Below are 288,358 nucleotides of genomic sequence, written 5' to 3' on the forward strand. Positions count from 1 at the left end.
AACAGGCTTTTGTAACAAAAGAACCAGAATGGAAAATGTCTTATTTTTATATTGTTGTCCCATTGGAGATTGTGTCCTCTGCTCTTTGCCATCTTCAATCAGTTATAAAAACTTACCTAATTAGTTCTGGGGAGAAAAAAAGGGAAGGTCCAGATAAGAAAGTGTCAGAACTGCCGATTTTATCACTTCCTTATATGTTGATTCCCATTCTTTGTATGGGAGGCCATGCTCAAATGTAGGCCATACTCAAATCTGAAAGGTCATTAATTTGAGAACCTTTAAGTAACAAGTCAATTCTGCAAAAACATAGTGGACAACTATTAAGTGTCTTGTTGGAATTGAGAAGGGGAGACAAGGGTGATCAAGAACAGAGAACAGTCACTGGCTGTGTGCTCAGTGATCTTCCCACCTAGTGAAGGGTCAGTACACACATGCGCGCGGGCACACACATGAACATGCATGCACACGCACACACGTGTGCATGTGTACACAACGAGCACCACCTGCCCTGGTGGAGAAGCTGAACAGAGGTATGAGAAGCTGTGTGAGCAAGAGCAGTGAGGGAATAACAGTTACTGAGAATAAAGACAGACTCAGGGAGGAGGTGGGATCCACCCCACCTTAGAGGGAAAAGAAGGGTTGCAGAAGGAGGAGCGTGAGCCATGAGAAGGAGCTCTGACAGACAGCAGCAACAGCCGGAGTCAAGGAGCCTAGTGTGTAAGTGGACAAACGGGGCATAGGCACAGCTGGCATAGAGGCATAGAGGAGACAAGGCTGAAAAGAAGGTCGGAAGCTACATACTGTATGATCCCGCGTAGATGACATTCTGGAACCAAAACTACACAGACGGCACAAAGATCAGTGGTTGTAAGGGAGACCGTGTATGTGAGACCAGGGGTTGGGGGGCAGAGAGGGATGAGGAAGCGAAGCACAGAGGGTGGTTAGGGCAGTGAAATCCCTCTGTACAATACTAAATGGTGGGTACAAGCCATTTTACATCTGTCCAAACCCACAGAGCGTACAGCACCAAGAGTGAACCCTGAAGTAAACTATGGGCTTTGGTGATCATGATGTATCCACGTAGGTTCATCAATTGCAGCAAATGCTGACAGTTGGGGAGGCTGTGCATGTGTGGGGCAGGGGGCAAATGGGAAATCTCTGTACCTTCCTCTCAATGTTGCTGAAAATCCAGAACTACTCTAAAAAGAAAAAGGTTGGGGGCTTTAACTAAAGACAAGCTGTACTAAAGAATGTGAACCTGACTGCAGACCATTGTTATCTCAACTTTTGATCACATACTCCATTCATTTAAAATTTCTATGAGCACGAGCACATACCCTAATACAGGTATATGCATTTATTTACTTATGTATTAATGTATCATTCTGTGCATATTATGAAAAATACAGAAAAATGTGAACTAAAAAGGATGAGATTATAATATTTAAATGTCTTGCTGAGTACAATGGCTTCATACTGGCAGAAGCGCATCCTCAAAGCACAGTGTACATTCACTTAACAAAAACTGTATAGAAGATTTACACTTCAAAGACTCTTCTGGACAACTTTGAATTTGTTTAGCCAACTTCTTGCCAGGGTCCTCAGAGGACTGGTAAGATAAATTATCTCATTTTTTTACATGAATGGGAGACATGGGCGACATGTGGAGACATACATCCACAAGGAAATGTCTAAAAGGAAAGTGGCAATATGGATCTGAAGCAGTGTACTGGGCTGGCTGGTGTCCCCCAAATATTAATGTTCACCTTGAACCTCAGAATGTGACCCTATTTAGGAATAGGGTCTTTGCAGATATAATTAGTCAAATTAAGGTGAGGTCCTAATCCAATGACTGGTGTCCTTACTGAAAAAAAGAAGAAATTTGTACATAGACACACAGAGAGAGGAGAACATGGTGTGAAGACAGAGGCAGAGACTAGAATGACGTGATTCCATGCAGGTGACATTAGCAAAACAAGAAATTGCCAGCAAACGACAGAAAACAGAGAAGACAAGGAAGGATTTTTCCTCTAGGACCTTCAGAGAAAGCATGGGTGTGCCAACACCCCCCAGAGCTGTTAGAGAGTACGTTTCTGTCATTTCAAGCTACCCAGTTTGCAGTACTCTGTTACAGCAGTCCTGGGGAACGGATACAGGCCGATTCCTAACTAGGAGCCAGTATAAGAACTAAAACTGTAGGGGGTGTTCAGGCATCCTTCAAGGCCTCTCAGAGATGGGGGAAGGATCCAAACCAGAAGGAGGGAATGCAAAAAGCAGCCCAAGAAGCCAGCGTGGGCCACTGGACAAGAGATCAGGAAATGGAAAGGAGCTTTTGGCTGGAAGAGAGGGGACTGTGCAGGACAGAGGGCAGATGGCTGGGGTCGGTGGCGGGAGGGAGGGCAGTGCCATGAAATCAAAGCAGGACAACTCTGAAGACAGTTGCGGTAGCCAGTGGAGACAGATGCCCCAAAAATACTGAACAACATAAGAAATGAGAGACTCTCACAAGGCAGGTGATCAAGGGACATTTTTAACCACCATAATTCAAAGAAAAGAAATTTTAAATTCCAAAAGTTTCAAGTCACTCCCAACAATATCAGTTAGGAGATTATTGAGTCCAAGATGCATTAAGTGAAAATATTAAGTTCTAAGACAGTATAGAGAAAATATACCCAGAGAAAAAAACTATAAAAACAGTGACCACAGTGGCGCGGGAGGACTTTCACATTCTGATCACATATTCTGAAGTTTGGATTTTTTTTACTAGTAAGCATTTATTAATTTTAGGCAGAAAAAAATGACTAGAAAAGGACGAGGATGCTGACAGCACATGCAGCCCTTCATCTTCATTAAGTGACATGCCACTATGTGGGGACATGGATAAAAACAGGTCTTCAAAGATGCCGAAATGCTACAAGAGTTTGGTCCAGGAATTCTTTTTTTTTTTTTTTGCTTCCTTTTTTCTGTATATTGTATCCTTTACTCTCTTGTTTTACCCTTTTAAATTGACCAAATATGATTTTCTCCAAAAATAACATCATCAGCATTCAAGTCTAAGAATACAGGCCCCCTAGTTCCTGGTGACTTCTCTCCACCTGGGTCAACAGCACCTAATGTACAATTAAGTATGAAATTGAAGTTCATCTTTGATGCTCTTAATACTTTCCCCCTGTTAAAGCCCTTAATTTATGCCAAAAGGACCCAGCCAAAGCAAAAAAGATATCCATGGAACACAAGCACACTCTGGGTGTTGTCACTCTAGCAAAGGTCATCCTAAAATTACAGGACCTCTAACCACGCAGGGCAGACAAAAACGTATCTCAGCTCTCAGTCTCTCACAGTTCCACTGGGCTTGTCTTTCCCTAAACTATTTTGAAGTATTTCTCTCCTACCCACTTAGAACATGAGCTAATTTTGTACTTCCAACTACATTTTCTGCCGTTTGTTTAATTTTTTCCTGACTGGCAAAAATCGTGCACACACAGTTTCTTCAACCACATTCAATTCTTTTTATTACATCCAATTTTCTTCCCAAAGAAAACTGAGCTTAACTAGAGGCAGTAGCCACATTTTTATTACTTTTTGGACCTGTTTTCCTGAAAGATTGTACAAATCTTTCCCAAAGTACTTCCCTGAGAGAGGGTTAAGGGATGGTGCAAGCCAGCAGAGCAGAGTCCCAGAGAGCATAGGCTCAGGGTGCAGCATCACCTCTTCGTTTTTCTTGCAAAGACAGCTTGTTAACTGCAAAAACTGGTGTATCTTTTTTAAGATGCTTTTCTGGGAGAAAAAAATGGAACTTCTCATCTTGTAGCACATCCTATGAAGCCCTGAGAAGAGAACATATCCTCATTAACATGACAAGACACCCATCTCACCTTTATGGCTCTGAAGCCTCATCAGGAACTATGGATGAAGACTAAATACATATTTGAAGACCAAATAAATCCTTATATCGTACCTGGGGAGTTTTTATACTTCTAATTCTTACATTCCACTCAAGGCCACTAAGTCAGAAGTGCCCTATGTGAGCTTGGGAGTCTGTTCTTACAGTTCTCCTGAAGATTCTAATCAACAGGCCAAAAGAGGGAATGCTACAGTCTACAGGAGCAGACACCCCTGGGATTCCTCCGGACAGAAGAGACTCAGAGAAAGGAAGCAAGAAAAATGATGAAAGAATGACCTCAGGAAACAGACTCCACAGCAGGTTCTGAGTGTCCTGCGTGAGTCAAGGCTATAAGACACACCTGTGCTGGCCTCAGTGAAGTCTCACAAAGTCTTTGGGAGGAGGAGGAGGAGGAGGCCAAGTCTTGTGCCCATTTTATAGATGACAAAACTGAGGACTTGGTGGATTTTAACAACTAGCTCACAATCTCTAAGTTAAAGGGTTTTAGGGTTTTGAGTTTCATTTTTACCTGCCCAAGTGATGCTTTTAAGAATGAATAAGAAGAAGATAAGCTTTAGGGGTACCTTACTACCTTCCTAGGGCTATGGAGAACAGGATTGGGTGAGAGATGTTCCCTCTTCCCAGGGACACTGCCCCACAATCCCCTACCTCTTACTGGCACCAGCAACTCCAGTGGACCTTCTGTCTCCAGGACTTTCTAGGTTAGTGTGGGCACCAGTCTTTATGTCCACATTTCCTCACCCTCAGGGGACCCAGGGTGGCCTTTCTAAGAACTCCATCATTGTGATGAATTTCAGTGACAGCACAGGGTGAGCCTGTAGGTTCTGCAGCTCAGCAAACCTCCAGCAGCTAGTTTCCCCATTCGTGGGTCCCCAGTCCTCACACATGGCATCGAAGAAGGCAGAGCACCCCCTTCCCCACAGTGAGAATCCGGATCCTCACCATGCACATGGCCTGGAGTGCCAGAGTCCCTCCTGCACCTCCCAGTCCTCTTCCCCTAGGGCCTTGGCGAGGGCTGGTGGCAGGCCAGGGTGGCAGCAGCCGCATCCTGCAGCTTCCTGGGTGTCAGGCCCAAATCTTCAGTATTGGGTGCTTAGCTTCTTGTTTCCGACTTGGGCTTTAGCCACGATTCACAACCACAGCTCACGACCCACACTTTGAGTGAATGAATGAACTTTTTCATCAGACAAAACTGGTTCAAACCTGGTTCAAATTGCTCTACTTTCTACATAAGTCATTAAACGTTTCTAACTGTAAATTATTATTCCTTCTGTCTTGGCTTCTAAGAAACCTGAGCTAAATTTATGGCCACCTCTAACAGCTCTCCCAGTGCAGTTTGCATGTCTGGGGAGCTAGCTTATTATTCCTTCTGGACTTTGCCTTCACTCCACCCCTCTGCATCAAGTTTTTATTGTTTTCCCTTTGAATTGTAAGCACTTTTGTTAACTACCTCAAATCCTTCAAAGAACATCAGGGAACAAAATAAATAAACTCAACTTCTCTGAGCTTGTGTTTCCCCATCTAGAAAAGATGCTGATGATAATTCCTACTTCACAGGATCTGGGGGAGAGTAGATTAGATCAGCCTGCATAATGGCCCAGCAGAGGGCCTGGAGCAGGACAGAGAAGGGCTGGCCAGGTGCTGCATCCCTCCCCACCAACCTTGTCTCCTTCCACGCCAAGCCTAAGGGCCTCAGGGACCCAGATCACCTTTCACAGGGAAACATTTCTTATAGATTGCTTTTACCCAGAACAGACCTTTAGGGTATGAGCTGGTTGGACAATACTGGCAAGTGGGAGATGGGTGGTGAGGGAGGACAGGATGGTGCTTGCACTGTGGAACCAAGCTGGGCCCCGTGGGGATACAATTTCCCAGTTTAGATCTCTCCATTTAATCATGCCACAAAAGCGTCACAAATCTTACTTCCTCCTGTTTATTGATGGGGTCCTCCACCCTGTTGTCAATAGTAGTTAACCTTTTCACCATCAGCCTGTGGGCAGTAGGCCCAAAATTCCTTCCACCACAGGTCACAAGGCCCCGTAAAGCAGGGCGCCCTGGAATTCTCTGTTCTTTCTGGGCAGTGCCCTGGTAATGATGCTGAGGGACGTGATAGGGAAGAATTTCGCATGGGTTTTGCTTGTAAGCAAATTGGGGCAGTACTGCTGGGGAGGAGTGGGCAGGAAGGAGTGGAGGAGAGAGTGCCTCCTTCAGTCCTGGGCCTGCAGTGTAGCTGAGCAGTCAGATTTCCTAGAGTTCCTTTTCTCATAAAGCTGCACAAAGTAGTGGCATGCGGACACTCCTCCCTCCCCACAGCCCTGAGCTAATGGGCATTGTCCTAAAACACAGTGGCCCAGATATGGCCCCTGGGGCCCTTCCATCACACCCAACCATGTCAGTCACCCTGTTCAGGAAAAGCCTGAACAAACAGGTGAAGCCAGCCTCCCAGGGACAGGAAAGCTCTATAGGTTTTTGTTTCTAACTCATTAGGCATGTCTGGGTGGGGAGGGGTAAGATAAGTTTTTCTGCTATCCACAATGCAGCTAAAATCTTTTCCTCTGTGATCTGATCTTCTGACCTTTGCTATACTACAAGTACAAACTTGATGGGACAAATGACATGGGCAACAAAAGGCCGGCAAGGCCCCAAGGATGCCATGCAGCTGGCAGTGGCTTTCTCACGTATCACTGACACTGTTATGGGCCTCATGATAGAAAAACATACCACATATTTAAAGAATTATCACTTAATCATGTCAGCAGGTTAGGGGCTTTATAAATGTGTAGGGTCAGTTTGGAGCAATCTTAAACTGTCTGAACATGGAAAGTATGCCAGAACATGTGTTAGGCCTAAGGACTGGCCATCCGAGGACAGCCTTATAGGAGCACACTGCATATAACTGACAGAGGAGGATTCTTAGGCAGATGGGCGCTGTAGCCCCAACAGGGGTCCTGGTGATACTATAAAACTTAAGATGGGCTTGTGTGGCTTGTGGGGTCAGCAGACAGGCCAAGGAGAATGATGGGCCATCATTCAAAGCCCAGCAGGGTGGCAGTTTGTTGTCACCCTCAGCCACAGGGAGCCTAATAGCTGAGGTATTTTCAAATCGCTCACCTAGGCCTTCCATTTTGCACATAATTTTTTTAGCGCTTGGCATTTTTAAAACCACAAGGCAGCTTATCATTCCCATGGGCCCCACTTTCAAGTGAGAGAAACTTAAATGTCAAAAAAAGCTAGCCACTTTGCTGGGCTTATGTCATAACCTAGTTCTTTGCCCAGAGTATGAGAAGCTCTGAGTCCCTGGAGAAATCCGAGAGCAATGAAAATAAGCAAAGGGCAAGTTTAGAGGGCCGGAAAAACAACCTGCCAAAGAGATGTTGAATCCCCATGAAAGGAAGATGAGACTAATTTATCTGTTTGATGTGTAAGTGCTGCCGTCATGAGGAACATCCTTGTGGCAAGTGCTGCTAGTTGCAAGCGGCTGGCCAGTAGACTCAAAAAGTTTTTTAAGAAAGTAACAGGCAAACACTTTCTGGAGTAGTTGAAGCTCAGAACCCCAGAATCCAGAAACTATGTATACCATCTTTCAAGGCTTATGAGTCCATGGTTAATGATTTTCACCTATGATTCTCTGCCTAAAAAAGGGAGAAAACAGCTTTGAAAAAAAAAAAATCTCATAACAATAGCCAAAAAGGAAAAAGAAGAACTCAAATATTTATCAACAGATGAATGGATAAACAAAATATAGTATATCCATCCAATGGAATGTTCTTCAGCCATAAAAAGGAATGAAGTAATTAACCCAAACATATATGGTCAATTAATATATGATTAAGGAGCCATGGACATACAATGGGGAAATGACAGCCTCTTCAACAGGTGGTGCTGGCAAAACCGGACAGCTACATAAAAGAATGAAACTGGACCATTGTCTAACCCCATACACAAAAGTAAATTCAAAATGGATCAAAGACATGAATGTAAGTCATGAAACCATAAAACTCTTAGAAAAAAACATAGGCAAAAATCTCTTGGACGTAAACATGAGTGACTTCTTCATGAACATATCTCCCCAGGCAAGGGAAACAAAAGCAAAAATGAGCAAGTGGGACTATATCAAGCTGAAAAGCTTCTGTACAGCAAAGGATACCACCAATAGAACAAAAAGGCATCCTACAGTATGGGAGAATATATTCATAAATGACAGATCCAATAAAGGCTTGACATCCAAAATATATAAAGAACTCATGCACCTCAACAAACAAAAAGCAAATAATCCAATTAAAAAATGGGCAGAGGAGCTGAACAGACAGCTCTCCAAAGAAGAAATTCAGATGGCCAACAGATACATGAAAAGATGCTCCACATCGCTTATCATCAGAGAAATGCAAATTAAAACCACAATAAGATATCACCTCACACCAGTAAGGATGGCTGCCATCCAAAAGACAAACAACAACAAATGTTGGTGAGGCTGTGGAGAAAGGGGAACCCTCCTACACTGTTGGTGGGAATGTAAATTAGTTCAACCATTGTGGAAAGCAATATGGAGATTCCTCAAAATGCTCAAAATAGAAATACCATTTGACCCAGGAATTCCACTTCTAGGAATTTACCCTAAGAATGCAGCAGCCCAGTTTGAAAAGACAGATGCACCCCTATGTTTATCGCAGCACTATTTACAATAGCCACGAAATGGAAGCAACCTAAGTGTCCATCAGTAGATGAATGGATAAAGAAGATATGGTACATATACACAATGAAATATTATTCAGCCATAAGAAGAAAACAAATCCTACCATCTGCAACAACATGGATGGAGCTAGAGGGTATTATGCTCAGTGAAATAAGCCAGGTGAAGAAAGACAAGTATCAAATGATTTCACTCATATGTGGAGTATAAGAACAAAGAAAAACTGAAGGAATGAAACAGCAGCAGAATCACAGAACCCAAGAATGGACTAACAGTTACCAAAGGGAAAGGGACTGGGGAGGATGGGTGGGAAGGGAGGGATAAGGGTGGGGAAAAAGAAAGGGGGTATTACAATTAGCGTGTATAATGTGGGGGGGTGCATGGGGAGGGCTGTGCAACACAGAGAAGACAAGTAGTGAATCTACAGCAACTTACTATGCTGATGGACGGTGACTGCAATGGAGTTTGTCGGGGGGACTTGGTGAAGGGGGGAGCCTAATAAACATAATGTTCTTCATGTAACTGTAGATTAATGATACCAAAATAAAAATAAATAAATGAATAAAAGGAATGAAGTAAGGAGAGATATCATGATATGGATGAACCTTGGGGGGAGAAAAAGGTGCTAAGTGTAAGAAACTAAACACAAAAGGCTACACGTGACATGATCCATTTCCATGAATTATTCAGAATAGGTAAATCAAGAGACAGAAACCAGACTAGTGAGTCGTGGGGTACTGAGAGATGGGGGATCCGGGATAGAATGGGGAGTGACAGCCTAATGGGTGTGGGGTTTTTGTTTGGGGGATGAAACGGTTCAGAGGCAGACAGCGGCCCTGGTTGTACACCACTGTGAGAGAATAAATGGGTGTGTTGTGTGAATTTCACCTTACTTTTTAAAAAGTCATAACATGACTCAAACGGATGCCCCCAAGCTTGCTTGGCTGGTAGAGGGAGGGATAATGGAAACGGGCAATTACAGCAACTGCATCAGACGGAAGAGGGGAGCTCCGTGAGGAGGTCCCAGGCTCTGCAGTCCAGGACCGCCAGGGACGTGTCCCATGAAAAGAGTTTTAGCAGGCCTGCCCTTGCCAGGGAAGGGCTTGAAAAAAACATATGTTTGCCGAAGCCCAGACCCTTTTTTGGTGGCCCAGCCTAAAATGGTGTCCTCGGCTGTCAGTTGCTGACGACAGCTTGGCTAGACAGATACCTCATTTGCATAACATCCCTGAAAAAGGGAAGACAGGCTGGGTTGAAGCTCCACCCCCTTCTCAGATTCGTGAAGCCGGGGGGCCGGGACAGGGCCTCTCCCCACCTACTTGGCACACAACTCAGCCGAGCCAGCCTGCTCCCACCCACCACACATGTCTTCTCTTATCAGGTCAGGCACAGGCCAGGGGTCAGGCTCCTCCTTCTCCCTGTCTGCCCACAAGCCGTTGGCACCCATCAGAAAGCACCGAGAATAGCAGTGGTGAATGAAAAATTATTACAATAAATTCAACACAGTCTCAAAGAGCTTTATTATATTTGATACTTTTTGATGGCTTAAAAAAATTTGAGGTAGAAATTGTCATGCTCTTGCCTTCTTGGAAGTGTGCTTTCCATTGAAACAAAATTTGGAATAAATAGATTCAGTTACTTTAAGAGAAGAATGTTACATAACAACATTTATAGCTCTGAAAGGCATTTTAAGTATTTATAAGTTTTGACATATAGATAGTCCCAGAATGTCTGAAACAAATAAACTGACTTTTCTATGTGTTCTCCGTGGCCAAGTCTGGGGAAAGAAAGAGTTTAAATAATAAAATATATGTTTGAAAAATCAAATTTATGACTCCATCAGACTAAGTTTCATAAATGATTAGAGTTACTTAACAGTCCATGTGAGCATGGAATTTAGCAATGACATGATGTCATTGCTCCTTAGATTTCTGTCTGAGGGCTTTCCTATGATTTGCCAGTTGAGTGGCTGTTAACCAAGGAAGTAGGGAGATGAGTAAATGGGTGAACTGATGATAATGATAATGACAGTGATGATATTTTTAATTTTTTACATTCTTTGAAGTTTCTAGCTCTTACCCTTTTCCAATTGCTTTTTAAAAAAAATTCTCTAACATTTAAAGAACATAAGTTCTCTTTAGACTTGTGAATGTAATTAAATGCTGAATGCACACATGAAAGTAGAGTCATGGTCAGGTCAACCCAGCCACATGACTTCATGGGGAAGACACTACTGGCCATTAAAGGTTGAATTGCGTCCTCCCAAAATTTATATGTTGAAGTCCTAGCCCTCAGTACATCAGAATATGACCTTGGGTCCTTGTAAATGTAACTAGTTGAGAAGAGGATATATTAGAGTAGGGTGGGCCCCTTACCTTCTGTGACTAGTGTCTTTATAAAAGGGAACCTGGACACGGACATGCCCTCAAAGGAGAACACCATGGGAGCATGAAGGCAGAGATCGGGGTGAAGCTTTGCCGAGGAGCCCCAGAGATTACCAGCAAAGCCCCAGCAGCTAGGAGAGAGGTGTGAAGCACATGCATCCTCCCAGACCTCCCAACAGGAGTCTGCTGCCAACACCTAGGCCTCCAACTTCTAGCCTCCAGAATTGTAAGATAATAAATTTTTATTACTTAAGCAGCCCAGCTTGTGATACTTTGCTAGGACAGCCTTAGAAGCATATTAAAACTGCCTGTCTGACACTCATCGCTCAATTCCTTCTCAGGTTATTGAGTCTCGATAGCATGCACGCAGCTGCCGGCTCAGAAAAGGGAGCCCCTCTCGAGTCCCCGGGAAGGAGCCATGATAGGTCTAAGCCAAGGTGGTAGCTGCCTAGTGACCGGCTTGAAGTGAGTATATGACATGGTTCTGGTCCCACAGAGCTAAGGCAAATCCTGTGGAAGCATCTAAGAAGGATTTTTGTCTCAGATGAAAGAGGGAGAGGAAGAAAGAGAAGAAAAGAAACGGAGAGAGAGAAATGAGAATGAGAAGATGGGCAGAGAGAGAAGAAAAGAGAGAAGTGGCAGAAAGAGAGAGAGAGAGAGACTGAGGAAACCCTTTCCTTCCTCCTGGAGCCCCGTTGTGCGCAATATAACCACAGAGCTGTGATGATGATACTGTGATCTCGACAAAAAGGCCCAAAGAATTAAAGAATCACCAACCCAGCGAGCTGACCGGCTGAACACTCTGACTGCAGGCCACCAGCTCCTTGTTAGGAGTAGGTTTCCCTTTGCTCTAAGCTGCACTTCGTTGGGCTGACCGGTGATTTGGAGACAAAGGTGGCCCACCTGAGAGCCTTGTCCTCATGTACTGTGCAAGCTTTGAAAGAACATCCCAGAGGCTGTGCCACTGAGGGCCCCAAGGAGCAGCAGGCTCAGAGCTGGCCAAACTCGAGAAAACTCTGTCTCGGCAGCAGCCAACAGTTTAGATTTTAAAATCGACTCTTCGGTTGCTACATTTTTATTGTTTTGCTCCTTCCACTCCCGTTCTCTACTGCACAGATTTATGCTACTATAGGAAGTATCATTCTCATTTAATGAGCCCCCACAAAATCTGTCTGCTATGAAATGCCTTCTCTGCTCCTGCAATGGCAGGGAGGGGCAAAGCGGGCATTTTTAAGCATCCTCAGTATTTGAGTGTGAAGACGACATTATCCTGCTGAGTCCACTCGGGAGGCCTTTGCGCATAGCTACTTCCTGCATCGCCTTATCAAAACCCTTCTCAGCAGCAGGCATCAGCTGTTGCTAATAACTGTCCTCTTGATGCATCTCTGGGGTTTGCTATTTAGCTATTTTATGACTCTGCCAGACTGATGTCTAACTTTCAGGTGAATGTCAGCTCTAGCTCCAGCCCTTGGCAAACCTAGTTTGGTTAAGGGACTCCCTGGAATGGACACAGCTCTACCTCTCAAGGAATTTATAATCCACAAAGGGAAAAACATTTACAATGTGTGGAGCATGTGTTATGTACTCTGAACTATGGGAAGAAGTGCAAATACATCATCTCACACCCCTAAGCCCATATAACCAACCTCATTCAGTGTCTTGTGTAATCACACAGCACAGGTGCCTAGAAAGTTCACCTAAATCAGACTAGTAAACACAAGGTGCCCCAGCCACCAGTAAATTTGTACAATCCCAAGGTAAGACCGAGGGCAGAGATCTGGTCATGCTGTTCTCAGGTGGTTCCAGAGGAACAGCACGAATCCGACCTGCAGCATGTGGATTCCTCAACAGTCAAGGAGCAGAAGCCACAGGAGTGGACCTTGGAGAGATTGAGCAACAGTGCAGGGGAAGGATGATGATCCCCAGAGCAGGCCTGGGCAGAGATGGAAACGGGAAGGAGACTAAGCTGGTTTGGAGAAGCTTTTCCTCTCAAGTTCTGAAATGCCACATCCCCAAAAGCAGATTTTTTCCCCCAGTGTATGCGGTCCGAGGGTAACTGGCATCCCAACCCATCAGGGTATTTGTTAAAAACATGGATTCTTGCTTCCTTCCTCTGACCTACCAGATCGTAATTTGGGAGGCCAGCCTGGAATGACTCAGGTAAGGAGCCATCTTGGTGAACCTCAAGCAGGCTAAACTGAGGACCCCTGCTCCAGACGATGGCCAAAGCACAGAGCCAAATATGTATTCATTCAACAAACATTTGCTGTTCACCCTCACATGCTGGCCCCAGTGCTAGGAGACAAGACAAACTACCCTCATCACCATGAACAAGAAGAAAAGGAATCATGAATGCATTGGACTCATCTGTATTTCAAAGGTCACCAAAGCACTCAAGAAAAACTATTCTACTAATTATGGTGTAACTGAAAGAAGGAAAGCTAGGAACCTCCCAGGCTCAGATCTGAACACTGAAAAGGTCTGAATCAGTAGCTCTCAAGGGCTACTGAGAATCATCAAAAGATGCCCCTGCTGCAAAGAGTTCTGTCTCTTTTTCTCTCCTATAAAAGTGTGGAAACAAAGAAATATCAAGGCAATACAACTGGGAAAATTAGACCATTTTAAAAAGCCATTTTCAGAAATGGACAAAAACAAAAGAATTCTGTGACCCAGTCTGCCCCTGTGTTCTAATGCCCTACCTTCTGATTTCTTCCTCAAAAGTAATACTGCAGGTAAGGACAGAGACAGCCTCACTGTAAATGACTCTGGTGTCAGCCCCAGATAACACTGGAGAACAAGAAACATTCAGGCAGGAATGAATGAATCCCATGAGGTGGCCTTCATGGTTGGGAACAAGTCTGACTAATTGAGTAAAAAGAGTATCTAACCCAAAACATATGCATTTAGATATAACTCTATAAAGCCAATGCTAATTAATCCCCCTGCTCATATAAAATGGCAAAGGAATTAACAATATTGCCAAGTCTCGAGAAGTCTTTTAATTGCACTGCAATTCTTTCCAAGCAGCAGGCATCTGCACCACATGTGGCCACACACCCTACACAGATGCAGATTTGCCCTTCACGAAAAGCACTGGGCACTTGGCCTCACAAGGGCATTTTGTTGAAGCCCCCCACAAATTTCTCAGAAACCAGCAAGGTAAGTTCCATGTACCTTTGTAAAAGACCAGCTACTGAACATTGAAAATGCCCTCTGAACACTTCAGAGGGCCTGCCTGCTGGTATCCACCTTCCTGGGAAGTTGTCTTTGTTTGCTTTTCATGCTAGAAAAAGAATTGATTTAGATTAGAACCTGCGGTCTGTGGGCACCTTGCCTTCCATTTGGAAAAGGTCATTAGAATGAAGTAGCCATTCCTTTTGAATCAGAGATTGAAAAGGAAAAGGGGAAGTTGGGTTCCCTTTAATATAAATTCCAGGATAAATCCTGGGCATACTGGATGGATGAGGCTGGTGAGATGCTCAGACCACTGCCATGAGGGTGAAGGAGGGTCCCAGGAAGCCCCCATCCCTGTCTAACACCTCCACTCACGCAAAGGGCTTTGGGATCTCACTGGGATGTGAGGTCTGAAGATTTTCCATCTTCCCCAGCTGGGAGCCTCCAAATGGTTCCAATTCCCAGAAAAACGATGGCACTTGCTGGAGGACAAGAGCCAAACTTTTCTGGGAAGGCCCAGCTGAAAAATCTCTGACTCATGGTCACATAAGCCCTGCAGATTCCCCAGTTAATCAATAGAATAACCAGGGCTAAGTATCTACCATGTGTGAAGCTGTGCTATTCTTGGGGCTCTGGGCGGCATGAATGAATCAAAGATTATGTTGCCAGGGACCTTATTTGGGAGACTAGGGAGGAGGGAAGGAAAAAGGCATGTGAATACATACATATTATACATATTATCACGAGGCTGGGGGTGGGAGGGTGGCACTGATATCAGGAATTCCCAAGTTGCTCACCATACTTGGAAGTTTTATCAACAGTGTGAAGTTTCTGGGCTTCTCTCTTAGAGAACCAGTTAAGAGCCCCTCAAGGCTTTGGGTCCCATGTTCTGCAGCAATGATTCTGTTTGGAAACATATAGGTCTAAAGTTCTTGAAACTTGAATGTCCAGCCAGCCACTGTGGAGTTTAGCTAGAGTGGATACATTAGACTCAACAGAATTCACTGTTTTTTTCAGATCCACCTCCCCGACCATAATTACCCTGGTCCCACCGCTGCCCCCAACCTAGACCTTTTCATGTGATAGATCAAAGGAGAAAACCACATTAATACGAAACTTTGTCTTGGTCAAAGCCACCGTATACAGCTGTATCAATTTAGTCTGCATGAATGGTGACCCTAGAGCTTTGCAGAACATAACCTGGTGACTGTGTGTGCATCCCTGATAGCAGCCAGCTAGTTCTCATGCCATTCTTGGTTCTGGTCTCCTAAACTGGGCTCTGCAGACTTGATGAGCCTCAACAGCTTAAGGAACCCTTAAACCAAGAGAAGTCAGAAAAGTATAGCTGTAGACCATAGGGTCATCTCAAATGTCTAGACCTGAGCTGTCCTCAGGGGTTGGAGCTGAACTAGACCTGTTGAAATTTTCTCAGATTACTTCAAGTTAAATTGTTGGAGTTACTCTATTCTCCTGAGAATTCTTCTTTGCCCTCTTAGCTAAAGTAGCTCCCTTTGTTTTTCACTAGTAATACTTAACACAATTTCTAAATAATGCATTTGACTATTTACTTAATAGTCCCTCCAGACCCTGATAGTAAGGCTTCACTTCTGTCTTGTTCACTGCTATATTCTCAGCTAAGAACAGTTGCAGATGTGTGATAGATACTCAGTGAGAATATTTCTAATTAGTGAATGACTAATAGGAGAAGGCAAAAACTGTATGCCATAAGGGTCTAGTTCCCCTTTATTCAAGCATGGATCCAGCAGAAATAGTAAACTTTGAACACCAATAGACAGACAGTTTGCACAAAGAGATTAAATAAGTCTTTCAATATATATGTAATTTTGTATCTAGAACTCCACTTAAGGCTTTCCCTCCCTACCTTCTAATTGAAAGAATGGACTAAACTCTGAGATCCCTTTCAGCTCTAACATAGCAAGACCTACGATTCCCATTTGGTGAGACCAGTCCATTTCCCACCTCTAGACTCTAAACTCTTTAAACCAGAAGCATGGCTCGCACTACCATCAATTTGAGAGAGGAATGGCTTGTTTCTAAGTTGACTACAAACAGATCAACATAGGAATGATTTTTGAGAAGCTTCTGCTCCTTTTTATGACTGGCTCTAGCTTAGACACACATATTTTCATTTTCTTATAATTCCTAAAGGTGTGGTTCAACTTAAGTATATATCATCAGTGATGTCTAACTATAAGTGAGCTCAGAATAGATTGTTACTTCATATTCTCCCAATCACTGTCCTTGGATGGGTCATGGACCACAGATGCCCCAAAGTGCTTTTCTCTCCACTTAACCCCTGAGCATGCTGTTTTTGTTCCCTCCCCTAGACATTTTCTGTTTGGGCCACTTAGCCTACATTCCCTCTGCCTCTTGGGAAAAGAAGTTTAATTTTCATTCAAGTACCTACTTCCACCATATGCACTGGGAAAAGTTGACTCTACTCCTCACTCTTTGAGTGAATCTCGAATAGCTTAAACCAAAGGTGGGTTGAGTGTGCTCAGAGAGGCTGGGGCCAATCCTGGTTATGTTGTCCTATAGTTCCAGTGAGAAGAGGGAAGTGTCTTCCCTGATAAGTTACTGTAGCTCCATCCCTGACTGCTCCATCTCAGCTGTGGGTTTTTCTGGGAACATTATAGGATTCAAAGCAAAGGTCCAGAGCCCAGACCTTATCATACTCCAAATAGCAACACCCTTGGATGGTCAGTTTGGTAGTAAAACCTGGATCTAGTTTCAAGGTGCATCAGCTAATGTCAAGCAGTGAATTCCCAGGAGAGAACAAAAACAAAAACCAAACAAAAGAACAAAAAAGAAAGCCTACCTTATACCACTCATCAAACTTAACTTGAAGTGGATTAAAGACTTAAAGAAAGACCTGATACTCTAAACAACTTGGAGAACACGTAGTGAAGAATCTTCTTGCCGTTGGTCTTGGCAATGATTTTTTGGATGTGACTCAGAAGAACAAGCAGCAAAACCAAAAATCCACAAGTGAGACTACATCTAATTTAAAAGCTTCTGCACAGCAAGGGAAAGGATCAACAAAATGGAAAGGCAACCTGTGGAAGGGGAAAACATATTTGCAATCCATTTATCGGATAAAAGGTTAATATCCAAAACACATAAAGAACTCATACAACTCAAAAGCAAACAAAAAATTTGATTTAAAAGTGGGCAAAGGAACTGAATGGACATTTTTCTAAAGAAAACATCCGAATGGCCAAGTGGTACACAAAAAGATGCTCCACATTCCTAGTCATCAGGGAGATGCAAATCACACCCACAATAAGACACCACTTCACACCTGTTAGGATGACTATTATCGAGAAGACAAGAGAGAACAAGTACTGGTGAAGATGTGGAGAAAAGGGAACCCTTGTGTGCTGTTGGTAGGAATATAAGTTGGTGCAGTCACTATGGAAAACAGTACGGAGGTTCCTCAAAAAATTAAAAATAGAACTGCCTTATGACCCAGCAATCCCATTTCTGGGTATAGAAACAGATAGAAACAAATAAAAACATAGAGTAGAATTGTGGTCACCAAGGATTCAGGCTGGAGAAACTGGGGAGATGTTTTTTAAGGGTGCAAACTTGCAACTGTTAGACAAATAAGCTCTAGATCTAGTGCACAGCTTAGTGAATATAGCCAACAATGCTGTGCTATAAACTTCAGAGTTGCTAAGAGACTAGATCTTAATTATTCTCACCTCAAGAAAAGAAGTGATAATTATGTTATATGAGAGAGGTGATAGCTAACACTGTGGTGTCAATCTTACTGCAAATGTTAAGTGCAGCAAATCACCACTACCACCTTAAACTTAAACTATCTTGTGTTATCAATTGTATCTCAATTAAAAACAAGAAATGCTAAATCGCATAACTGCACCCTCAAAAACACTCACAAAGTCAGAAAGACAGGATAAGCCAAAGCCAAAACTATGAAATGAGCATATGCAGGAAGAGCCGTGAGACTTTCCTGGCCACCCTCCAGCCCACACGTATGCCGGACACTCCAGCCCTATCCTGCCATTGCCTTCACTGATATCAGGATTTACCCAGTGTGCTGGAAATGCAAAACTTTTCCTCCATGCCCTCAGGATTTTGGACTCATCATTGGCTCCTTTGTTTCTGTCATCCCACGCAAACAACCCATCAATAAATCCTGTTGCCTTTATTTGAAATACATGTTCCAAACACAGCCATTTCTCACTAATTCAACACTGCCATCCTAGCCCAAGCCACTGATTTGCCTGAACCCACCTCTTAAGTGGTATCCCTGAACCCACTCTTGCCCCCTTTATTCTCCACATTGCTGTCAGTGTAATTATTTTAAATTTAGGTCAGGTCCTGTTACTCTTCTCCTCAAAGCCCTTCAAAGTTCTCAATGGGAACGTAAATGAGAAGCTCTCACCACAGCTTCACAGGACTGTTGGCCCCTCCTGCTCCCATTCACTCTGTTCCAATCATGTTCAGCTTGCTGCTTGAAGCCTAGAATGCTCTTCTCCCAAATATTTGTGGGGCTTGCTCCCTCACTTCATTTCGATCTCTGCGCAAACACCACCTCCTAGGAGAGGAGGCTCCTGATCAGTTTATCTAAAAAGGTACTTTCTTTTCTTTCTATCCTCTTACCTGCTTCAGTTTCTTTCAAAGTGCTTGTCATTTGTCTGCTCGTTGTCTGTCTCCTGCTGTTAGAACGTAACTCCCACGTGGACAGGGGTCAATGGCAAATGGCCTTATCCCAATAATAGTTGAAATATCAAAGGGATCCATACTTAAAAACCAAACTTTTAAAAAATATTGTGTTTTCCCTTCAATAAAGTAATTTCTTGAGGAACACTGGCTGATTGGATTTCAAATAACTTATTTTTCATGTGGGACACAGGGAAATTCTTCACTGGCAGCAAAGAGTTTTCTTCCAATAGTAAAGTTACCTTTTTTCATGTTTTCTTTTTCAGGAGGAAAGCAAAACATATTCTACTTTGTGTAGAACATATGTGGTGTGGCAGGCTTGAGAGTTGCTGTGCAAGAAACAAGCTATAATATCAGAAAATTGCATCAGAGCAACTTATATTAATTGGGGAAAAAATTCTATTGAGAATCACATCTTATTTTCTCAGGAAAATTTATGTGGGGCTGATTTTCCTGTTACTGCTTTTGGTTAACAGACTTACTTGTTGTTTTTCTCAAAAGACAGCATGCTGTCTGACTTGGGAGTAATATCGCCGCTGTCACTCCAGCTCCATGCCTCTTGCATTGTGCTGCTTTCAAATTGCTTGGGTCCTTTTAAAACACATTAATGTGCAGTGCCTTTCAAATCTGGAAATGACATGGCCACCCAACTTTATAAATCTGCTTCTAGGTGACCTGCCCCTGAAGTTGTTAGGTAAGAATAAGGGGTGAGAGTTGTCATCCACACAGGATGAAAGTCAGGCTCCTGCCCCCGTGGGGAGAGGAGCTCAGGACCTTGTCATCTCCTTCTCACAGCTTTGTTTGTCCCTGCAGCCTTGCCTAAGCTGCCTGTGAGCATCTAGCAGGAGCTACTCATGGTCTGCAAGTATTCCCTGGGCCACAGGTCACCAGAAGAGAAAACCAGTCTCCCAGATGGGAATCTTGACTGGATAACTGTTAAACAGTATGGAAGATATTGAAAGATTTGCCTACTAGTATCCTGATAGATAACCCCTGACCATCTCATTCTGTGATGAACATCTCGGGCATGGCCTACTCCATCCCCCTCAAGGTTAAAACTCTAGTGATTAAACAGAAAATACCCATTACCCAACTTGTTCCCTTCTCAACCAAAAGCCAGCATTTGGAAACATTAGCTTAGAACTGAAGAGCCCCAATGTGATCAGTAAGCCCAAAACGTTTGAGCAACTTACCCAAAACCACCATTGGATTGAGGGCAAAGTCTAGACTAGAAGCATTTAAGCCCTATGGTGAGTGTTCTTTCCCCTGAACCATATGTCCACTGACTTATCCAAAAACTATTACTGGAGCCAGAGAAATCCATCCACTCAACAATGTTTGTTAAGTATACCTACTGTGAGCCAGAGGCTGGGGATAGAGTGGCAAACTCAGTGGAGCCACATCACAGACAAATAACCTATTCAACAAGAGTTTCAGGTGGCAATAGGGCATGAAAGAAAGAACACAGGATGATGTCATGTGGTGGAGGAATGGGGCCTCATCACCTGATAATCAGAGAAGGTCTCCTTGTGGAGGTGGCACTGAAGCTGAGATGTGGTTGGGTTGACAAGAAAGAGCCAGTCAGGCAAATATCTGGGGGGCAAAGCATTCCAGGCAGAATATATCCAGTGCAATAATCTCAGGCTGGAAAGAAAGTGCATCAGGGGAATATAGCACATAAAGGGAGAGGGGTAGGGAGTTATTAGATGAACAGAAGTAAAAAATGTCGAGGTTTGTAGGCTGTTGAAAAGACTTCATGTATTACTCAGTCTCTCTGCCTACCTGCTCCCATCTCTGAATAACACACACATTCAGTCACATCCTCAGTGCTCATTAATTAAAAGATTATACCAATGTACTAGAACATTGTCACCAGGTAATAGCTTCCAGCAATGATATAAATGTATTGATTTTTCCAAGCCAAAGCAATGATCCTCCTGGCAATATTCAAGGGCACTGACAGCACTTCCATTGGGCTCTGTGATTAATGCAGATTTCATCAATTTATCTGATGGATTATCAGTGCAAAGCTGGGACAGTGGCCCTGTGGACCCCACAGACTAATTGGTGTATACAACAGGACCATTGTATGGCTGAAGCCAGTCAAGGACAGGGCCAGTTCATCCCAGAGGCCCTGAACTGTTATGAATAAGCTCCCTTCTGACCGGCTCAAGTGACAGTTACCATTCATTAATTTTGCCAATGAATAAAGCTTATCGATATTCATTGAATCTAGCTGGTTGGCCTGGATCCCACACCACATAACTAATGCCACATTGCATTGAGATATTTCTGAACTGACATGTGGCAGGCAGAGATCCTAAATGAGTTTATCGCCACCTGGGCTCTGACCCCCCAAAAAATGTCAAATTAGTGCAGAACAATTGATTGGCCAAAAGGCCGGCTGCTGTCTTCCTGCCCCAGCACATTGTCATTCATTTCTGGAAATGGTGTTCAGTCAGTCATGACAAGGCACCACTGTGGGTAAGAATAGGAAAGCTTAACTCCAGCACCTTGGCCGCCTTCCATTTTGGGAAATAACATTCCCTGTGTGAAGAATTTCCTCTGCCTTAGACCTTCAGAAACATGACTGGATGAGGTATCAGTGCCCCCATCTCAGGCCCCATCCCAGAAGGACTTTACTCAGGTTAGTGTTATACACATGCGTACACACACACACACACACACACACACACACACACACACACACACAATTAGAGCCTAATATGTTTTCCCCATACACATGACATTTTATACCTACCATTAGAAAGGTAGGAGCATATTAAATAAAACAATACACAATTGGGGAAAAAAATGTGTGATTTTGTTCCCTATTAGGCATTCATGGCAGAGGTTTATTGGTTTCTGCATCACAAGGGAGCTCATTATGATAGAAGTTTTGCCTGGAGTTAAGCACAAATAGGGGACTGCCCCCACTTTCTGGGCTCTTTTAGGGAAGGACGGAGAAAGGGGAGCTGTAATGCTGTAGGAACCAGTCAGCTGGAGCCACAAGCAAACTGAGGAGGTAGAGGTGGCCGAGCCAGCTGCTGTTTTCAAGACCTAAGTGGCTTATACTTTTAAATTATATATATATATATATATGTATACCATATATTATATACATGTATATGTGTATATATATAATTGTATTATATATATTATAAATACACACACACACACACACACACGATTATCTGTGTATTGAGCATGGAACAGCCTCTCTCCCCACACATTACCCCCACACTCCCTCATCCAGCAGGCTGACCTTTTGCATCCTCTCCTGGGATTTTTTTTTCCCTTTCAGAGCAGAGCTTTGGCTACACTTCCTTCAGTCCTACATCTCTGGGGACCTTCATCCTACCACCCACATGGTGTTATGGCTTTGCCATGGGTTCTGACTTGGAGTTCAGGCAATATGGTGCCCACATTGCTCTGAAAGCTAGTTTTACTCCATTTTATTGGCAAAGAAAGATTAGCAGGATGAGGAGTAGAGTGTGAGTGAGTCACATTCTTTTCCATGTCCCCACCCTACCCCACAAGAGGTGGCCCCACATCCCAGCAACATAACACTGACAGCCTCTGAGCACTCTTTATCCTCATCATGAGACCCCATTCTACCAGTATAACAAGAGTAACACTGTGCAGTACTTTAATCAAAGCCTTGGAAAGATGTCAGTAAAGATCAATCTGTATTGTGGCATGCAGTTTGGAGTCTTTTCTTCTCTTTTTCCCTCACATGCTCTTTTTACAGTATCCATTTCAGCTCGTTTCCCTGAAGTTTTGAGTGTACCCTCAAAGATAAAATGAGGTTAGGGGATGTGGAAGAGGAGGTTTTCTCCTGTGCGAGGGACCTACCTGGAGATACTGGAGCCAAGAGAGAAACACAACTCCCCTGGGTTTTGACATAAACCTTGGGAGTCATAAGGAATGATGTTAGGTAATAAAGGGAAATCTATAGGAAAACTCCTATTAACAGGAAAAAATTCCACATATATCCTGGCAAATGAGTGCAATAAATCCAAAGCACAAATTGGCAATAGAAGTTCAGTAAGGGAGCAGACATCATGGGGAAAAGAGGAGATACAGACAGGAGAAGCTGCCTGCAGGAAGTATTCAGAGATAGGGCAAAGAATAACCCAGAGCACACGACAAATACTCATGGTACCATGTCAACACAATATTTTTGTAATAAAATGCAAGCTTTCCAAGATCTCAAGAACCCAAATTATTTTACTTGGTTAGACAAAGTAACAATAGAGCAGGTCTTGCACTCTATGAATTCCACAGTGTGCTCAGAGATGGAGAATGCTAACTACAGTAGGTAATTATCTGTTAGGGAACACAGTTAATGATTATGTTCAGAAAATGTTAACATCACACTTAGGGAAAAGATTACAAGGGCTTCAAAGGGCTCCCTGTGGGCCACGTGACTCTAATGTGGTCTGAGGAGCTTGCTTTAAGGCAGTTGCTTGTTGTCATGGTGACAGGATAGCACTCTGCCCACCAGTACCACACAAAAGCCCCTTTTTTGGCACAATAAGCTTTTAGTTCAAGATAGACTTTATAAGTAACCAAATATGGAGAGTAATTTGCCATACGATTTTATCTATGCATTGCTCTGTGAGGACCTAACGTTCCAAAAGGAAATCTAATCCTAAGAAAGGTTTGGAACAGAGTGGAAGAAACTGAGGTGCCCCTCAAATTCCTCACTCCCCGTGACACACATGCACACACTCACACACACACACACACTTAAGAGTCTCCCCATTTTTCTGAAATTTAACAGGTACTTCTTGCGGAATTGTCCTTGTACTAAGCCACATCATCACTGGGATTTTGCTCATTTCTTCTATTTCATTTTCAGTGAAGGAGACAGCATTTTAAATATTTTGTGAGGCCTTAGAGACAAGTGCTCACCCAGAGTGAGTGATGATTTATGGGGGTCAAGTAATGAAGAATAGGAATTTCATTTATTTTATTGCCTGTTTATCTCCTGGGGGAAGAGACAGCTGGTAAATCATTTGGGTGAGTTAGTAAATTGGGGAGACCTTTGTTTGCTGGGCCCCCAAAGAGTCACAGGATGGAAAGGACTCCAAAGGCTGCCTCCCTCACCCACCTCCTTCTGAGCAAGCAGAGCACTTCCGCAGAAAGCTGCTCATTCATCCTTGTAGAAACTCTAGGTTAACAAAAAAACAACTGAGTTTCTTGCATGGTTCCAATGCCCTTAAGTCTTCTTCTCTAAATACTTCCTGTGTCTTACCTAAATTCTTTGCTCTTTCCTGTCTTTACCAGTTAATATAATTACTTCTCATTTTTTCATGCAGAGATGTACCTGGCTGCAAGGGCAGATGTTCTCAGCACTGTCTCAGTTCAAGTACTGGATGGCCTTGGGATGCCCAGTCAGTTTCTAAAGGAACCCCAGTGAGTCTCTATTTCCTCCTCTTTAAAATAGGACGAATGTCCTTTACCCTCTCACACTCAGTTGAGAAAACACTGACGTTTCTTTGCTTTTTTACATGAAACTCGTCAAAACTTAGTTTTAACCATTTCCTGAGAGGTCAGCCCTCACAGACTGTGACATCAGTATTTTTGTGATTAGATAAGTAAGGATGAACATTTGTATTATTTTTTCAGAGCTATGTTGCCCTATAAAATTCCATAAATACCCAGTGTCTCCCTGCCCTTCTTCTATTTCATCTGTGATATGGCTCTCAAGCTAAAACAGCAAGAAGAAATGCTGCTCAGGAAAAATATGCAATCTCCTTTTTGTATCTCTTACTGGTTGTCCTTCAGAGGCACTTTTCCCATGTGTGCATGTGTGTGTATGTGTGTGTGTGTGTTAGGACCAACCAGTGATTTAAAAAGTTTTTAATTAATTGCCAACATTTCAAAAATGGGAAATTTCAATTAAAAGTGTGGATTTCAGTATTTTCTTTAAAAAATGTGAAGCTGCAGTAACAATTGCCCATGTGGTCACAAGTTAAGATACTTAGCAGGTCCCCTTTCTTATGGGGGCCTTTGCGCTCCATTTTTCCCTAGTCCTTACCAGTCCCCAATGTACACCCTTCCACTTAACTCATGTTACTTGCCAGGCTCTTTTTTGCAACTATTGTTTTACTCTGACTTGGGATAAGCCTTTACACCCAGTTGAAATCAACTTTGCAAATACAATACTCTTTGTCTTTGGCTGTGAAATTTGGGGGCTGCTCATTTTCCCAACAGGATATATCCCAGTGGGAATTGAAAAATCAGCACTACCATGTGCTCCCTCCTCACTGGCTGCTAACAAAGGGATACATTTCATAGGAGTCTCCAATAAGGAGCATTATAAAAAGGGCCACTTCCTCTCTTTGGAGTCCTCTTTGATCCTCTGTCTCCTCACAGACTGCATTCTTTTCTGTAGTGGACAATTCACATCTCAGCAGCTGAGAGCAGACAGGACCCTTGGCACAATCAAATCACCTCAGAGCATCTACTAAACACTCCCACCTATTTTTTTGGCTTGTTAAAGGGCATGTGGCTTGTAATGTGAGAGCACCAGCCCTGCAGAGCTCTTGGGAAATGGAACCTCAAAGAAAGCAGAGAGGAGAGGAATCCTACTGACCTTCCAGAAGCATCCAGCAGGCCCTCAACAAACACTGGTTAACTAATGAAAGAGGAGCCATAAACAGTAGACCCTCATGGGCAGGACCCAAAGAGATAGGCAAGACAGTTTCTATTCCCTGATATAGACATAGCTTGCTTGATTGCACTTTTTTTGTTGTGCTTCACAGGTAAATTGTATCTTTTACAAATTGAAGGTTTGTGCTAACCCTGCATTGAGCAAGCCTATAGGCACCATTTTTCCAACCTTTGCACATTTCATGTCTCTGAGTCATACTGTAGTAATTCTTATTGTATTTCAAACTTTTTCATTATTATTATATTTGTTAGGGTGATCTGTGATCAGTTGAGCTTTGATGTTATGATTGCAATTGTTTTGGGGCACCATGAACTGTGCCCATATAAGATGACAAACCAATCAATAAATGTTGTGTGTGTTCTGTCAAAAGCTAGAAATGATTGACCTTCATGAGGAAGGTTTTTTGAAAGCTAAGATAAGCCAACAGCTAGGCTTCTTATACCAAATAGCCAAGTTGGTAGTGCAAAGGAAAAGTTCTTGAAGGACATTAAAAGTGCTACTCCAGTGAACATACAAATGACAGGAAACCCAAACAGCTTTATTGTTGACATGGAAAAAGTTTCAGGGGTCTGGTGAGAAGATCAAACCTGCCACAACATTTCCTTAAGCCAAAACCTAATCCAGAGCAAGGCCCTAACACTCTTCAATCCTAGAAAGGCTGAGAGAGGTGAGGAAGCTGCAGAAGAAAAGTTTGAAGCCAGCAGAGGTTGGTTCATGAGGTTTGAGGAAAGAACCGTGTTCATAACATAAAAGTGCAAGGTAAAGCAGCATGCTGCTGTAGAAGCTGCAGTGAGTTATCCAGATGAACTAAGATGATAAAGGTGACTGCACTAAACAACAGATTTTCAATGTAGACAAAACAGTCTTCTGTTGGAAGAAGATGCCATCTATGACTTTCATAGCTAGAGAGGAAAAGTCAGTGAAAAGTCAGTGCTTGGCTTCAAAGCTTCAAAGAATAGGCTGACTTTCATGGGAGGAGTTAATGCAGCTGGTGACTTTAGGTTGAACTAATGCTTATTTACCATTTCAAAAATCTCAGGGCCCTTAAGCATTATGCTAAATCTACTCTGTCTGTGCTCTATTAGTGGAACAACAAAGCCTGGATGACAGCACATCTGTTTATACCATGGTTTACTCACTATTTTAAGTCTTCTGTTATTACTCTTGTCATTACCCACTGTTGTCATTGACATGCACCTGGTCACTCAAGAGCTCTGATGAAAATGTACAAGATTAATATTGTTTCCTTGCCTGCTGACACAACATCCATACTGCAGCCCATGGGTCAAGAAGTCATTCTGACTTTCAAGTCTTATTATTAAAGAAATATATTTCATAAGGCTATAGCTGCCATAGACAGTGATTCCTCTGATGGATCTAGGCAAAGTAAATTGAAAACCTTCTGGAAAGGATTCACCATTTTAGATGTCACTCAGGACATTCATGATTCATGGCAAGAGGTCAAAATACCAACATTAACAGGAGTGTGAAAGAAGTTGATTCCAGCCGTCATGAATGACATGGAGAGACTGAAGACTTTGGTGGAGGAAGCAACTGCAGATGTTGAAATAGCAAGAAAAGTAGAATTATACGTGGAGCCTAAAGATGTGACTGAATTGTTGCCATCTAATGATAAACTTTCATAGATGAGGAATTGCTCCTTATGAATGAGCAAAGAAAGAGGTTTCCTGAGATAGGATCTACCCCGAGTGAAGATGCTGTGAAGACTGTTGAAGTGACAACAAAACATTTAGAATATTACATAAATTTAGTCGATAAACCAAGGTTTCCTTTCAGAAAATTCACTCCAGTTTTGAAAGAAGTTCTACTGTGGGTAAAATGCTATTAAATAGAATCACATGCTACAGAGAAAACGTTGGTGAAAGGAAGAGTCAATCGATATGGCAATCTTCATTTTGTTTTATTTTAAGAAACTGCCACAGTCACCCCAGCCTCTAGCAACCACCAGCCTGATCAGTCAGCAGCCACCAATATCGAGGCAAGACCCTCCACCACCAAAAAGACTACGAGTCACTGAAAGCTCAGATGATTAGCATTATTTTTAGCAATAAAATATTTTTAATTAAGGTATGTGCATTGTTTTTTTAATGTTTAATGATGCTATTTCATGTTTATAGACTACAGTATAGTGTAACATAACTTTTATATGAACTGGGAAACCAAAAAATTCATTTGACTCACTTCATTGCAATATTTGCTTTATTGCAGTGGTCTAAAACCCAAATTGCGATATCTCCAAAGTATGCCTGCAGAAGTACTTAATATTTATTTTCTGTGGTAGCCCAGGCTCCATGACAAGCACTTCTTGTGATAATTTCACCTACTCCTAGAGTGGTTTAAAGATGGATGCGAATTTTTTGGCCACCTGCAGTTGAAACAGGGCTGGTCTTACGATTTGCTGCAAAAGTAATACCGTGTAGTTTCTGAGACGTGTATGCTTTTAGAATGATCCTTCTTGGAACCCACCATGCTATGCTGTGAGAACACCAAGCCTCATAGACACGCATGTGGAGCTCCAGTGACAGCCCCAGGTGAGCTTCCTTCCAATAGCCAGCACCAACTGGTGGCCACATGAGTGATGGAGGAAACCACTGTGATGCGGCCCAGGCCAGCCCACAGATGAATGTAGCCCCTGATGACACCACTGGAGCAAAAGGCCTGTCCCACTGTTACTTTAAGCTATTGAATTTGGGGCTTGTTTATAGTAGGTGATCAGAGTAACTCCTTACAATAACAACATGGGGTATATGCTATTATTATCCCATTTCACCATTGGGGAAACCAAGGTGCCAAATGGCAAAGTAACTTATCTTGGTCACAGTGCTGGTAGAATCAGGTTCAAACACACATCTGTCTGTCTCCAAAGCCCATGTTCCCAACCTCTATCTTGTTTCATCTCAAAGAGCTTGTGATTTACTGGGAAGCACATGTACGTACTTTATTGTGGGAGTCAGTATTATCTCAGACTAGCCTGGAAGAAAAGAGTGAAAAAAGCTTTGCCTGATAGAAAAAAAGAAAAAAAGAAACATGAAAATAACTCCCTGCTCTTCTAAGGCCTGGGTGCACAAACTGCAGCCAGGGAGCCAAAATCCTGCACACTGTCTTTGCTAAGAACTGAATGTTTGTGTCCCCCCAAACTCATGTTAAAGCCTAATCCTCAATGTGGTGGGGTCCTTGGGAGGTAATTAGGGTTAGATTAGATCATGAAGGCAGAGACTTATAAAAAGAGAAAGACACACAAGATCTCTCCCCCTCCACCATGTGAAGATATGAGCAGGTGGCTGTGTGCAAACCAGGAAGGAAAACTTACCAGGAACTGAATTGACCAGCTCCCTGACACAGACTTCTCAGTCTGCAGAACTGTGAAAAAGAAACTTTTGTTGTTTAAGTCACTGAATTTATGGCACAGTAGTCCCCCTTTTCCCACAGAGGGTATGTTCCAAAGCCCCCAGTGGATCCTGAAACTATGGATAGTACCAAACCCTATATATACTATGCTGTTTCCTACACATGCATACCTAAGATAAAGTATAATTTATAAACTAGATACAGCAAGAGATTAGCAATAACAATAAAATAGAACAATTTAAACAATATACTATAATAAAGTTAGGTACATGTGGTCTCTGTCACTCTCTCAGAATATCTTTTTTGCACTATACTTGACCTTCTTGCGATGATGTGGGGTAAAGCGAAGTGAATGACATGGGCACTATGCGGGCAATTCCTACTTATGAAGAGAACACAGCAAAAGTCAAGGGCCAGAAAAATTGAGGAGGTGAACAAAGTACCCCTTTGGAAGCCTGCATTGTCTCCCTTACTCCGCCGTGGTGAGCAGCCTCCGGGACTGTCCTGTGCCCCCTTTCTCTGGACTGAGTTATCGGCGAATCCACAGAAGCTGCCATATATACATTCCACGTTCTATGTACATCCCATGTTCATATCAACATTCTACAATCATAGGTGAATTCCATGTTCATTTGAAAATTCTGTGAGGGCAGAGAACTTTGCCTGTTTTGTTCATTACTATGTACAAGAATCTAGACTAATGATTGGCATATAGAAAGTACTCAGTAAATATTTGTAGACTTTAAGTGTTAATACCTTGGGCGGGACCTGACCCAGCATAGTGACATCCTATAGGCCGGAGCATGCATATTCCCTTCCCTTCCCCTCCTCCTAGCATCAGTCTGCTCACCTCTGGGAGTCTGGGAAGATGCAGGAGACACCCCCATTCAGCTTACCAGGTCCCTCATACTGTGGCAGTGGGGGGCTGGCACAAGTGCACCAACTTCAGACCACCCCATACTACCACAGTCTTCAAGGGAAGTACCGCACATTGTCCCATGCAAGGAAAGAGTGCAGGCCACCTTTGTAAAGCTTAAAACCCAAGACCTCACACATGGACCATCTCCTAAGGACACCAAGTTGCTGGAAATACCGGTGGGGTCCTTCAGGGATTGCAGCCAAAGCATTTGGTGCCAGGAACCAGACAATACAAAATGGCAGTTTTTGTGCAGTTAGTACGAGGCCTCAAGCCTCATTCCACCAACTTCAGAAGGAAATAAATCATGTTTGTTTAACAGATACAGTGGAAGAATGTCCTGGCACAATGCCTGACAACCAGTAAGCACTTAATAAATATTTATTAAATGAATGAGAAAGATCTTAAGCCCAGCAATATATTTCTTGGCTGCAAGTGGGGAAAGGTAAAACTCGGATTTGTGAAGCCATATGCCACCTCTTCTCCCCACAACCCCTACACACTAGAGAGCAGAAAGGAAAGCAAAGAAAGGTATTGTCAGAGCTGCAGGAAGAAGCTATTGCTGCTTTGTGACTTGGGCCAAAACACTTAACCTCTCTGGACCATAACTGCTTCATTTGCAAAATGGACAGTCCGGGCATGATGATCCAGCACTGGGGTCTATGGCTCTGCGCTGCTCCGAGTCACTGCCCCTCAAACCTAATTATAAGGTTTGCCTGGGAAAGGAGTTCGGCCTGCTGGCATGAAGGCTCGAACTACAAGGAGGGGCCGTTGTCATTCAAATCATGGAAAGAAGCCCAGCTATTCATTTCAGGAGTGGAGCAGACCGTCTTTGGAACCAGATTTTTGGGACCATTAGGAAAAGGTCAAAGAGGAGAAGATTCTGGGCAAAACATGCCCTCAGGATTTAATTTTTCATGCTCACTGCAGTGGGAAACCCTTTGTGGAACAAAAAAGGACAATATGAGGATAATATTAGTGTTATTAGGACAGTGCAATAAAAAAGAGCAGCAAGGTTTCTTCCTGCAGAACACTTCCTTGACCTGCTTCTCAGTGGCAGCAGCTGCCCTGGTGAGGGGAGATAGTATGGGAGGCAGCAGGGAGAGCGGGGCCAGAGAGAGCAGACTCTGTTGCCTCCTGCTGTGTCTTTCCAGTTTTGCAGAAAATGATAAACGTCCTTCTGAAAGAGCAAAAGGAAAGGTGAGGAAATAAGTTTTCGACTGAAAAAAATATTATTGATTTTTTTTCTTTTTTGGTGAAAATAAAGCACTTCTTTCCACTATTGGAAATATTCCAGAATTGGTGGTCAACACCAAAAACCTTGTTGAAAAGAGGGCAAACAAATCATAATCTATACAGGGAAATTACAGGGATATTAATAAATGTCACATGACAAAAGAGTTCCATGCTCAAATTAGTTTGGGAAAAGATTATCACAGGACTTCTCAGAGCCTTTATGTACAGCCAGGTAATTTGACTTGCAAAAGAAACTTTCTCTTCTGGAGAACAGAGTTTTCAGAAGACACCTGGGTAAACACCAACTTAGGAGTGTGAACTAACTTCTTTTATTTGAAGGCAAGTCATGCAAATGAAAAAGAATTATCCTTTCTAGTTTCAGAGGCAAAGCAATGTCAATGCATGTTTAAAAATTACTCCTTTGGGAAAATGGAATTTACAGTTTAATGTCAATATGAAACCTTTGCATGGAAGTTAGAGGACAAAAGCTCTGGGCTTGATATATTGAAATACTTGCTGACAATAGCAGCTGCTCCCAAATGAAGAAGTGCATCTTCAGGGAGACTGAGTAACGTGTCTCTGGAGTAATAATAATAGCCACCCCCATGGAGTGTTTGCTATTCGTGGACTCTGCACCAAAAATAATTACCTACATAGGTACAGACACACACACACACCTATGCATATATGTTATGTGTGTATGTATTTGTATTTATGTTTATATCCATTTCTTCTTTTTAATCTTTATAACACTATATAAGGGAACACTAATATTATCCTCACTTTATAGATAAGAAAACTAAGGTTCCAAAATACTACATAACTTGTCTGAAGCCACATAAGAGTAAAAGGCTCAGCCAGGATTCAAAGGCAATCAGGCTGACTGTGGAGCCCCACTTTTCATCCTGCCATCACACTGGCCCCCAAAACATCACTGGACTATAACTGTGACTACTAGTCATGACAGGGATGCTATAGAAGGTGTCTTGGTGTAGAAAAGATGTGTTCCTTGTGACTTACAGGGTCCTTTCAAGTAGTTATGACTCTAGTTTCCCATCAGCCTATACAGATTACTAATAATAGTATTTATAAAAGCATTTAATTCAATTTTTAAACATAATAGTGACTGCTACTTGCCTAGCATTATAAAGAATGCAATTGGTAAGACAGAGGGGAGTCACAAATGTCAAAGATGGTATCTACCCTCAAAAAGTTTATGGCCCCGTAAGAGATGAAATGACACCTGGGAAGCCATGAGACACAGAGCCTGTACTGGCCGCATTTCTACCACAGGGACCAGGCCCCAGCGGAGGGCCCGGAGCTGCATGGGCAGTGGGGACTGCCCACAGTGTGCTGCCTACTTGACATGATTTTACGAGGACCACAGGATGGGTGTTGATCATGTTGGCTGCCCACCTTCTAAATGCTCTTCCTAGGTTTGTACAATGTTGACGAGAGGCAGCGGTGCCAGGAGCTCGTGCCCTGTCAGACTTTCAACGGCCCACCCCTGAGCTTGGTGCCTGGCGGCTTTCTCTCACCTCCACTTGGAGTTCACAGGGCACAGGACAGGCACGGCATGCTGGAGAATGTACACTTCACCCCAGCCAATAGGGCTCAACCAATGCCTGAGAGTTGAGGGGTGAATGCTCTAGCCCCCTCGCTAGTCAGCAGGCTAACTTTGGGGCACACAGCCTCCCAGAATGCCCCAGCAGAGTTCAGCACTAGCTGCCTGCAGGGGTGACTTGCTTGATAACACAACCGTTACCGCTTCATGCCCTGCCTGACTGTCCAACTCCCCTACCCATGGTCTCTTGGGCCGCCTCCCAAATATCAGTGATACTTGCACTCAAGTCCTTGTTTTGGGATTGTTCTAGGGGAACCCTGCCTGGATGGGGATTCTCAGCCATGGCAACAGGGCATACAACTGAAGTCCATGTGACCTAGAAGTTTCCATCTGAGGTTTTTACTTGAGAGCAAGTGAAGAAGTAGGGACAGTGCAGAATTCCTTCTGATGCCACAGCAGATGCTCCCGTGTCCAGAGAAGTGGCAGCTCTGGCGGAGGCTGCAAAGCCAGCAGGCAGCCATGGAGGCAGCAGAAGCTTCCTCATCGGATCTTCCCACGGCACGACTTTGTGATCCTCCTGATATGTCACAACAAATCTCTTTTCTGCTTATGCTATCCAGACTTGGACTGTCATGTCTGCCTCCAGGAAGCCAACAAAATACAGCCTCTGTTCTTGCACAGTGGTGCCTGGACTTGGTCACCACAGGAGACCAGGACTTAGAGCTGGGACTTTATTCCTAGAACTCTAGAGTTGGGAAGGGCCTGTGAGGCCATCCAGTACTGTCTGCCTTTACCGATTAGAAAACTGAGGCCCAGCTCTTTTAGACCCTTATGTAAGTTCCCAGAGGGAAGCAGAGGCAAGAGATTAATTTTTTGACCATAGTGGAGGAAAGGTAGGCTCATTGAAGGCAGATGTCTGGATCTGAGGTCCCAGTTGTGTGATATGGGGAAAGCTATTTAGATCTCTAAGCCACCAATTTTTCAGAAATATAAAGTTGTGAGGATCAAGTGAGATGCTCTACATAGAGCTTTAAGCACAGCATCTAGTAGGATGCTTTGAGCTCTAAGTAACTGAGACCCAAATAAAAGTGTCATTTAAAAAAAACCAATAAGGAATTATAATAACAAGTTCTGAACAGGGGCTGTTCCAAGGCTGTTGAGTAGTTTTTTATGTCATCAAAGACTCCTGCTCCCCTCCATCTGCTGGGCCATCTGTAATGTGTCTCCCCACCGACCCCGGCTACAACCAGCAGGAGAGCAGAGGGCAGATGCTCCCGTAAGGGATTTCATGCCAAGGAATAAAACCCATCCCAGAAGCCCCCTCCTGTCTCTCTGGCCACGCTCACACTGCACTCCCGTGTCTAAACCAGTCCCTGGCAGCAAGCAAGAATCCAGGTAGCGTGTGTGGCTTAGATCAAAGCAACAGGCCCCTCCTGAAACCAAGTACAGTCACCTTCCTGGACACATGAGAGGCAGGGCCAAGCAGACATCAGGGCTCTACCGATAAGAAGGAGGGGGGATGGGGAGTGACCGATGAGGCAGGAAGCAGCAAGGTCAGCCAGAGTGGCCAGGTATACAGAAGGTGCTGAACAAATGCTGCTTTCATTGTGACACACAGTTCTGTCTGCTATATAATTGTAGCTCTTGCTTTGGTTTATAGTTATTTGTCCTCGGAAGGTACAATCATCCAGGAGTGTAAGTACCACTCGCTCTCAACCATCTGTTAAGATGTTGGTTTGGTTGGTTGGTTGGTTGGTTTGTCTTTTTTGTAAGACTTCATTTTTTAGAGCAATCTTAGCAAAAGTAAGAAGAAGGTATTTCCCAGCTACCCTTTGTGCCCACATGCGCACAGTCCCCCCACTCTCAGCATTCCCTGCTGGAGAGCTGCGTTTGTTACAGCTGGTGACCCACACTGACATGGCCTAGCCACCCAGTTTACGGAAGGGTTCCCTGTCCGTGCTGCACATCCTATGTACCTGGGATGCACCCATCACTGTAATACCATCCAGGGCATGTTCCCTGCCCCGCTCCCCCTATTCATCCCTCTGCTGCCCCCTCAGCCCCCAGCAAACACTGATCTTTTTCTGTCTCCAGAGTTCTGCCTTTTCCAGAATATCATATAGTTGGATTGTACAATACGTAGCCTCCTCAAATTAACTTCTTTCGCTTAGTCATATGTTAACAGTCACTTTTTACTTTACTATAACAGGGAAATTTTATGAAGGGGAAAGGTGGCTGTGGAGCTGAGGGAATAGAGGGAAGAACAGAGGAAGAGGGCCCCGCAGAATGAGAAAGCAGGCTTCACAGACATCACAGTTTTTCCTGGGGCAGACTCCAAGCTGGGCTTTAAAAAATGGATGTTACACTTGTACTGCTCCTCATGAAATCCGAATTCCTACTTGTACTGACAGACTTTCAAGCAAAGAGCATGTCAGAAAACAAATCCTGTTGGAGCCTTGGCTAATAGCTGTGCCTCTCAGCACACCAGCCAGGGCTGGAGCCTGTCTAACTAGCTTTGTTACCCCCAAGCAGCCAGCACAGAGAATGATCAGGGCAGCAAATAGCCCATCCAGACTTTCCCAGGGTCTGCAGGGAACGTAAATTTTAACCTGCAATGAGCATCTTTCATCTTTCAATTTCATTACCTAGAAAACGGACTGTTAGCTTTATGCTCATCTCAGCCCCTGGGCTGATAGGATCTTTCAGCCTGAGTGTTCTCTGTTCCCTAGCAGCTCCAAACCTGGGAGAAAATCCCAAAGAGGGAATCTGATGACCTTGCTCTCTAGACAGTCTAGGACTGAGGACACCCTCTCGGGTGACATGTAACCCCCAAAATATCAGCAGGATTCGGGTAGTACAGGATCATGTCATGCTTGCCTGTGTGACAGAGCTGTCAACAGGGGCAGATTGTCTACCTGAATGCTACTGACCTTTCGGACTAGGTAATTCTTTGTTGGGGAGGCCTGTCCTGTGCCTTGTAGAATGTCTAACTGCATTCTTGGCCTCTGCCCGCTAGATGCCAGTAGCATCCTCCCCTAGTGGTAGCAATCAAAAATGTTTCCAAGCATTGCCAAATGATCTCTCAGGGACAAAATCACCCCTGGTTGAGAACCACTGGTCTTGTGAAATGTCCATAATGGGTGTCTTAGGCAGGGTCAAAGAATCTGCCCAGAGTTTCTGGTTACAAAGCACTTGCCCAGGTTTACCTTTTTCTGGCAAAGCCCTGAAGAATGTTCCTCTCATATATTTTACAAGCACTGTATTTCAAGGGAAGAGAATGAACTGGGGAAATAATCTAGTGAGTGTGTAACATTTAGACTTATTTACAAGGCTACTGCAACTCCCTGCTAATACATCTGTAACCACTAATTTCTGCTTCATTAGATGGTAGGGTTTGCTGTACCATGGAGCACAGACAGGGTCACAGGGACCCACCTCTTATTCACAAAAAAATATATATCAGGCTGTGATTAAGACACACTCCTGGCCAGGAATGTGTTTTCTTGGTCCCAGTGACAGCTCACTGTCAGCCCCTCTGCTCGGCTACTCCAGGAATATACTGGGACAGCCCTCTTAGCCCCTGCCATGGCCTAGTGTCTCAAAAATGTACAGAAACTGGTTCTTTTCAGGTGCAGGAGACTAAAATGGCTCTGAGTGAGTTGAGAGGTAAACCCACATCAGCCACATGGAGATACCAGAGTGCCCTGAGTGCTGGCTGGGGCCCACGGGGAAGAGGGATGGCAAAGAGGCAAGGAGAGCAGAAGCAGATGAGGAGAGGCAGGCCCCGAAGGAGAGGGTGTTTATTGAGCACCAACCATGCTTCTCACAGTAACTTCCTTCAAATGTCACCTCCTTCACTTGTCTATATTCCTCATCCACCCCTGGGGCCTGTGCTCTGCTGTGGGGACCCTCTGCCTCCATGCCCCCACCCCAGTTAGTGAGCACTGAGAAAGGCCGGGCAATGTTAATGGGTGATAGATAAAATGCTTTGGGAAGATAAAGGCATAAACCCTGTGCGCATATGATACGTGCCCATAGAAACTGCTTTTGCCTAACAGGGTGTTGCATGCAGCTGCCCCACTGTCTCCCTTTACTCCTGTAAAGCAGTGGTGCTCAGGCACGGGCAGCTTGCCTTTTGGGGGACATTGGGCAATGTCTGGAAGCGTCTTTGTGTCTCGTCATTTGGACAGGTTGGGGAGGTGCTACTGGCATGGGAGGCCCATGATGCCGCTAAACATCCTATATGCCAGGACGGCCTGCCAGCCCCAGGGACAGTAGCATGGAAGCCTGAATGCCCCGCCATGAGGAAACACCAGTCACCTCTAGGGTGCCTGCATGCAACCCTCCGCCAGGTCAGAAGCCTGTCCCTGACCAAGCATGTTTCAAAAACTCAGAATCTGAGCAGAAAGAGACTTCAGAAACAACTAGCCCGGCTGAGAGCCAGTTGGAGTTTTAGGACAGTCTTGGAACAAAGCTACACAATGTTTACCAGATGACCTTATAATGCTTTGCCGGCTTGACTTCCCACCCCAGGTAGTACACGTGTATTAAACTAACTAAAACTGATATTCCTTACTGTAAATTCTTATTCATTGGCTTAACAAAAGTTTACTGGGTGCCCCATATGTTCAGGGCAGGGCCTGCTGAAACTGTTACCCACCCTGGGACAGCCCTCTTTGTGTTCCAGCCCAATATGATCCAGGGGAGATACACAGGCTCAGAACCCAACAAACCACCCCCAGCTGGGTTTATGGTAGTTTTGTTGCTTTCTGGCTCACTGGGCAATTTGGTAACCTGGGATCAGGTGTCCATAGAACTGAAGGGACCCCCCAAGAACCAGCTCCCCTGGGGAATGCGCAGCAGGGACACTCCAGGCTGCCTGAAGCTGCCCTATGACCCCAGCCCTGCCCGGCCCCTGGCTCCCTCCTGATTGGAGCAAGTTCAGGCAGTGGATTCCAGCCACCCAGTCATGGGGCACCCAGAGCAGAGCCCTCCTCCCCCAAGTCCTCCCCTTCTCTCCTACTGCCCTTCCTCTCCACATGGTCACATGGTGATCAAGGGGAATAAGCGCTCTATTGTAGCTTGCCATAGAAATGGAAAGTGCTCAGGGGACCAAATTGGGAACATTCTGCACTCCAGGGTCACAGAAGATTTAAAAGTCATTGTCCCTTCTGGAGATCTCATTCATCCTGGGCAACAGCAGCAAGATAAACCTGAGGAACAGGTGGTGTGGTAAAGGGAAACACTGCAATGGCAAAACCAGTCCAAGCGAAGAGGAGAAATAGAAAGCTCCACGTAGGAGAAATTGGGGTGCTGGTGTGGCATGATGCTGGAGGAGGGGTGCGAAGATGGCTACTTCTGCCCCAGTGCCCGGGACCACTTCGCTGCACACGTCTGCCTGCCCCACACACAGCAGGCAAGGCTGTGCCACTGACACCGGACCAGAGACAACTGCCCCAAAGTCACTTGGCAGACGGGGCTTGTGATCACAGCAGAAGCTCCCAATATATCACCTGACTCTCCTCATTCTTCAGAACTCTGTCTGAAAGCTATTTCCTCAGGGAAGCCTCCTCTAATGCCCAGATTTATTTTTTCACGCAACAAATACTTATTGAATAAAAGTAATTCATGGAGTGAACCCAAGGGTCAGGTGCCCTTAGTATATGCTCTCATAGCAAACCCCTTCTCCTATTTAATAATAATGATGGTAATTCATTAGCTACCCAGTAATTATTTCTTAGGGTCTGTTCCCACTCCCAACCACCAGCCTTTGCAGAATACTGAGCTTTGAGAACAGGGGTAAATCTGTCATGCTGATTGCTATATCCCACCATGGGTGCCTATTCAGGACATATTGAATGAATGAGTGAACAAATGAATGAGCAAACTATCAAGATCAGCACTGTGCAACAAAAATGCTAGTCACAAAGGCAAGCCACCTGTGATATTTTAGATTTTCAAGAAGCCATATTTTAAAAGGTAATGGGTGGAATTAATTTTAACAACTTATTTTATTTAACGCAATATATCTAAAATATTATCATTTCAACATTTAATCAATAGAAAATAATGACAAAAGAGATGTTTTGTGTTATTTTTCTGATACTAAGCCCTCAAAATCCTGTATGTATTTTACTCTTACAGCACATCTTAATTTGGTCTAGCCTCATCTCAAGTGCTCGGCAGCCACATGTGGTGACCACATTGGACAGCACAAGTCTAGGCTCCACTTGGGCCTTACTGGTACGCTTGTTTTCTGGTAAAGTAGGAGAAAAATTATGCTATGCTCTGTCAGCAGACAGCATCACCGTTATGCTTATGGTCTCTTGTATTAGACTGTCCGGTTCAAATTCTGACTCTACCACTTAGTTCCTGTGTGACCCTGGGCAAGTGATGTAACCTCTCTGTGCCTGAGTTTCCTCTTCCATAAAGTATGGTATTAACAATATCTCCATTATGGAGCTATGTCAGGAACAATGAGTTGAGACCCATAAAGCCCTTAGAACAATGTCTGTTGCCATAGTTAAGTACTCAATAATATAAACTGTTAGGCAGAAAGACAGCAATGAGTGGGATGAAAAGGAGAAAGGGCCCCCCAAAGATGACTCAGGGAGTTGATCAAATAGAACCAGAAAGCCAGAAATGACTCAGTGTTAATCAGATGAAGCCACAGGGTCCAAGATTGACCCAGGAAATGTCCAGGGTCCCCCCAGATAAGAAACATCAGAGGCACAGGCACAGCACAGCCCGTTCCCATTTCACCAATCAGAACAAGCCTAGAAAGCTGACAGCTGTCAATCAAGGACCTCTCTGCCCTGCCAAAACCACATAGAAGGAGCCTCAGAATGAGCATCCACACCTGCCTGTCTCCCCTTAGGCAGGCCCGCTCTGCTACTCTCTGCAGAGTGCATTAAAACTGACTTCGCTTTCTTGACTTGGGTCTCTCGTCTCACTGTATCTGACTTCCCTGTGACACCGAGCCGAGTCCTTTCCTTCCCAACATAAACCATTGAACATTTAATTGTATGTTTGCATCCCATACAGATATTTATGTCCACTTCCTGCCACAGGAGATGGGAGGTAGCTCTAATCACAGCATTTTCTGCCGGGAGGACCAAAGAGAAACTGATACCCATTTTAGAGCTGTATTCTGAACATACCCTTGATTATGGACAAGCAAACTGGACAGGCTAGAAAAAAACTTCTAAGAACACAGAACTTATTAGACCCTGCCCTGGTATACTTTATCATGGGTAAGAATGGGGAGCACTTATTTAAATCACAGTCCTTTGCAGCTTTGTACACGTAGTTTTAATGCATTTCCCTCATGTTAAATTCAAGTTCCACTCCACAGGACACACAAGTTTGCTCTTTCCCCATCTGGCACAGAAAGAAAATGACATTTACATTTGATGCCTCTCTGGGGCAGAAAGCTGGCTCAGGAAAGCTGAGTACTCAGCAGGTTCCAGCAACAGGGCAGATACCTTCCCCACGGCTGGTGGCTGTCACTGTGGCCTTGGAGCAGGGGACACTACATTTGGAAGGAGGTAATAATACCTACCTTGCAGGAGTGTTACAAAATGTAACTGAAATAATACAAGTGACAGTACTCGACCCAAAGTAGGTTCTCGGTGTTTCCTGATGTGTCTTATCAATGATGCCATGATCTCATTAAAAACATCTTCCTTATTTTGAGCTAAAAATGTGTCCCAATTCTGCCCTTTTTGACTATATAGAATGAATCTAATTCCTCTTTCAAAAAGCCCTCAAATACATGAATGCCACCTCTTAATGCCCTCCCCACCAAACTTCCTCTTTTCCACCCAAACACCCCCAATTTCCTCCAACAAGACAAGAATTTGTTGTCTTTAAAGTACCTAGAAGCATCTGGGCTCCAGCAGATCCCAAGACACATCTCAGCACTAGTAACATGCTGGTAAACCCAGAGGGCCCCAAGCTTGTGGGATATAGATAAAGTTAACCTCATAGTTAGCCTAATTCTTTCTTCATTATAAAGAGTTCCAGGAACTTTCTCCATATGCTCTCCCCACCCCCTACCCTGATGGCAGATGCAGCTTTGTTCAAAGGAGTCTGTTTTAAGATCAATACTCTTCACAGTTAAAATCCAGCTCTGAACCTTTGAAGTGACATCTATTGTGGTCTTGGGAGGTTCAGTGGAGGTGAGAAGTGACAGCTGAGGGTGACAAATCACATGCAGCTCAGTTTTCATTTAAGGCAGACTTTCATTTAAGGGCAGACTATCATGCAGTCAGCCTGGCTCAGTCATCGGCCAGCTCTGGCAGCTTGTGATTTCTTATGTAAATGGTAAACAGAACACTGAAAGGTGACAATTTCCTTAACAGCTAGGAAGAGCCACCGATTTCTGTTCTCTGCTTAAACTTGACATCTTAAGCTGCTGCTTAGAGGAGAGTCATGTTAACAAAAACATTTCAGAACTAATCACAGTCATAAAGCCTATCTTATAAATTATGCTACTTATACAGCACGATCACAGCACACAATGTCTGCTTTGCCTCCTCAAGCACTGAATTGAAGTTTCTAATAATCTAGCACCAACTATTCAATATGGCAGCCACTAGCCACACATGGCCACTAAGCATGTGAAAAAACCTGGCTAGTTTGAAGTGAGATGTGTTATAAGTGTAAAATAATACACAAAGGACTTCAGAGATGTAGTACAAAAAATTGTAAGATATCTTAATTAACTTATTCTATTGATTTTATGTTGAACTGGTATATTAGATATTGTAGATTAAATAATTATTACAATTAATTTCACTTCTTTCTTTTTACTTGTGTTTCAATATAGCTACTAGAAAACTTTTAATTACACGTGTGATTTGTTTATGTGGCCCCCAATACATTTCTATTGAACAGCACTAGTCCAGCAGGCAATGGGGGAGCTGGAAATCCCGCATTCTCCGGCTTTCCCTCTGGGTTCAGACTCAGGAACAAAGGAGCCTACATCAGAAACTACCACTGGCTTTACTACTTCTTTATTGGTTAGACTACGGCAGTGGTCCTCAAACTGCAGTGAATATAAATGCTATGGATGGAATTGTGTGCCCCCAAAATTCAAATGTTGAAGCCTTAATCCCCTTATGACTGTATTGGAGATGAGGCCTTTAAGGCGGTGATTAAGGTTAAATGAAGTCCTAAGGATGGAGCCCTGAACCCATAAGAAGAGGAGATGCCCTGATAAGAAGAGTAGGAAATACCAGGGCTCTCGCCACCACGTGACAGAACCTGACGGAACCATGATCTTGGACTTTCCAGATCCCAAAACTGTGAGAAAATAAATTTCTGTTGTTCAAGTCACCCTGTCTATGGTATTGTGTTCTGACAGCTGGAGCCAGCTAGGACAATCAGCCTCACCTGGGGAGCTGCTAGGACCAGGACCCTGCATCCTACTGCTGGGATAGGCTGATTCTTACCCATCTGGGATAGGCCTGAGAATTTGGATTTTTTTAAACAAGCACTCTGAGCATTCTATTTCCATGGACCATACTTTGAGGTACCCTAGATCAAAGGAAACATAATTATCTGGATTCCTGATGGTGCTTCTACAGCCAAGTTGGGGGCCATGAAATGAGTCCCTGGTCCTAGCATTCCAGCAGTGGTAGACAAACTGGTTTGATTGTGAACACCCCTTTTTGGAAAAGCATTTTTGAGCATGCAACCAGCCAAACATGTATTCTTACTGATAAATTAGATTATGCCCAACTGTAAATTTGTACTAGTAAAAGTTTATTTTTACATAAAAATAAAGATAACAAGTCATGTTATTTTCTTCCTGTATCCCAATGTATCAGCTTTAGTCTATGCAGGCCTCTTTCTTACCTGAGAGTTTGGGCCCCAGGCAAGTTTACTATGATTCAGTGAGACTGAGAAACAGCAATAGAACATTCTTGGGGTAAAACGGCTTTTACCCAGCTTCATTCTCCCAGTGGTAGGTTGAGCACTAGAATCACGTCTGCACCCAGCAGTTTGCAGGCCTGTAATCCTCCTTCATTTCTGCCACTGCCCAGAGCACTGGGCAGAGCTCTTCAAATAGTGACTCAGTCAATGACAGCTCATTGCCTACAGGTGTGGAAGCAGTAGCCTCGCAGTAGGCCAGTTACATCACCGAGTAGTTCAGGGTCAGGTGAGGATCCCGGCCACCAGAACTTCTCCCTCAGCCTCTCACTGAACTAGTTATAAAACTTCATGGTTTCTTGCCTTTGCACATGCTGGTCCCATTCTGCCTTCTCTACACTCAGAAAGTGCCTATTTATTCCTCAGGACTCAGCCCATAAATCTCCCCTGTGCAGCTCTTCCTTCCCCTTCCACATCCTTAAAGTGAGGTTGACCACTCAGCCCCTTTGCAGCACTTCTCTTGACTTCTCACACCGGACTGCAAATACTTGTTTGCTTTGTCAGCTCCTTGAGGGCATGTGCTGTGCTTTATCTGTTTCTTCTGTGCTTTGCACTCAGTCCCTGGCGGACATGTACTTTTTAAGTGCTTGTGAAATGAGCAAACCAATGAATGAAAGTGCAGTCAATCAATACTTTAAGGAAGTCATCTCCCTTCTATGGAGGCAGAATCTCTATAGTGTATCATAAGAAATAACCCACATAAAGTTGTGAAGTGCAAAAAACCATCTAAAGACATACGGGATTTTAGATTTGGTTTACAAAAGCACATAAAATTCAACTGAGCTGAGGATGAAACCAAAGTGAACAGCCTCAGCTACTCAAGGATGAAGAGCACAGAGGGTTTGGGTTTTTTTTTTTCACTCCTCCTTTCAATTGTTTAATTGCCTTAAGGTCGGAATCCTCCTGGCAAAGTAATAATGGATGTTTTGTGAGAGGTCTCGGTGCATCGTTGTGGGGCAGGACAAAGATGGATGAGGAATAAGAGACCTTTTAAAAGCATTATAATTTGTAATCTACATCCAGGTCTGCATTGCGCAGAAGAAAGGAATCACCTAATACAGGTTCCAGAAATTTTATGACTAGAAGTATCATCTTTTGGAAACATAAATCTGCGTGGGGTGTATAATAGCAAGTGTCCTTCCTCCACAAAGGATAAAGAGCCTCATTATTTAAGAGCTTGCCAGTCCCTCTTCTTTTACATGCATCTCATTGTCTCTGTCCTCACGCTTCTCCTGTGGATGAGTCACAACAGGCAGATGGCAGCAGGGCCCTGCCTGGAAGAATTCTCTAGGTGTTCTGTCCTGTGTGCTGGGACCCTGGCTGATGAGATAACTGCTTTGTCACTTTCCTGTTTACACAAAAGCTTTTCCTCTCAGCAGGCGTTTGAAAGAAACAAAGTCGCATGTAATCAGTTTATCTTCTTAGACCCTCTTAAAAGGATTGACCTTGTGATATATTAGAAAGTAAAACATGTGAGTTTATGAATCACTCTTCAAGGTGATTAGCAAGCAACATGAGCAAGTGGAAAGGTTTCCATGTTGTGCCTCTACATGTAAGGGTGCCAGATTTAGCAAATAAAAAGACAAGATGCCCAGCTAAATTTGAATTTCAGAGAGAAAATGAGGCATTTTTTGGAATAAGCATGTCTCAATATTGCATGTGTCCTGCATTATATCTGGCAACCTTCCCTGGAAGACACAGTGTGTAACCCTCTGGGGTTGAATTTTTCTTTGTGTCTTTTTAGAAGAGTTTCTGATTAGCTGACAGGTGCATATTCATAAACACAGAAGAATGAGAGTGGAGATATCTTGAGTTCTCTTCTGTTCATTCTCTCATGGATTTATCAGTGTTTCAAAGATGCTAGAGAATTAACATTGTCCCTGACTTCCGGGAGCTTGTGAGGAGGCTATGTGACCCTTACCCCCTCTGCACCTCATTTTAAAGTGGTTGGCTGCCTTGGAACTGTGTTTCCCAAAGTATATTCTTTGCTAACAGATATTACATCAGAGAAGTTCCCCATGGTCAAAAATTTAAGAAATACTGATTTAAATAGAGTTAGTGATATTTTAATGTAACTTCACAACATTTTAATGTGTTCATAATCACTGTGATCTCTACATGGTGTCTTATATCAGAACTCTCCCATCAAGGAACCACTCTGGGGACTGGTGTTTTATGGAACACACTTTGGGAAATGCTACCCTTAGTAGGTGCCTAGAATCCTTTATAAATCTTCATTCTGTGCTTGTATTCTCCCCCTTCTCTGCCTAAAATCTCCTTCATCCTTAAAGATCCAGCCCAAATATTCCCTCCTCTATCAAGCCTTCCCTTCTGACTTCTCCCCAGTCCACACCCCCCAACTCAACACATACACCACAGAGCAAGGGCAGCCCTGTCTGACTTGCTTCTGCATCCCAGCACCTAGCACTGGGCCTGGCCTATAGGATGAATTATGTTGATAAAGCTATTTTTTAACAAATGAATAAATGAAGTAATATATACTGCTGACAGTTACCCTCTCCTCTACCTTCTCATAGCACTTTTTTTTGTTGTGATATGATTATTTCTTTAATATCTACTTCCTATTTATACTGAGAATATTTGAGGAAGTGAAGGAACATTAGTTTTTCTATTCTTAGTAAATGAGCATGGTCTCTGCACACTATTTATTCTTAATAAACAATAATAAATAATAATACTAATTGCATCACACTCTGTACCAGGCACTCACATGAATTATTTTGTTTAAACTTCACAACAATCTCATGAAGGGTGTTGTAAATACTGTGGGTTGGTTTGCTCAACCTCTAGTCTGCAAAACTGAAAACCATTTCTCAGACCCATGACGCTCACTTGGATTTTGCATCTAAGTTGGGTTTCACTCATTATAGGTATTTGCATGACTGGGAGGGTAGAAAGGAGGCAGAGGCCACTTTCTGCCCACTTTGGAAGTTTGGTTCTAGCAAGCAAGGCTGCGGTGATGTGAGATTTTCCTACAGCAACACTGCAGTCCTTCTCCAGCTGGGCTCTTGGAGCAGAAGCAGGGGCAATATAACACCTCACCTGTGTCCTGAACTCAGCGATTCCCTGGCAGCTTCAGAGGTACCGGCTGCCCTGGTGGGTAAATTCTGTGATGGGGAATCATTCCAGGGGTTCCAAACAAGTGCTAGCTCTGCCAGCCCTGCCAACAAGTGTGTTAGGAGGTAACTCCCTATATTAATCCCTTTCTGCTTAAAATACTTGGAAGAGCTTCTAGTTCTTGTACTAAATACAGAAATTACTAACATTATCTCTACTCTCCAGAAGAGAAAACTAGGTGTAGACAGATTAATTCCCTAAAATCCTAACCTATTAAGTGGCTGAGACAAGATTGGAATTCAAAGGCCAGATCTCTTTGCTATACTCCTCTCAACAACATCATTTGGGGGGTGGGGAGCAGAGTTGGCCATAGAACTCAAGAAGGAAAAACTGGCCACATTTATCAGTCAACTATTTAAAACTACTAATAAAATGTGTACAAATATCAAACTACAAGTTTGTTTCTCAGATAATTATTTTAAATAAAAGATATTCAGAAACAAGCTCAATGTCCAATAAGAAGAACTGGCTGTGTGAATTATGGCATATCCACTTGCTAGACCATTAAGCAGACTTTAAAAATAATGTTGTATAAAGCAATAATAAAAGAATATGATGTACAGCTCTATGTTAATAAATTTGAAAACCAGGATGAAATGAAAAATTTTCTAGGAAAAATTTTATCAAAATTCACCAAAGAAGTGATATCAGAATAAAAATGATCAGTAACTTTGATAGCAATTATAAGAGTTGAAAGTAATTGCCCCTGAAGAAAACACCTGACCTCAATGGCTCCATGGACTAATTCTCTCAAATTGTCAAGGAACTGATAATTCCAAAGTTACTCAAACCTATTTCAGAGTATAGAGAAAGTCAAACTTTCTAATTCATTTCAAAAAGTGTGAACACTATTGACTTCAACAACTGACAAAATCCTTAACAAGGAGAATCCACCAATACATTAAAAGAGTAATGTATCAGGCAAGTTTTATTCCAACAGTACAAAAATTATTCAATGTTGAGAAATCCCCATAGTAGTAAGTCCCATTATTAATAAGTCAATGGAGAAAAAACATCTCATCATATAAATATGTACCTAAAAAAGGAATTTAGTAAAATTTAATATTCATTCTTCATTGCAGATAAAATGAGAGTTCCTGTGGCCAGGATTCTCACCTGGCCGTGGTTGACTAGCTCACTGCACACCTGTGGGCAATACATGGCTGTTGACTCTATATAAAGAGCTCCACCCAGTGCTCTGGGTGCGACACAGTTGCAGGGCTCCAAGGCTGCAGGAGAGCAGAGCAGAGCCTGGAGTGGTGGCAGCACGGAGGACAGAGGCCCAGAGGATGGCTGTGCGGGATGGCTGTGTGGACAGAGGGGCCCAGAGGACGGCTGTACAGACAGAGGGGCCCAGAGGCAGAGACCTGCTTGCTGCATGCAGACTCACTCTTAGTGAATCAGATTTTAGTGACTGACCTGCCACCATGGAAATAAAGTTGGGTATAACCCTTTCACCCCAAGAACGTTTTGCTGTCAATTTCTTTGGTCACACTGAATCCATAGTGAACTTGCCTGGGGCTGAAACCCATTGGCAAGACATTCATAAAAACTCTTGATAAAGTAGGATAATATGAATATAGGAAAATGTGTTATAGCTGTAACATAATAAATACTTTATGCATATTTAGAGGGGAGGACAAACAGATAAATATGTAGATCTCCAAAGAGCCAACTTAACACTCAAATGTGAATAACTATAGAAATAATTGGTAAAATCAGGAAGAAGGAAAGTTGTCCGACATCTCTGCTATTGTCTAGCAATATTCTGATTGTCAATGCTATTAGACAAGAGTACAAATATGAGTTTTAGCAACTACAAAGCTGTCTTTAGTGTCAGCCATTGCTCTAGTAGACCCCTCTATGGAACCAGTAGAATGCCGGCTAAACTCTTCAATTATTAAGGCTTCTTCTAGACTCTTACCACTGTCCACACCCACTCTTAATCATTACAACCATGAAATAAAGAATGTTGATACTCATCCCTTTTCCATACTTCAGCCTAACTTTGCACCAATCCATGTGCCCCAATACCAATTCTTCATGTTTTCTTGGGAAGCCTGATAGATGCCACATGGCCCACCAAGCCTTTGCAGTAATTCCAAGTTCCTGCCCCATCTTCTCAAGACTGAGCTCCCAGTCTGGACAGGCAAGTAAGCATACCCCTGCCATGGCCTTACAAGGACCAATGGGTCAAGATATGACTGCCCAGTGGCATGTTCTCTTTGTGATAAAGCAGTTTTTTAAAGACCAAATATCTTACCTGACAGGGGAACCCTGATGGAGGGAATTTCAGTTAATAGTGGCAGATATGTGGTACTCAAGAAGGAATTTCTGTCCTAGCTAAGCCTTTCACAATATTGTAGTTAGTACTGCTACCTGCATCTGGCTGGTTTTTTGTTGATGTTGCCTGTTTATTAATATTGCATCTTGTGCCTGCTTCCAAAATGGAAATAACTTGCAATAAAAAAGAATAAAAATGACTGAGAGTCAATATGTGAGGACTGAGCTTCCTGGAAGCGAAGACATAAAGTAACACAGTACATCACATGCCTCCCACTACTTGGTAAACAGCACTGCTAGCTTCTCAGAAAAAAACAGATTTCATCAGGCATTAAATTCTACAAACACACACAAGCACACACACTAGCACGCATGTCCATATGCTCCTTCAGAACTGACTGTCAGGGCAAAGTTATTTGATAAGAATACTGTGACAGAGATAAAAGAGTCTGCCCATAAGTTTAAGTCTTCTATTGAGAGATACTTCTTTGGGGAAGAGAGTACTAGCATAGTGTTAAGGCAAAAGCAAGGGAAGGATTAAAGAACTAGCTGAGTTTGGTTACGACTGTCGGGGTACACATAATCAGTTCGCACATGAAGAACACTGTAGAGCCTGAACCAAGGCTCTCCGTATTCTGCATTATTATTATTCATCACTGTAAAATGTGTAGCTGTTTTCAACACCTCTGCATTGAAGCTAGTGAGACATGATGATCAAGTTCTAAGACAACATTAAATGACTAGTGCCTCTTATTAGAAAACTGCGTTTTTCTTTTCGGGGTCATGTGCTGCCATTTTTCTTGTTCATTACTGAGGCAACATCAAGAGGTGAACTTCCACAAAACAGAAAATAATTCATGCAACTAATCTTCTTTAATAAACTGATCTTCTCTCCCCTTCAGCAAGTATAAGATATGGAACACTGGTGATGTTTATGAAAAATAACAGTATTTATAAGAACCCACTGGCCTCTGCCTATCTTCAGTATAGCTAAGGAAACTTTAACTGTGTTTAATGATCTTCCCACTAATACTCTTATTGAGACAGGGCCTGCCACATCATTTTGGAACCAAAATTCTCATTCTGTTCTCAGGACCCTGTTAAACTCTTAACAAAATTATTAAGTAACCCAACGAGCTATTGCTAAGAGGTACCGTGAGTGTCAATATTTGCTATATTAAAAATTAAAGCTGAAGAAAATTTAAATATGTATTTATTAAACTTATTAAGAAACATTTTTATAAGGCACAACTATATTTTCCAAAACAAAAACACTAGTGGGAGGAGTGATACTGCTTTCCATTTTTGCAAATCTCTTTAATGCCTGGTTTCACAGAAGGTAGCTGGACTTTCATATCTGCTTCTCCAGTTGATTTGTTCCAATATCACATGCAATATAACACCTAGAAAATCCCATTGCACACTCGTGAGAGTATGAGTGTGAAAAGGAGATAACAACTAAGTAGTATTATGAAGATAGTTTTGACCTCACCCCTGGAAGTGTCTTGGGGACTAGCAGGGTTCCCTCAATACATTTTGAAAACTGCTGCTTTAGGATAAGAAAACTGCTGCTTTAATCCTTCCCTTGCTTTTGCCTTAACACTATGCTAAATCCCTAAAAGCAAAATTAAGTTTACTACTTACTGAAGAAAGCACTAGAATTAGAAGAGTAAAAATTCCATTCCATAAATGTAAGCTAAACCAAAGTAGAAAACACAGTATCTATTCTAAGGGACTTAAATTTATTTTGCAGTAGAGTAATGGAGTATATTGCATCACTCTTAAAAATATCTGTGGCTCCTCTTACCAGTTACTCCTAAATGGACCCTTCCAGAAAGAGACTCTCTCTATGGGAAAACTATTATATTCATGTCTGGCCCTCTGACTCACTTTGGTCAATGAAATGTAAGTGGAAATAACACGTGCTACTTCTGTACAGAAGCTTTAAGGACCATTGCATGTTACTCTATCCCTTCGTTCCTCTCCCATGAGACTCACAGTGTCCCAGGAAGGGGCTGCTCCTTCAGCTGGGGTCCTGAAATAAAGGCAGTATGGAGCAGAGTGACAGTCAGTCTATGAAGTACATGTAACAAAGTAGTAGTCCCTTTGATTTTGGGAATTATTTGTTACTGCAGCATAATTTAGCCTATGGTGACTTATAAAGATGGGATAAGATAAACACAAAAAACTTACATATTAAAGAAAGTCTTATAATAATCCTACTTATTAAAGAATATACCTCCTACACTGCTGGTGGGAATGTAAACTTGTTCAACCATTGTGGAAAGCAGTATGGAGGTACATCAAAATGCTCAAAACAGACATACCATTTGACCCAGGAATTGCACTCCTAGGAATTTACCCTAAGAATGCAGCAATCAAGTATGAGAAAGATCAGTGCACCCCTATGTTTATCGCAGCACTATTTACAATAGCCAAGAATTGGAAGCAACCTAAATGTCCATCGGTAGATGAATGGATAAAGAAGATGTGGTACATATACACAATGGAATACTACTCAGCCATAAGAAAAGGGCAAATCCAACCATTTGCAGCAACATGGATGGAGCTGGAGGGTATTATGCTCAGTGAAACAAGCCAAGCAGAGAAAGAGAAATACCAAATGATTTCACTCATCTGTGGAATATAAGAACAAAGGAAAAACTGAAGGAACAAAACAGCAACAGAATCACAGAACTCAAGAATGGGCTAACAGGTACCAAAGGGAAAGGGACTGGGGAGGATGGGTGGGTAGGGAGGGATAAGGGGGGGCAGAAAAAAGGGGTATTAAGATTAGCATCCATAGCGGGGTGGGAGAAAGGGGAGGGCTGTACAACACAGAGAAGACAAGTAGTGATTCTACAACAGTTTGCTACACTGATGGACAGTGACTGTAAAGGAGTATATAGGGGGGACCTGGTATAGGGGAGAGCCTAGTAAACAAAGTATTCGTCATGTAAGTGTAGATTAATGATTAAAAAAAAAAAAAAGCAGTTCCTATGTGGTGACCTCTAATGAGTTCTACACAATGATATAAAGGGCATATAAAAGTGTAGGCAAAGGGTCTGTTTGTGTTTATACAGAGGATCAAAGCCTAATTTGGCTACCCCGAAAATGAACTAAGTACGATATGAAAAAGAACTTCCAACATCAGCACACTCGGGAAGACTCATGACAGAAGATGATCAGCAAAAAAAAAAACTCCAACAAAGATCCACGCACTGTCACAGATGTAGATGCACTCATCCCACCAGTTCCTGGACTTGCCATGGGAATGATGAAGGAGATATCTAAGCTGGCCTGTGCATACAGTAAAACAAAAATTGGACTGGATCTATACTGTTGGAACTCAACCAAGAATTAGGAGAAGTGCAAATTGTAGCACTCCAAAATCTTACAACCACAGACTATTTATCGTTAAAAGAACATATGGGATATGAACAGTCCCCAGGAATGGGTTGTTCTAGTTTATCTGAATTCTCTCAGACTGTTTAAGTTCAGTTGGACAATATCCACCATATCATAGATAAGTTTTCACAAATGCCTAAGGTGCCTAACTGGTTTTCTTGGTTTCACTGGAGATGGCTGGTAATTACAGGTATGCTTTGGTTAGGTAACTATATTCCTATTATGTTAATGTATGTGCACAACTTAATTAGTAGTTTAAAACCTATCCATGCTGAAGTTACTCTACAAGAAGATATGTCAAAGAAATAATCAATCTTCCCAGGTTTTCTTCTGCCTGCTACTTCTATAGCTTTTCTTCTTCCTACCTAATCACAACCTTTAAATAGAACTCGTGCCACATGTCGAATTTACCGAGTATCATAATTCTTCCAAGTGGTAAAGACACCTCAAGACAAATGCTGGGCATAGAAGCCACAGGACATAAATATGCAAAGAAGTAAAAAGCTAACCTTTTCAAACAATAAGGCTTCTCTCTCACTTACCAACTTAACATTTCCCTGTATGGCCCCAGAAGATGACTGGTTAGCCAGAGACGGGTAAGATTCCTCAAGGGAGGAACAACCTAAGACAGGCACAGTCGCAGGGGGCCATCTGGTGAGAAAATGGGGAGCAGCAGAGGTGAGGCTTAGAACCTCCCCCCTCATGTTCTGAGAGAAATCTTCTGCATACATGGATGTTTATTGCCCTCGTCTAGCTCGGATTAACACATAGTCTACAGGCACACACCTGATCATCTACATTTGCTCTCTTACAACACTAAACTCTGTTTTCTACCTTTATCTCGTATCTACCTACCACTTCAGCATTTTATTAAAAATAATAATAATAGAGAAATGTGGTATCCACATATAAATCAAGTTTAAAAATCAAATGAATATTCATATTTGATCTGACTGTGTATAGTTCATAATGCATGAACAAAACCGAAAGTTTCTGTGATGACTGCCCTTGCACTGTTCACCATGTAACTTATTCACTATGTAAGAATTTGTACTCCATGTAAGAATTTGTTCGTTATGCATCAGAAGATTGGAGACTGACGAAAATTAGGCTTGGGGTGGATTAATGATTGTGCATTGAGCATTGACCCCCCTATACAGAAATTTATTGTGGTTAACAACTATTTGATCAATAAATATGAGAGATGCCCTCACAAAATATATATATATATACATATATATATATATATATAAACACACTTCCAATTGTAAAATAAATAAGTAACCAGGATGTAATGTATAGCATAAGGAATATAGTCAAAATATTGTAACAACTTGGTATGGTGATACCTGGTACCTAGAATTATCATGTATATAAATGTTGAATCACTGTGTTGTACACCTGAAACTAATGTAATGCAATACTGTTGTCAACTACCCTTCAATAAAAAAAAAAAAAAAAAAAGAATATAAAGCAAGGGGTAATCTATGTCAGCATCCTAAATTCTTTCAGCAAATATTTAATTAAGTATAAAAGCATTTTGGAGTCAGGCCCTATGCTAGACATTGAATATTCAGGGAGTAATATATGGTCTGGTTTTATGGAAAGAAGGGGTAGGAAGCATTGTTCTGACATTTAGAATGAGACTAGAAGCCTAGTTTTGCTACTCACACCCTGACCTTGGGTTAGTTTTCTCTGAAAACTTATTCATTCTCATCTTATTCACCTTATTATTCTCATCTGTAAAGTGTGAATAATGATACCTACTTCAGATGATTGTGAGAATTAAATTATATGATTATGTGAAGTATGTATCAGATAGCCTAACACAGTGTGTATTTTCAATAAAGATTACTTTCCTTCCTCTTTTGTCTCCCATTTCCCAACCACCCCCACCCCCATTCCAAGATGAAGGTTCTGGGATTCTAAACTTAGCTCTATCTACTGGGTTTCTCAGTTACTTTTCTAAATTTTAGTCTCCCAAAAATAAAAAATTGCTTATGTATAACATACACACACATACGCACATGAGTGCCACACACACAAACATATTCATTTAGTCTGTCATTCAACTAATACTTATTAAATACTATACTCATTTTACAAATGAGAAACCTCAAAAATCGAAAGGTTGAATAATTTCCCTAATGTCATATGTTAGCACATATATATTTACCTCATTTTTTTAAATGGCTGATAATATCCAACAATACTGATATATTACAATTTACTTAACCATTCCCTTTTTGATAGACATTTTCAAGTTGTATTATGTATTTATCATCACAACAAAGAAACATCCTTATGCAAATCTTTTTATACTTACGTAACTACATCTGTAGGATAAATTCTTAGAAATGGATTGCTAGGTCAAAGAGTATAGAAATTTAAATTCTGGTCAAAATGCCCATCCTACCCAAGGCGATTTACAGATTCAATGATATCCCTATCAAAATACCAATGGCATTTTTCAATGAAGTAGAGCCACATTATTTATAATACCCAAGATACAGAAACAACCAAAGTGTCCATCAATAGATGAATGGATAAAGAAGATGCAGTACATGTACACAAGGAATATTATTCAGCCATAAAAATGAAATCCTGCCATTTATAACAACATGGGTGGACCTAGAGGGTATTATGTTCAGTGAAATAAGCCAGTGGAGAAAGATAAATATCATATGATTTCACTTATTTGTGGAATCTAAAAACAAAATAAAATAAAATGAGCAAAATAGCAGTAGCCTCATAGACACTGAGAAGTGACTGGTAGTTACCATGGGGGAGAAGCTGGGGTGGGTGTCTGGGACAGTGAGGGGGATAAAGGGGCACAAAAACCTCAATCATAATATAAATTTGTCACAGGTATGGAAGTGCAACACAGAGAATATATTCAGTGGTTCTTTCTAGTTGACAGATAGTAACTGCACTAGTTGGGGTGAAGATTTAATAATATGTGTAGCTGTTAAACCACTGTGTTATATACTTGAAACCAATATAATATTGCATATCAACTATACTTCAATAAAAATAAATGAATTCTGAGAAATACCATGAAATGCCTTCCAGAAAGTTTTTGCCGATTTATATATATACTCTGGCCCTTGGGGTGTGAACATGCCCTTTCCCCAGGGCCGCATCTACACTGTCCTCGGAACCTTCAACAGCTTGGGGCTCTGGATCAGTGTTTGCCAAACCATGTTCCCAAGAATATTCTCAGTTTTCTGTTTAAAAAATATTCTCAGGGCACTGTTTAAGAAAGACTGCTGCATGGAGAGTTTGCCTCTTTTTTCCTTTTTTTCCCTTTTTTTTTTTTTTTTTTGGTCCCTGGTGGATTAAAGCCTTCTTTCTCTGCTTTCACAAAATGCATTTGGGGAGTCTGGCTGGAAGTGGGCTTTGTTCTGCTCTGAACTACGTAAGAATAATTCATCTATCTGAAAGGTAACTTGTATATTGATCCAGACACATTGCAGGAGTGTAGTGTTTCCATTGATTATTTGATAATGGGTCATTTCATTTCTATCTACTTCTGACTTCTCTGTCTAACTTGGGAAAAAAAAAGAACAAGTAATCTTGAGCATATAATTCATCTTGGTGGAAAGCATTTTGCCTGCCAATTCACATTGGCTCAAAAAATTGTCCTGCAAACCTTCGAGTCATTCAGAACAATGCCTTCCAGAAATGGCTCTTCCAACCTGCCTTATTCTTTTTAATATTTGGGCAAGAAACGAAAGAAGCATTCAGTTTGAAGCAAATTGCATCTCATATTTTCTTGGAAGAAGGCAAAAGCAGATCTAAAACATCTTTCAATGGAGTGAGCCCACGACAGGAACACTTGTAATCGCTTCCATTGTGTTCTTAGCCAATTTACAACTACATTCATTGAATTAATGATGATCAGCTGGGAATTGCAGCGGCCTAATACCCAGAGATCCATTCAGGGGCTACTGGCCTGACATTTAAATATTTATTGATGATAACTGGGCTGTAGAGTGGAACGGGCTCAGCCAGAAATAAACTCAGTCTACTTGCACAAGCATCCTAGCCAAGACTCCTCCTCAAGCCCCACAGCTGCAGTCCTGAGAGAAATGAGTGTGAGAACTTTGAAAATTTATGAAAATGAAGAAATTGAATCTTATGATTGTTTGTTTAGTTAAGGTATAGGCAAACTTCTTAAACATTTTTAAACCAGATTGTCAACAAAGAGAATTTGGAATTCAACACTTGCTTTCCTGGTTTCTGAATTTTCCCTCCTTTTTCAAAAAATATTTGAGTGCCCAGTAGCACTCAAATATTCATTCTGTATATTCAATCTGTATAGAGACTAAAAGAAGGTCCAAGGTGAAGGATGGAAGAGGTGGAAGGTAGAGGAAAAAGGCAAGAGAAGGAAAACAAATTGAGCAGAAAGAAAACACTGAAAGAAATTATGGTAAAAAATCCTCTTCAACCCATGACCTACTTCATTAGCACTCAGAAATATTTAATCATTTATTTCCCCCAAAGACTATTCAGCCTGCTGCCTCTACCTGACAAATAGGAAAATTACAGAGATAACTTAACTATCAGTGTTAATCACCTTACTAGAGCGTGTTATTAGTTAAGATATTCCAGGTTATGCAGCAGTAACAAAAACCCCAATATCTTAATGACCGAACAATTTAATGACATGTCTATCTCAGGCTGCCAGGGCATTTTGCTCATCGCAGTACCTCAAGAACACAGGCTGACAGAGCAGCCAGTCACCCTTGCAGAAGGGGAACCTTACATCCGCAATGAAATGCTCTGGCCTGGAAGTAAAAAGCACTAATGGCCACCGCAGAAGCCATGCTTAAGACAGATCTGGCTGTGAATCCCCTCTCCACCTCTCACTAACCACAGAGGCCTGAACATGTCACTTAAACTCCTGAGGGCTCAGATTCCTAATCTGAAAAACAGAAATAATACCAATTTACTCATGAAGTCACTATGAAAAACAAATGAGATATGTAGAACCTAGCATATACTTGGAGCTCAATACATGATAAGCTTTTGTTTTTTACCACATTAAAAGACATCCAAAGAGCCCAGTGGGTACACAAGGATGTCTGTTTCTGCTCACTTGTACCCCATGACATGCAAAATTGTTTAAAATATTTATTAAACCACAATGCATAAATGCATGTCTCAAGACTCTCACTGCCACTTACTGTGGTTTCCAATAGTTTAGTTTTGTATAAGGGGAAAGGTGAGCTGAAGGTGACTAAAGAACTGAGCCAAAGTTGTTCCATAGTCAAAAAGATGCAACACCCCATCTTGGGCCTCCCGCCTCCTCTGTGCTCCTCTGTCACGTTGCCATGCCCTACATCTTGTGCATGGGGGTGAGAAGGGAGAACATACCCCAGGAAAGCATCTTCTGCAGTAAGCTTTTAGACAAGGATCAGTTAAGTCCAAAGATTATTGTCACAATTCATACACAATGATTGTACTTCACAACTATATTCCCTGTAATTACTAAGGAAAATTAAAGAGATCAAAAAATGATTACAATTATAATAACCATAATAATGACTAACATTTACTAAGAATTTACTCTGTACCAGTTTATTCTATAAACTTTTAGAGGGCTATTCCTCACACTGACACTATGAGTAGGTAGGTAATATTACCCCATTTTGCAGATGAGGAAACTGAGGCACCATGAGGTGAAGTATGGGCCCAGGGTGTCCTCAACAGTAAGTGGCAGAGACAGGAGTCAAGCTCAGGCAATTTTATTCTGAAGCCTATGTTCTTTGCTTCCTCTCTACAGCTTTAATTAATATGTAGTCATTATTTTGAAACCTTGCTTACCAGAAAAAAAGAATGGTGGTTTATGTAATTGCTCCCTAAGTTCAAGAGCTGTGCTAAGACCTACAGGTTCATTCAGACATTGTTTTACTCTCATGCATGATTACACTCAGCATCTCTCTAGCACCAGAAGATTAACCAACAGATAAGTTCTTAAACATGTAAAGAAAGAGCAAAAGCAGAGGGGCAGATATGAGCACAGAGAAGGTGATCAACTGATATTTTACTGAGTGAACAGCAAATACTCATAATCACTGATTTGAAGAAAACTCAGATCGATGCTATTCCTTTGCTAGCCAACAGCATCCCTGTCACAGACAAAGTTTATCATTTCAACTTTGTCAGCCCTCAACACAGATATGCACGCCAGATTCTGAATGTTGAACCTCACAGAACCACTACCTTTTTTATAAATGAGGGAAGGTATTTTACAGAACAAGGTGTTTTAGGGAAGTGTAGTAGGATGGAAGCAGGAGGGAGAAGACCCCTTGGATACAGCCTGATGGAGGCATGATGGGTACTATTTCAGTGTTATGTGACCAATAAATTGGAGAGAAAATTTAGTACCTATTATTTTAATATTCACCTAAAAGGCAAAATTTTAATTACTTCTGTATTAATTTCCACAAAGGACCAAACGGCTTGTACTAACCCAGGATGTCACAGCTCAAGCTTCGTAAAACAAAACAAATCTTTCTCCAAATGAAGACAATGGTATTAACTATAACTCTCTATGTTTTTTAAAATGTGTAACCAATTAGCAGTCACTCAGTCATGAACTAATACAACTTACTAGGCTCCCCTGCCTGATCTGTCAGAAATATTTGGAAATTAATAAGATATGATTTATCAGACTAAGCCCAAAGCTATTTCTGAGTCCTTGTTTCTTCTTTCTTTCACATGACAAAGTGGGCTGAAACTAACAGTTGCTGTGATCACAGTGTCTGATCACCATTGTTGAGTGGAAGCTGCAGGGCTAACAGCCCCTGGCCAGGGTAGGTCAGCATCACAGGTAAGTCCATGTCAGTCAACAACCCTCAGGTCACCCACTTCCACCTGCCACCCACAGCTCCTCAGCCATGCTTGTTGAGAAAGACTCAGCCCCAGCAAGTTGGTGAATGGTCCATGGCACGCTCTAGCAACAGAGATCAGGAACACATGCACACTGAAGACTTGTGGGGGAGGTAGAGGTCAATTCAAACTCATAAGCCCTAAAATAACTATGTAACAGTCAGCGAAGTTATCGATTTGTTATCAGTGACTTTCAAGTCAAATGGAACAGACCAGCTTCACTTCACAACAGAGGGTCAAGGTAACCCCACAAGAAGCCCTTTGCCTTTTTTTACTCTCAAGAAGCCTGATTCAGAAGTGATGGAACAACCTCTTCTGTTTAAGCTCTTAGCAGACTTGTAGTTCACAACACTAGAAGTGGTCTTCCTCGCCTCTGTGTTTTTCTGGTCTATATCATGGTGGCCATGTTGAAAATGGGCATTTGGCACCACCACCATGCACACATCTATGTGCCTGTTGCAGGACTTAAGCTGTTACCTCTCTCCAGGTAGGATCTAACTCTATCAAATAGCCTTGTATAGGAGCCACAGCACCTGTGCCATGGTATTCTAAAATGCTTTTGTCAAACCAATAATACATATAGTCTTTAATGGTATCATAGTTTTGCCAATAAGTACCAAAATATATCATCCCACACTTCCTGCTGGCACAGTAGATTTTCACTGTGCTTCAGAGTGCCAGAGTCTCACGGAGGGGCTCATGGGCTGCTGCCAAGAGAGGAAAGGGGAAAAGAGAAGGTCAAGAGGGTGGTGCATCTATACCCTACTTCCACAACCAAGCCTTCTGTTCTCTGTTTAATACATCAGGGCTATGGTTTTTTGCTTGAGGAGGGGTCTGGTTCTTTAAAAAGCGTGAAAACCTGCACTAAGAGATGCTCAGATTATCCGCAGAGAAGCAGCTCTGGGAATAGCAGTGTCCTGAGTTTCCAGAGTAAGGTAATATCCTCTCTCAACAGTGAACATTAGTTACTGCTCAGCAATCCAGGAAGAACCAGAAATCCTGAGTTGCTCAACAGCATAATGGGGTCCCTACTTGATTAAAATCTAAAAAAAATATTCTAAAGCCATATAGGAGAAGGAGAAGAAATATGAACAAAGCAAGCAGAAAAACACCAGAACTACGCCAATGCAGAAATGCCTCATTTCATGGGAATTTACCCAGCTGTCTTTATAGGAATGGTTCAACCCAACTGTTGCAAGGTTCACACAGACAAAGGAAGTTGAGAGACAGAAGAAGCTGAGTAGAGGCGGTGTGTACATTCAGAAGGCCTGTGATGACCTATCAACTCACAGACCTGCTGAGTCTGTGGAGAAAGAGAAACTAGAGTCCAAGCTGAATGGTCTGTGATTGATTCTGGATCCATCTCCAGACAAAACACCAGTCAGACACCTTGGCACCAAAGGTACTGCCAAGAAAACACTGGGAAAAGATCTCTATTTACAGATCTGGGATCCCAAAAGGACCCTCTAGCGAAAAGTCTTTGACTCCAAATGCCTCAGAGTCTTTTCATCCTGGTTCTCCCCGCAACATACACAGCCTGAAAGGAAACAGGCTGGTGCTGTTCTGATGCTGACCCATTTAGCAACAAATGGTATCCACGGAGGAAGAGCAGGAAGCTCTTCCCAGAAAAGCCCAGACCCTAGGATCCAAAGGGGTCCTGTGGATCCTAGAAGCCCCTGTGTGGGGACTGGTCGGTGAGGCCCCCTGGAGACCAGATGAGGGTAGGAGGTCTCACTAGCCAGGGAAGAGAATAGGAGATAATTGATGGTGAATGGAGAAAGAGACCCAAGCCTTGGGCAATGTGGTGTCAGAACTCTCAGTCAGCTTCTGGCTCCTGGACTCCAGCAGTTCTTGCATGCAGAAGCTCAGGTGCCTCCTCTTCAGACATCCCAGAACATCTCCCTGCCTTACTTTTACTGACGTCTTTTGTCACATGTATCACTTTTCCACGGATGAGCTCCTTTCAGAGCAAACCAGGTGACTACTGCTTCTGAGGCCATAGCCTCAAGACACCATATGCCCAAATGGTGCTTCTTTGAAGCGCCTAAGGACAGTCAGTTTCTAGGACATTTCCTCGAAGCAGTGACTCCAGGACAATCCCCAGTCTCTGGCTGAGGAGCGTAGTTCCCACAATGCACCTCTCTGCCTGGGAGCTGTCAGCCTGGGAACTCTGAGCTGGGAAAGGAGAGAGCTCTGTGGCTTGCACACTGCTGGGTTGCTTTCTCTGACCCTCAAAACCTTCCTCTCTCTTATCTTCAATCTCACCCAGCCTCAGGAACTATGAAATCATGAATCAGACCTTTTTCTCCCCAAATAAGGCAAGTTTTTTCATACTATCATCAAGGCAGACCCTCCTCATTAGGGAGGTTTAGCAGCTTTGCTATGGGGTGACTTTGCTTGGGTATTTTCCTTATGATATCTACAGAAGAATTTAGGGACATTTTGTAAACCCTAAAGACTTAAATTGGATTTTTAGAGATTCGTCAGCTCATGAATTCTTAGGTTATGTCATTGTTGTTATGTGAGATCCAGCAAAAAGGGATCTGAAATGTGTGCGAACACCTGGTTTCTCCCACTGAGCTGTCTGCAGACAGAGGCCAACAGATGACCAAGAGACCAGCTAAAGGAGGTGGCATCATCACAGGGAGCCAGGACTTGTCCCGTGTAGCATCCTTAGTCCAGTAGGAAAAAACACTTTTGTTCTTCTCTGTTTGCCAACAAGATGCTCAGCTGTCTAGAATTCATCTGTGAGGAGTCCCAGGGGAACTTGGCAGCCACATCAGAGCAAGGAAATTCGTTCCGAGTGATTAGAACGGAAAGTTACAGCAGTAACTTTCTAACATCACTAATTCACAACAGATATTTGCAGCCCTTAGGGGATGAGCCATCATTTAGTTTGTTAGGAAAGAAAAGCTGAGGCTCAGTAGGAAGAATGAGGACCATCTCAGCACAGTAAGATTCAAAGGCGGGAAGCATATCTACCAGAGTGAGGACAAAAGAGAGAAGATGTGGCCAGCAAGGCAGGGCCAGGTAAACAGCAAGGAAATGGAGGACAGCAGCAGATGTCATCGTCTCTGGTTCTCAATTCCCCTGGAGATACTGGAGATCAGGCTCCCTGAGCAGAGCACACGTCTCCCGCATGGGGCTCTGCTTCTGGTACAGTCTGATACATGAGCTTAAATCTTCCCTTAAATCTGAATGGTATGGAACAGTGACCTGGAGGAAAAGTTCAGAATAAACTTCACTTTGAACACTGAAGCCCATGTTAGCGTAATCTGAGCTTGAGATTCAGTAGGCACAGCTCTCATTGGGAAGTGCATTGCCAAGGACGTGAAGCGAGGAGAAAGGAGGGTGAGCCAGGGAAGGATGGGGAGCCATCTTACTTACTGTGCTGCCCACCACCTGCCAACAGTCTGAAGCTGAGGCATCCATGTCCAATGGGTGTGCCTGCCTGGCCACACAAGACATCTCCGGTCTGCCTATGAAAAGAAAAAATCGGCCTCAGGACTGTCCATCAAAGGGAATAATGTACAGGAAATTTACCCACCCATCTCAGTCTCACTGGCCTGAAAGCAGCCCATTCAACTCCCCTGCACTTCTGAGTTGCATTCGAGGCCCCTGCCTGTGAGGAAGCTGGCTCCCCACCCCCACCCTGGGGCATGCCGCTCACTCATCCAGAGGTGCTGGGAGGGGCAGAGCTGAACCGCTGAACCACAGCCATCAGAACCACACAAGAGCCTTGCCTTCTGGTCCCGCACAGCAGCTGAGGTGGAGAGAGCAGCTGCGTCTAGGAGGCAGGACAGGCTGAGAGAATAAGGGAGCCTCTGAGATGTGTCCAACTGAATGACATGACATTGAGGTGAAGGAAATCCTTACCCCTTGCTCCCGATTTTAACATAGCTGAAAGTTCTGAATCCATCACTGGAGTTGGCAAAATCCAGAGGTCAGGAAGCCTAATGTGAAGCAAGGGCCCTGCCCCTCTGACCGCAGTAGGCATTAGGATGCCTTGTTGCAGCCAGTCCCTGAGACAGGCATTCCTCCCTCCATCTACAGACATATTATTGACCAGAGGAAATCAGGTTTGGCCCACTGGGCAACTGTGGGACTCCTTCTAGTCCTTGGTTTGATGATGATGCATTTCAAGAAGCCCAAAAGAACTGTGTGTCCCCTCCGCCATAGACTGAGGCAGGCAGCATGACATCAGGCTGAGGGTTTCAGGTGGGGCTCTGGACTCACACCACTTAATGCACCTGGGGCCACCACGTCCGTTACACAACCTCTCATTCCATCTTTCAGATGTAAAAAATGGACATAAAATCAGAACTTGTGCAGATCTGTGGTGGGGATGAAATGAGACATTCCCTGGCAAGTGCCTAAACAGTACCTGGCACCTGAGTCATGAAATATTAGCTATTATTATTAATAAAAATAAATTCTTCTGACAATTATTATAGTTCATTTTTTTGTCCCAGTTGCCAGAAGGTTGGGAGCTAAATTGTAAGTGCATTTGCTCTCACTGCTTAGAAACTTGTCTATTCCTCCTGATCACCCCTTCTACTGTATTTGCAAAAGGTTGTGTGAACATCCTTTTTATAAGCTGCATCTTTTACCTCCTTTCCCATTATGCTTTCCTCCTTTAACCAACCCCATTTCATTATCATTTTTCCAGATAAAGAAACTGGCAGTTGGCTTATGTCCTGCACCAAACACCCTTTCCATGGCAGGTGCCTGGCTGAGGGCTGACTCTTCAATGCTTTGTCTGGAAAAAGCTGCTCCCTCCGGTAAAAGGTGAGCACAGCAAGGTAGGATCCAGTTGTCACCACCTGGAGTGCTGGGGACAGCAGAGTGCTGAGGAGGAAGGGATAGAGAAAGAGTCCTTCAAACTGACAAGTCACCCATCGGATGGCCACAACCTCCAAAGGCCCACTCCTAGCCCATGGCCATCCTCAGGCCATTTAGTCCCAGCCACACTCCTCTGGGGATGGAGGAGGCACCCCACCCCATCTTCTCCTCCCAAAACCATGCATTCTGTTTCTTAGAACAGTGAGTGTCTCAAGGCATGGACAGTTTATTATTTTAGACTTAAAACTCAAAGCCTCAGGATACAAACAGAATTGGTTTCCTCAGAGGCTCCTAAAGCTACAGATTTCCGTATAATTTCTTTGGGTCCCCAAAAGTCACACTCACCTGTGTGATTCCTTCACACCCATCTGAAGGCCCTCCAGCTGGGGACCAGTGGCCCTCCTGAGCCAGGGGCCTGCCTGCGGGGCCTTTCCTGCTGCAGAGATGCGCTGCTGGGATGGGAGAGAGGAGTGCTGTGGATGGACCTCTCCTGTGGGCACCTGTGGGTCCCATGTCCCCCAGGGCCTTTGGAGTCGTTTCCAGGGCAAACTGGAATAGGTGTGAGCCCGGGAAAAGGTTGGAGGAAGATCCACTGCAACCCACCCAGAGCCATTCTGTGCCAGGAATCCCAGATGCACCAGGGGAACTGGACTAAAATAAAGGGCCTGGCCTCATAGTCCTAGGACACCTTTTAATCCAAAACAAAACAAGCAAAAAAAAAAACCTGTAGAATATAGATGCCCTTTGCTCTTGGTAACACCAGAACGCCTGCCTCTTTGTTCAGGCCCCAGCTAAACCCAACAAAACAGGTACAGCTCTTCAAATCTCACAGCCTCTGACACAGACTGTCAAGGTATAACATTAATTTTATGTACATCAATTTTATTTCTGTATCTGAGCCCCCGCTGTGCTGATGGTGGCGAACCTAACGGTGTCATGTTACATTTAGATAAATATCCTGCCCAGTCCCAATTGGGCCTCTCTCAGCCCCTCCTCACCCTTCCAGGTGGTACAGGACCTTAGTACTTTCTTTGCACTAAGGTGGGTGGCCCTGTTCCGGGCGGCTGCTCTGAGGGTTGACATAGAGCCAAGAGAGGAAATGCTGTGTATTATTTCAAATAAGCAACCTTCTTGCTTATTTGAACCCAAAGGAAGTAGAAGGTCCTACCCCAAACTCTGTTGAACAAAAAACAGAGATGGTCCACAAGTGCCTCAAAGGGAAACACCAGAACATGGTGCCCTTCAAACTGCCATTTCTGGATTATTTCCCTCTTCTTTGTGAGATTTCCCTAACCAAAAAATAAAGAAAATTGAGAAAAAAGATCAGAAAAGGGGTGAGTAATTATCCCAGGAATATTTACCAGCCCATTAAATTTGGAGATTTTTAGAAAAAGTTTTCTGAGACACATGTGCTTAAATAATGCTTTATTTAATTTTCCTTTATATTACAAACTATGATTTCTAACACTGATATAATGCTATTACTGTCGATATTCACATTGCCTCCATCGCCCTAATGCTGGTCTGGTTTTCCCCCAATATCCAGGATCCAATCAGTTGCACTTAGTTGAGATGTCTTGTTAATGTCCTTTAATCTCAGATAGTTCCCAGACATCTTGTGGTTTTCTGACGTGGAGTTTTTGAAGAACCCAGATCAGATGTTTTGCAGAATGGCCCCAAATTTGGATGTTTGATAGTTTCTTCTTGACTAGAGTCCCACATGGGGAGTGTTTCATCCTCACGCGTCACCCGAGAGACCATCATGTCGATTTTCCCATTATTGGTGATACTGTTGTTCGATCCCTTGGCTAAGGTAGCTGTCTTCCAGATTTCTCCTTCATTAAAGTACCCTTTTCCCTTCATAATTAGCACATGATCTTGGGGTTGATCTTTTGAGACTGTGTGACTATCCTCTTCTCCACAACCCTTTACCTGGTGCTTTTAGCACCCATTTAATAATTGTTACCAGAATTAACTATTAATATAATGGTTGAAAAATGATTCTTTTATAATCTGTATTTATTATCATTCCTCTGTATTTATTAGTTGGCATTGTTCTACATTCCATTTTTCTATATTCTTCTACATTCTATTGCCCTCCTGCTTTTATTTTGTATAAATACAAACTGGAAGATTCTTTTTTAATGCAATGTGTTATTATCCATTTGATTAGGGGAGCCCCTTTCAGAAATCCTATGTCCCCTTGACAGGTCTCCTTCTGTTTTAAACATACTGTGGTGGTATTTAAAATGAAAGGAAGAGATAGAGGGAAGTGTCAAGAAGGAAAAACTATGAAGGACAGGACAAGAGGACAGTTACGGTGACAAAGGCGATTTCTGCAACTAAAACAGAGATCTCATCTTCAGCCAGAGTGTCCCATTGTCCACCACTAGAGTTCAGACATGTTCAAGGGACATAGGGACAGGCCTGACAGTCTGGATGCACGGAAAGTCTCCTGGGACGGACCCAAGGTTTACCCTCTGAGGAATTCAAAAAATTTGTTATGCCTGGCTATTTTCAGAGGGGTGTAGAAAGGTAGGACTCATCCTAAGGAGTGAGGAGGCAGCACAACTGGCTGGTCCTTGGCTGCTGAAGGAGAGTAGCACCCTTTAATAATGCTCTTCTGAGCTGGCCTGTTTGACTATTGTATACAGACAATTCTACAGCTATTTCTATCATTGTCCTCCCAATTTTTCTTCCTATGGTGATTATTGTCTTTCCATTCTCCTAGAATTCTTTAGCTCCCTCCTGCTAAGTGGGAAGGTCAGGAGTTGAAGCCTGTGAGTGCCAGCGACCGGCAAGGTGAACTTGAAATGCAGCATAATGCCACCGAGGGTAGTCTTCAGGGGTAGTCATGATTCTGTCTTTACTATCCAGGCAAAGCATAGTTATTTTGTAACCCATATTAGTCTGTCTCTTGCCTCCACTGTCCCTGTAGATTTATCCAGAGTCCATCTTCTCTTCTATTTGAAGTATTTCTGGGGTCAGTGCTCAGGTACTCAGGAAGCAGTCCCTGGCTATGGTGTCTGCTCTGATCTGCCAGGTGCAGGTGATCCCCCAGCCATAATAGATTCTTCTGTGGCTTCCCTGGAAACAAAGCTACAGAGAACTCTGTTACCAAAGGGAAGAGTGGCTCTCTTGCCCTCGTGTTACTGCCTGCTAGGAGGGTCCCAAAGCGGAGCTGTTCAAGCGTCCATGCGTGAAAGGTCATAAACAGCCTTACTAGCTCTGCCTTAGGTGACCAACAGCATGGTCTGCAGTGAAGTGAGGTGGGGAGAATGAAGGAGAAATGTGACCTCAATGAAAATGGCAATGATCACAGAAGAAACGGAAGGCAAGACGCCAGAGGACAATGAGAAAGGTCAATCCTTAGCATGTCATATCTTCCATTCATTTGTTAGGAAATACCCACTATTCAAAAGTATTCACTATAGACTAAGATGCCTTTGCAGAAACACTTCAACAAAAGCACAAGATCAGGCCTTGAGGAGGATGACAGCCAGTCCCCAATACAAACCTTTGCTTTTCTTTTTTAAATCCCTGAGCATCATTTAAAGAAAAATGCACTCTGCTTCCAAGACTAAGCTTGCCTTTCTGCACTGTCTCTTGCCTCCCCCTAGCGATTACAGACGTGCTGTGCACTGAGAATCCACTGGCAGAGCTGAAAAAGTAAATGGCCCAGTAACAGGAATGCCTTTGCACTCGTACAGTACTGCGTGCTTCTCAGAGCGTTTGTAATCGCTGACAACAGTCCTGTGAAACAGGCGCAGTATATTTTATCACCAAATTGCCTCACACTGACACTGCTTTGGAGCCTATTAATCAAAACTGGAAAAAGAAAACAGCTAGGGATTTGGAGTCAAGCCTGCCTTTGGAGCCCTGTGCTGCCACTGCCATGCATCCCTGTGATTTAGGTGGTAACTTAGACTCTGTGCCTCCATGTCCATTTGTGTGAAATGGAGTTCAGACTGCATGTATCATAGAGATGCAGTAAGGACTCAATGAGTCACATCTATGTTGGCTTGAACATTGTGTCTGGTGTGAGGTAAGGCCTGTAAAAATGTTACAACTATTGCTGCCACTGTTTTTGTTAATGGCATCTTTGAGGATGGGTTTCTACTTCCTTAGAAACCCACTTAGGGTTTCTGAACCTGCTGGGAGGCATTTATTCCTTGTTATGTTGTGATAACTACTTAAATCTACTTCCTTTTTTTCAGTTTCATTATCTTCCAGTTATTTTTCCCTTGTCAGGGGGCTTATGACCTGTCATGCAGTTCACTTCTAAAGAACCTTGGCATTACACAAGTCCCTGCTGCCATCCCTTTGGTCTCAAGCTGATCCACGTGCAAACCCACAGATGGCCCTTCCCGCTGCTCCCTTGGCTCCTTTGAGTCTATCTGCCTACGCCGGGGGAACCCAGGTAGCCGAGCACACCCAGAACAACACATGCAGACTGGGCTTTGTGCAGGACAGATTCTCCTCCTCAAAGACTTTATCCTCTAGTAGATAAAGAGGAAACTGATCATGAGAAAGGGCAGGAAAATCCCTAAGGATCTTTTTAAGACTCTAGATCAGACTTTTTATCACTAAGCAAGCTTATAAAGCATTGATGCACACATGCACTCATACACACACACACACACACACACACGACAAATGAGATCTGTTTGGCATTGTGGGATGGTGGCATTGGGCATGGTGGGATGTAATTCCTGTAGTCAGCTACCCAAAATAGGCCAGCACCTGGACTGAGCAGATGTCAGGATGAAGAACAAGCAGCCTGTTCCTTGAGCAAATATCTTTGACACAACAGGAGTCACCAGGCAGCCCTCAAAGCAAGTGTTAGGCCCTGTCTCCACTTTGTGGAAGAATCAAGACTCAAGACTCCACCAGGTCATGTGAGATAAACTGGGGTGGGGGAGAAAAAATGGAAATCAGGGACTACAAAAACTCCTTTATCCTGATGCCTCCTCTCTCCTGCTAAAGAAAACACCTCCTCTAAGTTGCAGAGGACTGGAATTCCTTTTACTGCACAGTGGGAAGACACTTCCCAAAATTCATGCTCTAAGATTTGAGACTGGGCACACAACTAAGCCCGTGAGTGCTTCTCTGCAATACACGTAGGGATCTCGTACTCCAGTCCCTCAAAGGGTCAGCAGAAGACTCCATCACCACCTCAGTTCCTTCAAAGCTTCCAGCTGGCCTGGCAAGCCCAAGCCAAGGGCTAACACGGCTGTAAGAAATAAAGGAAAACGCAGACTACCCACTACCGTCACATGGAGCCCAGGACACGTGGGAATCAGACACTATCATACTTGCACTCAACAAATGTCTTTGAGATTGAACTGAAGAGTTCTGTCCATATGTACTGAAGAAACCCTACGATGCCTCCAAGTGTTAGGGAATCATGGACTAAGGAAGCAGGACCCAGAAGCCATAGCTCTTGTTTTGGGAGGCAAACATCCACTGAGGAATTTTAAGTGCCAGGCACTCGGTTATGTGCTTGACCCAGGTCTATGTTTCAGTCCTCACCATGACCCTGTAAAGGTGCTAGAATCCCTGCCCTAATGATGCAAAGTAAAGTTTCCATCACAACCACACAGCTTGAGGAACAAAACAATGATTTGAAGCCAATGCCTTATGAGGTGTAAGTGATCTAATTACAACACTGTCATCCTAAGAGACAGCAAATGTCACTCTTGGTGAGAATTGCTGCCTAAAAGGATGGCACACCCAATCAGGCACAGCTTGGCTAGGGCAGCATTTAGTAGGCATGCTGTGCGGCCGGTCAGCCCAGTCTGGACTCCAGAATCTTACCTACAGGTATCAGGTGGGAGACCATCCCATTCAAGAACCTGAACACCCCCACTGACTTTCTCCCTCCTGTATGTAGCTCATGTCTGGTCCATGGCAGACATTCACATATCCTTCCTTTTGAAAAAACCTGGGTAATGTGGACCATCAGCAAAGCCAACTCTCCCCTAACCTGCCATCAAAATGACCACTTTCCAGCCTTGGGATTTTCCAGGAGTCAGCCAGTCACCAGTCTACTCTGTTTTCCAGTGCAAAGGATGCATTGCAAGCTTTTGAGACGCTCCGACAGAACGCCCTCCCTCTTGACTGGAGATGAAGGATCCTCCATTGCTTCCCCTTGTGGGGTGACTCACAGCTATAAGACTGGACTTTGTGCAGGACAGATTCTCCTCCTCAAAGACTTTATCCTCTAGTAGATAAAGAGGAAACTTGTCATGAGAAAGGGCAGGAAAATCCCTAAGGATCTTTTTAAGACTCTAGATCAGACTTTTTATCACTAAGCAAGCTTATTAAGCATGCATGCACACATGCACTCATACACACACACAGACAACCAGAGGTTCATGGAGTGACTCACAGCACAAGAACAGCAATCTCTGAAAAGTTTCCTTCTCCTCAACTGATTTCCAGCTCCAAACCCTTTTATGTCATCAGTGGGCATGTGGGAATAAAGGGCCACAGCACCACTTCCCATGTCTTCAGTTTTCAGAGTCCTGGAGATTTCAGAGTCTCACCCCTCTTTGCAATTTGGTCTCTATATACATAAGCTTCCACTTCAATAGCCTATTCTATAGATTTGGAGTTCTTTGCCAAGCATGTGTGAGGGTCAAAGGTAACAGAATTTAATATATTCACAAGAGATGTTGATGTGATGGACCATAAAGGAATAAAATCAATAGGCATTACAATTTTTGTAAAGGCCAGTGGCTAAAGCCCCCGTGAGGGAAAATGACAGGGACAGTGGGATTTAGAGGCCAAGAAACCTGGAATAATGTGATGTTGTTATCTGAGAGTAGTCTACTGGAGAATAGTGGAAAAGGTATGATCATAGGTGTGAAAGAGATGGTCTCGGGGGGCAGTCGTCTGAATAATGGCCCCCCAAAAAACAGCAACGTCCTAATGCCTAGAAGCTGTGACTTTGTTACATGGCAAGGGGGACTTGAAGATGTGATTAATTACCATCTTGAGATGGGAATATTATCCTGGGTTATCCAGATGGGCCTTAAATCTAATCAAAAGGTCCCTATAAGGGGAAGATAAGAAGCCAAAGGAGGAATAAGGAGATGTGGTGACAGAAGCAAGAGGCTGTAGTGATTGATACAAGGAGGGCTTGCCAAGAAATTCAGGAGGCCTCCAGAAGCCAGAAAAGGAAGGGAACAGATTCTCCCCTAGAGCCTCCAGAAGGAGCCAACACTCCTGACACCTGAACTTTATTCCCACATCCACACTGATGGCATAAAAGGGTTTGGAGCTGGAAATCAGTTGAAAAGGAAACTTTTCACCCCACAAGAGGAAGCAATCTCCAGATGAAGGGGATCCTTCATTCCAGTCAAGAGGGAGGGCATTCTGTAGGAGCGTCTCAAAAGCTTGCACTGCGTCCTTTGCACTGGAATACAGAGTAGACTGGTGGCTGGCTGACTCCTGGAAAATCCCAAGGCCAGGAAGTGGTCATTTCAATAGCAGTGAAACTGATTTGGGGCTTCTAGCCTCCAGAACTGGGAGAGAATATATTTGTGTTATTTTTGGCATTAAGTTTTGGTAATTTGTTACAGCAGCCATAAGAAATGCTACAGGAGTCAGGTCTAAACATTGCTAGAGCCTAGAATGCTGTAGATCCACAGGGAAGTGCAAATCACCTGTGATGGCTGTGGAACTTGCACTGGGAAGAAAACTCTAAGGTGGAGGCCAATTTTTAACAAATGGGGAGGGGTAACTAGGTGTATGGTTAGCAGCAAAGAGGAGAGGCAGTATTTCTAGATAGCATAAATTCAAAGAAGATTTAAAGAAAAATAATGGATGAAGGATATCAGTTTTCCAAGGAAGAAGTGGAAAGGTTCAGGTGAGGAGAGGAGAGACTGGGTCAGTGGTGAGTAAGCACAGGACAGTATGAGGATGAGAATCTTAGGAGAGGATATTTGAAGGGCTTATCAATGAAGGTCCAATCAGGAGATGAAATGCCACAAAATTTGAACTAGTGAAGAAATTATGCCAGGTCAAATTATGCCAAGGGATGACTGATAACAGGGTAAAAGTAACTCTATAAGGAATCCCCTGGGGCAGAGGGAGAGTACCTAGAGTACCTAGGAAGGACAGACTTGGAAGGGGAGGCTGGAGGTGTAGCTGTAGCCCTGCGAACGTGGGGACGGTCACTGGGTGTTCTGGGCCAGAGCTGGTGCAGACACTGGACAAGCAGGAACACCTAGCCAGGGTCAGATGACAGGAAATCACCCCCAGGAGCGGTTCCACCAGCTTCCTGTTGCTGCAGTAATAATGATCATAAACTAGGTAATTTTCTTATAGTCCTGGAAGTCAGAAGTCCTACACAGGTTCTGCTGATATAAAATCAAGGTGCTGGCAGAGAGGAGTTTCTTCTGGAGGCTATAGTAGAGAATCCTTACAGCTTCCAGAAAGTCCATTTTTTGGGTTACCAAAAACTCAACTTGGGCATTGGAAAGCTCTACAAAGGCTACAAAGTATATACTCCCACAACCAATACATAATTCTAGATAACTTTCAGAAGTAAATTAGTTGTGAAATGAAACATGCAGTTGAAATACTTAGTATGGAACCTGTAAAGTAGCATTCAATAAATGCCTAATTATTACGATTGGCATCATTATGAATAAAATGTCCCCAAGTAAATGGTTAATTAGTTGCTTTATAGAGGCATCAGTCACAAATCAGTAAAAAGTGGATGATACAGGCTAAATCAGCATATATTCTAGGATTTTGGGTTCTATAGTAAAGTGGTAATTTGTGTCCACTCCTAAACCATTCTAAGAGTAGTAAGGGAGTGAAGCCAGTTGCTTGTTAAGGCTATGCATAAACACTAAAACCACGTGCCCAGTGGATATAAGAAAGTTTGGTATTTCCTATGCAAGTGTGGGAAGGACATGGAGTTAGTTTATTCAGAATAGATGGTAAGTCGGACAGAGTCAAAAGGTTACCAAGATGGTTGTCAGAAAAAAAACACTGTTCCATGTAACTGGACATGTTCATCTGTTTTAATAGAAGACCGTTCTGTAGAGACTGTCCCCTAAGGGAATATCAAGGCAAAAAGATTCGCTAAGAATTTTTATAGCTGGGTTTCTATATCATCCTCATACTGTTGTGTGCATAAATCATTCTGTCCTTGGCATCAAAAATGGAAAAAACTTGTTTTTTTCATCTCACTGTATTCCAACTGATTATTCAAAGGGTAAATATCTTAAGTTGGTCAATGGGAAAGTAGCATTCATACATACTCAGGCTTGGGAAGTGAGGGGATATAATTCACCAAAGAGAAAAAAAAGCTTAACATAAAAAAAAAATACGCCTTGTGTAGAATAACCAGGAATTATCACAAAACAACCAGAAAAACAACAATTGGCACTTTACATTTTTTAGGCTTATTTTGGAAAAACTCAGTTATCAAGGTGGTAGACTGAGCACATGCTGCGAACTCTTTCCCTCCCTCAAATTTGAAATTACAGAAGTGATATAAAAATAATAAGTAGCAACATGTGAAAACAAGAACTCCCATGAAATGAATCCGTGAAGGAACTGTGAAGAAAAGCAAACTGAAACCATAGAGCACAATTTTCAGCGTGTGGTCCCCAAGCCGGCTGTATCAGCATCGCTTGGAATGTGTGCAGAATGCGAATTCTTGAGCTCCACCTGACACTTAAGGAACGAGAAACACAGCTTGGGAACGACAGAAATCCATCAATTAAAGAAACCTGAATGTAGCAAACAGAAGATATTCACTCTTTTCAATTGCTTGGAATATTTACAAATAAGGACCATGTACTTGACAATAGAGGAACTGAAGAAAACTCAATGTTGCATTTGGGTTAGAATTTACTAGAACCACTTTTTTATTTTACATACACAGCTACCAAGGAGAAAAATGACATGCATGCAGCCAAAAAGCCTGCATGATTTAGGTGGTAATGGAACTTATCAACACAACTAATCAATGTAAGCAAGCCAATTTCCATTTCCTGCAACCATAGTCTATGAATTACGTGAACAATACTGTATTTTGAAATGAGTACTGACTTCAGAAGAAAAACAGAATCTTTGAATTTGGCATTGAGTGAGATCCCAAGAACTTTGTATTGAATAGCTCCTGAAGAAACTACTCTTACCTCAAGAATTGTAATTTCTTGATTCTTCACAGCAAAAGCAAGAGACCTACATAAATGTAAATGAGACCTTTCCCCACCTGTTTGGCTCTGTTTCCTGGGTTCCTGAGATCACTGGAAAATAAATAATCCCCAACTCTTTCTCACTTCCTAACTGAAGAGGGTAATAATAAGCAACCTGGCAAAGTATTTTGAAAATTCAAATTACTTCACGTAATAAAATCTTTTCCTGCAAAAGCTTAGCGTTCTTGCTGATAACCGTCTAGCTGGAAACTAAATAAATCTTTTCTTTTCTGGTTTCTAACTTTTGTTTTGAAGTCTCCACATATTGAGGAAACTGGTGTCATACAAGTCATGCTCACTAACCCAAATGCAGTAATATTAGAAAACAACACTTCAAAAATCCATGTGAAAAATACATGCACTCCAAAAAAACCTCTTGGCTTAAAGAAAATCAAAATGAAAGTTACATAGAATTTTTATACATTGATGACAACTTAAACGTCCCTTAGCAGAGAATTGTACAAATAATTTGTGGCATGTCCACAGTGAGAAATGAAAGAATAAAAGCTGCATGTATAAATTTTAAAGCTAGTGCTGAGCAAATAAAGCAAATGGCAGACTGATTTATATAAAGCTTGAAACTATACAGAACACTGTATTACATGCTGTTTCTGGATACACATCTATTGTATATGTATTAATCGTGTAACAACATGAGTTAAATGATAAATATTACCTTCAGTGCAGTGGCTTTCCCTGGAGAGGGAGAGATGAGATCAGGGAGGTGTATACAAAATACTTATACTGTACCTAATTTTTGTTTCTTTTATTTAAAAAAAAACCTCAAGCAAATATACAAAATATTAATACTCGATATTGAGTGGGGTACACAGGGTTTTTTCTATTCCATGATTCTTCTGTATATTTGCAATATTTATGATTTTTTAAAAATTAAAAACTGAATGACAACAAAATCCCTTCATATCAAAATCTGTAGGGTGCAAAAAAGTCCAGAGGAAAATCAGTAACAAAACAAGAATTGAAAACAAATGTATTAAAATTTAAAGACAAGAGCTGGCAAAGTGCAACAAAATAAATCCAAAGAAAGTAGGCGAAAATGCTAAAAACACAAATGAATATAAAACAAAGTACAACAAAGTGGTGACACAGTTGCCTAGTATAATTAAAAACTGCTAAAATAAATGACCCACTACACCTGTATCCCTCAAGTTTTTGGTCTTGGAACTCCTACCCTTTTAAAAGCTTCTGTCTTTATTATTTCTATTAATATTCAATATACTAGAAATTAAAACCATGAAAATATTTAAATGTTCATTTCTTATTTAAAAATTGATTATGAACGTTTTTGTGAAATATAACTTCATTTTCCAGAAAAACCAAAGATGTAGTGAGAAGACTGGCATTGCTTTGTTTGCAAATTTCTTTACTATCTGGCTTAACAGAAAGCAACTACTTCTGCATTTAATCTGTTATGCTATATTGTTTTGGTGGAAGTATAAGAAGAAAAAATCTGGCCTTGCAGATATGGCACTGGAAAACAAAGAGTAGCGATTTCATATCATTGTGGATATTTTTTGGTACAATAACAGAACTCAACATGCGGTAATTTCCTAAAGATGCAATGTGGACTCTGAAACCCTATCAATGAACTTTTTTGCACCGTCACATTAGAATCCATTATCTTGCTTTGAATTGATCCTTTACGTATGCATGACTTTTTAACATTGTGCAGTGATCACCTAGAAAATACTGGTTTACTGAGTTATGCAGGTTTATCATATATTGGCACATTTCCTTATACATCCCAAAAAACGACATTCATTAATATCACTACTGATCTCATTAGCAAAGGCATTCCTAAGTGAACCTGCTATTGTTTCCACTGGGGGTGATTTTACTAACGGTAAAAATACAGTAACTAGTAACACAGTTTGGAGCCATTGCTTTGATCCTTGCTGAAGCACCAGAAGTTTTTGCTTACACTGCTCTAGCAACATCAGTGAAAAAGGCAAATAACATCTTCGTATTGTTATCAAAAAGGCAAGTAACATCTGAGTATTATTAGAGTAGTTTTGACCTTTCAGAATCCTGGAAACGGTCATGGAGATGCTTAGGGCTCTGCAGTCTATGCTTCTGAGAACCACTGAGACCGACAATCCCTTGGAAAGTACAATCAAGAGAAAATGAGAAGGCACATTAACATCAGGCACAAATGAAGGTAAAAAAACTATAGTTAATTCTTAAAATCATGACTAATATATATCTTACTTATGTGAACTTATACATATATGTGTACATATATATATATGAATGACCCTGAATAAGGGAATCAGCCAAAAAACAAGTTGGAAGTTAGAATCCTGGTTCCTGCACTTAGGAACTGTGAGACCTTAGACAATTTGTCTTCCCTGTGACTCAGTTCCCTTATCCATAAGGAGATGACAAAAACACTCCCTCAGATTCTGCTGAGGACTGAATGAGTTGACCTAAGGGCTTAAAAAATAGCATGTGGTTAAGTGAGATGTGCTAGCTGCCTTATACTGGAATTCTACCTATGAATATGAAAATGGTCCAGTTTTTGAGGAAAACCTAAATGACAAAAATTGAGTTAAGAAGAAATAGAAAAATCTATCAACCAGTTGGTAGAACTCCCTGGACTTGGTCTCATTTTTCCTACTAATGACCTTCAATAATACTCTGCAGCCTCTCCATCTTCAGTGAAGCACATCCTGAGCTAATCCATTGCTATCCTATAGTTAAACCGAGACCAGTGCAGCCTAGTTTACTAACCCATCTCCCACCAAACCCCCAGCTCAGGCTTCGCTACTGACCTTCAAGGCACTAACAAGGAGTCTGTTCTTTAACTCCTCTGTGGTGCTTACTCCTCTGGGGACCCAGATGATGAAAGGGTGGAGGGACAAACATCTTTACTCAACTGAGAGTAGTACAAGTGCAGCCCTCTTTGGTGGCCACTGCGTCTCCCATACATGCCCTCTGGGGCGGATCCCGCAAGTGGCAAGGGCCCGTACACTGTATGTCCTGGAATGCAAGACATGTGGAAACGCCAGCCCTGGCCGAATTCTCTGCGGGAAATACAGCTACTGCCCACACATGCACACCCCATGGCCTCTTGCTGCTGGGTGAACGCTTGCAAGGCACTCAAGCCTGGATGCTTCACACAGTCACTGACCTCCAGGAAACTGGCAAGTTTGCCACACCAAACTGAGTAGTCCACTTCACAGGATCTCCTCACTCCTCCCTTCCATATCTCTCTGTTCTCTTTTTGGGGATCAGCAAGTCTACACCCAACTACACTGCTCATTCTCCCTGCAGGTTCTCCCCAGGTTCTGAGGGCTTCCTGCCTCAAATGGTGGCAACAGTGGCAGGGAGAACTACTAGAGACTGAGAACACAAAGCTCCCTCTCTTCTGATGCTCCTTCATGTCCTAGCAATTCACTTATAACACACTTGGGGAAAGTGTCAAGCTGGGAATGGATGAGACAAATAGGCTAGTTTGGCCTCATCATTCAGGGAAACTAAGAACGGGCAGTATTTAACCTAGATGGGAATAGACTTAAAAAAACATGGAGCCATCTTGGCATATTTGAAAAGTAACTAAATGGGAGTGTGATAAGCTTTTCCTATGTGATCCTGGAGTAAAAATCAGGACAAACTGATGTAATTACAGGAACACAAGTTTTAATATGATAACCTATTAACCATTAACAATGACAACTGTCCCGAATTGGAATAGTTAACATTGTGAACTTTCGGCCACTTCACAGGCAAAAAGATGAATGTGTATTTGATGGGAACATTGAGAGAAAGGGAACAAATTAATAAGAGATTGGACTGAGTCCTCAGGCTCTTGCAATTATATTTTTAAAAATTTAAACACAAGGAAGTTGAAAACATAATACAATTATACAATTCTTAGGAAATAAGCTCTGATGGGAGTGGAGGGGAGCAAGAAGAGATTGTAAGAGGGATGGTGGGATTTCTGTTTTTGTTTCTTTCAGATGGCAAAGACATTAGTATCTCTACAGACAACAGCAAAGGAAAAAGAGAAAGATGACGATGTAGTATCTGGCCTAGGGACCAATTTCCCAGTGGTGTGCTGAATATGCAACCTGGTAAAGTCTGGGGTAGCCCAAATCCCCAGCCAGTCATCACTGACCATAAGCAGCCACATCAATTTATTTCTTTATACCTTAGAAATACTGCGTGGTGCCCATGCCATAATGTGAAAAGATTACGAGTACCACTTCAGATAATCCTCAAGCTATAAAAATAAATTTCATCCATTCATTTATTTAAATATTTGAGCACAATTAAATGTGAGGCACTTTCTCAGGGCTGGGGATAAAACAAAGAACAAGAGATGATTCCTGTCCTCATGGAGCTTACTTTGTGCTAGAGGGATGGGAAGTGACCAAATGTACATTGGAAGACTACAAATGTTATATACAAAGATAGTGAGGGAAATGGTCAATAGGGGAACAAGCCAAGACCAACCAAGAGAAAGGTATTAAGCAGGGAGGACAGAATGTGGCCAGATCCCATTGTAGAAGTATGAATGAAAAAGGAGGCCACAGTATGGCCATGCAGGTACTTTAATACTCAACAGTCAAGATTATTGTCAGTGATTATTTAGCATCTGAAGGGCTCAGTGTTTTAACCCAACTTTTTTGTTGTTACATTCTTCAACAACAAAAAAGATAACATACGAACTGTGTAACATTAATTCCTGTCAATGAGTAAATTAAAAAGTTACTTAAAAAAATAAAATAGTAAAAATAAAGCAAAGCTCCTCTACCTGCAGTGGGGTTGGTATGTCTGAAACCCTAAATACTTGTCTCACCTTTCTGTAACCCACAGCACTTTGGGACACAGTATGTATTGCACAGAACAACAGAGAAGATGCAGAGCTCCATAAGGAAATTGTGTAACAACAAAACCTACCTTAAAAATTGCAACTAATATTGTATTCTAAATTATGTTGCTCTATAATGCTAATGAAATCTGTTAAAGCTCAATGAAAATTAGAACAAGTCTGAATAATAAGCATCCCTTTATTTGCTGACGCCATTACAAAAAACGGATTACATTAGCAACAAAAAAAGTGTTTTCTTGAAGTCAGAGGCAGTTACTCCCCAAACTGTTAAGTAAAACAATGTACAATATCAGTATTAAAATGTTAAATATTACATTGTCTTTACCACTTTTGATCTTCTGAACAATTTTATTGAGCAAAATAAGATACAAGATTACATGTTTATTTTATCTTCAGGAATGTAAAGGTCTAATTATTCAAACAGTTTTTATTATAAAACTAAACTCTGAAGGTGTCTACAGAGTTGACTTTTTTCTCTTTAGATCAGTAGTCTAACAAGGATTAGAAAAGACAAAACTCTGTTCAGTGTTTCTGACAAAGTACAAAGGGTGAAAACATAAATAAGGCTTTAATTTGGCAAAATATAATACAATGCCTTCTGTTATCCTTGAATGAATAGTATCCCAATTACTTCACTCTGCAAAAGATCAGAAAGAAATGAATGCATTTTTTAAAACACACAAAAGGTAATCAGAAGGTATTTGTCAAACACCAAAAGTACATATTCCATCTGATCTAGCATTGCCCTTGTAACTATGATCAAAGTAATTAATACTAATAGTAATCAAAAACAAGAGAAAAACCTCAGGATTCATAAGTTGTTTTGGGGTATATTTTTTAATATGTGAGCCAAAACCTCAGACTAAACTGAAAATAATGTACAGATTTCAAAATCCTATTAGAAAACACTAATGAGAATATTGGGAATCCATTTTTATTAGTTCTACTCTAAAGAATGCAAAGCTAGTAGGTGAGCAGTTAGCATTGAAAAGCTGATGTTTACAATTCACCTAAGAATGAATAATTAAAGTTTCAGAGATCCTGAAGCCTTATGAAGCTTTCCAAGTTCAGATAAAATGACTAAAGAAATCAAACTTCAAAAGCCATCAGAGAGACTAGAAGGACTTAATCAAATGTAACATGTGAATTTTGAATGGATCCTGGTTTGGGAAAATGGCTAAAAAGATATATCGGGTATAATTAGGGAAACTTAAATGTGGGTTTAATAATGGATGAATTAAAGAACTACCAGTTTTTTGGGGGATATGATATTGGTACTGTATGGATTTGTAAGAAAATGTCTTTGTTCTTGGGAGATGCACACTGAAGAGTTCAGGGATAAAACACCATATCTAAAAGTTATTTTCAAATGGTTTGACATCAGTAAATATGGATACACAGAGAGATGAAGCAGGTGAAGGGTGTGTGAGTGTTATACTATTCATTCAACTTTTCTTTGCATGTGAAAATTTTCAAAATAAAAAGCTGAGGGGAAAGAAGGAATTAGAAAGTCAAAAAGCAAACTTACAACTGGCTATATCTTGTTCTCTCGTTAAAACAAGATTAACAGTTTATCAGAAAGTCTACATAGTCCACTGATACATTAAACTATGAAGAGCTAAGTAAACACATTACAGAAAATGAAAACCTGATTCACATATGAAGTGTAGAAATAAAAGCTGATTTTTACCTGGAACATTAACTCTTATGCTTCAATAGCACTACAAAAGAAGTTTTTTCTTTCAGAAACCAGACAACTGCATCACAAAAGAATCTATTTGTCAAAGGGAGTAGAGAGCACATACATACAAAACACGTAACACTAAACTTCACCTCAATTTTTTCTAGATAGCATTGTGAGCCTCTCCAATTCACTACTGAGAAACCAAATACCAACTTTAGGAAAAAGTCAGAATTGACTGAAGAAACTCTTTAAGAGGCTGGCAACAAAGGATGTGACACAATTACGAGAAAAGAAAGCAATGATAAAAGAGATCAGAGCATAAAGTACCTGAAATTAGGGAGAAGTACTGAATAAGTGCACAGACCGTGGGCCCAGACCACCCTGATTTTATTTAGTTTTATTTTTTGGTATCATTAATCTACAGTTACATGAGGAACACTATGTTTACTAGACTCCCCCCATCACCAAGTCCCCCCCACAAATCCCATTACAGTCACTTTCCGTCAGTGTAGAATCACTACTTGTCTTCTCTGTGTTGCACAGCCCTCCCCATGCCCCCCCCCACATTATACATGCTAATCATAATGCCCCCTTTCTTTCCATCCCCTTATCCCTCCCTTCCCACCCATCCTCCCCAGTCCCTTTCCCTAACTGTTAGTCCATTCTTGGGTTCTGTGTTTCTGCTGCTGTTTTGTTCCTTCAATTTTTTCTTTGTTCTTACGCTCCACAGATGAGTGAAATCATTTGGTACTTGTCTTTCTCCGCCTGGCTTATTTCACTGAGCATAATACCCTCTAGCTCCATCCATATTGTTGCAAATGCAGACCACCCTGATTTTAAATTTCAGCTCACCCAGTTAGCTGTGTGTTCTTCAAGTTACAGAACCTCTTTGGGTCTGTTGTAAAAGGGGAAGAGAAAAATAAATAATAATACCTACCTACCTACCTAGCACACTGGGTTGCTGTGAAGATCAAACCAATGACCACAGTTAGAAGTATATTCGTGAAGTGTCAGCTATTAAAATCACAGTCCTCCCTCCATAGGATCCCACAAACAGGTTCTGAGGTGGGGGAGCCTGAGGGTTATGGGTGGGGGCTCTGTGTTCCCCAAAATCCTTATGCTGAGATTCTATTCCCTGATCTAACAGTATTTGGAAGACTCCACATTCATGAATGGGATTAGTGCCCTTATAAAAGGGCCTCCAGAGTGCTCCCTCACTCCTTCTGCCATATGAGGAGCAGCAGGAGGACAACCATCTTTAAACCAGGAGGTGGTTCTCAGGAACACAGAATCTGCGAGCATCTTGAGCTCAGACTCCAAGCCTCCAGAACTGTGAGAAATAAATGTTTAAGCCACCCAGATTATAGGATTTTTGTTAAAGCAGCCTAAAAAGACTAAGGCACTGGGGTAATGAAGTTTCCTGATACAGTCAGATATACACTTAGAATGCTTAGAAAAGAGGCAAATATGAGAGATAAGGAAAACCAGATACCTGGGAACAAAAAAAAAAATACACTATAAAACACTAGGGTTACCAGTCCAGTCCAAAACTACAAAAAATCATCTTAATTCAAAAAGTGGGGAAGAAATGACATTTTTTTTTTTGAGGGGGGAGATATAAAAGGTAGGTAGGAGACTTCCAGAAGAAAAGAAAGGTTAAGGCTTTACAAATTAAGGATATCAGATAAATATACCTTCCCCTACAGCTCATGAAATGCTTAGTCCTGTGTATTAGGATTTAGAAAACTAAATTACTGCATATCATCTTTCTTGTCTTTTAAAAACAGCTTTTCCTGTACTGAATTTGTACAGCATTATCTTAGTTCATATGTATGTACTAATAGCATATAGTAAAAATAAGCAAGTTTCTTGACAAATATTAATCTACATCTCTGATGAGTAAGAAATTTATATTTCCAATTTAATCATCCAGTAGTAGTTTAAAAAAGTTTACAAGAGGGAGAAATACATTGGGCAAAAACTGATGACTGGCATTAAAAACCTGAGAGTAATTTAAAAGGCATAAAGAAGAGCTATAGGAACCAAGGGGTTCCTAAGGGGAGGTCATCACTGTCAGTGCTGGGTTATGGAAAGAAAGAGTTCTCAAGTGCCTGGTGGCCCTCTACCTTCATACAACCCACCCTATCCTTCAGGATACACTCTTGAAACTCAATCACCCTTTCATTTGCCAAATTTGGACTTTATTACCTAGCCAAAAAATGCTGAGTTATCACTCAGAGGAGCTGCATGACAAACAGTTCAGTTTTAGCTGTACTGCTTGGGTATATGTATTTGTTTTAATAAATCACAACAATTTTATAAATCAGGAAGAAAAAAATCTGAAAAAAGTGTTACCATCAATGATCAGTATTAGTCTCAAATTTAATATGGTTAAGGCAAATGTGTATATAAGAAAGCCAAAAAAATGGCTCATAAGACTTACTATGAGCAGAACACATGTTTGGGAGGAACACTTTAAAGTTTGGACACTTTTGAAATGTTGGAGAGATATTGCTGTTGGAAGTCTAAACGTAAGTGGTAACAGGTGATCTTACTGTTTTTTTTAAGCTCTCAGAAATGAAGCCCTTCCCTTAAAACATAAAGGCCTATAGATTGACATTAGCATATTTAGCATATTTTGTAACTATTTTCACTATCTTATTTAGATTAACGATTAGGAAATCACTGATGACTTCAGGAAAAAACACAGTTCCAGTGGAATGGCAAAAAGTCTTGTAAAGTAGACGGAGCAGTTAATAGCAAGTAAAGAAATAGACACTATGAGAATAGTTTCTTAATTTAAGAATCTTTGTTAAACATGAAGTAAAAAAATTAGGGTAGTAACCTGAAAGAAATACAAAGTTAAAATAAGACATTTGAGCATGTTTTCAAAACTGAACAGAAGGAAAGTGTGGAAAGAAGAGAGCAGGGCTGAAGACATATAAGGAGAGTTTCCCTGTGAGGCAGGAAACAAGACTATTGATAATCATTTTGGGGAAGGGGGATTAATAATGTGGCAGAAGTTTTATTCTAGGCAATTTGCCAAGGATAAAAGATTAAGATATAATTATTTTTTGCTGACTGGCTAAAGGAATGTGCTGGGTTCATCTGGAAAGTCTTCTTAGAGGTAACTGACCTATTGAAATAATACTATAAGGGAGAGTGTTCGCTAAGGCAGGCCAGAGGACATCATTCTTTAAAAGTGAGACAGAATGCCCCTGTATAATCAAAATGGCAGTCCACCCCACCCTCTGAGACACCTAGCCTATCCCGAGGCCTCTGGACAGCTGCAGCAGTCTCACTATGGGTTCTAAAGGAACAATTCAGTGATGAATTGCCCCATGTGTTGTACAGGTCACTCAACTGATCTCCAGACACCATGACAATATTAGAACAAACAGCTTCAAAAGAAGAATATCTTTAGTGTTTAGTGCCTATTGGAATATCCTAACTACCCAATGCAGTGTGTGACTTACAGCATTCTTAAAACAGGCAAAATCCAGGAATCAATCAATCAATCTGCATTCACCAGCTGGAATCCAAGTAATTTATAAATGCCAACAAATCTGAGCTTTCCCAGGTAATACGGGCAATAAAATTTCATAACATGGTTTGGTTAATGATGGGTTTATCTATCTTCAATTAAGCTCACTTCAGTAGTTTAAAACTGGACTTCTGTGACTACCTATAAGCAAACTTAAAAAGAACCCAGTCTGCCAATTTAAAGCTGTCACAACTTGATTTTCAGTTTAGCATCTTACCCCAGTAATGATGTTACTGTCACTTTATCAAATCATTAAACACACACACACACACAAACACACACAGATACTTGATCAGAACTAAAATCACAATAAACAAAATGAGCAATTGCAGGCATTATGGCAATTAATCAAAGACAGGTAAACAAGTTGTAAGACCAGTCTATTTTATAAAAAGGTCCAGAAGACAAAGATAAAGGTTTTTCCTTTCCAAGTTACAAGACTAAAATATGTACAAGACAGAAATAAAACACCAAGAAAGCTAAAGCTGTCAACTGGAGGTTCTGAGAGAGATTAAAAAGGGCACTTTTTTATCTCCACTATGGCAACAGAGCTCCTGTATTTATGGTAAACACACACTACACATTCACACACACACTATGTCAATCACCCATAAACAGTAACGCTTTAGTTATTCTTACCTAATACCTGGTAGTGTTCTTTCTCTTTTGTGAGTTGTTGATTTACTGCCTGAAGCAACTGCTGTAACTGTGTTACAGTCTGATTTAGACTTACAGACATTGTTTCCTTCTCGGAAGATTCCTAAAAACAAGATGGAAGTGATGAAAAATTCCAAAACACAAGAAAGGGACATTTGCGACCAAAAAATGGAAAACATTTTACTAACATTTTAAACACAAACGTGAAAAATGACATGAAAATCAACAATAACAAAAAAAAACAGAGAAAGTGTTTGCTACCTAATGGTGCAAATTAATTGTATCAAAGAAAGCTGTATTATAAATGTTGACACAAAGTCAGAGAGGAAAAAATCTATAATCTATGAATATCAGATATAAATACATTTCCCCTTTCAGAAGAAAATTTGCCAGGCACCAAAGGGGAGAACATTCATAACAGCAAAAGTTAACAGTTAACATATACTGAGCTCTCACTAAGTGCTAGGCACTATTCTAAGTGTTTTATATGCTTATTCCTTTCAAGAATTCTACAAGATAAGACACTGTTGTCATTGCCTTTTACAGATGGAGCTATTAAAGCACAGAAAGGCTAAGGAATTTACCCTAAGTTACACAGCTACAAAGTAGCAGAACCCAGATTCAAACACAGGCAGCCTAACAGAGTCCAAACTCTTAAGCAGTATACCATTATACCCTCCAATACAAACCTTAAAATTAACATAATCTCTCACTATGCTACAGCAAAATATTAATAAAATCCCTGCACTTCAGAGATAAAACATTTCCAAGACGACCTTCAGGTAAGAATGCAGCACAACGAGTGGAAGCAATTCCAAAGGCACCATTTCAGGCAAAGATAGACCTTTTTTATTCTTCAGATACTTTACAAAGTTAACTAGCCCAGAGGTTTGAAGTTAAAGAAAATACACACCATTTCTGGGGAAACATCACTATTCTCAATAACAGTAGTGTCTCCAGCAGCTTTTACAATTTTTGACTGGATAAGATCCAGTGACTTTTGAGCCTGTAAGGAAAGCAACATGGTAATCTCTAAATACTGCAACTGATAAATATACACGCCAAAAAAAAAGTGATTTCCTTTTTTTGTACAAGACTAAAGCTCTTCACAAAATACAATGTAAAGCCAACCTATTCTTTTTTTCTCCAAAATGAAAATCGATTCCTCCCCCACCAGACTATAAAAACACATGGTGTTTTAAAAAATTTCAAACAATACAGAAAATGTATTAAGAAACTAAGCACAGAAGAAACTACAGTTGATATTTAGATCAACATTAGTCTAGATTAGAGATCTACTAAATATGGCCACAGCCTGTTTTTGTACAGTTCACAAGCTAAGAATGGTTATGTTTTTTAAGGGTTATATTAAATAAACAAATAAGAGTATGTGAGAGAGACCAGATGTGGCCCACAAATCCTTAAACAGTTTGTGGAACTTCTGACCCCTGGTGTACATCTCTGATCTGTGCACGTGTTCACAGAAAACAAAACTGGCAGAAAATTTTATACAAATAAGCTTTTAATCTGCATGCTGTTTACAAAGTATTTTTTAACTTTTTCATGTCAAGAAATAAATATGTGCATTTCCGATTAAATATTGCGTAGTATTTCTATTATACAGATACAGGACAATTCATTGTCACTCATAAATTACATAGTCTATCTGTATCTCTGAGCACCTGTTTAATATCCTTAAAATACCTTCTGAGAAACTAAACTGCTAGGCTAAAAATGTGTGTTTTATATTTTGACCCAGAGGTCAAAAATTAAAATCATGTATCAAATAAATTAGATTGTTCACCCTTGACAATGTACCATGTATCTAAGTTGAGTTCTAAAACAAACTTCCTAAGTTCACATTTTACCTACTGGTCTAAAAATAACACCAAAATAATATGAAGCAATTCTAGATTCCTGGACTTCTGCGTAACAATTATAAGCTATGAATTACATGCAATCAAAAAAAAACTGACATAACTGTTAATGACTTCCATAAACACAATCACAGCTCTAAAGCAGGTTATAATAAGCACATGTGAATTATACTATTAAAAATATCTGTAAACAAAATTACAAACATGTCAACCTAATGCAAAGAAGAAATGTAATACTAAAAACACCCTTTATGAGATTAAGAAAAATCTATATCCACAAATAAATAAAAGGAACAAATTTCTGAAATATCAGAGATCTCTACATCTTTTAGATTCATAAAGATCAAAAGAAACATACTTTGTAAATGCATAAGCAAATCCCTATTTAAAAAAAATATGGATGTGACCAAATTTTTAAGAATAATTTCAATTAAATTTAATATTTAATCTATACTTTATAAAGCAATTAATTATATAAATGTGATGAAATGAAGCAAATTAAGAATGGTAAAACAAGACAAAAAAATTTAGTTCCAATAACATAACTACATAATAGGCAGCTGAAGTTTATAAACATATTAACATAATGATGTTAAAGAACAAATCCAGAATTAGCAGTATGTTTGCTTAAGAGTCAAGCCCCGACACAGGTGGATGATACCGCACCTTAGGGACAAGCAGTGTTTTACCTTATGCAAGTCACCAGCTACCTTTTGTCTTTCACTCTGTTCAACTCTAAGTTTTGTGAGTGTTTCATTCAACTGTGCCTTTAACTGTAAAAATAAAGGAACACCATAATTAATTTACATCCTTCTTTGACAATGCTGAGACCTCTAGGACTGAAGAATGAATGAGAAAGAATGGGATCACTAACAGTTATTATGCACAGTGGATTAGCCAATATGCTGCACCAGATGTATAGAAATGCTAAGCAGGGGAGGTTCCCATCTGTAAAGCTAAACAAAAGAAAAGCTATAGAAATGATCTGGAGTTTAGAATACAATACTGCAAATGCAAACACAAAACCATCAAATTCCAATAAAGTACCTTTTAAAAGTATAACTATTCATAATTAGTTCACATCTAAATTATCACAAATTAAGAGGCAAGTTATCAGGAATTTTGCTAATTAGTTTTTAAAGGCTTTCTTGACCTATATAGTTGAGTCAATTGTGTAATTTTTAAAGACACTGAACAGAAGATACAAATCCCGTAAAATGAAAACTTCAAAATGTAAACGATGAGCATCTTAAAGGACATCATAAAAGAGATCAGTGCAAGACCACACTAGCCTAATTTTACCAACAAGAAATGTCTTAAGATATACTTAATACCCAATTTGTCAAAAATAGTTATAAAGCCCTGTAACACTACTGCCCATATTTAATGCCTCTTCTCCTGATTAACTTGTTCCAATTAAATATGAAATAAGGGAAATGGACTACACTAACAAAAAATAACTTTATTAAACTCATCAATTTAAGTGATTTTGCCTCCCACTCATAAGTATAACATTCCAAACAGTTTCAGACACCCAAAATGGAGAAATACAAGACACTGACAGTTTGAAATGCAGGGAGAATTAATGAGGGACATTACACTTGGAAATTTTATTTTAGGAACTCTTTAAATATCAAAATACTTCAGTTTTTGCTCCTTTATTTATCTGTGATTTAATACATCTGAGAAGTTCCCTGGGCCCAAGAACAAATGATGTATAGACAAACAAAATTTACTTTATCTTATAATGTGGCAAGTTATCCCTTAGCAAAGAAACAAACAGAAGAGCTAAAGGAAAGATTACAAACTGATAGCAAAAAAAATAAATACAACTCAAAATGGCCTTTTGGCAGAAGCAGAGTAGCAAAAAAATGCTAAGAAAGCATCTGCATAATCCTGAGGGTTTGATGTTAATGTTGGAGTCAGTCACCAAGCACCAAGTTACAAGTAAAATCTCCAACAATTGTAGTTAGAAATGATTTCTTAAAAACACACATAGGGCAAAGCTTATAGCTGTAGCATATGACAGTCCTGATCTGTGCAATTTACATGTATAAAACTAGTCTTACATTGTAGTAGAAGCGATTCAGTTAATAGAAAATGAAGGTAAATAAAACATTTTATTTAAAAAATAAAGAGGTGTGCTGCACGTGTGTAGGGCTCTATGAAATGTACACATAGAGCCCTACTCTGTAAACTGATCACTTCCATAACACAGAAGACGAACCACAGATAAAGGAGTGAATAAGTTTTCTTTGGTATACACAGCAGTACTAATAAGAAAATTCCAAACTAGGAAGGGTTAACTTGGGATAAAGAGAAAGCTTACTTACTGTAATCTTTATTCCTAGAGTTTATTCAGGTACTTTAGAAAATCTAATCACATGCCATAACCATTTTTAAGTCACCAAAAGACATAATGATTGCTGTCCGAAACATACAGGAAGTGAGTCATATCTATCTAACAATGAAGTCCATCACAATCAGTGTTAAGTTTCCAGAGAATTTAAGAATGGGAATACAGGGTACTCTATGTTTTTATATGATTTTAGCTAATTTTAGTTATCTTTAAGTCTATAGTTTTAGGATTCCTATGCTCTAAATAATATGTTGATAAAGAATACCACAAGCTTTTTTATCCATAATCTATAGAAAGACCCATTAAAATAAGAAGCTGGATTGGATTACTGCCCTTGAATGATGAGTATGTATCAACATTCAATAATCTCCTTCCAGTTTAGAAAATAAGAGGCCTAGTTAACTATGGTAACTCTAAGAAGAGAATCTTCACAACTTAGCCAGTCTTTACCTGTTTGTTTCATGTCTTCATTCACTGAAAATAACACTGTTCAAGAAATTAGGTTCTATAAAACAGAGGATTTTTCTGAAAACAAGGTGCAAGCCAAACATGCCATTGTTAGGAGCCAAGAAAAGAAGAATCATCTTAGGAGTCAAGGGAAGAAAGGTCATCTTAGGAGTCATCAGAATATGAAAATTATCTTCAACTTACAAAAATGCCAAGCTAAAGATGTTAGCCAGAAGTAGTTTGGATGGTTTCTCCACATGTCAACACAAGTGTTTTCAGAGCCTACTTGATACCCAGTGGAGAACAAGCTTCTTACCAAATTTAGCTCTTCATTCTGTCTTACTGCTTCAGAATATGAATCATCAAGTTTTTTCTGCAATTCAGTCAACAGATCTTTCAGCTGCAATGAAGTTTAGAGTTTAAGATTGATCTCCTTATGACATCCCATGGTTTGTATGCAACTCGGAAGCTTTGCCACAAACAACTTATGCTGAAACATTTCATCACTGTTACAAACTTAATTTAAATTGAGAAGGTTCAAAGAATTCTATTGTAAGTACCTCTCTGACTTCTGTAACATAGGTAGATCGTTCAATTTCTGCCTTCTCTAGTTCCATTTCCAAGTGCTCTCGTTCTCTTCTCAACTAATAATGCAACAAAGGAGGAAAGTTAGCAGACACATTTAAGATTTTCTTTCATTATGCTTTCCCACAATGGACAGTTATGATGTTTATGAATATAAAACTGTATCATTACCCAAGATTTTCTTAAAAGCAAAACAATTCCAGTATTAGATAAATCTTAAAACACAGATCTTAAGACAAGCCTTAATGCTAAAAATGAGTCAGGAGGATACAAATCAAACAATGAAATAACATACATTTTCAATATCTTCACTTTCTCTTTTTAATCGCTCTAGCTCTTGTTCTGACGATGTGAATGACAACTCCATCTGAAATATGAAACAATTATATAACCAAGAAAACCACCAAGGATATAAGGTTTCTATCTCATAGAATTTTAATCAGTTAGACATTTCAGAGGGTTTGAAATACATCTCATTTAAAGCCATACTGAATTTTAAAAGATCTTAAAAATGACAGTATCACATTTAACTTGATTTAAACTATGGTCCAAAGCTACCCTATTTGCATATTATATTAGCTGAAAGCACTTAACTTTTTAAATAAATAAGTGATAATCAGCTATATTTAATCCCCAAATGCATTAACATAGAATACCATCAGCAATCCTTTAAATTTTAACCCTTTAATAAAAAAAAAAGAGTGTATAGCAATGATACTTTAATTTAAAAAAAGCATTTTCTTAACCCTTTAAATTCTGCACAGGTTGGCACAGGAAAACAAGTAAGCAATAGATGGCATTCTTTACCACACTCAAGTAAATGGAAAAAAATAAAGATTATACACTAACACTCAGTTTCCATGAAGAGAAGGACTTACTTTTTCTTGAATACTGTATCATGGGTCATACATCAATGTTTTTAAAATTATTCTGAACCCCAAATTCTATGCCTTATGCTATCACATAGCAGTTCTCTAACTTTGAAAGCTCTTTACATTCTCTGTCATTTCCCTTTAGTCATATTCGAAACCTCTGATTCTCAAACGTGGGTGGGCGCCAGAATCACTTGAGGGTGCTCTAAAACAGATCACTGACCCCAGAGTTGCAGACCCACACAGAGTTGGTAAAGCCCAACAATGTGCATTTCCAACAAGTTCCAAGGTGCTCTGATGCTGCTGTTTGGGCCCACAAACCAGCACTGGGAACCACTGCTCTAGACTCTCTTAAATACCTGTTTAATAGTCTTTTGTGATTCATCGACCTTAACTTTCCATTTATTTTCTTCTTGTTCCACACTTCTTTGTAGCTTCTGTAAAATTCCTTCCTACAAAAGTACAGCTGTTTTGAAAAATTCATGTTTTAATGACAGGATAAACTATTTAAGCCACTAAAGATTAAGTTAGTAATTTAAAAATAAAACCAAAATTATTTCCTACTGTTTCTGCAAGGACGGATTTGTATTTTTCACACTCAAGCTGTAACAACGTGTGTAATTCATCAGCTTCTTTTAACTTGTGCTCTAGAATCTGCAAAGAATGAAATAAAGAAATATTCTCTAGTTTTACCATAAAGTTTGGTGTTTCAAATTTATTTCAGTACTTAATGGTATACTGTGACAAATGGTTTCCAACAGTTTTAAAATCAAACAATACATTTCAACCTTCTTAATCAGCAATGAAGTTCCGTGACATTTTTGGTCATTTGGCTTTTGCTAATAAAATTCCTGAATCAGCTTACTACAAAATACATAACAGAATTTTATAATAAGTAGGCTTGTCACTCTTTAGTGGGATGGTAAAATCAAAGCAGAACCACATGTGAAGTAAGGAGACAATGCCTATTCAACAAACATGGGAAAGGGAATTTTAATCAAGCCACTTGAGATACCAAGAAAGTTAATCTCCCAAATTTCAACAGTCAGTGATAAAAACATCTAGGTTCTGAACACTCTTACTGATGTATTTGGGGTTACTTTAGCAAACCAATCAGTTTCTACCTACCTACTTTAACTGATCTTAACTTTTTAGACCCAGGTTAAAAAGAGAGTAAAAGATGGTTAAATATTCAGTGTTAGATATCATTAAGATAGAGTTAAAGAAATAGCAAACATAAGCCTCATACACAAATCAAATGCCAGGAAGATCTATATACCATTTCCACCAAAATTTACACAAAATGAAAACACTTTCTTAGACTTTCTCCAAAGATTACTATTCTACTCATATCATTTATCTTTCCCAACCTTATGAAGAAAAATTATGATTTACTTTTTTCCACATCTGGTTAAAATATAGATACTTCATTTCTTGAACTAACCTTAACTTCCTCTGAATCTGACGTTCCAGCCACACATTCTTTTGCCTTCTTTTCAAATCCATGCAACCATTCACTATAACTCTGTGGAGAAAAGTCAAAATTACCAATTTCCAAAAATATCTAAATGAAATAGGTAAAAGTTTTTAAATAACCAAATTAGATGATTATAAAAGAAATCTACACAAAAACCACCCCCCTAGAAATCTGAAAAAATAATACAATTGCTACTTAAGTTGTCCATAACCAGCCTCGAAAATAAAACACTAAAAATATACCTATGTACTACAATCAAAACCAAATCTTATTTAACCTAACCAAGGATATATATGCAACTGAATTCTGGACTTACATATACATAAAGCTGGGCTCAAACCCAGCCTCTACCACTTACTAGCACTAGGACTAATAGACTTGACTTTAAAACCACAGAAAAGCTAAAATTAATAATTTTTCAAAATGTTTTTCTCAGGTAAACTAGTTCTTCAAAACTAGGTATTCTCAGTTCATAAACTAAAAGGTTAACTGAAAATACTCTATTCAGAAGATTTCAAATTCTATGAAGATTCTGAAAATACTTCAAACTAAATATGTATTACAAAGTGCTTCTAAAACCATATGAGAAATGATAAGAATACAAAAAAAACATGTTCTTGTTTAAAACCAACAGAACTATATTTGTGCTGACAGGTTAGCTGATGCAAACACAAGGCATGTAACAGTTTTAGTCAGTATTCTAAATTTTAGAATAAATTATGCTAATTTTGTATGCTTCTTATCTGAATTTTAAGTGTTAATATTATTTGTTACTTTAAATCAGATTTCCTCTTACTACTATTTTAAGTCTATCATTAAGCCAAATCCAAAAAAAGAACACACATGAAATTTCTATTAATTGTTTAACTTATGTGGCTGAGTCAAGATTCTCTATACTCTATCAAATAAGAACAAAAAACAAATAATCAGATGCTGAGATTACCCCATAAACCCAAAGTACAACAGCACTATGTACAATATTGTATAATAGTACTTAATTCCCCACAGTACAAAATAGTCAAAAAGCCTCTCTACTTAAAAATTCTATTCTCACTTTATAAATTTGATTCAAGAGTAAATGTATACTATTAAAATCTTACTTAGCTTAAAACACAGGAATTCAATATAAATTAAAGTCAGCTAAAATTTGATTTAGTTGCTTAAAGTTTATAAATCTCCCTCAAGGCCATATATTTTAGATCTCTCCTATGCTGACTTGCTTTGCAGAAAAAGCAACAGAAAAGCAGAAAAAAAATGTTTACATATAAAAGCCTTTTTATATCTACTGACTATATTAACTTATCTTAATATTAAATTGAGCTATTGCTTTGTTCTCTGAAATAGGTTATCATACTTTATATCTTTAAAAACTTAAAATGCTAGACCTTAAGTGGCACACAAAAAGTTTAATATATTTCTTTAATACAGACTACATGCAGAAATATTCAACTTTCTAACTGGATGAAGAAAAGCCAAATACCATCCACGTCTTGCAATGATTTACATTTAGAGTGTCCCAAAGTCTTGAGTGTTGAGGGTAGGTAAATATTGCAGTTAAGAATTAATATGTTACATTGAAAAGGGTTTTTAATACTTACACAATCTTTAAAAAAAAAGAAATTATAAATGATTAACTCTCTTGCCTTATAAATTACTGCCACAAGTAAATTCCCAAAGTTTATTTCTATTAAGTGATAAAATATAAAATAGGAATACAGAAATAAAAACAAATTATGACCACAAAAGAAAAAATATGAAACACCTGAACAACACCCCTTTCTCCTAAATTCAATCTAAGAACAACACTGGAAGTGACAATGCATCTATGTTTGCCAATGCAGGTTATTTTGTTACAGTTAAAAGCTGCCGTGGTAGGTATCTACTCAACTGATCAAACCTGAGTGTATCCTCAACAGTTACAATGGAAAACAAAGGGATTTTTGGTTTCTGCACAAATTAAATGTAGACTATATGTCCATATGATCTGAGTAACAGCTAAACTCAGACTATGCATAGAGCAGGCCACTGAGTTTACGTACACCACACCTAGCACCCACAGAAAGAAAAGCCAAGAGCTCCTTGAAGAAACAATTGATTCCAAGTTTGGGACAGGAAATGTATATAATAAGCAACATCTTATCTTACCACAATGCAAATAAGCTACTAAAGTTCAGGAGTGTTATATCAAAGAAATTTGGTAGCCAGCCTAAATAGCCTAAAAGCTCCAACTGGCCAAAGAAAAGACAAGCAACACTGCGGACCTCCTGATGGAAGTACACAACACTACTCATGATGAATCCTTGCCTCCACCCGATCCTCCACCCAAAGTAATGAGCCTGAATCTAATCAGGCCTCAACTGACTACCAATTTATGGGATATACAAAGGGCAGAAGAACGTATTCATACAGGGATTCATTCAGCAAAATCCAAACTGGGAAACTGCATATGAAACCACTAAATTTAAAGAAGGGGAGAAGATGGGGGTGCAGGGACCTTTGCTGACACACAGAAGGGAACCTGTGGAATAAAGAAGATCTATGAGACATCTTAAATTAATCACAGGTTGACCTTATTTGAGTCTTGATTAAAACAAACTAGTCGGTAGCTATAATTTCATTAGAAGAGAAAATTTATTTGAAAACTGAAGAAATGTAAGTATGACTATATGTATGAAATTTAAAAAAATTTTTAATGTAAAAACAGGTTTTTTGGAGGAATCCTTATCTTTCAGAAATAGGTACTGAAATATTTACAGATGAAATGCTCTGATGTTTGACATCCCTCAAAACTTCTGGAAGTGCTGAAACAAGGAGGTGAAATAAGATTGTATACCATGCGTGCCCAGTATGGGTAATTGCAGAATAGGGATACTGGGTACATCAGGCTCATTATGCTAATGTCTCTCCTTTCGGGGGTGAGTGGGTATACAATTTTCCATTAAAATAAAAAGACTTACCATCCAACAAGAGGATATAACCATTATAAGTATCTATGCACCCAACATAGGAGCACCTAAATATATGAAACAAATACTAAGAGAATTAAAGGGGGAAATAGAATGCAATGCATTCATTTTAGGAGACTTCAACACACCACCCACTCCAAAGGACACATCCAGACAGAAACTAAGTAAGGAGACAGAGGCACTGAACAATGCATTAGAACAGAGGGTCCTAACTGACATCTACAAAACACTCCACCCAATAGCAGCAGGATACATATTCTTCTCAAGTGCACATGGAACATTTTCCACAATAGATCACACACTAGGCCACAAAAAGAGCCTCAGTAAATTCAGAAGGATTGAAATTGTGCCAACCAGCTTCTCAGACCACAAAGGTATGAAACTAGAAATAATTGTGCGAAGAAAACAAATAAGCCCATAAACAAATGGATGCTTAACAACATGTTCCTAAAAAACCGATGGATCTACGATTAGCAGACATAATGTGTGGGGGGGGGTGGAATGGGGAAGGAGGTACAACACAAAGGAGACAAGTAGTGATTCTATAGCACCTTACTATGCTGATGGACAGTGACTGTAATGGGGTATGTGGTGGGGCCTTGATAATGGGTGGAGTCTTGTAACCATAATGCTGCTCATGTAATTGTAGATTAATGATACAAAATAAAACAAAAAATAAAAAAATAACTATTTCAGAAGTTTCAGTTCAAGTATACCAAAGTTCTGTTATTGTAAAAGCATCAATCCAGAATAGGAATATGTAATAGTAAAAACTTTTTCACAGGGAAAAAAAAAACAATGGATCGGTGGCTAAATAGAGAGAGAGAGCAAGCAATATATGGAGACAAATGAATACAACTCAACACACCAACTTCTGTGGAACACAGTGAGGGCAGTTCTAAGAGGAAAGTATATTGCAATACAGGCTTATCTCAAGAAAGATGAAAAATCCCATATGAACAGTCTAAACTCACAATTAATGAAACTGGAAAAAGAACAACAACTGAGGCCCAAAGTCAGCAGAAGGAGGGACATGATAAAGATCAGAGAAGAAATTTTAAAAATTGAGAATAAAACAATAGAAAGAATTAATGAAACCAAGAGCTGGTTCTTCAAGAAAATAAACAAAATAGATAAACCCCTAGCCAGACTTATCAAGAAAAAAAGAGAGTCTACACATATAAACAGAATCAGAAATGACAAAGGAAAAATTACTACAGACACTACGGAAATACAAAGGATTATTAGAGAATACTATGAAAAATAATATGCTAACAAATTGTATAATCTAGAAGAAACAGACAACTTTCTAGAAAAATACAATCTTCCAAAACTGACCAAGAAAGAAACAAAAAATCTGAATGAACCGATTGCCAGCAATGAAATTGAAACGGTAATCAAAAAACTACCCAAGAACAAAAGACCTGGACCAGATGGCTTCACCACTGAATTTTATCAGACACTTTGAGAAGACCTAATACCCATCTTCGTTAGTTTTCCAAAAAGTGGAAGAGGAGGGAATACTTCCAAACTCATTCTATGAGGCCATCATCACTCTAGTATCTAAACCAGGCAAAGATACCAAAAAAAAAGATAATTACAGACAGCTGATGAACATAGATGCAAAAATACTCAACAAAATATTAGCAAACTGAATTCAAAAAGACATCAAAAAGATCATCCATCATGATCAAGTGGGATTTATTCCGGGGATGTAAGGGTGGTACAGTATTTGAAAATCCATCAACATCATCCACTACATCAACAAAAAGAAGGACAAAAGCCACATGATCATCTCAATAGATGCTAAAAAAGCATTTGACAAAAATCAACATCCATTCATGATAAAAACTCTCAACAAGATGGGTACAGAGGGCAAGTACCTCAACATAATAAAGGCCATATATCATACTTAACAGCAAAAAGCTGAAAGCTTTTCCTTTAAGACTGGGAACAAGACAAGGATGCCCATTCTTCCCACTGTTATTCAACATAGTACTGGAGGTCCTAGCCATGGCAATTAGACAAAACAAAGAAATACAAGGAATCCAGATTGGTAAAGAATAAGTCAAACTGTCACTATTTGCAGATGACATGATATTGTACCCTAAAGACTCTACTCCAAAACTACTAGAACTAATATCTGAATTCAGCAAAGTTGCAGGATACAAAATTAATACACATAAATCTGTGGCTTTCCTATACACTAACGATGAACTAGCAAAAAGAGAAATCAGGAAAACAATTCCATTCACAATTGCATCAAAAAGAATAAAATACCTAGGAATAAACCTCACCAAGGAAGTGAAAGACCTATACCCTGAAAACTACAAGACACTCCTAAAAGAAATTAAAGAGGACACTAACAAATGGAAACTAATCCCATGTTCTTGGCTAGGAAGAAATAATATTGTCAAATTGGCCATCCTGCCTAAAGCAATCTACAGATTCAATGCAATCCCTATCAAAATACCAACAGTACTCTTCAACGAACTGGAACAAACAGTTCTAAACTTCATATGGAACCACCAAAGACCCCGAATAGCCAAAGCAATCCTGAGAAGGAAGAATAAAGTGGGGAGGGTCTCACTTCCCACCTTCAAGCTCTACTACAAAGCCACAGTAATAAAGACAATTTGGTACTGGCACAAGAAAAGACCCACAGACCAGTGGAAAAGGACAGAGAGTCCAGATATTAACCCAAACATACATGGTCAATTAATATACGATAAAGGAGTCATGGACATACAATGGGGAAATGACAGCCTCTTCCAACAGCTTGTGTTGGCAAAACTGGACACCTACATGTAAGAGAATGAAACTGGATCACTGTCTAACCCCATACACAGAAGTAAATTCAAAATGGATCAAAGACCGGAATGTAAGTCATGAAACCATAAAACTCTTAGTAAAAAATATAGGCAAAAATCTCTTGGACATAAACATGAGCAACCTCTTCATGAACGTATCTCCCCGGGCAAGGGAAACAAAAGCAAAAATGAACAAGTGGGACTATATCAAGCTGAAAAGCTTCTGTACAGCAAAGGACACCACCAATATAACAAAAAGGCATCCTACAGTATGGGAGAATATATTCATAAATGAAAGATCCAATAAAGGGTTTACATCTAAAATATATAAAGAACTCACACACCTCAACAAACAAAAAGCAAATAATCCAATTAAAAAATGGGCAGAGGAGCTGAACAGACATTTCTCCAAAGAAGAAATTCAGATGGCCAACAGACACATGAAGACGCGCAACACTGCTTGTCATCAGAGAAATGCAAATTAAAACCACAATGAGATATCACCTCACACCAGTAAGGATCGCCACCATCCAAAAGACAAACAACAACAAATGTTGGCAAGGTTGTGGAGAAAGGGGAACCCTCCTACACTGCTGGTGGGAATGTAAATTAGTTCAACCATTGTGGAAAGCAGTACGGAGGTTCCTCAGAAAACTCAAAATAGAAATACCATTTGACCCAGGAATTCCACTTCTAGGAATTTACCCTAAGAATGCAGCAGCCCAGTTGGAAAATGACAGATGCACCCCTATGTTTATCACAGCACTATTTACAATAGCCAAGAAATGGAGGCAACCTAAGTGTCCATCAGTAGATGAATGGATAAAGAAGATGTGGTACATATACACAATGGAATACTATTCAGTCATAAGAAAAAAACAAATCCTACCATTTGCAGCAACATGGATGGAGCTAGAGGGTATTATGCTCAGTGAATTAAGACAGACGGAGAGACAAGTACCAAATGATTTCACTCATATGTGGAGTATAAGAACAAAGAAAAAACTGAAGGAACAAAACATCAGCAGAATCACAGAACCCAAGAATAGATTAACAGTTATCAAAGGGAAAGGGACTGGGGAGGGTGGGTGGGAAGGGAGGAGAAAGGGGGGGAAAAAAGAAAGGGGGCATTATGATTAGCATGCATAATGTGAGGGGGTGGCACGGGGAGGGCTGTACAACACAGAGAAGACAAGTAGTGATCCTACAGCATCTTACTACACAGATGGACAGTGACTCTAATGGGATTTGTGTGGGGGACTTGGTGACGCGGGGTGTCTAGTAAACATAATGTTCCTCATGTAATTGTAGATTAATGATATCAAAAAATAATTAATAAATAATAAATTAATAAATAAATAGATAAATAAGTATATTAAATGAAAATTCGTGAAATCTGAATAAAGTTTAGAGTTTAATTAATTTTAAAAAATCCCTAAAGAATACACCCCAAAACTATTAGAACTAATAACTGAATCCAGCTAAGTTGCAGGATACAAGATCAATACACAGACATCTGCTGTATTCCTATCTACTAACAATGAACTAGCAGAAAGAGAAATCAGGAAAACAATTCCATTTACAATTGCATCAAAAAAAATCAAAATAACTAGGAATAAACTTAACCAAGGAGGTGAAAGACCTATACCCTGAAAACTACAAGACACTCATGAGAGAAATTAAAGAAGATACCAATCAATGGAAATACATCCCGTGTTCATGGGTAGGAAGAATTTGTATTGTCAAAATGGCCATCCTGCCTAAAGCATTCTACAGATTCAAAGCAATCCCTACCAAAATACTGACAGCATTCTTCAAAGAACTGGAACAAATAGTTCTAAAATTCATATGGAATCACAAAAGACCCCAAATAGCCAAAGCAGTCCTGAGAAGGAAGAATAAAGCAGGGGGGACTACACTCCCCAGTTTCAAGCTCTACTATAAAGCCACAGTAATCAAGACAATTTGGAACAGACTCATAGACCAATGGAACAAAATAGAGAGCTCAAATAATAAACCCACAAGTATATGGCCAATTAATACATGATAAAGGAGCCATGGATATACAATGGGAAATGACAGCCTCTTCAACAACTGGTGTTGGCAAAACTGGACAACTACATGTAAGAGAATGAAACTGTATTATTGTCTAACCCCATACACAAAAGTAAACTGGAAATGGATCAAAGACCTGAATGTAAGTTATGAAACCATAAAACTCTTAGAAGAAAACATAGGAAAAAATCTCTTGAATATAAACATGAGTAACTTTTTCCTGAACACATCTCCCCAGGCAAGGGAAACAAAAGCAAAAATGAACAAATGGGACTATATCAAACTAAAAAGCTTTTGTACAGCAAAGGACACCATCAGCAGAACAAAAAGGCATCCTACAGTATAGGAGAATATATTCGTAAATGATTTATCCAATAAGGGGTTAACATCCAAAATATATAAAGAACTCACAAGCCTCAACACCCAAAAAGCAAGTAACCCTATTAAAAAATGGGCGGAGGATCTGAACAGACATTTCTCCAAAGAAGAAATTCTGATGGACAAAAGGCATATGAAAAGATGCTCCACACCACTAACCATCAGGGAAATGCAAATTAAAACCACAATGAGATATCCCCTCACAGCAGTTAGGATGGCCAACATCTAAAAGACAAGTAACAACAAATACTGGCAAGGGTGTAGAGAAAGGGGAACCCTTCTACACTGTTAGTGGGAATGTAAATTAGTTCAACTGTTGTGGAAAGCAATATGGAGGTTACTCAAAAAACTAAAAACAGAAATACCATTTCACCCAGGAATTCCACTCTTAGGAACTTACCCAAAGAAAACAAGATCCCAAATTCAAAAAGACATATACACATGTCTTTTTATTGCAGCAGTATTAACCATAGCCAAGAAATGAAAGCAACCTAAGTGTCCCATCAGTAGATGAATGGATAAAGAAGATGTGGTACATATACACAATGGAGTATTATTCAGACATAAGAAGAAAACAAATCCTACCATTTGAAACAACATGGATGGAGGTGGAGGGTATTATGCTCAGTGAAATAAGCCAGGCAGAGAAAGATAAATACCAAATGATTCCACTCATTTGTGGAGTGTAACAACAAAGCAAAACTGAAGGAACGAAACAGCAGCAGACTCACAGACTCCAAGAAGGGACTAGTGATTACCAAAGGGAAAGGGGGTTTAGGGGCATTATGATTAGCACACATAATGTAGGGGGCTCACAGGGAAGGCAGTATAGCAGAGAAAAGACAAGTAGTGATTCTATAGCATCTTACTATGCTGATGGACAGTGACTGCAATGGGGTGTAGGGAGCAGACTTGATAATATGGGTGAATGTAGTAACCACGATGTTGCTAATGTGAAACTTTCATAAGATTGCATATCAATGACACCTGAATAAAAAATTTAAAAAAAGGAAAAGACCTATACCACCATTTTAGGAAACTGTGAACATACACTGGTTTTCTCTGTCCTCAAATAATCACTCTATTAATTCTCAGAATCAAAGTAACCTCTCTCCCACAACCTCAAGTAAAGCAAGCTGCTTTACACTGTCTTCAAGGCTTTTGCTTGAAGAAGTTAACAGATACCCAGATCTTGAGTTTTGAGATGAAAACTGCCTGGTTCATTGTATTACACACATTCAGTTAAAAATATAAAGTGTTCCTCAAAACAAAAAGCAATCACTTAAAATTAAGTTCTCTTTCAAAAAAAAGCCATTAAAAACATTACTGGTTTATTAACAACCAACATTTCTTTCCTAAATATGATGTTTATGATCCTCTAAATCACATCTCATATGCAAATTTTGTTTTACAACAAAAATACTAGTTGCATAAACAGAGTTTTGAACCAAGTTATTGATCAAAAGCACCCTAGGTTACATATGGCAAAGATTACAGTATCAGCGGCACTATCAAAACCAAGAGCAGAATGCAAATGCTGCTTATTCACAACTTCCTTGAGTAACGATAAAGATGTCATTTTTTAAATAAATAATAAGTTAACCTTACCAAATTGGAAGGGACAGACACCTTTGGAAATAATTTTTTGAGAACTTCTTTAGCTTTCAATTCAACAGCTTCCACATGTTGTTGTCCTTCCTAAAGAGGAAAACGAACTAAATCAAACAAGAATATAAAATAAAATTTTAAAAAGCTATAGTATTTTAAGCTCAAGGGAGGAAAAGTCACAATATTTAAAAAATTCAGCTTAATAATGACCAACTTTTAAATTTCCCATTTTAATATGTCAAAATGCTTCTGTAAGCAAGAAGTCTGCAAAATCTCTAAAGCATCCTAAATAACAAATAATGTCTTTCATTAATTAAACCAATGCAGTACCTGACAATATGGACATTTTCCTTGCCATTAGGAATCAAGTGGTTTGCTCCCAGGAACAATTCAAAAAACAAAAAACAAAACAAACAAAAAATACATACTTTCTACAGCTAAAACTTTAAACTACTCTACAAAAAACAACACTTCCTACAGCTATAACAAACTACATACAAAAAAGTATGCACCTGGGCAAAGTAAGTGAGGCTTACTGGCTAATAAACCTATACCAAAAAATGTATTACAGATGGCCAATAATGCCATGGGATTAAAATGGCAATCTTCATATTTCCAGCTTCAAGATCAGTTGAAGCTACTAAGGCTAAACAAAGCAAAAGAAAAAGACCATCAAAATTTGATGGGTGGTACATATGAGAAAAAAAGGAAAAGAAAAGAGAAAAAAACCGATGGCCTATTACTTCATCAATGTCGAGCATCAAGACAACTAATACTGACACTTGTGTATGGACTCTGCCAGCTATAAATTGAAAGATAAGTATTACAAATACATGTCTAAATTTGGTGATTTTGAAACCAAGTCTAATGAATCAATTATTAACTCAAAACCATGGTTTGTCAAAATTAGGATAATGACTTGATTACACACAAAATAAAAGTCTAATATTCAAACCAACTTTACAAGATTAAAAAAAAACTATAAAAATGTACACCTCAACCAAACCAAGAACATCATCTCTAAACAATACTTTGCAAAGTTCAAAAGAAGGCAAGCAAGCTGGCAGGATCTCAACCCTATCTTTCTCTCATCACTTAAATGTGATCCTTGAAACCTATTACAGATTTAGGATACACTTTAAGAAAATCTAGTTACATGAAAAATTAAGTTACACAGTGCAAAGCTAGACATTAATCATAATCTGTACACACAAAAAGATGTTATTTTATTCAGTATTAGTGGCCAGACTTCAAAAATAAATGTTTTAAATATTATTTTCAATTCAATAAAGTCTACTGTTTTTCAGGAATATACCCACCTAACTGCATAAAACAAGGTATATTCATCTGAGAAAATAATTAACTGCTAATTTATAGATAATTAAAAGATCATTTTTATCATCTGACCACAGAAGTGGTAGAGCAAATGCCAAAGAAAATCAGTTAGGCAAGGAGACACTATGGAAAAGCTTTTTTGAAAAATTTCCAAGGGAAAAACAATTAACTGAAAGAAATAAGTGCTAACTTCTAAGCAAGAGGCACAAAGATGGGAAGTTACTTTTATTCTGTACCAACAATTTTAGCTAAAAAGTTGTCACTTGGCATAGCAATTTCATTGTGGACAGCAATTTCCATTACAATCCTAATTTACTGATTAGAAAAGAGCTAATATTGAAAACTGCATTATAATTTCTTTACTGTCTTTATCTAAGTGTAATGTCACATATATGGAGTTATCTTTCATGTGATCCTGTCATTTGTAGTCTCTCCTCATAAATATTTACAGATAAAGGTTATCCTGGAAAAACAATATATATTCCTCTGCTACATTTAGATAAGTGTATTGTTTCTTATCTATCATCTAAAACACTAAAGGTATTTTTATATAGTTCCTTCTCCTTAGAGATCTAGAACTGTGGTTCTAGATCAATCAACATCACGTTGCACCTATGCTGAGGACTGCCTAAATTCCACTAAAATAGAGAAAGACTGTAAATTCTATTCTCTACATGTAGACCATTAGCTATTCAAGAAGCCATCATGCATTTGGTAATGAGTTTTGAAATATGAATAAGTTCTTATACTCATCACCAAGCACATGATGAAATGTGGATAAGTTCCAGCTTTCTTTTGGAATCATAATATGATGCAAAAATACCTTTGAAAGTAGCATGTACGTTCTTTCAGGAATGGCATAATATTAAGAGATTGGCACTTCCTTGATACCCAATCTCATTAACAAAATTAAAGCTAAAAGGTAGCTCTTAACAGTGAAAAACAATATTGTAGAAACCACCAGAAACTATACCAGAACGCCCACTGCTAACAGAACTGAACCCAACTACTCACAATGAAACAATAACGTCCTGCCTGGCCAAGGATTTTTCTATTCCCTGGCCTAGATTTCTCTGATCCCAGTATCTACCAGCTGTCTCAAATTTAAGACTTAGTGAAAATTAGGACCAGGTGAATAGGTATTAAGTAAATACAAATCCACTACATGTAACTACAAAGGTACACTTGAAAAAAAAAATCTAAACTCTATACTACTAAAAAAATCCTTCAAGTATCACTAAAACTTTCATCTAAAATTCAACAAATTACCCTGGCAAACAAAATACTTATAGAATGTTGAACTTAACCACATGTGCAAAATTCAATACTCTTGTTCCACATTTACTGATTAGAATTTTCAAAATACTTGGCTGAACTAGCAAATTCACTTCTCTCAATCTTTAAAAATATTATGTCAACTACAAGTCATTAGAAATCTTCAAAGCCATAGAATAACTTGAACTCAGGGAGAATACCCTTTATCATTTCGAGAAGGAGGGAAATGTGTTTCAGGAGTACTTCACATACTCTGGTCAAGAGATTTCTCCCTCATTCAATATTCCATACTAAAGAACACAACATGCATCATTACTGTCCAATCACCTCAAAACTGTAAGCTTTAATTTTAGTTCCACCTCTTCTAAGGAACCATCCCCAATAACACATGCAGAATTGATCCCTTCCCTGTACTTCTTAAGACTTTATTCATTTCCACCTTGAGTCAGGTGTGCCCCAACGGACCTGAGATAAGAGAGTTCACTGTGCATTGCAGGCACATCCTGGGTATTCAAATGGGTCTGTTAATTCAGTTAGATTTTCTGGCTCAGGGTTTTCACTGAAGTTCTCCTAACCAATTCAAGAGGCACACTCTGGTAAGAGCTTACATGGGTACCACAGGTCTCCTGAGACTCTTCAGCTTAAAGCAGTAATCACCAAAGCTCAAACAATCAGGTAATCACAACAGACCAGCATGCCCAAAATTAAACCTTCAAGTAGATGAAAAAGCAGAGATGAAGAAGATGATAAATGTGGATGATAAGGAGATTTTATATTTAAATTGCAGTAAAATTAATGCTTTAGTCTGATTTAAAGACAAGCTGCAGATTTTCTCTGTTTAGTGGATCATTTCTAGAAGTTGCATTACAACCTTGGAAGTCTTGTTCACTTTGTCCTGCAGCATTTTTTCAGTTGATGCCAATGCTTCCATTGCTTCCCAGTTTTTCTCCCGAAGGTCCTAATCATTTTTAGAAAGAATGATTTCAGTATATCCATTATTGAAAGAGTTTTGCTTTTTACTTCATCAGTATTTTGCACTGCATTTAAATGCTGGTTACTGCAAAATTACTTCAATGGGAAAATATGTATATTAGCAAAAAAATAAAAAGCAATGTTTAGAAGTTTGAATGAGAAAATAAAGATGCCCACTTCCCTGTTTTAGGATACACACCAAATGCCAGCTTTAAAGTAATTACTGTGGACATGTGACAAAGAAGAAAGCATTCAAAAATAACTGCACAAACCAAGATTACAAATATGATTTCAGGTACACTGAATATTAGAGGATTAAGGACAGAGCAAATACACAAGTATTGCAAAAAAAGCTTTTGATCTTTAAACAAGGCCCAGTGTCACTCATAGGACTTTCCCTGCAGCATAACACCTTTTTCTCTAAATATGTTTTTACTAAATTAACACACTTCAAATCTACCCAGGAATCAAATAGTAACTCACTGTACTTCATATCTTTCTTGGCATGGTCAAATGTATATGCCATAAAGCAACCTGACATGCACTGCATGAGCCACTTGATTAAGGCTGAGTATGGGGAGGCTGGAAAGCGATGAACACAATTGTCTTGGAAGAGAAACTGAGGTCACTGGAAACTGAGCTCTGAATAATCTATTTTTACAGCATTTCATTAGCAAATACAATCAGGACAATTTACCGTATCTTCAGATTTAGAAACCTAAACAGATTTAAAAAATAAATAAAAAGCCAATAATCACCATTTACTGAATTCTTACTTTATGTGCCCAACACTGTGCTTGGAGCTTCAGCATAAATTTTCATTAATCCTAACAACCACCCTAAAAGGTATTTATTTCCATTTTATAGATGGGGAAATAGCTTAGATTAAGAAGTCTGGCCAAGTGTACACAGCAAATGAAGTGGCACAACTAAAATGGATTGACGCCGCAATCTGCGGGCCTCCAGCGTCCTGGCTCCTTTCACACGCTTCAATACCTCCAGTGCTGTCACGGCCGCCGCATTAGACTGGCATTACTATGTCCTCCTTATCTCAGAATTCCGATAATAAAACACAGTTAAGATGTTAGCAGTATATTGGCAAATTCACCTCAGGTTCTGTGGCCAAGCAATGCTGTTAGTACTGTTACACAAACACACAAAAACAATTCACATACCTAATTTTGACAAACTTGGGGGTGCAGGTACATGTCAACTTGTTAAATTAACAAATTAATGCAAACTTTGAAAAATTTAACTTTTATTAGAAAACACATACAAATTACTATCAATATTTCCCCTCAGATTTCAGTAACTTCTCAGTTCTTAGCAAACATACTTTGGTATGCAAAAATTCCTTCTCTAGCAAGAATGTTTGGATTCAAGTTACAGGTGTCACCTGCTGATCAGAGATTTAAGAAATGCATCTTAATTCACTATTTGTCTATTCAGCAAAAGTATTAGGATTTATATTTTTTAGGACATTATCTCTTCAGATTTTAGCATAAATGTATTCAGGTTCTGATGCTTCTAACACGCTTAATTACCAAAATCTGAACCACCTCTCAGTTAAAAAACGGAGGTTCCAGCAGGCTTTGAAAGACATTTAACTACTGAAAATACTGCTTTTGAAAACTGGTGTTACTTTTAGTTTACAAAAAGGCTAGCCTAATCAAAATAAGAGGAAATACCTTTGATTTTAAAATACTAAAATGAAAGAATAATTTTTCTAAATAGAAGTTCAATAGAAAATCAATTGTATTTTTAAAAACTGCAATAGTTATAGCTTCAATGTTTAAATCAGAAATACACAAATTAGCCTTTCCTATTAAAAAAAAAAACCACTCTCTAATAAAATGATTATCCCAATAATCCCCCAAAAAAGCTATATACAAAATGGTACTTTCTTACAAAGATTAAGAAGAAATCTAAAGTAGATTTTTAAAAATTCTGAACCATGATATTTCAGTGAAGCAATAAAAAGAAAAACTTTATTCTGAGAGAGATCTGCTTACATTGTTTTTCTTCCTCTGGTGTTCAACAGCATCCTTCAAAGACTCTAACTCATTCTGGAGACCAATTATTTCTTTTTCTCTTTCTGAAATTCTAAACCAGAACCATATGTATATGAATACACATAGCAATATTCTAGGCAAACAGTGAATATAGTACTTGTTACTACAAAATAAAAACAGTAAATAGATAATGCTTTGAAAATGCATTAACTTAGGCAAATGCTTTAAGCTTAGCTATTACCATAGAAAGCCTATTCCAAGTTCATATTTTCAAAAATGATTTTTAAAATAAATTTTTACAATATGACATGCTGACATTTGTGTTAAAGAGAAATCATTCTTAAAGAAGAAGTTCATGAACACAGGAACTGCTGTAGTTGTGATTATTTCTATTTTTAGCTAGGGCAGTAAAATAGCTATTTTCAGAAAAGTGAAAACTGATGTAGAAACACTCCCTTAAATGTACTTTCCTACCAGAACATAATGAAACCAGTTAAGATTTTCTTTAAATGGTTAATCCACAACAAAAAATATACTAATATGAGGTAGGTGTTCTCTTGTCATTTTTGTAACAGTTTCAGGATTCATATTTTTATGCATCTACCTAGTCATTTCCCGGAATTGCAGAAAGCAATGCCAAAGATTCATAATTCAATTCCGTTACAGTTGAAAGCAGCTTGGGTAGAAAATTAAATTAGAAACTCTTCTTAAGAGTAAGGTGCTATATTAAGGGGTTGGCAAATTAGGGCTGTGGGTCCAACCCACATCTCAAGCCGTAAGTTGATTTTACATTTTTTAAGTTTTGCTAAAATACATACAGATATGAAACAGAGATCTCTATGGCCCACAAAGCCTAAAATATTCATTATCTGGCCATTTATTAAGTTTGCTGACCCTTTCTCTTTAATCAAACTCAAGACTCAATTTACCAGTAAATAATTCTGAACTAGTAAACCACCAATTTTGTAAACAAGTCACGAGGCATGAAAAAGTCAAGATCATTTAATATATTTAATGTGGTTGACATTTAACATATTGAAACATTTAACATAGCATCTGTAATGACCTTAAATGCAACTTAGAAACAAATATAGGCCAAAAATAAAAATGTTTAAGTTAAAAAAAAATATAACACCTTAAAAGACAGTAACTGTAAGGATTATGAGATTTTTTATATGCAGAAGCTAAACCAAAATTTGCATCATTCAATTCCACAGTGGTATTAGGATAACTGATATAATTTTAACCAATTAGTAAAGACTTCAAAGTACAGTTTGAGTAAACGTCTCTCTGAATGCTGAAAAATAAAAATCTCCCTCAACAAAATATTCAAATAAATCCAAATACGGTAAGAAGGTATGTTAGCTCAGCTAAAGGCATAGCTAACCAGACCTGCAGTTAAAGAAATCCAAATAGAACTGTAAAAATTAGGTGACCATTTGCAATTACTTTAAGTAGCTTATCTGAGAACCGTTTAGCACATAAAAACAGTTATCATTTCCCAAGTTGTGAATCAAAATTATTACTCACACTTTTAATAGTTCTTCATGAGGGGGAAAAGAAGATGCCTATTAAAAGAGTTAAATGTTTTTAAAGTTAAACTTTCAAAACAAAGTTTTCTAGAAGATTTCAAAATAGCAAAACCCCTCAGATATAAATTGACAACACCAAAAGTAAAAATACCATCTTATCCTTTCTGCCCATCACCAAGTAATTTTTAAAAAAGCATGCACAAATTTATAAAATGTACTGCATGCTAAATCAAATCTTCATTGTCACTATGTATTTAAATTCTGTTAAAGTATTTATTAATTTCCTACTATGTGCAAAGCACTGAGTTATTGGCATCTTGAATTTTCATACTGTACAATTCATATTTGACTACATTAAGCTTCCAAAAGTGAAAAAAAAAGCCATAAATGAAGTCCAAAGCAAAAACTAGGAAAAGTTAATTTGATGTAACAAGAAGTTAATTTTACATAATATGTAAGGGAACAAAGTCCTTCTCGTTATTTATTCCATGATGACTGTGGGTGAAATTGTAATATTTCCAGAATTATCTCGCCTGACTTTAGTACATCTGCATATCAATAGGTGTTCAGACATGGGAAGAAGTATGGCTTTAGTGCATTTGCATCATTCCTCAGGGGTGGAGAGAAGTTCAACCCCATATCAATGGGTAATTACCTGGGCAACAGAGGGCTTATCTGTACCTGAGAGGTGATGGAGAGGGCTGGTTTTGGCTTCCGCCGGAGCAAGAGAGAGAAACAGCCCTGGACTGCAGTTTGTAAGCAATAAACGGATTTTAAACTTCATTTCTCCCTTTGACTGATTTCGGTTTTTAGAGGTATTTTGCCCCGGGATTTCTTCTCCCTGACCTTACAACGACCATAGTCTCCCAAACTAAACTACCATAAGCTTCTTGTCACAAGAAGATATTCTTTTGCTCCTCAAAATACTTTCTAGTTTATCCATATGTACTTTCATAAAATAATGTAAAAGATACTTTGGTAACAACTTTAAAAAGAAACATATTTTATTTTGCCAAACAGAATTATACCTTAAAGAAGTATTTTAAATAATAGTAAACTAGTACTTAGTATGCATTTCTCAGTTTCGTTCTAATTGCTGATGTTTTGTTTGGGGAATGTTTAAAATGACCACTATAGGATTTTAACTAAGAAAAGCACTCTAGAGAATCTGAAAATATACACACACAGATACATAACAGAGCTAGAATATAAACAGTAACATTATTTATGTACACTTTAAAATTGTAGATTTTATCTTCGCTATGGCATAACATTTTTTTAAGGAAATTTGATAAACAGATAAAACAACATATACTTATTCTGAAAGAAAAGACAAAAAAATGGAACAATTCCTATGGACAGTCACAGATTACATGACTTTTTAACTACATAAATAAAAGGCAAACCATCTAATAGCACGTACCTGTTGATAGTTCTGTTGCTTTAGCTGCTCGATTTGGAATTTAAACAATTTGTTTTCATCTTTTACTTCCTATTTAAGCAAAAATTAAACATGAATACCTGGACAGAGATTTTTATTTTCCAAACAAACTTTTGCAACATATAATAGCCATGAAAGTTCTAAAACAGTAATGATTTAAAAAGTAATAAGCCCTATACTGCAATGCATTATGGAATTGTAAATATTATTCCGTCCTAGCTTGGGAGTGGGTATATCTCAATGGAAGAAAACAGAATCCAGAAACAGACCCAAATACCTGTAAGAATTTAGTACTGAGTGACCTTTCAAACAAGGAGGTCAAGTTCTTCTAGTGGAATTCTGGGCTCAGCATTTCTTTGTTGTCAGGATCTGTCCTATGCACTGCAGGAAGTTTAGCAGGATCCAAGGCCACCAACTCACAGAATGCAGCATCCCAACCCCCCCACCAGCTGGAACAACCAGTCTCCTAATACCGCTAAACATCCTCTACAGGCATAAGCACTACAGTAAAGCAATGATGGATTATTTAGTAAGGGGGTTAACCTTTTCTTTAAAGGTTGAAATGTTATTCTCATAACTTACTCTAATAAATAACATGAATAAAACATCTGAACAAAAAATTTGTAAATATATAAGAAAATGTGAAAACATTTTTATCATCATAGAGTGAGAGATAACTTTCACTCCAAAACTAAGAGTCAAGAAATTATATTGAGTACATAAAAATTTTAAACTTCCAAAATATAGGAAAAAACACAAATGAAGAAAAAAGGAAAACTTAACAAACCACTTCACATACAACAAAACACTAATTTTTCTTCTTATGTAAAAGGGATCTCAGTTTTAAAAAGTTGATCCAGAGGGAAAAATGCAGGAAAAATTAAAGGCCAATTCATACAGAAATGAAGAGTAGAAACTTGTGTCACAATCAAATGCAGATTAAACAATACAGCCACCTTTCAAGCTTAATATTAAATATTTTTATCTTTGTCATTGTTGGAGAGGATGAAAAAGAAATGGTCCTCTACTGGCAGGAGTGCTAATTTAAACACTTTTGAAGGGCCATTAGCATTATTTAACAAAATTTAAAATGAGTCCAATTGGGAGGGACCAGGGAATGTGATGGAACCAAGCCTTGGAGCATAAAGTATGAGCAAGACTATTCTGAGACAATGCAGGGAATCTAAAACTTGCTATCACTTGAATCAGTGTTCTGTAAGTACTTTCAATATTAACTACCTGAAGTTGAGGAAGATACTGATTTTCTGTTTAACTATCTCTTTCAAGAAAAAACAATCTGCATAAACCTATGGCCCAAAAGTTCACTTGTAGGAATTTCAAATACAGATACAGTAGCAAAGGTATTGAAAATGTGTATGCAAGGATAGTTACTGAAGAATTGGTGTAACAGGGAATACAACCCTAAATAATATGGTATCCTAAACTAGGATTGGTTATATAAATGATGATACGACCATACAACAAAATACCATAAAGCCATTAAAAGTTAAAAAGATAGGAATGCATTTACCTTAAAAACATTAATTTGGTGACAAGCAAAACACAAAAGTATGTATGGTTAAATAGAGTATTTTAAAAAACAAGTATATACACATACATTGTATGCATGGGCACTCTCTCAAAAGATATACAAATAACTGACAGTTACCGGAGGAAAGAAACCCAGTAACTGGGTGGAAGACAGAGTCATTCTGTATTTTATTTTCTTGTGTAGTAGTCAAAATTGTTTTAAAACATGCAAAAACAGTAATTCACAGAATAATGTTAAGTAATCATATTCACCTGTAATAGCTTTGTTTTGCTAGAAAGATCACTCTCCCTCTCTTTTAGAATAGTTTCTACTCTCTTCATTTCATTTTCCTTTTCTTTCAACCTAGAAATTTTACAAACACCTTACATTGAATTATATACATAAAAAAAGGACTAGACTCCAATATCATCCCTACAGAAAAAAAGACAGTAGAACCAATGCTTATCAGGTTCTCACTTTATTACAGCAACTCACAAATCTGTTTTTCCAGAATCATTCAACTCAAAGTCAAGTACATCCTAAACTGCTACAGTTTATATTTCATACTTAACATTTCTTAATCAAGTATGGCTTTATCTAGGAGCAAAATGTAAAATAAAAGCCACAATTAGTTGACCTTAGAACTTAGATATGTCCAACACCTTGTGCATAAGATGCCAGATGTAATTTAATCTGGTTCTCCCTTGCCCAACATAGATGTCTTACTATTTCTAGCCCGAGTGAATCCAATTATTTGTCATCCTAAGCAACAGACCTCTCACAAAACACTTAACACTATTAAAATGATCTGTTTATTCATTTCCTCAGAGCAGGAACCCATCTTAGCCATTTCAGTATTTACAGTGCCAAAGGACACATAATAGACTCTCAAATATTTGCTGAATTGAACATTATTTTTATTCTACCTTAATCTAGAAGAATTTCAAAATGTTTATGAAAAATGACAGAAAAGCATACATAAAGAGTGGGATTTTAAAAAAGGAAAGAAACAGCAAACCTTAAATATATACTGCTAACAGAAAGAAACCAATCTAAAAATGGTACATACTGAATGATTCCAACTATATGACATTCTGGAAAAGGCAAAATTATGGAAACAATAAAAAGATGTTGCTTACAGGAACTTGGGTAGGAATGTGGGGTTGGAGGGAGAGAGGGATGAACAGATGGAGCACAGATTTTTTTTTTAGGACAGTGTAACTATTTTTTATGATACTGAAATGATGGGGATCTGTCATTATTAGTCAAAACCGACAGAATGTACAACATCAAGAGTGAACTCTAATGGAAACTATGGACTCTAGTTAATAACAATATGCTGATATTAATTCACCAATTTTAACAAATGTACCATACTAATGCAAGATGTAAATAAGAGATGGGGGAGAGAGTTATATCAGAACTCTGTACTGCTCCCTCCTACCCCAAAACATAATTATTAATTTGAAAATACAAAAAAAAATAAGGTCAAAATAAATCTAAAATTATCTACTTTAATGATATATATGTCTGCTAAAAATATGACACAAATGTGTCTCTAACCTTTCCATTAGCAAATCAGATAAAATCCCCTTGACAAAAACAATTTTACAAATGACCAATCTTAAAGCCAAGAATAGAGACATCTTCCTTGGTCTTCATAAAGTCAATGACCTAATAAATACCCTCAACTATCTTACTTTTAAAGACATTTGCAGAGGCCCACTTCTTAAAGATTAATGAAGACTGATGGCATCACATCAAAACAAAATCTATGAAGTCCATATACCCTTCCCACAAATGAAAACTGATTTAGTTTGAGAGATTTCTTAGGACAGAAAAGTTTCTAGAATGAACAGCTACAAAAACTGGTACCTCTTATTGCTGATCAGATTTACTTTTTTACTATTTGGCATAGCATAACTGAACTGACAGGAGATACCATTTTCCCCAATAAGCAAGTTACTTTTAAAGAAAGATTCAAATTTCATTACAAAGATTATGGCTAGGATTATCTCTGGATGATTCAGAGATGTTACTCTTCCAAATACTAATATGATTTTAATTTAAAACAAACTTATTTTCTCTTTATAATAATTGCATACTTTGTATTTAAAAAAAAACTTAACTGAAACGAGTCTATATATTAGCAAGAAGAAAAATTTTAGAAATGTGTTTGAAAGGTCTGGAAAGGTGTGGAAAAAATGAAAGTTCCTGTGGCCAGGATTCTCACCTGGTCCTGGTTGGCTCACTCAATACACATGTGTGGGCAATATGTTGCTATTGACTCTATATAAAGAGCTCCTCCCAGTGCTCTGGGTGACATGGTGGCACAGCTGCAAGGCTGCAGGAGAGCAGAGCAGAGCAGAGACTGGAGTGGTGGCAGCACCGAGGACAGAGGCCCAGAGGGCAGCTGTGCGGGCAGAGAGGTCCAGAGGCAGAGACTGGCTTGCCGCATGTTCTGAGTGGATGGGATTTTAATGATTGATCTGCCACCATGGAAATAAAGTTGGGTATAACCCTTTCACCCCCAAGAACATTCTACTGTCATTTCTTTGGTCACGTTGAATCAACAGTGAACTTGCCCGGGGCTGAAACCCACTGGCAAGACAAAAGGATAAAGTCTCCAAGCATCCGAAAGCACTTAATGCACCTGTTTTACTATATCAAACAGATACCTGGCATACTTGCCTCTGGACTATAATTCCTACTGAACAAGGAAGTTCAGGACTTAGAAGAAACTCATCCTAATATTCAAGCACACTGAGGAAAACAGTAAGACATTCCTCTTTAAAATGCTGGCAAAAAGCATACTTACACAGCCTCGAGTTCTTCAAATTGTGATGCAGAACATGCCTAAGAAACAAATTCACATTTTTAATTCTACCATCAAATAAATCAGGTACTACATTATATATTTTATATATGTATGTATGTATATAATCATTCACCAGTAAAAAAAAAAACATATGTGGTAAATATAAATGGCCCAATCTTAAAAAAAAGACAAAATGAATTTTTTTCATTTAATTTTTAATATCCATTTCTTAAAGGACTACAGATTAAGACACCAATTAAACAACAGACACTTAAGGATGAGCTCAAGAGTCCATCTGAAAATGCCCATCGCTTTCAGGCTTAGGCTCACAAATCAGGCAGAAAGACCTGACGGGGTTGAAAAGTTAACTTACTTTATCAACAACAAAATTATGGTACAACAATAATTTTTATGGCAAAGAAACTCAGAGAACATATTAACTTCTTTACTTTCTAGTACACTAGCAATTTCTCATTATTTTATAAAATATGCTGGTAATTATTTACATTATACCTCTTTCAAGTTATGTTGTGCTACTTCCTGAATATGAGCTTTTAAAGATGCATTTTCTTCTTGAAGATCCTGAAAAAGAACAGGTGTGAACAGAATTAATATTCAAGTATAAAGAAGATTGTTTACTTTAGTTTTTAACTTCTCACCTGTAAGCATTTCCCTCTACTGGCTAGGTCTCTCTCTCTCTCTTCTAAGACAGTCTTCATGGTATTCATCTGTTCCTCCTTTCCTTTTAATCTGACAATGAAAATACTACATGACTATACAGAGCAAATATACTGGAGACTGGAAAAGTGTATTTTAGGTTGCACTCACAGTTCAAATTGATTAAAATAAGCTACAGAATAAATATTTTAAGTATAAAGGCATATGTAAGATTTTGGGTATCAAATTAAGAAGTATAGGATAATTAAAGGAAACAGTTCCATCACCGAAGATCTGGATTTTGAATAAATTAGGGTAGCTCTACTCCCACTCCATATCACCCTGCTTAAGTCAATACCAGCAAATTTAGGCAGCTTACTACAACTGATTTAGGCATACACAGCCAGTTTCAGAGTTGCTATTAAAACGGGCAAAAGAGCAACATCTCAGTTTAAGGTCATATTCAGATTATATAAAATTATGAAAAATAAGACTTCCCACTCGACCCCATTCCCATCAAAAAGCCTGTAGGTTAAATCCTAATGAAAAACTTAAGACCTTGAAGTCTTTTTGAGATATAATTTGATATTCTCCAAAATATTACTTGAAATCAAATTAAAAGCGGTGATTTTTCATTATAACTTTAACTTGTGGAGAAGGGTGTATTAAAGGGTAATCAGAGGAATGGTACTTACAAGCTCTGAAGTTCCTGAACTTGAGAAGTGATAGATAACTGAAATACAAAGAAAAAAGCAATTCATAATGCTTTCAGTTTGCCTTATTAATAAGCTTTATGATAAACTTTAAAATGTGTACACTTCCAATTACAAAAATCCTAGCTGAATTATTCATGCCAAAATGAGGTATGTTTTAATTTCACCTTCTCGACTCCAGGAACAGTAAGAGTAACAAATTAAAAATATACAGCGGCGGGTAGGATGGAGGGAGTGCCAGCAGGGAATATAATTACTAATAGTAAGTCTAGATAATGTGATACTTCTAAAATTACAAAGATGAGAATATTAACTGTACACATACCTCCCTACATAACAGAGCTCTTATCCTTCCCAGTCTTCAAGGCCAACTACTCCTCATCAATACTTTACACTGCCCTTCTTTAATCTCCTTCTCTTATCGTACACAGTTCAATAGTACCTTTTAATCCCCACTATCTTCTAATAGTCTCTTCAGATCTTGGCTTAGATGTCCCTCAGGAGGAGACTTTCCTGAACTCTCAATCTATAACAGAGGATTTTGATCTTTTCATCATACCCTGTTTCATTCAACACATTATCTTCAAGCACTAACACAGTGCTATGACAAACAGGAGGAACTGAATATTGTTGAATCAGTCTGTTAGATGAATGAATAAATCATCTCTTTCATGCAATCTCATGATTTTTTCCAATGAAGCCTTATCAGATTAAATTCACCAAAACACAACTATTTTCAGAAATGGCATCTACCTCTGAAATTTGTATTTTGTTCTATAGGCAAGGTTGAAGCAATTACATATTCTCTAACAAAACATTTTGGTCCACGCAGTTTAAAAAAAAAAAAAAAGGTTAAAAAAAGGTTTACCAAACTGTTTCATGCTTTGTTTTCTTAAGTTGGCAAACTAAAATGAAACATTAATACAGAAAACTTTCTAGAAAAGATCTAACAGTTAAAACCATAGTGTTTAAAAATCAACAGCACTTATCTCAAATCAGCCAAAAATAAATAAATATGGAGTACATAATCCAATATACTTACAGCACACTACTGTAAATTTTCTTCTAAGTAACAAGAAAAAAATTGAATAGCTCATAAATACACTAACAAATCTGTCATGCTATGGCTCTGGGATTTTTTTTACCTGTTGAGCCTTTTCAAGCTGGATATTTCCTATTTCTTCTTTTAGAGCCTCTATTTCCTGTTTCAAATCCTTGACAATGACAAAACAGACAAGATTGGACAATGGAAACACAGATATTGACATAAAATGTAATGTACAGACAAGCACATGAAATTAAATGGTATTCACTAAAGTTGATAAACAAAACCAAAAAAAACACACACAGCTTTCTTCCCCAATACCTGAATAGTTTTCTCCTTATTAGCAACCTTGAGAAGTTCAGCTTCCAGAAGTTCTTCCACGGACTTGATCTTTCCATCTTTTTCATGGATCCTAAGACAAAGAAATGCAGTTTTAAGCTTGAATAGAATTTGAGATCTACCAACTAAGACACAAAATAGCACCAAATCATCAACAGGCTTACCAAATCAACTCTTCACATTTTAGGTAAAATAGCAACATATCTGGCAAACAGAATGGAAAAAAAAATACCTAAAGCTCTTCCTAAATGAGAATTTATCTGCAACTACTAGATGGCTGAAGCCTATGCACACAAGAAGAGGCTGGTAACATACTTCCAAAGTGCACAGGGATTATAAGATTTGTAGCCTAAAGAACAATGGGTAGAACTGAGTTTCCCTCAACAATATTGGCATCTAGAGCTCTGAAAGCTGCAGCAGAACTTATACACAATTACAGCATCAAACGTCACAGATACCTCAAGAAGAGGATGCATGCAAGGAACTGATCTCTTATTCCAATATCATCTGTTCTTTAATAGTTCCTACTGCAGAAACAGAAAGTTGACAATTTGCTACCATAAATTAAGAAAATAGATGGCATCAATTATAAAGCAGATATTTTAACAATCACACTGCACTGAGAAAGCACATCTAAGTTCCCTTATTCCATCAATAAAAAATTATAGTGTGAAGGTTAAACTAACATGTATCAGCTGTCTCAATTGTACAAAACAAGATTTATGAGCACTAAGAAAATGGACCAAAAGAGAAAGACCAGTTTAATAATGTCATCACTTACACTTTCTTAAGTTCTTCAACTAGAGATGCAAAAGAAACCTGCAAATAGAAAGGTATATCCTACTTAGTAATTGCTTAAAAGTATAAATGAGTCAGAAACAGAAAAGTATGTTATCCTTAAGTTTTCTACTATACCAAAATCCAAATGGGAAAAAATAAAACCAAGGAATTCTTTCTAGATTTTTAAAAATAATTATGAAAATGAAGAGCACTTTGAAAGTAAGCAGCTTTAAAGCTACTTATGGTAAATATAGGTCAAAAGAAAAACCAAGTATTAAATTACTGAGTAATTCTAACCAAATAAAGAGAAAATACAACTAGGAAATTACCTAATTTCAGACAGCCTCTTCTACTATTATACAGGATCTTACTATTTGTATACAGTTGACTCTTGAACAACACATGGGTTATGCACACAGACCCCCTGCAGAACTCCCCCACCCCACATGTAACTTCTGACGCCTCCAAAATTCAACTGTTAATAGCCTACTGTTGACTGGAACACCTTACCCATAACATGAATAGTTGATTAACACCTATTTTGCATATGTATTATATGCTGTATTCAAGCTAGAGAAAATAAACTTTTTTCAAATTGTCATCTCCAAAAAATTTTCCGATATATTTATTGGCAAAAAAAACCCTGCAAATAAGTGAGGCCTGCACAGTCTTAACCCAAATTGTTCAAGGGTCAACTGTACTCAAAACCTTTTATAACTGTAGTAAAAAACAATGACATCCTATTTAGAGTACTCTATCCAGCACCTGGCATACAGTCAGCATTCAGTAAGTCACAGCCTCTATTACTGATAATCAAGTCACTAATTATACACAGATTAAAAGTGTAAACAGATTGCAAGTTGGAGTAGGGAGGAACAAACAACAGACTGACTGCAGTTGAATCTAACAGTTTTGTCCATTGTTTAGAAGAGAACAATTGTAGGATCTAAATACATTACCTGATCATTTTGTTTAGTCTTTAATTCTTGAACCTCTTTCCTCAGACATGAATTTTCTCTTCTTATTGCCTTTTTCAAAGACACATAAACACAATATACTTTAATTTTCTGAAAGAAATAACAAGCTTTAAAATACAGGAGCTTCTCCTTTTTCTTTAGCTGCTTCTTTTCCTCTCTGGAACACCCAGAAATCTCACTTGTTCCACATGTCTACAGTCTATAACCTCTAGAGCTAGTCAAATGAGTTTTTGATTCAATCATCCCCACAAGTATTTATTACTACATATGTTTCCACAGCCTCAAAACTACATGGTACACCACTTACCAAGTCATCTCTCTCCTTAAATTAAAATACACCTTTTAACTTATTTTTTCCAGCAACCATATCCTAATCAAGTTAATTAAAGCTGTGATAATCATAAAACAGAACTATAGTCTCTCCTTTTCTCTCGCCTCCAATACTACTGCATCAACTCATGAAGTCTGCTAATAACTGGTTATAATTTGGGCATGGATGGAAGTGGGGAAGCCTATATTATAATTCCTAACAATAGTATCTACTTATATAAGCAGTGAATGCTACAATCAACTATGCACTTTTCTATTTCTAATAAAATGCTAATTTAATGAAAAAAGACATCACATAAATTCATAAAATGTGGGTAACTAATATTACATTTAAAAGCTATGGGAAAACCTTATAGAAATTACAGTGAAACCCCTTCATATTCATTGAATAAACCATAAGGAAAATATATCTATAAAATGCTTTACTTTCAGTTCCTCCTCTTTAGTGGCCACCTGAATAAGTCCAGTTTCAAGTAATTCTTCCACAGTCTTCAACTTCTCATCTTTTTCTTGAATACTGAAATTATATGAAATTTAAAATATATGTAGGAACTATTTTTCAAAGTAAATGGTATCACTCCTAAATATTTTACATGGATCAACTCCTGTATCCATCCCTATAAAGTTCTGATTCTGGAAAGATTTCTGAAGATCTTTGATCACAGCCTAAGGGTACTACTTCCTCTTTACAAATGAGTAAAATGTGTTCTCAAGTAATGCATGCTTTCATGCTAGCCTAAAGAAATACATCACTGCCACAGATGATGCCCACAAACCCAGTATAATCCCAAATCAGATCAATTAATAGCATACCACTCTCTTCTATCATGAATTACAAGGAAGATTTCAAGGATCTAGATTAATAAATAATTCTGTTATCTCAAATTTGGTAGAAATGAGACATTAAAATATAAAAAGAAAATTTTAAACTCTTACCATTTTTCCATTTGTTCCACAACATCTTTGCTAGGCTAAAAAAAAAAAGTTTAATTTTACCAAGTTTGCAAGTTATCTAAAACTAGTTTAGATAAAGGATTCTATAAAAAACTATTTAATCAGATGCAAAAATTTAGGAAGATGATCCATATCTGAAGACTGCTAAAAATAAAAGAATTATTTAATTCAGAAAACACAAGACAGAAGAGAAGCAACTACACAAAGACACAGAAAAAGATGAAGTATAAAATGGGCTTGCAAAATAAATTAGTATCCTTTGAATAATTTTTTAGTCACTGTAAAAGAAAACCTTAAGGATGAAAAGAGAATTTGCCTTACTTCCTTTATTAATTCATTTCTTCAACATAAAAAGTCCAAGGCTCACGGCCTCACAAGCCAGGAAGGAGGCTTTGCTTTTTCTTTTTATAAATTGATTTGTTTTAACTTTTAAAACTAAGTTTTAACAAGTGCACCAATCCTGTTTACAATGCAATTAATTTTTAACATGAAGATACTGTGTAACCAACACTCAGACCAATACATAGAATAGAAAGTTTTAAAATTGATTGTAAATTGCAGAAGCAACATATGAACATATTCCCCTTGTAAAGCAGTAAAGCATTACATGTAAGCTGACCTCACCCCCTTTCTAATATTCCCCCATAAACACAGAAGTCCCCAGTAATGTGTGTCCAAAAGGGGGGCTTCCTCCTTGGCATTCCCAGGGCTTCAGACAGCTAAGCAGCCTTACAAAAATGTGTTTGTGATCTTTTTCCTCAAACATTCTCTTCTGCCATCCCATTCTCTTCTTCTCAATTTTTTTCCCTTTTTATTACAATCATTTTTCACAAGTACTATTAATTTTTCCATTGCCAAATTCAAGTCCTAAGATTCTATTTCTTGCATATTTCTAAATTAATCAACTTTTCTTCAATGCCTATGGAAGGCCTTCAGCTTTACCCATCTCAAATACCACAATACACTAAAATTCTCTCTGCTTTTGGTCCATAAGGATTATTCTGTGAGGATTACAGGAAGAACTTCTCAGTGAGAAAAAATTTTCCTTCTACCAGAAAGAAGATAGGTGCTGTCAAAAGTACATTAAATCAGGCTTATAAAATGTGAAAAATAAATCATACAGTAAGTTTATAAATCTTTCAACAAGATGGTTTTTTATCCATCTTTATTTTTGACAAATGCCATCTCTCACCTAAAGATTTAACACAAAATGTCTAACTATGTATGGTGATGTATGTTAACCAGTTATTGTTATGATCATTTTGCATTATATACAAATATCAAATCATTATGCCCAAAACTAATCAAATGTAATGTCAATTATATCTCAATTTAAAAAAGACAACACTATTAAGTCCAAGTTACCTGCACCCTAATCACTGAGTTGTATTATTATCTTCAGTCCTACATTCTTCTCCCCCACATAAATTCAAACATCTGTTACGAGAGTGATCTAAAATGCTCAACAAAAAACCTAATCATCCTTGCAATAAATACCTTTCAGTGGCTTACCCACATGCTAGATGAAGATCATGGTTCTTACACAGCAAACAAGGTCCTTCATGATTAGGCCCGAAAGAGTCTTTTTCCACTCTTTACATCTCATAATTTACATTTCTACAATATGTCAATACGCCCTGAAATGCCATTGTCACACACTGCCATGACTTTTAACACTGCATCCCCTCACCCTGGAGTACCCTTTAGCTGTTTGGCAAATTCATGGCCATTTTTCAAAATCAGGTTTAGCTGTCCCCTCTCTATCATACCTCTTCACCCTCACTCTCCTTCAGATAGAATTTGTATCTTCCTCCAAACCTACAAACACAATTCAGTAACTTTATTCATCACACTTTTGTGTTACTAAGCCACATTCCTGAGGGTAGGACCCAAGTCTCATTCATCTGTGTAGCCTTAGAATGCAACACAGTACCTAGCATACACCCAATTGGTAAATATATAATGAACTGAATTTCCTTTAACAAAGCTACAGTTTAATAAATACTCTTGGTCAAGTGCTCATCAAGTATATTCAATTGCACAAAACAGACCATCCATCCACTTACTATCTATGCAACATTTTCACTTCTTACATTGTAGGTATAAATCCAATCCAAATTTTTCCTTCCCAGATGGTTTTCAAAACTACATGTTATGTGACAATGAATTCTTCTGCAATATAATATAGCCCTGCAGCAAGGCAAAGCGATTTCCTGCTCCCATAGTTTTTACTTAATAATCTTGATCATTAAATCTTAAAAATCTACAATAAAAAGTCATACTGCTCCAGACCTAAGAAGTCAAAATGCTTCAAAAAACAGGATACCTGAACCCTTCCCCGCAAAAAAGTTTGATTTTATCTTGAGTAAGTAAGACCTTAGTAACTGATTTATTTGCCTCATCTACCCACAGGCATACATCCAAATGGAGTCTTCCCTTCTTTCATAAAAAGTTCCTTTACCTTGTATTTGTCTTTCTGCTTCCTACACCTGAAGAAACAACAACTTGTCGTCATTATTGGTTTCTGCTTCAATAAGCTCAATCTTTTCTTCCAGAATAAAAATCCATGGGGGCAGAAGGACTGAATTTTTTTTTACATAACTAAACTGTTCCTCTCTCAACTGTCACTTGGAATGCTGACTGCTGGATAGAAAGGGGTTAAAGAAAGGTGGAAATGAAAGAAATGGAAATTATACTAATCTTTATCTCTTCTTTCACTAGCAATAGCAATTAAAATGATCAGAGAAAAAGTCAAAAAGATGATTCTTTAGTCTGCCAAAATGAGACTGTTAAGTTATACCTACCTACTAATCAGAAACATTATCAGCACAGTATTTGCTTTCTAGACTAAAAAGAAAGTGCTTTCAGAAGAAAATTGTAAGAATTACCAAAGAAAAAATCTTAAATTAGTACCACAAAGTAAGTTTCCCCTCTTACCATATCAAATAATCAAAAAATGTGGCTATGAAATTTTGTTCTGTGGACTGTTCTTCATAAAAATTCATAAAACTATCCTTCACTTAAAAAATCCATCTCATGCTAAAATGGATCTTAACAGAGTATCTAAGAGTACACAAAAACCGGATAGTAGACAAAAAGTTGAATATTCAATAAGGTAGAAATTAGAGGATTTTTTAAAATATTAACTTCCACACATGATAGGGTATTTTATGTAAGCTATTAGAATTACAATTCTTAGGGCATCATATTATCTTTAAGGAAAAGATAGTGGAAGGAAAAGCTAGTGGTTCTGTTCCTATCTAATTAGGATGGAGAATACCATTTTTAGTGCACAATAAAAGTTAACAATTTTTAAAGATTCAAGTTTTCTGCTTAAATTCAAGAGTTACCAGTATCTTTAATACTGGAATTCTAGGAAAGATTCAGAAATTTCTAGCATCTGTTCTAGCTCCCATGAAGTAAATTTTAGAAAGTTTAAAACTTTATATATGGAAATAGGTATTCCAGAATCTCTAATAACCAACTCACAAACAGTACATTCTGCTTTTCAAGGAGGAGTTAACAAGACCAAAAGATACTTATCATAGTTTATCTAGTCAAGTCACCAATGATGCATTTCCCGACTGGTATTTTATATAACTGCTAAAAATTAAAATGCTGTCAACTGAACTATAACCAGAGACTGTAAGATACTCCGAGACTGCAGAGGTGATAAATTAAAAAAAAAAATTTCTCCCTTGTAATTTATCATCTCTGCAGTCTCAGTGTATCTTACAGTCTCTGGTTATAGTTATTTTAAGTATCATTGACATACAATCTTATGTGGGTTTCAAATATACGATACAGCGATTCAACAGTTACCCATATTATGAAATCCTCAACCCATCCAGTGTGGTCACTACCTATCAATGTAGTAAAATGTTACAGAATCATTAGCTGTACTACCGTCCCCATGACCAACTTACATTGTGATTGAGGATTGTTGTGCTCCTTTATCCCCTTCCCCCTCCCCACTCACCCTCTCCAATCCTTTCCCTTTGGTAACCACTAGTCCCTTCTTGGAGTGTGAGTCTACTGCTATTTTGTTCCTTCTGTGTTGCTTTGTTTTTATACTTCACAAATATGTGAAATCATTTGGTATTTGTCTTTCTCTGCCTGGCTTATTTCACTGAGCATAATACCCCCTAGCTCCATCCATGTTGTTGCAAATGGTAGGATTTGTTTTCTTCTTATGGCTGAATAATATTCCATTGTGTATATGTAACACTTCATCTTTATCCATTCATCTATTGATGGACACTTAGGTTGATTCCATAGTACAAGGAAGAAATCTTATAACTGATGAAATATTTATTATGAGTTATAACACAACAAAAGGGAAATAATAATGAGATTTAAGAATAAGACTTCAATACCATTTTTGGATTATAGTGTCATGAGTCATCTAGCTGCACTAAGTATCATCCATTCAGCTCTTCTCCTTTATTACCTTTGTTTGCAAAGGTAAAGCATATACAAAGTAATAAAAATCATACGAAGCACTTAATATTGTATTTAAGGATGGGGAGGAGAACAAATGGATTACTTCTTGACAAGTCAACAGATGTTAATAAAATACTTCCACAGTATTTGGCACAGCTACTTACACCAACACCTGCATAAATGTGAATTTTAAAATAAAAAAACATGCATCTACTAAATGAAGTACTGTTATTGTAAAGACTTATATTTCACCTTCTACTAAGAGTTCATTCCAAAAATTTAGCAGTGTTATTATTAACAGAGAAATTCTATTCTAATGCGTCACCTAATATCAAAGAGTTTCTAAATATTTTTAAAACCTGGAATTTGAGTAATTGTGCAGCACAAGAGTATGAAGGCAACTCTTAGGAATAGCCACATAATGGACATTGCCTCAGGGGTCTAATTTATGGAGAGCCATGCTTATTCAGGCTGCTATAGTTTTGATGGTTTTCTATAAATACCTAAAAATATCTAAATTTCCTAAAAATTCAAACCCCTATTATTGTTTTAAGTACCCAAAAGTGACAAGGAATTAAATACTGACGCAAGAAAGCAAATCTCATGTGGCTTCATTTTTCTGTTTTAATGAATATAGTACTAGTATAAAATACATATACAATGATCTCTAAAACTGCTTTTCTAGAAAAAAGTATGATGACAGTAGGAGGCGGATGAAATGGAAAAAGTAAATATTCTAAGGGAAAGGAATTAAGGTTTAAGATGCCTGCCATATGCAAAGCACTAAACATAAACTTCCCCTTCTAATACTAACAAGCTTATGATGTAAATAAATGTCAATGTGAAAGACTCGGAATGAGAGTCTTAGATCAACATCACCCTGTTTTTAAATGAATGGAGTAGGTTTCAAACCCATTCTCTTTTTAAGAAACTGCCAAGGAGAAAAAGAGACTCCAAAAGTCTAAGGAATTTATCCTGAGAGCCAAATCTATCAAAATGACTTAAAGAAATTCTTATGTATCCTATTACAGTTTATGTTTTTGTTTTTGTTTGGGGGGGTAGGCATAGGCAGAGGAAGTGGGAAGTGCTCATAAAGTGAGCATTAGCTTCTTCTCAGGGAAGAAAAAATATGTTTTCCTTAATTTAGATACCTGATGAACAGAAATTTAGATACTTGCTTAAGATGAATCTACACTTAAGCAAAACTCAAAATGACTGAGTTGATTACTATTTAAATAGAACCAGAATTCTTTATATTGAATATTTCTACCTTTTAATTCATGAAAAGCCTTACCTGTTCAGAAAGAAGAGTCTGTAGCTTCTGAACTTCTAATTGTAATGCTTTATTTTGGTCATTCAGAATCTGGAAGAAAGTATCTCAATTTACTATTGTTTTATTAAGAAAAGGTAAAAAAGCAATCACTTGAGTATGTTTTCTTAAGAATTCAAACCCCTATTATTGTTTTAAGTACCCAAAAGTGACAAAGAATTAGATACTGACTTAAGAATGCAAATCTCATGTGGCTTCATTTTTCAGTTTCAACGAATATAGTACTAGTATAAAATACATACACAATGATCTCTAAAACCATAGTTTCTACTGAGCCCCTTAATTCAGTCATGTGATTTATCCCAAAATAGCATTAACACTATGTTTGTAACTGTTTCCTGTGTATTTCAGAGCTGAATAGTTTGTGCCAAAGGCTTCTGGGAAACCTTCCTTTCTGAAGTGCATACTTAAAGGATTCCTATTAAACAAAAGTTAAAAAAAGAAAGAATGTAAATCTTATTACATGTAGAAATGCACACTGTGATCAAAATGCTTTACAATACTCAAGCTGGTTGGCCATGACAAGAAACTAGTACTGCATTAACAATGGAGGCAGTTAAAACCATCACAAACTACCAGCTAAAATCTGCAGAGAAAAGCTAAATTTCAGAAGTCTCTTATAAGAACAGAAAAGTTAAGATAACCTATGCAAAAAGTCTATAATAAAAATTCATTGTATAAGCCCCCAAATAAACCACAGAAACTGTGTTTCTGAGTGATTATATATAAAAAGTAGTATTTCCAGAGACACTTCAGCTGAAAACTGAAATACGTTTTTTCAAAGAAAGCTGAGTTGACAAACTTAATCACACACCTTAAATTCTTCCATTTTGCTTGAAATTTCACACTGTAGCTGCTCTTCAAGCAATCTTATTTTATCATCCTTAATATAAATACTATGAGAAAAGAAATCAATTAAAATACTTCACATACTCAGAAAGTTTACATAAATTATGCACATAGCTATCAGTTATAAGCAGCAATATTTCCTGCAGTTATATTTGAATAGAAATGTATGAATGGCTCCATGTAGAACAATACTTTAGTCACCTTTTCTGCATCTTCTCCAGTTCATGTGCAGCAGCAGCCTGTGTATGGAATGAGATGAGAATTACATCATTTCTCAGGAAGCACTCAAAACTATTCTTTCAGTGATTTTTACAAGTTACATTTTCATATAGATGAAGTAAATCAAGTTAAAGCAGTATCATAAATTTCTGTAATACTTTTTGCTGTCCAGCATTTTGTACTTCTCATGGGTCAACTTTTATCCTAATACAAAGTGTATTCTTTTTTGATTAAATGGCAGAAGGCTAAAACAAATTAGCATTTTAACAGTTTTAAATTGATTTCTCTGACATCTCAAAATTGATCAATTAACTGGATGGAACATCAATTTCAGCACGAAAACAGTAACACCTAGGTGGATTGAGAGAGTCATGGTCAAACATTAGGAGGCTTTCAACAACACACCATGCAGCCAAATACACGTATCCATTTTATTTACTATCTACATGAATAAAATTAGAGCTTGCAATACCAATGAGAATAAGTATAGACAAACTGAAATTCTGAGGCTAATGCTCAAAAGCAATAAGACCTACCTGTTCATTTGCCAGGGCCTGTAATTTTTGTACTTCAGCTTTTAGTAAGAAATTCATATTCTGTATATCCTAGAACAAGAAAGAAAAATAGTATTAGAAATATTTAATACAATTGGCTTTGAAGTTTGTATAGCATCTCTTCTACGTAAGCAAGGCCTCAAATTGCAATTTCTTAAATCAGAAGAAAACATCACTTCACATTATTTAGTATATTTTCCAAGACACTGTGAATTATATCATGTGAAAAAAGCTCTTTGAGCTTTCCTCTTAGAAGTCTAAAGAGGATTTTGTAGTTTAGAAAAAAGATAAGACACTTTTCGAAAATCCTAGAGTATTTTCCATTCTTCATAGACATATTTACCGATTACAAGGATAGGGTAATATGATGCTTCTAAAATATTGCAGCCATTTATAAGAATTACTGTACCTTAAGTTCCTCCTCTTTACTTGTTAAATGATCATGTTCATTTGCTAAAGAATCTTCCGTCTGTTTTATCTGCTTATCCTTTTCTGCAATCCTTTAACAGGAAATACATTTGTTCACTCAATGAAGATTTAGAAGTCACCAATCAAAGGATTAACAGACTTAAATATGGTCATCCTTACCTAAGTAGTTTCTCACGTAACTATTCTATACTCTATAGCCCCTTTCAGTTTAGTAATAACTGTCAGATATATTACTATAACTCCTTAAAATGAATACCCCTATTTTAAAACTTGGGGTCAAAAGTTAAATAAGTTAAGCTCACAAGCCTGGCAATACCCAAACCAGATTTCAGGTCTTCTGAACTCAAGGGACCCAAGTTTCGGGGGGCATACCACCATATGGTTAAGACACAGAGTAGATACAACTATTTATTAGACACAAAAACTAACTTACTCCCAATTAATCTCAAATCACCATTATCTCTTCCACATAATTGCTAAGGCCCAAATGAAAAAAGTTTCCCCAACTCTTTATGATGAAGACGTGAAAGCACAGAATGTATAATGTTTAGGGACCCAACATACTAAGGGGGGTTAAAAAAAAGACCAGAATCCACTGTCCCTCCAAATCTAGTTGAGTATTTTCTGAACAAGTCAGAATATAAAGTTAATCATAAGCACTGAATCTAACAGGTGTTAAATTAGTGGTGATTAAGCAATTATAAGAGAAGTGTAGAAAGGCAGGCTTACACTTTATGTAATTCTTCTGCTAGAACTGAAGCGGAAGTCTAAGAAAAACATAATCAACATAAAAGCATTTAAGAGAAATGTAAAAGTTGTACAATAATCATAATAGAACTTTAAGAATTAAAAGAAATTATTGTATATAAAGTTGTTAAGGCAGTATCTGGCTCATGACGGGTGCTCAGTAGTAGCTATTATTGATCACCAACAGCCAATATTAGGAAATTACATTTCTTAAGACATTTCAAATAAAACAAGCTAGCAGGTCTGGAAATTATTTAACTGACAAGCAAGAATACATAGGAAAATAGCCACAGAGGCCATTTTTCATTCCTGTGCTTCTTTTCCTTAGTAATTATTTTCAATAATGAAATGATACAGTTCATGATTAAGATAACAATTAAGTCAATTTGGTTAATACCCATGCTATTATTACTTTGTAAAAGGTACTTACAGCATTCTCCAAGTATTTAATTCTTGATAAATTTTCTAGAGCTCTCTCTCAGTAAGATCTCAATCCAATTTGAGTTGATAATTTACATATATACATCGATACATACACACATGCTCTTTCCTATATTAACTCTTTTCCAATTAATTTTAGACTGAGAGCTATGCTTAATATGCTTAATATACCATCTAAGGGTATATAAAGTTTTCTCTTATGGCTAGCCAGTATTTAGTGAAATAAACCACTATTTTTGACACATTCAGCCAATTCCCCGTTTTGTGAGGATTGCAAACATTTTTTTCCTCCTATGGTAAAAAATCTCTAACCCACCTCCCACTAGCTGGGTTCGGATTTCTGTCTTAGTGTTTTCCCACAGCACTGTGCATAATTACCAGAGTGCTTAGCACTCCGAGTATCACTACTAATCCAGTAGAGCTCGGCACTCAACAAGCATTCAGATGATTATGTAAACAGCTAGAAAGCTATTATTAATGATAAGCAGTGAGAAAGTACCATTACCTGGGCTGCTATCTGGGAATGAAATTGTTGAATTTGAGCTTTCAAAGCTTCATTCTGCTCCAAAATGTCCTTTCATAAATTGCAACCAAAAAGGAGAAGGGGAAAACTGTGCTGTTAACAAATATACTAATGTATATGAGCAAAATGAATCACAATTTTATCAGTTTATCTTTAAAAAGGCACTCTTAGATTCTAAAAGGCAACATTTTAAACTGACTATGCATTCTATTCTTAAAGTTAATTTATCAGGTGGAAATTAAGAGTATGTTAGGATGTTCCTAATCTAACACAAAAAGTATAAGACTGTGAGTGAGGATATCTTCAGGCACATATTCAAACATACCGTATTGTGACAACTGCTCACAGATTAAGTTCTAATTACTCATCACTACTCAAGAATTAGGATAAGGTAGAGCTATCCTCTCTTCTATACAGACACATCCAACCACTGCCCACCTTTATTTTTTAAAAGGAAACATTGGATACCTGAACCTGCATTTGTAGAGACTCTTCTTTGGTCACCCTTTTTTGCTCCGATTCCATTAACTGCATTAGTCTTTGTTCCAACTGTTGTTTTGATACCAGGGTATCTGTAAGCTTACTATGTAGACTCTGCACTTCATTTTCTTTGGCCACAAATTTACTCTGTAAATCTGTAACAGAACACTGCATTTGACAAAGATCTCTACCTTTGCCTGGCTACTGTCTTCAGACTAGGCATTATCTCTTCTAGAAAACTCTCCTTGGATTTCTCCTTTGCTTCCCCTCCCACATACAACTCCTCTGAGCAGCCTATGCTTACCTTTATCACAGCACTAGCCACACTGTACTAATTTGTCTCCTCTCCCAGAGAATGAGCTTTTTGAGATCAGAGACTGCCTTTTCTCTACATCCGCAGGTATGCCCAAGGCTTGGCACACAGTACATACTCAATAAATGTGTTAACTGAATGGTACATGGGTGTTTAGAACTACTGTATTATTTTTTTAAAGCATTCTTTATTTCCCCAAAGATGTTCTAGTAAGTTATTAAGTGAATTTCTTATAAATTCCCTATACTTTCCTACTTGGAAAACAGACAGATGCTGAAGGCTGACAGATGTCCTGGTGTAAGATGAAGTACAACTTTACTGTCTGCTTTTAAGTAATGATCCTAAAACAAAAAAAAAAAAAAATGAGAAACAAACATAAAACTATCTCTGATCAGAGGAGCTGTATGTGGGAGGGGAAGCAAAGGAGAAATCCAAGGAGGGTTTTCTAGTTTGTTTCTTCAATCAGAAAATAAATATAACTTCAAATCACAAGAAATTAAGATAAAATTAATTGGAGAGATTATTACTAACTTGGCAGATGAAGATGAGGAAAGTGTTCCAGAATCCCAGAAAGACTTAGTAAATACCAGGTATCATGAGTGCTGTCTCCCAGACCCACAACATAAACACGTCCAAAACCAGAGAAAAAAAGAGGCCACTACCACCAAGGATGGAGAGGCAAATATAGGTTAAAATAGAAAATGTGTATTATGTGTGTGCACATGTGTGTGTCTATGTATGAGTATTATATATGTTTTAAGAAAAATGAGATATTATTTCCACAACAAGGCACTAGTAACAGATCACAATTTGAAAAAAGAACTCCTGAAAATTAAACATATAATGGTCATATGCAAGATTGGAACTCTTAAGAGAATATTTCTTACCAGGAACAATAAACATTAAAAACTAAACTAATGCATTCAGAATTCTATGAGGAAATTACTTACAACCTAGAATTTATAACCAAACTACCAATAAAGCATGATAGTAAAAGAATAAAAACATTTTCAGATAGGCAAAGCCTTAACAAATGTACTTAAAGGCATACTTCTATGGAGCTACTAAAAGGTATGTTATTAAGTGAGGAAAGCAAGAAAGATGGCAGTGACATAGGATCCAAAAACAAAGGAAAAAGCAACAAATATTGGAACAGGAAAATTGAGGAATCCAAAGAAAGACTCCCCAGGAAAAACTGATAGTTTTTGCCAATACTGAATATGTTGAGAGGCTAAAAACAGGGAGAGTGTTAAAGGGAGTTTAACCATGGGTAAAATTTTAAACAATAAAAAAAATCAAGCACGTTAAAAACATAAAGCAATAATTAGCTCTAGGAAATTAAAAAATATTGTCCAAGAAGAGAACTGCAGTTATAATATTTATCTTGGCTCAGCATTGAGGTATACAACCATCATGATTTAAATAATGAATATTGATATAATCAAGAAGTGTGCATAACTGTATCAGGAGACTGAGGGGAAGGTGGAAGGAATGGTATGGGATTGTTAAGCCCTAATTTTCTGAAATAAAGGGTCAAAAGATACCTATCAAGAGAGAGCAGTCAGTATAAGTATTAATAATATGCTCACTTACAAATACAATATAAAATATTAAAAAGCAAAAGTGACTGCTTCTGGCCAAAGTAAGGTTTTACTGTTTACAGTTATATATAGTTTATAGATCATTACAAATAGTGAATAGCTACAATTCTTTTGGCAAAATTCATGTGTGCTTCATTGATAAAATATAAAACATTAATTAAAAAAATAAGCTAATGAATCAATGTAAATATAAACTTCATAGCTAAAGAAAAAGGTCTTCAAATATCTTGGATATATTTAAATATTGAACAAAAGGGATACACTCAAGGGGTGGCAAAAAAATAGGAAGAAACCAAAGGTCTAAAGAGACAAAACCCTGTATGATCTATCCTATTATTTGAACTGTATTTTACTAGCTCACCGCCTCTTTCATGGGAGAAAGGGAGTAGTGGAGACATAAATAATACACAGAATACAAGCTCCATTATCTCCAAGATGGTTATCAAATTTAGAATAATCAGTGAAAGTAATTAAGTAGGCAGTTTGAAGTCAACTACTAGGAATGGTAATGCTCTCACTGCTTTTCTCTTCACAATATAGGAAGTGAGTCCTTCCTTAGAAACAAAAAATAAAATGAGGAGTTGATCAAGGGACCAAAGGGAAAAACTACATAAAGGAAACACACAGCACTGGGTTCCCATTACTGTATTAGGGGCTGTGATTTTATCTGTAACTTAATGCTTCAGACAAAGCTAGGAGACAGCTTATTTTTAAAGCCCTAAGAAATGTTGAAGAAATAAAGTATTCTGAAAGTTTAAAGGCTATTTTTAATGAGCTATAACAAAATGCAAAATTATACTTTCTTCACATATTTGAGAGGGGAGGAAATTTTACCCAGAATTATATACTAAATTTACATGAATACCCCTTCCCCTTACCTTGCTGGGCTGCCTCATGCTCTGCTGTTCTCTTTCTGATATAGCTCTGGACTTCTTCCCACCTTCTCTCAGCTTCTTGGAGTTGAACCTGGAGAAAGGATAAGTCAGCACAAACACAGGATTTCAATTAAAAAAAAAAAGCATCCTCTTTATCTTTGTTGCTGTGTCATAAAACTATTTCTAAAAACTAGTCTCCTATATTTTAATAAGCTAGGCAACCCCAGTAAGGTGCTCAGTCTGATAATATGCACAGGTATTATCAGCCACAGCCATTCCATTCTCTAATATATAGGATTTACAGATGAGAGAGTATTTCAGAAACTCAGTATTGTTCTCATGCATCAATATAGCTACTACTCTGTATATATCTGAGCCACTTAGTTATAATGTTTTACATTAATCTTTCTTTAGTTGATAGGCTTTCAAAAGATAGGATGGTATCTTCATTGCTAAATCTCAGCAGGGACCAAAGTTTATATTTTGAGGTACAGGATAAACACTTCAGTGTGACCATAATCTTATTGTCATTTATCTACTTCTCTATACCTGTAAAAAACAAACTTCCATATTTATATAGGCTAGCATGAAACACACATGGGCAAGATAAATATTAAATAAAGGAAAGGGAAATTTTATCAATCTCCCATAGGAATCCATGAAAACATCAAAGAAAATAAAAATTACACTATTTTCCTCATTCACTTATTCTCAAAGCCCTCTTAATCCCGAATACTCTGGACCCTGTATAAGGTACGAATGTATCAAGGACCTATGCAGGAATCTAACACATTTAACTTAAACAAACTGAACTATATATACATTCAACAAATCCTCTCTCCAATAAAAGGAGGAACAGACAATTCTACTCATCATTCCACTCAATGTGCATTTGCTATGAAGTGCAAAAGAAACAAATCTACTCCTCTCTGTCATATGAAATCAAACTTCATAACAGTCAATCAGATCATTTCATTTTCATATCTTCAGTCATGAACTTCAAACTCAAGCCTATATTCATTTCTTTCATTAGTGCACACTTTTTATTTCGGCAAAGCACTTAAGATTACAGGTCCCATTAAGCCTCCAACAATATTTCTCAAACATACATGCACATTCAGGTCATTTAATTGAGTATCTGCTCTACATATGAAAAGATAAATAAAGGTGGTAGCTTATCACCTTCAACTGAGTAACTGCTTGCTCAGCATTCTTCTTTTGGACTTCCTCTTGTTGCAGCTTTCCTGTTTTCTCAGTCAGCTCATTCACCAACCTAGCATAATCCTGGCGTAGTTTATTTAGTTCAGCAGACTGCCTGAAAACAGTAGCTGGATTAGGAACCTTTCATTATTACAAACATACATAAAGAATAGATAAATAAAACATATTTTATATTAGTTTTGCTGAGTTAGTAATTTCATTCATAGCAAACTGAAAAGGACTACTATATATTATGTAAGTTACTACTAATAATGAAATTCAGTTAAATGAATCATTCTGATGACAATTTCTAAAATATCTATAAAATAATCAATAAAAGTGGATGCCCATACACTCATGAGCATGAATCAACAGTGTCACCCTCAAACAGGTATTCTGAAAAATCTATTAAAATCAACCAGTCATAGTGTTTATTCTGGGTAAGCAAGCTACCATTCTTCTCTAAGGCACTGTTTCTCAAAATATGGCCCAGAGCCACCTATATCACTATCAAAAGGAACATGTATTAATAGTCAGTTTCCTAGGCTCCATCTCAAACCCACCAAATCATAATCATTTAGGGGTAGGACTCAAGAATGTGCTTTTTTAACTAACATGCCAGATGCTTTTCAGAATAATGAAGTTTGGGAAAATCTTTAAAGGGGATAGATGGTTTAAAACTTGGAAATTCAGTCTCATAAAATTGTGGACTATTCCACTGGCAGTAGTAAGTATGTATCATACAGGTTAGCTGAAGAAGTTCTTTACACTGTAAGAGAATTGTTTTTGAAATTTAACTCATTTTGCAAACAAATGCAAAAAAACAAAAGCTAACCAGTTACTATCAAACACCACTTTGATGACTCAAGAAAATAGGAAGCCATTCAATTAAAATATTCTGCCATTCAATTAAAAATTAAGTATTTGGAAACATACTTGCTTTCTAGTTGGTTTGTAGTGTTGCTGACAGCATCTCTCAGTATGCCATTTTCTTGCTTCAAGTGAGCTATCTCTGCCTCCATCTGCTCACGAACTTGCTGGAACTGAAGTTATTTTACACACATGAGTTTAGAAAACAATGACTGCCAAAGCTAACTTTTAAAAGAAAATTTATTATGATGAGAACTTAAAAAGCATGAACAGAATAAAGTCTGGACCATCCTTCTCAAAGAAATGTAAACAAACTAAAAGGATAAAATACATTTTCACAGTGACAGACGCAGAGTAAATAGAAGCTGCCAGAGCATTCAAGAATGCAAGTTGCTGCTATCATATATGAAATGTAAAATAAATACACAGAGATGTTTTAGAACTAAAAGATGATTTAGAACTTCCTTGTTACCCAAGACTATATAAAGAATTAAGCCTTTCTTGATCCTAGATTATGTCAACTTTATTTTATTAGCAGTATTTCTCTATGAAAAAATTTAGCAATTGAAAATATGTTCAATTCATTTATATGTTACAAGTTGAGTCATAATCAAATAGATGGCAAATCCACCTGCTAAAATACTTTGGCTTCTAATTTTTTACTTCAGAATTACAGAATCAAAAGAAAGAATACTGAATCTTATATTCTCATAAGGATATGTTTTACTTTAGTATGTGAAGTAATTTTTAGTTAACCTATTTAATTAAGAGAAGTTAGAGTATGCTTTTTTCTTTTTTAGAGAACTTACAGGGCATCTACATTTTGGCCTCTATAACTAACCAAGTTAAAAAAAAATAATGTATCACTTTAACACCTTTAACCCTTGATAAAATATATTGCTACCAAGTGCTTGACTAAGTTTCAAATGAATAGTTAAGTAGGGTTTTAGAAAAAGAAAAGATCATTTGAGACTAGAAAAAAAAGTCAGGTTTTCAACAACCTGATTAATGGGAAATACTTCAAATGACCAGGAGCAGGAAGATAAAGGACTGGGCCAAATGAAAGCATAGAAGCAGTGCGTAGTAATTACATTACTGAACTGTAATGGAGTATTTACTTGTAAGCTTAGAGCCTCCCAACCTCATCAATCCCTATTAAAATTGTTTGCTTAAAGACAGAGAGACAGTTTAGTCATTGTACCATGGCCCAGCAGAGAGCCTTGCACATATTAGACACTTGAAAGTTTGCTAGTTGCAAACATTTCATTGTATTTTCAAAAAAAGAAAATATACCTTCATCTGCATCTGTTGATTCTCTTGATAACTGACATGCATTTTGTTTTGAAATACATTATGTTCCTTTTCTAAAGTTCCAATCCGATCTTTCATCCTTGCTATAACCACACTGCTTCTTTCTTTCTCTGCCATCATTTCCTAGAAGAGAAAAACAGAAATTATGAAAACTTATTTTTAAAAATGTATTATAGACTATAAGAAAATATTTTTAACATCAGCAAAAATATTGACAGTACAACAATCATGAGTTCCGAAATAAGTAATTACTTAAAAAGCAAGGTCAAAGGTTTTTAAAAAAATAGGTCATCTGCCTATTACCTGTTCTTTACATCAATTTCTTTCATAAACACTCTGCTGTTTTTCTGTTTACTCTTATTTTAAATATACTTTCTGATCTAAGAGCTAAAAATTGAACCTCAAGGAAACTACATTCTAACTTGATTACAAAGGAATATTTTTAAAACAAAACAGTTGATTATTATTTGAAGGTACTCTCTCTCTTTTAGGTCACAAAAAAGGAAAAAGCCTAGAAGAGAAAAAAGAAGTCTTCTTCCTAGAGGAAGACATAAAGATACATTTATAGCAGAATGGAAGTTTAAAATAAGGAAAAGTAAATATGAGAAGGTAAAGTTTTATTATCTTCCCAAGTCAAATCTTAAAAGTGTGATTCCATTTTGTTTTGCAAATATTATGAACTTCTAGAACAATTGTTAATTATGAAAGTGTAAGAAAGCCAAGCAATTTTTAATGTTATCTGCAGGTATAAAACTGATAAAATTAAGGTTTTTTACGTAGCTGACATTTACCCATTAAGAGTTATCAACTCATTTACATTTGTAAATTGTACTGATATGTGTAATACATTTAGGAAGAAAAGTATACTCATCATAAGTGTATTACTTAAGTACATAAAACTCAATTACGATAAAGTGGATACTTTTTAATTTTTAAAATACAGTTTTATGTGGCTATAGTTTTCTAGATATATTAAAGCTTCTAATCTTAAGTAAACACGCTTATTTTAGTAACTTTGATTAATCTTGATTTGAACAAGTTTTCCCACTGACATTTTTTATTAACTTTAAATTCACATAAAAGGTTTTAAATTCAAATAAGGCCATTCTCATAATGTAATCAAATAGCTACCTGAATGATGCAGAAATAAACCTCATTTACTCTATTGTATTTAATACCTAAAAGGGGAAACAAGCAGATTAGGAGAAATGAGACCATACTTTCTACAGAATTTCAATTATCTTACCAGTCTACATGTTGTTTTGTTTTGTTTTTGTAAATACAATAGACATAGAACATCACACTAGTTTCATGTGTAAATACACTGATTCAGTATTTGTATATAATGCAAAAATGACCACCAGAATTAACATCACCACCACACAGTGAACAACTATTTTTTCTTGTGATAAGAACTTTTAAGACCTACTCTCTAAGCAACTTTCAAATATACAGTACAGTATTATTAACTATATATAGTCACTATCCTATACACTATATCCCCAGGACATACTTGTTTTGAAACTGGAAGTTTGTATTCTTTGACATAACTTGTAATGATTTTTGGTTTTTTTACTTCTCAGAGTAAAATTTCTGGGGTTTGAAAAACTTCAACATTTTTTCAACATTTACCCTATATATTTAAACTCAATGTATACACAACCACACCAAGTTTTGTGCTTCTGAAGAGAATAAATCTAGGTCATACCCAATTTAAACATGGTCTCAAATGTCCAAATGCTTCTGTTATTCTGAAACTGGGATGTCTATAAGTATGGTCATTTTAAATTCATAATTCAACTATGGCTATAATAACACGAAAGAACAAGACCCCCACCACCAATACCTCCACTAAAATTCTAGAAGAAAATGGCTTTTACCAGGTATAAATTTATTATACAAATAATTAGATCAGGAATTACAATTTCTAAAATTCTTCAATGCTTCTGAATCACAAAGTAAATCCCTTAAACACAAAAATGTCTTCACCTGGGTTAAGTGCTTACACCGATCCTTCATAACAGCAGCATCTTCCTTGACAGCAGCAAGTAACTTGTCTTTTTCTTGAAGCTGATGTACAACTGCAGTCAATTCTCCTTTATTTGACTATAATTGAGTAATCAATACAGAATTAGTAATAGTTTACATGGGCTCTAATTAAAATAATGAAAAGAAAGTATTTAATTTCAAGTATTCTTAAGCCAATGCAGAGTTCATTATTACACATATAGTACAATGATTGCCAAATTCTGGTCAGTGAAATGTCATTGAAAAAGTCACTACATCAATATACATTCTGACACATATGACAGGGTACCTATCAACCAAGAAACCAATTTTTACAAAGACTTACAGGACTTCCAGATTTAAATCCAGAGTCAAGATAGCAATCTCCCCCTTCTCCTCCTAAAAGATCCAGACTATGAAACCAAAATGCAAAGTAATCCAAAATAAAAGTCATCTGCAATGTCAAAGCATTGTATCTGGAAAGGCTTCCAAAAGTAGTGGAGATCAAACACAAGTGCTTACCAACCCTCAGAATATACCTGGTATTACAGAGGTACCATGGCTATACAGTTCTCTGAAATTAACAGGCATATCCTGAAAGGTAAAACCAGCAGTCCCCCATTTGATATCAGGAACAAATGCAAACACAGAGGTAGGAATTTTCTTGGAAAGAGGTACAAACATGCCAAAGAAGTAGGAATGAAGAAATTACACAAACTTTGTCCAAAGATAGCAGCCAGTCAATGAGTTAAGTTGAGAGAGAGTCTCTATAGTGTTACTCTCAAGAGTACAGTCTTTTATCTGGGAAGAAAGAAAAGACAAAAGAACTCATTTGCACACACAGCACAAGGAGAACACCAGGTAGCCTTGGTCCTTTGTTACCTATTTAAAGGCACAGAAATAATCCAAGAGGAACACCATTCACTGGAAGAGTACTTATCAAAAAAGTAAAAATACAACGGAGTCTATTCAAGATACAAGAAAAAGGAAAGGAAAGGAAATTAATAAGAAAAAATAAGATAGCAAATGAATAAAAATAACCAGAAAAACATCAAAGAGAATACAAAAATTGTGATTTAAAAAAAACAATCACCAGGAGGCAGAATCAAGTTGACGGCATGAGTAGGACACTGGGAATCTCCTCCAAAATAACATATATATTTTTGAAAACACAACAAATACAACAATCCCTAAAAGAGAGACCAGAAGATACAGGACAACAGCCAGACTACATCCACACCCATGAGAACCCAGCGCCGCGCGAAGGGGGTAAGATACAGGACCCAGACCGGCGGGACCCGAGTGCCCCTCGCCCCAGCTCACAGCAGGAGAAGAGGAGTCAGAGCAGGGAAGGAGAGGGAGCCCAGTACTGCTGAACACCCAGCCCTAGCCATCCGCACCCAGAGCGCAGACACACAGAGTGAGGAGTGCGGGAAACTAGCAAAATGGGACAATAAAACCTGCAAGAGGGTCCCTGCAGCCGGTGCCCCTGGGACAAAGAAAAGTGAGTGCTTTTTGAAAGTCTTAAAGGGACAGGAATCACAAAGCTGGACGGAAGCGTCCTGGGACACTTAGCCCAGCACCTGGGAAGCCCAGGGAACTCCAGGCACCCTAACCCCCTGGGCAGCAGCTCAGAGAACCCTCACGGTGATAAACAGTCCCCGGCCCATTCCCCCCTCCAGAGAGGCCCCACCATAGCACAGCAGCAGCCAGAGGCTGGCTACACCCACAGCAAGGGAGCTTCCTCCATAGCGGACAGGCAAAGAAACAGAGACCCAGTCTACGTGCAACTGCCCAACACAACCTGCTAGGGGTCGCCACTGGCCCTGAAAAGAAAGGCCAGGAGCAAGTGGAAAGGGTCCTGGTTCTCCCAGTTGACAGACGAGTCAACATCATACCACTGCATCTATCAACATGCAAAGGCAGAAAAATATGATCCAGACTAGACTAAACCAGACAGCTTCCACATCCTCCCCTGAGAAGGAATCTGGGGAGATAGATTTAACCAAACTTCCTGAAAAGGAATTCAAAATAAAAGTCATAACCATGCTCATGGACTTGCACAGGAATATGCAAGACCTAAGGAGGGAGAAAACAGAAATAAAACAATCTCTGGAAGGACTTCAAAGCAGAATGGACAAGATGTAAGAGACCATTAATGGACGAGAAATCAGAGAACAGGAACGCAGAGAAGCTGACACAGAAAGAGATAAAAGGATCTCCAGGAATGAAAAAACATTAACAGAACTGTGTGACCAATCAAAACTGAACAGTATCTGCATTACAGGAGTACCAGAAGAAAAAGAGAGAGAAAAAGGGATAGAAAATGTCTTTGAAGAAATAATTGCTAAATATTCCCCAAACTGGGGGAGGAAATGGCCTCTCAGACCACGGAAGCACACAGAACTCCAAAACAAGGGATCCAAGGAGGGCAACACCAAGACACATAATAATTAAAATGGCAAAGATCAAAGACAAGGACAGAGTATTAAAGGCAGCTAGAGAGAGGAAAAGGGTCACCTACAAAGGAAAACCCATCAGGCTATCATCAGACTTCTCAACAGAAACCTTACAGGCCAGAAGAGAATGGCATGATATACGTAATGCAATGAAACAGAATGGCCTTGAACCAAGAATACTGTATCCAGCATGATTATCATTTAAATATGAAGGAGTGATTAAACAATTCCCAGACAAGCAAAAGTTGAGGGAATTTGCCTCCCACAAACCACCTCTACAGGGTATTTTAGAGGGACTGCTCTAGATGGGAGCACTCCTAAAAAGAGCACAGAACAAACACTCAACATATGAAAAATGGAGGAGGAGGAATAAGAACGGAGACAAATAAAGAATCATCAGATGGTGTTTATAATAGCTCAATAAGTGAGTTAAGTCAGACACAAAGACAGTAAAGAAGCTAACCTTGAACTTTTGGTAAACACGAACCTAAAGCCTGCAATGGCAATAAGTACATATCTTTCAATAATCACCCTAAATGTAAATAGACTGAATGCACCAATCAAAAGACAGAGTAATAGAACAGATAAAAAAGCAAGACCCATCTATATGCTGCTTAAAAGAGACTCACCTAAAACCCAAAGACATACACAGACTAAAAGTCAAGGGATGGAAAAACACATTCCATGCAAACAACAGGGAGAAAAAAGCAGGTGTTGCAGTACTAGTCTCAGACAAAACAGACTTCAAAACAAAGAAAGTAACAAGAGATAAAGAAGGACATTACATAATGATGAAGGGCTCAGTCCAACAAGAGGATATGACCATTCTAAATATATATACACCCAATACAGGACCACCAGCATATGTGAAACAAATACTAACAGAATTAAAGGACAAAACAGAATGCAATGCATTCCTTTTTAAGAGACTTCAACACACCACTCAGTCCAAAGGACAGATCCACCAGCCAGAAAATAAGTAAGGACACGGAGGTACTGAACAACACACTAGAACAGATGGACCTAACAGACATCTATAGAACTCTACATCCAAAAGCAACAGCATACACATTCTTCTCAAGTGCACATGGAACATTCTCCAGAATAGACCACATACTAGGCCACAGAAAGAGCCTCAGTAAATTCAAAACGACTGAAATCCTACCAACCAACTTCTCAGACCACAAAGGTTTAAAACTAGAAATAAATTGTACAAAGAAAGCAAAAAGTCTCACAAACACATGGAGGCTTAACAACATGCTCCTAAATAATCAATGGATCAATAACCAAATTAAAATGGAGATCCAGCAATATATGGAAACAAATGACAACAACAACACAAAGCCCCAACTACTGTGGGTAGCAGTGAACGCAGTCTTAAGAGGAAAGTATATAGCAATCCAGGCACATTTAAAGAAGAAAGAACAATCCCAAATGAATAGTCTAATGTCACAATTATCGAAATTGGAAAAAGAAGAACAAGTGAGGCCTAAGGTCAGCAGACGGAGGGACATAATAAAGATCAGAGAAGAAATAAATAAAATTGAGAAGTATAAAACGATAGAAAAAAAATCAATGAAACCAGGAGCTGGTTCTTTGAGAGAATAAACAAAATAGATAAGCTGCTAGCCAGACTTATTAAGAGAAAAAGAGAATCAACACACATCAACAGAATCAGAAACGAGAAAGGAAAAATCCTGACGGACCACACAGAAAAACAAAGAATTATTAGAGAATACTATGAAAACCTATATGCTAACAAGCTGGAAAACCTAGGAGAAATGGACAGCTTCCTAGAAAAACACAACCTTCCAAGACTGACCAAGAAAGAAACAGAAAATCTAAACAGACCAATTACCAGCAACGAAATTGAAGCGGTAATCAAAAAACTACCCAAGAACAAAACCCCAGGGCCAGATGGATTTACCTCGGAATTTTATCAGACATACAGAGAAGACATAATACCCATTCTCATTAAAGTTTTCAAAAAAATAAAAGAGGAGGGAATACTCCCGAACTCATTCTATGAAGCCAAAATCACCCTAATACCAAAACCAGGCAAGGACCCCACCAAAAAAGAAAACTACAGAACAATAACCCTGATGAATGTAGATGCAAAAATACTCAACAAAATATTAGCAAACTGAATTCAAAAATACATCAAAAGGATCATACACCATGACCAAGTGGGATTCATCCCAGGGATGCAAGGATGGTACAACATTTGAAAATCCATCAACATCATCCACCACATCAACAAAAAGGACAAAAACCACATGATCATCTCCATAGATGCTGAAAAAGCATTCAACAAAAGTCAATATCCATTCATGATAAAAACTCTCAACAAAATGGAGATAGAGGGCAAGTACCTCAACATAATAAAGGCCATATATGATAAACCCACAGCCAACATCATACTGAACAGCGAGAATCTGAAAGCTTTTCCTCTGAGATCGGGAACAAGACAGGGATGCCCACTCTCCCCATTGTTATTCAACATAGTATTGGAGGTCCTAACCATGGCAATTAGACAAAACGAAGAAATACAAGGAATCCAGATTGGTAAAGAAGAAGTTAAACTGTCACTATTTGCAGATGACATGATATTGTACATAAAAAACCCTAAACACTCCACTCCAAAACTACTAGAACTAATATCAGAATTCAGCAAAGTTGCAGGATACAAAATTAACACACAGAAATCTGTGGCTTTCCTATACACTAACAATAAACAAATAGAAAGAGAAATCAGGAAAACAATTCCATTCACAATTGCATCAAAAAGAATAAAATACCTAGGAATAAACCTAATCAAGGAAGTGGAAGACCTATACCCTGAAAACTATTTAAGAGAAATTAAAGAGGTAACTAATAAATGGAAACTCATCCCATGCTCCTGGCTAGGAAAAATTAATATCGTCAAAAGGGCCATCCTGCCCAAAACAATATACAGATTCGATGCAATCCCTATCAAATTACCAACAGCATTCTTCAATGAACTGGAACAAATAGTTCAAAAATTCATATGGAAACACCAAAGACCCCAAATAGCTAAAGCAATTCTGAGAAGGAAGAATAAAGTGGGGAGGATCTCACTCCACAACTTCAAGCTCTGCTACAAAGCCACAGTAATCAAGACAACTTGGTACTCGCTAGTACCAATCTCCCTAGGCAAAATATCTCCCTAGGCAAGGGAAACAAAAGCAAAAATGAACAAGTGGGACTATATCAAGCTGAAAAGCTTCTGTACAGCAAAGGACACCATCAATAGAACAAAAAGGTATCCGACAGTATGGGAGAATATATTCATAAATGACAGATCTGATAAAGCACTGACATCCAAAATATATAAAGAGCTCACACACCTCAACAAACAAAAAGCAAATAATCCAATTAAAAAATAGGCAAAGGAGCTGAATAGACGGTTCTGTAAAGAAGAAATTCAGAGGGCCAACAGACACATGAAAAGATGCTCTACATTGCTTGTCATCAGAGAAATGCAAATTAAAACCACAATGAGATATCACCTCACACCAGTAAGGATCACCATCATCGAAAAGACAAACAACAACAAATGTTGGCAAGGTTGTGGAGAAAGGGGAACCCTCCTACACTGCTGGTGGGAATGTAAATTAGTTCAACCATTGTGGAAAGCAGTATGGAGGTTCCTCAAAATGCTCAAAATAGAAATACCATTTGACCCAGGAATTCCACTTCTAGGAATTTACCCTAAGAATGCAGGAGCCCAGTTTGATAAAGACAGATGCACCCCTGTGTTTATCGCTGCACTATTTACAATAGCCAAGATATGGAAGCAACCTAAGTGTCCATCAGTAGATGAATGGATAAAGAAGATGTGGTACATATACACAATGGAATATTATTCAGCCATAAGAAGAACACAAATCCTACCATTTGCAACAACATGGATGGAGCTAGAGGGTATTATGCTCAGTGAAATAAGCCAGGCAGAGAAAGACAAGTACCAAATGATTTGACTCACATGTGGAATATAAGAACAAAGAAAAACTGAAGGAACAAAACATCAGCAGAATCACAGAACCCAAGAATGGACTAACAGTTACCAATGGGAAAGGGACTGGGGATGATGGGTGGGAAGGGAGGGATAAGGGCAGGTAAAAAGAAAGGGGACATTACGATTAGCATGTATAGTGTTTTGGGGGTTATGGTGAGCGGTACAACAGCGAAGACAGGTGGTAACTACACAGCATCTTGCTATGCTGATGGAAAGTGACTGTAGTGGGGTGGGAGGGTGACTTGATAAGGGGAGGAGCCTGGTAAACATAGTGTTCTTCATGTAACTGTAGATTAATGATAGCAAAAATAAAAAATAAAATTAAAAAAAAAATTAATTTAATTAAATTTAAAAAAAAACAATCACCGTAATTTTTTTAAGTCTAATAAAGCAGTCCTTTCTTGAAAAACAAGAGTAAAGAACAGCTCACAAAAAAGGGCTGATATATTGGGGGAAAAGATGGCAGCATGAGAAGAAAGGCAGAAACACTCTTCCAAAACCACAAGTAACACTAAAATACATCAAATACACTTAGTCCTAAAAGAGCAACCCAATGACTACAGAACAGACAGCCTACATCTAGGGAAAAGAGAAGACCTCACAGAAAAGGGTAAAGTAGTAAAGCCACCATCCAGAAGGATCCAGCCCTCCCCTCCCAGCTCATAGGAGGGAGGAAGAGAAATGGAACAGGGAGGGAGCAAAAGCCCAGGATTGCTAAACACCCAGAGACCTGCTCCAGGAAAATAAACCCACATTACATAGTGCTCTGGAGATCAGTGGGGCTGGAAAGCAAAGACAGGCAGAATACTCGGGAGAGACTGAGATTCCAGCCAACTGTGGAAAATGGGTACCCACAACCAGCCACTCTGGGACAAAAAAAAGACAGACACATTGAAAGACTTCCCAACAGCAGGAAGGGTGCTAAAAAGGCAAAGATTACACAGAGATTGCTACTCAGGAGAAAGGAGATGGACAAAATTGTCCCGCACACTCAACAGAGCAGGTTGGGGACTTTCAGGAGTTTCAGGTGCTCCATTGCCCTGGCAAGAACATAGGCCCAAGGAACCCACTGCAATATGCACCCTTCTGCTCTGTCCTCCTGGCCGGCACCAGTTCGCACACTGGCAGTCCCTGCCAGTGTACAGGTCCAGCCAGGGGGCAGCCAGCCTGTAACAGCTACAGAGGCATAATGCAGATGCTCCTCCCAGCACAATAGGCACACTGGTGCTGGCAGTGGAAGCAGGCACTGCAGTCGGGAAGCAGGAAGACCTCTTTCCTCCCGACAGGCACCAGCGCCAACTGCCTGCAACCCCTGCCATCACTTTGGGTGCTGGGAAGCTCCAGAGAGTGGAGCCTCTGAGCACTAGAGGGTGCCACCTACACAAAGCTATTATTCTATAGGAATCACTAGAAACATAGAAGAGCAAAAAAATTTTATACTAATAAAAACCCAACAAACACCACAAAGAGGGCTAATTGAAACTGAAATCACTAAACTTCTTGATAAAGATTTCAAAATAAAAATCATAAACATGCTCACCAAGTACTGAAAAATACTCAAGATCTCAGGGAAGACTTAAGACACAGAAATTTTGAAAAACACAGAATCTGAAATGAAACATGCAATCAAGGGATTTAAAAGTAGATTTAGATGAGGTAGGGAAGACTGTAAATGAAACAGAAATTAGAGAACAGGAAACAAAGAAGCTAAGGCACTTTCAGAGGTCTCTGTACTTCCATAACCTGAAAGACTTTCCTACTCCGGACTGGGGAAGTTTTCAGCAACTATTTCCTCAAAGAGGCTTTCTATTCCTTTTTCTCTCTCTTCTTCTTCTCATACCCCTAAATGTGAATATTGTTCCATTTGCACTGGTCACACAGTTTTCTTAATATTATTTCATTCCTCAAGAGGAGATAGGATTAAAGATAGCAACGTGAGAGGTGAGACAGAGGCTTCCTCCTAAAACCTCATATAATACAACTAATTCTGAAAGAGCAACAGGAAAGAGGGCTCCGCCAAACTGCATACACCTGGAGAAAAAAATAAACCTCACTGAACAGGGTAACGTACCAAAGCCATGGCCCAGCTGGACCAAAGCCCTTCCCCCTTTCTCCACCCCCAGCTCATTGGCAGGAGGAAGAGAAACAGAGCAGGGAGGGAGTGGAGGCCTGGGGCTGGTGAATACCTAAACTCCGGAGATCTGTTCTGGGAGCATGAACCTACATTTCATGGTGCTTTCATGATACTCTCATGATTAGGGAGTTGGAAAGCTAAGATAGGCAGAATACCTAGAGAGGGTGAGATTACAGCTGCTTGTGAAAAGCAGGGATACATATCTGGCTGCTCTGGGACCAAAGAAAGAAAGGCAGGCAGTCTGAGAGACTTCCTAACAACAAGAGGGCTGCAAAAGGGGCAAGGATCATACGGAGCTTACTAGTAGCTCAGGAGAAAGGACAGGTAGACAAAATTTTCCGGGTGCACTCTGCCCAGCAGGTTGGGAACTTCCTCGTTTTTCAGGTGCTCCAGCTCCCTGGCTGGCTACACAGCTCCAAGAACCCCCTCAGTGATACACAGCCAACTGCACCTTTCGTCCGGCCAGTCCTACCTGGCACGCAAACTGACAAACCCTACCTTGGCTTTACGCCAGCCAGAGGGAAGTACAGTCTAGAGCAACTACAAATGCAAAGCACAGAGGCTTATACCTGTGTGCTTGGCCCACTGGTTCTGGCAGTGGAGGCAGGCAAAGCAGCTAGGAAGCAGAAAACAGCTCTTTCCTCCTCCCAGGCACCAATACCACTTCACTGCTACCCCTGATATTGCTTCAGGGACTGAACAGCTCCAGAGAGTAGAGCTTCTGGACACTAGAGGGCGCCATATACAAATATGAAACACCAAAAGAACCTGGTTCAAAGTAAAATTATGAATACAACACCTGAGAAAGATTAAAATAAAATCGACATCATGAATCTTGATGAAAGGAATTTCAAAAAAGAAATCATTAACAGAGAGAAAAAAGGATCTCTAAGAATGAAAGAATATTGAGAGAACTGTGTGACCAATCCAAATGGAACAATATTCACATTATACGGGTACCAGAAGAGGAAGAGAGAGAAAAAGGGATAGAAAGTGTCTCTGAGGAGGTAATTGCTGAAAACTTCCCCAATTTATGGAAGGAGCTAGTCTCTCAGGCCATGGAGGTGCACAGATCTCCCAACACTAGGGACCCAAAGAAGACAACACCAAGACATACAGTAATTAAAATTGCAGTAAAGGAACTACAACAGATAAAGGATAAGGACAGACTATTAAAAGCAGCCAGAGAGAGAAATAAGATCACATACAAAAGAAAGCCCATCAGGCTATCATCAGACTTCTAAGCAGAAACCTTACAGGCCAAAAGGGAGTGGCATGATGTATTTAATGCTATGAAGCAGAAGGGCCTGAAACAAGAATACTTTATCTGGCAAGATTATCATTTAAGTTTCAAGGAGGGATTAAACAATTTCCAGATAAGCAAAAGCTGAGAGAATTTACCTCCCACAAACTGACTCTACAGAGTATTTTGGAGGGACTGCTATAGAAGAAGTGTTCCTTGGGCTTAATAGCTCTCACCAGAGGTAATAAAACTACAGTAAAGAAACTACAGCAGTTAATGGCCAGGCAAATGCAAAACTAAATCAACTATCCCCAAAGTCAATCAAGAGATAGATAAATGGTACAGAATATGATACCTAATATATAAAGAATGGAGGAGGAAGAAAAAGGAGGAAAAAAGTACCCTTACATTGTGTTTGTAACAGTACATTGAGTGAGTTAAGTTAGACTCTTCGATAGAAAGGAACTTAACCTTGAAGCTTTGGTAACCACAAATCCAAAGGCTGCAATGGCAAGAAATACATACCTATCAATAATCAACCTAAATGTAAATGGGCTGAAAGCCCCAATCAAAAGACATAGAGTCACTGAATGGATAAAAAAACAAGACCCATCTATATGCTGCCTAAAAGAGACTCACTTTAAACCCAAAGACATACACAGACTAAAAGTGAAGGGATGGAAAAAGATATTTCATGCAACTAATACAGAGAAAAAAGCAGGAGTTGCAGTACTTGTATCAGACAAAATAGACTCCAAAACAAAGAAAGTCACAAGATGCAAAGAAGGACATTACATAACGATTAATGGGTTAATCCAACAAGAAGATATAACCATTATAAATATCTATGCTTCCAACACAGGAGCACCTATATATGTGAAAAAACTACTAACACAATTAAAAGGGGAAATACAATGCAGAGCATTCATTCTATGAGACTTCAACACTTCACTCACTGAAGGACAGATCAACCAGACATAAAAGTAAGGACCCAAAGGCACTGAACAACACATTAAAACAGATGGACCTAACAGACATCTACAGAACTCAACGCCCAAAAAGCAGCAGAATACACAGTCTTCTCAAGTGCACATGGGACATTTTCAAGAATAGATCATATACTAGACCACAAAAAGAGCCTCAGTAAATTCAAAAAGATTGAAATTGTACTAACCAGTTTCTAAGACCACAAAGGTATGAAACTAGGAATAAATTACGCAAAGAAAATGAAAAATCCCACAAACACATGCAGGCTACACAACATGCTCCTAAATAAGCAATGGATCAATGACCAAATGAAAACAGAGATCAAACAATATATGGAGACAAATGACAACAATAATTCAACACCACAAAATCTGTGGGACTCAGCAAAGACCATGCAAGAAGTATATTGAAATACAGGCTTACCTCAGGAAAAAAGAACAATCCCATATGAACACTCTAAATCCGCAATACCAAAACTAGAAAAGGAACAAATGAGGCCGAAAGTCACTAGAAGTAGGGAAATAATAAAGAATAGAGCATAAATAAAATAGAGAAGAATAAAACAATAGAAAGAACCAATGAAAACAAGAGCTGGTTCTTTGAGAAAATAAACAAAATACATAAATCCCTGGCCAGACGTATCAAGAAAAAAAGAGTCTACACACATGAACAGAATCAGAAATGAGAAAGGAAAAACCACTACAGACACCACAGAAATACAAAGAATTATTAAATGCTAACACACTGGATAACCTGGAAGAAATGGACAACTTTCTAGAAAAATACAACCTTCCATGCTGACACAGAAAGAAGCAGAAAATCTGAATGAACCAGCAATGAAATTGAACTGGTAATCAAAAACCTACATAAGAACAAATTCCTTCACTGCTGAATTTTATCCAGACATTTAGTGGAGACCTAATACCCATCCTCCTTAAAGTTTTCCAAAGAGTAGAAGAAGAATACTTTCAAACTCATTCTATGAGGCCAGAATCACTCTAATACCAAAACCAGACAAAGACAACACAAAAAAAGAAAATTACAGACAAATACGCCTGATGAACATAGATGCAAAAATACTCAACAAAATATTGGCAAACCAAATTCAAAAATACATCAAAAACATCATCCATCATGATGAAGTAAGATTTATTCCAGGGATGCAAGGATGGTACAACATTTGAAAATTCATCAACATCATCCACCACATCGACAAAAAGGACAAAAACCACATAATCATCTCCATAGATTCTGAAAAGCACTTGACAAAATTCAACATCTATTCATGATAATAACTCTCAACAAAATGGGTATAGAGCACAAGTACCTCAAATTAATAAAGGCCATATATGACAAACCCACAGCCAACATTATACTTAACAAGAAACTGGAAGCTTTCCATTTAAGATCGGGAACAAGACAAGGTTGCCCACTCTCCCCACTTGTATTCAACATAGTACTGGAGGTCCTAGCCAGGGCAATCAGACAACACAAAGAAATAAAAGGCATCAAGATTGGCAAGGAAGAAGTCAAACTGTCCCTGTTTGCAGATGACATGATATTGTACATAAAAAACCCTAAAGACTCCACTCCAAAACTACTAGATCTAATATCTGAATTCAGCAAAGTTGCAGGATACAAAATTAATACACAGAAATCCGTTGCATTCCTATACATGAACAATGAACTAGCAGAAAGAGAAATCAGGAAAACAATTCAATTCACAGTTGCATCAAAAAGAATAAAATACCTAGGAATAAACCAAACCAAGGAAGTGAAAGACCTATACTCTGAAAACTATAAGACACTCATGAGAGAAATTAAAGAAGATACCAATAAATGGAAATGCATCCCATGTTCATGGACAGAACAAATTAATATTGTCAAAATGGCCATCCTGTCTAAAGCAATTTACACATTCAATGCAATTCCTATCAAAATACCAACCGCATTCTTCAATGAAGTAGAGAAAATTGTTCTAAAATTCATATGGAACCACAAAGACCCCAAATAGCCAAAGCAATCCTGAGAAGGAAGAATAAAGTTGGGGGAATTATGCTCCCCAACTCCAAGCTCTACTACAAAGCCAAAGTAGTCAAAACAATCTGGTACTGGCACAAGAACAGACCCAATGACCAATGGAACAGACTAGAGAGTCCTGATATAAACCCAAACATATATGGTCAATTAATATACAATAAAGGAGCCATGGTCATACAATGGGGAAATGACAGCCTCTTCAACAGCTGGTGTTGGCAAAACTAGACAGCTACATGCAAGACAATGAAACTGGATTATTGTTTAACCCCACAGACAAAAGTAAACTCGAAATCAATCAAAGTCATGAATGTAAGTCATGAAACCATAAAACTCTTAGAAGACAACACAGACAAAAATCTCCTGATTATAGGCATGAACTTCTTCCTGAACCTATATCCTCGAGCCACAGAAATAAAAGCAAAAATGAACACATGGGACTACATCAAACTAAAAGGCTTCTGTACAGCAAAAGACACCATCAACAGAACAAAAAGGCATCCTACAGTATGGGAGAACATATTTGTACATGACATATCCAACAAGGGGTTAACATCCAAAATATATAAAGAAATCACACGCCTCAACACCCAAAAAGCAAATAACCCGATTAAAAACTGGGCAGAGGATATGAACAGACAGTTCTCCAAAGAAGAAATTCAGATGGCCAACAGACACATGAAAAGATGCTCCACATCACTAATCATCAGGGAAATGCAAATTAAAACCACAATGCGGTATCACCTCACACCAGTTAGGATGCCCAGCATCAAAAAGACTAAGAACAACAAATACTGGTGAGGATGCAGAGAAAGGGGAACCCTCCTACACTGCTGGTGGGAATGTAAGCTAGTTCAACCACTGTAGAAAGCAATATGGAGGTTCCTCAAAAAACTAAAAACAGAAATACCATTTGACCCAAGAATTCCACTTCTTGGAATTTACCCAAAGAATACAACTTCTCAGATTCAAAAAGACATATGCACCCCTATTATCGCAGCACTTTTTACAATAGCCAAGATATGGAAGCAAACTAAGTATCCATCAGTAGATGAATGGATAAAGAAGATGTGGTACATATACACAATGGAATACTATTCAACCATAAGAAACAAATCCTACCATTTGCAACAACATGATGGAGCTGGAGGATACTATCCTCAGTAAAATAAGTCAGGCAGATAAAGACAAGTGCCAAATGATTTCCCTCATTTGTGGAGTATAACAATGAAGCAAAACTGAAGGAACAAAATAGCAGCAGACTCAGACTCCAAGAATGAACTAGTGGTTACCAAAGGGGAGGAGTGTGGGAGGGCGGGTTGAGACGGAGGGAGAAGGGGTTTGAGGGGTATTATGTTCAGTGTACATGGTGTGGGTCATCATGGGGAAAACAGTGTAGCACAGAGAAGGAAAACAGCAAACAGTGAATCTGTGGCATCTTACTACAGTGATAGACAGTGACTGCATTGGTTTATGGGTGGGGACTTGATAATATGGGTAAATGTAGTAACCACATTGTTTTTTATGTGAAAAAGAAAAGAGTGGAGGAGGAAGAAGAAGGGAGAAAGAAAAAAGAAGGAACCTTTATATTGTGATTGAAATAGCATAATGACCAAGTTGTTATATTGTTAGATGTAAAGAAACTGCCCTAGAGCTTTTTGTATCCACAATCAAAGGCTGCAATGGCAGTAAGTATGTATCTCTCATTAATCACTGTAAATGTAAATAGATTGAATGCACCAATCAAAAGACACAGAGTTACAGAACAGACAAAAAAAAAAAGCCCATCCATATGCTGCCTATAAGAGACCCACTTCAAACCCAAAGACATACAGAGACTGAAAGTGAAGGGATGGAAAAAGATATTTCATGCAACCAATAGGGAGAAAAAAGCAGGAGCTACAGTACTTGTATGAGACAAAATAGACTTCAAAACAAAGAAAGTAAAAAGAGACAAAGGACATTACACAATTATAAAGGGGTCAGTCCAAAAGAGGATATAACCATTACAAAATACCTTTCATGTTTTTGGGTGCTCATATGCACCGAACATACAAGCACCCAAATACATGAAACAAATACTAACAGAATTAAGGGTGAAATACAATGCAATGCATTCATTTTAGGAAACTTCAACACACCACTCACTCCAAAGGACACATCAACCAGACAGAAAGTAAGTAAGGAGACAGAAGCACTGAACAACACATTAGAACAGATGGACCTAACAGACATTTACAGAACACTCCACCCAAAGCAGCAGGATACACATTCTTCTCGACTGCGCTTGGAACATTATCCAGAATAGATTACATACTAGGCCACAAAAAGAGTCTTAGTAAATTTAGAAGGATTGAAATTGTGCCAGCCAGCTTCTCAGACCACAAAGGTATGAAACTAGAAATAAATTGTGCAAAGAAAACAAAAAAACCCACAAACAAATGGAGACTTTACAAAATGCTCCTAAATAATCAATGGATCAATGACCAAATAGAGAGTTCAAGCAATATATGGAAACAAATGAATACAACAACTCAACACCCCAACTTCTGTGGGACACAGTGAAGGCCATTCTAAGAGAGAAGTGTAATGCAATGCAGGCTTACCTCAAGAAAGAAGAACAATCCCAAATGACAGTCTAAACTCACAATTAATGAAACTACAAAAGAGCAAATCAGGCCCAAAGTCAGGAGAAGGAGGGACATAATAAAGATCAGAGCAGGAATAAATAAAATCGAGAAGAACAAAACAATAGAAAGAATCAATGAAACCAGGAGCTGGTTCTTCCAGAAAATAAACAAAACAGATAAACCTCTAGCCAGACTTAATCAAGAAAAAAAGAGTCTACACACATGAACAGAATCAGAAATGAGAAAGGAAAAATCACTATGGAAACCATAGAAATACAAAGCATCAATAAAAAATACTATGAAAAATTATACGCTAACAAACTGGATAACCTAGAAGAAATGGACAACTTTCTAGAAAAATACAACTGCCCAAGACTGACCCAGAAAGAAACAGAAAATCTGAATGGACCATTTACGAGCAATGAAATTGAACTGGTAATCAAAAAACTATCTAAGAGCAAAATTCCTGCACCAGATGGCTTCACCACTGAATTTTATCCAACATGTGCACAAGACCTAACATCCATACTCCTTAAAATTTTCCAAAAAATAGAAGAGGGAATACTTCCAAACTCATTCTAGGAGGCCATCATCACTCTAATACCAATACCAAGCAAACGCAACACAAAAAAAGAAAATTACAGACCTCTGATGAACACAGATGCAAAAATACTCAACAAAATATCAGCAAACCAAATTCAAAAATACATAAGATCATCCATCATGATCAAGTGGGATTTATTCCAGGGGTGCAAGAAGAGTACAATATTCAAAAATCCATCATCATACCCCACATCAACAAAAAGGACAAAAATCACATGATGCTGAAAAAGCATTTGACAAAATTCAATATCCATTCATGATAAAAACTCTCAACAAAATGAGTACAGATGTTAAGTTCTTCAACATGATAAAGGCCATATATGACAAACCCATAGCCAACACCATACTTAACAGCAAAAAGCTGCAAGCTTTTCCTTTAAGATCGGGGACAAGACAAGGATGCATACTCTCACGAATTTTATTCAACATAGTACTGGAGGTCCTAGCCATGGCAATCAGACAACCAAAGAAATAAAAGGCATCCAGATTGGCAAGGAAGAAGTTAAACTGTCACTGTTTGCAGATGATATGATACTGTACATAAAAAACCCTAAAGAATACACCCGAAAACTACTAGAACTAATAACTGAATTCAGCAAAGTTGTAGGATACAAAATTAATACACAGTAATCTGTTGCATTCCTATATACTAACGATGAACTAGCAGAAAGAGAAATCAGGAAAACAATTCCATTTACAATTGCATCAAAAAGAATAAAATACCTAGGAATAAACTTAACCAAGGAGATGAAAGACCTATACTCTGAAAACTACAAGACACTCATGAGAGAAATTAAAGAAGATACCAATCAATGGAAACACATCGTGTACTCATGGGTAGGAAGAATTAATATTGTCAAAATGGCCATCCTGCCTAAGCCAATATACACATTCAGTGCAATCTCTATCAAAATACCAACAGCATTCTTCAATGAACTAGAACTAATAGTTCTAAAGTTCATATGGAACCACAAAAGAAGAGCCAAAGCAATCCTGAGAAGGAAGAACAAAGCTGAGGGTACGATACTCCCCAACTTAAAGCTCTACTACAAAGTCACAGTAATCAAAACAATTTGGTACTGGCACAAGAACAGACCCATAGATCAGTGGAACAGAATGGAGAGCCCAAATATAAACCCAAGCATATATGGTCAATTAATCAGAAATACACGGATATACAATGGGGAAATGACAGCCTCAACAACTGGTGTTGGCAAAACTGGACAGCTACATACAAGAGAATGAAACTGGATTGTTGTCTAACTCAATACACAAAAGGAAACTAGAAATGAATCAAAGACCTTAATATAAGTTATAAAGCCATAGAACTCTTTGAAGAAAACACAGGAAAAAAATCTCTTGAATACAAACATGAACAACTTTTTTCATGAACACATCTCCTCAGGCAAGGGAAACAAAAGCAAAATTGAACAATTAGGACTACATCAAACTAAAAAGCTTCTGTACAGCAATGGACACCATGAGCAGAACAAAAAGGCATCCTACAGTACTAGAGAATATATTCATAAATGACATATCTGATACAGGGTTAACATCCAAAATATTTAAAGAGCTCACACACTTCAATACCTAAAAAGCAAATAACCTTATTAAAAAATGGGCAGAGGATCTGAACAGACACTTCTCCGAAGAAGAAATTCAGATGGTCAATAGGCACATTGAGAAAAGATGTTCCACATCGCTAATTATCAGGGAAATGCAAATTAAAACCACAATGAGATATACAATGAGATATACCACTGAGGATAGCCAATATGCAAAAGACAAGCAACTACAAATGCTGGCGAGGATGTGGAGAAAGGGGAATCCTCCTACACTGCTGGTGGGAATGCAAATTACTTCAACCACTATGGAAAGCAGTAAGGAGGGTCCTCAAAAAAACCAAAAATAGAAATACCTTTGACCTCATAATTTGACTCCTAGGAACTTACCCGAAGGAAACAAGATCCCTGATTCAAAACGAAATATGCACTCCTATGTTTATCGCAGCACTATTTACAATAGCCAAGGTATGGAAGCAACCTAAGTGTCCATCAGTAGATGAATGGATAAAGAAGATGTGGTACATATACACAATGGAATATTATTCAGCCATAAGAAGAAAACAAATCCTACCATTTGCAACAACATGGATGGAGGTGTAGAGGTATTATGCTCAGTGAAATAAGACAGGCAGAGAAAGACAAGTACCAAATGATTTCACTCATCTGTGGAGTATAACAAAGCAAAACTGAAGGAACAAAACAGCAGCAGTCTCACAGACTCCAGGAAGGGACTAGTGGTTACCAAAGGGATAGACAGAGAAATAAATGCCAATTATATTAGGGAGGGTGGGTGGAGAGGGATGGAGAAGGGGATTAGGGGCATTTTAGTTAACACCCACAACATAGGTAAGTCACGTGCAAGGCAGAATAGGACTGAGAAAACAAGTAATGACTGTACCATCTTACTATGCTGATGGACAGTGGTTGCAAAGATGTGTGGGGCGACTTGATAATATGGGTGAATGCTGAAACCAAAATGTTGCTCATGTGAAACCTTCCTAAGATTGTATATCAATGATACCTTAATTAAAAAAGAAGAAGAAACTATGCATGTTGGTAAGCAAATTTTGCGAATAGTTAGCTTTTGCTCTTGAATAATAAAAGGGTGGGGTGGGTGGGGAGGACGCTCAGAGAAAAGATCAGACCACAGAATTAGATGAAGAATGAGCTTGCAAAACTGCAGTGGAAGTTAAAGTACATGATCTATAAAATACAATTCAGAAGAGCAAAGAGAAAAAGATACAGCCCTGAAAATATAGTAAAAGACAGTTCAGTCAGGGATGGAGAGAAATTAAGTGGAAATAAACAAAAAGCTTTACTTTTTTTTTTTGGACTAAAATATGAAAGATATTGATATAGACCCAAACAGGAGAAGAAGATACAATGTATGCTTAACTGATACCCATTATTTCAATTATTTTAAGGGTCAGTGAATCTCACAATTGAAAGCACACACTTTATCCAAAGGAGTGTACATAGAGAAATAAATGCCAATTGTATTATAGTAAAATTACTGCTGAACTTCATTGAAGTTGAATCCTTTGATATTTGTAGACACTGGAAAAGTCCAATAAATAATAAACAACTAATTGACTGCCCAAAGGATGTTTTTATTCTAAGAGTGTAATTTGACAAAAATATATGAAAAGAATATGCAAAATGCAAGCTGGTGTCAGACCTCTACGCAGCAGTATCAATGAAGAGAATAGTAAAGCCATCACGAAAAATTCTGAAGAAAAGAAAATGAAACTCAGAAACAGAAAACCCTACCAGATTATCATTCAAGTATAAAGACAACAAAAATGCATTTTCATTTGCCAGAATTTGGGAAATACAGTTTCCATGAGCCCTTCTTGAAGAAATTCCAAGAAAAATAACTTCAGCCAACCAACAGATGAATATAGAAGCTATGGCAAAAGAACTGGTATCAAACTTTGAACCCATGATTAAACTGCAGAATTAAGACTAAAACGAACATGGAAATTATAGTCACAAAGCAAACATTAAATATTGTAAATATCAGATAAACAAATGCTATAATGAACAAAGCTGAGAGGGAAGGAAGAGAGAAGGCAGGAAAAAATATAAGTAGGCAGACTTCTTGTTACAAAGCATGGGGCCAAAATAGTTTAATAAAGTTAAAAAAAAAATCACAAAATTGAGGCAACTATATATATCTAAAGGCCAACACTAAGAAATCAATTATCAACTGAAATAACCAAATCTTAAACATTTTCTTACCAGTAATAATCACATTAACAGTTAACATTTTTCAGCAATTATTATACACTAGGAACTCTAAGCACCTACTATGTATTATATCATTTAAATCTCAAACCCTCATTATGGTTCCCATTTTTGAGGCACTGAGGCCACAAAGCTGAAACTGGCAGAGCCTGGGTTTGAATCCAGGAAATCTGACTCTGTAACTCAGAATCTTAACTTACACCCTAAAAATAAACACAAGTGTCTTGCAGCTTACACACAAAAGGATGCATGCAAACACACACACAACATAACATCACCTTTCAAACTCTACAACCGCTCTATAGCTTTTACTCTATCTTCCCCCCTTCAAGTGTAAGCTTACTCAAACTGAAGTCACCTTTGCTATTCATTTATCACTTATTTACAGGCTAGTACTTTTTAATCAAAGTGCTTTCACTAAGAATAGCAAATCCACTTTTTCAATCCTTATCTTCCTTGATCTCTCTAAAGCACGTTGCTGTTGACTTTCCCCAACCCCTGAACTCTCTACTCTCCCTAGGCATCTGTGACTCCACTGTCTCCTGGTGTTTCTCCTCCTCCTGGTTCCTCTTCAGTATACTGTGTGGTGGCTTTTCCTGTCCTTTATAGTTGTTCCTCAGGGTTCACTCTTGAAAATCCTTGGCACACACCGTGTCCTCTCTGATCTAATATACACCACCACATGTATTGGTGATAGTAGAGTACCTTTCTCAATCACTCCCATTATAACCTTTTTTTCAACTACAGAGAAAAATATATATTCAAGTGTGAACTTACATCCATTTAAATGATCTGAAGGATGCCTAAAACAACTTCCTAAAATTTTTCACAATTCTCTCCCTTCCTCTGAGAAATGTTCACAAATACCCTAGTCACCACAATCTACCCACGTACTCAAAAGCAAAAACAAGCAGTCATTCTAGACTCTCCTTTAGCCTCCATATTGGTCAAGTGAGTCCTCTAACTCCTGTGTCACTAACCTATGCTTACACTGATGCTCCTGCATTTATCTTCCTTTCTCTGAAGGGGTCTTTACTGGGTGTGGGGATTCATTTACACCTGAATTTTGACATCTATTCAAAGGTCTGATCAAGACTCAAGTTTCTACAACAGGAAAATGGAGAGATTAAACTTACTGATACAGGAGACCTACAAGGGCACTACATCCCTGCAGATGAGAATAGAGTCTCTCCATGAGAAACCCAGAACAAGAAGATTTTAATAGAAAGCCAAAAAGTTCCAAGGAAGGGGAAAAATATAAAGTTTCATAATACTTACTCCATTTCAAAATGTTATGTTTTATAGTCCCCAACTTCCTCCCTAGCCTGCTTAAAGTAACTATGAAGAAGAGTCTAATTTACCACCCAGTCTCTAGAGTACAAAGCTGTCCTGGACAATGACAACTCTTGCCCCCCATAAACCACCACCACCATCTTTAGTCAGATGAGAAACACTTAAAGCAATTATTTTTAAAAAGCAATAATTCAAACAGGTAGTAACATAGAAATTCAGCTGGAGGCTTGTCCCTGCTAGGAGCTTTTCCCAATCCCCATTAATAACAAACAACTCTTTTAAGATACACACTTACCAAATTAAGATAAAGTAAATCCAAGGACAAATTCTTCAATCAAGAATTTCAAGAAAGTTCCTTGAAACACAGTAATCTGACTCTGTTTCCAAAGTCAGAGTTATCACAGTTACTCTGATTACCCTGTAACCCCTTGTTTTTACTCTGGGCTGCTGCTGGCACCATGTGGATACTGTCCAACAAGCACACTACATTGTAAAATGTCACGGCATTGTCAAAAAACTTGGAAGTGTGGACAGATTTATAATGCTATGACAAATACTATGTCAAAAAAAGTCCAGATAGTTATAAGAATAGCAGGAAGAACAATTTAGACTGGAAATTTAGATTAGCCTTATATGAGGAAATGATATTTAAGTGGAGACTTTAAGAGGAATTAGCCAAGGAAAGAAATTGGGGAGATAGAGGGGTTGGACAGTCCCAAAAGAAGAAAAGGCTTGGTATGTTCTAGAGGAACCAGAAAGGATATGGTATGAGTGAAATGTAAGTAAGGGATGGGGGAAATGCCCCACGATAAGGCTGCAGAGAGAGAAAAGCATAGGCCTGCTAAGGAATTTGGATTATGTTTTAAGTGCAAAGAGAAAGGCATTGAAGGTTTTTTAAAACAGTGAGTAATATAACCTGAGTTACCTCTTAAAGCTCACCTTCCAATTACGTGAAAAAAATAGAAGGCTAAGAAAGAAAGCAGAACATCAACCTGGAGAACTACTGAAAGCAATGAGGTGAGACATGATGGCTTCGAGTACAGTGGTCTTTATTTTAAAAAGAAAAAGTGGACACACCTCAAGGTTTTAAACCAAGATAAGTGGTTAGATGAGTATGAACAGCTAAGTCCACCATTTATATTGAATACCAGACACCATGTCATCTTATCTTAAACAAGTAAAACCTGAACACTTGTCTGTCACCCTTCCCGGTATTACACAGTACACGTGAATATATAGTAAGCATGACTCGTGAGAAATTAAATATTTACTCCAAGGGTTGTTTTGGGGGTTTTTTTCCCACAAATTTTAATAACAACAGTGACTCTACCATCCAAATCATTTTTTTATAAGGGTAATATTACACACACACACACACACATACACACACACAAAACAACAAAGGTTCCCAGGTTCTTTGAGTGGTGCTTTCATCAGTCACAAAAACATTTCATATGTGCTTTCCAGAAATCACTTGACCTTGCCCTTGATACTTCCAACCAGAACAAAACAAGGTAAACTTAGGTGCCTAACAACTGTAAAGTCATATAAATTACGTTATTTAAACAATTTGCTTTTGTCAAAACATGAGATGACTCAGACACTTGAATAAACTAAGTATATCAGCTAGTATGGATAAATGAAATAGCTTCTGAAGGCATTCTAGAACTTCTAAATATGACTATGTGCTTTGGGATAAAAAGGATGGGAGCAAATGATAATTCACTGCTCTAGCAGAAGCCTTGCTTGGTGAACTTCTAATCACTGCTCCTAAATATGCCAATAATCAAAAATACACTTACCCTCTTTAAAGCATCCTGGATCACACCAGACTTTTCCTTTAGCAGCTCTACAACACAAAAGGCCTCATCTTCAGAAAACATCATAGTCTTCAAGGACATAAGAAAATCTTTAAATTTTACTTCAGCATTTTCTTTGAAAAAAAAAAAAGGTGGGGGGAGGGAGAAATTGGCATTTAAAAGATAAGAAGTAATAATTTCAGCAAAGGTAAGCATCAAGAATTCTTGACCAAGGAAAACAATAACCAAGAGAAAATAGATTAACATTTCAGGTCAAAAAAACAGTAAGTGCTCCAGTTAAGAGAGAAAAAATTATTTGTCATTCTAAATATACTATGGATAGGTACATTAACTAAGAATTTGCTCAAACTGAAGAATACAAAGTGCCAGTATGCCCTTATTTTAAAAACAAAAAAAATAATTCAAATATTTAGTATACACTAGTATCTGTACTAGGCATATTCACAAATATTCTTTTAACCTTAAAACTCATACCATATAAACCAAATTTTACAGATGAGAAAATAGGCTGGAAGATAATTATAAAAGGAAATCTGACTTTATGAATATCAAATACATACCAGCAATCCTAACATTTAAAGAAATCCATACACCAAACACCGCCTTACCCAACTCACCCACCTCAATTCTCCTGGAGCTCTTATATTAGATACCAATTTCATTTTCTTAAAAAGCAACTGCCATCCATTAGACCCAAAGGAGCCCAAGGCCTTTACTGCTTTAGCTGTTAAGTTTAAAAAGGCAATTGTGTGCATGTTTGGGACAAGGGGTGTATGGGAACTCTCTGTATTTTCCACAATTTTGCTGTGCTCCTAAAACTGCTCTAAAAGTCTATTAGAAAATAATAATGTAACGCAGTTATGAATTAGCATAGAAACCTCAGATACAAGAGAAGGGAAAAAAATGATCAGAGAACAAAATAGCTGTGAGATACTGGGCAAATTCTAGTGTCCAACTCTACAAAATAAGACTAGACTAAAAAACTACCAATAAATCTTTTACCACAAGGATTCTATTAGTCTTTTGCAATTTTATGAGAAAACGTACATAACTCCATCATCACTCAAAAATGTGTTTTTTCAACAAACTGTCACATTCTGTACCTTTCTCAGTTTCAGTTTTCAGTTTTTTAACCCCTGTTTTGTGGATTCCTTCTCCTTGGTCAGGTTTAATCACATCAAAAATCCCTCTATTATCCACCACAGGATTTGAGTCAGCATTATCCATCAAAGGAATATAAGTAGCTGCATGAATAAGAGGTTCATCTACAAAGACTGCAATTTAAGTTGAACAAAATCATAATTACTCAGGGTTTCTTATAACACAGTAATAAATAACATGTAAGCACACTTAAGTTTAAAGATAAATGCAGTTATTTTCAGATCTCTAATACCAGCTAAATTTGGCTTTCAATTCCTACTTTATCATTTAACTAAACACTCTTCTAATGAAGCAGTACAGTACAGTATTATTTTGCAGTAAGAGATAAAAAGTGTGTAGCATATCTTCTGTAATAGCACCTGAAAATTTCTTATATGTATGCTTTACATTTCAGTTCTCATTTTTTCTCCTGTTTTAACTAAGAATCCATTCACATTAATTAGTGCTCAAGGAAAACTCTTAATTTGTTGATACTTAACTCAATTGTTATTGCAATTGATCATTTTTAACTGAGTTCCTTCCACTTGCTAGGTACAAAAATCAATCACTGTTCCTTGCAGGTTATCTTCTCATTTCTAACAGTTATACCTCATTTCCATGGCACATCTTACTATACTGCTTAAAACTTCCAGAACAACATTGAAAGTAGAGAAAGGAAGCCTCCTTACTTTGTCCTGATTTTAATGAGAAGAACTCTTATAAGAGTCTGAACATTAAAATCTCAAGTCTGTTAGAGACACAAATTTCCACACCCATAGGGAAATCTCCCTATATTTCCACCTTTTAAAAATATTTTTAGGCATGCATAGTTCTTTCATTTAAAGTTTATAAGAAATATTTAATCTTAAATACTTCACAGTAAATATTTTTCTATTCCTGGTTGCTTGATACATCATAATTTAATACAAATAATAGAATTTCATCTTTCCCCTTTCCAATTTTACTGTTTTCTACCACTTGTTGATACCACAGCCCAATATTATTTGAAAATCATTGCCTAATCTACATGATTTCATAGCTAAGTTTTCCCTGGACAATTCTGAACACAAAAAAATTTCTCCATCATTTAACTGGATGCTTCCCATATATGCATGTAAATTATGTTTAGGAAGTATTGGGAATGTAGGGTACTGACAGATCTAGCTACCATTCTTGAGCATAATCTTTAAGTGACATTAAAAAGTACAAGTATTTCAAAATACTTTTTTCTTCTACAGAGTTTATATGCTATTTACATTACTGTCAAAACTCAGTTAAGAATATGAATATTTACAAATGCTTTGTCCTTTTTAAATTTCAGATAAACTTCATCACAAACTTATACTCTGCCCATCCATCAAAGCACTAGAAAGCCACAAGCCTAAAGAGAACCTGGACTTGTATAAGTATTACAGTTACTGGGGTACACACTGAGCTGAGAATTAAAGAGCATGTGAGGTCTCCACGGTCCTTGCCCTCATGTACTTCTCGAGAATCAGTAGTTAAAAAATACGTATTGACACATTTCACCATTTTCTGTCTTTTGCTTCTTTGATGAAACTTTCTTCTTTCCCGATCCACTTTCTTGTTTAGTCTCTTGACGGAGGGGTAATGATTCTTGCTTTTTTGAAGGTGCCATAGGAGTTTCCACCTTTTTATCCTGATCATCTTTATTAAAAATAAGTGAAATATCATCATAGCAAACAATGAACACACTAGAAAAGATTTAAATATTAATGAATAATTCCCAGAGTGCTTTACCACCAAAATTTTAAACTCTGATATACAGTTCTAGTAATTTATCATTTTAATTCTACTACACTTGCTCTTTAACTTCATCAAGATTTCTAATACTTGCTCATTCTTTTATATCCTGTTTCTCAGCTACTCCTAGTTGTACTCAGCCTAGAGGCATAGTCAAATCTCTTAACATCTGAAAAATAAAACCCTTCCCACCACTAATTCCTAGCCTCCCACACCCTTTCCTTCTTACATCAACAAAAGAACAGTCTGCACTTCCTTTTCTTCCAATCATTTCTCAACTAACTGCAACCTCATTTTTATCTCTTCCATTATATCCACAAAGGATTTACTCCCTAGGGTCCCAAATGCCAATAATATCCTTTAATCCTTATTTGACTTCTATTTAGCACTTCATAATATTGGTCTCTACCTCCTTAAAATTCTCTCTTCTCTACTATGTAAATGAAGCCAGTCCCCACAGGACAAATACTGTATGATTTCACATATATGAAGTACCTAGAGTAGTCAAATTCAGAGACAGAAAGTAGAATGCTGGTTGCCAGACATTGGGCCAGGAAGGAGGAATGGAGAATTAGCATTTAATGGGTAAAGAATTTAAGTTGGAGGAGATGATAAAGTTCTTGAGTTGACAGGTGGAGATGAGTGTGAACTTAATGCCACAGAACTACACACCCATAAATGGCTAAAATGGTAAATTTTATGTTCTTGCATATTTCACCACAATAAAATATAATTTTTAATTCTCTCATATTGGCTCTCATAATAATTCTTATCTTACATTTGAAATTTTCCTTTGCAGTCTTCCTTGTAAGCTACTCCTACTGAATACATTATATGTTGGTACTCCTCAGGGTTGTGTGTTCAATTTAAATACTTCCCTTGGATGATCTTACCTGCACCCATGATTTCAACTACTACCTTGTTGTGTAAGGCTTCTAAATCCTTAATTCTAGCTTTATGCTTCCATATTTATGAATCATACTGCATCCTGAATTTCTCCCTATGTAAATGGCCTCCATAGGCACCCAAAACACAAACTGAAAGCATTCTCCTCTCCATAGACATCCACTCTCTCTCTCTACTGCTTACACTAGTGCTACAAACAAACCTACTATTCAGGGGTTGGCAAACTTTTTCTGTAAAGGGCCAAATAGAAAATACTTTAGGCTTTATGGGCCACACAGACTGTCAAAATTATTCATCTGCTGTCACAGTGTGAAAGCCAGTCACAGGTATATATTAAAAAGTGAGTGTGGCTACATTCAAAAACACTTTACTTACGGATGTAGAGGTTTGAATTTCACATAATTTCCACATTCAACAAAATATTACTCTTAATTTTTTTCAATCATTCTTAGCTCACAGGCCATAAAAAACAGGAACTGGCCAGACTTGGCTCACAGGTTATAGTTTGCCAACTCTGACCACAAAACTTGGGGAAACTGGCTTTCACAGTGCCTTCTCCTTTATCTGCCATACCCTATCCAGTTTAGTCATGTCATTTCTACTTTGCAGACCTTTCTAACTGACTTTCTATTTCTTCTATCATTACCATAGTTCAGTCCTCCAATTTATGAAAACAAACTCTTTAACTAGTCTGCCTACATCAAATACTGTCCCATCAAATTTGTCCTCCCAAGTTCTGCCAAAGATATCTTTCTAAAATATAAATCTAACCATGTAAATTAACCTGCTTGAAAATCTTCAACAATGGCTAAACTACAACATCCCAGCTCCTTAGCACCATTATGATCTAGCCACATTATTTTTTCACCTTTGTTTCCTACCACTACCCACCTCACATTTCATGGTTCAGCAGTACACTGTATTCTTATACTTTTATGCCTCACATGATAGTCTGCCAGTATGGAATGACACCCCACTATTTGGTAAGGTGATTCATTCTAAGACCCAACTCAGGCACTGCCTCCTCCGTAAAACATTTCACCCCTGGTGCCCCTAAGTAGTAGTTGTTTGGGCTTCTGTGCTTCTTCCACACCCCATACCTCTCTTCGTAAGCCACATTTTATTACTGGCTTAGATGTCCTTCTCTCCCACTAAAATGTATGGTTGCTTACGCTTATTTCTTTAGTACCATGCCATGCACGACCATAGCTGGCAAACAAATACTTAAAATCCAATATACCTGATATAACAAATTATACGAGACACAAAAACAACCTAATGGTACACATAAGTCCTATCATAAAGAGATAAACTGTTTGCAGTTTCAAACATCACCACATCATTTCTCATGTCTTTTCCATTGCACCTATGTTAACTCCTCTCCTTGGAATATTCTAGCCCACCCATCCCAGCCACCCAAGAAAACTAGATAGTACTTAATTCAACCTTTAAGATTTCACACATTACATGCTCTAAGTGGCCCACCTTAGAACTCCTACACAGTTTAGAAATATCTAGATCATTATACTCAACTTTTTATATTATAACCTATTTATGTTTATGTCTACAGTTAGCATGTGACTACCCTGAAACTGCACTGTTCACCCTGTGATTCTAGTACCTAGTATAATGCCTAGTATAAAGCACATATATGACAAATGTTTGCAAAATGAATTGATGAAGAGTAAAAAATTATACCTGATTTATCTTCTCATCTTAAATTCCTATCACACTGATTCAAAAGTACTGGTTGAAATAAATGTAAGTTTCTAACTATTAACATTTGCAGAACCTGAGTGCTTTCAGTAAAACAGTAGATTGTAGTTATTTCCACTAAAGGTCTTTTCCATGTTTATAAAATGAAATTTAGTTTTAAATGCTGATTTATGATCACTAATTATTTCTATCAATGATTATTGTTAATGAAAGAAAATATACAGTGAAAGGGATAATGGTCTTGGTTTTAGACTACTTAACATTTTGTCTGCACTCCTAACAAATATTTGAATTTCAAGCTCTAAGTTATTAAAACAAAAACAATCATGCAATAAAGTCAAATAGATTACAATACCAATTCCATTTTTAGACTTCCTCTGCCCTGGTTTCTTCTTTGATGCAGCTGCCTCAGAGGGAGGGGTGGGCTGTTTAGTAACTGGGACAGGTTCTACTTTTTTGCCTGGAATCTTTGATATGTCACTTTCTTTGGTGACCTGTTCTTCTAACACAGGCTTCTGTTTCTTTTCCTTCTTCTTTCTTTCTCTAATGCTACTTGAAGTTTCAACCACATTCAGTGGAACAGGTACAACTTGCTCATCTTCCACAGCCAAGGCATCAGATAATTTAAAGTCCCGGGGAACATTCTCAGAATCAGATTCATGGAGGTTCCCATTCTGAATTTCTTTCTTTTTATTCTTTTTCTTTTCTGCCTTCTTTTTATCTGTTTTGGTAGGAATAAGCTTTTGTTCTCGTTTCTGTTTTGCAAGAACTTCATCATATAATGTTTCTTTCATGAAAAGCCAGAAGAAGAGGAAAATTACTGTAATAACTACTGAAGGAATAAGGACAATAAAATATGTTGATTCATAAAACTCCATGGTGCTTTTGTAAAATGTGATCCTAAAAAACCTAAATGTGAAAGAAAAAAAACAGAAACAAAACTTAGGTCAGTCTCATAAAAATTAAACACATTGGCAAAACTGTACAGCTACATGTAAGAGAATGAAACTGGATCACTGTCTAACCCCATACACAAAAGTAAATTAGAAATGGATCAAAGACCTGAATGTAAGTCATGAAACCATAAAACTCTTAGAAAAAAACATAGGCAAAAATCTCTTGGACATAAACATAAGCAACTTCTTCATGAACATATCTCCCCAGGCAAGGGAAACAAAAGCAAAAATGAACAAGTAGGACTATATCAAGCTGAAAAGCTTCTGTACAGCAAAGGACACCATCAATAGAACAAAAAGGCATCCTACAGTATGGGAGAATATATTCATAAATGACAGATCCGATAAAGGGTTGACATCCAAAATATATAAACAGCTCATGCACCTCAACAAACAAAAAGCAAATAATCCAATTAAAAAATGGGCAAAGGAGCTGAACAGACACTTCTCCAAAGAAGAAATTCAAATGGCCAACAGGCACATGAAAAGATGCTCCACATCACTTGTCATCAGAGAAATGCAAATTAAAACCACAATGAGATATCACCTCACACCAGTAAGGATCACCACCATCCAAAAGACAAACAACAACAAATGTTGGCGAGGTTGTGGAGAAAGGGGAACCCTCCTACACTGCTGGTGGGAATGTAAATTAGTTCAACCATTGTGGAAAGCAGTATGGAGGTTCCACAAAATGCTCAAAATACAAATACCATTTGACCCAGGAATTCCACTTCTAAGAATTTACCCTAAGAATACAGCAGCCCAGTTTGAAAAAGACAGATGCACCCCTATGTTTATCGCAGCACTATTTACAATAGCCAAGAAATGGAAGCAACCTAAGTGTTCATCAGTAGATGAATGGATAAAGAAGATGTGGTACGTATACACGATGGATATTATTCAGCCATAAAAAGAAAACAAATCCTACCATTTGCAACAACATGGACGGAGCTAGAGGGTATTAGGCCCAGTGAAATAAGCCAGGAGGAGAAAGATAAGTACTAAATGATTTCACTCATATTTGGAATATAAGAACAAAGGAAAAACTGAAGGAACAGAATCACAGAACCCAAAAATGGACAAACAGTTACCAAAAGGAAAGGGACTGGGAAGGATGGGTGGGAAGGGAGGGATGGGGGGGCGGAGAAAGGGGGCATTACGATTAGCATGTATAATGTGGGGGGAGGCACGGGGAGGGCTGTGCAACACAGAGAACACAAGTAATGATTCTACAGCATCTTACTATGCTGATGAACAGTGACTATAATGGGGGTTGTGGGGGGGACTTGGTGAAGGGGGGAACCTAGTAAACATAATGTTCTTCATGTAATGTAGATTAATGATACCAAAATTTAAAAAATTAAAAAATTAAAATTAAATACAAAACCTTTGGCTCTTTCAAGTGGTATTTCAAATCTAACCTGATCTACAAATCTAAGCACAATGGCTGTTTAAATCACATACTTGATTACTTTCATTTGGCATTATAATAACTTACAAATTAGATGCTTTTCTCACAAAAACAAAGCTGACCGTTACTTTCCTTCCCAAATGCTTAAAGACACTTTTCCTCATCAACAGAATATCAGCCCTACATTTAGATTACTCCAATAGCTACAGAAAGTAAAGTGAGATCTGACTACCCATATCTGCCTTGAATGGACATTATGTCCCTCATCTGAAGGACAGTTTCAGCTAAAACTGAAACTTAAAGTAAGAATGATTCTGATATTTCAGTATGGATATTGATATTCCTATAACTGTGTATAAGCCATACACAAGTGGCTTGTATTCTTATAACTCATGACAAATTTGTGGTGGAAAAGGCACGGTGTGTACTATAGATGAAATTAAACCCCAGGACGTGCTGAAGATAAAGTCAACCTCTGTGCTTTTAATGTACAAATAAATCTGAGAATTTAGAAGCTTTTGAATATTGGTCTGAAGTCTTAAAAACATGATTAGATAAACCAAATTCCATTTAACAGAGGAATCATTACTCTAAGAATTATCTCAGACCTTAGAAACATCTGCTTTAACGTTGGATAAATCTGAGTTTATAGAATGTATCTTCACAAGAACCATTTTAAAAGGACTCATGAATTTTCCAAGACAAAATAAGCTATATTCATAGTAGTCTGTGTCAATTACCAAGATAAACAGACCTAGGATCTTATATTAACATAATAAACATAAGCTTATTAAATTTAACCTTGTTTTTCAACTAATTTCTATATCATTTAAAGATGAAGAATATACTTTATGTTACACCAGCAAGGACATAAGTATGAAAATAGCCAGAAATGGAACCTGAGAACAAAAACTGTTTATCAGGTACAATATTAACCTTTCTGTTTGAAACACCATTTTGTTAACATGGATACTTTCGTAAGCAATTTTTAAACAGTATTAAACCCTGGAATTACAAAGACAAGATTTTAACAGGTTGAACAAGATTTTAATCATGTTCTAACAAAATACTAAAAGGAACTTCATACAGAATTGTTTTTCCCTGATAATTCATGAATTATCCAGGTTCTTAATTGAAAGGAACATATTTTACTGTGTCTAAGTGTTACTTTTAAAAAGTAGAGGCCATGTTTTATTTTGTTTTTATGTTTGTTTTAATGTTACATCCACAGGCTACACGGCCTGTTCAACATGGTTGGGGAGCTGGGGAGAAAAAGGACAATGAGTAAGAACATTATGGATTTTTGCTCTGGGGAAGAAAAGAGACTTAAGGCAATTAGCAGCAGCCATGAAGCTGAATAAAGGTCAAGTCAAAGCAGAAAAGCCTTGAACAGCATGCTGGACTCATAAGCAGCCTAGGTCTGTGGAAAGCAAAGTCAATGATTAAGCAAAGTAAGAAGCAAATATTCAGGAGAAGAAAGGCCATGAGACCACAAGAACACTGAGATTCCTCAAGTGTTCTGCTGATTTCCTAATTCCCTTCTCCAGGTCCCATAAAAGCCTGGAGGAATCATAATTCCCATCTTTGGGTTTTCATGATATTCCCTTCACACAATTCAATTAATTCCCCTTCACTTGAACTATCTTTTACATCTAGAAGAGCCTAGTCAGAACTCCAAGACAAATTTAAAGTCAGGAAAATGTTTGCATTCCTTTAATCCAATAACCCTGACTCTTTATGCCAAGAAATTTGCAAGGAAATGTATATAAAGATGTTAATAGCAACAATAATGTAATATGAAAAACTGAAACATGAAATAGCTAACAACAGAATGGGTTAAATTACAAAATAGCAAGTAAGCAGAAAAAGATGGCAGCATGTGAAGTGAGGTAGAAACCTCCTCCAAAACCACATGTAACACAAAAATACAGCAAATACAGCAAATACAACAAATCCTGAAAGAGCAAACTGAAGACTGCTACAGACCTACATCTGGGGAAAAGAGACCACAAAGAAAAGGGTAAAGTAGCAAAGCAGAGATCCAGGGGAATCCAGCACTCCCCCAACCCCAGCTCACAGGCATGAGGAAGAAAAATGCAGCAGGGAGGAAGTAGGAGCCCAGGACTGCTAAACACCCAGCCCTGGAGATCTGCTCCAGAAGTACAAACCCACATTACATAGTGCTCTGGAGATTAGAGGGGTTAGAAAGCAAAGACAGGCGGAATACTCAGAGAGACTGAGATTCCAGCCACAGGAGAAGAACAGGTACTGACAACCGGCCACTCTGGGACAAAAGAAAGTCAGACACATTGAAAGACTTCCCAAAAGTGAGAGGGGTGCTAAAGGGGCAAGGATTACACAAAGCTTGTTGCTCAGGAGAAAGGTAAGGTGGAAAAAATCATCCTGGCACACTCAGCCAAGCAGGTTGGGAACCCTCAGGAGCTACAGATGCTCCATCTCCCTGGCTGGCAACATAGCCCCGAGGACTCCCACTGCGATACACAGCCTGCTGCTCCTTACTCCCAGCAGAAACCGGTCAGCACATCTGCTGACCCTGCAATCAAGCCAGAACAGCTAGAGGGCAGCCCTCCTATGCAGCTACAGGGAAGTAACACAGAGGCTCCTCCCTGCATACAGAGCACAATGGCCCTGGCAGTGGAGGCAGGCACTGCAGCCAGGAAGCAGGAAACAGCTCTTTCCACCCGGCAAGCACCAGTGCAATGCACCTGCAACCCCCACCATCACCCCAGGTGCTGAGCAGTTCCACAGAGTAGAGTTGAGGGTGCCAACTACACAGTTATTATTCTACAGTAATCATTAGATATATGAATCAGCAAATATTGTACAAACTAGAATCCCTCAAACACCAGAAAGAGGGCTAAGTGAACCTGAAATCACCAATCTTCTTAATAAAGATTTCAAAGTAAAAATCATAAACATGCTCATAGAGCTCAGTCTCTCTGTGTATTCTGCCGGTCTTTGCTTTCTAACCCCTCTAATCTCCAGAACACTGAAAAATAGTCACGATCTGAGGGAAGACATCAAGAAAGAAATAGAAACTTTGAAAAATACAGTATCTGAAATGAAACATACAATCGACGGATTTAAAAGGGGATTAGATGAGACAGAGGAGATGGTAAAGGAAATAGAAATTAGAGAACAGGAATACAAAGAATCTGAGGCAGAGAGAGAAAAAAGGATCTCTAGGAGTGAAAGAATAGTAAGATAACTCTGCAACCAATCCAAACTTTCTAGAAAAATACAACCTTCCAAGCCTAACCAAGGAAGAAATAGAAAACCTGAACAGATCAATTACCAGCCATGAAACTGAACTGGTAATCAAAAAACTACCTAAAAACAAAACCCCTGGACTACGTGGCTTCACCGCTGAATTGTATCAAACATTTAGTGAAGACCTAATACCTATACTCCTAAAACTTTTCCAAGTAGAAGAGGAGGAGAGAATACTTTCAAACTCATTCTTTGAGGTCAGCATCACTCTAATATCAAAATCAGGCAAAGACAACACAAAAAAAGAAAATTACAGACCAATATCCCTGATGAACATAGATGCAAAAATACTCAACAAAATATTAGCAAATAGAATTCAAAAATAGATCAGAATTATCATCCATCATAATCAAAGAGGATTTACTCCAGGAATGAAAGCATAGTACAATATTTGAAAATCCATCAACATCATCCAACAAACACATCAACAAAAAGGACAAAAACCGTATGATCATCTCCATAGATGCCGAAAAAGCATTTGACAAAATTCAACATCCATTCATGATAAAAACTCTCAACAAAATGAGTATAGAGGGCAAGTGCTTCAACACAATAAAGGCCATATATGACAAACCCACAGCCAACATTATACTTAACAGCGAGAACCTGAAAGCTTTTCCGTTAAGATCAGGAACAAGACAAGGTTGCCCCCTCTCCTCACTTTTATTCAACATACTACTGGAAGTCCTAGCCACAGCAATCAGACAACCAAAGAAATAAAAGGCATCCAGATTGTTAAGGAAGAAGTTAAACTGTCCCTGTTTGCAGATGACATGATATTGTACATTTAAAAACTCTAAAGAATCCACTCCAAAACTACTAGAGCTAATATCTGAATAACCTGCAAAGTTGCAGGTTACAAAATCAATACACAGAAATGTTTTGCATTTCTATACACTAACAATGAACTAGCAGAAGAGAAATCAGGAAAACAATTACATTCACAATTGCATCAAAAGAATAAAACACCTAGGAATAAATCTAACCAAGGATGTGAAAGACCTACACCCTGAAAACTATAAGACACTCATTAGAAATTAAAGATACCAATAAATGGAAATATATCCCGTACTCATGGATAGGAAGAACTAATATAGTCAAAATAGCCATCCTGCCTAAAGCAATCTACAGATTCAACACAATCCCTATCAAAATACCAACAGCATTCTTCAACAAACTAGAGCAATAGCTGTAAAATTCATATGGAACCATGAAAGACCCCAAATAGCCAAAGCAATCCTGAAAAGGAAGAATAAAGTGGGGGAGATTACACTCCCCATCTTCAATCTCTACTACAAAGCCACAGTAATCAAGACAATTTGGTAGTGGCACAAGAACAGACCCATAGACCAGTGGAACAGAATAGAGCGCCCAGATATAAACCCAAGTATATATAGTCAATTAATATATGATAAAGGAGCCATAGACATACAATGGGGAAATGACAGCCTCTTCAACAACTGGTGTTGGCAAAACTGGAAAGCTACATGCAAGACAATGAAACTGGATTGTCTAACGCCATACACAAAAGTAAACTCGAAATGGATCAAAGACCTGAATGTAAGTCACGAAACCATGTAACTCTTAGAAGACAACATAGGCAAAAATCTCCTGAATATACCATGAGCAACTTTTTCCTGAGTGCATCTCCTCAGACAAGGGAAACAAAAGCAAAAATGAACAAATGGGACTATACTGTGCTAAAAAGCTTCTGTCCAGCAAAGGACACCATCAGCAGAACAAAAAGGCATCCTACAGTATGGGAAAATAAATTTGTAAACGACATATCCGACAAGGGATTAACATCCAAAATATATAAAGAACTCACACACCTCAACAACCAAAAAGCAAGTAACCCAATTAAAAATGGGTGTAGAGGGAGAATACAGAAATAAAACAAGCTCAGGAAGGACTTCAAAACAGAATGGACGAGATGCAAGAGACCATTAATGGACTAGAAAACAGAGAACAGGAATGCAGAGAAGCTGATGCAGAGAGAGATAAAAGGATCTCCAGGAATGAAAGAATTTTAAGAGAACTGTGTGACCAATCGAAATGGAACGATATCCACATTATAGGGGTACCAGAAGAAGAAGAGAGAAAAAGGGATAGAAAGTGTCTTGGAAGAAATAATTGCTGAAAACTTCCCAAAACTAGGGGAGGAAATGGCCTCTCAGACCACAGAGGTACACAGAACTCCCATGACAAGGGATCCAAGGAGGGCAACACCAAGACACATAATTAAAATGGCAAAGATCAAAGACAAGGACAAAGTATTAAAGGCAGCCAGAGAGGAAAAAAAGGTCACCTACAAAGGAAAACCCATCAGGCTATCATCAGACTTATCAACAGAAATCTTACAGGCCAGAAGAGAATGGCATGATATACTTAATGCAATGAAACAGAAGGGCCTCGAACCAAGAATACTGTATCCAGCACGATTATCATTTAAATATGAAGGAGGGATTAAACAATTCCCAGACATGCAAAAAAAAAAAAATAGGTGGAAGATATGAACAGATAATTCTCCAAAGAAGAAATTCAGATGGCCAACAGGCACACGAAAAAATGTTCCACATTGCTAAGTATCAGGGAAATGCAAACTAAAACCACAATGAGATATCACCTCACACCAGTTAGGATGGCCAGCATCGAAAAGACCAACAACAAATGCTGGTGAGGATGCAGAGAAAGGGGAACCCTCCTACACTGCTGGTGGGAATGTAAAGTAGTTCAACCATTGTGGAAAGAAATATGGAGGTTCCTCAAAAAATAAAAATACCTTTTGACCCAGGAATTGCACTCCTAGGAATTTACCCAAAGAATACACATTCTCAGATTCACTATTTGCACTATTTACAATATTTGCACTATTTACAATAGCCAAGATATGGAAGCAACCTAAGTGTCCATCAGTAGACGAATGGATAAAGAAGATGTGGTACATATACACAATGAAATACTATTCAGCCATAAGAAGAAAACAAATCCTACCATTTGCAACAACACAGATGGAGCTGGAGGGTATTATGCTCAGTGAAATAAGCCAGGCAGAGAAAGACAAGTACTAAATGATTCCCCTTATTTGTGGACTGTAACAACGAAGCAAAAATGAAGGAACAAAACAGCAGCAGACTCACAGAGTCCAAGAAGAGACTAATGGTTACCAAAGGGGAGATGTGGGAGAGGGTGGGAGAAGGGGATTGAGTGGTATTATGATTGGTACACTCAATGTAGGGGGGGTATCATGGGGAAGAAAGTGTGGCAAGAGAAGACAAGTGGTGACTCTTTGGCATCTTGCTGTGCTGATGGACAGTGACTGCAATGGGGTGTGGGAGTGGGAGGAGACTTGATAATATGGGTGAATGCAGTAACCACATTGTTTTTCATGTGAAATTTCATAAGAGTGTATATCAATAATACCTTAATTTAAAAAAATTCAATGCAGTACTGCTAACTAGTCAAAATCATAATTTTGCTTATGTGATCAAAACTTTTATATATAACAGGTTATTAAAATGAATAAAGAATTGTGGTATAATCACAGGTGCAGTCTCACTTACCTTAATATTTTAAACTTTTTTGGTAGTTTAAGAGAAATTATAGAATGTTCAATTCCTTGCTTATTTTCATGGCAAAATGAGTAAGTACTAAAATATCAATTAAAATACTACAGTTTCATATTATACTCTGTGGGTTTAAGAGTAATATAGAGGGGAAAAGGGAAGCAAAAGGCAACTAGGAATGAAATCCAGGGAAGAGCAAAAACAAGAAGAGATTTTAATAAGGGAGAGGTGCAATGGAAAAATAAAAGGAAGGAAAAGTAGCAACTGAGACAAAGTTAACTTAGCTGAACATGATAGGAAACAGGTTATTAAAATTTTATAAAGTCCACAGTATGCAATTCAACCTGTTTGTTGAGTAGGTAAAACATGGAGACAAGTTCAGGCTTTGAGATGACAATTAACAAGTCACCAATGTAAATAATTTTTTCCATATTATCACAGTCCCTTTGTAATATTAATGACCTTTTAACATGACCATATGTAAACCTTAATAGATTTCAATCTGCATTTAATCAACAACCAATGATGAGAGATTTCTCTGTCAAGTGAACCACGATCCATGAGATCATAAGAACTGAAGCCCAAATTACTTTCAAGTCACATTCCATACCAGAGGTTTTATGTGTTACTGGGACATAAACCCTTCAAGATACTGATGAAAGAAACCAATCATCTTTCTCAAAACAAACTGTACATACTCACTAAGGTGTACATATAATCTCAGAAGATTCCTGGACTTTCTAAAAGGTATGAATAAATTCCAGATTAAGAATCTTGCTCTAAGCAGAGGTGAGGCTTAGAACCTCCCCCCTCATGTTCTGAGAGAAATCTTCTGCATACATGGATGTTTATTGCCCTCGTCTAGCTCGGATTAACACATAGTCTACAGGCACACACCTGATCATCTACATTTGCTCTCTTACAACACTAAACTCTGTTTTCTACCTTTATCTCGTATCTACCTACCACTTCAGCATTTTATTAAAAATAATAACAATAGAGAAATGTGGTATCCACATATAAATCAAGTTTAAAAATCAAATGAATATTCATATTTGAACTGACTGTGTATAGTTCATAATGCAGGAACAAAACCGAAGGCTTCTGTGATGACTGCCCTTGCACTGTTCACCATGTAACTTATTCACTATGTAAGAATTTGTGCACCATGTAAGAATTTGTTCATTATGCATCAGAAGATTGGAGACTGACGAAGGTTGGGCTTGGGGTGGATTAATGATTGTGCATTGAGTATTGACCCCCCTATACAGAAATTTATTGTGGTTAACAACTATTTGATCAATAAATATGAGAGATGCCCTCACAAAATATATATATACACATATATATATATAAACACACTTCCAATTGTAAAATAAATAAGTAACCGGGATGTAATGTATAGCATAAGGAATATAGTCAAAATATTGTAACAACCTGGTATGGTGATACCTGGTACCTAGAATTATCATGTATATAAATGTTGAATCACTGTGTTGTACACCTGAAACTAATGTAATGCAATACTGTTGTCAACTACCCTTCAATAAAAAAATAAAAATAAAAAAATAAAAAAATAAAAAAGAATCTTGCTCTAGAAAAGAAGAATTTTTCATCTCTGCCTTTTCCCTAAGAACTCCAAAAATAATAATAATAATAATAGGTTAACAGAATGGAAAAATATATCTTTTTCCTCCAAGTACGTATTATGAATGCTAATCAAATAGTTTTAAATTTTTATTTACTTGTCTTCTTATAAATTAACATTTGTTCATAAAAAATTTTAGCTTCATCACTTACATTTTGTAAACTCAGAATGCTCGACCTGTTTATATTAATACAACAAATAATGTGAAATTTAAAAATTTAAATGACACAAAAATAAAATCTAGGAGCAATTATTACAATTTCAATTAAACTGCTTAATCAGAAAGGTAAAGCTATGTATGAAACAACAAGCTCACTGTTTATAATGGTAAAGCAATGCAATTATCTAAGTATGGGCCATCTACAGAAACATCACACATTTAAACATCACACCATTTAAAATAATTAAGACTGTATAATGCAGCAAAATACATTACATAAAAAGCTAAAAATTATGTTGAATACAATTATATACATACATTGAGACTATATAGAAAAATGAGAATCATTACTTTAGAGAGTGAGATTACACATATTTTCAAGTATAGTTAACTGTTCAACTTTCTAAATTTCTTCTACATTAAAAGAGAAATTTAATAACCACCTCGAATATACAACATAAGACTGTAAAATGTTTAAATAAACACAAATGAAAAAGAATTGTCGTTTATACAAGAGGGAAAACTGAAGCAGTCTGATCAGTATACTACATTTCAAGTAAATGTGAGAATTTTGAATTGTTTTCTTACTACCATGGGGTTTCAGTCATTTGTTTCCACCATCATTTTCTTTAAACTGAAAGGGTACTTAAAACAAATGACACCAATAAAATACAAATTTTACAAATTCTTCTGTTCTTTAACTGATAAAATTTTGCCAGTTGGGGTGACTCGAAAGAACCATTAGGAAAAACATAACAGAAATTCAAGCCTAAAATCTAAACAAACTGAAAGTCAGTTTTTTCCCACTGATGTACACCAACAGCATACAAGTAAGCAGGCATATTTGTAAAGAGGAATCAACTGAGGAAAATATAGTTTTCAACCCAGGAACACTTAACTTCATAAAAGTTCCTGTATAAATCAATAATGCCTGGACAATGAATGAAAACACCTTTAAAAGATATACAGGCTCCCAGAGTAACCTAAAAGAGCTTTATTCAATGTACAGTGCAGATAAAATATTACAAGTGTTCTGAAGCCTAAGCTGAAACTTACAAGCTCTTTGTAAAAGTGGTGTTCATAAGCTAAAAAAACTATCTGTAACTTGATCACACTGAATTTAAATAGTGTTCCAAACATGCCACTATTCATACCATGTTTACGTTCAATTCCACAGTAACATCTTATGTTGTTTTTTAAATGTACAAGTTAATCTTTTTACTAAAAATGGTTTATCTGGGGGAAGTACTGTACAGAGATAAAGTCTATTAATGGTAGACAAGTATCGTTTAATCAGATTTCTATTCCATAACAGAAATATCTACAATATTTCCTAAACTCTTCTGCTAAAATTTAAGATTAGCATCATGTTGTTGCTAACCTTCAAATAAAGTATGTGTGTTATATTCCAGGTACTCTTGAGAAAAATGAATTTTAACACTGATGAACAGCAACTTAATGAAGCACTAAAATGAAGTCAAGAGTGTTGACTTTTGGCCCTGATTCTGCCTCAGCTCTGGAGGCTTTTATTCCAGGGCTTTAAGGTCCAAACTACTTGCATCATCTTTGATATGCCAAACCAAGAATTTTAAGTGGTCCCAAGGCAGTGGGACACATAGTGTATGGCAGCCAGAAGCGAAAGCACACCCTCTTTGGTGGAACACTCCCTCCTCAAGCCAGATTTCTCAAGGTTTCCAAAGACTGTCATCCAGATAAGAGCCCACAACCCAAAATGACAGAACATGAGACAATCCACCTTTTAGCAAGAGACAACAAAAATAAACTGAGAAATCAGATCCCTAAAAATTTAAGATATTAGAATAACAGACATAGGTTACAACATACACACGTAAGAGGGAATTGGATATAAGAGAAAAAGAACAGAAACTATCAAAAGCAACTGAGTAGATATGATTCAATTAGGACTTTTACAAATAAAATATAACCAAAATTCAAAATCCAATGGATAGGGTAACACAGATGTAAGGAGACCAATTAAGATGACTATTTAGCGGCCAAAGAGATCTAATGAGAATGAATTAAGCCAACAAAGAGATACTTAGGTGGAAAAACAGGACAAAGCAACTATTAGGGCATACTGAAACTAAGGGAGGGGTTTACAGTAACTCCTGCATTTCTAGTTTGAAAGATTCTAAATGATGAAACCAAAACAAGATCAATAATACAGGAATAGGTTCATTCATGTCTGGGAGCTTTAGATGTGATTTTGAAGACTATAATATAAAACCAACTAGGTAAGGTCAGTAGTCACCTAAGGAGACAAAATCAGCAGTAAGGAGCGACTATAGGTTCTAAATCAGAAAGCCCAAAGGACCCATTTTCTGAGAAGTCCAATCTCACCTCCTCCCCACTATTAAATCTAAAAAGATTTGCCTTACCTTTGTATCAATCATATCTTCACTTATCCTTCAAAACCCAGCTCAAATCATGCCTATGAAATATCTTTTCAACTACCATCTTCCATAATTCATTCATTCATTCACACAGCACCAATTACACATCATCACTGTTTTCTGAATGAACAGTAGTGAAAAAGGCTACAATCCTAGCTCATACAGGGCTAACATTCTCCTAAAGGGAAGGTAGGCAAGCAATTAGTACACAGTACTTGAGAAAGGAAAATACATGACACATTTGAACAGAACATTAAGGACAATGTGGTTCAAATATAAATGAACAAGACAAAAAGTAGTAGATCAGGTTGAAAAGACCATGTGAGAGCCACCACTGAAAGATGGTGGCGTGAGAGGTGAGGCAGAGGCTTCCTCCTAAAACTGCATATAATACAAAAATATAATTAATACAACTAATCCTGAGAGAGCAACAGGAAAGAGGACTGCACCAGACTGCATACACATGGAGAAAAGAGCAGACCTCACAGAATGGGGTAACATACCAAAGCTGTGGCCCAGTGGGAACCAAGCCCTTTCCCCACCCCAGCTCACCGAGGGGAGGAAGAGAAACAGAGCGGGGAGGAAGTGGAGGCCTGTGATGGCTCCAGAGATCTTCTCTGGGAGCACAAACCTACACTTCATGATGCATTCACGATACTCTCGTCATTACGTGGTCGGAAAGCTAAGACAGGCAGAATTCCTGGAGAGACTGAGATTCCAGCTGCTTGTGGAAAGCAGGGATCCATATCTGGCTGCTCTGGGACAAAAGCTTATACTTGTGTGCTCAGCCCACTGGTTCACACAGTGGAGACAGGCATAGCAGCCAAGAAGCAGGGAACAGCTCTTTCCTTCCCCCAGGCACCAATACCGCTCCCCTGCAACCCCTGACATTGCTTCAGGGGCTGAGCAGCTCCAGAGTAGAGCTTCTGGACACTAGAGGGCGCCACATACAAATTATGAAATGCCAAAGGAACATGGTCCAGAGTAAATCTAATATAACCCATGAGAAAGATGGCATGGACCTCAAGACTCTTCCTGAAAGGGAGTTCAAAATGAAAACCATTAACATGCTAATGGAGGTACAGAAAGATATTCAAGAACTTAGGAATGAATTCCGGTCAGAGATCCAATCGTTGAAGAGCACAATGGAGGGTATTAAAAGCAGACTGGATATGGTAGAGGGGACGATAAATGAAATAGAAACTAGAGAAGAGGAATACAAAGAAGCTGAGGCACAGAGAGAAAAAAGGATCTAAGAATGAAAGAATATTCAGAGAACTGTGTGACCAATCCAAAGCAACAATATTCACATTATAGGGGTACCAGAAGAAGAAGAGAGAGACAAAGGGATAGAAAGTGTCTTGAGGAGGTAATTGCTGAAAACTTCCCTAATCTGGGGAAGGAGATAGTCTCTCAGGCCATGGAGATCCACAGATCTCCCAACACAAGGGACCCAAGGAAGACAACAACACCAAGACGTATAGTAATTAAAATGGCAAAGATCAAGGTTAAGGAGAGACTATTAAAAGCAGCCAGAGAGAGAAATAAGATCACATACAAAGGAAAGCCCTGCAGGCTATGGTCAGACTTCTAAGCAGAAACCTTACAGGCCAGAAGGGAGTGGCATGCTGTATTTAATGCAATGAAGCAGAAGGGCCTGAAACAAGAATACTTTATCTGGCAAGATTATCATTTAAGTTTCAAGGAGGGATTAAACAATTTCCAGATAAGCAAAAGGTGAGAGAATTTACCTCCCACAAACCATCTCTAGAGTGTATTTTGGAGGGACTGCTATAGATGAAAGTGTTCCTAAGGTTTAATAGCTGTCACCAGAGATAATAAAACCACAGTAAAGAAAGTAGAATGGTTAATTACTAAGCAAATACAAAACTAGATTAGCTATCCCCAAAGTCAATCAAGGGATAGATAAAGAGTACAGAATATGATACGTAATATATAAAGAATGGAGAAGGAAGAAAAAGGAGGAGAAAAAGAAAAGAACCCTTAGATTGTGTTTGTAATAGCATATTAAGTAAGTTAAGTTAGACTCTTAGATAGTAAGGAAGTTACCCTTGAACCTTTGGTAACCATGAATTAAAGTGTGCAACAGCAGTAAGTACAAACGTATCGATAATCACCCTAAATGTACATGGACTGAAGGCACCAATCAAAAGACATAGTCACTGAATGGATAAAAAAACAAGACCCATCTATACGCTGCCTACAAGAGACTCACTTTAAATCCAAAGACATACAACAGACTAAAAGTGAAGGGATGGAAAAAGATATTTCATGCAACTAATACAGAGAAAAAAGAAGGAGTTGCAGTATTTGTATCAGACAAAATAGACTCCAAAACAAAGAAAGTCACAAGAGACAAAGAAGGACATTACATAAATATAAAGGGGTCAATCCAACAAGAAGATATAACCATTATAAATATCTATGCTCCCAACACAGGAGAACCTACATATGTGAAACAAATCTAACCGAATTAAAAGGGGAAATAGAATGCAAAGTATTCATTCTAGGAGACTTCAACAACACTCCACTCACTCTGAAGGACAGATGAACTAGACAGAAAATAAGTAAGGACACAGAGGCACTGAACAACACATTAGAACAGATGGACCTAACAGACATCTACAGAACACTCTACACCCAAAAGCAGCAGAACACCCAGTCTTCTCAAGTGCACATGGGACATTTTCAAGAATAGATCATATACTAGGCCACAAAAATTCATTACTAGCCTCAGTAAATTCAAAAAGATTGAAATTGTACCAACCAGTTTCTCAGACCACAAAGGTATGAAACTAGAAATTAATTATGCAAAGAAAATGAAAAATCCCGCAAACACATGGAGGCTTCACAACATGCTCCTAAATAACCAATGAATCAATGACCAAATAAAAACAGAGATCAAACAATATATGGAGACAAATGACAACAAAAATTCAACACTGCAAAATCTGTGGGATTCAGCGAAGCCCGTGCTAAGAGGAAAGTATATTGCAATAAAGGCCTACCTCAGGAAAAAAGAACAATCCCATATAAGCAGTCTAAACTCACAATTACTGAAACTAGAAAAGAACAAAAGAAGACTAAAGTCAGAAGGAGGGACATAATAAAGATTAGAGCAGAAATAAATAAAATCGAGAAAAATAAAACAATAGAAAGAATCAATGAAAGCAAAAGCTGGTTCTTTGAGAAAATAAACAAAATAGACAAACCCCTAGCCAGACTTATCAGGAAAAAAAGACAGTCTACATACATAAACAGAATCAGAAATGAGAAAGGAAAAATCACTACAGACAACACAGAAATACAAAGAATAAATAGAGAATACTATGGAAAATTATATGCTAACAAACTGGATAAACTAGATGAAACGGACAACTTTCTAGAAAAATACAACCATCCAAGGCTGGACAAGGAAGAAACAAACTATGGAAAATTATATGCTAACAAACTGGATAAACTAGATGAAACGGACAACTTTCTAGAAAAATACAACCATCCAAGGCTGGACAAGGAAGAAACAAAATCTGAACAGATCAATTATCAGCAACGAAATTGAACTGGTAATCAAAAAACTACTTAAGAACAAAAGCCCTGGACTAGATGGCTTCACAGGTGAATTTTATCAAACATTAATGAAGACCTAATACCCATCCTCCTTAAAGTTTTCCAAAGAGTAGAAGAAGAGGGAATACTTCCAAACTCATTCTATGAGGCCAGCATCACTGTAATACCAAAACCTGGCAAAGACATCACAGAAAAAAGAAAATTACAGATCAATATCACTGATGAACATAGATGTAAAAATCCCCAACAAAATGTGAGCAAACCAAATTCAAAAATACAACAAAAAGATCATCCATCATGATCAAAAAGGATTTATTCCAGGGATGCGAGGATAGTACAACATAAGAAAATCTATCAACATCATCCAACACATCAACAAAAAGAAGGACAAAAACCACATGATCATCTCCATAGATGCTGAAAAAGCATTTGACAAAATTCAACATTCAGTCATGATAAAAACTCTCAGCAAAATGGGTATAGAGGGCAAGTACCTCAACGTAATAAAGGCCATCTATGATAAACCCACAGCCAACATCATACTGAACAGCGAGAAGCTGAAAGCTTTTCCTCTGAGATCGGGAACAAGACAGAGATTCCCACTCTCCCCACTTCAACATAGTACTGGAGGTCCTAGCCATGGCAATTAGACAAAACAAAGAAATACAAGGAATCCAGATTGGTAAAGAAGAAGTTAAACTGTTACTATTTGCAGAAGACATGATATTGTACATAAAAAACCCTAAAGACTCCACTCCAAAACTACTAGAACTGATATCAGAATTCAGCAAAGATGCAGGATACAAAATTAACATACAGAAATCTGTAGCTTTCCTATATACTAACAATGAACTAATAGAAAGAGAAATCAGAAAAACAATTCCATTCACAATAGCATAAAGAATAAAATACCTAGGAATAAACCTAACCAAGGAAGTGAAAGACATATACCCAGAAAACTATAAGACACTCTTAAAAGAAATTAAAGAGGTCACTAACAAATGGAAACTCATCCCATGCTCCTGGCTAAGAATTAATATTGTCAAAATAGCAATCCTGCCCAAACCAATATACAGATTCGATGCAATCTCTATCAAATTACCAACAGTTCAATGAACTGGAACAAATAGTTCAAAAATTCATATGGAAACACCAAAGATCCCGAATAGCCAAAGCAATCCTGAGAAGGAAGAATAAAGTGGGGGGGATCTCACTCCACAACTTCAAGCTCTGCTACAAAGCCACAGTAATCAAGACAATTTGGTACTGGCACAAGAACAGAGCCACAGACCAATGGAACAGAAGAGAGACTCCAAACATTAACCCAAACATGTATGGTCAATTAATATATGATAAAGGAGCCATGGAAATACAATGGGGAAATGACAGTCTCTTCAACAGATGGTGCTGGCAAAACTGGACAGCTACATGTAAGAGAATGAAACTGGATCACTGTCTAACCCCATACACAAAAGTAAATTTGAAATGGATCAAAGACCTGAATGTAAGTCATGAAACCATAAAACTCTTAGAAAAAAACATAGGCAAAAATCTCATGGACATAAACATGAGTGACTTCTTCATGAACGTATCTCCCTGGGCAAGGGAAACAAAGGCAAAAATGAACAAGTGGGACTATATCAAGCTAAAAAGATTCTGTACAGCAAAGGACTCCATCAGTAGAACAAAAAGGTATCCTACAGTATGGGAGAATATATTCATAAATGACAGATCCGATAAAGAGTTGACATCCAAAATATATAAAGAGCTCACACACCTCAACAAACAAAAAGCAAATAATCCAATTAAAAAATGGGCAGAGGAGCTGAAAAGACAGTTCTCTAAAGAAGAAATTCAGATGGCCAACAGACACATGAAAAGATGCTCCACATCGCTTGTCATCAGAGAAATGCAAATTAAAACCACAATGAGATATCACCTCACACCAGTAAGGATCGCCATCATCAAAAAGACAAACAACAACAAATGTTGGCGAGGTTGTGGAGAAAGGGGAACCCTCCTACACTGCTGGTGGGAATGTAAATTAGTTCAACCATTGTGGAAAGCAGTATGGAGGTTCCTCAAAATGCTCAAAATAGAAATACCATTTGACCCAGGAATTCCACTTCTAGGAATTTACCCTAAGAATGCAGCATTCCAGTTTGGAAAAGACAGATGCACCCCTATGTTTATCGCTGCACTATTTACAATAGCCAAGATATGGAAGCAACCTAAATGTCCATCAGTAGATGAATGGATAAAGAAGATGTGGTACATATACACAATGGAATATTACTCAGCCATAAGAAAAAAACAAATCCTACCATTTGCAACAACATGGATGGAGCTAGAGGGTATTATGCTCAGTGAAATAAGCCAGGCGGAGAAAGACAAGTACCAAATGATTTTACTCATATGTGGAGTATAAGAACAAAGGAAAACTGAAGGAACAAAACAGCAGCAGAATCACAGAACCCAAGAATGGACTAATAGTTACCTAAGGGAAAGGGACTGGGGAGGATGGGTGGGGAGGTACAAGGGCAGGGAAAAAGAAAGGGGGCATTAGATTAGCATGTATAGTGTGTGGGGGGCACAGGGAGGGCTGTGCAACACAGAGAAGACAAGTAGTGATTTTACAGCATCTTACTACGCTGATGGACAGTGACTGTGAAGGGGTATGTGGGGGGGAATTGGTGAAGGGGGAAGCCTAGTAAACATAATGTTCTTCATGTAATTGTAGATTAATGATACAAAAAAAAAGTGTATTTTATTTACTTTCAAAACTGTTGTTTATACTTACATAGTCTCATCTTCTTTGCTAGGTTTTTTTTTCCTTTGTGTGAGTTGATTGGTTTAGATGGAACACAACATAACCTTCCATTAACATTAGAAAATATGTTTTCATGTAATGGCTTTTCACTCCAAAGCAGGATTTTCAAGAATTAATTCAAGTCACTAAACAAAAGATAGGTACATCTGATTTCCAAATTTGAGAGAACAAAGAACAAGAGTTCAGATAGCAAGAGATACCAATCCCACCTAGAAGAAAAAATCATTCAGCCTGAGTTGGACTAGCAAGAGATGCCTTTACTCCAACATGGGTTGGAAAAAAAAAAATAGGGTGAGATAACTACCAAGAGCAAGAATCACATCTCAAGACCTACAATTTTAATCATAATGAATTAGTGTCATTCTAAAATCAGATTTGTTCTATAAAGTTGAATAACAGCCAACAAGATTAAAAGAGGGCAGATTTGAGCAAAGGAAGGTAACAAGTATCAAATATTGATATCAAATATCAAGCTACTATTCACATTTTCCCAATTGCTTTGTTAGTTTTTCAGTTATTCTGTTGATTGATGTACTTATATCTTGCCTTTCATTTATCATCCCTAGATCTCTTATTACTCATTTTCTTGCAATTCTTGTAATTCTGTCTTTTTTGATATAAAGGTGATATACAAAATTATATTGGTTTCAGGTGAACATAGTGACTCAATAATTACATCCATTATTAGATGCTTGCCACAGTAAGTGTAGTTCCCTGTTACCATACCAATATAATACAGTATTATTGGTTACATTCTATATGCTGTATCTCCATTCCTTTATTTTACAATTTGCAGTTTGCACCTCTTTATTCCATTCATCTATTTCACCCCTTCCTCCCCACCCATGGTAACCAAGTCTGTTGTCCATATTTATGGGTCTATTTCTTGTTTTTGTTTTGTTTTTTAAATTCCACCGTAGTGAAATCATATGGTATTTGCCTTTCTCTAACTGGCTTATTTCAGTTAGCATAATACCCCCTTAGTCCATCTACGTTGTCGAGAATAGCAAGATTTCCTTCTTAAGAATTTTTTTTTATGGCTGAATGATACTCCATGTGTACGTGTACCATGTCTTCTTTATTCATCTATCGATAGGCATTTGGGCTACTTCCATCTCTTTGCTACTGTAAATAATACTGCAATGAACACAGGTGTGCACATAGCTTTTCAAATCTGTGATTTTGTTTCCTTCAGGTAAATTTCCAGAAGTAGAATTGCTGCATCAAATGGTATTTCTATTTTTAGTTTTTTGGGGAACCTCTATATTGTTTTACACAGTGACTGGACCAATTTACAGTCCCATCAACAGTGTAGGAGTGTTCCCTTTTCTCTACATCCTCGCCAACACTTGTTATTTCTTATCTTTCAGAGTGGCCATTCTGACTGGTGTGAGGTAATATCTCACTATGGTTTTGATTTACATTTCTCTGATGATTACTGAAGCTGAGCATTTCTTTCATGTGTCCACTGGCCATCTGTATGTCTTCTTCGGAAAAATGTCTACTCAGGTCCTTTGTCCATTTTTTAATTGGGTTATTTCTTTGGTGTTCAGTTGTCTGAGTTTATATATTTTAGATATTAACCCCTCAATAGATATATTATTTGCAAATATACTCTCCAATACAGTAGGTAGCCTTTTTGTTTTGTTGATGGTTTCCTTTGCTGTGCAGAAGTTTTTAGTTTGATGTACTACTCCCACTTGTTTATTTTTGCTTTTGTTTTCCTTTGCCCATGGAAAAGTACCCACAAAGAAATTTCTCATGTTGATGTTCATGAGATTCTTGCTTATTTTCTATGAGTTTTAGGATTTTACATCTCACATTTAGGTCCTTAATCCATTTAGAGTTTATTTTTGTGTATGGTGTAAGACAGTGATCCAGTTTCATTCTCCTGCATGTAGCTGTCCAGTTTTCCCAACATCATTTATTAAAGAGACTGTCTTTTCCCCATTGTATATTCTTGGCCTCCTTTGTCATATATTGACTGACCATATATGCATGGGTTTATTGTTAGGCCCTCTACTCTGTTCCATTGATCTATGGGTCTGGTACCATACTGTTTTAATCACTGTAACTTTGTAGTATAGCTTGAAATCAGGGAGCATGATACCTGCAGGTTTGTTCTTTCCCCAAAATTGCTTTGGCTATTCAAGGTCTTTTGTGGTTCCATACAAACTTTAAGACTATTCGCTCTAGTTTCTTGAAAAATGCCATTTGTAGTTTAATAGGGATTGCACTGAATCTCTAAATTGCTTTGGTTAGGATGGCCATTTTGACAATATTAATTTTTCCTATACATAAGCATGGGGTATTTTTCCATTTATTTGTGTCTTCTTCCATTTCTTTCATCAGTATCTTACAGTTTTCAGAGTACAGGTCTTTCACCTCCTTGGTTAGGTTTATTCCTAGGTATTTTATTTTTTGGCTGCAACTGTAAGTAGAACTGCTTTCTTAATTTCTCTTCTGCTAGTTCATTGTTAGCACATAGAAATGGAACAGATTTCTGTAAATTGATTTTGCATCTTGCAACTTTACTGAATCCATTTATTCTAATTGTTTTTTGATGGAGTATTTAGGGTTTTCTGTATACAGTATCATGTCATCTGCAAATAATGAGTTTTACCTCTTCCTTTCCAATATGGAGTCCTTTCATTTCTCTTTTTCTTGCCTGACTGCTGTGGTTAGGACCTCCAGGACTGTGATGAATAAAAGTGGTAAGAGTGGGCATCCCTGTCTTATTCCTGATCTTAGAGGAAGCACTTTTCAGCTTTATGACATTGAGTATGTTGTTGGCTGTGGGTTTGAAAAACAATATGGCACTACCCAGTAAAACTGAAAATGTACCTCCCCTATAACTCATCAATTCCACTCTTAGCTAGATATAGTCCAAAATAATTTATTCAAACTATAGATCTCGACAGCTTATTAGTGGATAGCAAAATCAACTGAGTAGTCTTGATTAGCATTCTTATTTTTAATGAAATGGACTAGCAGCACACAGGTGTGTTCGGAATACTTCCAAAGGATGTATCTAATGTCTGGATGCCTCTCTTTGTGGCATCAGCAGCTACTGATGATCTTGGTTCACTAGAAGATACAAAATGGTGATATTCCAAACCTATGTTCTTTGTTAGGTAGAATATATCTGTAGAAAGTAAATTCTCTCATGACCTATTTGGTTACCCTGAGATACAAATCATGTTAAGAAAAGTTGGATAAATACTTATTTTATTTACCAGTTGTCAAAATGAGTTGGTCCAATAGCAGCTAATTAAGGGGTTTTTTTTTAATGTTTTTTATCACTAGGAACTCACAGGTTTTTATTTGTTTCAATTCACTAGTTATTATCTCTACTGATGTTCAAATTGTCCCCTTTTTGGTCAATGGGATATTGCTCAGGATGGCTCCTGGGTTACTTTGACACTACTCTCATCATTTTATGGTCACTCAATTGCCTTCTGATAATACCTCTAGGCCTCCATGGTCCTTGCCTCCTGGGTATTCTCCCCCTTGTGCAATCTCCAGCCATTAAGCATGAGTGGGACCTGTGACTTGCTTCCAATCAATAAAATATGACAAAGGTGACAATGTAAGTGACTATGTGTATATGGTTATGTTACAGCAGACTGTAGCCCATGTTACTAGGACACTCTTTCTCTCCCTTACAGTTTTGAAGAAGCAAGCTGCCATGATGTAAGCTGTCTATGGAGAGGGTCATGTGGTAAGGAGCTTCTAAGTCTATGCTCCTTTTTCCAGGAGACTAAGTCTCCCAGACAATAGACAGCAAGAAAATGAAGTTTTCAGCTGGGCGTCCTTGAAGAAACTGAATGTTACCAAGAACTATGTGAACTTGGAAGCAGATCTTTTCCCACTGAGCCTCAGATGAGACCCCAACCCTGGTCAACACTGTAACAGCAAGTGAAACCCTATAGAAGAGGACCAGCTAAGTGGTACCCAGACTCCTGACCCACAGAAACCATGGTATAATAAATGTGTGTTACTTTAAGCATCTAAGCTTGTGGTGATATTGTTACATAGAAATAGATAATATTCAGGCTCACCTCATACATGTTCTGCCTTAGACTTGGAAAATGCCCATTCTGAGCACTAGTTTACTTTTATTGTGAAAGGTCTTTAAAGACCACATGCGAGCACCAGAAATGCTTCTACCCCTGGGTGAGTAATTGTCCCTAGGTCTTTTTAGTCAACAGGGTCAGAAAATGCACATCTTTTTGATAAGCTAAATCACTTCATGAGCACATACAGATGCTTCCACTCAAATTTAGCACAACGCAGTTTTTATACTTCATTTCACTGACCTCAAAACTACATCTGTTTAACAATGCTAAAAAATCTTAGATTTTAACACTACCAACATAATCACTCATTTCATTTAGCCCACAATATACACATTACTGGAATAACAACATACACATTACCACCAAAATTATGATTATATTGGCTCAAGATTTGTTTTCCTTCTTTGCCATCCTTCCTCCCCAGTCTCTTCCTGGGGTACTTTCCAATGGGGATATATAGACGAGTTACCATGTTTTAGTCACTTGGCATAGTTTCAGTCTGGTGCCCACCAAGTGAAACATGTAAGATTCATTTGTTTCATTTTACTTTTTGTTTTTAGGGTTTTTTTTTTAATAGTTATGTAAAATATTTACATGGCTCCAAAATGGATTCTAAAAAAAAAAAAAGGAAAATTTAAACCTTCTGATAGGTTGTACCTGTGCTCTTCTATACTATGCTTCTCTCCCCTATAAGTAACCATCATTTTTTAGATTTCATTCAACACACCTCCACTTTTAATATGAGCACTACACACACAAACACACACTCTCTCACTCTCTTATCTCCTTGTACTTTAGTACATGGTTGTATATTACAAACACTTCTCTCCACCTTGCTTTTTTTTTACTGTTCCAGAACAGACCTAATTTGTAACTAGAAACATAGTGGACCAGCTAAAAAGAAGTTGGAAAATAAATAAATAAATGGTGGGCAGGTAAAAAACTTCACTCAAAATAAACCTAATAAACCAATAATCCAAACAACAGTAAGAAATTAAATGATATGGGAAAAAAAAAATTCAACATGAACTCACACTAGATTGTTTTAGTTTTATGAAAAGTTCTGACAAAGATTTTTAAATGTGAACAATGTTGAAGATGTCAAAGAAATAAGGAGGTCTTTCTTTAAAGTAGCAAAGATTATAAAACAAAAACAGAGCTGAAATTGCAGGTATATATGAAAAAGCAACTCCAAATCTAGAAAACTGTACATACTGGCATGTGGAGTCAATTAGAAAGAATAAACTCTAAACTGGATGGAATAGAAGAAAGATTGGTAAATTGCTTCAGTGCTGAAATCATTTAATAAGAGGCATAGAAAAAGAGAATAAAAACTCAAAGAGCAATTAAGAAGATAAACCAGAAGACTCACAGGATAAGTCTATGGGAAGAGAGAAAAAGTGAAAATAACAAGCAATATTTAAAAAGCTGGTAATTTTACAAATTGAAGATCTGAGTCCTCAGGTTATAAGTATACTCTGAGAACTAGCTGGATATACAGAAGTTTGTTCACGCTTACCATGCACTGTGGTGAAACTGCAAGATACCAAGCACAAAAAAAAAAAAAAGATACCAAGCACAAAGAGCTACCGCTCTAAGGAAATAATTAACCAGACTGCTTCACAACAAATACCCGTAACAACTTAAGAAAACCACACACAAACACTGGCATCACTCTGAAATGTTTACAAATCTCTTATAATGTCATATGATGAGAGTGGAGACTTCAAAGTTAACTGAATAACTCTATCCATACTTTAATGTTCTTACATAATTATTTTCTTGATTCTAAAAGCAAAGTGTGACAATGCATAAAAACAGTAATTCTTAAAAAAACTTTTTTACTTAAAACTTGAAAAAACTCGTAAAACTTAAAAAACTGAAATGCTAAGCAGTGACATTTAGAGAAAAAAGAAAACAGTAGCTTAAAAGAGAAAAAACAAATATTAACTCCAAGGAAAGAACTGTGAAAGGCAACATAAAACCTTGTAAGACAACATGAAAGAATATCTTTATAACCTTGAGGAAGGGAAGGATTTCTTAAATAAGACACAGTCGTTAGTAGAAATACAAATCATAAATCATAAACATAAAACACTAATAAATTAAAATTTAACCTTTATTAACAAAGATACCATAAGAAAGTGAGAAAACAAGTCACAAAGTAGGAGACATTTTGTGATAATCAGCAAACAATTAATATTCAGAAAAACAACCCAACAGAAATATGAACAGATATTCCAGAGAAAAAGAAACAAAAATAGCTAGCAAACATTTGCAAAGATGTTTCCTCTCAATAAGCAGAAATGCAAAACCTACAAGACATCAATCCATACCCAACAGGCTGTCTGACTTTAGTATTTCCCAATTTCAAGTATAAGCAAGAATGTGGAGCCATCATATGTATATTCTAGTGAGGGAAATAAACTGGTATGATTACACTGAAAAATAATTTGGCATTAACCTAGTAATGCTGAACATGTACCTCTCCTACAATTCAGCAATTCTACTCCTAGCCAGAGACAGTTTCAATAATTTACCAAAACAGCAAATCTAAATTATTATGTGTGGACAGCAAAATCAACCTAGTGGATCTTGATTAGGATTCTTATTTTTAATGAAATGGACTAGTAGCACACAGGTTTTTTTTTTCTGAGGAACTACCTTGTTATGTATGTGTATATCTGACAATGTACTGATCTCATAAACTATAAAAAATTTCTTCTGTCAGTGGTAACAAAAACTTTAAAAAGAAACCCTCTCTTGGAGACTTAACATGTATCCAAGTGTAGCAAAAGACCTATGCAAGGCTTTAACAGCAGCATTCATTATAACAGGCAAAAGAAAACTGGAAACAACTCAAATGCCCATAACAGGTAATAAATAAATTGGAAAATATTCATACAACGAAATTCCATTCAGCAGTGAAAGAGAATGAATTACAGCTATGTACAACATGGCAGAAGAATATCAGGCCCATTAAGTTAAGGGAAAAAGGAAATTGCAGATAAACTCATACAGAAGGATCCCACTTACAGAATTCAAAAACAGTCTGGGGATACAAATTGATGTGGCAAAACTTAAAAGCAAATGTAACAAACATAGCGGTTACTTCAGGGGGGAGGAACATATAGAGAAATAAAAGTTAGGATAATATTCTTGAACTAAATATTAGATACAGGGCTATTCACTGTGTCTTTTTTCTTTACCTTATACATGTTTTACATATATTGTTTTGCACGTACATAATTTTAAGAAAAAAAATTAAAGCTGAGTGAAAAGTACACAGGTATTGATTGGGTCATGGGTATTCATTTTATAGTTAATCTTTAAACTATACATACACATGCTATATTCTCTTGTACACCTGAATCATTCTTGTATACCAGAATCATTCTGAATCTCATTTCTAATAAAAGAATAAAAAGATGAAAAGCAGCAAATGTAAATTAAAAACAAATGAGCAAACAGGCATAAACTTCCCTGCTTCTTAAATTTATATAATTAAAGTTATGATAGTGGTAAATATCTCTAGGAAGTATTATTTTGGAACAAATTTTCCCAAAAATAAAATAAATGGAAATACTTTAAAAATAAAAACTTCTAAAATCTGTAAAGAAAATACCTAGGGTTTATTCGACTTAGCACAAAGCTACCTGAAGAAATCAGACAGACATAGTAACCAAGTAGTAACTAAAACTTCTCTTTACGTCAAAAGATCAAAGGTAGTGTGTTATTTTAAATGATACTGGGGCTTTTTGCTTAAATGAAGTTTACAGAGAACTGAAAGGATATGGAATATAATTACTTGCCTATTTATGCCAGGTAAATAATGCTAGAAGAGTAGACAAGAACTCAACCTTGCTTATTTTACAACTAACTTATATTTACACAGTATTTCTTTTTTCCCTACCCTCCATCAGACTAGGTGTTAATCAATTAATTGTACGCATTCCACTTTACATATCTTAAATGTTTATTTTACTTGAAAAGCACTCTAAAAATTTCAAGCTCAGAAATACTGCTTTCAAATGTTAAAGCTAAATGCAATTTTTGGGAGGGCTCCCCCTCCCACCCTTCTCAGAAAAAGAAAAAAAGAGCGAAAGAACTAAGGCACTTTTATTTCACAAAGGATTCAATTAAAACTTAAAACTACAATTAACACCTAGGTCAAACTGGAAACCATTTAAGAAATTACTCCCATTCATCAGCAACAGTTTACAAACCACAAGGATTATACACCACGGTACCTGAAACCATACCCAGAACCGAAGGTACAAAATGATGTGACAATTGAGAAATTTGCTTCACAGAAATCATCACCATCAGCCAACCTCAGGCCCAGGTTATGAAAACTATGTAAAATAAAACTGGGAACACACTTGAAATGAATATGACTTCCCAATAAACTAAGCAAGTACAAGTCAGGAGCACATAAATTCAACCTATGTATGGATATTGAAGATTTTCATTTTAGCAACACAGCACTCAGAACACTGAGAGCTTTCAATGTCAACTTAGCTTCTTCAAATTTATTTCAAAGATGACTAGATTGATACACTAGATGCAATCACTAAACTATGTACATATTTCACTCAGAACACTAACATTACTGATCAACAAGATTAACTGGTACTAAGCACCTAACTTATTTTGAAGTCTCACTTCAGGAGATGTAACATCTATGTAAATCAACTAGCCATTCTAATAGAGAAGAAGAATAGCACAAATGACAAAGCTCATCGAGTCCCAATCATTTTCAGACATCAGGCCATTCATTCATACATCAAACTAAGAACTAAGTGCCAGAAACAGAGTTCATAGTGGTGTACAAGACAAAGTTTCCACCTCATAGTGCTTAGAATCTTACAGGTGAAAAAGACATTAAGCATATAAATAAGCATATATTATAATGTTAGGTAGTGACTGATAGTGCAATAAAGAAAAACATGACAAAGAGTAAACAGAGAGGATATGCATTTTAGGTAGGGTGATCAGGGTTTCCTTTCTGAAGTAACTGTTGAGCAATGTCTATAAAATCACATAGCAGTAACTCATAATGAACATACACAGGAATTGAGACTGAAAAAAATTCTTGGAAACTGAGAGAATCATAATCTGCCTATTGCTTTCTGTTTTAAACACTGCACAGCCTTTGGTTTTAAGTAGACCTTACTATCTTCTCTTGGAAAACCTCTTGTCCTTAAATTCAAAACTTTAACAGTTAGTCATCTACCCCCTGGGGAAAAAAAATCTTCATAACCTTAATGTAGCTAACACCTACCATCAGATAACTGCACGTGGACAGCACTTTTTTTTTTTCCAGAAAGCATTCTCACAAAAGAGCTCAATGGGTGAGAATGCACCTTTACAGTCAGAATACTCAGTTCAAATTCAGGTTTCTCCTTTTACTTGCTCTGTCTTTAGACAAATTGTTTGCCTGCCTCCCTAGCTTCCACCAAATAGAACCTATCTCGTAAGGGGTTTGAGAGGATTAAATATGATACAGCATATAAAGTGTTTACAGAGCCTTACAGGAAATAAACATTCTAATGTTAGCTATCACTTATGAAGCAACTACTCTAAGAGAACATAAGCAAGGCAAATGAGCCTCAGGCAAGTTAAGATAGTTAAATTCACACATACAGTAAATGGTACTAACCAGCACAGCCAAATCCAAACCCAAGCTCCTCGGACTCCCTAAGCACTCACGCTCTTTCCACTACACCACACTGTATAATTTAAAAACTGAGCAATAAGAAACCTGCATAAAACCTTAGAGTTAATAAAGTCTAAAACCTGTAGGTATTAATTACTGACTTTCAGCTTATTATATCAGACTAGATTGCTTCCTTGATAACTTAAAATGACTCATATACAAGAATAAATAATAACTGTCTTATGTTTTTTGGTGAGAATGTAGCATACCATCAGGTCTCCCAATAGACAATGTAATCACTAAAAATCATGTAAGTTCTGATAATTGTAGATATCACTCAGAATCATGAGAAAGAAATGTAGATAAATGACATTCTCCTCTAGTAATAGAGGATCCTATGATCCCAGAGAAACCTATTCAATATGGAAGCTATCTTAAAGGACCTCTCACTGGATCAAGTGGCATTTCTCCCCTTGGTAAAAATACAAGAACTGGTTCTACAGAAAGCTAAATGTTTCTGGCTAGCAGTCTACTCTCCTGTATACTTGCCTATAAATCTATTAAATGTGAGAATAAAGACAAAAGCTGTTATTTCTATGAAAACTAAGTTAAATCTTTGGAACACCTTAAAGGAGGATTAGAAAAACCTGGAATGATTTTGAACTTGGAAGTTTCCTAGTGCCTACATTTCATTCCACTTTAAAGAAGCCAATACTAGAAGTCATAGACAATGCTCTCAGGGTACGATTCATATAAAAAAGATCAGAAGACCGCTACTGAAAGACAAGTGATTGATCCAAATATAAAGACACGCAGATAAACATTTTAAGTTAAAATAAAACACTTAAGGAGCACAGATATTTTTGAGTTCTTGCTTCAGCCAGTTTGAATTACCTAACCAGTGACCCTAATCACATGAGGCAGGTAAGAAAGTCTCCACCGCACTCTAACGTCACTCCCTCCACCAAGGGGCTTCTCAAAGGCTCCCTGCTACTTTTCTTATGCTCTCTGTTCCTAGGAAAGGAGCAAACTGAAAACTTCATGTGTCCAAGAATCTGATATCCATCACAAGGAGCTGCATGATAACGATTTATTTCATTTGTAATAAATAAATCTTTAGTACATCTTTATTGAACACCTGTTATGGGCCAAGCACTGCCCTAAACCCTTGGGATCCATCAATAGAACAAAAAGCCTTGCCCTCATTGAGGTTACATTATAGTGTGTGTTTGAGGACACAGAGGAAAGAGAATAAACACAACAAAGAAATTATACAGTGTCAGAAGATGACAAATGCCAGGGAGATAACAGAACAGGGTACAGGGATAAGTAGGAGAGGGCAGCTTTAAATAAAATAGTAAGGCAGACCTTTTTGAAAAGCACTGAAGAGCAAACATTTGCAAGAGAAAGAAGTCAGCCACGCAGGTATCTTACATAAAAAGTGATCCAAGGAGGGACGATTGCCAGACTAAAGGCACTAAGACAGCCAGTGAGGCTGGAGAAAAATAAGCAGGGCTAGAGTAGCAGCTAACTTAAGAGAGGAAAGATGGGGTGGGGAAAGTAGGAGTGCCCAGATTCTGAAAGGCCTTGTAAAGGCCCTAAGGACCTCAGCTTTTACTCTGCTTATGGGAGGTCATTCCATGGTTTTGAAGAAAGAAGTGAAATGATCTGACTGCTGTGTTGAAAAAGACTGTACAAGTAAGGTAGAAGCAAGAAGACCAGTTAGAAGACTACTACAGAAATTTAAGCAAGAGATAAGAAGGGCTTGTGGAATCTTAAAAGAAAAGAAAATGAACAAAATAGCAGTAGACTCATAGACACTGAGAAGTGACTGGTGGTTACCATGGGAGAGGGGCTGGGATGGGTGGGTGGGGAGGGGTATATAGGGGCACAAAAATTCTCAATCATAATGTAAGTTGGTCACAGAGATGGTAGTACAACATGGAGAATATAGCCAATGATTCTGTAACTTCTTTCTATGTGAACAGATAGTAACTGCACAAGTTGGAATGAGGATTTAATAATGTGGGTAAACTGGTGAACCACTGGTGTTGTATACTTAAAAATATAAGATTGCATTATCAACTAATAATTTTTAAAAATTTAATTAAAAGAATGGCTTGCACCAGCCTACTGAGCAGTGCAGGTGGTAAGAAAGGACTTGATTTTGGATATATTTTCAAGATAAGAGAGAGCCAAGAATATAAATGTTAAAGAGATAGGGATGACTCCAACGTGTTTTTTTTTTTTTTTGCCTGACTGTAAAATGAGGATGCCATCAAAAGAAATGGGTTAGACTGCACCTGAGGCAGGTTTAAAGAGGCACAGAGAAGTTAGTTTGAGGTGACTACTTCAAACCCAAGTGGAAATGCGGAGAACTGGTTTTCTAGAGTATATGAGGGAAGTCTGGGCTGAAGACATAAATATGGAAGCCATCAGCATATGGGTATTTAAAGTCATGACTCTGGATGATCACCAGGGGAATAGAAAAAGAAAAGTGAACCAGGGACTGAGCACTTCAACTTCAAAAGTAGAGGATGAATCAATCATATTGAACAAAGCAATCAGTGAGGAGGGAAACCCAAAAAACAATTTCCTGGAAGGAGGGGAGTGTAAAAAATTTTAAGTTCCACTTAGTATACAAATCATTTTACTAAAACCAGATTTAAGTTCAGGATGAAAGTTCTTAGTCTGTGTGGTGCGTAGGATATATAAAATACTAAATCATAACTTTTAAAAGAAGTTGAACATTTTTTATACATTTTCCTAGGAATACTGTATTTCCTAGTGGAATCAGTACTAAAACTTCTTAGTACTGAAAGTATATTTTGTCTATTTTATCTTCTTACCTTATAAACATAAAATTAAAAACCTATACCATTAAAAACAAATTTTTTTTAAGCCTGCATGATTTTCACTGTCATCTCTCTCAAAGACAGGAAAAAGTATTTAAACATCAATTCAACATCCTGGCATGTAAACAGTTATAAACCGTTATTACTTTTCTTTTTTGAGAGCCTGGATACAGAAAGTTAAATTAATCAAACTACTTGATTAATGGCACTTAAGGTTTTTCTCCTATTTAATTCGCTATTACAGAATTAATAGTTCACATTCTTATCTAACATTTTCCCTGTGATTTTCACATAAACTACATTTTTAAGATCAGAACACCTAAAGTCATGTTCACAAAAACTGAAGGTGAAGCAATGAAACTCTATTTATGTATAAGAGTGATTCATCACTGTCATTTCTAAAGAGACAGTTTCTTGCTTCTAGCCTCAGAGCATAATCTGCATTTACCTTCAAAATTACTAAAAACATAAACAGTACAAAGAACAAGCAACTTATGTTACCTTCAAATATTGAATGTTCTTGTAAAGCACTGCTTCTCTACTTTTCCTTATTATTTATTAGATTCCTAAGAAACTCAAAACCTTCCTGGAACCATTAAGTTTACTAACAATTTAAATTGTGTGCAAAGTATTGTGAAATCTTTTAGACGGAAACTTCCTTTCCCATTAAAGAAATTATAATAGTATGCAATGAAAATACATCTTTCATACATTTCAAGTAAAATTCAAGTTAACTCACCAACAGTAACAATCTTAACACCAATCCTTCAGAAGCCTCAAAAAAGCCTTCACTTCTTTCTTAGGCCCTTCAGAAAAGCCATATTGCCTGTTATTTAACATCTACTAAAATGTTCCCTATTAAAAGTAGATTGAAGCCTATTAACTAGAAGGAGCCTTGGGGTGAAAGAACCAAAAAACACTTCCATCAAGCAGAAGAGATCTGTGATATTAAGGGAGCATACAGAAAAAACTAAATTGGAAACACAATCATAAATGAATGGCTCTTCATAATGTTGACCCTGAGTCATCAAGAATGGGTTAAACACTACTCAACATTCTTTATAATTTTAAAGTGTTTAATACACTGAAGAAACATTTTCACTGGGCTTTTTAAGTTTCAGCATGAGTAGGAATCTCAGAAAAGTAAATTAAATAGAACACCTCACTCTCTAAGTGCACATGATAGGGACAATTACAACCGCTGATGTTGCAAACTCAGAAGAGACAAGTCTAATTCAATGCTTATTACGGGAGGTGAGGGGGAGGGATTTTTCTTAGAACCTACAAACAATAAGCCCAGCCATTTCTTGTTAGATCCTTAAACTGAAGGGAGAACACATTAAATATGAAAGTCCACAGCAAGGCAAATCTACCCAAAATACAGATCAACTAAAGAATACTCAGTATTATTCTTGTAACAATCATCCCAAGCTCATCAGCAATTGCTTTTGTCAAACTGGACGGTGTTGCCATTTGCCTGGTAGATGAGACAGTGAGAACAAGTGCAACATAACTTAGCAAGAACTGAAACTTTAAGTCAATTCCTATATAATTCAGTGTTGAGTTCACCCCAAGGTAGTTTACCTTTAGCAACTACGGATGTCTAAATTTCACAAGGCTTTCCACAAAGTATCTCAAAAAACAAAAACGAAAAAACACCACTCTGAACCGTGAACTTCAACTACAGTTTTTAAGCTGCGCTTTAGGTACCTGTTAAGGAATCCTTTTCTGGTACAGGCCCAACTGCGAATTTAGATTCCTCAGGAAGTGGAATGGCTAAGATTTTAAACAGCTAGTTCTTTCAACTAATCAAAGTGCAGCTGGACGAGGTTAGGTAGGATGCCGCTCCCCACGTCTGCGGCTAACGTGCCTAGTGCACACGTTTCTCCACCACCAACGTGCATTAGCTGCACTTCTCACACCAGGTGTCTCATTACCGTACCACTTTTCTGGGCTGCCAGTTTGGTTTTCTGCCGAGATCCCCAACGCCCAAAATCTCAATTGTTGGAAACCGAAGGCGGAGAGGGGTGGGGGATCACTAAGACACACCCTTCAGGGAAAGGATGGGGTAACTTCCCCCGGTCTGGAGGGCGGTCCACAAGATTTTTCCACTCTGCCCTCATTCTGCTTTCCCATCCCCAGCCGCCCCGCACGACCTGGGCTGCGCAGGATGCTGGGAGGTGGTCCAGGGAAGGAGGCGAGCGCCGGCTCCCTGACCACCCGGAGGGATCGGTGAGGGCCGAAATTCCAGCATGGCGTAAGCGTGGCCCAGTTCCGGCCCAGGGACGCCGCCGGAGACACGCTCCCTCTGTCCACCGGCCGAGCAGGCGGTAATCCGCCATCCCTCCCGGGGGCCCTCAGGCCCGGCTAAAAATAGGCGCCTCGGTCACCCCAGGGCCCTCTCCGGCCAACTTCGCCTCGGGAGGCCACCCCAAGAGAGTCCCCACCGCGCTCCGAGCCCCCGCGGCAGAGCCGGGATCGAGCCCGGGGCGGCCCGGCGGGACCAAGAGGCCCCTCGGAACGGGTCCGTCGCGGCGTCCCGGCCCAGAAGGGGCCCGGCGGCGGCGAGCGGCAGCGCCCGAGGCCTACACGGCGGGCCGCCGCGACGGGCGGTGTCCGGGCCCCGCGGCCGCGCCCCCCGGCGGCGCGGCCCTCCCACCCGCCGTGGGACCCGGCGGCCAGCGCCGCCCTCCCCGCCACGGTCCCGCGGCTGGCGCCCGGGCTAGCGCGGCCTGCTCGCCCTTACCGTGCGCGGCCCGGGAAGGAGACCGGGAAAACGCGGCGGCGCGGGCACTACAGCCCGGGCCACCCGCTCCGAGGCCCCGCCGCCGCCGCAGTTGCTCAGGTGCCGTCGCACCGCCCGGCAGGAAACGGGCGGCTTCGGGGCGGGGCGGCCTCGGCACGTCCCGGCGTCTGGGACGGCGGTGCCGGGAGACCGGCCCCTTAAAGGGACAGGCGTCGGCCGCCTCGGCCCCCCGCGCACTCGCTCGAGCGCTCCCAGGCCCCCGCGTCCGGCTGGCTCGGGATTCCGGGCTTTCCTCCCGAGGGGGTCCCGCGACTAGGCGGAAAGTGGGAGCGCAGGGCTGGGCGGCTCAGCGGCCCATTCATTAGCCCTGCTCGCTCTATCCTTCTCCCAAAGCTAGTTTCGTCTTGCCGGGCCATTTCGCCAAAGCACCACCTGGCCGCCACACTGGCTGATCTTTTTTTTTTTTTAATCTTAAGCAAATGTACTCGATTTCACCCTGCCCGTCCCAAATTCCTTTCCAGAAATCACTGGAAAACAAAATATTCTGCTACTCTGTCTCGAGAGTTTCTGAATTCTCCTTTAGGCGACCCTAGCGTCAAACGAAGAAAGAAATTAAAATCCGACCTAAATAAACTGTGTGCTAATATTTGAAGCTGTTGGATCTGATGACTGGTGGCCATTCATGAAGCCGGGGCAAATAACTAGAAGCTGCGACGGAAAGGAAAGGTTGACCAGAATCCCTGTTTACTAGTTTGCAAAAAGGATGGCCGCGATCTTCCTGGTCCCCTGGCAAATGTGACGTGTTGATTGTCTTTGCTTACTGCTTATCAATCTCTTGCAGAATGCCAGGGACTGCCCAGACATATGCAAAACACTCCAAGGTCTCCTCAAATGTTATGAGAGCTCAGATCGATTCAAACGCTTTTAGAATGCGGTTAGAAATACAGAAAATTAGGACTCATCACTAACACCTCCCCTACATCCTGACGATGGGGGCAACAGGAGCAATCTTTAAGGAATAAACATGACAGCAATTCCTACATCAACACAATTTCCTTTACATGAGCTGACTAAAACGCACTATACATTTGTACTCTATTTTTGTCTAAGCTTTCTAGAGCACCTCCAAAGTACCGATGAAAACTGAACAATATGTGGTAGCTTGAGAAGTTGAGAATTCTGCCTGTCTTCAGCCACTATGCAGTCTTCTTTTAACTCCAGAAATGTCCTCTTTTTCCTTTCTCAGCAGGGTTACTCAGCTCTTTAGTGGCTTCAATGCCCTGCAAGCAATTTATCTCAACCACCGGCCGTCTCCTGAGCTTTTGCCAAAGGATCCAGCTTTACTGAAGAGCACAGCCATTAATCCTCTTAATACAAAGGGGAAAAGATATCAGTTCTATAATGGAGTTTAAGGACTCTGGATTAGATTACAAACAACCATCTAATTTCCTCTGGTTAGTACTAAACCAATTTCTATCATTTCTTTGACTTCAGTAAAACCTCAGTGTCATTTTAGAGACAGTAATATTTAGGTACATTTGTACATAAGACAAGTTGAGTTTAGGGGCATGTTAACCCTAAATATACTACTTCTTATAGTCAAGGATCACTTCTTGTGTTTCATAGTTTGAAACAGAGAAGCATAAATATATCAGCTATTTCATCTTTCCTGGGTGATTGAACTTTGACTTTTTGAAAGAGAAGTGATTAGATGCTTCATTCTTTATAAACTTTCTATTTATTCACATTAAAACAAAAAAAATTACTAGAACTGTTATGCCTGGTAAGCCCTGTTAGAAGTTAAGACCTACCCTTTAAGTTTTAAAGTGTAGTGTAATATGATATCATTAACTATAATTACCACATATAATCAACCTGAGATATAATTAACCTTGGTTGCTGCTTACTATGCTCCATGGTTACTAAAAGAGCAACTCACTTGCTAAAATGTTTTAGAGCTCCCAGCATCTGAGGTGCCTCCAGTTGTAAGAACTAAGAAATTAAATTTTATTGAACACTATGAAATGTAATGCTATTACCTAAAGAATACTCATCTCTCTTCTTTTTTTAATTTAATAAAATGGAATTTACTAGAGATTGCCTTCTGACTCCTAGCATGTAGTAATTCGTTTTTCTGAATTTTGGGAAAGTTTTAAGGACACACAGTACACCACCACCTCTCTCTAGCAGATAATAAAGAAAGCTGGCTATTCCTGTTTTGTCCAGTGAAGACTTCCCAGAAGAAGTGAGTTATGTAGGGATTTGAGTAATATGTGAGTAACAGATTACATCTCCTACTCCTCCGGATCAGGTATAGCAGGATGAAAGCATAATAGAAGCAATTCACAGAACTAAAAGTAAAGGGAAGATTACAAGCCCACCGTCTCCACCCAAATATGGGGTGGGCAAGATCATGGAAACACCTGCAACTGCAGATCTAGAAATAATCGACTATTCTAGTAAAGTACCTGGCCTACCACTATTAGAGGTCTGCACTATGCCCCTTTGACATATATTGTCTCTCCAAGCATGTGGCATTCAAGTGCTTTCATGTCAAACTTGTCACTCTGTGTGCAGAGGTGGGATCCGGGTGTCCCTTTCTCTTGAATCTGGGAGGTCACTGTGACTCCTGTGCCCAGTAGACTATGCCAGAAGTTATACCGTGCAAAGTTCTGGGCTCACACTATAAAAGAGAGGCAGTTGCTCTTCTTTTCTCTTGGAACCATTTATCTTAGAGCCTGAGCTGCCATGTGCAAAGTCCAGCTACCTTGCAGGAGAGCCCATGTGGAGAAGCCCTATGAGTACACAGCAAGGCAGAGAGATCCATCAGGGCCTAGCTTTTCAACTACCCCCACCAACTTGCCAGCTAAATAAATGAATTCTTCTAGAACCCAGACTATCTACTCCACAAGCTAAATACCATCAAGTGAGCCCTGTCAGTACCATATGGAGTAGAAGAATCACCCAGCCAAGCCCTGCTGGAATTTATGACCCCATGTATTTTTTGTGAGTTTTGGACATTTGTCATGCAGTAAGATAGATAAGGTGAACATCTTTCTTCCACTTGTAAATAACTGCAAGAAATGTTAGAGTCTCATTTAAGCAGAAGGGAGTTTCTACTTTGCACATACAATCCGAAGACATCACTGGGGTCTTCCAAGGGAAATTTGGGCGGGAATAGGTGGGGAGTTAAATCTACTTGGTAGCATGATTTAATGTTATTGCAACCATCTTCAGGTCTCCCATCTTCCAAGGTTGTCCAATAATTGGAAACTAGTGGATTGAATGGGGAAAGAGGAACCAATATTTCTTGTGCATATGCCCTGTGCAGGTGTTAAGCTCACAGGATCATTAAAACAACTCTATGGTATAGTACTAGACTCACACTGAATAGCTACCTCAAGAACACAGAGCTGAAACAACAGAGCTAAACCCGGATATGTTTGACTCCAATTCCCATACATGTGCCTCTGCACTAGGTTGATTCCTATATATTTAAGAAACCTTTAAGTATACAAACATTAAAGTGTGAGTTTTCATTTACATACAGGTTTCACTCATGAAATCTTGTTTTGTCATCAGCATAAATAATGAGCAGCTCTATAACACTAATTTAAATCAGCAATATTAAATTGGCTGCCTGCCAGTATCATGTGAACTCTTCTAACAGGAAGAATTTGGTGTCGAAATAATGTACAGTTGTCCAAGTATACTTAGCAGTTGGAAGAAGCAGCCTTTAAAGCCTCTTTGATTCTTGATTCCATTTTATATACTTCCATATAAGGATTTTTGTTAAATACTGAATTTGTAATCACAATCACAGAATTTGCTTTTGCTCTTCAGTTCTGCTTCTTTCTAGCTGTGTGGTTTTAGACAAGTCACTTCACTTCTCAGAGCTTTAGTTTCCTCTCTGACTATCTGAGGGTCAAAGTATTTATCATCAAGGGTTCATGTAAGAATGAAATGGAATCATGTATTTTTAAATATTTTCAAACTATAAAATGGTATACAAATCTATTATTATAGACTAACCACCTTATTCCAGGTTCCTACTTAATATAAATACTATATGAGGCATTATATCTGAATAGTAACTTCCATGTTAGCTACTTTACAGATACCACATATGATTGCTAATTCTAACAATGGAATGAGATGTAATTGTGCCCATTTTATAGTTGAGAAAGCAGACTCCGAAAATCAAGTTACTTGCCTGGGTCAAATGGCTATGGAAGTGGCAGAGCTGAATCTGAAACTCCAAAATCCAAGCTTTTTCCATTCCACCCACCACATGCCAACAGGGTAGTTTATAAACCAGCTAGTACAGCTTAAAAAGGAGAGTTGACATCTTTCTTCTTGCCTTAGGCCAAACCACTCTTACCCCACTAGGTAAGTAGAAATTATTCTTATCTCTAAAAACTTTACATGTAATTCAACACCCTATCTTCAACAGCTATTAACAGTGTTTAAATGCTTACTGTCTCTCAGTATAGTTCTTCTATTGTTCAAACCTCAATCTTAGACACATTTTTAATTGCACATTAATTGTTAAAAGACATTTGGCAAATAAAAAATAAAATGGAAATAAAAAGCTTATTACCTATAGACTGCCATCCAGAGATAATCATGGTAACATTTTTTAATTTATTCCATTTTTTAAACCTGTGCATATTTTTACTGTAATTATGATTGTAAATACCAAATGAAGTAACATAAGCAAAAAATTTCAATTGTTCTGTTTCTTAACAACTATTTTTTCTGACTTTAACTCATGAAGTTGGCAGGACTATTACACAGAGAGACAGAACAAAGAAATGTGATAAGTTATCCCTGATAGTATCTTCATGCCAAGATATTATGAAAGATATATTATTTGAATATGGGCTTGGTATTCGATAATATTAGAGGACTATTGTTAGTTTTCTTGGGTGTAATAATATATGCGGTTGCAATATGTAATTATGTAAAATACCTTTGTTTTTCAGAATACTTGTTGAAGTACTTAGGGGTAAACATCATGATGTCTATGACATAATTTCAAATGATTCATAAAAAATACATGTGGATAAAGGAACAATGGAAAAATGTCACCAACTGTTCAGTCTGCGAAGTAGGTGTACAGGTATACACAGCACTGTTTTTTAACTTTTTTGTATGTTTGAAATTTTTCACAATAAAATGCTGAGAAAATCTGAAACATGATTATTGTAGAAAATTTGCAGAAAATAGAAAAATGTAAGGAGAAAAATCAGTGTGGTTTTTTTCAGCCTTTTCTTGTATCTTTTGTGATGGTCACATTTCCTTGTAAATACATGAAGAGTTTATTAAAACTAACCTTGCAGTCTTCTTTCTCTAATCCAGTTCCTTCTAGGTCTAACTTTCAGTGTCTTCCTATCTTTGGAGTCCTTTCATTCATACTTCCCATGGCATTTACTCTTTAATAATGGATGCTACATTTTTACTAATAAGAGACCTCAATGATGCACAGGATAAAAGAAATTAATTTGTCATTGTTTTAGTCCTCACATGACAAGTTTTATTTGTTTAGTAGGTTAAATCAGCGGATTAGTACTAGCTATTCAGTAAAGCCTTAATAGAAAATGTGCTCAACATGCAGGCTGTTAGTGTCACTTAAAAAAAAATTCTCTTTCACCGCTACCCTTACACAAGCTTTAACCCAACCAGCCATGTTGCAGACCTGAGGAATCAGGCAAGAAAACCTGGACATTTCAGCGTAAACCATCATCGCTGCTGCCCAAATAATTCTTGAAAGTATGGCCTGGTGAGGGCAGATCAGTAGCAATAAATCAAACCAAGTCCCCAATGTTTACAATATGCACAGCATCATGTTAGGTGCTTAAATATAAAAGGCACATTAAAAAATTTTTCTCTTCCAGAATGGTGCTTGCTTTTTAAGCCACACTTGTTTTGCTGGCTCATATTCGGTCCTATGATAACTTTTACATCCCAGCCAGTCCTTGCTCAACGTTTTTCCTCCCCACAGTATGACAGTCCTGTAATTAACCTTTCCCAGGCTTTGTTCTGTTTATTTTCTGACTTCTCTCCAATTTACAAATTTCCTTTAATCTGGGTCAACAATTTTTAAAAGCCACCTTTTGGTACTTCCGTGTATTGTTTTGGAAATTTTATATTTATGAGGAAAAGTAAACAGATTGCAAGCTCCTTTACAAATCATTATTCCATGATGGCTGTAGAATAACTCCTCTGGATGCTGACTCACATGACACACAGTTCTGGATGTTGGCCCTCTCGGCCTCCTCAGGGACCTCATTCCATCAGCAATGCTTTTTTTTGTCTGTATTGTCAGCCTTTCCCTCTCTATCAGTCATTAGTGCATTCAGGGCTCTCTGCTTAAATGAGGGGGGAGAGAGTCCCTTCAAATTCCAGACCACCCCATCTGCTCCATTTCCTGCAAAGCCAGGGTTTTGGTTGGTTGGTTGATTGGTTAGTCACAAGGCAACTTACTTGACTGTATTTACACTACTCATTTGCCCACTCCTCATACTAAAATAATCTGCTTCTGCACCCATAACTGAATTCTGAAATACTTCTCATCAAAGTCATCAATGATCTGCCTGCTGTAACTCCTCTGTCACATGACACCACTGATTACTTCTGGAAATGCTTCTCTTTTCTGGACTCCAGTGACCTCACCCACCTGGCTCTTTTGCCCTTTCTTTTCCCTCTCTCCAGCATGAAGCTCCTTCTCAATCTCTCTTTTTTTTTTTTTATTGAAGTATAGTTGATACACAGTCTTATAGTAGTTTCAAGTATACAACACATTGGTTCAACTGTTACCCATATTATTAATGGGCATTTAAGTTTTAAATGCCACTTTAAGTTTATCTTCTCTGTCATTTTGTGTTGATGTTCCACAGAGTTCCAGTCTTGTCCCTTTATTTTCTCACTTTGCAGTCCCTGGCCGGTCTTTTGTTATAATCCATATTCCCATGTGAAGGTTCAGTTGCTGCATTAGGCAACCTCTATTGCCAAGGAAAAGACATCTGTATTAGCACTCCCAGAGAAATAGAACCATAGGATGTATATATATTTAGAGAGAAAGAGATTTATTTTGAGGAATTGGTGATTCCTCAATTCACATCATCATGGAGGCTGACGAGTCCAAAATCTTGCAGGTTGACAAGCAGGCTGGAGACCCAAGGAAGAGTCACTGCTGCAGGTCAAGTCCCAAGGCAGAGTTCCCTCTTCTTCTCAGGCTTTCTCTCTTAGGGTCTTTAGTTGATTGCATGAGACTCACGCACTTTACCCAGAGTCTGCTGATTTAAGTGTTTTATCTAAAAAATACTTTCACAGAAACATGGAGAATAATGTTTGACCAAACATCTGGGTGCATAAGTTAACACATAATGTTAACCATTCTGGTATCTTTGGATTCTGGAGCAACATATATCACATTTGGGTCTTCTACTCTCATGTACTGAGTAACCTATTGGGCTGCTAATTTTGAGTGGGACCCAAAACAAGAAAGAACTCTGTAGAAGGTCCAAGGTTTATATACCCTTTTTTCAATTGAGCTTTGTGATGCAGCAGATCCAACAATGCTGGAGGTACCTGTAGAAGAGGGAGATACTGTGTAAAGTCTCTAGCAAGTCTCAATAGGAGAATCATAGTGCAGACGTCAAAGTTTGGGAGTATACTGAAAGTATTGTGCCCTAATTGAGATCAAGTACCTAACCATGGAACACCAAGTGACCAGGGACCTGAGTTGCCCATTATGAACTGAGTGTAATTTGACCCATCAAACCATAAATTTGGGTGCAGAAAAGGATGTTCATCATCAGAAAGACATGGTTTATGCAAGATCCAGCTTAAGTAGGTTCTGAGTTACATAAGCAAGTGACTCAGACTTCTGTACCATCTACCCTTTGCTGCCTCTCCTTCACTCACACCTATGGTCTCATAAGAAATTCCACTTGATCAAGGAAGAAAAAAATTGAGCCTGGCTTAAAGAAGCAACTACGCAATTTCGTGGGCACCAGCTGAAAGTCAATGCTATGTAATCACAGCCCCATTCAGGGGTGGCCCTGAAGAATGAAGTAGAAGATAAATTTTCCCGGTGGGCAGAAAGTCAAGCTGTGCATCTAGTATGCACTTTTACTGGAAGGAGAAATGACTGTATATTTAGATCAACACAAATCATGGGCTGGAGGTAAGGAACTTAGAAGGTACAAGACTAGAGAACTGATAAGAACGAGGTTTGGGGAAGAGGCGCGTGGATGTGCCCACTGAATAATGGACATGGAAAGTAGGGATATTTCTTTCCCATGTGAATGATCGTCTAGAGCATAAGATTGCAGCTGTCTATAATCAGGTTGGCAAGATGAGCCACTGTGGGTATACCAACCTTCCTTGGCCAACCTGCAATTATTCAATGAGCTCATGAATAAAGTGGCCTCAGCAGCAAAGATGGAGAATATGCAGGGGTTCAAGCACATGGACTTCTTCTCACCAAGGCTAATCTAGCTACCAGCACTGCTAAGTGCCCAACTTACCAAAAGCAGAAACCTCCCCTGAACTCTGGGGGGAAGAGCAGCCATCAGATGGCAGGTTGGTTTTATTAAACACTTTCCATCATGAAGGGAGCAGTGCCTGGTCCTCACTGGAACAGACACTTATTCTAGATAGGATTTGCCTTCCCTGCATGCAAAACTTCTACTATCACCTCCATCTGAGTACTTCCTCAGTGCCTATTCACTGTCATAGAAGTCCACAAAACATTGTTCTAAGGAACTCATTTCACAGCAAAAACAGTGAGGCAACGGGCTCACTAATGTAGCTCACATTTAGAATGATTGGCATGGTTATCAAAGACCCAGTTTGGGTGACAAATGAGAGACTAGAGACAATGGCTTGCAACATTAAGGTGCTCTTCTACTAGATGCATTATTTACACAGAATAAGCTACCAATACATATGCCTCCTTCTTTTTACCTCACACAGTAGATCAGTGCAGAAACCAAGGGGAACATGTGAAAGTGGCTCTTCTTGTTGTTATACCTAACCGTCTGTTACAAACATTTTGCTTCTACTCTCTGCATGTTTAGAGGTCTTGATTCCCAAGGGAGAAAGGCTTCCACCAGAAGACACAGCGTGGTTCTATTTGAACTGAAAGAGTAGGCTGCCATCTGGCCATGTGTTTTCTCAAGCCAGAGAGACAAGAAGAATACGCTTACTGATTGGGTATTGGATCTGCGCTACCAAGGAGATCTGACCTCTGCTTAGCTATCTCAGAACTAGGTTGACCAACTTGAACCAATTTGCCTGAGATTTACCTAGTTTTATCACTCAAAGTCTCACATCCTAGGAAAATCTTCAGTCCCACACAAATTGGACAGCTAGTCACCCAAGGAACTCCCCTAAGACACTGAAGGCCCTCTGTAAACTTGCTTTAGAATGGATCTTATTTAGGTTAGGCTAAATCCATGCCTATGTTCCCCAAATATATTCTTAATGATACCCACACTTATTCTGCATCCCAGAGAGTAATCTTTGATGATAGCTTGCCCCTTATTCACTTACTTCTCACAGACATCATCTTCAGTGGCTTATGGATACAAAACGCTTTTCAGGACACAATTATGCTTCCTTGGCAAATAGCATTTATGCTCTTTACTCATATTTTCCCATGTTTTCCAGGGTGTGGATATAGTACTTTGATCTTTTCTTTTTTGTGAATTCTCACCAACCTTATTTTCCCAGCACTATGGAAAATTTATGCTAGATCTGGAAGAGATCATACAAATCATCTAATTCAAACCCCAGCATTTCATGTTCACTCGCAATACTCTGTTATTTAAATATCATTATTTTTGTTTTAGGTTATGATTTGTCATATTCACCAAGCATTCATTTCCTTAACTGACCAAAAACTACACTTGCACATTTAATCCAATGAGTGGTTTATTTTTTGCTTGTATAATGATTGCACGCTCTGTCTTTCAAGACCCAGAAAAGGCTCAGTGTTCTTACACATCTCATCAAAAATCACTACTCAATGAGGGCTTGTTGATGAGGGACATCAGCCTTTAAAGTATTGAACATCAGTCTCATTTTCTATTGTATCCGGGTAATGACATCAGTGATTGTCAAAAGAACTGTATGCAGATGGATTTTGCTTACAGCACCAATCACAGAGTCAAATTTACGATTAAGATTTATTTCATTTCAGGTCAGAAAAAAACTGAGGTAAAACAATGGCCTCCCACGAAACCTCCATCGGTGCTACTCTCAACCACATAATGGGGTAAGTAGATCACTAGTCTTGCGTTATAGTCTTATGAGTCAGTTCTTCTAATTTTCCAAGGAGCACAATAAGGAAGAGAAGAATTTTGCAGAAACAATGAACTGCAAATTTAAATACTAACCAAGAAATATTCACCATACTTAGAAACTCAGGCCAGGGGTTGTGTGGGTAAAATTGTAACATTTCCAGAATATTTTGCCTGGCTTTAGCACATCTGCATATCAATAGGCTTTCAGAGGTAGGAAGAAGTATGGCTTTAGTGCATTTGCATCATTCCTCAGGGGTGGAGAGAAGCTCATCTCCATATCAATAGGTAATTACCTGGGCTAGGAGGGTTTATCTATACCTGAGAGGGGAGGAGGAGGGCTGGTTTTTCTGCTGCTGGAGCAGAAGAGAGATGGGCTGGACAGCAGTTTTGTAAGCAATAAATGGATTTTAAACTTTTTTTCTCCCTTTGACTGATTTCGGCTTTTAGGGGTATTTTGCCCCAGGATTTTCTCTCCCCGGATTTACAGATTGTCAGAGTCCACTTCTTGTGAAATTGCCAGGAGGGAAAAGAGATTTCTACTGTCAGCTAAAGGCCAAAGAAAGAGGTTTCTTTTTAATCACCTTTTTCCTTCTTTGACTTTGAAAGTCATTCTTTTATAACTTTACTTTCTTTTACTAAGAGCACCCGGACTTACGGGAGATTTGAATTCCCATTGGCTCAGCAGATGGGAAAGAAACCGAGATCACAGGAGCACAAAGGTCAATAGCAACAAGCTTCTTCCAGCTTCTGGCCACCTGACGGAAGATATAATGTCAAGATTAGTAAAAAGCCCAGATCCAAATACTGATGCTCCACTGAGAAGTTCTACAGAAACTTTTGTCAGAAGTTATTTCAAATGAGGAAAAGAGAAAGAACGGGTATGTGAAAGAGAAAAAGTATTTTGATTAAAAGATGTTCAAATCAACAGCTGAAGCATTATACAAGGCTTCAGGTTTGATTGATCTCTGAACTTTTTCTCCAATTTCTTTTCATAAATCTTGTAGTTAATCCTATCAGTTGTAGGAGTGTACTGTAGGTGGTAAACAATTCTCAAGTGACTTCGGAGCAGAAATCAAGTCTAGGGTAGAGCTGTAAGATCCTTTATTAAGAAGTCAGGGGGACTGTGTCTCATAGATCCTCGCAGACAGACAGGAAGTCTTCGAAAGATTTCAAAAGTGTATCTTGCAGACTTGCTCAGTTTAAACAGTGGGGCTTCTAAGAATCTCAGGCTGTTGTCCTATAGCGGCTTCACAGGGAGTCCAAAGTAGATAAAAAGCGTATTTCAAAGAGATTTGTAGGCCTGGGTTTTATATAATGGAATGGATTATAAAGTGACCCTTAGGAAATCTGCAGTCTTTAAAGAATTATATCAGCATGATCTGAAAAAGACAGACATAGAGCACCTGCCATACCTTTACTAGCATTTCTCTAAGTGTGGTTCACAAATTACTGTGATCCACATCAGACCACCTGGGCTGAATAATTTTTGGGGGGTGGGGGAAGGAGACACAGCCAGAGATGAACATTGTTAATAGGTAGTATTTCCGAATGCCTCAAACAGACCTACTTACATATTTCTAAATATATTATTCCCTGAGGCACTGCCTTCCATTCCGTTATGTTGAAATACAGTTTTCCATTTCTCACATCATAGCCACAGTTTAAATTTTATGCCTTCTGTCCTTTCATTGAATAGTGGTAGGTCAATTGGACCATTTGCATTAGGAACTGTGATGCCTAGCTCACATTATACACACACACAAACATTAATTTGAATGAATTGTAGCCCTAAACATGAAAAGTAAAATAATGCTCTTAGAAAAACATAGGAGAATATCTTCACAACCTTGAGTTAGACAAACATTAAATAAGAGAAAGAAGCATAAGCATAAAACAAAAGATAAAAACTGCATTTCATTGAAATTAAGAACTTTTGGTGAAGAAACACCATTAAGAGTGAAATGCAAGGTAGAGCTAGAAGATATTTGCAATACATATGTCAACAAAGTACTTGTATCCAGAATATGTAAAGAACCCCTACAACTCTAAAAGAAAAAGACAGATGTCCTATTTTTGAAATTGGAAAACCTGAAACAGTTTTTTCTCACAATTCTGGAGGCTATAGGTCCAAGATCAAGATGTCAGCAGATGCAGTTTCTTTTGAACTTCTCTCCTTGGCTTGCAGAGGACACCTCACTGTGCAGTCACAGGGCCTTCTGTCTGTGCCTTCATGCCCTGAGTGTCTCTCTGTATGTCCTGATCTTTTCTTATAAGGACACCAGTCATATTGGATTAGGACCTATATTAATGACCCCATTTTAACTCAACTACATCATCATGAACTTACATAATAAACATAAGTGTCTGGTTAAAAACAAAAACAAAAATGAAAAACAAAAAGAATAGTGATTACCATCATACCACCACCAGAATGGCTAAGACTGGCAATACTAAATGTGGGCAAGGATGTGGAGAACCTGAAAGAACTGCCTTACTTTGGTGGTGGGAGTATAAATTAGTACAAACACTTTGGGAAACTTTCAATACTAAAGCTGAACATATGTATACACTACAATCCAGAAATTCTACTCCAGTATATTTGCCCAACAGAAATAAGTACACAAATCCACCAAAAGGCGTGTATGAGAAGGTTCATAGGAGAAACTGGAAAGAACCCATGTATCCATCAAACATTGTATGGATTATAAAATAATGTGTATATTGTTATAATGGAAGACTTTATGGAAAGAAAAAACCACACTTGCTATTGCTATACACAATCACATGAATTAATCTCTTAGGCATGACATTGAGTAAAAGAAGTTGGACACAATGGAGTACACACTATATAATTCGATTTTTATGACGTTCAAGAACGTGAAACTAATTAATAGTGATATTAGTCAGAATATGGGTTCCCTTTTGGAGAAGGACAGCATTGACTAGAAGGGGACATAGGAAGCCTTCTAGTAAGCTGTGAACATTGTATATCTTTTTTTTTCAAGCTTTATTGAGGGAGGATGTTCTAGGTTTTGGTTTAGGTGGTAGTTACACTAGTATATACATATGTAAAATTTCATTGAGCTGTGTTGCTAATATTGGTGTTTTGATGTACCTAAGTTACACCTCAATTTGAAAAAAAAAGTAAACAGTAAAAACAAACCAAAGCTGTACCCATCTTTCCAAGGGGCAGGTTGACAGAAGGAGAGGGGGATATAGATGAAAGAAGATTGGTCATGTATTGATAATTGTTGAAGCTGGGCAATCTATACATTGAGGCTTATAATATTCTCACTAATTTTTTTTTCCATTAAAGAGAAACATTTTGCCCATTCTAACAGGCCCATTTCAAAGCCACCTCAAAATTTTATTTCTTCTTCCTTTGAACTTCCAAAGCATTTTGCTTGTTAGTAGAAACTGTCTTTCACTCATTCTCTAAACTCAGTGGCTCTCCTTCCTCTCGTTGCTGCCTCGTAGCACCTTCACCGATAGGCTCCCCTCTAGGATACCCAAGCACAAGCGAGTTATGCACACCAAGGGGCAGTTACGTTTCTCACAAAACCTGCTCATGTCACATTTCTGTTATCATATTTACATAACTTCATCAAATAGTGCAAATCAAATAGTTCAAAGAGCTGTTTATTGAAACCATGCTCACTACTCTGGAAAGAGTTGCTAAAGGCAAATAACTAGAAAATTTAATGTCAAATTAGGTGTTTAAATCTGTGAACTATACTGAAAACCACTAAATTGTACAGTTGAGAGGTGAATTTTATGGGATATGAATTATATCTTAATAAAGTTGCTATAAAATATAGGAGTGGATGTGGTGACTGCATAACATTGCAAGAATTTTGAAAAAAAATCCAGAAGGCCTTTGCAGTAACTTTGTCAGTGTCTTTAATTTCTCATTCTTTTTTAAGAAAATACAACGGGAATCACAGACTATGCTTTTGAGTATGGTTTACACAAGAAAAACCATATAGAACTCTAATCAGCAAACCTTTGTTCAAAGAAATCTTGGCCCTACATCAAACTATTGGACAGTGGATGCATACTGATATTGTTCTAGGCTAAAATAAAATGTTTAAAAGACTAATGTATTTTTATTCTTCTCTTAGTCATGCCATATATATGTTTAATATACAAGTTTTTTTGAGATATAATTCACAAATTCATCCATTTAAAATACTCAAGCCAATGGTTTTTAATATATTCAGAATTGTACAAACCATCACCACAATAATTTTTAAAGTATTTTCATCATCCCAAAAAGAAATCCATACCCATTAGCAGTCAACCCCCATTTCTCCTACAGCTCTTGGAAACCACTAACCTTTCTGTCTCTATTGATTTACCTATTCTGTACATTTCCTATCAATGGAATCATATAATAATTGATCTTTTGTGTCTGGCTTCTTTCACTTAGCATAATGTTTTCAAGGTTCATCCACATTATAGCATTAATCAGTACTTCATCCCTTTTTTTGGCTAAACAATATTCCATTTTGTGGATAAACTACATTTTATTTATCCATTTATCAACTGATGGACACTTGAGTTGTTACCATTTTTTGTTTTTTATGAATAATGTTGCTATGAATATTCATGTACAAATTTTTGTGCAGACAGTTGTTTTCATTTCTCTTGGGTATGTCATTGCTAGGTCATATGGTAACTCTACGTTTAACCTTTGGAGGAACTGTCAAACTGTTTACTGCAGCAGCTGCATTATTTTATATTCCTACCAGTAATATATGAGGGTTCCAATTTCTCCACATCCTTGCCAATACTTGCTTTTATTTGTCTTTTTAATTATAGCTCTTCTAGTGGATGTGAAGTGGTAACTTATTGTAGTTTTGATTTGCATTTCCCTGATAACAATGTTGAGCATCTTTTCATATACCTATTGGCCACTTGTATATCTTCTTCAGAGAAATATCTGTTCAAGTTCTTTTCCATGTTTTAATCAGATTATTATTATTTTTTGCTATTGAGCTGTATGATCAGAAGACTTAATATTGTTAAAATGTTTGTACTACCAAAAGAGATCTATAAAATCAGTGATATCCCCTTCAAAATCTCAATGGCATTTTTTACCAAAATAAGAAAAAATCTTAAAATGTATATGGAACCACAAAAGACCCAGAACAGCCAAAGTGATCTTGAGAAAGATGGGAGTATTACATTTTCTGATTTCAAAATATATTGCAAAGCTACAGTAATTGAAATAGTGTAGTATTGGCATAATGACAGACACAAACCAATGGAATAGGATTGAAAGCCCAGAAACAAACCCATGCATATATGATCAATTGATCTTTGATAAGAATGCTGAGAAACTACAATGGGGAAAAGATAATGTCTTCAATAAATGGTGCCTAGAAAACTGTATATTCACATGCAAAAAATGAAACTGGACTCCTGCCTCACAGCACCCACAAAAATCAACTCTAGTTGCAAGTGCATCCAAAACAACATGCAGCCCACAGAGCATGGACCCAATAGGACACTGACTGCTCAGGATGGTGTTCCTGCTGGGTTGGAACCTCCTGGAATCTAGGGGGCCCAAAGGTCTGACACAGGCTTTTACACAGAGCTATAAGCACAATGAAAAAGGAGAAAAACAGCAGAGGAAGCCCTTGACTTTGATGTGCGAAATAAAAGGGAATCAATAATACTCAGCTCCCATGCACCTTCAGAACTGCCATTCCAAAAATTATACAGAAACCTTTCTCTGGAGATTGACTCATTAGATCTCAGCCTGAAGCCTCTTCTGCCTGTTTCATCCCTCAGAAGTCTCCCAGTGCATGACCCTGGGCCCACAGCCCTATATCATGGTTCTTTATCATATTGAAGAATGATGCTGAACAACAATGATGCTACTATGAGTAGTTGGAAAGATTAATGGAAAGTTTGTATTTTGGTTTGTGGCTTGGTTCTGCTAGCCCCTCTGCCTCTCAACCCGCCCCTTTCAGTTCTTCAGTGCTTCTGCGACTGTGTGTGCCAACACCTGTACAGGCAGCCACTGCCTTCCATCCATCACGGCCCAACTTTCCCCCCTTCAAGTTCCAGGTCAGCATTTCCTGATTGCATTGCTTGTCCCTGTCCTGCTTCAAGATGGCCTCCTGGCCATTCATCACCCAGCAATTGTTGCTGTTGGCTGTCTTTCTCACATGACCAGTACTGCAGAGAGTGCCAGACAGGAATGCCAGTGGGCTGCTGCAAGCCAGAATGTCACCCAGGATTTGTTAATGATCTTAAGTATCATGGGTAAATGCCACTGATGAAATCTGTGCTAAAGCTAAATGCAATACCCAAGGATATCGAAGACCTAAATCTTTCTCTACAAAGTTAGAATGCAGCCTTGATTCCATGCTTGGGCTGAAGTATGGACAATAGCTTAAGCATATAGTCTTTTCACTATATGGCTTCAGACTACAGGCTACAGATTGTAAACTTGAGTTGTTCCTTTAGCTGTACTCAGTTACATAACTCTTATGATCATTACAAGAAATGAATGAGTTAATTTATGCAATAAAGCACTTAGAAGAATGCCTGTCACTTTAAGAGTCCTCTAAGTGTTTGCTAGTACTGTTCTTCACTCACTCTGCTTAGCATGCTTAAGTTGACTACTTCAGATCATTTATTCCTTTAATCAATATTCACTGAGTACCGATGACATTTCAGGCACTATGGACAGTAACTGTTTCCTTTATATAAGTCTTGGAAACCCCTTTACACTAAGGGCTGTGCTCCTGGGGGAGCAGTAAGACCCTGGAGCTGCTCCTGGAGAGCAATAAGACCAGTGCACCTAGGCAGGCACATCCATGCACAGTTGTCTTGATTCCCATGCTCCATGACAGCCTAGGAAGAACAGAGGCAGACAGAGAACATGCGGACACGGTGTCAAATTAGGCAGATGCTCACCCCCTCCCCAGAACTCCCATTCACCCTGCAGCTTTCACACATCCTCAGCTGAGGAGGTCAGCGGCAGGGGGAGATGTAGAGGAATCCTGCAAATGACTAAGGTTGTCTTTCCAGCCAATGTGGCAAAATGAAGGTTCAGCATAGAATTAAACTGATTTAGAGAACATTGCTAGGGCAAAGCATAGGAAATTGCCAATATCTGACCATCTTTGACTTATGAAATATCAATTTCATATGGTTCACCTTGTAAAAGGTGCACTATTTCTTGCACCCCCTGAGTTTGTAAAAGTCGTATCTGCCACACCTGTTTCAAACTGTTGGTTGTCTTACAAAAGTTCACGTATAAGAAATCAGAACCATGAGGTTTAGGTCTCCATTGGAAATATGAAGACAAATATGGGCTACCTGCGTTAGAAATATAATTAATGAGATTTCTGAAGCCCAGATAACAGCACACGTGGAGGGCTTATTTATTCCACTCATAATGAACATTAACTGATTAGATTTTCTTACTTTAGTCTACTTTCTAACTGCTGAAACCTAGTAACACTATTTCACAAACTAGGTTCATTGAAAAGCTCAGGAAGATTTGGGGTCTCCAGACTTCTCAGGGACCATGGTAAATGGTGGGCTACATTCCTTGCCAATTTCTTCATCCTTATTAAATCTTCAGATATATCCTCATCTGTTTGGAGCCAGAGTATATATTAGGAATTTTATTAAAGGGTGAGTTTTGAAGCCTTTTAAAGGGTGAGTCTTAGTAATATCTGCATCACCAAGATTATAGACATTCCATTTAAAATGAATACCCATACATCTTATACATCTTAAAAGCAGGTATACCCAACGCCCTTGCAAATTCTCAATCTAGAAATTTACTTGAAGAATATAAAGATATACATGAAGATTTAGGTACAAAGATTTATTAGTGAAAGAACAACTGGTACACTGAAACTAGGATAACTTGAGTGCGGTTAGTTTACAAAGGTTTGGAGGAGTCGTAGGAAAATCACAAGGGATAGTGCAGGTACCGAGGGCTATCCCCAGCCCCAGGCTCAGAAGAAAAGGACAAGGGGGGTACTGGTTAGGAGAGCTGGGAGGAGAGGACTGTGTGGAGTTGGCCACCTTGAGAAAAGTGGCTTTCAGCGACAGAGCCCAGCCAGCTGTACAAGTCTTCACAAGAAGAGAACCAGGGAGTAAAACCCTGGCCTCACTCTTGTCCTCTCCTCCTGTGGGTAAAATTGTAATATTTCCAGAATTATCTCGCCTGGCTTTGGTACATGTGCATATCAATAGGCATTCACAGGTGGGAAGAAGTGTGGCTTTAGTGCATTTGCATCATTCCTCAGGGGTGGAGAGAAGCTCATCTCCATATCAATGGATAATTACCTGGGCAACAGAGGGCTTATCTGTGCCCACGAGGTGAGGGGTGGGCCGGTTTTGCTTCTGCTGGAGCAGGAAAGGGAGAACCGGTCCCAGACTGCAGTTTGTAAGCAATAAATGGATTTTAAACTTTATTTCTCCCTTTGACTGATTTCGGTTTTTAGAGGTATTTTGCCCCGGGATTTCCTTTCCCTGGACTTACACTTGGCCTCACTCTTGTCCTGTCCCCCAATCTTCTGTCGGGGCTCTGTGTTGGCTGAACCTGACTGGAAGCCAGAGGACAAAGGGACCAGTGACTGTATCCTCTGAAGGAGGGTAGGGCCAAGAGGAGGTGGATCTAGAGGAATAAACAAGAGACATCCAGCATAACGATGTTTGTTGCAGCACATTTTATAAGAACATAAGATCGGAAATAGCCTAAATGTCCCAATATAGGGGGAAATCTTAACAGTTTAAGGTCTATATACCAAGCAAAGTGCTAAACAACCATGACAAATATTGATGCAGAAAAGCTCACAAAACAATCTATATAATGTGCTTTATCTTTTGCTTTAAAAACTATACACGAGCCCAAATATGTGTTTTTATATGTGTTATGTACACACACTCATAGGGGAAAAAAAGGCTTAAAGTATATACATCAAGAAGTAAATGCTGATTACCACAGGAAGAGTAGTTTCTAGGTAATTTTATCTAGGTGTTTTGTTTTTGAGAAGGAAAAGTTTAATATAAAGAATTATTAACTATAGCAGGGGAATGAGTAACAAGGAGTCAGCTAATAAGAAACAAAGAAAACTCTAAGAATATAAGAAGGGCAGATATAAGGAGCAGCCACAACACTGAGGCCTGAGATAGAAGGCCCAAGAATGGTCCACACCACACCCCCACCCCAGGGCTGGAAGCCAGGCCTTATTGGAGTGGGTGTGGCCACGGGAAGGCAGGGAAGCTACTGTACTGTATTGCTGTCCAAACTTGCTCAAAATCTGCTCTCTATTCACAGGCAGGTGTCTCCTCACAAGCATTCCATTGCAAAACCACTGGAGGGGTCTGGTCAGGCCGCTGGGGGAACCTCCTGCCACAGGAGCCTGCCAAGGCAGTACGCTGGAGCAAGGCAGGGAAATCCTTTCTGACTACAGTGAAACTCCAGCTCCCTGGACTGATAAAGTTCTAACACGTATGTCAACTGGCAAAGGAGAAATATATAAAGGGCCCAGCTCCATGTTTGCAGAACTGAGAATGAAGTGTTAATTTGAAGCTGAAAAGCAATAAATTAGTAACTGGCACACGCTCTGAAGCCTCCCACCGGAGCGAACAGCACGTGAACACACACAGATGTAGGTGGTTTTGCATACTATTATCCTGCAGTAGATGCTTTGAGACATCTTTCCAAGTCAGTAAGTATAGATCTGCATCAACATTTTCAATATTGAATAGTACATATGCACTTTGTTTTATATGACTGCTTCCTTATTGGTAAACATTTAAGTTGTATCCTATTTTTACTATTATGAACAATGCTGTGTTGAACTTCCTTAAATGATTATTTTCTCATAATAAACTACTGCAAGTTGAACTGTTAGATTAACAGTTCCATGTTAAATTGATAAGTGTAGCTGTTAGGTACACTATTTATTTCACTTAACAAAAAAATAACCCCACATTTTTCATTTTATGCATTTCTCAAGAATGCATGAAAAAGATGTCACTGGAGGTATCCGATCTGGTATCCAAGTCAAATTGGGTCAGATACAAAAATTCTGAAGGAATATCTCTGAGAGTCATGTAGACTAGCCAAGAAAATTGTCAAAGATGGCAGCTACTCTGCCTTTTCACCAAAATAGCATATAGGACTTTTTAATTAATAAATTTTATTTTTTAGAGTAGTTTTATTTAGGTTCACAGAAAAAGTACAAAGAGTTTCCATATACTCTCTGTCCCCACACATGCATAGCTACCCCCAATATCAATAATTCTCAGCAGAATGGTACATTGTTTATGACTGATGAACCTACATTGACATACTATTATCACCCAAAGTCAATAGTTTACCTCAGGGTTCACTATTGGTGTTGTGCATTCTGTGGGTTTGGACAGATGTATAACAATATGTATCCACCACGGTACTTTCATTCATAGTTTCACTGCCTGAAAAATCCTCTGCTCTCAGCCTATCTATCCCTCCCGCCCTGCTAACCCCTAGGAAACACTAATCATTCTACAGTCTCCTCACTTTAGCCTTTTCCAGAACTTCATATAGTTGGAATCACACAAAGTGTAGCCTTTTCAGGTTGGCTCTTTCACTTAGTACTGTACATTTAAGTTTCTTCCCTGACTTTCCATGGCACGGTAGTTCATTTCTTTTTAGCATTCAACAATATTCCATTGTCTGTATGTACCAATTTATTTCTCCATCTTGGTTGTTTCCAATTTTTGGCACTTAGAAATAAAGCTGCTAGGAATATCCATGTGCAGGTTTTTGTGAGAACATATGTTTTCAATTTTTTGTATAAATACCAAGAAGTGTAATTGGATGAGACAGTAAGAGTATGTTTATTTTTGTAAGAAACTGCCAACCTGTCTCCCAAAGTGGCTGAACCATTTTGCATAATACATAATACATTAATAGCTGTGTATCTCATTGTTGTTTTAATTTGCAATTCTCTGATAACCTATGACATTGAACCTCTTTTCATGTGCTTACCTGTATATCTTACCAGCTGTATATCTCCTCTGGTGAGCTTTCTGTTAAGGTCTTTTGCCCATTTTTAAAACTGGGTTGTCTGTCTTCTTATTGATAAATTGTAAGAGTTCTCTGTATATTTTGGATAAGAGTCTTTTATCAAAGTATTTTTTGCAAATATTTTCTCCTTGTTTGTACTTGTTTTCTCATTCTCTTGACAATGTCTTTGAACAGAAGTTTTAAATTTTAATAAAGTCCAGCTTACCAGTTATTTCTTTCATGGATAATGCTTTTGGTGTTGTGTCTAAAAAGTCATCATCACCCAATATAATCTAGGTTTTCTCCTGTTATCTTCTAGGAATTTCAGAGTGTTGCACTTCACATTTAGGTTTAACCCAGTTTGTGTTAATTTTTGCAAAGTGTGTAAGGTCTGTGTCTAGATTCATTTTTTTTCCCACATAGATGTCTAGTTGCTTCAGCACTATTTGTTGGAAGGACTGTCTTTGCCCGATTGTATTGCCTATACTCCTTTGTCAAAGATCAGTTGATTGTATTTATGTGGGTCTGTTTCTGAGCTCTCTATTCTGTTTCATTAATCTATTTGTCTATTCTTTTACAACATGCACTGTCTTGAACTACTATAGCTTTATTATAAATCTTGAAGTTGGGTAGTATCAATCCTCCAAATTTGTTCTCTTTCAGTATTGTTTTGTTATTCTGGGTCTTTTGCCTCTCCATATAAACTTTAGAATTAGCTTGTCCTTATCAACAAATAACTTGCTGGGATTTTGGAATTGCATTAAATCTATAGATCAAGTTGGGGAGAAGTGGCCTCTCGGCAATATTGAGTTTTCCTATCCATAAATATAAAATATCTCCACTCATTTAGCTCTTTGATATTTTTAATCAGTTTTGTAGTTTTCCTCATAAGTGTCTTACAATGTTTTGTTAGATTTATACCAACTGTTTCATTTTTGGGGGTGCTTATATAAATGATAATGTGCTTTCAATTTTAAATTGTATTTGCTCATTGCACATATGTAGGAAAGTGACCAAATTTTATACATTAATCTTGTATCCTGTCAGTTTGCTTTTATTAATTGCTTATTAGTTCCAAGACTTTTTTGTTGATTAAAATTTCCAGCAGAGTAAAACAGGGGTGTTTTACTCCTATTCTCCAGCAAACTCTCCTCCCAAACTTGTTCACTATTCTTTTGGATCATCTGGTAACCGTATTCAATCTTTAATTCTCATGAACTATCTCCTTTTTATAGAATACTTCCTTAACTCCTAGATCAGTTTAAGAACCCCTTGTTTCATGTTATATAGATTCTTGTTCTTATCCTAATGTTAATGCTTTACTTTAATTGTTAATTAAAATTCTGTCTGCCTGACTGCAATGTAAAGCTCACTGAGGTCAAAGACCTTGTCTGCACTGTTCATGACTGAAACATAGTACAGTTGCCCCTTGAACAACATGGGTTTGAACTGTGTGGGTCCACTTATACACAGATATTTTTTCAATGAATATATTGGAAAAAATTTTGGAGACTTGTCACAACTTGAAAAAACAGTTTCTTTTCTCTAGCTTACTGTATGGTAAAAACACAGTATATAATATATATTACATACAAAATATGTGTTAACCAACTGTTAATGTTATCAGTAAGGCTTCTGGTCAACAGTAAGTTATTAGTAAAGTTTCTGGGGAGTCAAAAGTTAAACATGGATTTTCAACTGCACAGGAGTTAGCACCCCTCATCCACACAGTTTAACCTCACAAGACCAAAATCAGGGATTTGCAGGGTTGCATTTGTCTGTGGAGGCTCTGCAGATGAATCTGCTTCCATGCTCATTCAGCTTGTTGGCAGATTCAGCACCATGCAAGTGGAGGATTGAGGTTGCTGTTTCCTTATTGGGTATATAACAGGGATGATTCTCAGCCTGTAGAGGCTGCCCACGTTCCTTGTCTCATGGTCTTCTTTCTCTCTTTTCAATGCCGGCAATGGTGGATCAAGTTTTTTTCTCATGCTGCAAATCTTTCAGACCTCCGTTCTGACTCATCTCTCCTGTTCTCAATCAAGAAGGTTCTCTGTTTTTAAGGGCTCATGTAATTAGAGTGAGTCCACTTGGATAATCCAGGACAATCTCCCCATCTCAGGTCTGTAACCTTAAACTCATCTACAAAGACCCTTTGTCATGTAACACTTAACATTTCCACAGGTTCTGGGATTAGGGTACAAGCATCTTGGCAGGCCATTTTCCCACCTTCCATTGGACAAAGTCAGCTAGAATCTAATTGATACAAGGGCCTAGGAAACAGAAGGTCTACAGAGCAGAAGAATGAGGAATAGATCTGAGAGTAAACAGGTTTAGGATCACCACATTTTAAGATAACATTTTTTTCTTCTCAATTCAGGAGTGGCTTAACAGAAAATTAGCCAGCTTTCTAATTTGTGTCAAAAATAATGAATTAAGCCCATTTACTGTTAAAAACCAAAGCAGTGATAACATACCCTAAATGAGATTAAGTCAAACATAATGCAGTTTTCAGTTGGCTTCCATTATCCTCCCAACCACTTCTCAAATGGGGGCCGCCAGTTAAAATTCTCATCTTCTATAGAGAAATGTGGAGGTGAGGACTAGGTCAGGCAGGGACACAGCAGATAATTCCAGTCTTAAGAAGTACAGAGGTCAAAAGTGAGCCCTGAGTATACAGTAGATTCTTGACTCAGTTCTCTGGATTAGGCCATCGAGGTAAGTGCCAACTAACCCAGAGGTTCCTGGAATCATTGCTTCTGTCCCAGAAGATTCAGCCAATCACAGGACCCAGAATGGTCTCCAGCAATGTGAGTAAACTGCCCCTGGGTGATATCAAACTCCATGAGGGTCAGGATTGGTTGAAATGGCTCAGTTGCACTCCTAGAACTCTCAGCTAGCTTGTTCTGCACTGCTTGCCCTCACTCCTTTCATTCACCAAGCAGGAACAAGACCGTTTTATCTGAAGCTTAGAGTTTTTGATTTAGAAGTCAGATGAGTGGGTGTTTTCAGTGTTTTAAAACTCTAATTATCATTTTTGATAAACGTCTTCCAACATTTTCTTGTTTCTCATTAACAACCTGGTAGGGCAGCAATACAAGAGAACTTCAAGTTTGAACTTTGTGAAAGCAAAAAAAAGAATTGTTGGCAGTGATGGGACTGGCACATGCAATGGGAACATTCTCCTCAAGCATAATTGCACACCACATACTATCATGGTTGCAAGGAGGAGCCCTGCTACAAATATCCAATTTCCCTGCGAGTGCAAACCCTAAGCAAGGTTGAAACAACTCTGAACAGTCTCTGCTATGGTCTGCCTTTTCATTTTGTGCTCTCCAAATTCCTCTGTGCCTCTTCTGTCTTGTCCTACTCAGGTCTACAATAGGATGCCACTTTCTCATATCCATGGCCTTTTGTAGAAAGCCTCAGTCTTTGTCTTATGTTGTCATGTAAAATACACCTTCAGGACAGTTGTTGAAGATGGTTGTTCCCTCAAATACACCCTATAAATGCAGCCCTCTGTTACCAAGTATCCTAGGATGGATGCTCCTCTCTATTCCCTGGCCCCAGAGAGTTCTCTTTCCTCCAGAAGGGTTCTTTGTGTTCTCTCTCCAGTCACCAAAAGAACATGCTCTGAGTTCTGCTCTTCTATGTTTTTACATTGCTAGCCACCAAAGGGTTTTAACTTCTCCTTTGGAGGACACAAGATTTTTCTGACTGGGGCCTGACTTGAAAACCAATGTCTATGAGGGCAGGAATTTGTGTTGCACGATCTTTAAAATTTAACCCTTTGACATTTTTCCTGGCTGCTAAAGCTCAAGTTCTATGTTTAAGTTTATTTTAAAATTTACATACAGTGAACAGTTCTATGAGTTTCGAAAAATAAATAGCATGCATAATCATCACAATCAAAATTCAGAACAGTTCCATCATCCCAGAAAATTCCTTTAGGCTGTCCCTTTGTAATCAACAACTCCCAACCTCTGGCAACCACGGACTCTCTTTGCCTCTTTGTAAATGAGATCAGATAGTATACAGCCTTTTGCATCTGGTTTCTTTTACTAAGCATAATGCATTTGAGTTTTATTCATGTTGTATACATTGACAATTGATTCTTTTTTATCACTGACTAGTATTCCATTGTATGGAGTATTAGTTTCCTATGGCTTCTATAACAAATTACCACAAACTTGGTGGCTTAAGGCAAAAGAAATGTACTCTCTCTCAGTTCTGAGGGCCAGTATCCAATTTGAGCCAAAAACTACTGGGCCAAAATCAAGGTATTGAGGGGGCTTCTGGAGGATTCAGGGGAGAATCCTTTCCTGGCCTCTTCCAGCCTCAGGTGGCTGCCAGCAATCCTTGGCTATGGCCACATCACTCTAATCTCTGCCTTTGTGGCCACAGTATTTCTCTTACATCTGGAGGTTTGAATTGCCTGGCTTATGCCTGGAGTCGAATCTCCCATTACCTTCCCTCTTATATAAAAGGATCCATGTGGATCTCTCCATCTTAAAAGGCTTAATCACATCTGCGGTCTTTTTTTGCCATATAAGGTAATATCCACAGGTACCAGGTTTTAGGACATGGATATTTTCTGGGGTGCAATTATACAGGCTTCTATATATGGATATGTTCCACTTTATTAATTCACCCATTGAAGGATATTAGGGTCATTTCATATTTGGGGCAATTATGAATAAAGCTGTTATAAATATTTGCATGAAGGTTTTGGTGGGAACATAAGTTTTCATTTCTCTTGGTAAATACCCAAGAGTGGGATTGCTGGGTCAAATAGTAGTACATGTTCCACTTTGTAAGAAAATGTCAAACTGTTTCCAAACTGGTTGTACCATTTTGCATTCCCCCTGGCAGGGTATGAAACTTCCAGCTCCTCCACATCCTTAACAACACTTGATATTGTCAGTCTTTCCCATTCTAGCCATTCTAGTAGGTATTTATAGTGGTATTTTCTTGCAGCTTTAATTTGTACTTCCTTTATGACAATGATGTTGAGCATTTTTTCATGTGTTGAAATTTCAGTGTTATGTTATTTCATGCCCTCTCTCAGTTGGCTACATTTTCATTTAACTCTAAATGTGGTTTAGTAATAATTTAGAAATAATTAAGACACTTAGTAGACAAAAATCTTAGAATCAGTAACTTCTCAGGAAATTAAAATTACTGAGCAACTTTCAATGTAGAGGAATTCTAACTATCAAAATAAGTCAACACAATATTCATGAAACAGATCCAAGGTGCATGGTTAGTATGTGATGATTACTAAGACTGGTGAAGAGAATACACATGTACTCTTTTCCATCTTTATGAAACTGTTTTGATTAGAATATATATGCACAGAGAGTGTTCCCTTCAAAAATGTGGATGTAATCTGATACATCTAACCTCATGAAGTCCATATAATTAGGTCTTCAGGGCATACATGTACGTGAAGTCTAACCCAAATTTGCTTAGAAGCAATTTTCTTTACTTGCTTACTTTTTAGCTTGGAATTACTTCCTCTGAAACTGTCAGAAACTGAATATTATTAGGGTCTGTTGAGGCACCTAGATAGCAATAAGAGCCATTTGAATATAAATCCATCTTCTATTGAATGCCAAACTCTCATAGACTAGTTCATGCATAGAATATGCCTTCGTGCCTCCAATAGCTTCAGGATAGATTTCCTGTGCCCACAATAAAAGAGACAAGGCAACTACTTCAGGAGGCTTGGAAGATAGGGGAAGTGAAGATCTTAGAACAAAGGACTCAAGAGTAGAATTTTGTTCTTTCAAAAAAATGAACAGAATATTTTAGTTAGCAGAGATAGTAGCAGAAATGATGCTCCAGTACCTTTGTCACGTATGTTAATAAAAATACTACTTACAGTATCTTTATTGCATGTTTATATATTATTATGTCAGACACTATTGTAAGTACTTGGCATAAGTTATCTCATTTAATCCTTACAACTACCCCAAGAGTAGGTATTATTTTTATCCCCATTTTATGGATGAGGAAACTGAGACATAAAGAGGTCAAGGAGAATAGGCGGAAGATGGCGGCGTGAGTAGAGCAGCGGAAATCTCCTCCCAAAACCACATATATCTATGAAAATATAACAAAGACAACCCTTCCTAGAATAAAGACCAGAGGGCACAGGACAATATCCAGACCACATCCGCACCTAAGAGAACCCAGCGCCTTGTGAAGAGGGTGAGATACAAGCCCCAGCCCGGGGGGAGCCGAGCGCCCATCCCCCCAACTCCCAGCGGGAGAAGAATAGGCAGACCGGGAGGGAGACAGAGCACAGGGCTGCTGAACACCCAGCCCCCGCCATCCGGACCAGAGCGCAGACACAGTACGTGCCCAGGGGGCCCTGGATGCTAGGGAAACAGGGCAGCAAGAACAGTGAGCGGGCACCGGAGGCTGGGTGCTGGAGGATATAAGAAAAGTGCGCAACCATTTTTTTTTTTTTGCTGTTTTGTTTTGGTGAGCGCTTTTTGGAAGTCTTAAAGGGATAGGGCCCCCAATACTAGGGAAACAGGGCAGCAAGACCGGTGAGCAGATGCCTGAGGCTGGCACCGGAGAATAAAGAAAAACGAGCAGCCACTTTTTTTTTTTTTTTTTTGATTAACAAAAAAATTTTTTTTTTAATTTAATTTAAATTTTTGTGTGTGTGTGTGTGGTCGTTGTTTTGTTTTCGCGGGTGCTTATTGGAAGTCTTAAACGGGCAGGGTGGGTCACTTAATCCAGAGGTAGGGAATCCGGGGATCTCTGGGCACCCTAAACCCTGGGCTGCAGGGAGCAGGGAGGCCCCCTATGGAGATAAATAGCCTCCAGGCCGCTCCCCCGCCAATGCAACTCCACCACTTTGGAGCAGAGGCCCGAACCAGGCCACACCCACAGCAACAGCGGAGATAAACTCCATAGCAGCCGGGCAAGAAGCAGAAGCCCTGTCTGTGCGCAGCTGCCCAGCACAAGCCACTAGAGGTCGCTGTTCTCCCAGGAGAGGAGGGCCACAAACCAACAAGACGGGAAGTTCTTCCAGTCGTCACTCGTCCCAGCTCTGCAAACTATTCCAATCACCATGAAAAGGCAAAGCTACAGGCAGACAAAGATCACAGAGACAACACCAGAGAAGGAGACAGACCTAACCAGTCTTCCTGACAAAGAATTCAAAATAAGAATCATAAACATGCTGACAGAGATGCAGAGAAATACGCAAGAGAAATCGGATGAAGTCCGGAGGGAGATCACAGATGCCAGAAAGGAGATCGCAGAAATGAAACAAACGCTGGAAGGGTTTATAAGCAGAATGGATAGGATGCAAGAGGCCATTGATGGAATTGAAACTAGAGAACAGGAACGCATAGAAGCTGACATAGAGAGAGATAAAAGGATCTCCAGGAATGAAACAATGTTAAGAGAACTGTGTGACCAATCCGAAAGGAACAATATCCGTATTATAGGGGTTCCAGAAGAAGAAGAGAGAGGAACAGAGAAGGAAAGTATCTTAGAAGAAATAATTGCTGAAAACTTCCCCAAACGGGGGGAGGAAATAATCGAACAGACCACGGAAATACACAAAACCCCCAACAGAAAGGATCCAAGGAGGACAATACCAAGACACATAATAATTAAAATGGCAAAGATCAAGGACAAAAAAAGAGATTTAAAGGCAGCTAGAGAGAAAAAGGTCAACTATAAAGGAAAACCCATCAGGCTAACATCAGACTTCTTGACAGAAACCGTACAGGCTAGAAGAGAATGGCATGACATATTTAATACAATGAAACAGAAGGACCTTGAAGCAAGGATACTGTATCCAGCACGACTATCATTCAAATATGATGGTGGGATTAAACAATTCCCAGACAAACAAAAGCTGAGGGAATTTGCCTCCCACAAACCACCTCTACAGAACATCTTACAGGGACTACTCTAGATAGGAGTACTCCTAGAAAGAGCACAGCACAAAACACCCAACATATGAAGAATCGAGGAGGAGGAATAAGAAAGGAGAGAAGAAAAGAATCTCCAGACAGTGTAATTAACAGCTCAATAAGTGAGCTAAGTTAGGCAGTAAGATACTAAAGAGGCTAACCTTGAACCTTTGGTAACCACGAATTTAAAGCCTGCAATGGCAATAAGTACATATCTTTCAATAGTCACCCTAAATGTTAATGGGCTCAATGCACCAATCAAAAGACATAGAGTAATAGAATGGATAAAAAAGCAAGACCCATCTATATGCGGCTTACAAGAAACTCACCTCAAACCCAAAGACATGTACAGACTAAAAGTAAAGGGATGGAAAAACATATTTCAAGCAAACAAAAGCGAGAAGAAAGCAGGGGTTGCAGTACTAATATCAGACAAAATAGACTTCAAAACAAAGAAAGTAACAAGAGATAAAGAAGGACACTACATGAGATAAAGGGCTCAGTCCAACAAGAGGATATAACCATTCTAAATATATATGCACCCAACACAGGAGCACCAGCATATGTGAAACAAATACTAACAGAACTAAACGGGGAAATAGACGGCAATGCATTCATTCTAGGAGACTTCAACACACCACTCACCCCAAAGGATAGATCCTCCGGGCAGAAAATAAGTAAGGACACAGAAGCACTGAACAACACAGTAGAGCAGATGGACCTGATAGACATCTATAGAACTCTACATCCAAAAGCAACAGGATATACATTCTTCTCAAGTGCACATGGAACATTCTCCAGAATAGACCACATACTAGGCCACAAAAAGAGCCTCAGAAAATTCCAAAAGATTGAAATCCTACCAACCAACTTTTCAGACCACAAAGGCATAAAACTAGAAATAAACTGTACAAAGAAAGCAAAGAGGCTCACAAACACATGGAGGCTTAACAACATGCTCCTAAATAATCAATGGATCAATGACCAAATCAAAATGGAGATCCAGCAATATATGGAAACAAATGACAACAACAACACTAAGCCCCAACTTCTGTGGGACGCAGCAAAAGCAGTCTTAAGAGGAAAGTATATAGCAATCCAAGCATATTTAAAAAAGGAAGAGCAATCCCAAATGAATGGTCTAATGTCACAATTATCGAAATTGGAAAAAGAAGAACGAATGAGGCCTAAGGTCAGCAGAAGGAGGGACATAATAAAGATCAGAGAAGAAATAAATAAAATTGAGAAGAATAAAACAATAGCAAAAATCAATGAAACCAAGAGCTGGTTCTTCGAGAAAATAAACAAAATAGATAAGCCTCTAGCCAGACTTATTAAGAGGAAAAGAGAGTCAACACAAATCAACAGTATCAGAAACGAGAAAGGAAAAATCACGACGGACCCCACAGATACAAAGAATTATTAGAGAATACTATGAAAACCTAAATGCTAACAAGCTGGGAAACCTAGGAGAAATGGACAACTTCCTAGAAAAATACAACCTTCCAAGACTGACCCAGAAAGAAACAGAAAATCTAAACAGACCAATTACCAGCAACGAAATTGAAGTGGTAATCAAAAACTACCAAAGAACAAAACCCCCGGGCCAGATGGATTTACCTCAGAATTTTATCAGACATACAGGGAAGACATAATACCCATTCTCCTTAGAGTTTTCCAAAAAATAGAGGAGGAAGGGAAACTCCCAAACTCATTCTATGAAGCTAACATCACCCTAATACCAAAACCAGGCAAAGACCCCACCAAAAAAGAAAACTAGAGAACAATATCCCTGATGAACGTAGATGCAAAAATACTCAACAAAATATTAGCAAACCGAATTCAAAAATACATCAAAAGGATCATACACCATGACCAAGTGGGATTCATCCCAGGGATGCAAGGATGGTACAACATTCGAAAATCCATCAACATCATCCACCACATCAACAAAAAGAAAGACAAAAACCACATGATCATCTCCATAGATGCTGAAAAAGCATTTGACAAAGTTCAACATCCATTCATGATAAAAACTCTCAGCAAAATGGGAATAGAGGGCAAGTACCTCAACATAATAAAGGCCATCTATGATAAACCCACAGCCAACATTACATTGAACAGCGAGAAGCTGAAAGCACTTCCTCTGAGATCGGGAACTAGACAGGGATGCCCACTCTCCCCACTGTTATTTAACATAGTACTGGAGGTCCTAGCCACGGCAATCAGACAAAACAAGGAAATACAAGGAATCCAGATTGGTAAAGAAGAAGTTAAACTGTCACTATTTGCAGATGACATGATACTGTACATAAAACACCCTAAAGACTCCACCCCAAAACTACTAGAACTGATATCGGAATACAGCAAAGTTGCAGGATACAAAATCAACACACAGAAATCTGTGGCTTTCCTGTACACTAACAATGAACCAACAGAAAGAGAAACCAGGAAAACAACTCCATTCACAATTGCATCAAAAAAAATAAAATACCTAGGAATAAACCTAACCAAAGAAGTGAAAGACTTATACTCTGAAAACTACAAGTCACTCTTAAGAGAAATTAAAGGGGACACTAACAGATGGAAACTCATCCCATGCTCGTGGCTAGGAAGAATTAATATCGTCAAAATGGCCATCCTGCCCAAAGCAATATACAGATTTGATGCAATCCCTATGAAACTACCAGCAACATTCTTCAATGAACTGAAACAAATAATTCAAAAATTCATATGGAAACACCAAAGACCCCGAATAGCCAAAGCAATCCTGAGAAAGAAGAATAAAGTAGGGGGGGTCTCACTCCCCAACTTCAAGCTCTACTATAAAGCCATAGTAATCAAGACAATTTGGTACTGGCACAAGAACAGAGCCACAGACCAATGGAACAGACTAGAGAATCCAGACATTAACCCAGACATATACGGTCAATTAATATTTGGTAAAGGAGCTATGGACATACAATGGCGAAATGACAGTCTCTTCAACAGATGGTGCTGGCAAAACTGGACAGCTACATGTAGGAGAATGAAACTGGACCATTGTCTAACCCCATATACAAAAGTAAACTCAAAATGGATCAAAGACCTGAATGTAAGTCATGAAACCATTAAACTCTTGGAAGAAAACATAGGCAAAAACCTCTTAGACATAAACATGAGTGACCTCTTCTTGAACATATCTCCCCGGGCAAGGAAAACAACAGCAAAAATGAACGAGTGGGACGATATTAAGCTGAAAAGCTTCTGTACAGCAAAAGACACCATCAATAGAACAAAAAGGAACCCTACAGTATGGGAGAATATATTTGAAAATGACACATCCGATAAAGGCTTGACGTCCAGAATATATAAAGAGCTCACACGCCTCAACAAACAAAAAACAAATAACTCAATTAAAAAATGGGCAGAGGAACTGAACAGACAGTTCTCCAAAACAGAAATACAGATGGCCAAGAGACACATGAAAAGATGCTCCACATCGCTAATTATCAGAGAAATGCAAATTAAAACCACAATGAGGTATCACCTCACACCAGTAAGGATGGCTGCCATCCAAAAAACAGAGAACAACAAATGTTGGTGAGGCTGTGGAGAAAGGGGAACCCTCCTACACTGCTGGTGGGAATGTAAGTTAGTTCAACCATTGTGGAAAGCAGTATGGAGGTACGTCAAAATGCTCAAAACAGACCTACCATTTGACCCAGGAATTGCACTCCTAGGAATTTACCCTAAGAATGCAGCAATCAAGTATGAGAAAGATCAGTGCACCCCTATGTTTATCGCAGTACTATTTACAATAGCCAAGAATTGGAAGCAAGCTAAATGTCCATCGATAGATGAATGGATAAAGAAGATGTGGTACATATACACAATGGAATACTACTCAGCCATAAGAAAAGGGCAAATCCTACCATTTGCAGCAACATGGATGGAGCTGGAGGGTATTATGCTCAGTGAAACAAGCCAAGCGGAGAAAGAGAAATACCAAATGATTTCACTTATGTGTGGAATATAAGAACAAAGGAAAAACTGAAGGAACAAAACAGCAGCAGAATCACAGATCTCAAGAATGGACTAACAGGTACCAAAGGGAAAGGGACTGGGGAGGATGGGTGGGTACGGAGGGATAAGGGGGGGGAGAAGTAGGGGGGTATTTAGATTAGCATGCATGGGGGGTTAGGAGAAAAGGGAGGGCTGTACAACACAGAGAAGGCAAGTAGGGATTCTACAACATTTTGCTATGCTGATGGACAGTGACTGTAAAGGGGTTTATAGGGGGGACCTGGTATAGGGGATAGCCTAGTAAACATAATATTCGTCATGTAAGTGTAGATTAGTGATACCAAAAAAAAAAAAAAAAAGAGGGGGCAGTTCCTGTGTGGTAACCTCCAATGAGTTCTGCACAAGAGTATAAGGGGCATATAAAAGTGTAGGCGAAGGGTCTGTTTGTGTTTATACAGAGGATCAAAGCCTAATTGGGCTACCCCGAAAATGAACTAAGATACAATATGAAAAAGAACTTCCAAAATCAGCACCCTCTGGAAGAATCATGCCAGAAGATGATCATCAAAAAACCCCAACAAAGATCCACACACTGCTACAGCTATAGATGCACTCATCCTACCAGTTCCTGGACTTGCCATGAGAATGAGGAAGGAGATATCTAAGCTGGCCTGTGCATACAGTAAAACAACAAATTTGACTGGATCTATACTGTTGGAACTCAATCAAGAATTAGGAGAAGTGCAAATTGTAGTGCTCCAAAATCTTACAACTACAGACTATTTACTGTTAAAAGAACATAAGGGATGTGAACATTCCCCCGGAATGGGTTGTTTTAATTTGTCTGATTTCTCTCAGACTGTTCAAGTTCAGTTGGACAATATCCACCATATCATAGAGAAGTTTTCACAAATGCCTAAGGTGCCTAACTGGTTTTCTTGGTTTCACTGGAGATGGCTGGTAATTACAGGTATGCTTTGGTTATGTAACTATACTCCTATTATGTTAATGTGTGTGCGCAATTTAAGTAGTAGCTTAAAACCTATACATGCTGAAGTTACTCTACAAGAAGATATGTCAAAGAAATAATCAATCTTCCCATGTTTTCTGCCACCTGCTACTTCTATAGCTTTTCTTCTTCCTTCCTAATTACAACCCTTAAATAGAATTCGTGCCTCATATCAAATTTACCGAGTATCATAATTCTTCCAAGTGGTAAAGATACCTCAAGACAAATGCTGGGCATAGAAGCTACAGGGCATAAATATGCAAAGAAATAAAAAGCTAACCATTTCAAACAATAAGGCTTCTCTCTTACTTACCAACTTTACATTTCCCTGTATGGCCCCGAAAGATGACTGGTTAGCCAGAGACGGGTAAGATTCCTCAAGGGAGGAACAACCTAAGACAGGCACAGTCGCAGGGGGCCATCTGGTGAGAAAATGGGGAGCAGCAGAGGTGAGGCTTAGAACCTCCCCCCTCATGTTCTGAGAGAAATCTTCTGCATACATGGATGTTTATTGCCCTCGTCTAGCTCGGATTAACACATAGTCTACAGGCACACACCTGATCATCTACATTTGCTCTCTTACAACACTAAACTCTGTTTTCTACCTTTATCTCGTATCTACCTATCACTTCAGTATTTTACTAAAAATAATAATAATAGAGAAATGTGGTATCCACATATAAATCAAGTTTAAAAATCAAATGAATATTCATATTTGAACTGTGTATAGTTCATAATGCATGAACAAAACCGAAAGCTTCTGTGATGACTGCCCTTGCACTGTTCACCATGTAACTTATTCACTATGTAAGAATTTGTACTCCATGTAAGAATTTGTTCGTTATGCACCAGAAGATTGGAGACTGACGAAAATTAGGCTTGGGGTGGATTAATGATTGTGCATTGAGTATTGACCCCCCTATACAGAAATTTATTGTGGTTAACAACTATTTGATCAATAAATATGAGAGATGCCCTCACAAAAAAAAAAAAATATATATATATATATATATATACATATATATATATATATATAAACACACTTCCAATTGTAAAATAAATAAGTAACCGGGATGTAATGTATAGCATAAGGAATATAGTCAAAATATTGTAACAACTTGGTATGGTGATACCTGGTACCTAGAATTATCATGTATATAAATGTTGAATCACTGTGTTGTACACCTGAAACTAATGTAATGCAATACTGTTGTCAACTACCCTTCAATAAAAAAATAAATAAATAAATAAATAAAATCAAATGAGTATTCATATTTGAACTGACTGTTTATAGTTCATAATGCATGAGCAAAACCGAAGGTTTCTGTGATGGCTGCCCTTGTACTGTTCACCATGTAAGAACTTATTCACTGTGTAAGAATTTGTTCTCCATGTAAGAACTTGTTTGTTATGCCTCAGAAGATTGGAGACTGACGAAAATTAGGCTTGGGGTGGATTAATGATTGTGCATTGAGCATTGACTCCCCTATACAGAATTTTATTGTTGTTAACAACCATTTGATCAATAAATATGAGAGATGCCCTCACACACACACAAAAAAAGTATACACTTCCAATGGTAAAATAATAAGTAACTGGGATGTAATGAATATAGTCAAGATATTGTAACAGCTTGGTATGGTGATAGCTGGTACCTAGAATTGTCATGTATATAAATGTTGAATCACTATGTTGTACACCTGAAACTAATGTAATGTAATACTGTGTGTCAACTACCCTTCAATAAAAAAATAATTATCTAAAAAAAATTAAAAAAAAAAGAGGTAAGGAACTTGCCCAAGATCCCACTGGAGGATCAGTAGTCAAACAGAAGTGGACAGACCCTCCTACATCAGATGATAGGAGATGATACTGTGGCTTGTAAGTCCGGCTCATGACCAGCCTGACCTGACCTGTAGAGCTTCTGGAAATTAATGATTCCCAGGGGTCTAGTTCAAACAGTCTGGAATCTGCCTTGCTTTTGTAGGTTCCCCAGGTGATTCCGAGCACCACCTGGGTTACCAACATCAGATTGGTTTCCCATTGGTGATTTGGCAAGGCTTTTGTGCTGGTTCTAAGCCACCCTGCAGGTTCTAAGCCACCCTGCAGACATACCATAGACTTTCCAAGGATCATTATTAAGTTCTTCCTCATGCTGGCAAGGGGTTAAAGCAACACATCTTCCAGATCTGAGACATGTAATTTGTCAGAGCCAGGTTACCACTTACTTTAAAAGTTTCAAACACAGTGAGTAAATGTCAGGATTCATATTTCACCTATACATCACACTTATACCTGAGCTCACCTTCAGTTAAAATTTACTTTGCTACAAATAGTACATACCTGTATTTCTACAGAATTTATAATCTCATTATTTATTCTCATGGTTTCTCCCCAATGCTGATGGTGACCAAATTTATATTTCTACCCCCAACCTTGATATCCTGGCCAAATGGCATATTGGATGTTCTTCCTGGAAGAGCCTCTGATTGGGCATGTCTGAAACTGATCTCCCCACACCACACCCCTACCAAAGCTGCTGCTTCTTCTACATTCCTTTTCTTGGCAACTGGCCCCACCAGCCACTCAGTAACACAGGCCAGATGCGCGGGGAGTCATGTGAATTCTACTCTCTCCCTGACTTCCCATGACACAGCAGTCAACTACTTCCCGTCTCTTGTGGCCTCTCCATTCTGGCTGCTGCTACGCGGTTCACATGGCCAGCACCTCTTGCCTGTTTCCGAGCTGCACTGCTCCCCGAATGCTGCTTTCTCTTTCTTTCCTTCCTTTTTTTGGAGAAAGTGTATACTTTTGGATCCCAGCTGAAGCTGAATATAGAGAATAGTATAACAAACAACTGTTTCTAACCAGCAGTTTTATCAAAATCTGAATGTTATCATATATGCCATTTTATTTAAAGTGGTGGAGATATATAAATACAGATATAAAGATAGAAATGTAGAGACATGGATATATAGATAAGCAAGCCCACCATCACTAGCCTGTCTCCCATCCCCAAGTCCTTCCTTCACCAGCACAATCTTATAAATTTGCTATTACTAGTCTCCTGTATGCTTTATGATTTCTCTAGATATTTATGAATCAATAAACAATCAAAAGCATTGCTTTATAACTTCTTTTCTAAAGTAACATGATACTGTACATACCTGCTGCAACTCGCTTTCTTCACTCAGTTTTATTTTTTCTTCCTGTTAACACATGTTTGCCTTAATTCATTCACTTTAATTACCATATGGTATTCCATTATGTGACTATACCACAATTTGTTTATTTATTCTCTGTTGAAGGACATTTAGGACTTGTTGCCAATGCAAACAGTGTGGACTGCTCTCTCTGGGAAGATGTTTCAGAGTTTCTCTAGGCTATCTTCTCAGGAGTGACATTACTTTCCTGGTCTCCTGAGCCAGAGAAACAAATAGTGTCCTGCCACCCTTTCTCTCATCCCCGCTGCTGCCAGAGCAATTTTTCTGACATGCAAATCTGATCCTATCACTCCCTTGCCTAAGGCCCTTCCATGGAACAAACCTGCCATTCCTCAGTAAGACTCTCAAAGCCCCTGGGCTCTGGTTCTGCCTCCTTTGCCAGCCTGCCTTCTCTCCCACTCCCAGAACCAAATCTGTCCATACTCTGCTCCTTCAAAATTGCCACCTTCTTCACCACTGGCTGGGTGCACCCTGTATCCCACCCCTTGCACATTCTTCTCTCTCTCCTGGACTGCCCTAGCCTTGCCCCACACCCTCCATCCTTCCTTCCAGGAAACACATAATTATTTTTCAAGGGTCATCTACTCACTGAAACCTCTCCTCACCTGCCAGAGGTCACTGGTTTGAATCCCAGCTCCACCACCTATTAACTTGGGCAAATCTTTAAACTTCTCTGGGCTCAGTTTTCTCATCTAGCCAACTGAACATAATAATGCCTACCTCATATGCCTATCATGAAGTTTGAATTTGATTATGGATATTGACTATTGGTTCTTGATATACAGCATTTTATTCAGTGCTTGACAATAAGTGTCATCTTTTGCTATTTTATTTATTAAAGTATGGTATTAGAATTATTTCCTTCTGTTGCTGTTAGTTATTTCTTCACATATTTACCTCATTTTGCTAGCAGTCTGGGACCATGCCTAATTCATCTTTATGGCATAGAAAAAGCACATAACAAACATTGAGTGAATAAATGATTCTTTGGGCTCACATAAATGCTAGTTTCTAAAAAAAGATTTAATACTTTGTTATAGATGTCATAGATATCATGCATATCATAGACATGTCATGTGGAATCATATTTCCACAGAAAAATGCAATTGCTAGTTGAAGGGCCCCCACCAGTAAGATGGCGAACTTCCAGCTTCTCTTCCGGGTCCTCGGTTCCCGACAGTGCCACCTAAAGACCTATCACCTCTCTCCCCACTCCCACTCCCAGCACCTAGCCAATAGCCATCAGCCCCGTAGAAGTAACACCACAATCACCCCATGCCCCTTCCTATATAACCCAGCACCTTTCCCCAATAAAGCGGAATTCTCCGGTGAATTGCTGCTGTGTGTTGCTCCTTTCCTTTCATTGGTGCCGAAACCCGGGAGACGGGACACCCCAACTGGGCCCCGTCTTCCCCCGACACCAGCAGCAGCTTGCCCTCGTCCTCTTTTTCCGGCGCTGGCTCCTCACACTCACCACTCCTCTTTGGCCTTTAGGTAAGTTTTCCCCCAGAGTGGCCACTCTTCCCCGAGCTATCGCAGCGCCATTGACTGTGATTGTCCGGCAAGGCCGTGATGCTTGGGGACGAAGAAAGAACTCTCCCCGCCTCAGGCCTTCACGGCTGCTGCAGACCCTCAGGCCCCTCCTCCAACAGCCATAAACGAGGTGACTCCTTTGTGGATGAGAACGCTCCCTTTTCCACTCTTTCTACCTACCGAAATCCATTCCGTACGCCGAAAACTCCTAGTACTAGGTACCTCGGACTCCGGCACTCTGCCTTCTTAGAGAAGTCCGAGTGACGACCCACACCTCCTAAGAAACCGACTCGTATACGAGTTTCCGCAGACCCCCAAGGATCATCGGGGACGCCCTTTGTCTCCTTGCGGTCTGCTCCCAGTCCGAGGGTCTCCGTTCGTCTTCCCCTGTTTGTCTCCTTCTCTGTCCTTTAGCCACGGGAGCCTCCTCATCCCTCCCTGGAAGCTCACCTCTTGAATGCCTGCTCAAGTATCTAGCCACCCTCTCCTGGACGCCTGATATAAAACCAAAACTTCTCCGTAAATACTGCTCCCAAGATTGGCCGACATACCCCCTAGACAATCACAACCAATGGCCTGCAGGGGGAACTCTTGATCCTAACATCACTCGCGATCTCTTTAACTACTGCCAGCGCCTGAAAAAATGGAAGGAGATTCCCTATACCGAAGATTTCCGCCTCCTCCTCCCCCCGCCTCCCCCCAAGTTCTCCTAGCCTGCAAGCTGTCTCCCCCGCAGAAGCCTCCCGTTCACTCCCTTCCCCCTCCTCTCCTACAACAGCCCCTCCCCCTTCCTCCACCACCATCTCCTCCCCCACCTCACCCCCCTGCAGATCAAGCCTGAGCCTTTCAGCCCCCCTCTAAGTTCCAAGAGCCTCCTCTGTCTTTACCCTCATCACCTGTTTCTCCCCCACAGACTGAGCCTGAACCCTTCAGTCCCCCTCAGACTCACTCCCAAGGGCCTCCCAAAATTATTGCCCCCCCTTCGAGAAGTAGCAAGATCCGAACGCATCGTGTGCATTCATGTCCCTTTCTCCTTAAGAGATTTAGCCCAACTTGAGAAACGCCTAAGTTCCTTTTCCACTGATCCCACGACATATATCAGGGAGTTTCAATAGACCCTCCAGTCATACAGCCTCACACATCATGACATTTTCATGCTCCTGGCCAATACCCTCCTTCCTGAAGAGCATAAATGAGTTTGAGACTTCGCCCAAACGCACGCCACCTAAACCCACAGGACTGACCCCACCTATCCCTCTGGCCCCACCGCTGTCCCTGAACAAGACCCACACTGAGATTATAACACCACTGTGAGTCTCCGCTCTGGAGATATCTTCGCCTGCTGCTTAATAGCAAGTCTGAAAAAAACAGCTCGTAAATAATCAATTTTCAAAAGCTCCCTCCGAGTTCTTAGACAGACTCACTCAAGCCCTATTACAGTATACCAGCCTGGACCCAGAAACGCCTGATGGAAAACATGTCCTTATGACATACTTCCTACCTCAAAGCTACCCCGACATTAAAGCTAAACTCAAAAAGTTAGAACAGGGCCCCGCTACCCCACAGACTGAGATCTTAACAGTGGCCTTTAAAGTCTTCCATAACCGGGAAGAGGAGAAGGAACGCCGTAAACAAAAGGCTAATCAGGGCAATTTCCAAATGTTAGCCCAGCTGATAAAACCACAACCTGGGCGCTCTTCTACAAACAAGCCCTGCCCAGGAGCTTGTTTCAAGTGCGGACAAGAAGGACATTGGACAAGGGTGTGCTCCTCCCCCAGATCTCCTACCACCCCATGCCCCAGATGCCACAAAAAGGGCCACTGGAGGTCTGATTGCCCAGCCACCCAAAGGGGAGGCTGGACGAACAACCCCCATCCTAACCCGCCGTAGTGGGGCTGGCAGAAGAAGATTGACGGGGCCCGGGGGCTTCTCGCCCGACCATTTCCATCACCAAACAGGAGCCCAGGGTTACTTCAGTAATAGACGGTCACCCCATCTCCTTCCTCCTAGATACAGGAGCCACCTTCTCAGTCTTGCAGGAATACCGGGGCCCTACCACGCCTGCCATTACTCCTATAGTCGGGGTAGGAGGTAAACAGATTTTCCCATTAAACCCCCCCCCTTTTATGCACAATCCAGGACAATCCCATACCTTTCTCCCACTCCTTCCTGGTTATGCCCCAGTGTCCCATCCCCTTACTAGGACGGGACATCCTTTCTCTCCTCCATGTTTCCATAACTATATCCACTCCCACAGCCCCCAGTACTCCCTTTCTGATGGCTCTCATAGCCGACGACCCCCCTCTACCCAATGAAAGCTCCAGTTTCAACCTCATACACCCTGTAAATTCCAAAGTTTGGGGCATTACAAGCCCCTCCATGGCTCTATGTCCTCCTGCCTCTATCAAACTACGTGACCCCTCTAAGTAAATCTGTCAGGCCCAATACCCCCTAACCACTTCAGACCTCATAGGCCTCCAACCCATCATCCAAAATCTCTTAAACAAAAATTACCTCACGCCCACTCACTCCCCATTTAATACCCCCATATTAGCTGCTAAAAAAACCAACGGATCTTTCCACCTCATCCAAGACCTTCGCCTCATCAACATGGCCATCGTCCCTATCCATCCCTTAGTCCCAAATCCATACACCCTTTTATCGCAGATCCCTGCCTCAGCCTCCCACTTCTCAGTCCTAGATCTCAAGGACGCATTTTTTTTCTATCCCTCTGGACCCCTCCTCCCAAGATTTCTTCGCCTTCACCTGGACTGACCCATACACAAGACATTCTGAACAACTCACTTAGACAGTTTTGCCACAAAGCTTCCGAGTCCACCTTATTACAATACGTGGACAATCTTCTACTCTGCAGTCCCTCATGGGAACAGTCTCAACTTGACACTGCCTCCCTACTTAACCTTCTAGCTTCCAGAGGTACTGAGTATCCCCTGTCAAAGCTCAAATCTCTTCCCCTTCTGTCACTTACCTCGGATTCCTTCTATCTCAACAAAGAAAGTCCATTACCTTAGACAGAAAACGGCTCCTCTCTGACCTGCCCGTTCCCAAAACCAAGACAGAAATCCTTTCCTTTCTAGGCCTGACTGGGTATTTTAGAGCGTGGATCCCTAACTTCTCCCTGTTGGCAAGACCCCTATACGACCTCAGCAAGGGCCCCCCTGAAGAACCATTATCCTCCTCACCCCGACACTCCTTCATTAAGCTCTGTCAAGCCCTTGTGGGAGCCCCAGCTCTCCATCTTCCTGATTTGTCGAAGCCCTTCTCATTATACATTCATGAGAGGTCCAGTCAAGCTCTAGGAGTCCTAGGCCAACATTATGGCCCATCCTTTGCCCCAGTAACTTATCTTTCCAAGCAATTAGACCCCACAGGTCGGGGATGAGCCCCCTGCCTATGGGCATTAGCCGCTGGACAGCTCTTGCAGAAGGAAGCTCATAAACTGACATTCGGGGCGCCCCTTACCATTCTGTCCCCACATCACCTAAAAGATCTCTTAACTACAAAAGTTTACAGACTTTCCCTCCCTCCAGACTCCTGACCTTACTGTCCTCTTTCCTCCAAAATCCCGTTCACCCCCTTTGCCATCCATACCCGAATCATGACTTTTTCCTCCTTTACCACTCTCTTGCTTTTTCTCCGCATTCCTATTGTCTTCCCCGCCACCCCAGCCTCCTTTGTATAGCGATTCAAAGTAAGACAGACTTACACACAGCATCAAACAAAAGTTACTGCCCTCATTGCCACATCAGACTGCCCTCTGAAAGGCTGCTCCGAGCCTTTATACCTCCACTTTCCTCCCTCCACCGAAGTGTTCACTAGCAGCTACCTTTATTCTCCCTACCTCTGCTTCCTCTATGACCAAAGACAAGCCTATTGCAGGCGATAGCAAGACACCTACAAGAGATGTCCCTACTGGTCTTGTGCCATTCACTACATGAGTAACTCCCAGTACCCACAGTATTACTCCTCCAACTGTTTCATGAAATACCCCAACGGCTCATTCTCCTTATCAATCCCAGATCCCTGGGACTCTCGATGGGCCGCCAGGGTCACAGTCTCAGTTTACTATGAGGAGTCCTCAACCCCCTACGGTACCCTTCATATCTCTCGAGAGTATGTTCCCTCTCACTCCCAGATCTCTCAAGTTGCATCAGATATCAGACATTCCGAAAAAGTCATTATCCAAACTCTTGACGGCACTTCTTCATCTTCTTATTCCTCCTACTCTTAGTTACAGCTTATTCAAGACACCACCATCTTTCTCAACCACACCCTCAACACCGCCAATTGTTTCTTGTGCGCATCACTACAGCGCCCACTGCTGGCCGCCGTGCCCCTTAATATTTCCAACTACTCCTTCCATGCAGAAGGACAACCCCTCCACCCCCCTGGCAGACATACCCCTATGGGAACCAGAATATGCAGATAATCTCACCATCCACCACTGTGTAGGCCTAGCTCCACCCCCCTCCAGCGCACTTCACTGCCTCTCTATCTACACCCCTACCTCCGGCTCTAAGACTTTCACTCAACCGAGACACTTCTTTTAGTGCAATGGCAGTCTTTTCAACTCACTGCCTCCCAAGTCCGATATACCCCGCATTCTCGTCACCCTAATCCCACAGCTTACACTTTACAACACGGCAGAATTCCTTGAGCTCCAACCTCCCTTGCCCTCGCGCACAAAAAGGGCTGCTTTCCTTCCCATCATGGTCGGTATCTCTTTGACCACCTCAGCCATTGGGGCAGGGTTTTCAAGAAGAGCCTTGAGTCACTCTCTATGGGCAATTAGAAATCTCAACAACAAACTTGAGGGAGCCCTGACATCCACTGCCGATTCCCTAGCCTCTCTCCAAAGACAGGTCACTTCGCTAGCTAAAGTCACCCTCCAAAACTGGCGGGCCTTAGATCTGCTTACAGCCGAGAAGGGCAGCACCTGCATCTTCCTTCTAGAGGAGTGCTGCTATTACATCAATGAATCGGGCATTGTAGAAACTGACATTACCAAACTCACCGACCTTGCCTCCAGCCTCCACTCTGCTTCCAATTCCAACCCATTCTCTTCAATACTAACAAACCCCCTCCTCACCTGGCTGTGGCCCATTGCAGGCCCTATAATAATCATTCTTCTCGCCTGTCTCTTCTTACCTCGTATAGTAAAGTTTATCAAATCCCAAGTTGGTAAAATCTCTAATCAAACTTTCAACCAGCTTTTACTCAGGAACTACCAGCTTCTGGCCACAGAAGATCCCTCACCCTCACGTGACCTCCTCACCACACGCTGAGATGGACCCCTCTCTCCGCTGGAAATTGTTCCTGGAAACAATGGCCACAGACGCCTGGCTTCTGGCACCCGTATCCTCTTGGCACCATTAGAATCAACAAGTCCTCGACCTATGGTTACAGGGAACCTTCATTGATTTCCAACCTGAAGAAGTCCACATCTACTCGTCCTTACTGTGGGGAGTCCTATCAACCCCCAATCCTCAAGCCCTCACTCCCTTCTCCGCCCCCGTTCAGCAGGAAGCAGTCAGAAAGAAAGCAACGTCCACAACCCCATAGAGGAGAAAGGGGGGAATGAAGGGCCCCCACCAGTAAGATGGTGAACTTCCAGCTTCTCTTCCGGGTCCTCAGTTCCCGACAGCGCCACCTAAAGACCAATCACCTCTCTCCCCACTCCCAATCCCAGCACCTAGCCAATAGCCACCAGCCCCATAGAAGTAACACCACAATCACCCCATGCCCCTTCCTATATAACCCAGCACCTTTCCCCAATAATGCGGAATTCTCTGGTGAATTGTTGCTGTGTGTCGCTCCTTTCCTTTCACTAGTGACATTATTTTTATTTCCCTTTTATTATCAAAGCTTTCTTACAATAGCTTCCTGCCTCATTTCTTTAAGTTGGTAATGATTTATGCAAGCTGATCAATAAACAGTATTAAAAGAAATTATTTTGCCCTTTGTTTGCTGCCTAGGGAAAGGGTTTGAACCAAAGCATTGTGGTTCATTTAGTGTTGTTGCTTACTTAAAATCTTATTGAGGCATGAATCAGTACTAAGAATTTCAATGCAAAGTCAAGGACAGTTTCTAAAGTCTGATCTATGAGTGTAGATACACTGGTAGAAAATGCAAATACTAAGGCTTATGATGTGAAGGTAAGGTGATGGAAAGGAGGGATGGGGACAGACAGATGACATTCTTTTAGGCTTCTTTCTTCTGTCTCAGTTTCCTTCAGCACTGGGACACCAGGGACCAAACCTCAGGACAGGGTCCTGCAGGGGTCCTCGAACATTCTGGGTTGCCCTGTCTACAAGATTGGCTTCTCCCCTTGGTTTCTGCTCAATTAGCTGGCCCTGGCTGTGCTGCTGTGCTCCTGCCATCCAGTGGCCCTCTGAACTCTTGGGTGATGGAAGCCCAGAAGTGAACTCCTACCGTCTCCCTTGTTCAGACTGGCTTCTGTTCTCTGCAGCCCCACTCCCACCCCACCAGCAGCCCTGCCTCACACAGACAACTCTCCTGAAGCAGACTGCCATTCTGATTTCTGAAATTCAAATTTCACTGGATGCCCTGTATTTAATTTGCTAAATCTGGTAACCCTAAACAGAGGGAGATCTCTTAATCCCAGGGATGATAAATCCTATTCCAGCCCCAGAGTAGTCCCAGGGTAGCCCCAGTTCTCAATCAGTCATGATCTTCTTACTCCCCTTGGCTAATAACTGGTCTGCTGATGGTTTATTTCTCAGTTATGATTAATGGGGTGAAGGGGAAATTGAGAAGAAAATCCTAATGAAAAAACCCTGTATGTTTCCCTCTTCTTTCTGCTTTGAAAACAGAACTCAGAGGTACAATAGTCATCTTTTCACTAGAAGGCAATAAACATGAAGAAAAAGAATCATACAGTCTAGTGGTTCTCAAAGTGTGGTCCAAGGACCCTGGAAGTCCTCAAGGGGTTTTCAAGGCTGTCTCTTTCCCAACTGCCTCTCTGTGTGAGGCTGTATTTCCTTCATATACTTCAACCAAATGACCATGGCCTGACTTCAGAAGGAGATACGAGAATCTACTTGTTCTTTATTAAGCCAGAGATTAAATAGATTTGCAAAACAATGCTAACCTTCTCAATGACGTCCTTTGTTTTGAAAGTATGGTTACTTTTCACAAAAATATGTTAATATGTAATGGGATTATTATTATTTTCAAATGAATTAATACATAATTTTTTAAATATGTAAATTCTCTAACATTGAGGTAGGGCAAAGACATGGGACAAGAATCATGGTTAACTTTTCCTGCCTATGATGAAAAATGCTGAGATATAAACAGTATAGTAAGAACAGGAGGGACCCCATTTTAAGGCTGAGATTCCAATTGAAAAAGCAGAGAGTTAAGAAGTAAGATTCCTAACATAATCTCTGGTAATCAGACAATATGCCAACAGCCTACTTTAAGGCAGGTCAGGCAGTCTTAATTGATATGTTTCCACTGCTTGAGGGTAACCACTATCTTGGAGAACAGTATAAATAAATCCCTTGTATTCGGTGTATTTAGCAAAACCAGCTGGAGGACTCATAATAGCGGAGAGGAGACATGGTGTCTCTCACCAGAGATAAGCATCTTGAGACCAAGTCAAGCCTATGCCCAACAACCTCCCCTCTGCCCTTTGCTCCATTCTTGAAAGACTTATAAGACAGAATTCCCAACCTTATTTTGCCCCTTGTTTGCTGCCTAGGGAAAGGGTTTTTGGGGTGTCCTCTCCTCTCTGAGGATGCTCCCACTTTCCTTTCTTCAAGTGAGTACTTTCAAATACAGTTTTCTCACTGCTCAAATTATTGCTGTTTGTCTCTTTGCTATTTCATTTTATTTACAAGTATTCACTTTGTCTCTGCTTTACTCCTGATAAGTAGGAAGGAGCTGCTAAGAGCTCAGTGTTGGGCCTGCATGTTTCCATCGCCTGGGTGACTTGGATGAAACTGGAGCTGTGCCATCAGCTCTTAGTAGCCTGCCTGAAAATCTCCTCACTTTGGGAAGATCTCAGGACATAATCTCACTCCATCTTGTGTTCCATGGCTCCCCCAAATTCTGGAGTGGTAGGGGCTGGTCCCCATGCCGTGCAGATCCAAGCAGACACAGGATGCCAGGTGACCCAGGCTTCAGGAGTTGGCAAGGGAATCTGCCCTAGGCTGAGAACTTTCCCTCTTTCCCTCTGCACTTTCCTGTTCTCTGCTGCCTACAAGGGAGCTGCCATTCCCTGCTGCTCCTGCTTTAATGAATTCCTCCCTTACCTACACTCATCTGACCTGCTGGAGAAGTCTTTCTCACCACAACCCGTCCAGGTTGAGGTTTCTCCCAGTGCTTAACCTAGTGCACAGGGAGAGACCTCCCCAGACGCAGCTGCCGGGCAACAACACGGTAAATATCAATAGACAAAATCCACATAAACAAACCCTCTTTGGGGGGACCTCAATAATATTTAAGAATGAGGTTCTGGGTCCAAAATTCTGAGGAACATTGACCCAAATAATGGTCCTGACAACTTCAGCTGCTCAAGCCTCTGGACTTCTTGTAATGAGGAAAAGTAACCCCTATTTGTTTGACTCCTCTAATAAGGTTTTCTGTTATTGGCAGCTGATCACAACTTCAGATGATTTATGAGCTAACTCAACAAGTATTATTAGTGAGACATTATTTAAAACTGATCAGTTGAAAAGATAGTTTTAATCACTCATGGTTATTGACGTAATAATATGACAAAGTTATAGCCATTTACAGGAAAAAAGAACAGGACAAATAGAAATCTTTCAAAGGCACAGAAGGGTAACTTGAGAAAATCTGCCTCATGATTTGCACTGATAGTCTCTCTACCTCCAGAGAGGTATCTCCATAATAACTACTCAATACTTATATTAAATACATGGTATTAAATACAGAATAATTAAGAACAAAGTATGTATTCTATAGTTTCTACCTAAGGAGTTCACCTTGAAGGCTTTTAACACCTTACTTTGATCCTTTCATCTTGAAGCTTTTTAATTACAGGTAGTATCTTTGTGCTCTTGTTTCCAATGCATTTGACTTTCTGACCTCCTTATTTCTGACACATTATTACCTTATTTTTTTTAAATACCTGTTTCTTCTCTTAAGCTCTCACCCTTTATATCTGCACCTTTGTTCACCTAGCAGCCATTCACACATTATTAGTAACAAGTCTTAAGTGTTTCCCCAGTTATGTAAAATGTTCTCAATCCTTCATCATTTTAAGAACCAAGGCATAACTTCCTGTCACCTCAACAACAGAAAGAAAAAAAAGCAAATATCATGGTGCACTTTCTGGCTCCAAATTTTATTAAACTACTCATAACGTACTTGAGAATAAAGGGAAGAACAAAAGTCCTGCACTCAGAGTTGTTATGCTTTAGAAAAACATCCAACAGTATGAAATGCTGCCTTTGGCTATTACGCTGATGAGAGTAACCCACTGTCGATATATTTTTAAAGTTCCATGTTTGTTCTGGAAGAAGCATGCAGCTACTGCATTCAAGCCCTGTAGATGCTTACAGGTAAAATGTAGCAAATCTGGCATTAAATGAAAAATTACCAACTAGCTTTTTCTATTCAGAGAGCCCCACAGCTTTCAAGGACTAGTTTAAAAAGTAGAATTAACTCCTGTCTTCACTTCTGCATTCCAAAATAATTTCCATAGACAACTCACACATCTTCCCATATATTAATAAGAAATCTTGAGAAAGATGGATTTTTAAACTTTTATCCATTTTTCTAATTTTGGTAAAATACACATAAAGCTTAGCATCTTAAACATTTTGAAGTGTACAGTTCAAACAGTGTTAAGTATATTCACATTGTTGTGCAACCAGTCTCTGGAACTTTTTCATATTGCAAAACTGAAAATCTATTTTCATTGAGCAATAACTCCTCATTTTCTCCTTCCTCCAAGCCTCTGGCAACCACCACTCTTCTTTTTCTGAGTTTGACTTTAAAGATACCTCATATAAATGAAATCATACATTATTTATCATTTTGTGACTGGCTTATTTCGTGTAACATAATGTCCTCATGGTTTACCCGTATGAAAACATGTGCTAGGATTCCTTCCTTTTTAAAAACTTCATTCTTCTGTTGTCTTATTGTGGAAAACTATTTTAGGCTTTTCTGATATAAATAAAAAGGAAGAGAGAAATGCTCTTCTTTGAAATGAAGAGTTTTTATCAACATTAAACTATGTATGTGTGTGTACACACACACACACACACACACACACACACACACACACACACACAGTGTGTGTGTATTAACATTATAATTGCCACTATAGGATAATGAAGTAAAGGGATACTCAGAGGCAACTTTTAATACTTCAAATAATGCAAGGACTTACTATTTGGAAAGGAGAAACACTAAAAACCTGAAGCACCCCATCACAGACTGGTCCCATCACCTCTCCAAAAGGGAAATATAGAGAGCATGCTTCTCTGCCCGTATGTGGCCAAAAAAAAAAATGGTGGTCTACTCTGTAGTCCTACTCTTCCCAAGGACTTCCTTTTCTATGAAGTTTATATGAAGGAGGGTGTCCCCAGGGTTCCGACACAGCTATCAAGGGACACCTATGTTTTCAAGATGATGCCAAAACATAACAGTGATTCATAACTTTTTGCATTTTAGCACATTAGCATGTTCAGGATATGATAAAGAAAACTCAGAAGTTGTTCAATTATGAATAACTAGATTGAATTCGATGAAATTGCTAATATTGTACTGTTTGACCTGCAAAAAGAACGCTTTCACACTGCTTAGCCTTATAAAATCATACCTGTTTTTTGTTTCATCTATCAGACTATTAATATAGATGCATTCTTCTTTTAAAACAAAAAAAGCTTATCTATGCAGTTAAGAGTGCAAGCAACAGATTCAAAAAGACCAGGCTATGAATCCTGGCTTTGTCTCTTTGTAGACGTGTGCACCTGGGCGGTTTCTTAACTGAGCCTCTTCACTTATAAAGCACAGGTAAGAATCACTCTCTCAGAGACCTGTTGTGGGGTGGAAGTGAGATAAGGTACTTAAACTGCTTAGTAGAATGCCTGCCACTCAGTAAGCTCTCAGTTAATGCCAGCTCCTATTATTTTCACAACAAAAAATTGAAAAGTTTCACAGATGATGGCTTCTATAACGTAAGGTAATTTCAAATATGATGGTTGGACTCAAATCCACTACTCTTAGCAAACAGACCCTGAAAATATAGGAAAGCACACCAAAGACCATGATCTTCATGGCTAATCACCAGGGCACATCCCAGTGCTCACTGCTCCCCTTCCTGGAGTGCATGTCCTCCAGAGACAGACATTCTAGAATGGCCAGTCAGAGCTGATTTTGTGTACTTCTGTGAGAGAATGCCATAGAACATAGGCTAAATGACTCTCAGTTGTGATTTTTGAGCTTTCTGCCTCTGAAAATCAGCTGGCTTCTATTGCTCCATTTACTGTATGCCAGCCAATACTAAATGAAATGCTCATGTGGAAATTTCAAACTTAAGCATCTCCCAGAGGATCCCCATGCCAGGTATACATCAGTGTTTAACGAACAATCTACAAGTCCAATCACAGGAACAGTTTGCAATATCTATTCCTCACCACTCAAAGACTTCAAGCCTTCTGGAAAGTCAGAGCTCATCAAAGGAGGGAGTGAAAGAGCTCTAGCAGCAGCAGAAAGGTCAGTCAACTGAGCCATTGCCTCATGGCGTGGGGGCTACTTTCTCGCTGAGGCCTTTTGTGTCAGCCAGGCACTCACATCAGAATATTTCAGGATGAGAGGCAGTGTGCCTCAGTGTCCACTGGGAAGTCTCCAGTGAACCTGGTTTGATTCGCTTCACTACTTACTAGCTATGTAAACCTTCACAGATTATTTGACCTTTCTCTGCCTGTTTCCTTAGCTGTAAATGGGAGATGATAATGAAGCTCTCTGACTATTGGTTGTTGGTGAGATGAAATGAATGCATACAAAACACTTAGAGAAGTGCCTGGCAAACAGTAAGCATATTCTAAATGTTTATTACTATTGTTGCTTCTTTCTAATTACTATTTTAATAAGTAGATATTTAGATCCAGCTGTACACAATGCAATTTGGGAGGTATGGTGGTAAAGTATTCAGAACATAAAATTGACTTTCTTAACCATGTTTAAGTACAGTTCAGTAGTATTAAGCACATTCACATTGTGCGACCATCACCACCATCCTTCTCCAAAACTTTTTCATCCTCCTGAACTGAAACTCTGTACCTATTAAGCAACAACTCCTCTTTTTTCCCTCCCCCAACCCTGGAAACCTCTATTTTCCTTTTGTCTATGAATTTGCCTACTCTAGGTACCGCCTGTGTTTTCCCTTTGTGACTGGTCTATTTTATTTGGCATGTTATCCATGTCATAGGATGTATCAGAATTTCATGATTTTTTAAGGCTGAATAATATTCCATTGTGCATATACACCACATTACCTCTGGATGGACATTTGGGTTAATACCACCTTTTGGCTATTGTGAGAATAGTGACACATTGATGTACAAATATCTGTTTGACTCCCTGCTTTCAATTTCTTTTGATGGGGTGGTATATCACCAGAAGTGTAATTTCTGGGTCATATAAGTAATTCTATGTTTAATTTTTTGAGGAACTACCATTGTGTTTCCACAGAATCTGTACAATGTTATATTCCCACCAGCACAGCTTAAGGGTTTCAATTTCTCCACATCCTCACCAACACTTACTCTTTTTTTCTTTTTTAAATTTTTTCACAGCCATCCTAAACCACAGGCATCTCATTGTAGTTTTTTTTTTTAGATAATTACTTTTTATTGAAGGTAGCTGACACACAGTATTACATTACATTAGTTTCAGGTGTACAACACAATGATTCAACATTTATACACATGATAATTCTAGGTACCAGCTATCACCATAGTTGTTACAATATTTTGTTGTTACAATATTTTGACTATATTCCTTATGCTATACATAACATCCCGGTTACTTATTTATTTTACAATTGGAAGTGTGTACTTTTTTTTTTTTTCTTTTGTGAGGGCATCTCTCATATTTATTGATCAAATGGTTGTCAACAACAATAAAATTCTGTATAGGGGAGTCAATGCTCAATGTACAATCATTAATCCACCCCAAGCCTAATTTTCATCAGTCTCCAATCTTCTGAAGCATAACGAACAAGTTCTTACATGGAGAACAAATTCTTACATAATGAATAAGTTACATGGTGAACAGTACAAGGGCAGCCATCACAGAAACTTTCGGTTTTGCTCATGCATTATGAACTATAAACAGTCAGTTCAAATATGAATACTCATTTGATTTTTATACTTGACATATATGTGGATACCACATTTCTCTCTTTATTATTATTATTTTTAATAAAATGCTGAAGTGGTAGGTAGATACAAGATAAAGGTAGAAAACATAGCTTAGTGTTGTAAGAGAGCAAATGTACATGATCAGTGTGTGCCTGTAGCCTATGTGTTAATCCAAGCTAGACAAGGGCAATAAAACATCCACGGATGCAGAAGATTTCTCTCAGAACAGGGGGAGTGTGGTTCTAATCCTCACCTCTGCTGCTCCCCATTTTCTCACCAGATGGCCCCCTGCGACTGTGCCTGTCTTAGGTTGTTCCTCCCTTGAGGAATCTTACCCGTCTCTGGCTAACCAGTCATCTTTCGGGGCCATACAGGGAAATGTAAAGTTGGTAAGTGAGAGAGAAACCTTATTGTTTGAAATGGTTAGCTTTTTATTTCTTTGCATATTTATGCCCTGTAGCTTCTATGCCCAGCATTTGTCTTGAGGTATCTTTACCACTTGGAAGAATTATGATACTCGGTAAATTTGATATGAGGCACGAATTCTATTTAAGGGTTGTAATTAGGAAGGAAGAAGAAAAGCTATAGAAGTAGCAGGCGGCAGAAAACATGGGAAGATTGATTATTTCTTTGACATAACTTCTTGTAGAGTAACTTCAGCATGTATAGGTTTTAAGTTAATACTTAAATTGCGCACACACATTAACATAATAGGAGTATAGTTACATAACCAAAGCATACCTGTAATTACCAGCCATCTCCAGTGAAACCAAGAAAAACAGTTAGGCACCTTAGGCATTTGTGAAAACTTATCTATGATATGGTGGATATTGTCCAACTGAACTTGAACAGTCTGAGAGAAATCAGACAAATTAAAACAACCCATTCCTGGGGAATGTTCACATTCCATATGTTCTTTTAACAGTAAATAGTCTGTAGTTGTAAGATTTTGGAGCGCTACAATTTGCACTTCTCCTAGTTCTTGGTTGAGTTCCAACAGTATAGATCCAGTCAAATTTGTTGTTTTACTGTAGGCACAGGCCAGCTTAGATATCTCCTTCCTCATTCCCATGGCAAGTCCAGGAGCTGGTGGGATGAGTGCATCTACAGCTGTAGCAGTGCGTGGATCTTTGTTGGGGTTTTTTGATGATCATCTTCTGGCATGAGTCCTCCAGAGAGTGCTGATGTTGGAAGTTCTTTTTCATATCGTATCTTAGTTCATTTTCGAGGTAGCCCAATTAGGCTATGATCCACTGTATAAACACAAACAGACCCTTTGCCTACACTTTTATATGCCCTTTACACCCTTGTGCAGAACTCATTGGAGGTTACCACACAGGAACTGCCTTTTTTTTTTTTTGGTATCACTAATCTACACTTACATGATGAATATTATGTTTACTAGGCTCTCTCCTATACCAGGTCCCCCTTATAAACCCCTTTACAGTCACTGTCCATCAGTATAGCAAAATGTTGTAGAATCACTACTTGCCTTCTCTGTGTTGTACAGCCCTCCCTTTTCTCCTACCACCCCTTGCATGTTAATCTTAATACTCCCCTACTTCTACCCCCTCTTATCCCTCCCTACCCACCCATCCTCTCCAGTCCCTTTCCCTTTGGTACCTGTTAGTCCATTCTTGAGTTCTGTGATTCTGCTGCTGTTTTGTTCCTTCAGTTTTTCCTTTGTTCTTATATTCCACAGATGAGTGAAATCATTTGGTATTTCTCTTTCTCCGCTTGGCTTGTTTCACTGAGCATAATACCTTCCAACTCCATCCACGTTGCTGCAAATGGTAGGTTTGCCCTTTTCTATGGCTGAGTAGTATTCCATTGTGTATATGTACCACATCTTCTTTATCCATTCATCTATCGATGGACATTTAGCTTGCTTCCAATTCTTGGCTATTGTAAATAGTGCTGCGATAAACATAGGGGTGCACTGATCTATCTCATACTTGATTGCTGCATTCTTAGGGTAAATTCCTAGGAGTGCAATTCCTGGGTCAAATGGTAAGTCTGTTTTGAGCATTTTGATGTACCTCCATACTCCTTTCCACAATGGTTGAACTAATTTACATTCCCACCAGCAGTGTAGGCGGGTTCCCCTTTCTCCACAGCCTCGCCAACATTTGTTGTTGTTTGTCTTTTGGATGGCAGCCATCCTTACTGGTGTGAGGTGATACCTCATTGTAGTTTTAATTTGCATTTCTCTGATAATTAGCGATGTGGAGCATCTTTTCATGTGCCTGTTGGCCATCTGTATTTCTGTTTTGGAGAACTGTCTGTTCAGTTCCTCTGCCCATTTTTTAATTGGGTTATTTGTTTTTTGTTTGTTGAGGCGTGTGAGCTCTTTATATATTCTGGACGTCAAGCCTTTATCGGATCTGTCATTTTCAAATATATTCTCCCATACTGTAGGGTTCTTTTTTGTTCTATTGATGGTGTCTTTTGCTGTACAGAAGCTTTTCAGCTTAATATCATCCCACTCGTTCATTTTTCTTTTTTTTTTAATTATTATTTTTTATTGAAGGGTAGTTGACACACAGTATTACATTACATGAGTTTCAAGTGTACAACACAGTGGTAGAACATGTATATACATAATTCTAGGTTCCAGCTATCACCCTACCAGGCTGTTACAATATCTTGACTATATTCCTTATGCTATACATTACATCCCGGTTACTTATTTATTTTACCATTGGAAGTCTGTCCTTCTTTTTTTTTTTTTTTTTTTTGTGAGGGCATCTCTCATATTTATTGATCAAATGGTTGTTAACGACAATAAAATTCTGTATAGGGGAGTCAATGCTCAATGCACAATCATTAATCCACCCCAAGCCTAATTTTTGTCAGTCTCCAATCTTCTGAGGCATAACAAACAAGTTTTTACATGTAGAACAAATTCTTACATAATGAATAAGTTACATAGTGAACAGTACAAGGGCAGTCATCACAGAAACTTTCGGTTTTGCTCATGCATTATGAACTATAAACAGTCAGTTCAAATATGAATACTCATTTGGTTTTTATACTTGATTTATATGTGGATACCACATTTCTCTCTTTATTATTATTATTTTTAATAAAATGCTGAAGTGGTAGGTAGATACAAGATAAAGGTAGAAAACATAGTTTAGTGTTGTAAGAGAGCACATGTAGATGATCAGGTGTGTGCCTGTAGACTATGTGTTAATCCAAGCTAGACCAGGGCAATAAAACATCCACGTATGCAGAAGATTTCTCTCAGAACGGGGGGGTGAGGTTCTAAGCCTCACCTCTGTTGATCCCCAATTTCTCACCTGATGGCCCCCCTGCGACTGTGACTGTCTTAGGTTGTTCCTCCCTTGAGGAATCTTACCCGTCTCTGGCTAACCAGTCATATTCCGGGGCCATACAGGGAAATGTGAAGTTGGTAAATGAGAGAGAAGCCTTATTGTTTGAAATGGTTAGCTTTTTACTTCTTTGCATATTTATGCCCTGTGGCTTCTATGCCCAGCATTTGTCTTGAGGTATCTTTACCACTTGGAAGAATTATGATACTTGGTAAATTTGATATGAGGCACGAATTCTATTTAAGGGTTGTAATTAGGAAGGAAGAAGAAAAGCTATAGAAGTAGCAGGCGGAAGAAAACATGGGAAGATTGATTATTTCTTTGATATATCTTCTTGTAGAGTAACTTCAGCATGTATAGGTTTTAAGCTACTACTTAAATTGCACACACACATTAACATAATAGGAGTATAGTTACATAACCAAAGCATATCTGTAATTACCAGCCATCTGCAGTGAAACCAAGAAAACCAGTTAGGCACCTTAGGCATTTGTGAAAACTTATCTATGATATGGTGGATATTGTCCAACTGAACTTGAACAGTCTGAGAGAAATCAGACAAATTAAAACAACCCATTCCTGGGGACTGTTCACATGCCATATGTTCTTTTAACAGTAAATAGTTTGTAGTTGTAAGACTTTGGAGCGCTACAATTTGCACTTCTCCAAATTCTTGGTTGAGTTCCAACAGTATAGATCCAGTCAAATTTTGTTGTTTTACTGTATGCACAGGCCAGCTTAGATATCTCCTTCCTCATTCCCATGGCAAGTCCAGGAACTGGTGGGATGAGTGCATCTTCAGCTGTAGCAGTGTGTGGATCTTTGTTGGGGTTTTTTGATGATCATCTTCTGGCATGAGTCTTCCAGAGAGTGCAGATGTTGGAAGTTCTTTTTCATATCGTATCTTAGTTCATTTTCGGGGTAGCCCAATTAGGCTTTGATCCTCTGTATAAACACAAACAGACCCTTTGCCTACACTTTTATATGCCCTTTATACCCTTGTGTAGAACTCGTTGGAGGTTACCACACAGGAACTGCCCCTTTTTTTTTTTTTTTGCTATCACTAATCTACACTTACATGACGAATATTATGTTTACTAGGCTCTCCCCTATACCAGGTCTCCCCTATAAACCCCTTTACAGTCACTGTCCATCAGCATAGCAAAATGTTGTAGAATCACTACTTGCCTTCTCTGTGTTGTACAGCCCTCCCTTTTCTCCTACCCCCCCATGCATGTTAATCTTAATACTCCCCTACTTCTCCCCCCCTTATCCCTCCCTACCAACCCATCCTCCCCAGTCCCTTTCCCTTTGGTACCTGTTAGTCCATTCTTGAGTTCTGTGATTCTGCTGCTGTTTTGTTCCTTCAGTTTTTCCTTTGTTCTTATATTCCACAGATAAGCGAAATCATTTGGTATTTCTCTTTCTCCGCTTGGCTTGCTTCACTGAGCATAATACCCTCCAGCTCCATCCATGTTGCTGCAAATGATTGGATTTGCCCTTTTCTTATGGCTGAGTAGTATTCCATTGTGTATATGTACCACATCTTCTTTATCCATTCATCTATTGATGGACATTTAGGTTGCTTCCAATTCTTGGCTATTGTAAATAGTGCTGCGATAAACATAGGGGTGCATCTGTCTTTCTCAAACTTGATTGCTGCATTCTTAGGGTAAATTCCTAGGAGTGCAATTCCTGGGTCAAATGGTAAGTCTGTTTTGAGCATTTTGATGTACCTCCATACTGCTTTCCACAATGGTTGAACTAACTTACATTCCCACCAGCAGTGTAGGAGGGTTCCCCTTTCTCCACAGCCTCGCCAACATTTGTTGTTGTTTGTCTTTTGGATGGCAGCCATCCTTACTGGTGTGAGGTGATACCTCATTGTAGTTTTAATTTGCATTTCTCTGATAATTAGCGATGTGGAGCATCTTTTCATGTGTCTGTTGGCCATCTGTATTTCTTTTTTGGAGAACTGTCTGTTCAGTTCCTCTGCCCATTTTTTAATTGGGTTATTTGTTTTTTGTTTGTTGAGGCGTGAGAGCTCCTTATATATTCTGGACGTCAAGCCTTTATCAGATGTGTCATTTTCAAATATATTCTCCCATACTGTAGGGATCCTTCTTGTTCTATTGATGGTGTCTTTTGCTGTACAGAAGCTTTTCAGCTTAATATAGTCCCACTTACTCATTTTTGCTGTTGTTTTCCTTGCCCGGGGAGATATGTTCAAGAAGAGGTCACTCATGTTTATGTCTAAGAGGTTTGTGCCTATGTTTTCTTCCAAGAGTTTAATGGTTTCATGGCTTACATTCAGGTCTTTGATCCATTTTGAGTTTACTTTTGTATATGGGGTTAGACAATGGTCCAGTTTCATTCTCCTACATGTAGCTGTCCAGTTTTGCCAGCACCACCTGTTGAAGAGACTGTCATTTCGCCATTGTATGTCCATGGCTCCTTTATTAAATATTAATTGACCATATATGTCTGGGTTAATGTCTGGATTCTCTAGTCTGTTCCATTGGTCTGTGGCTCTGCTCTTGTGCCAGTACCAAATTGTCTTGATTACTATGGCTTTATAGTAGAGCTTGAAGTTGGGGAGTGAGATCCCCCCTACTTTATTCTTCTTTCTCAGGATTTCTTTGGCTATTCGGGGTCTTTGGTGTTTCCATATGAATTTTTGAATTATTTGTTCCAGTTCATTGAAGAATGTTGCTGGTAGTTTCATAGGGATTGCATCAAATCTGTATATTGCTTTGGGCAGGATGGCCATTTTGACGATATTAATTCTTCCTAGCCACGAGCATGGGATGAGTTTCCATCTGTTAGTGTCCCCTTTAATTTCTCTTAAGAGTGACTTGTAGTTTTCAGAGTATAAGTCTTTCACTTCTTTGGTTAGGTTTATTCCTAGGTATTTTATTTTTTTTGATGCAATTGTGAATGGAGTTGTTTTCCTGATTTCTCTTTCTGTTGGTTCATTGTTAGTATATAGGAAAGCCACAGATTTCTTTGTGTTGATTTTGTATCCTGAAACTTTGCTGTATTCCGATATCAGTTCTAGTAGTTTTGGGGTGGAGTCTTTAGGGTTTTTTATGTACAGTATCATGTCATCTGCAAATAGTGACAGTTTAACTTCTTCTTTACCAATCTGGATTCCTTGTATTTCTTTATTTTGTCTGATTGCCGTGGCTAGGACCTCCAGTACTATGTTAAATAACAGTGGAGAGAGTGGGCATCCCTGTCTAGTTCCCGATCTCAGAGGAAATGCTTTCAGCTTCTCGCTATTCAATATAATGTTGGCTGTGGGTTTATCATAGATGGCCTTTATTATGTTGAGGTACTTGCCCTCTATTCCCATTTTGCTGAGAGTTTTTAACATGAATGGATGTTGAACTTTGTCAAATGCTTTTTCAGCATCTATGGAGATGATCATGTGGTTTTTGTCTTTCTTTTTGTTGATGTGGTGGATGATGTTGATGGACTTTCGAATGTTGTACCATCCTTGCATCCCTGGGATGAATCCCACTTGGTCATGGTGTATGATCCTTTTGATGTATTTTTGAATTCGGTTTGCTAATATTTTGTTGAGTATTTTTGCATCTACGTTCATCAGGGATATTGGTCTGTAGTTTTCTTTTTTGGTGGTGTCTTTGCCTGGTTTTGGTATTAGGGTGATGTTAGCTTCATAGAATGAGTTTGGGAGTATCCCCTTCTCCTCTATTTTTTGGAAAACTCTAAGGAGAATGGGTATTATGTCTTCCCTGTATGTCTGATAAAATTCCGAGGTAAATCCATCTGACCCGGGAGTTTTGTTCTTTGGTAGTTTTTTGATTACCGCTTCAATTTCGTTGCTGGTAATTGGTCTGTTTAGATTTTCTGTTTCTTTCTGGGTCAGTCTTGGAAGGTTGTATTTTTCTAGGAAGTTGTCCATTTCTCCTAGGTTTCCCAGCTTGTTAGCATTTAGGTTTTCATAGTATTCTCTAATAATTCTTTGTATTTCTGTGGGGTCCGTCGTGATTTTTCCTTTCTCGTTTCTGATACTGTTGATTTGTGTTGACTCTCTTTTCCTCTTAATAAGTCTGGCTAGAGGCTTATCTATTTTGTTTATTTTCTCAAAGAACCAGCTCTTGGTTTCATTGATTTTTGCTATTGTTTTATTCTTCTCAATTTTATTTATTTCTTCTCTGATCTTTATTATGTCCCTCCTTCTGCTGACCTTAGGCCTCATTCGTTCTTCTTTTTCCAATTTCGATAATTGTGACATTAGACCATTCATTTGGGATTGTTCTTCCTTTTTTAAATATGCTTGGATTGCTATATACTTTCCTCTTAAGACTGCTTTTGCTGCGTCCCACAGAAGTTGGGGCTTAGTGTTGTTGTTGTCATTTGTTTCCATATATTGCTGGATCTCCATTTTGATTTGGTCATTGATCCATTGATTATTTAGGAGCATGTTGTTAAGCCTCCATGTGTTTGTGTGCCTCTTTGCTTTCTTTGTGCAGTTTATTTCTAGTTTTTTGCCTTTGTGGTCTGAAAAGTTGGTTGGTAGGATTTCAATCTTTTGGAATTTACTGAGGCTCTTTTTGTGGCCTAGTATGTGGTCTATTCTGGAGAATGTTCCATGTGCACTTGAGAAGAATGTATATCCTGTTGCTTTTGGATGTAGAGTTCTATAGATGTCTATTAGGTCCATCTGCTGTACTGTGTTCTTCAGTGCTTCCGTGTCCTTACTTATTTTCTGCCCGGTGGATCTATCCTTTGGGGTGAGTGGTGTGTTGAAGTCTCCTAGAATGAATGCATTGCAGTCTATATCCCCCTTTAGTTCTGTTTGTATTTGTTTCACATATGCTGGTGCTCCTGTGTTGGGTGCATATATATTTAGAATGGTTATATCCTCTTGTTGGACCGAGCCCTTTATCATTATATAGTGTACTTCTTTATCTCTTGTTACTTTCTTTGTTTTGAAGTCTATTTTGTCTGATATTAATACTGCAACCCTTGCTTTCTTCTCGCTGTTGTTTGCCTGAAATATGTTTTTTCATCCCTTGACTTTAGTCTGTACATGTCTTTGGGTTTGAGGTGAGTTTCTTATAAGCACCATATAGATGGGTCTTGCTTTTTTATCCATTCTATTACTCTGTGTCTTTTGATTGTTGCATTCAGTCCATTAACATTTAGGGTGACTATCGAAAGATATGTACTTATTGCCATTGCAGGCTTTAAATTCGTGGTTACCAAAGGTTCAAGGTTAGCCTCTTTAGTATCTTACTGCCTAACTTAGCTCACTTATTGAGCTGTTAATTACACTGTCTGGAGATTCTTTTATTCTCTCCCTTCTTATTCCTCCTCCTCGATTCTTAATATGTTGGGTGTTTTGTTCTGTGCTCTTTCTAGGAGTGCTCCCATCTAGAGCAGTCCCTGTAGGGTGTTCTGTAGAGGTGGTTTGTGGGAAGCAAATTCCCTCAGCTTTTATTTGTCTGGGAATTGTTTAATCCCACCATCATATTTGAATGATAGTCGTGCTGGATACAGTATCCTTGGTTCAAGGCCTTCTGTTTCATTGCATTTAATATATCATGCCATTCTCTTCTGGCCTGTAGGGTTTCTGTTGAGAAGTCTGATGTTAGCCTGATGGGTTTTCCTTTATAGGTGACCTTTTTCTCTCTAGCTGCCTTTAAAACTCTTTCCTTGTCCTTGATCTTTGCCATTTTAATTATTATGTGTCTTGGTGTTGTCCTTCTTGGATCCTTTCTGTTGGGGGTTCTGTGTATTTCTGTGGTCTGTTCTATTATTTCCTCCCCCAGTTTGGGGAAGTTTTCAGCAATTATTTCTTCCAAGATACTTTCCATCCCTTTTCCTCTCTCTTCTTCTTCTGGCACCTCTATAATATGGATATTGTTCCTTTTGGATTGGTCAGACAGTTCTCTTAACATTGTTTCATTCCTGTAGATCCTTTTCTCTCTCTCTATGTCAGCTTCTCTGCGTTCCTGTTCTCTGGTTTCAATTCCAACAATGGCCTCTTGCATCCTATCCAGTCTGCTTATAAACCCTTCCAGCGTTTGTTTCATTTCTGTGATCTCCTTTCTGGCATCTGTGATCTCCCTCCGGACTTCATCCCATATCTCTTGCATATTTCTCTGCATCTCTCAGCATGTTTATGATTCTTATTTTGAATTCTTTGTCAGGAAGACTGGTTAGGTCTGTCTCCTCTGGTGTTGTCTCTGTGATCTTTGTCTGCCTGTAGTTTTGCCTTTTCATGGTATTAGGAATAGTTTGCAGAGCTGGGACGAGTGACGGCTGGAAGAACTTCCCTTCTTGTTGGTTTGTGGCCCTCCTCTCCTGGGAGAACAGCGACCTCTAGTGGCTTGTGCTGGGCAGCTGCGCGCAGACAGGGCTTCTGCTTCCTGCCCGGCTGCTATGGAGTTTATCTCCGCTGTTGCTGTGGGCGTGGCCTGGCTCCGGCTGCTCCTCCAAAATGGTGGAGTCGCTTTGGAGGGGGAGCGGCCTGAAGGCTATTTATCTCCGTAAGGGGCCTCCCTGCTCCCTGCAGCCCAGGGGTTAGGGTGCCCAGAGATCCCGGGATTCTCTACCTCTGGATTATGTTTCCTGCCCTGCCCCTTGAAGACTTCCAAAAAGCACCTGCCAAAACAAAACGACTACCAAAAAAAAAAAAATTTTAAATTAAAAAATTAAAAAATAAAAATAAAAATAAAAAATGGCCGCTCGTTTTTCTTTATTTTCTGGCGCCAGTCTCAGGCATCTGCTCACCCGTCTTGCTGCCCTGTTTCCCTAGTATTGGGGTCCCTATCCCTTTATGACTTCCAAAAAGCGCTCGCCAAAACAAACAGAAAAAAAAAAAAATGGCCACTCGCTTTTCTTATGTCCTCCGGCGCCAGGCCTCCAGTACCTGCTCACTGGTCTTGCTGCCCTGTTTCCCCAGTATCCAGGGCCCCCCGCACACGCACTGTGTCTGCGCTCTGTTCTGGATGGCTGGGGCAGCATGTTCAGCAGTCCTGGGCTCCGTCTCCCTCCTGCTCTGCCTACTCTTCTCCCGCCGGGAGCTGGGGGGAGTGGCGCTCGGGTCCCGCAGGTCCGGGGCTTGTATCTTACCCCCTTTACGAGGCACTGGGTTCTCGCAGGTGTGGATGTGGTCTGGATGTTGTCCTGTGTCCTCTGGTCTTTATTCTAGGAAGAGTTGTCTTTGTTGTATTTTCATAGATATATGTGGCTTTGGGAAGAGATTTCCGCTGCTCTACTCATGCTGCCATCTTGGCTCCCTCATTGTAGTTTTTATTTGCATTTCCCTAATGAGTAACAATGTTGAATATCTTTTCATATGCTTATTGACCATTTGTGTATCTTTGGGTGCAATGTAATTTTTAAGATACACATTTTAAAATTATTAACCTTAAATAATACTAATGAGACTTATTCAATCCATTAACATTTAATGAGTATCTTCTACTATGCCTAATACACCATATGTATGCCTGGCATAGAAAAATAGCAACCCCAGTAAAGGTACTGTGTTTTGTTTTTCTCTCGGCCAGCTGCAGTACCTGATGTGAAAATAGAAAGGAAGTCTCCTGAGCAGAGAGAATAGGGTAGGGAATTTTCCAGGTAGTCTGAGATTGACAGCTGTTCTCTTCATCCTGAAACTCTTCCAGCTGCCACAGCACTTGCAGAAGGCAACTGACAGCCAGCATGCAGGGCATAGCTTGGCAGTGGTGGCAAGGATTTTGCAGAATTAGAGTCACACATATTATAACAAGGGCCATAAAATACAGTTCTTGGATTCCCTATACTTTAAATCTGCACTCAGTGCAGTTTCGGACAGGAGAACAAAGGATGCCTTATACTGAGGACTTCTGCTCTGAGGGTAGAAAATGATGCGGTCATCACTTGGTACAGGAGAGATCTGAAGACAAGCAGACCAGAGAATGGCCCAGAACCAAGGCAGACACATTTTCTTTAGCCAGAGCTCCCTTACGGTCTCAACTATATCTGAAGCATACAGCACCCAGAGCCATTTATTCCTAAGTTTATTCATCAAATGTGAACACACAGCCTACTATGTGGCAGATACTGTTTTAGGTTCATAGTGGTGAATAAAACAAGTCCCTGTAATATTAACATTTATATCTTACTGGAAGGGGCATAAAATAAATGGTCAAAAATAGAAAGTCTGAGCTAGACATTTGTACCATGCAGAAAATAGTAAAGTTAAAGAGTCTTATTTAATTATACCTGTAAATTATTATGACTCTATACATATAGTTATACCTAACTTATCTCTTTACATAGTTCATTCCATAAGATGAATTCAGCTATCAAAACTAATCTTCCTCTTGTCTTTCAAAGCCCTAAGTAAAGAATGTCTAGAAGTATTATTAAAGAGTAATATCAACCCAAGATCACCAGCCTATGCCCAGAGAGTGTGCACCAACCAAGCAGCCCTCTCAGAAGGAAGGCTGATATAAAAGACAACCAAGCAGAAGATGAACTATTAAATTAAAAAGGGATGGATTGAAAATAAAAGAGTTAAAAGAATGAAAAGGTAGCCACAGATTGGAAGGAAATATTTGCAAAAAACACATCTGATAAAAGACTGTGATCGAAAATACACAAAGCACTCTTAGTACCCATCAATAAGAAAACAAACAGCCTGGTTTAAAAATGGGCCAAAGACTTTAACAGACACCTCACAAGACAAACATAAAGAAGATGTTCAGGTGGCAGGTAAATGCCTCACTTAAAACGATGATGAGATACCACTGCAGTGTAGGAAAACCTCAGTTCTCGTCCTGTGTCTATTCACACTACTGTCATACTGTAAGAGTTCTGGCATCAGATATAGGGGGGTTCCCCAACCAAGCAATTCTCTAAGACACCAGTGAGGTGTCCTATGATTTAACTCAATTCTGACACGATCTACCAGGAGATAGCATTAGATCCCATAGATTAAGGGCTCAGTACCACAAGACTGTCTCCACTCCACTTCAGATGCCAGTTGCAAGTCCAGATTGTTACCAATACTTTGAACCAATCAGCTATAAATCGGAGGTTCCCACCACCCTCTCTTTGGGTTTGATCAGTTAGCTAGAGTAGTTTGCAGAACTCAAGAAAGCAGCTTACTTGCTATTTACCAGTTTACTGTTTACCAGAATAGGATGTGATAAAGGATACAGATGAACATCCAAATAGAAGATGGAAGAGATTCATAGGGCAAGATATGTAGGAAGGGGCATGCAGCTTTCAGGCTTTCTCCAGGCGCCACTCTGTCCAAATCTCCATGTGGTCACTAGCCTGGAAGCTCTTTGCACCACATACTTTTGGGATTTTTATAGAGGCTTTTTTCTCATATAGGCATGACTGACCATTAGCTGCATTCCCAGCCCCTCTCTCCTCTCTGAAGAATGGGAGATGGGGGAAAATGTCAAGCTTCTAATCATGGCTTGTTCTTTCTGGTGGTCAGATCGCATCCAGGAGCCCACCTGGAGTCACTTCATTAGAACAAGAGACACTATCACCCAGGAAATTCCAAGGGGTTTAGGAACTCTGTGTCAGAAACTGGGGTCAAAGACCAAACATTAGAACAAAAGATGTTCCAAGTGATCAGTTAGGAGATTGCAAGAGTTTTCAGAGCTCTATGCAAGGAACTGGGGGCAGAGACCAATATATATAATTTCTATTATCTCAAACTACACACCTATTAGAATGGCCAAAATCCAAATCACTGACAGCATTAAATGCTGACAAGGGTGTGGAGCAACAGGAATAGAAAGCTGGCAGGAATGCAAAAATAGTGCAGCTACTTTGGAAGACATGTTGGCAGTTTCTTATAAAACTAAACATACAGTTATCTTAAGATTCAGGGATTGTGTTCCTTGGTTTTACCCAAATGAACTGAAAATTTGTATCTATACAAAAACCTGCACATGATGTTTATAGCAGCTTTAGTCATAATTGCCAAAACTTGGAAGCAGCCAAGATGTTCTTTAATAGGTGAGTGGATAAATAAACTTTACAGACAATGGAATATTATTGAGTCCTAAAAAGAAATGACCTATCATGTCATGAAAAGACATGGAGGAAACTTAGATGCTTATTACTAAGTGAAAGAAGCCAATCTAAAAAGGCTCCTCTATGACTGCAACTCTATGACATTCTGGCAAAGTCAAAACTGTGGAGACAGTAGAAGTTTAGCAGTTGCCAGGAGTTAGAGAGGAAGGAGGGATGAAAAAGCAGAACATAGAGGATTTTAAGGAAATGAAACTATTCTATATGATACTACAATGGGGGACATATGTCATTAATACATTTGTCAAAAACTATGGAATACACAGCACCAAGAGTGAGACCTAATGTAAACAATGGACTCCGAGTGATGATAATGTATTAGCATAGGCTCATCTATTGTAACCAATGTCCCACTCGGGTAGGGATGCTGATCGTGGGGGAGGCTGTGTGCATGGGAGCACAGGGGGTACATGGGAACTCTGTATTTCCCACCCAGTTTTGCTGTGAACCAAAAAACTGCCCCCCCAAAATTAAGTTATTAATTAACAATGGCACAGTGCCTGAATTCCTGGCCAGGGTAAGTAGAACAGTGAGCTCTTTGGAGAAAAGCAATCCTAAATATACTGACAAGGAACTCAGAGGGGCAAATAATATTTGACTGATTAGTAGAGATGATCACACAATAATTAACGCCCACTGTCCCTCTGTGCAGCAGACACTGCTCTGAAAGCTTTATGTTAAGTTCTCACCAACAACCCAATGAAGCAGAGACTCACACAGCAATTGTCTCATTTAAAATTCATATAAAAACATGTACTGAGGTTGAGTAGTACACTGTGGTGATGAGCCTGGGGGAACAGGTGCTGCCACACCTGGCTGGCACCACCTTCTCAGAAGGCTGTTTGATGCTGTCTGATCAGCCTTTCACACCCTTTGGCCCATCAGTTCAGTTTTAAGAATGTATCTTACAGACATACTCACAATTACAGAGGATATATGTAAAAGGATATCCATTGTCGCACTATTTAAACAAAAACTATACACACTTACCCAATGGCTAAGATAAAAATAACTGACTACACCAAAAGCTAGCAGGCACACACATAGTGCTGGTGGAAAACAAAGTGGTATAGTTACTTTGGAAAACAAGTTGGCAATTGCTTAATAAGGTGAACATAAAATTAGCATGCAACTCAGGAACCCTACTCCTAGATGTTTACCCAAGAGAAATAAAAACTTTTTCTACATAAATCCCGCAGGCAATAATAGCAGATTTATCCACAATTGCCCCAAACTGGCAACAACCCAATGTGACTGGTGAATGAATAAACAAACCATGGTACATCCATAGAATGGAATATAACTCAATTATAAAAGGAATAAACCACTGATGCACACAACATGGATAAATCTCAGTTTCACTGTGCTCAGTGAAAGAAACCAGACTCAAAAGGCTACATCCTGTATGATTCCACTTATATAACACTTTGGAAAAGCCAAAGTGTAGGGAGAGAAAGCAGATCACTGATTGTTAGGGGCTAGGGCAGGGAGGAGTCTGCAAGGTGCACCAGGGAGCTTTGCAGTGATGGAGCCACCTCATCTTGATGATGGCTGTGTGACTGTATATGTCTACCAAAATTCAGAGAGTTGTACACATAAAAGGGTGAGCTTTACTTGCATGAATCCCTCAAAAGACTTTTTAAAAAAATACTGGAAATATCAACATCATCAATGAGTGATTAAGTAAATTATGGTACAACCACAAATAAAATGCTGTGGTCATTCCAAAGAAGAGGAAGTTCTAAACATATACATAATTATCATTGAGATGTGTAGATAGAAAATTTTAACAGCATGGTCCTATAGAAAGTGAGTAGTCAGTCTGTTAACGATGGCTTAAAGAAAAGAAAATACTAAGTATTTGTTTGCATACACATGGGATACCTCGGAAAAGATACACAGAAAAGTACACACAAAAATTGTCCCTGGGGAGGAGAACTGGGTGACTAGAGGTCAGAGACAGACCTACTTTTCAGTCCATAGGCAAATTTCAATTTAGATTTTTAACTACGTGTTTGCATTCCTATGCGCCTCCAGCTGTAAGCAGGTGCAGCCTGATAGCACCTCCTCTTGGCTACGTGGAGTATCTTTTTCTTGTCACCCTAGGGCCTTGCTGGGTGGGCTGCCCAGCTGTGCTGGCATGCTTCACTCTGAAAACGTGAGAGAGTTAACGCCTCTGTGGGTGGTGGGGTGATGGGAGCCAATGGGTGATTCATGTTTCAGGCACACATTTGAGGCATGTTCCGCCTGGTTCCTTAGAAGGTCTCCAGTAGGACTGAGCCCCGACTGCCCAGAGTGGAACTGGCTCAAAAACTCACCATTGCATATGGGGTTTGCCTCCTTCCCTATTTCACTCCTTGCAGCTCCCCAACTCCAGTTCCCTGAGATTCTTCCCCAGATAAACTACTTCCATGCAAAACAAACAAATAAATAATATGTATGGTATAAATCCATGTTTGTTTTTGAATTATGAACATAATTCATTAATGTTACCAGGTACATAGAGGGAAGAAAATTAGCAGACTAAATAGGCTTGCCCTAAGGTTCAGATTGCAGGCTCTGAAGTCAACAGTGGCAGGTTTGAATTCCAGCTCTGTCATCTTCTGTGATCATGAGCAAGTTAACCCATCTAAGTTTCCATTCCTTCATCTGTAAAACGAGCCGAGTTATGGCATTTCCTACATATGGTTGTCTGAGTGTTATACCTGATAACGCATGTAAATTACTTACAGCTCAATTAAAAAGTACATAAATCAATTAGCAAACAAATAAATGTTAGTTAATATTATTTTCTATTGTCTTGATGACAGTAGTATTTAAGGGAATTATATATTTCTGCAATACAGAAATTTTATATCATGAACATGTATTTCTTTGTAATTTACAAAAAGTTAAATAAAGGCTATGCAGAATGTTTTCCTGTCCTGGTCTTCCCTCTGTTCTAACCCTTGCTGCTCAAAAATAATCTGCAGAGAAGCCATTCTACAGAAATGTAGAATTTAGGACCCAGCCCAGACCTAATCAGAATGTGCCTGTGAGCAGGGCTGCAAGTGGTTTGGTGCACAGCAACATTTGAAAAACCCTGCCTACAGCCCTGACCATAACCAACAAAAGCCGAACCATGATTTACTACATGGAATTCAAATCATCTTAAATGTATTTGAGATGAAATAGACCTTCTTTAGTTCTCTTTTCATAAACACAAGACCTGGGTTTAGAGTCCTATGTTTGTCTTCCAATAGAATGTCAACTCAAATAATAGCTTTGAAATTAGAAATGCTATCACTGTTTAGACTTTTATATAAACTCTCAATGGATATCATTTTTCTAAAATTTTATTTTTCTGACTGAATTAACTTTTAAGAAACTAAAATGTACTTTGGTGATCATTTTAAGATCATTGACTAGAACTTCTCAGAACTTACAGGTTCTTGAAAGTCAACAATTGCCTCAATAACATTTTTATTTCCTTGCTGCTACATACAGTTATGTTTAATATGGAATGCATGATGTGGTCCTGTTTTTCATTTTGAAATGTATTTGAATGTATATGTGTGTTTGCATGTGGGTATATTGTGTAAGTATACAAAAAAGTCTTGCAAGATGTGTGCTTTAAACTTGGCCCCAAATTCTTTGATATTTCTCCCATTGAATAGCAAGGTCTATGTCTCCTTCCCCTTGAATCTAGGCAAGCTGTGACTGTTTTGACCAAGAGAGTAAAGCAAAAGTGACACTCTGTGGATTCTGAGGTTAATTCACAAAAAGTCGTGGGTCTCTTGGAAAGTTCACTCTCCAGAAGTTTCCTTTTGGAACAATTCTCACAACCCAGCTGCCACGCTATGAGAAGCCCAAACCACACACACACATACACACACACACAGGCCAGATTTAGATGCTCCAGACCGCAGTCAAGAATCCCAGCTGAGTTCAGTCTTCAGGTCACCCCAGCCTAATGGGCAGACCTGTGAGTGAAGAAGCCACCAGCTGATTGCAGTCACAGCTGGTGAGTCACCAGTTCTCTTCCCAGCATGAGACAACACAGAGCGAAAACAAGTCACACTGTAGTCCCCCATCTGAATTCTGACACACACAATCTGCGCAACAACATAACATGTTTTATGCCACTAAGTTTGGGGTGGTGTGTTATGCAGCAATAGTTAATTATACACAAAATAAACAACTGCACAACAGATAACAAAATGCCAAAGTAGTAATACTGGAATTTAGAAGTTTTTTCTTATTTGTGTTTTTAATTTCTCTATAATGAGTGGAGGCCAAACAATATTTTTCAAAGAATCTCAAGAACAATAACAAACACTCTCAGGCCTACTCTCCCCAAGATCGGTTTCCTGCTCCTTCTCCAAGTTTTCTACCAAGAGAAACTCCAAAGAGAAACTCTGCAACTCCAAACTAAGAAGGGAAAAGAGCTAAGGTCCATCTGTGGGTTGTATAAGTGATCATGAAATTATTATTTTACTCACATTACGTTAATTTCCTGTCATTTTAAGAACTCACATGATAAAATCTGTTTCTTCACAAATTTTGAAAAACACCTAAGATTTGCTGAGATGGGTGACTCCTACTACTTACACAGCAAGAAGAAAATTACAAAGCTACATTTGGCACAGCAGACGCCACCAATTAATTACACAAACAAGTTGGAACAAGCTCAGATTATGTGAAGAATGTGTACAAGCTCGTAAACTGACTTTAATTGCTACCCAAACTACCCAAAGGGAGAAATTAGAGTATCAGGGTTGGAGCAAGAGCTTAGTAGATTTTTTTACACTTAAAAATAACTTACACTTGTTAAGTGCTTAACAATTTAAAGATCATGTTCACATTTAAGCTATCACATTTACGCCTCACACCCACCCCAGGTGCATGTATTCTAAGTGGCATTTTAGAGACTTTTGGAAACTGAGTTGCTTAAGGTCATACAGCAAGTGAATGACATAAGCCATCAAACTCAAATAATCTGACTCGAAGAAAGAAAACGCTTTTCATCAGATTCTCACGGAAGTGCATTCTCCTTTCCACAGCATCTGCGGGTGTGAGAATTCACTCCAGGAAGGGAACATTTCCTGTTCCCGAGCTACGACTTAAAACCCATGGACTGTATGTGGGGCAGGCTCTCAGTCTGAGAGCAAGAAAACTACTTCGGCTGAGTTAAGTGAGAAAGGAAGTCTATTGAAATATACTGGGCACCTCATGGAATCTTTGGGAGGCCACAAACCAGGCCAGGATCCATCCTCAGACTGGTGCAAGGTCCACAGCACCTGGCCGCCCCTGGGTGCAGCCACTACAACTTGCACGCCCAGCCCACTGACACTGGACGTCCTTGTCAGAAACACTGCCCCACGCCACCAAACAGCTGCCAGACAGCATTCTGCTGGGCTCCTTCTTCACATCGTTATTTTCATTTCGAAGCCTAGAGTGTGTGTCCTGATCATTTGGTGCTGTGCCTCTGCCCTGGCTCCAAGAGAGGCTCAGAAAGTGCATTTCTGGTATTTTCAGCTTCTGGAGTGAAAACCTGACTCTGCTTCAGAAGGCTGCAGATTCCCCTGTCACAGGAGGTTCATAGGAAGTAAAGACAAAAGGAATCAATGGCTTCTGCCTATTATGAGGACCTCTGACTCTGCTCAGAAGGAAATTGAAGTTGGTATGGATTTTGTACATAAGGGAACATGCTGACACCTTGTTTGTGCAAAATGGTGATTTGATAATAAATTAATGGCTTTGTGATTTCATTTCCATTGGACAAATAACATAATTTAAAAAATATCTACCATCACCAGGGCAGGTTTACTATGTAGCTGGAGAATATACTTTGCGGCTCTTACTCACAAAGTTCCTTTCCAAGGTTTGTTTTTGTAATTTTGTATTTTTCTTTAAAAAAGACCACAAATTATATTAGCTCTGACCCAATAAACCTGGATCCATGGTACTTTATATATATAGTAGCTCTAATTTTTTCAACTACATAAGGTAGGTAATTGTGGGGAAGTTGGGGTTCCTATGGCCAGGATCCTCACTGAACTTAAACCACCTGATGATGTAAATGGCCTGTTGCTAGGCTACTGCTTCCATACCTTTAGGCAATAAGCTATTATTGCGCTATAGAGAGCTCGGCCCAGTCGTCTGGGGGGAGGTAGAGACGCTAGTGCTCAACCTACGGACTGGAGAACAAGCCGGGTAATAAACCCTTTCACCCCAAAGAATGTTTGCTGTCATTTCTTTGGTCACATTGAATCCATAGTGAACTTGCCCAGGGCTGAAACCTATGGGCAAGACAGTAATAAACAGTAAACAATTGATAAGCATTTGTGATCACCTGCACATGCCTACAGCCACACTTTTTAAAAAGGGTGGTTCCTTTGTTTGCTGAGGCTGCGCAGCTCAGTCATATTTCCCAGCCTCCCTTGTAGTTATGTCAGTCAGTTAGCTTTTGCTGCATAACAAATAACCCTCAAACTTCGTGGCTTAAAACAATTTGGCATGGAGATGTACCACTCAGATTCTTCTTCACTGCTTGACAGCAAGTAGTTAGCTGACAGCTTTCAGACTGAGGTCATTGCATCTCAGGGTAGCACCTAGCCGATGACTGAGCAAGGGCGTGGTACAAAGGTCCAGCCGTTTCTGTCTAGTTCAGGACTCCTCTAATGAGTGATCTTCACTTTGGAATTCCTTGTCGGGCTGTGGGAAACTTGTCAGGAACATCATTGTCTGATGGGTTCCCTAACCAAACCCTGTTTCTCTCCGTTTTTTCTTCTACAGGTGTTTTATATTCCTGATTCCCTCTCACCATCTGCTTCCCAGAGAACCTAATTTGCAACAGACAACCACTTAATTAGTTCATAATTCTATGGGTTGTCAAGTTGGCCTGGGTTCAGCTGGAGTGGCTCATCTTTGCATCTTCGCTGGAGGTCTCTCATCCTCTGTAGGCTGGGTGGATGTGTTCACTGGGACTTGTTCACTTGCTCACATGGCAGCTGGAAAGCACTTCCAGGAAGGCCCCTTAAAGTCTGGGCTCTGAACTGTTTCAGTATCACTTCTGCCACAATTTATAAAATGAATCACAAGTCCAAGCCAGATCCAAGAGGAAGATAAACAAATTCTACCTCTTGAACAGAAGAGCTACAAAGTCACACTGAAAAGGGCTTGGATGCAGAGCAGAGTGAAAGATTGTGACTAATCTGCAAACTGCATGCTAGGTGTAGTCAAGTGATTAAGTTGTCACCAATAAAATGTTAACAGAAGTGAAATGTGCATTAATGAGCCTGAGTCTTCAAACACAGAGCTCTGTCTCCTCCACATTCTCATCTCCCTTCCCTCCATCTGGAATCCATCTAATGTTATTACACACATGATATCAGTGCAGAGTGATGCTTTAGAAAGAACCTGGATTCTTGAATAACAAGGGGGAAGAGCTGTCCTGCTGGCCACAATTATTTATATCCTGGCTGGGGAAGGGGCAGGGAGAAAGAGAAGGAGAGAGAGGATTTCTTTTTTCTTTTAACCACTGCATTTTGAAACTCTTTGTTATAGAATCTTGTCATTACCCTAACTAATACATATGAAAATTGTTGTAGGCACTGAAATCTGACCAAAAGTAAAAATGTGTAAGAGGAGTTTTAGAGATTCTTGCTGTGTGTTGTGCAAGGTAATCCCTGTATTTTTTTCTGAATAACCTCCAGTCCAGGTTTTCATTACTTTTCAATGTTGATTTTGGTTTATTGTTTTTACCTAGAAATGTCAGTATACTGATCTGGATCTTAAGAAAACATGAAGCAATAAATAAGGGCTACTTGCATGTGGATTATAGAACTATTACCCACTTTCAGACAGGGACACTGAAATTATATAGCAAGTAACTGATGGAAACAGTATGTCAATCCTGATTTATCAGACCCCAAACCCTAACTAAACCCTAGGTTATTAGGTTTATTTTTCCCTTGTGAGTATAGCATAGGTTTTATTCTCTGTTGTCATCTTTAGCATGGACAGAAAGACCTCCCATTCTATCCAATGGCAAGTGGCACATAGAACAAGCATCATGATTAATTTTTCCTGCCTAGGGAGAAAAATTCTGAGATATAAATAGTATGGTAAGAACAGGAGGGACTCTATCTTAAGGCTAAGATTCCATTTTTAAAACCAGGGAGTTAGGAGGTAAGATTCCCAATATACTTCATGGTAATTAGCCAACAACTGACCCTGTCTTAAGGCAGGGCAAACAATCCTAAATGGTATGTTTCCACTACTTGAGGGTGACTACCATCTTGGAAAAGACCAGGATCTATAAATTCTTTGTGTTAAGTTTATCTTACAGAACATCCAGAGGACTGACCATAGATAGTGACTTGATGTCTCTTACCAAAGATACACACTATGAAACCACATGTCAAGCCTGCATCCCCTAGCTCTTTGCCCCATTCCTGAAATCCTTAAAAGACACTAACCCCAAACCTTTAAGCATGCTTCTCTCAGGCTGCCTGCACTCGCCTTTCTTTGAGTGTGTACTTTACCTTAAATAAAGACTTCTTTGTGCTCAGTTTACTGCATTTTGTTTCTGTGCTCTTCCAGTGGCAAGTGTCTTTGTTAATTTATTATTTCATTCAATTTTCTAAACTTAAGCACAAGCCTTCACTCCCTCTGTTCTACTTCAGTCAAAGGAAGGGCTCCTGAGATTTGGGCATGCAAGTTCCCATTGCCTGGGTGACCTGGATGGGACAGCAGCTGTACAATTATGCTTTTAGTAGCCCACTCAAAAATCTCCTTTCTTTGCTTTGGGAAATTCTCAGAATATAATCTCACTCTGTCTAGTGCTCTGTGGCGCCCCCAAATCCTGGGATCATAGGGATTTAGTTTCCACAACATACGGATTCAAGCAGACACTGGATACCAGGTGACCCTGGCTTCCAAAGTTGGCAAGGGATCCACCCTATGCTGAGCAGGAGTTCAATGGACTTCCCTTTCCTCCCTCTGTTCTTCCTTGCTCTCTGCCATCCACTTCTGCTCTGGCTTTAATGAATTCCTTCTTCACCTACACTTGTCCAAGCTGTTCAAGAATTCTTTCTTGATCAGCGTCAAGAACCCTCTCCCAGATTAAGGTCTCACCAAGCATGCAGAGAGATCTCCCTGGATTGAATTGCCCAACAGTGGTCCTTAGAGATACCTTATAGAAAAGTGGCCAGTGTTCTAAGACTAATATTCTCTTTGGAGAAAGAGAAGCAAGAGAGTTCAGCCTAGCCATCCTACTGCCAAAATTATCCCTTAGATGAAATTAGAACTCATTTTGGAATCTTTATTAATTAATCTGATGAGAGAACAGCCAGCTTGATGCCATCTATGCAGAATGGTAAAGGTGGCTCATGTTTCTGCCAGAAATCAGAAGAGGAATAAAATCAAGTTTAAAATTGGCAAAATGCTGCAGTACTCTCTAAGTCTTTTCTCAGTGACTTTGTTTCTGGCTAAAATTGTAATAAATCCAATAGTATTTGCATATAGGTTTGAGCAATGTATTTCTATGTATGTGTACATACACACAGTCTTAGGTGTACATACATATATATTTATATATATGTGTGTACATACACCCACATACATGGAAAACATAACATTTTATAACTGCACTACTAGGTCAAGATTTAGTGTCTTACAATTTTCTGCATCTGAGAAGGAGGAGAAAAGAGTATAATGCCTGGCACTAAATTTTGCTTTGCAGTTTCAAATAACCTTTTAAACCCCAGGGCTTAAACAGCAATGGATTTTTTAAAAGTATATATGCAATTAACTACATAACTGATTACACTTGCCTTGATATAAACTTGATAAGTTTAGTGTTCCTTGAGTACAAGTTTCCAAGCAATAGTATATTTGGTGAATTGAAACAGGAAAAAAATAATGATAAAAAAGGTACTGACAGCTAAGTAAAAATAAGATTTTACAGACATCTTCTAATAATTCAAAATAATATTCACAGAAGAAATTCTTTTATATGTTTCATGCAAAATATTCCAATAATGCTTCTAGAATTATTACTCATCGGCAAATACTGAAAGTTACTGGCTCTTAACCAAAATTTGAAGCTAGGAGAAGACTTGTACAATATCTTGTCCTACTCAAAATACTAAAGATGAAGAAATTGAAACCCAGAAAGGATTATTGATGAGATCCAGATTATCTTTCTGCCTACATGTAACATGCATTCCTCTAAACTTAGTCCTTTAATTTAAGCATTTTCTTAATCAGTTACTGAAACAAAGAAAAAAAAATGAATGCTACAGGTAAAAATGATTTCAGAATCATAAACAAAATCATTTCCTTACATTATTAAATAATATTTAATACAACACTCTTTCCACATACAAGTTTTTATCTCTGGCACATAGTAGAGTCTCAGTATTATTTGAATGAGCAAATTCTTCTAGGTTAAAGGAAGAAAGCAAAGAGAGCCAAGGTCATCCACCAGAGGAGATCGCATTGGAAAGATCTTTATTTCAACCTTACCTGGCCAGCTCCCCTTATCCCTCAAGTCACAGTCTAAATGTCACTTTCCTAACAAAGCCTTTGCTTCCCCCATCTCCAATCACAAAGCTAGGGTAATTGTAACTGTGCTTATTCTTCACTGACTCAATCAGAATTTCCTCTTTGATTATGTACATGTACATGTCTTTACTGTATCTCCCACTAAATCAAAAGCTTCTTATCAAGGATTTTGTCTGTCTTCACCACTGCTCACTCTAGTACCAACACTAACATTGTCCCATAATGAATTCTCTATAACCATGTGCTGATGATATGAATACATTAACGAGTGAATGAACAAATGAACAAGCAAACAGCCCTGCAGCACAGTCACACTTGTCTAGACAGGCCAGATCAAAGGCAAACACAAACAAAACTGTAGCAAGGAAATAAAGTGGTGCTAAAGAAACATATTCAGGAAAAAAAATGGCTCTGGCAGAACATTTAAAAATATACCCACCTTTCCCACAATAAACAGGAGCAGCTGACCTTACAAGCAAGCCAGGAAATGCTAGGAGGACAGTAGCATCATGACCAGGAATGTCACCCACTGAATTAAACTACAGTCTTAAGTGCTGTCTTGCCAGCAGGTTTCAGCCCCCAGCAAGTTCACTATGGATTCAGTGTGACCAAAGAGATGACAGCAGAACGTTTCTTTGGGGTGAAAGGGTTTATTATCCAGCTTGTTCTCCTGGCAGCAGGTTGAGCACTAACATCTCTACCTCCTCCCAGAGCACTGGGCAGAGCTCTCTATATAGCGCAATGATAGCTTATCGCCTAAAGGTGTGGAAGCGGTAGCCCAGCAACAGGCCAGTTACATCATCAGGTGGTTTAAGTTCAGTGAGGACCCTGGCCATAGGAACCCCAACTTTCCCACAGGTGTGCTTTTCTTCATCCTTCTGTGTTGGTAACTGTTATGTAAAGATCAAGGTGGGGGGACAAGGACAGTCTCTCCACAATTTAAAAATGAGATTCAAAAGCCTCAAGTCAAACTGTCATTGAAAATCCTCCACAGCTACTCAATTGACTTATTGGACAACCAACAAAAATACACTCAAGACTCATAGCTGTATCTATCATAATAAATGAGGCAAGAAATTAGAAATAGCTTTACAAAATGAAGTCAAAATCTTCAAAAGCAAAAAAAGATCTAAACCAAAATTTAAAGGTGCTGACATTAAATTTAAAAACCCAGCTATGCTTTCATGAATTACAAAAACAAACAAAAGTAAATGGCATACAGTGGTTTATATACACTGTTTAAAACACATCTTGCAACTGGAAAATCAAGTTCCAGAAAGGAAACACATCCCAAGTGAAGCTTTTATCATCAAAGCCAAAGCCGGTTTGTTACAGCAAGGTTTCTAGATACAAAGATCAAAGAGAGATTCACAAAGAAGCAAGGCTGAGGGGAACTCCTTGTATTATTATAATGAGTATAGCAGAGGAGACATTGAAAAACGACCAAGTGATAACCTCCGAGGAATGTGATATGATGGAAAAAGGTGTGTCAGCTCTTAATGCTCAACACACCTGCTATAGTGAAATTGAAAGAGAAGAGAAAGGAACACAAAAGCAAAACACCTGGGAACAAAGCGAGACAGAGCAGAATGCAGGTGAATAGTCACTATGTCCATGTTCTGGTTTGTATGACACTAGTACTTCTGGCTTAAATTTAATAAATTCTACTTGAAAAGAGATTTGGTTTAGAAACACCACATTTTCTTCATAGTTGAAAGTTTGTGCATGTTCTTTCAAATGCTTTGTAAACCATCAAGCATTTACTGTCACACTTCAAATAGACAAAAGGATAATCTTTTTAAAAGATAATTTCCTGATATATGTATTAGTAAATATATACATATTATAATATGTACATGCATATTATAAAATAACTAATATAAGCCCCTTTGGTGACCTCTGGGAAGGTAGTTCCTGTGCCCTGTAATATAGCATTTGTTCAGGTCCAGAAGTGACAGGAGGAGCCACAACTCCCAAGAACAGGGGTGGTTGGCCTGAATGCAGGATAGCTGCAAGAGGAGTCACCCAGAAGATCGATGTGGGCCACAGGGTTGCTGGGGAGCTTTGGTTGTGGGTAAGGTAGAATAAGTGGCTAAGGGTTCAGTCATCCAAGGAAACCTCAAGAGGAGCAAAAGGTGGGTCTGAAATGGACCTGAAGATCTTCAGGCATTAAATCAATTATCTCAATTTCTAATTTTGAAGAGAAAATATTAGGAATTCAGAAGACTGAATTGTGTGTAACTGGCTCAATCATGAAGACCTTAAACTTTCACTAACTCTTGATGATTCTTCAGACATCTGGGAGATAAACCAATGATGTGTAATTTGGCATATTTTAACTCACACTCAGTAGCTACAGCAGTGAACCATTCACTTCCAGATTCTTTGTAACCAAAGAATGAATTAAGAATCCATTTATCCTCCTTCCTAACCCAACACGTTCAAGCTTCATTGTTTGAATGTAATATGCTACAGTCTTAGCATCTAATGGAACCTTAAAAATAGTTTTCTATTTCTACATAACAGACAATCCCAAAATTTAGTGGCTTAAGTCAATTACAATCAGCTGAGGCTGTCCCTGGGACACTCCACTTCTCTTCCCCGTGGCCAGCTTGAATGTTTTCAAATATCTATTTATCCCTATAGTACACAGAAAATTAGCTTTGGAAAGAGGATTATGATCATAATAATGTTCAACAAGCATTGAGTGTTTACTGAGTTCTAAGCACCAGACTAAGCACTTAATTTCATTCTAACTTGATTACTTCTGTCTTTGTCCTTTCTGGCTGTTATATCACAGACTGGGTAGCTTATAAACAACAGAAATTTAGTTCTCACAGTTCTGGAGGCTTGAAATCTGAGATGAGCATGGCTGAGTTCTGGTGAGATCCCTCTTCCAGGTTGGAGACTACCAATTTCTAGATGTATCCTTACAGAGAGCAGAGAGAAAAAGCACACTCTCTCGTGCCTCTTATAAGGACACTGATTCCATTCATGAAGACTCCATCCTCATAACCTCATCTAATCCTAATTACCTTCCCAAGGCTTTACCTCCTAATACTGCCACATTGTGGGAAGGGTTTCAACATATGAATTTGGGGGGTTCACAAACATTCAGTCCTTAACAATTACCCTACAAAGGAGGAATCATTGTTTTTCATTAACAGATGAGAAACTGAGCAGAAAAAGTTGACTAAATTGTCCTAGGTACATGATAGTTCTGTTGATCCAAGTTGAGTATGTCTAACTCCAAAGTCATACCTTTAGCATAATGCCATGCAGGAAAGATTCTGTGGACTATTGGAAACAAAGGGCCTCCAGAAGAGGCTGGAAGGAAAGCCTCCACTGGAAAAAAGGTAAATTCAGAGATGGGAGAAAATAAACAAATCAACAGGAATTCTGCAATTGCGATGCACAGACATCTAGGGCAAAAATCGTTTATTTGATCATGAAAGAAAAAAACAGAGCCCAGGATCCCAGCAAGAGCATTAGAGGACACAGGAGTGTTAATAAAAGGGTTTTTCAGTCATCATAAACTAATGGGCAGATTTTCACAAAGTGCAAACTTTGACAGCGTGCAAAGCAGAGAAAGAGAAAAGGGATGAATTTACATTTTATGTCAATTAAATATATTGCTTTTAAACTTTGTGGTGAAGATTTCAGATTTTAGATTCTCTTTGGAATGTGAGGAGAGGAGGGATGTGGAGAAAATCGAAGTTCCTATGGCCAGGATCCTCACCTAACCCTAAACTACTTGATGATATAATTGGCTTACTGTTAGGCTAATGCTTCCACACCTGTTTATAGCAATAAACGGAGTCACTATATCAAGAGCTCCGCCGAGTACTTCTTCAGAAAGAGGCAGAGACAGGGGTGGATTACAGACCTGCAGATTGTTGGATGAAGACATTATTCTAGTGCTTGACCTACCACAGTGAGAATAAGGCCGGGTATAAACCCTTTTACCCCAAGAACATTCTGTTGTCATTTCTCAGTCTGACCAAATCCATAGTGAACTTGCCCGGGGCTGAAACCTCAGGCAAGAGAAGGGATTATACCAACCCAGTCATATCATATAAGATTATTTAAATGGAAAAATAGGGCAAAACCAAACCAGTATGTGTAATACAAGAAAGTCTCCCCAGCTGTAATTCCTAGGGAAGAGCTTATGGACTTTGCTGACACCAAACTCTCTGCTTAACTCAGTCTTACTCTCACGAGATTGCTGGGAAGTTCAAAACCTAGCACAACAGATTATCACTTTTATTAATGTAGATGAACAAGAGAATTTAAAACAGGATTGTATTGGAGTATCATCACCAGGGGTAAATTCAAATATGTCAACTGAATTAGAGCTTGCAATTAACCCAATAGTTAACTTGAATTGGCTAAATATTTAACAGAATCATTCACAAAGGCTTTTGCTGATTTGTTCTAATAGTTACTACAATCTTCTGAAATAAATAATTTAATAAATTCCATAGAATGAATAAATGTTCTTGTTTATCCAATTCTCCAGAAGAGTTTGAATTGAATATTTGTCAAAACTTGTCCTCAGAATTATCTGGACTTGTTTTCTTTATAAGAATCCCATTTGGAAGGACAAATTCCACACATTTAAGGAAATAGGGTTTGGGCTTTTTAAAATTGATTTTGGTAAATTAATTTTTCTCATAGGTATTTGTTTGTTTCCATTCTTTTTTTAATTTGTCATGAAGTTTTTCACTTAACTTATTCCTAATCTTTATTGCTCCTAGTTTTCATTCCCAAGATAGTGTTTGTGTCTTCTTTTTCTTTCTTTTTTTAAAATTTGTCTTCCAAACATATGTTAATTTTATTAGTCATTTCAAAATTTTGCTTTTTGGTCTTTTTTTACTTCTGTTTTCTACTTCATTAATTTCTACTCTGTTCTTTATTATTCCTTACTTCTATTCTTGGGTTTATTCTGTTGTTACATTTTATAATTTTCCAATTAGCCACTTAACTCATTAGTTTTTGGACTTCAGGCTTTTCTAAATTATCAGTTTAAAACCATAAGTTTCCCTATGTGCACTGCTGTAGTTGAAACTCCAATTTTCTTATGTGTAGCATTGGTTTTATTTTTCAGTTCTGTATATTTTAATTTTTCCATTATTTCAGGTAGAATTATTTAGAAGTGTATTTTTTTAATTTGCTAGCATATAGGATTTTCAATCATCTTGTTACAGATTGGTTTGAATTCTAATTGCATTTTGCTTAGAAATTGTGGTTCTGTATCTTTAAAATGTATTGACACTTGTAGAGAATATGAAAGTTCCTATGGCCAGGATTCTCACCTGACCCTAGTTGGCTTGTTCAGTACACATGTCTGGGTAATCCATTATTATTGACTCTATAATAAAGAGCTCCACCCAGTGCTCTGGGCTCCAGGGCTGCAGGAGAGCAGAGGCTGGAGCAGTGGCAGCCCCCAGAACAGAGACTGGGATGGCTGCAGGGGCGGAGAGGCCCTGAGGCAGAGACCGGCTTGCTGCGTGCAGACTCACTCTGAGGTGGACGGGACACTAGAGCTTGACCTGCCACCATGGGAATAAAGTTGGGTGTAAATCCTTTCACCTCAGGAACATTCTACTGTCATTTTTCAGTCTCACTGAATCAAGTGTGAACTTGCCCGGGGCTGAAACACACTGGCAAGACACACTTGAATTGTGGACTATTAAATTGTCAAATTTCTTAAGTGTGGCATGAAAAGAATGTGCATTCTCTGATTGTTTTATGAGGCTCAATATATGCCCATTAGATTGAGCTTATTAACTGTCTTATTCAAACTTTATCTTTGCTAATATTTTCATCTATTTGATCTTCATTACTGGTAAGAGCTAAAATCTCCCACTATAATGGGGAATTTATTTCTTTTTGTAGTTCTACCTATTTTTGATTCATATGTTGTGAAGCTGTATTATTAAGAGCATTCAAATTTAGAATTATTATAAACATCCTACTTGTTAATTTGTGTTATATTATATATACATACATGTACATGCACATGCACACACACAACACACATGTGCTTGCAGTAGCCAGCCTCCATGATAGCCCCTGTGAGCCCTACCTTGTGGTATTCATACCCTTGTGTAGTCCCTTCCCACATGGTACCAGGGTTTGTCTGTGTGACCACTAGGATATAGTAGAAGGGATGATCATGTCATGTCTAAAGTTAAATTATGAAAGAATGTGGTTTCTGTTTTAAATGCTCTCTTGTGTTTGCTCTCCCTTTCTCCCTTTCTCCCTCTCTCTCCACATTCTCTGTGGGGAGGAAGCTGCCCTAAGGAGAGGCCCCAAGTATGGCAAGCTGAAGCCACCAGTCAATAGTCAGCAAGGAACTGAAACCTGTTAGCAACTATGACAGTGACCTTGGGAGGGGATTCTCCAGCCCCACTCAAGCCTTGAGATGACTACAGCCTCATGAGAGACCCTGACCTAGAATCTTCTATGGAAGCCACTCCTGGATTTCTAATCCCATCTTTAAAAAAATGGAAATAACTACAATTCCAAACAACTACCATGAAGGACACTTGCCACTTCCAAATTTGAACATAAATGATGGTGAACACTGAGTGCTTTGGACCTCAGGCAGGTATTTCTGAGAACAGATGACAGTTTCAAACAGTCTTTAGTTAAAGCACTAATACTGTGTAACATGGGGAGTCTGTGGGAGAAGCAGGAGGTGTCCCTAAGACACCATTTCCACACTGTAAAGTGGCAGAAGAGAGACAGTTGAAGGAGAGACCCTGAGAGAAATAATTTGTATTGTCTATAATGTGGTCTAGTAGCTGAGACAGAGTTTAAGGGATTTTCCAAAGGAAGTTTAAGGGATGTTTCTATATACTACACTAGCCTCTTCAATGCCAAATATGAAGAGTAAATGAAATTTTAGGAAAGAGAAAGTAGCAGTTATAGGAAGACAAAGACTGCCCAACTTACTCTTCACTTTCTCCCCTAACTAAACTCCCCCTACTGACATCAGAAATGAACCATTCATGAAACTTGTTCCTCATATATAAAGGTAAAAGACAGACACTCTCCAGCATGAGAGAGCTAAACCAAAACAATACCTTTTTCTTAAAAAGGAAAAAAAAAATCTTTGATGATAAAATCCAGTCAACCAAGGGAAGGTAGAATCAAAACAAAAGATTCAGAAATAAAGGGGCTTTTGTAAACTGACTGGTGGTGAGTATGGACTCTGGCGACAGACTACCTGGGCTTGAACCTCATCTCTGTGTGACCTTGGACAAGTTATTTAAGCTCTCTGTACCTAAGTGTCCTCGTTGTAAAATGGGGATAATAGTCGGGCTTAAGTCTAAAGAATTTCTAAGACTTTATTTGGCTCATGTATACAATGTGCTTAGAACAATGCTTGGTACAGAGGAAGAGCTGTGGCTTACACATGTGTAAGATAGTATTTCATTTTAGAAATAAAGCTAAACAACTATGAGAGCTGTTGCTACAAATCAGAATATTGGGTATCTCACAGAACTGCTGGGAAGGCTACATAGACGGTCTTAACAGCTTCATACCCAGGAGCATCCAAAATAATGCTACAAGACCTGTCTAGTGAGGACAGGCCTATCACCACTGCCAAGACCTGGAGGCTGCAGCTTATGACCCCTGTATCCCTGACACTGGACACTGGAGGCCACCACTAGCACTGCTGCCCTGGTACTCCTGAAACTTGACCTTGCTGCAGTCACCACAAAAAGGGCACCTGATTGGTGGACCTCAATCACATGTCTGCCCAAGGTGCATGGGAACTGGCACATGTCTGCGCTTTCAGCTTTGTAGCAGCAGCTGGGCTTTGTCTCCCATGCAGATTCATGTGGAGGAGAATTTCCCAAGAGGATTCAGATGCTGGGCAACTGAGGAGAATGACCTACCTCCTCTACGTAAAAGAAGGGCTTGTAACTTAAGAGAGATAAGAACATGGGCTCTATACACAGAATGTCTAGGTGCAAAGCCTCGTCAACTGTGGCCACATTAATAAAGCTTTAGAGGCTCTGTTTCATCTGCAAATGGAGATAATAATATTACCACTCTCACAGAGCTGTTGTGAGGATTAAATGAGATAATCCATTAGATTAGCTAATTCAAGTGCTCAGTAAATATTAGATATTAAAGTAATTCCATGTCTTCTTTTTCTTCTTTGTACATTCCACTCCTTCACTGCCCCATATCAACATACACCTTTCTTCACATACTTATATTCCCGAAAATGTTCTCACATAACAAGATTAAATTATCCTTATGCAAACAAAAGTATACTTAACCCTTCTTTAAAGTCCCAAAGCACAGTTACTACACCCAGCTATAAGTTCAGGATATCTGGGATATGTCCATTTCTCTTTTGAACTATCTCAGCCCTTAATGATAGTCTGTAATATGTAGACTAAAATTTAAAGGTAACTGCCACCAATATACCCCATATATAACTGTGGGGGAAAAGAAGAAGAAGAGGGAGATTAGGGCACATAAGCATATCCATGATGCAGCAGAGAAGAAAGCACGTGTTGCTGAAATTGTTCTCCAATGTTGTATAAATACCATAATTTGTATGACTTATTTTTCTACCACCTAGTTCATGTCCCCTGGGCTTTCCACCAGCATCTCAGCTGCTTGGGATTTGGACCTGAAGAAGTGAAGTGAACCAAACCTGAATTTCTGTGGGATCGGAGCCTGTGTGGTACAGGTTTTACCTAGTTACTATAATATTCCATTTACTTTCACCATTGCCCATGGAGGAGGCAGCCCAGCGGTTCCCATGAGTCCCATCCACATTCCTTCTTCCCTTACTGTGAACCATGCTGAGGACTGGGTTTTCTGGAAGCAGATACTGAGATCAAGTGTGTGGTGGAAGGTGTTTCCTAGGGATCGATATCTGTGATGTTAAGGAAGCAGAAGCAGAATTGAACAGAAGGATCCAACTGTGTAGCAAAGCTGGCAAAGCCTCAGCCAGCCTGGCGGGACACTCTGGAGGGAGCAGCCTCCTGCACACCAGCTGTCCCAGGAAGGCGTGGCCATTCTAGGCTGATCTCCACCACTGAGGCCCTGACAGCTGGAAGCTGCCTGCTAACCACGCTGCCCTTAGCTGGCCCTTCTTTCAAAGGATCTGACTCATTCCTGAGTTCTCCACAGGAGCAATCCCATTTCCCCTTAGGAGCCAGGCACAATCACCCCATCAATAATGCAAACCTCTTTTGTGTATTTATTCAGTGGCGCATGGAATCCTCACCTGCCAACCCATTAGAACCAAGGTTGCCTCTGCTGGTGGAAGCATTCTTCCCCTGGGTGTGAAGCAAAGCACAGAACTTTGAAGATGGGCAATGAAAATTTTGCAAGTGAGTCACTGAGTGTAACAGTCAGGGGTGCCTCCTCCACCCCTTAGTCATCTGGAGCATCCAGCTGAAAATAACGTAGTTTTAGGAAAACAGATTGGCAATTTTTTTTTATGTAATAGATGTGCTCCTAGGGGGAAAAAATGTGTAAGTCAAGTTATGGCGAATTGAATTATATTTTAAATGCATTCAGGAGCATATAACGCAAAGGAAATTGCTCTGCAAAAAGAAAATTATTTTATTAATCAAATAGTCACTTTTTCACCTTCTAACTTCCTTTTCCACCTGCTCTCTACCTCCAGCAACATTAATATATTTTATGAATTAGCTTGTTGGATCTTAAGTTTTAAAAGTAATATACATG

At 38.9% G+C, this 288,358-nt stretch overlaps 1 protein-coding gene and 1 long non-coding RNA gene across 24 annotated transcripts; one reads left to right on the forward strand and one right to left on the reverse strand.

Moving 5' to 3' along the window:
• Nucleotides 1-78,366: 78,366 nt before the first annotated feature.
• On the reverse strand, nt 78,367-202,390 carry KTN1 (kinectin 1). 21 transcript variants are annotated; one of them, XM_057488433.1, is made up of 45 exons: nt 202,220-202,335; nt 186,851-187,005; nt 167,369-167,922; nt 164,158-164,295; nt 162,591-162,761; nt 161,470-161,600; nt 138,413-138,529; nt 136,406-136,546; nt 135,179-135,285; nt 134,225-134,357; nt 133,046-133,133; nt 130,242-130,408; nt 129,756-129,824; nt 128,792-128,829; nt 128,043-128,133; nt 127,616-127,684; nt 127,062-127,099; nt 126,826-126,907; nt 125,976-126,044; nt 120,221-120,255; nt 119,711-119,801; nt 118,937-119,005; nt 117,979-118,016; nt 117,180-117,270; nt 116,959-117,027; nt 115,796-115,833; nt 115,103-115,193; nt 114,957-115,025; nt 114,444-114,481; nt 111,898-111,988; nt 110,077-110,145; nt 108,652-108,689; nt 107,122-107,212; nt 105,009-105,095; nt 101,528-101,617; nt 91,678-91,758; nt 90,798-90,887; nt 90,593-90,685; nt 89,657-89,728; nt 89,337-89,420; nt 89,093-89,176; nt 86,660-86,743; nt 85,007-85,099; nt 84,076-84,196; nt 78,367-78,845 (listed from the first exon to the last, which is right to left on the reverse strand). In XM_057488433.1, coding segments are annotated over exons 2-45 (4,107 nt in total). In that variant the 5' UTR covers nt 186,853-187,005; nt 202,220-202,335; the 3' UTR covers nt 78,367-78,840. The 21 variants fall into 21 exon arrangements, 19 of the variants coding, with proteins under 19 accessions (XP_057344416.1, XP_036774474.2, XP_057344410.1 ...); XM_036918579.2 differs by lacking the exon at nt 186,851-187,005 and having other exon boundaries at nt 202,220-202,390; XM_057488427.1 differs by lacking the exons at nt 186,851-187,005; nt 202,220-202,335 and adding an exon at nt 201,630-202,094.
• Nucleotides 201,607-217,181, forward strand: LOC118928942 (uncharacterized). Of its 3 annotated transcripts, none has more exons than XR_008992486.1 (4): nt 201,607-201,705; nt 203,469-203,673; nt 212,430-212,504; nt 213,173-217,181. It is a non-coding gene; the product is annotated as an uncharacterized LOC118928942 (long non-coding RNA). The 3 variants fall into 3 exon arrangements; XR_005031417.2 differs by having other exon boundaries at nt 201,610-201,705; nt 203,466-203,673; XR_005031414.2 differs by lacking the exon at nt 201,607-201,705 and adding an exon at nt 202,520-202,945 and having other exon boundaries at nt 203,466-203,673.
• The last annotated feature ends 71,177 nt before the right edge of the window (nt 217,182-288,358 follow it).

The sequence above is a fragment of the Manis pentadactyla genome, chromosome 11 (assembly GCF_030020395.1).
Source record: "Manis pentadactyla isolate mManPen7 chromosome 11, mManPen7.hap1, whole genome shotgun sequence".
Lineage (NCBI taxonomy): Eukaryota > Metazoa > Chordata > Mammalia > Pholidota > Manidae > Manis > Manis pentadactyla.

Excerpts from the sequence above, each read along its gene's own strand:
- KTN1 (XM_057488427.1), bottom strand. The coding sequence starts at position 201,727 with ATGCTGGAATTTCGGCCCTCACCGATCCCTCCGGGTGGTCAGGGAGCC. Across the intron at positions 134,358-135,178 it reads ACAAACCAACTAGAAAGCAA|GCAGTCTGCTGAACTAAATA; the intron begins GTATGTTTCCAA and ends TACTGTTTTCAG. Across the intron at positions 119,802-120,220 it reads GTGGAACAAATGGAAAAATG|TATTCAAGAAAAAGATGAGA; the intron begins GTAAGAGTTTAA and ends ATATAATTTCAG.